The sequence below is a fragment of the Ovis aries genome, chromosome 2 (genome assembly GCF_016772045.2).
Source record: "Ovis aries strain OAR_USU_Benz2616 breed Rambouillet chromosome 2, ARS-UI_Ramb_v3.0, whole genome shotgun sequence".
Taxonomy (NCBI): Eukaryota; Metazoa; Chordata; class Mammalia; order Artiodactyla; family Bovidae; genus Ovis; species Ovis aries.
Window position 1 is genome coordinate 102,852,514 of NC_056055.1, and position 225,365 is coordinate 103,077,878.

At 41.4% G+C, this 225,365-nt stretch overlaps 2 protein-coding genes and 1 non-coding gene across 4 annotated transcripts; 2 read left to right on the plus strand and 1 right to left on the minus strand.

The window, feature by feature from the left end:
* Positions 1-21,664: 21,664 nt before the first annotated feature.
* FBXO16 (F-box protein 16) lies at positions 21,665-88,035 on the minus strand. Its single transcript, XM_012128518.4, has 8 exons — positions 87,916-88,035; positions 81,052-81,187; positions 73,898-73,933; positions 63,069-63,275; positions 57,740-57,904; positions 50,968-51,200; positions 49,028-49,130; positions 21,665-36,555 (listed from the first exon to the last, which is right to left on the minus strand). Exons 2-8 carry the CDS (start codon positions 81,148-81,150, stop codon positions 36,376-36,378), a joined length of 1,023 nt encoding a protein of 340 aa, XP_011983908.3. The 5' UTR covers positions 81,151-81,187; positions 87,916-88,035; the 3' UTR covers positions 21,665-36,375.
* LOC114113306 (U6 spliceosomal RNA) lies at positions 42,620-42,726 on the plus strand. The gene has a single exon (XR_003588367.1). It is a non-coding gene; the product is annotated as a U6 spliceosomal RNA (small nuclear RNA).
* Positions 88,036-92,685: 4,650 nt separating the features above from the next.
* FZD3 (frizzled class receptor 3) lies at positions 92,686-194,949 on the plus strand. 2 transcript variants are annotated; one of them, XM_004004440.5, is made up of 7 exons: positions 92,686-92,810; positions 101,170-101,698; positions 125,221-125,417; positions 142,017-143,034; positions 174,415-174,563; positions 178,148-178,381; positions 184,444-194,949. In XM_004004440.5, the coding sequence occupies exons 2-7, from the start codon at positions 101,510-101,512 to the stop codon at positions 184,655-184,657; spliced, it is 2,001 nt and encodes a 666-aa protein (XP_004004489.3). In that variant the 5' UTR covers positions 92,686-92,810; positions 101,170-101,509; the 3' UTR covers positions 184,658-194,949. The 2 variants fall into 2 exon arrangements, with proteins under 2 accessions (XP_004004489.3, XP_060265548.1); XM_060409565.1 differs by lacking the exons at positions 92,686-92,810; positions 101,170-101,698 and having other exon boundaries at positions 125,241-125,353.
* The last annotated feature ends 30,416 nt before the right edge of the window (positions 194,950-225,365 follow it).

A 225,365-nucleotide genomic window follows, 5' to 3' on the forward strand; every position in this document is an offset into this window, starting at 1 on the left:
CACTAGCCCCCTTGCCCTTCATTCGACTGACTTCCAACTCAGCCTTTTTGAAGCTATTCCTTTGGGCTGGACAGATCTTCCTCCAGGTATCCACATGGGCAGCGCTGGCACTTGACTCAGGTCCCTGCTCAAAAGCACTCTAATGGGAAAGACATTCCTCCCCTCACCTATCTAAAGTAGCACCACCCAACCATCCCTTGGCCTAGCTTTATTTTCCCCCTTAGCACTTATCACCACCTGACAGGCTGTCTCCATTCATCGACTGTAAGTTCAAGGATAGTAGAGACTGTCGTTTTGTTTATGTATCCCCAGCTTCTAGAACAGTGTCTACCATATTGTAGGCATTCAGGAAATAATCACAGGACTTCCCTGGTGGCACAGTGGGAAAGAATCCGTCTGCCAGGGCAGGGGACATAGGTTTGATCCCTGATCCTAGAAGATTCCACATACTGAGGAGCAGTTAAGCCCATGAGTCACAACTACAGAGCCTGTGCTCTAAAGCTCTCAAGCTGCAACTACTGAGCCTGCATGCTGCAAGCACTGAAGTCTGCATGTTCCAGGGCCTGAGAGCCACAACTAATGAGACCCTGTGCCAAAACTACTGAAGCTGTGCACCCTAGAGCCTGTGCTTTGCAACAAGAGCACTCACCACAATGAGAAGCCCATGCTCAGCAACTAGAGAGTAGCCCCTGCTCACCACAACTAAAAAGTCCAAGCGCAGCAACGAAGACCCAGCACAACCAAAAATAAGATAAATCAATAAATGATTTGTTTTAAAAAAGAAAGAGTCATGAATCAAGGACAGGTATCCACTACTTTAATCTGACTCATTTGAAAAGACCCTGATGCTGGGAAAGATTGAGGACAGGAGGAGAAGGGGACAACAGAGATGAGATAGCTGGATGGCATCAGCGACTCAATGGACTTAAGTTTGAGTCAACTCTAGAGATGGACAGGGAGGCCTGGTATGCTGCAGTCCATGGGGTTGCAAAGAGTCGGACACGACTGAGCAACTGAACTGAACTGAGTCTCTTGGGAATACCAGCTATATACCATCAGGATACCAGCTGCTCAACTGCTCGGCCACCCTGCTTCTCACCAGGGACTTCTGTTACCTCTATGCTACCCAGTTTGAAACTCAGCTTCCATACCTCAACCTCAAACTAGCTATGAGTTTCAAATGAAAAGGATAATACCGTCAATTTTGCAACTGTAGCAGACTTGATGCTTTTCTTTTGATTGAGAAAATGTCACAATGTTTCCTAGTGACAAAAACTGCTATTTTAAGCTTTTCAGGTTAAAATGTATAAGACTTAGGAACTCTAAAGAGAAAGTCATTTGTAGGTAGGCCTGTGGCAATTGGCATCTTCTCTCTAATCTACCCAGTTTGTAAAGCTACCCTGGAGAAGCTGGGCTTTGTATTTCATTGAACAGAAAGGAATGATAGGTTGCAAGTAGGCTGTTCAAAGTTTAAGGATACACCTGGAGTAGTTGCTTAGATCTACACAGCCACGTTGTTGTTTAGTAGCTGAGCCGTGTCCAACTCTTTGTGACCCCATGGACGTCTCCTACATTAACAGATGTGTTCTTTACCACTGAGCCACCTGGGAAACCCCTGCACAGCCGTATTTTTGAGCAAACAAGCCCCCACATGTGTGAAGCTACCCACAGACACACCCCAGTCCATAAACACCCAGATCCCTGCTTATCTCTTCCCAGCTCTGAAACTAGGAATATGAGCAGGAGTACATATTCAAAGTGGGGAAGAAATGAGCTGGCTTTAGGAACACAGACCAGAAAGCCCTGTGACTGGGTATGAAAGAATGTGTAAGCCCAGGCAGGCTCTCTGTGCACATCTGGTTTTCCCTTTTATGCTTCTGTGATTTCTATGACACAGGAAATCCACTCTGGAACAACCCTGTCTGCTTTCTAGTGAGTACATAAAAAATGAGGATTAAAAGTCTGTTTATCTCACTGTTGAGGGCAGGAAGATAAAATCCAGAACAGTACCGATTTGGGGGTGGACCAACTCCGGCTTCATTCTCCACTGTGCCCCAGGGGAGATGCTAAGTAACTGAGACCAGAGGAATGAGAGGCCAAGCAAAAAAATTCTGCACAGGCTTAAGATTATCTAGGCATGGCTCTTGCTCTGAAGCAGACCAAGTACAGGAAAATACCACGTGGTGAAAAGAGCAGTCCAGTCAACTCAACCAACATTAATACTATTGGAACCACTCTCAGTCTCACTGGGAGCCCTTCTCCATTTGGCTTTCACAGTGTAATCTTTGTAAAAAAAAAAAAAAAGAGAGCGAGTCTTCTCATAAAAAGTCCTTAAAGTGGGCAGAAGCAGCCAGCTTTCTCACTCCATGAGACAACACAGAGCTGTTTAAGAGAGGAGCAACATTAAATCAGGTGGGAAAGGACAGGAAAACTTAGACTCCGAAAGGGAAAAAGAGGACTGGGTCCCACCCCAGTGGGGTTAGGGGTGAAGTTATCTCACACCCTCAGTAACAAACATGAGTAGAAAAGCAGATTGGGAGAAAAGAGAGATCGAGCAAAGGCCTAACAAACAGTAAGAAGCCAAGAAGTGCCAGAAAACTGTACTGTGAATGCACACCGAGGCCACTCCATTTTTTAGTTTCTTAGGCTCCAATCAATGATAATTACTTTTCGGAAATTCCCTGGTCCGGGAGTTAGGACTCTAAGCTTCCACAGCAGGGGGCCTGGGTTCGATCCCTGGTTGCAGAACTAAGATTCTACAAGCTGCCAGATGCGGTTAAAAACAAAACAAAACAAAAACCAATTGTTACTTTTTTGCCCCATGTTGCTCTGAAGCCTTTCGTTTGTTAGTTTTTTCTGTGCCAGGCGGCAAGGGAGGTCTTCGGTCCCTGACCAGAGACCCAACCTGGGTCCCCTGCAGTGGATGCCTGGGGTCTTAACCACCAGACCACCAGGGAAGTCCCAAGCCTTCCATTTTTATTCTCTTTCCCATGGCAGTAGTACTCCATCCCCTCCCCAGCCTCCCAGAGAAGGGGTTAGTGGCCTTTTCTCTGGAGAGTTCATCAGAGTTTCATTTTGTTAAGCTGTTAACCTTCATCCCCTCAAATACCAACCCTTCTCTTCACTAGCCCCACATAAGTATTCTGCCCCTCTTCCTTATTCTTCTGTGAGACCAAACTCCTGCCCAAGACAGGTGTGTCTGCCGCAACCCAGACTACCCAGATGGTTAAGAATGGCTCAGGGATTTCCCTGGTGGTTCAGTGGCTAAGACTCTGAACTCCCAATGAACCCAGGTTTGATCTCCAGTCACAGAGAAGGCAATGGCAACCCACTCCAGTGCTCTTGCCTGGAAAATCCCATGGACAGAGAAGCCTGGCAGGCTGCAGTCCATGGGGTCACTGCAAGTCGGACACGACTGAGCGACTTCACTTTCACTTTTCACTTTCCTGCATTGGAGAAGGAAATGGCAACCCACCCCAGTGTTCTTGCCTGGAGAATCCCAGGGACGGGGGAGCCCGGTGGGCTGCCATCTATAGGGTCGCACAGAGTTGGACACAACTGGAGCGGCTTAGCAGCAGCAGCAGCAACAGCAGGGACCTAGATCCTACATGCTGAGACTGAGAGTTCGAATGCTGCCACTGAGACTGAGCTCAGTTAAATAAATTAATTAAATGACTCAGAACCTGGCTACCTCCTCCAAGGCGGAATAATCATCTGGGAATACCACAGTTTTGCACAAGTGACATGCAAAGAGCATAGGAAGATCTGAACCCAACATACACGCCATGGGATGACAGCACCACAGAGCACTGGGTCAGCTCACAACCTCCACAAGGTCACACCAGTGATGTGCTAACTAACCATTGCCGAGGACTGGGGGTGATGAACTGAATGACTTCTCAACAAACAAAAATGAAAAGAAGAAAATTTTTGTTTGTTTCAGTCCATAAATCCATACACCAATTAGACAAAACCCCAACTATAAAAGCCAGTTTTAAAAAGCAATTTAAAGACTGCCAGTCATTGGATGACAATTTCTGGCTCTTTTGAATTAAACAGCAGACACTGTTCCTTATTTGTACCAGACATCTTACTGTATTTGCAGTCAGCACAGTTTTGTACATCTATCACAGGTTGGCCTCTATCACGACCTGGTGGGATGTTCAACTTCATAAGACCAGTTTCTAAATCTTCAGAGGCTAAAGGAGATTGATAGACACTATTGAATTCCCTTTTGTTTTCAGCATAGATTGCAAGATCTGACACTTAGAGTCTCCTCCAAATTCAATTTTTTCAAGTTGAAATCATATAGGGATAGAAAGTTTCTAGTCTTTCCATGTTGTTATTGTCACTCAGTTGTGTCTGACTCTTTCCAACCCCATGGACTGCAGCACGCCAGGCTCCCCTGTCTTCTACTATCTCCGGGAGTTTGCTCAAATTCATGTCCATTGAGTTGGCGATGCCATCCAACCATCTCATCCTCTGAGGTCCCCTTCTCCTCCTGCCATCAATCTTTCCCAGCATCAAGGGCTCTTCCAATGAGTCAGTTCTTTGCATCAGGTGGCCGAAGTATTGGACCTTGAGCTTCAGCATCAGTCCTTTCGGGATTGATTTCCTTTAGGATTGACTGGTTTGATCTCCTTGCTGTCCAAGGGCCTCTCAAGAGTCTTCTCCAACACCATAAATTGAAAGCATCAGCCTTCTTTATGGTCCAACTCTCATCATAGACCTCTTTCCATAGACCTGCCTAAACTAATATAGATGAAATACAGTGAACCTTCCTGATCTTTGGTTTTCTGAAGAAAGTCAAGCCAATACTTGCCTGTGAAACCCATAATCGTACCTTGATAATATATGCATATAATCACCATAGTGATTCTCTTAACCTACAATTCATCTAGCTTTAAGCCACATCCTGCCTTAATAATCCTAATATATTAGAGTAGAAATCCTGTGAGTTAACAAAATCCTGTTCAATTACCCTTTTGTGTTATCCACCTGGAAGCACTCCAGCTTGCCAATACTTGTTTTCAACATGGCCATTCACAATCTTCTCATTTATAAATTGTTGAACCACCAAATCCCAACCTTCTCCATCTGACAGTGTAATTGATTGCCTCTCAGATCACCCGTGACAAGCCTGAAATGATTCCCAAAGGTAAGAGAAATGGCTAGCACCTAGGTTTTCAGCCATTTAGCATCCAAACGTGGGAGTGAAGATCTGCCATATATAGGAACCAGACCTCTATCCACTCCCAGACCATCCTAGGGTTTTTGTTTTATTTTTTTAACTAGTTAATTAATTAAATTTTTGGCTGCCCTGGGTCTTTGTTGCTGTGTGTGGACTTTTCTGTAGCTGCAGTGAACTGGGGCTACTCTCTAGTTGTGCTGTGCTGACTTCTCATTGCAGTAGCCTCTCTTGTGCAGCACAGACTCCGGGATGCATAGGTTTCAGGAGCTGCAGCTACTGAATTACAGTCTCAGTGATTGTGGTGCGTAGGCCCTAGAGCACAGGCTTAACAGTTGTGATGCTCGAATTTACCTGCTTCACTGCATGTGGAACTTTTCCAGAGCAGGGATCGAAACTATGTCCCCTGGATTCTTAACCACTGGATTCTGAACCAGCTAGTGCCATCCCTCTGATATTTCTCTTCTTCCTTCGCGGCTGATCTCCTGATCCAAACTAACCACCCAAAGAGAAGTTTGGAAATTCACTAGCTGATAATCTGCTAAGCTTCTTTGACATGAGTACTAAGAGCCAAAAATGACTGGGAAATCATTACTATGATGTACTTTAGCATCCGTTGGCCTCATGGCCAACATGCTAACCCACCACTTGATAAATGATAGTTCTCACTGTCACTCTGATTTGCTACTGGGAAAGGTGCAGGAGGTGAGACGCGATATTACTCTCAGTGAGCCAGAGAGGTGATGAAATGCGGAGGACAGTCTTATGAAACCTGGGTGACACAGCCAGGAGAAAAACCAATTCAGTTCAAAAAAGCCTTAAAAATAATGCAAGTCTTTGTTGACATTTTCTTTAGGAGGAAACCAAGGAGGAATTTCATCTCAGCATACACAATGAAACTTCCAAAAATCCTCTTTTCAAGCTTCTGTCCCCAGTTTCTCCTCCTTCTGTCTTCCGCTGTCCTCCCCTTGTGCTCTTGTCTCCTTATTACCCCTTCTCCTCTGTCTTCTCCTTCCTCAAGTGAAGAAAGAGGCTGCTCCTAAGTTCGGTCTCTTAACTTTGTCAGAGATCTGGCAGCTGACTGAGGCAGCCAAGAATCCTCTCCCTTGAAATTAGGGAGTGGCAAGGGATTGGTACTGTATACATTGAAATTTTAATGTTTCTCTTTTCTTCATCTGACAGCAGTATTAGCATCAGATCAGTTCCAGGCTCTCTGGGGCCTCCACAGTTTTATCACCAGATCCGTAGAGCAGCTGACAGAGGATGGGAAGGAGGATTCTTCCCTGCTGTCCTTGGACCACTGACCAGCTTTTATGTTGCTCCTCAAAAACTGACCACTACCCTTCCAACACTTCAGCTTGAACCCACTAAAACAGTAGTTATTATTGGACCCGCTCGCTTTCTTTTCCATTTCACTAAAATCCTTCTAATAATCTCATCTCAAAAATCTCAATCTTGGGACTTCCCTGGTGGTCCAGTGGCTAAGACCCCGTGCTCGCAATGCGGGGAGCCCAGGTTCGATACCTGATCAGGGAACTAGATCCCACATGTCGCAGCTAAGAGTTCGAATGCCACAACTAAAAGATACCCCACGTGGAACCCATGACTGAAAAGAGAATGGCATGCTGCAAGGAAAACTGATGACCCCAAGTGCCAGGACTAAAACCTGGTGCAGCCAAATAAATATATAGATATTAAAAAAAAAAAAAAAAACCCTTAATCTTATCCTCTCCATGATTCAGACTGTCACACTAGCCCAAGGTTAAATGTTATCTACCCAACTCTGAATTCAGGTTTGTTGGCTGGTGTCCTGTTCACCATACAATAATATTGAAGAAGAATTCTATTTTCTTCTGTTTACCCATATCCATGGGACTCACATTTGGTATGACTCATGGGAACTAGAATGCTGAAGAAGTGATAGTTGTGGCCAGCACCCAACTTCCATTATTTTCTGAAGGATAAAGAAATAATATTGTGCCAAACTTGTTAGTCAAGCCTCTCTTTGGAGGCAAGTGACAGGAACTCAATTCATGCTAACTTAAGCAAAAAAAAAAAAAAAAAAAGAGAGAGAGAGAGAGAGAGAGAATTTGTTGGCTCACTGAACTGGGAAATCCAGGAGTTTGGACTAGCCACAGGCACAGCCAGACCTCAGGTTTAAACAAAATTGTCAGGGTGTGTACTCTAAATCTCTCCTTTCTGCTTGCCCCTTCTTAGGAGTCCCCTTCTTTCCTATCTCAAAATAGCCCCTCACTTCCAATAAAAACAGCTTCCTTCATACACTTGGGAATCCTGTTGCTGGCAGCTACCAACTATGACATCCCCATTCAGCAACACCAGCAGAAAACAAAACTAACTCAGTATTCACATATTTGTTCCAGGGAGAGCCTCTAATTGATTCTGCTTAGTTAAAATGCCCCACTTTGGACTACTGCTGCCAGAGGGATGGTTTACTAGGCTTTTGAGGCTAAATCAAACCGCAAGCAATAGAGGACTGACGTCCCCAGAGGAATAAATGCTGGAGAGAGACGTTACATGTCTCCACTACAGAAACGGGAGGAAGGGAGGGGAAGACAGCATTTGGGAGTCAAAGGACTCATGTTCCTCTGCTCGTATATCAGTTGGGTGATTTTTGACTTGCCACTTCTTTCTGAGCCTCAGTTCCTCAAGTATAAAATGGTTACATGGCAGTTACTAGTTACAATATTAAAAGATATGTTAGTGTCTCTGTATGGTACCAGGTGATCTTTCAGATAATGGAAAACTGACTAAGTTGAGGATGGCACTGAAACGGTGCCCTCCGTCCTCTTGATTTTATATGGATACATTTATAGAGCACTTTACATTTTACCAAAGGCTTTTTTCATCTACCCGTACAAATTGCAAAAATGAAGTTCAAGAGGCGGCAATGTAGACTATAAGACGAAATTAACTTATTTGTGTAACTGAGGCTCCACGCAGACACACAAAATACATGACGATCCTGCAACTGAATCATTTCCTGGACTGAGAAGTGGCAGAGACCCGCTCCGGGACAGAACGCACGCAGGCATCCACCTCTTAAGGCAGCGATCCCTAAGAGCACGTCCGCACAGCCTCTCCTCCGGGGAGGGGAGCCCAGTCTAGGTTTAAGGAATTTCAGGGCCGAAAGGACTGCCGGCGAGTGAAGGAGTGTGTACGTGAGTGTGTGTGTGTGTGTGTGTGTGTGTGTGTGTGTGTGGCGGGTGGGGGGGGGGACGGGCGGTGGGGAGAGGAGGAGAACTATATAGGCTAGGAAACTAGAAAAACACACCCTCCCCAAACCAACAACAAAAACAAAGCTGTGCTGGGCGTCTTTGACTAGACCCTTCCAGGAACGCTGCAGCCTTGGCATCTTCGCCGCAGTCAGCCCCGCCGTCCGCCCCTCCTCCGCCCCACTCCCGCTCCGGCGGCTCGCAGATCCAGCTCCGCGTTTTCCCTGCCGCTCTCCCGCCCTTCGGGTTAAAGCTCCCCCGCCAGGAGTAAACAAGTCTCCGACTGGCAGCCGGTAGGACCGGCCCCCTCGCCCCGTTTCCTGCGCCAGCCTCAGCAACAGGCCCCGCCCTTAGCGACAGGCCCCGCCCCAGGCCATCGGCCCTTCCCCTCGCGGCGTCCGCAGGCTCTAGCCGGGTCCGGGCGGCGGGCCCAGTCCCCAGTCCGCCCCCGGAGCCTCCTCCCTGGGGACCCTGCGGCCTGCCAGCCCGCCCGCGCGCCCCCAGCCCAGGCAGAGGGAGGGTGCGTGGCGCACACGTGACTCGTGTTGTGGGCGGAGCCTGTGCGGGCCTGGGCGGCGAGGGCCGGGGCGGCGGGGAGGGCGGGCCCGGCGTCGCCTCCCTCACTCCCTCCAGCCCGCCTGGGCCACGGCCCGCGCCCGCGCCTCCTCGGGCCCGGCTGGGGCCCCGCTTTGGCCCCGAGCCCGGAGATCGTTGCGCTAGGCCTCCCAGTGACTTTGCCACTGTGGCTGCACCTCCTCGCGCAGCCTCCCAGCGCAGCCCGGCCGCTGGGCTCGCCCCCGAGTCCCCGCTCGGCAGAGCCTCTCAAGTTTCCTGTCCCGTCTGCAGCCCTGCGTACTCACAAGCCTGCACGGACACACCGCCTTCCTGCCTCCACCAGCGGAGACGCCCTCCTGCACACAGACCTGATTGTACAGTCTTCGCACACTTCTCCGTTCATCACCATTTCGTAACCCGAACATAAGACGGACCCGCTAGCTAGCTCACCCAGCCCACCTCCCTTCCCTTTCTCTTACTCTGAAGGTGGGGGAAAACCTGAGGTTCAAAAGGTGAAAAGATTTCCTAGAGCCGGAGCCAAGACCAGACCTCCGGGTGGCCAGGGCCTTTCTGTCTGCCCTAATCCTTGCCTGCTATTCAGGGTCAGACTGACTACCCTGAACCGGTAGTTCCAGCCTCGGTTATCAGTTAATACCCTCTAGATCTTCCTCTCCCCGGGGGAAAATGTATCTGTCCTCTACCTCCTGTCTGTCCAGGGTAGCTGAGGAAATAGATCAGAGCTGGCAGAATAGAAAACCTTCATGAGAGACAGTTTGAGCCAGAGGTTGGAAGAGAAGACTTGGAGGCGGACGGGAAGCCGAGCCCTTCCTCCTCCTAGGTGTCTCGGGCAAGCCATGTGATTTCTGTCTCCCTCTTGCCCCTCATCTGTAGATGGAAAATAATGTGAGGATGAACCAAGTTAATATAGAAAGAGGTAGAGCTGGCGCTTTGCATATCATAAAGCCATCAAAGAAATTACTCTGGGCTAGTCATTGTGCTGGGTTTCTTAAGTCCTATCCTCTCCTGGTGCTTCCCTCTGGGTATTGCAGCCAGATTAACTTATTGGGCCAGGCTCAGCTTTGGAGGAGTGACTTCAGGCTCCATGCAGATAGTGGCTGGAAGGGCAGAGGCTGGGGGACCCTGTTGGCTGGAACCTCCCCAGGCTGAGAGCCCCACAGCTGAGTACTAAGCCAAGGGGGAAAGGTTATGTGCCAGAGGGAGGGCCAGGCAGGGACCCTCCGAGCTCTGCGCTTTTAGAGTGCCCAAGGTGGGGTGCTTGAGTAGGGGGAAAGCTGGGATTCAGTGCAATGGGGAGACAAAGGCCACTGCTAGATAGAATGTCAAATACCCCACTAGCTTCTGACCTTTTAACTCCTGACCCTTCATTCAGTAAATTCCACAAGTGAGTATGTGCATCTAATCCTCCTTTGCAAATTTCTTGAGAGCAAGCTCTGTGTTTTGGTCTCCTTTTCTCATCCTAGCTTAATATTGTGGACCTAAGCCATCAACAAACGCTTGTTTTTTTTTTTAAATGAAATTATAACTTGCGTATCACTGAGTTGGGGGCTTGAGGAGCAGGTCCTAATTTTTAAGAAAAGGAGTTAACAGTTTCCCTATCCAGTACCCTGACTTCTGAGTTAATTTGCCCTGGGGTTACACAGAAAGTTAGAAACAGAAGCCAAGTCTCTGCTTTCGGTCTGATGTTATTTCCATTTCATTGCACTGAACTTACAACGCAATTGGAAGGAAAAACAAACTCCCTAAAAGCTATAAAACAAAATACGGTAGTGCACGGTTAATTCCTGACTGCGTGGTTCAAATGGGAGGACTGCAATCCCCAGTGCCTGGGATCAGTCGGAAAATGCTCCCTGCAGGAGAGGGCACCAGCCTTAAAAGATGGGTAGGATCCAGGACTGTGAAGAGAAGAGACAATTCCTGGCTTTCCCTGAGGCCCTGGTGGTATTTAAAGATCAGTGAAGAAACCAGTCTGGTTAGAAGACTGGTTTGGGTTGGGTCCCAGGGGGAACGAGGGGGGGTGTCAGAAGGTTAAGTTGAATCCTTTTTTTTTTCTTTTGGACACACTGCTTGCAGGATCTTAGTTTCCCAACCAGGCATTGAACCTGGGCCCTCAGGAGTGAAAGCAGAGTTCTAACCACTGGACCTGCAGGGAAGTCCCAGAAGGATAAGTTGAGATTTCAGGAAATTTCAAATACCAGGATAAGGAATTTTGACCTTGGTCTGTGGATAATTGGGAACCCCTGAAAATAGACACCAAGCTAGGTGCTGCACCAAGACGAGACACCAACCAGATATCTGCCAGCTTGATCTAATTTGCATCTTTCGTAGACAGTTGCTTGCCATATATGTGCATTTATTTATACCCACACAAGAAGGAAACTCCACTCACCAGTTCGTCTATATTTGTTTCGTCTCCAAATGTACATGATATCTGTGTGGGAACAGAGGAAAGAGAGGGAGATTCAGAGAGTGTGCATGCCTGCTGTCGAGCAAACACTTTCATCTGTTGATATCTCAGACATCCCTGTGTGTAACCCTCACGATCTTGTGGGTTGTGAGTTTACTGCTGCTGTAACACCAGAGATGGTAAGTGGTAAGTGACTTACCCAGATCACGGATCTAGGATGTGGTGGAGCCAGAAGTCAAACTTAACTTTGATGCCGAAGCCCATTCCAGCCCCCTGAGAAGGCACAGGAGCTGTCTTCCCATTCTCTGTTTCCTGCTTAGAGAGGCCAAGTGTGCAGCTGACCCAGCTGGACTCACATTTCTAGGAGTGCTTTCTCATCTCTGGTTTCCTATTTTTATCTTTCCAGGCTTCCCCAGTGGTTCAGAGGTAAAGAATCCGCCTGCAGTGCAGGAGACTCGGATTCAGTCCCTGGTTCAGGAAGATCCCCTGGAGCAAGGAATGCTACCCACTCCAGGATTCTTGCCTGGAGAATCCCATGGACAGAGGAGCCTGGCAGGCTACAGTCCATGGGGTTGCAAAAGAGTCAGACGTGACTGAGCGACTAAGCAACAATGAAATGCTTATCTATTCTCACCTTTTCTAGTCTTATTTTTAAGATCAGAACTCCTCTTTGAATAGGCTTCAGCAAGCCCTCGACCCAATTTAGCCCTTGACCTAATTGTGCATTATTTTATGTACAGAGGGCTCCAACAGTTGTATAAGCTTCAGGCCAGATAAAACCTGGGTCAGCCTCATCTGGATGACTTAACTCGGTTATTTAAAGTAACTCAAGTAACTGTCTGAGACTTAATTTCCTTGTCTGTGTAAAAAACATCATAGACTCTGGTGTACCAGCTGAACATCTGTTGACACATAGGACTAAAGATACTGAAGTAACTTAAAGAGCCTGGTCTTTCCTCACCTTAGGTATATTAAAAAAAAAAAAAAAACCCTAGTGGATCCAAAAAGACACATGTAATCCCATTGTTCGTTGCAGCACTATTTACAATAGCTAGGACATGGAAGCAACCTAGATGCCCATCAACAGATGAATGGATAAAGAAGTTGTGGTGCATATACACAATGGAATATTACTCAGCCATATAAAGGAATGCATTCGAGTTAGTTCTAATGAGCTGGATGAACCTAGAACCTATTATACAGAGAGAAGTGAGTCAGAAAGAGAACGATAAATATTGTATTCTAATGCACATATATGGAACTTTGAAGAATTTATTTATGGGTCAGCAGTGGAGAAACAGACATAGAGAACAGACTTATGGACATGGGGAGAGGGGAGGGGAGAGTGAGATGTATGGAGAGAGTAACATGGAAACTTACATTACCATATGTGAAATAGATAGCCAATGGAATTTGCTGTATGGCTTAATAAACTCAAACAGCGGCTCTGTTTCAACCAAGAGGGGTGGGATGAGGAAGGAGACAGGAGGGGAGTTCCAAAGGGAGGGGATATATGTATATCTATGGCTGATTCACGTTGAGGTTTGACAGAAAACAACAAAATTCCGTAAAGCAATTATAAAAATAAATTAAAAAAAAAAAACCTAATGGATCTATTTATCAAGCAGTTAGGTCCAAACAATTTTTTTTTTTTTAATTTTAGCCATACTGGGTCTTTGTTGCTGTGGGGTGTGGGGGTGGCTTTCTCTAGTGTGGGCCACCCTCTAGTTGGGGTGCCCAGGCTTCTCATTGCACTGGCTTCTCTCACTTTGGAGCACAGACTCTGGGGCATGCAGGCTCAGCAGCTGTGGCACACCAGCTTAGCTGCTCCGTGGTACATGGGATCCTCCCGGACCAGGGACTGAACCTGCGTTCCCTGCACTGGCAAGTGGATTCTTAACCACTGGAGCACCAGAGAAGTCCCCACCTGAATGCTTGTTCGGGTTTGCCCCAGCGTGCCTGTGCTCAGTCCCTCAGTCGTGTCCAACTCTGCAACCCCATGGACTGTGGCTCACCAGGCTCCTCTGTCCATGGGATGTCCCAGGCAAGAATACTAGGGTGGGGTGCCATTTCCTTCTCCAGGGGATCTTCCCGACCCAAGGGCTGGAGCACCATCTGCTGCATCTCCTGCGTTGGCATGCAGATTCTTCACCACTGTGACGTCTGGGGAAGCCCTTATCACTCAACCATCTACAGGGAGTCTTCCTCAAGTTGCCCTCCCTCTGTCTCTCCAATCTGGGTCATGGCTATTTACATGACATTAACAATATAAGGAATAATGGTGGTTTGTTGGAAGGCCTGGGCTCCAGTTCTGGATCTGTCACTTGAGAGCTCCAATGCCTTGACCGTAAGTTTCTCTTTCCAAAATTCCTTCCAGCTTTAAATATGTACAGATCTACACTCAATCTTTCTCCTGAGCAACCAGAGTTTTTTTTAATGAACTTGACTTTAAGTCGACCTTAGAAGACTGCTGTTGTTCAGTTGCTCACTTGTGTCCAACTCTTTGTGACCCCACGGACTGCAGCACACCAGGCTCACCTGTCCTTCATCATCTCCCAGAGCTTGCTCAAACTCATGTCTGCTGAGTCGTTGATACCATCCAACCATCTCGTCCTCAGTCGTCCCCTTCTCCTCCTGCCCTCAGTCTTTCCCCAGCATCAGGGTTTTTTTCCAATGAAAAGGGAAATATTTCTTCTGTTGTGCATATGTTGGATGCTAGGAAGCTGCAGAGTGTGCCATCTTCAAGTTAAATAAAAATCCCATTTTGAGGGAAGGAGAGGGTGAGACAAACTGAGACGGTAGCACTGAAACCTGTGCATTACCATGTGTAAGATAGATAGCCAGTGGGAAGCTTCTGTATGATGCAGGGAGCTCCAACCCAGTGCTCTGTGACAGCCAAGAGGGGTGGGATGGGGTGGGGCAGGGGGGAGGTTCAAGAAGGAGGGGACATGTATGTACCTATGGCTGATTCATGCTGATGTATGGCAGAAACCAACACAATATTGTAAAGCAATTATCCTCCAATTAAAACTAAACAATTGTTTAAAAATCCCATTTCACATCAGGCAAATTTATGAAAAGAGGGAAGAGAAAATAACAAAAAGTATATGCAGGGGGGCTCTTGGGATGATGGAAATGTTGTTTCTTGATCTGAAAACAAGTAACTGGGTGTGTTCAGTTCAGGAAAATTCACACTGTACACTTTTGGTATTTGCATCTCATGTCTGTGTGTGTGTGTGTGTGTGTGTGTGTGTATAACACTTTACAAAAAGGGAGGAAAGCAAATCGCAGAACTGAAGCAATATATGTTACATAAAAATATAACAGTGTTTTTAAAATTAAAACTAAAAACCAAAAAATCCTGACAATAAACTGTAAGGATGTTCCTGTGTTGTTTGTGATAGGGTTTGTTTGGGTTTTTTCTTAATGGTACATAGTATGCTGCTGCTGCTAAGTCGCTTCAGTCGTGTCCAACTCTGTGCGACCCCATAGACAGCAGCCCACCAGGCTCCCCCGTCCCTGGGATTCTCCAGGCAAGAGCACTGGAGTGGGTTGCCATTTCCTTCCCCAATGCATGCAAGTGAAAAGTGAAAGTGAAGTCGCTCAGTCGTGTCCGACTCTTCGCGACCCCATGGACTGCAGCCCACCAGGCTCCTCCATCCATGGGATTTTCCAGGCAAGAGTACTGGAGTGGGGTGCCATTGCCTTCTCCTGTACATAGTATTCCATAGTACAAATGCAGAATAGTTTTTGTTTTGTTCTGTTTTTATTTAATTTGGGGGACTACACTGGTTTGCATTGCTTTGAGTGGTCTTTCTCTAGTTGCAGTGAGCAGGGGCTACTCTCCTGTTGCGGAGCATGGGCTCTAGGAGCACAGGCTTCAGCCGTTGTGGCACACGGACACAGTAGTTGTGGTGCACAGGCTTAGTGGCTCTGTAGCAAGTGGAATCTTCCTGGGCCAGGGATCAAACCCATGTCTCTTGCATTGACAGGCAGATTCTTTACCACTAGATCACTAGGGAAGTCCTGTGATAAGGTTTTAAAATAAATTTTAAATCATTTGAAAGAAGAAGTAAAATAAACCTCTTGCCAGCTCCCAGGAAGCTTTAAGACTTGGGCCAGGAAGAGGCAGGGTCTGTTCCTTCTGCATGAAATAGTAGGATCTGAAAGGGGCTCCTTTGTCCCTGCTCTTCTCCCTGTCATACTACTGAGGGTCAGATGCTGAGCCAGTGCAGGCCCATTATGGGAACTCCCTGGCAGTCCACTGGTTAGGACTCTGTGCTTTCACTGCTGAGGTCCCGGGGTTTCAATTCCTGGCTGAGGAACTAAGATCCTAAAAGCTGGGCAGCCTGGCCAAAAAAAAAAAAAAAAAAAAAGAGAGAGAGAGAGACACAGTTTATTAGGATATTCTGCAGAATTAGTACAAGCAAAATCCACACTGCTCAAGAATTCAGGATTAGCTAAGGAATCATCCTGAAAAGCCAGGAGAGAGAAGTTTCTGCTCATCTCAGGGCACTGGTGGGTTACCCATGCTCAGCTCCAGAGCTTGGAGCCGAGGAAGCAACCAGTCACCAGAGGCTGCAGGAAAGAGCACTGGACATCCGTGTCCTAGCCTTTGCCTAGCCTCAGTGACTCAACTAGCTGAGCGAACACCTCTTCTTTAAAATGATGAGTAGAGGGCTGCCCTGGTAGCTCAGTGGTAAAGAATCTGCCTGCCAATGCAGGAGACACAAGTTCAATTCCTGATCAGGGAAGATCCCACGTGTGTCACACAGTAACTAAACCAGTGAGCCACAACTGTTGAGCCTGCGCTCTAGAGCCTGGGAGCCGCAATTACTGAAGCCCACCCACCGTAGAGCAGAGCCCATGCTCTGCAACAAGGGAAGCCACTGCCTGTGCCTCACAACTAGAGAAAAGCTTGAGAAGCAACAAGAGCCTGCACAACCATAAAACAATAAAGAAAATGATATTTTAAAATGATGAGTAGACACTGGCAAGGTCTCTTCTGGCTTGATAATTCAGTCATTTTGTGATTTAGCGATGCTAAGAGAAGCGTTCATTGTCTTAATGAAACTGCAAAGAACACATCCACTCCGGAAAGAATAGTGAAAGCAGTTTTTAAAAACATCACAAGGCCAGGGGCCCAGATGGGCGATGCAAGGCAAATATATGTATATAACTAATGTCAAAGATGAGTTTGAGCAGGCTTTGGGAGTTGGTGATGGACAGGGAAGCCTGGCACGCGGCATTCCATGGGGCTGCAAAGAGTCAGACACAACTGAGCGACTGAACTGAACTGAACGTCAGAGATAAGGCCAGAACAGGAGGCTCCAACGGTAGCAGCAGGAGTGAGCTGAAGTTATGGGGCTGGAAATGCAGGCCAGCTTAATGAATAGGACATGGGAAAACCACGTGATGATACATGCGCACCCAGATAGAAGTAAACATGAAAAGTGGGCTGCTGCTGCTTTTTGAGTCCATCAGTGCTCTGCTATGATTGGGAAGACCTATTACCCAAGGGTTTAGAATTTAAGGGAAAGTGCAGATCTTGTTCATATTCACACTCTTTCTCTGCTGGTGCAAAGGGGTAAAGGAGAGCGCGACAGAGTCTATCTGTTACGGAGTATCAAGGAATCAGACAAACCACTCTGACTTCAGTGTCCTCAACTGTAAAATGAAGGCCATGCATAATAAAACTTCCTCAAAGGGTGATTATGATCTAACTCTCAGAGCATGCAAGCTCCTGCTCAATAGAGTGGCTATTATTATTTATTCTATTATTCGTTGTTGCTAAGTCTTTAAGTCCTGTTGACTCTTTGTGACCCTCAAGGACTGCAGCCCACCAGGTTCCTCTGTCCATGGGATTTCCCAGACAAGGATACTGGAGTGGGTTGCCATTTCCTTCTCTAGGGGATCTTCCCGACCCAGGGATCAAACCCTCATCTCTTGTATTGGCAGGCAGATTCTTTACCACTGAGCCATATTACTTATTACACTATGACGAAGCTCCAGAAAGTCACTCAGAGTCCCTTCAGCCACTCAGATTTGGGGAATCTAGTATTGTGACTTGCCAAGCAAGTCCTGCATGGAGAGGCACTCCAGTTTTGGAGAAGAAGAGGTTTTATTTTTTTCTCCTCTTGGCATTTGAATTCACCTTTATTATAGCTCTTATCCATTTAAATGTTAATATTTTGTGGGATGAGGTGAGAGTGAAGTCACTTGTATGCACAATGTTGTTTGTTTTCTATTTTCTTCTCTAAGGTTCCAGCAATATGGGACTTATTAAAAAATCATTTACGTATTTAATTTTTGGCTCTGTCTGGTCCTAGCTGTGGCATGCGGCATCTTTCCTTGTGGCACGATGCAGTCTCTTCCTTGGGGCGCTGGAGCTGTCATTGTGCACAGGCTTAGTCACCCCGGGGCATGTGGGATCTTAATTCCCAGACCAGGGATTGGACCTCCATCTCCCGCATTGGGAGGCAGACTCTTAACCACTCAACCACCAAGGAAGTCCCTATATGGGACTTTTTAAAAAATTGAAATGTATTTGATGTATAACATTGTATGAGTTTAAATTGTACAACATGTTGAACTGATACATTTACAATGTGATTACCATTGGAGTATTAGCTAGCACTTTGATCACATCATAAAACTACTGAATTTTTGTGGTAGGAAGAATTAAGATCCAGTCTCTTGACAAGTTTGTTTATAAAACAATATGGTTGTCCATAATCCCTGTACTGAGCCCTAGATCTCCAGGACTTACTCATCTATAGTTGCAAGCATGTATGTATCATTACAGTGGCCCAATGGTAAAGAATCCGGCTCACAACGCAGGAGATGGAAGAGACTCAAGAGATGTGGGTTCAATCCCTGGGTGGGGAAGATCCCCTGGAATAGAAAATGCCACCATGCTCCAGTATGCTCACCTGGGAAATCCCATGGACAGAGGAGCCTGGTGGGCTACAGTCTGTGAGGTTCCAAAGAATCAAGACATGACTGAGTGACTGACTGCACTGCACACACACACACACCCTTAAACAATACCTCCCCTAATCTGCCACCCCCCAGACCCTGGTAACCACCATTCCATTCCATTTTTACCAGTTTTTTTTAGATTCCACATAAAAGCGATATCTGATGGTATTTGTCTTTGTCTGATTTATCCCACCTAGCATAATGCCCTAAAGACTGAATTATGTCTATCTGGTATCTTCTTTTGCCATTCATCCTTCTACCTGTACTTAGGAAGCAGAGATTGCTTTTCTCCCCCTCAACCCCTACCTTTGCCACATGGCTTGTGAGATCTTAGTTCCCCCACCAGGAAATGAACAAAGTCCCCAGTAGTCTGGCTGGACCCCAGGCCCTTGGCAGTGAAAGTTCTAACCACTGGATGGCCAGGGAATTCCCCCCTCCCGCCCCCCCACCTGCTCCACCGCACCTCTCCCCTCCCCCCCCCAATTCTTAATAGGAATAATTACTTAACACCTGCACTTTGAGGGCTTCTTGGCCTGATCCCAGGGGAGCCTCTGCACCTGTTAGCAGGCTGCATCCCGAGTGTTTCAATATTCTGTGAAGGAAGCTTCCCTGGAGGGAGGAGGACAGCGGTCTGAAAGAGAGAATTCCGGCTGATTCCTCTTTCAAGATACCCATTGGGTGGTATCCTTTCAAAACTTCAGGGGAACAGAAAATGGTGGGGAAACTGAGAATCAAGAACTGGCCAAAGTCCCCAAGTAGTCCGAATGTCTGAGTCCAAAAGGCTCCGAAATTTTCTTCACGTTTTTAATGAAAGGAGGCACGTGGTGCAGAGGTTTGGTGCCTAGGAGAGACCGGGTTACCTGTTCAAGACCTCGGAGTCTTTCTCTGATCAGTATGCATGGTGTAGGAAGTCTGGCCATTCATTCAGTGCGACTGGAAATATAAATTAGTACAGTCTTTGTGGAGAACAATTTAATATTAAGAATCAGGAACTTCAAAAACATTTTCATCCTTTGAATCTTTAAAAAATACGGTTACATTTTGCTACAGCTGGACATTAGCACAGAACCATACAAACGACGTGTTCATGGATATGGGAAATATTTTCAAGCTATTAAACACAAAAATCAAGATACCCCAAACAATTTACACAGAATTATCAATTATGTAAAAAAGAAAAAAATACATAACCTCATATGAAGAAATATCCGCAAATGTCAATTGTTTTCTTGTGGGTTAGTGGAATGATGGGTACTTTTTCTTTTTCCCTCTTTCTTTTTGGTCTGATTACTTACACTTCTGTACTGGGCCCAGTTTATACAGTAAGAACATTTTACTTTGATTATGTGGTGGCAGGCGGAGGTTGAAGCCGACCTCAAATCTCCTTGGGTTCCTTCCCAATTCTTTGCATCAGGTTAATTTCCTCCTGGTTAATTTCCCCCTTTTAAAAGTGTGGAAGCCTCCGCAGGGCCCTTCAGACAAGCTCAGGGAGGCTGGAAAGAAGATTCGAAAGGCTGAGGCGCAGCGAGGAAGGCGTGCTTCCGCGCGTTCCTGCCCCGCGCGTCCCGACTCGTCTGCACCCCGGACGCCCCCAGACCGCGCAGGGCCACGGCTGCCAAGGCCCTGGGCAGCCCGACCGCCCCGCTCCGCCTCGCCCCAGGCCCGGCGCCCAGGCCCCGGCCACGGCCGGCGGAAGCGCCTGGGCCCAGAGGCAGCGCGAGGCCCCTCCCCGCCAGCTCAGCCTCCGGGCGCGCGGGGCGGCGAGGGCGGCGGCGCGGACGTGCCCGGCCCCACGGAGGCCTCCCTGCGCCGCCCCAGGCGCGCGGCCCGCGGGCGGGGAGAGCGGAGGAGACGCGGGGAGGGAGCGCGAGGCCAGGCAGCCCCGCAGCGCGGACGCGCTGCCTTCCCGGGGCCTGCGAGGCCTCTTTGTTCCCGAGTCGTGCTCGGCCGGCAGATGGGACTGGCGTCTCCGGGCCGTGGGTGCGCTTCTGCGCCCGAGTGGCAGGCCTCTCCCGGCGTGCGCCCTCGCGTCGAGTCCTGCGGACTCTACCAACCAGGTCGATCGTTAAGGTCCGCTAAGCCCTAGACTCCAGACAAGAATTTCAGTGGGCACTTGGCTTGTCCTCAGCCAGTCCCCTCACCTTCGTGGCCTTAGCTGTCTTTTCATCGACTTTGCTCCTGTCCCGCTCTCTGTCCAAGGCTAATTCTACCTCCCCAAGGGCCTTGAGTTCACTTTGGCCCTGTCTGTAAATCCATCCTCCCTCCCCAGCTTCGGTAATCTCCTTCCACCATACACTACCCTCTGCCAACACATGTGTCCAAGGCTAAGTGAAATTTCACCTGTGCTTTGCTCCTGGGACAAGGTACAGTTCTATGCCTGCTACTTACAAATACTCCCAAAGGAAAGAATAGTTTACACTTGGGGGTCACTCAGAAGCAGCTACATAAATTTGCAGGGTCCTATGAGGGACCTCATGCTTAGAAAGAATTTCAGCTGGGAGGGAAGTTCAAGAGGGAGAAAACATAGGTGTACCTATGGCTGATTCATGTTGATGCTTGGCAGCCTTAGTTGGATTCGTATCCAACTCCTTGCGACCCCATGAACTGTAGCCCGCCAGGCTCCTCTGTCCATTGGATTTTCCACGCGAGAATACTGGAGTGGGTTGCCATGCCCTCCTACAAGTTTGGCAGAAACCAAACCAATACGGTAAAGCAAGTATCCTTCAATTAAAAATAAATGAAATTTAAAAAAAAAAAAAGAATTTCAACAGCATTAAACCAAGCCCTTGACTCTTCTAAAGGGCTTCCCAGGTGGCTCAGTGGCAAAGAATCTGCCTTTTAATTCAGGAGATGCAGAAAACATGGGTTTGATCCTTGGGTCGGGAAGATCCCCTGGAGTAGGAAATGGCACCCCACTCCAGTATTCTTGCCTGGGAAATCCCATGGACAGAGGAGCCTGTCTGCTACAGTCCATGGGGTCACAAACAGTCGGGCATGACAGAGCTTGCACTCACGCACACAGGCTATACACCCAGGATGCTGGTCTTGGCAGTACCCTTTGCATCCTCAAGACTATGCCCTAACCACTCCCTGCCCCCATCCTCACCATCCTAACTACCCCTCCCCTCCATGTTTGTCCAATGCATACAAGAAAGAACAGAGAATGTCTTCATTGTGGCTGGCTATCAGAACTAGGGTTCCTTCCTTGGTCAGACATCTCCTTTAACTTCTTTGCAGCACTCATGTGGCTGGTGTCTCTTTTCCTTATGAAACCCCCTCTCCTTTGGTTGCTGTGATGCCGCACCGTTGGGTTTCCCTCCCTCTCTAATGCATTCCTTTAGGTGCTTTGCAGGCTCCCCTTCTCCTTCTATACTGCATCTGTGCATGTTCCTAAAGGTTCGTTCCTCAGTTCCTCTTTTCTGATTCCCTTGGAGAGATTACCATTTCAATCATCACCTTTGTGCGTGTAACTCCCCAGCCTTGATCTCCAGCCCAGATGTCCCTCCCAAGCCCTAGTCTCGCTCTTCTAACTCTTAGGTGTCCTGGCAACTCAAATGTGACAAGTCAAAACTTGAATGTTGGGAATTCCCTATCTGTCAGGTGGTTAGAGGGCTTCCCAGGTGTCGCTAGTGGTAAAGAACCTGTCTGCCAATAGAGGAGGCCTAAGAGACTCAGGTTCAATCCCTGGGTCGAGAAGACTCCCTGGAGGAGGGCATGGCAACCCACTTCAGGATTCTTGCCTGGAGAATCTCATGGACAGAGGAGCCTGGCAGGCTCAGTCCATAGGCTCAAAAAGAATTGGACAAGACTGAAGGGACTTAGCATGCACTCATGCCCTCACCCAACAGGACTCTGAGCTCTCACTGCCAAGGGCAGTGGGTTTAATTTCTGGCTGGGGAAATAAGATCTCCAAGCAGCGCAGCAGGGTCAATAAATAACTAATAAAAAATTGGGAGGGACTTCCCTAGTGGTCCACTGGCTAAGACGCCATGCTCCCCGTGCAGGGGTCCCGGGTCGCCTGGTCAGGGAACTAGATCCCACATGCCACAGCTAAGAGTTCTAGCACTGCCAGACTGAAGATCATGCATACTTCAATTAAGACCCAGTGCAGCCAAGCACATACCTATTTTTTAAAATAATAATTTAAGAAAATTTTAAAGTTGAGTATATTCTTCTTTGCCCCTTCTTTCTCTCCCTCTTTCTTTGTAAGAAATGAACAAAAATAAACCAAACCTGGGACCTGTCGAAGTGCAGGGCCCAATACAAACACACAGGTGGTACTTTCAAAGAATCTCTTCACAATGTATTTTAGCCATTAGATAGGAACCTGGCAGATACAGATTAAGATCAAACCAGGAAGTTAACATGACAAGTAATGAGATAAATCACTTTGTTGATGCAGTGAGAACACAGTCACTTCTGTCACAGTCTGATCAGAGATGTATCGCCGGGGTCTAATACGGAGGAAACATGCACAAACCCAAACGGGGGACAAGCCTACAGAATGGCCTGTAATATTAAAAAATGTCACAACCATGAAAGTAAAGGAAAATCACAGAGCTTTTCTAGATGGAAGGAGATTTGAAAGATGTAATAGCTGAGTGCACTGCGTGGCCCTATGTTGTGGCCTTTTCTTAAGAAGGGCATTATTGAGACAAGGGTGAAAGTCTTATCTCAAGTATCTTGTATGATTCATTCCATGTAAATTTTTTAAATCTTTTTTTTGGCGGGGGAGGGCTGCATTGGATCTTCATTGCTGTGCTGTAGTTTCTCTAGTTGCAGTGCTCACACTCAGTAGTTGCAGTGCTCACACTCAGTAGTTGCAGTGCTCACACTCAGTAGTTGCAGTGCACGGGCTTAGTTGCTCCACAGCACATGGGATCTTAGTTCCCAGACCAGGGGTCAGGATCGAACCCGTGTCCCCTGCATTGGAAGGTAGATTCTTAGCCACTGGACCAGCAGGGAAGTCCCTCTTTTGGTATAACTTTTCTCTAACTTTGAAATTATTGCAAAAGATAAGGAAAACTTGCCATTACACACCCCCCTCCAAATTAGCTTTTCCTCTAGGCATCTGTTAATAGCAGCAACTGTCTCCCAAGTGCCCAAGTTCAAAAACTTTGAGATCACCATGGATTCCTCTCCCCTGCTGCTCTTTACCCCACCAACCAACTACTCACTAAGTGCTGTCAATTTTTTTAAAAAATATTGCTCACCAGGACTTCCCTGGTTGTCTAGTGGCTAAGACTCCATGCTCCCAAGGTAGGGTGCCAGGGTTCCATCCTTGGTCAGGGGACTAGATCCCACATGTTGCAACTAAGAGTTCGCATGACACAACTTAAAAAAAAAAAAACCAACCCATTTGTAGCAACTAATAGACTGAAAATCCTGAGTGGTATAACTACGATTTGGTGCAGTCAAATAGATAAATAAAAATGAAAACAAAAAAATATTGCTCACATAGCCACCTTTTAAATTAAACTTCCATTTTTGTTTGTCTGTTTGAGTGACATTTCTTTCCTCACATAATTGTTTTAGGGAGTGCCTGTGAAAAGAATGCGTATAACGTAAAGCAGGCTAGATTAGATAGAAGGTCCTATTTCTCCATCTTCAGTCTGGATTACTGCTGTTTACTGCTGTAATCTCCTAACTGGTCTTCTTGTCTTTGGTTGCTCCCTTCAACAACCCTGCATGTATATGGTTACCAAAGTAATCTGCCTAAAAGCACACCTTTATCCTTTCCGGGCCTGAATTCCCACAGTTGACAGTGGGACTTAATCCATTTTCTCTGGGAAGTCTGATGTTCCATGAGCTAAACCAAGGTGGTCTGCCCTTGTGACCCTTCCCCAATTCATAGAGAAAAGAACATTTAATGGGTAGAATTCCCTCAACTTGTAAGTCCCCCCTGCCCCATTTGTTTTTCTACAGTAAGGATCCAAATTTTTATCTCTAGCATTGAAGTGTTAGTCGCTCAGTCATGTCTGACTCTTTGCAGCCTCATGGATTGTAGCCCGCCTGGCCCCTCTGCAATTTTCCAGGCAAGAGTACTGGAGTGGGTAGCCATTCCCTTCTCCAGGGGGGGTCTTCCCCCTGAAGAAGACCCAGGGATCGAACTGGTGTCTCCTGCATTGGCAGGCGGATTCTTTACTGTCTGAGGCCCATCTGCTCGCATTTACTGATGACAAACTGGACGAACAAGCAGCAAGTAAATAATAAAAGATTTGGCAGTTGCAGGCCATATTTATTTCAACAGCTTGATTTTCTCCCAGGCACTCAGGCTGGTAGTTGCGATCATTACAATGTTAAAGATATGGTCTTTTTCTTTCTTAAAAGTTGTTTCTCTTTGGGATGATGGAATGAAATATATCAAAATTTCATCATAGCACATTAGAGAAAACACCGCCCTCCGAGTAGATACTTTGGCCTCTTCTTCAGAGTTTATTCAACCTTATCACTACGACTCCCCTTCATGAATCCTTGACTTCAAAAAAAGTTTTCTAATCTCTGTTCACATTTGCTTTTTTTTTTCCCCTTTTGCATAAACAATTTTATCTCCCTGGAACTCTGTCCTGGCCCACGCCTTGCATACAAATCCCATCCAGCCTTAAAGGAACAAATCAACTTTCTACTTGGTGAAAACCCCTAAAATCATAACAATCTCTTGTTCTAACTCACAATTGTATGTTGCTATGAAAAGTGCATGGGAAAAAACCAGAATGGTATACAACAGTGTTCTTCAAACATAAAAGAACATAAGAAATATCCGGGAATCTTTTTAATTAAAATTATTTATCTATTTGGCTACACTGGGTCTTAGCTGCTGCATGTGGGATTTTTTTTTTTTTTTTTTTTAAGATGCAGCATCTTAAAAAGGGATCCCCGTAAAGGGATCTTTAGTTGTGGCATGTGGGATCTACTTCCCTGACCTGGGATCTAACTCGGGCCCCCGGCATTGGGAGCAGGGAGTCTTAGCCACTGGACCACCAGGGAAATCCTTCCAATTGTTTCTTTTCTATAAGAAACCTTCCTGTTACATTATAGTTCCCTTAACTGCAAGGATCCTGTTCGCCTTTAGAATCCTTTATGGAGTCTCAAAGAGAAACAACTTTTTTAAGTACAAAAGGATGGTATCTTTGTTAAATACACTGATGACAAGCGGATGGGGGCTCATGAAAAACTCAGTTATTAGTGTTTCAATGATTTAGCAAGGGAGTAAATAAATAAATAAATAAAGTTGGGCTTTTCCACAAGACTGTCTTGTAATAGAGCTATCATTCTCAACTGGGGGTGTGCATGCCCTCCCAAATTCTAGATCACGTTATGCACCCCGATTTTTATGCACTCTCCCAGAATCACCAGCACAGAGTCATAGGAGCGTCATATTCCTCGAGTAGATTCGGGTTGAGAACCATCATAACAGGAATTGAAGGTGGTGGTGGTATTTGTTAAGATAAGGTTCTTTCAGTCCTACTGGGCTAGAACTATGCCTTTCTGAGAGTATATAACTTCTTAGTTTTCTGACAATTGATGAGTAAGGGAGTCTGCTAGATAAAGTGGGGTAGAATATGCCAGGTCTAGAATATGCTGTGTCTCCACACCAGCAGGGAGGGCAGACCACCCCGACGGCTCACCCGCTCTTGCCACAGGCATTTCTAGACCACCTGAGCTTCCACTCGTGTGCGATGGTGCACTCAGGAGAAGGCAAAGCCTCTCATTCCCAGCTTCTGCCACTCATTGGCACCTGTGTGTTTTTCCTTACAGTACACACACATACACACACACATACATATATATATATATATTGGCCATACCGCTCAGCATGTGGGATTTTATTTATTCATTTATTTGGCTGCACTGGGTCTCAGTTCCAGCACTCAGGATCCTAGTTCCCTCATCAGTGAACCCGTGCCCCCTTCATTAGAAGCGCAGAGTCTTAACCATGGGCTCCCAGGGCAGTCCCAGATTACTTTTTTTCTTATTTCCTCACAAGTAGGATTTTGGGGGAAGTAAATCTCTTCCTCTGTAAGGACACTGAGAAATTAAATGATCCTCCCCCACCCAACCATGAAGCCGAGTGGAGCAACCCTTCAGAAGTGCCTAAGACCCCTCCCGCCCCATCTCGTGTTCAGGAAATAAACAAGACAGCCTCAGTGGCTGAGTGTGAGGTGCTGGCAGAACACCCAAAGCACAAACACCCTAGAAATCAGGGGAAAGAGGGGATGACGTGAGGGAGGGTGGCTGTCCTCGAGGACAGAGATTTGGGAGTCGTCATCACAATCGGGTGAAGCTGACAGAGCTGAGCACCTCTCAGGCAAGACCGAGAGAATAAACAGGACTAAACAGGAGGTCACTGCAGATTCAAGGAACAGACCAGTTAAGGCACGGACCCCATGGACTGTAGCCTGCCAGGCTCCTCTGTCCACGAGATTCTCTAGGCAAGGATACTCGAGGGGGTTGCCAAGCCCTCCTACAAGGGATCTTCCCAACTCAGGGATCAGACCCGAGCCTCCTGCTTTTCCTGCACTGGCAGGCGAATACTTTACCGCTGAGCCACCCGGGAAGCCCCATGAGTGGAATAAGCACCCTTATAAAGGAGACCCCAGAGGTGAGGATGCAGGAAGGAGGTATGGGGCCTGATCAGACACGGAATCTGCGGCACCTTGATCTTGAACTCCAGCCACCAGAACTGTGAGGAATAAACGTCTGTGGTTTTTAAGCCCCTTGATCCACAGTATTTTGCTTTGGCAGCCCAGACTGGACTGACGCACCATGAGAGTAAAATTGCCACGAGGTGAGGGCTGAGACCCGGTTTGCTGGTGTAAGGAGCGGAGGGAGATATTAAAGAACAAAAGATAGACACACAGGGAACTTGCAGGGAAGTGTTTAGTGAAATGAAGGAGAGGAATAGGGCTGAGTCCAATGATAACGGTGTAAAGACGAGTGGTTACGTGTGGGGTGAAGCATGTAAGGCACCTGAAAGTCGCTAAACTCGGATAGTGCGGTCCCAGCACCAAAGTGGACGGAACCAGGAGCCCAGATGGGTGGGACACTGGGCATCCCAGGGGCCACGCTCGGAGACTTTGGCTCTCTCCCTCACCAACATGCACGATGCAGGGTCACAAGGGTCTTCACTACTCCAAGGCACCTTGGCAAGAGATAAGGCTGTCCGTGAAAGTGGGCTTAAACACACATCTTTCTCCGTCCTTTTTTTTTTTTTAATTAATCCTTCCATTTTTAAATGTTATGTTTTAGTAGAATTAAGTAGATTCATATTGCTGTGCAACCTGCCAACATCATCCATCTCCAGAACTTTTTCATCTTCCCAAAGCGAAATTCTGTATCTGTTAAGTGCTTGGTGGGACTTCCCTGGTGGCTCAGCCATAAAGAACCTGCCTTGCAATGCAAGGGACGCAGGTTCAATCCCTGGTTGGGGAACTAAGGTGCCACATGCTGCGGAGCAACTAAGCCCACGCGCTGCAGCTAGAGTCTGTGCACCAGATGGAAAGATCCTGCGTGGCACCACACAGATCACACACGTCGCAGCTCAGACCCGACACAGCCAAATAAGCAAATAGCTTAGAAGATACAGTCTTGGTTTTAAAAGTAAAATAAATGCTTGGTACCCCTGGTAACCCCCATTCTACTTTCTGTCCCTACGAATCTGACTACTCTAGGGACCTCCAATAAGTGGAACCACATGCTGCCCTTCGCCATCCACATTGCAGGATGTGTCAGAAGTGCTTTCCTTTCTAAGGCTTGATACTGTTCCCTGTATGTTACCGGCTTCCCCGGTGGCTCAGTGGTAAAGAATCTGCTTGCCAAGGCAGGGGACTCAGATTCAGTTGCTGGGTCCAGAAGATCCGCCAGGGAGGGAAATGGCAACCCACTCCAGTATTCTTGGATGGGAGAGCCTGGCGGGCTAGTCCATGAGGCCGCAGAGTTGGACATGGCTGTGCGTTTGCTGCCCTGCCTTTTGTTTATCCATTCATCCGTCAGTGGATGCTCGGGTCGCTTCTACCCTTTGGTTATTGCAAATAATCCTGCTATGAACATGGGTGTACAAACGGCTCTTTGAGTTGCCACTTTCAATTCTTTTGGGAATACACCCAGAAGTGAAATTGCTTGCATCGTATGGTAATTCTAGGTTTGATTTTTTTTGAGGAACCACCATACTGTTTTCCATAGCAGTGGTCATTTTACCTTCCCCCCAGCAACACAGAAAGCTTTCAATTTCTCCACATCCTTGCCAACACTTGCTATTTTGCACTTTCAGTAAGAACCATACTAATGGATATAAAGTGGTTGGTTGGTTTTTTAAATAGATGCTTCTCCTTAGATTATAAATTCTTCAAAAATTATATGAATATTAGTTTGATTCAAATGGAATCGAAGGCTTGAGCTGAAAAAAGATTTTCCTAAGTGTGGCGGTGTAAATATTCAAAACTCCCCCAAATTAGTTTAAAAACATGTTTCTATTAATGTCTGTCCTGTCTCAGCTTCCAGGGCCTGAACTCAGATCAGTGGGGAAGGAGCGCCCTCTTGTGTCCTTTCTCTGCCAGTGTCAGTGACTAAAGAAGCCGAGAAACAACCCTTTCACTCCAAGGACAACAAATGCCAGTCACGTGTCTACTGGGTAAAAGAACTTGTGAAAACTTGGACAGAGTGAAACTAGGGTCTTTTAAAGAAATCCCAATCTAGAAGGGGTAGAGGAACAAAATACATGCAGAAATAACGATAGAAGACTATGCAAAATGGATGGATTATCTATTAAGACTCTGCAGGAATTAGGTCAAGAGTCACATCAAAATACAAGTGTGGCTGGTTACAAAGGAGCTCGGGTTGGCTCTCGGGTTTCTTTCAAGGTTCCAGTTCTAGGAGGTCCCTGACCTATGAGGGCAGCCTCCCTGTCGGGACTCCTTTCATGACAAGCTCGCTGTACACTCCCATCTTTGGGAGGGAGGCCCTGGAGACTCCTCCTGCGGTCCCTTCTTCCATGTAGTATCCTGCTCATGCCTACCTGTCTCTTGAGTTTCATCTTCTTCCCCCAACCCTCTGGGCTTCCCTGGTGGCTCAGATGGTAAAGAATCTGCCTGCAATGCAAGAGACCCAGGTTCGATCCCTGGGTGGGGAAGATCCTCTGGAGAAGGAAATGGCAACCCGCTCCAGTATTCTTGCCTGGAGAATTCCATGGACAGAGGAGCCTGGTGGGTTCGAAAAGAGTCTAACACGACTTAGCGACTAACACACACCTCCCCACCTCCCTAATCAGGCTGTCGATGGGCACACAGTCTCCATAGCCTTGATGCTCACCAAGATAATTATATAGAAAGTACGGCTTTCAGAGTTTTGCAGGTTTCATCAGCGTGGGGACCAGTTACAGAAGATGAAGATGCTCTCTTGCAAACCTTGCTCCATCAGGCAAGCAGCCTTCAGCTGGCCTCTTAGGGCCCTGAAGGAGACAGTCCTTACCTCGTCTGCATCCTGCTGGACAGCTGAATGAAGACAGAATCAAGGCATGGCGGTACACCGACCACATATCCAGCTGGGTAGAAACTAGGGAGCTCACTGGTGGAAAGAGCCATTCTTCAGAGTCAGACACAGGTGGGGTTTTTATTTTTTCTAATATATCTTTTAAAAAATTTTACTTATTTAATAATTTTGCGCCACACACTGTAGCATGTGTGATCTTAGTTTCCTGACCAGGGATCGAGCCCGCACCTCCTGCATTGGGAGGTGGAGCCTTTTTTATTTTTGTATTTTGGCTGCACTGGGTTTTCACGACTGCGTACGCTTTTCTCCAGTTGTGGTGAGTGGGGGCTCCTCGCTAGTTGTGGCGCACACGCTTCTCACTGTGGTGGGTTTTCCAGTTGCGAAGCATAGGCTGTAGGGCGCATGGACCTCGGTAGCTGTGTTCTGTGGACTCTTTCCCGACCAAGGATCAAACCCACGTCCCCTGCATTGGCAGGCGGACTCTTAGCCACTGGACCACCAGGGAAGTCCCCGCAGCTGGGCTTAAAGCTCAGCGCTGCTGCTCTGTGCCCGTGGCCCCCCAGGGCATGTTACTTTACCGCCATTCAGCAGCTCTGAGATGGGAAGAACAGTCCCCACCTCCCTCTCTGGTAAGATTCTCATGAAGCTTAAACAAGACAGAGTACACAGACCCTGAGGAAGTATCCAGCATCATACACGCCCCTCTGCTTCCCCCTCTCACTGCAAACCTCCTCTCCAGTCTGAGCGTGCCGTAAGTCTCCTGGCTGCATGGGCCCGAGACCTCTGGGCAGTTGCACAATAACTGAGAGTTTAGGTCACCAAGAGCTGTCCGGGAAGCAGAAGAAAGGCTGCTTTGTTTCGTATTCTCACGCAGGGTGCAGTGGGGAAGGTGTTTTCAAACCGTCTTAATTTCTTCCCAAGACTTTTTCCAGTTGCCCAAGCCAGCAACCTGGGAGTCATCCTTGACTGCTCTTTCTCTCTCACCTCCCATACGTGTCTTTCTAAAGCCTGTTACTCCTCCTTGCTGCTGCTGCTGCTGCTGCTAAATCACTTCAGTCGTGTCCGACTCTGTGCGACCCTATAGACGGCAGCCCACCAGGCTCCCCCGTCCCTGGGATTCTCCAGGCAAGAACACTGGAGTGGGTTGCCATTTCCTTCTCCAATGCAGGAAAGTGAAAAGTGAAAGTGAAGTCGCTCAGTCATGTCCGACCCTCAGCGACCCCATGGACTGCAGCCCACCAGGCTCCCCTGTCCTCCTCCTTAAGACATTCCAAATCCTTTGGGTCTCTCCATCTCCCTCCATTGTTTTACTTTGACTCTCCATCGCTGTTCCCTGGAAAACCACCACAGCTTCCTGAATGGCCCTCAATATCATCTCTCTTCCTCATCACCCAGCAGATAGAGCTCTTTCTAAATGCAAGTCTCTGGGGATGATGGGAGGAGTTGGGAGCCTGGGACTGACACGTATACACTACTGATTTGCACGCATGCCTGCTAAGCCCCTTCAGTCGTGTCCGGCTCTTTGCGACCCCATGAGCTGTAGCCCACCAGGCTCGTCTGTCCGAGCAAGAATATGAGAGTGCATTGTCATGCCCTCCTTCAGGGGATCTTCCTGAACCAGGGATTGAGCCTGTGTCTCTTAGTCACCTGCATGGGCAGGCAGGCTCTTTACCACCAGCACCACCTGGGAAGCCCCACACTATTGATACTATATATAAAATAGATAGCTAATGAGAATCTGCTACAGAGCACAGGGAACTCTGCTCAGTGCCCTGTGGCGACCTAGATGGGAAGGACATCCAAAAAAAGACAGCAAGGAGAGCCAAACCAGTTAATCCTAAAGGACATCAACCCTGCATATTCATTGGAAGGACTGATGCTGAAGCTCCAATCCTTTGGCTACCTGAAAAGCCAGACTCACTGGAAAAGACCCTGATCCTGGGAAAGATTAAAGGCAGGAGGCGAAGGGGACGACAGAGGATGAGATGGTTGGATGGCATCACCGACTCAATGGACATGAGTTTCAGCAAACTCCCGGAGGTGATGAAAGACTAGGAAGCCTGGTGTGCTTCAGTCCATGGGGTCGCAAAGAGCCAGACACGACTGAACAATAATATGTACAGCAAAGTATATAGCAGAAACTAATACAACATTGTAAAGCAGCTATACTCTGAAAAAAATTTAAAAATAAAAATAAAGTCACACTACAGATTATAGAAAACAAATAAATATTACAATAATTTTCTGTAGAAAAAAAAAAGAAATCCGGTCTCAGCAAGTTGCTCCCCTACTTAAGATCACTGACGGATTACTTGCTTCCCTGGCAGCTCACTTGGTAATGAATCCAGCTGCAATGCAGGAGACCCTGGTTGGATTCCTGGGAGGGGAAGATCCCCTGGAGAAGGGATAGGCTACCCACTCCAGTATTCTTGGGCTTCCCTGATGGCTTGGGTGGTAAAGAATCCACCTGCAATGCAGGAGACCTGGGTTCAGTCCCTGGGTTGGGAAGATTCCCCTGGAGGAGGGCATGGCAACCCACTCAAGTATTCTTGCCTGGAGAATCCCCGCGGACTGTATAGTCCACGGGGTCCAAAGAGTCAGACACGACTGATCGAGGAAGCACAGCACAGCAGCAATGAGTACTCAGCTAGCTCCAAAAGAAAGCCTTACCTCCTGAGCATGGCTCAGTTCCTGTTTGGGCTCCTGCCTACTTTCCAGCTTTTTTCGCATCAACCCTGCTGCAACCCTCCTCCTCTGTGCACCAGCTCTGTGCATATAAGGCTCAGCGACACCGAGCTTTCCTGGATGTGGGATTTTTAGTGCTAAAACCAGGACAGCCCCGGGCAAACCAGGATCCCGGTCACCCTAGTTCTGTGTATCGTCTTCCTCAGTCCTGAATGCTCCCCCTTGTCTGTCCCACCCCGTGTTTACTATCCAGCTCCTCACCTCTGTTTCTGCTTGCACATCACTTCTGCAGCCCCCAGGGAGTGGTTTATTCGTTGTATCTAGGCACTCTGGGGCTTCCCAGGAGGCACTGAACGGAAAGTGAAAGTGTTAGTCGCTCAGTCGTGTCCTGACTGTTTTGCGACCTCATGGACTGTAGCCCGCCAGGCTCTTCTGTGCATGGAATTCCCAGGCAAGAATACTGGAGTGGGTACCCATGCCCTCCTCCAGAAGATCTTCCTGACCTGGGGATAGAATCCAGGCCTCCTGCATTGTAGATGAAATCTTTACCATCTGAATAACCAGGGGTGCTAGCAGTAAAGAACCGCTGCCAACTCAGGAGACCCAAGAGACATGGGTTCGATCCCTGGGTCTGGAAGAGGAAATGGCAACCCACTCCAGCATTCTAGCCTGGAGAATCCCATGGATAGAGGAGCCTAGTGGGCTACAGTCCATGTGGTCTCAAAGAGCTGAACATGATGGAGTGACTTAGCACAAATGCTCAAGTTCTCTTGGCAGCAACCACTGTGTTCTAAGAGCCACTCTGTCTCTCTTCAAGTTATAAACTCATCAAACACTGAGGCTTTTTTTTTCCCTTCTACCTATAATCTCAGAGCCTAGTGGAGATTCTGGCGCACAGTAGGTGTGCAATGGAGTTTTCTTGATTTAATGACTATCAGTATCAAGGTATCAAATGTCATCTATTTCATATCACTATGCGGGATGTTATGGACTGAATGTGTGGGTCCCCTCCAAAACTCATATGTTGAAGTCTTAACCCCCAGAGGGGCTGTATTTGGACGTGGGGCTTTTAAGGAAATGCATGAGAGTGTGTTAAGTCGCTCAGTCATCTCCAACTCTCTGTGACCCCATGGACTGCAGCCTCCCAGGCTCCTCTGTCCATGGGATTTTCCAGGCAAGAATAATGGAGTGGGTTGCCATTTCCTCCTCCAGGGGATCTTCCTGACCCAGGGATCAAGCCTGTGTCCCAGTGCAGGGGGCCTGGGTTTGACCCAGGGTCAGCAAACTAGATCCTACACGCTGCAACTAAAGATCTCACATGCCACAACAGAGCCCTGGTGTGGTCAAATAAGCTTTTTTAAAATTCAAGTAACACTAAATTCAACACTATACTTTAAAAACAGCACGTGCAGATTGAGCCTATTCCTGTTAGTCACTCTATCTATGTAGCCCTCTATCCATCCCTCTGTCTGTATTTGTTATAATGGTGTTCACCAATTGTGGATATTTGTAGTATTTCTGTGATCATAAAATCAGGATGATTTGAACTTAGGAAAAAAAAGAAGAAGAGACACCAAGAGATCACTCTCTCTCCCCCCTCCCCCCATCCCCTCGCTTTTTCGCCCTGCCAAGTCACCCAGGAAAGACCATGTGAGCACACTCTGAAAAGGCAACCCAAAGGGAGCTCTCAGCAGACATCCACCCTGTCGACACTGGGTCTCAGGCTTCCAGCCTCCAGAGTGGTGAGAAAACAAATTTCTGTTGTCGAAGCCACCAGCCTATGGTATTTTGTTATGGCAGCCCCAGCCCAATAACACAGAGGACGTACCCAGTTCATATAACCATGCTGTGACCATTGATAGGTGTGGTCACACAGGCACCCTCTTGAGGCAGAGAGCTGCTTTCTATTCCAAAACAGTTCCAGTAATACTTCCCATCCCATTTTAAGAACGTAAGTGTTCAACATGACAAGATTGACAAACTTATTTTTCTCTCATTCTGCTTTACTTCTGCGAACAAGTATCTTAGAATAGTAACTTCTGGGACTGGAAATGGCTGCATAAATATGTGATTCAGTTTCAAATGTATGACTAATATTTTTTGCACTTAAGTAGCATTTTCTGTTTTCCGATGACACTTTAAAGCCCATTTATGTTACCTGAGTATGCATAATTAATTCCTCCTTTGGAAATGTCGTTTTCTCCACTGAGCTGGTGATTCTTCATCGTCCCACTCAAATTCCACTGCTCCCCTCCCACCCCTGGCCACACTTGGCAGCCCGTTCCCTGCCTCAAAGCCTGACACCTACAAGCTGCAGCCCCCAGTCTTCGCTGTTCTCAGCGCCTTTTTCTCGGCTCTTGACCAAAAGGAAGCACTATCAGAGTGTGAAGGGAGGAGTGTGAAGGATGAGGACAGAAGGGTGGGTCTTCTCCCTCCCTCCCTGCCAGAGCCTGGTCTCCGCCATGGGTGCCTTCCTCTGTCATACAGCACCCACGCTGGGCGGCCCTTCTCCTGTGACCACCGCTCTGGATGGGTTCTAGGAATAACACGCCCTTTCTCTTTTGTTTCTCCAGGCCCAAGGATGATAGAGGCTTCTGCCGTTAATGGTTTCCAGTGGCTTCTCCATTTCGTCTTGATTCTCTTTACCTTGCCCACAGTGTGAGTTAAGGGTTGAGTTGTAACTCCTGTCCCCCATTCCTATGTTGAGGTTCTAACCCCCAAGACCTCAGAATGTGACTGTCTTAGGAGAGTATCTTCAAAAAGGTAATTAAAATTAAACAAAGTCATACAGGTGGATCTTAATCCAACCTGACTTGTGTCCTTGTAATAAGAGGCCCAGGTGGCACTAGTGGTAAAGAACCCGCCTACCAATGCAGGAGACGTAAGAGACGTGGGTTCGATCCCTGTGTCCGGAAGATCCCCTTGGAGGAGGGCATGGCAACCCACTCCTGCATTCTTGTCTGGAGAATCCCATGGACAGAGGAGGCTGGCGGGCTACAGTCCAAGGGGTGGCAAAGAGTCCGACAAAGTAAGAGAAGCTTAGGACACCGACATGCGGAGAAAGAAGACAGTCTGTGGGGGAAGGCAGCCATCTGCAAGCCAAGGAGAGAGGCCTCAGAAGAAACCAACCCTGCCCGCATCTTAATCTTGGACTTCTCAGCCTCCAGAAAATAAATGTCTGTTGGTTTTGAGCCACTCATCAATGGTGGTGGTGGTTTAGTCACTCAGTCGTGTCCAACTCTTTGTGACCCTGTGGGCTATAGCCCACCATGCTCCTCTGTCCATGGGATTCTCCAGGCAAGAATACTGGAGTGGGTTGTCATTTCCTTCTCCAGGGCATCTTCCCCACCCAGGGATCAAACCCAAGTCTCCTGCATTGCATGCTGTTTCTTTACCTCTGAGCCATCAGGGAAGTCAGGAAGTATCAGTGGTACTTTTGTTAAAAAGCAGCCTAAATGGACTAAGACTTTGTTGCAGCAGCCCCAGCAAACTATGATACCACGGTCAATCATCCCATCTCTAAACCGCTTGTGGAGCCTTGGGGATGTGCTGGTTATATCCTTCTCGGACCTGGCCTCACACAGCCAACCTCACCAAGGACACTATCATATATCCCTTTATCCACTCCACGGTATCTATCATCACATTCCCAAGTTTATAAATATGTCAACGTTTGTGCGGTAAATACCTGTTCCTGAAATACTCCAGGACTCGCTTTCCCCAATAAGGTTCCTAAGCCATTTCTAAGCGAGGATCCAAGTGACAGCCAAGTCTCTGTGTAGAGCATCTTGTCGTTTTTGGAAAAGTCTTTTCACATTTTTTCACATCAGCTGCTGCTGGAAGGCCTGGGGTGATGACTGAAGTCCAGAGAGCCTCTGGAGATGCTGTGTGAGAGTTTTTGTTGCTGCTTCAGTGGCTGGGAGGCCCAGTGGCTGGTGAGGAAGCCAAGCAAGGTGAGCTGGAACGTGTAGGGAGGCCCTGGGTTCTGCATTTAAGGAACTCTGGGGAGGAAAAAAGATACCGCTAGAGTGAGAGTTGTTAGAACAGCAAAAAAAGCTATCTAATTCAACTTATTTAAGGAATATAAAGGGCTTCCCTAGCGGCTCAGTGGTAAAGCATCCACCTGCCAAGGAGGAGATGTGGGTTTAATTTATGAGTTGGGAAGATCCCCGGGAGAAAGGAATGGCAACCCACTCCAGTGTTCTTGCTTGGAGAATTCCATGGACAGAGACAGCCGGGTGGGCTACAGTCCACAGTGTTGCAAAAGGGTCGGACACAACCTAGTTCTAAACAATGACAAAGCAGTATAAAACAATTTTATAAAATCATAGGACGGGAAGGGATTTATTGAGACGTGCCAGTTTCACCAGCTTCCCCCTCATGCAACCCCTCACGTACTGAGTTACTCCTAAGAAACACATTTCTTTGTCTCCAAAGCACTTTCACAGCCACATTTCATTTGAGCCTCAAGGAAACTGTGTGAGGTAGATAGGGAGGTATTAACGTCTCCATTTTACAAATAAATGAAACCTAAGAGCAGGTAGTTGAAATGCCAGCGTTCGAGGAGCTAAAAGGTGTTAGAGCTGGGTCTGGAGACTCGTGATCCTGAGACCAGGCGGGTATTGATAGAGTTCCCATCGTTTACCCTCCCTGCTAATCTGGGCATGCGCACAAAAGACTGATGTCACAGGTGGACATTCCATCCAAAACTCACGGTGAAGAGGGACTTCTCAACATCTGGCCGCGAGCAGAAAAGGCAGGGGAAGGGAGAGAGCGAGAGAAAGACATAATATGAGCTGAGTTTACAGGGAGCAGGAGGGGGCACATGCACCCTTATCTCAGCCCCAACTGGGCAGAGCAACACAGGAGAGCAAGCAGATGTACAGAGGCTGAGCCTCTCCGAACACGGTCCCCCTCCCGCCTCCATATTCAGCTGGCAGGTCCCAGGAGTCAGGTCATCCGTTACCTCCCTCTAATGCTCTGATGGATATGTTTGCAACACACAGGGTTTCCAGTAATCTGGGGGAAATCCTACTTTAGGCTTTCACTGAATCAGAAATTGCTGCAGCCATGACTGCTGTCTTCAGTGAACTGTGTCCCTCTTCCTCTACAGAGATGCCCCACACAGGCTGGTCTCGCCTGCACCCTCCACCTGCCGTCTCTCTATATATATTTTTTAATTGGAGGATAATTGCCTTACAGTGTTGTGGTGGTCTCTGCCATACATCAGTGTTAATCAGTCATAATGAGATACACACACACACACACACATACACACACATATATATCTCCCTACCCTCTTGAGCCTCCCTGCCCCCTCATCCCACCCTTCTAGATCATCACAGAGCTCCAGGTTGGGTTCCTTGTGCTAAATAGCAGCCTCCCACAAGTTATGAACATACATGGGGCTTCCTTGGTGGTTCAAATGGTAAAGAATCTGCCTGTAATGCAGGAGACTCAGGTTTGATCCCTGGGTTGGGAAGATCTCCTGGAGAAGGGAATGGCAACCCACTCCAGTATTTTTGCCTGGGAAATCCCATGGACAGAGGAGCCTGGCAGTCTGCAGTCCATGGGGTCTCAAAGAGTCGGACACGACTGAGTGACTTTGAGAGTGAGTGTATATACATCAGCGCTACTTTCTCAGTTTGTCCTAGCCGTGTCCACAAGTCCACTCCCTACATCTGCATCTCCATAGGTTCATCAGTACTGTTTTCCTAGATTCTGTATATATGTGTGGTGCGTGCCTGCTGAGTCGCTTCGGTCATGACTTTGGTCATACAGACCCCATGGACTGTAGCCTGCCATAACGCATATCATACACGCGTTAATATATAATATTTGTTTTTCTCTTTCTGACTTACTCACCTGCTCTCTTTACTCCTTCTCTACATCTGTCCTTGGAGGCTTACCTTCTCCAAGAAGCTTGAGTGTTTCAGGCCTCAGGGATTTATGTCTCAGCTGCATTCCTGAAGCCATTATCATCCAGACCCCCAAACTTAGCACTGAACACGTGCTCTTCAGGACTAGTTCTCTGATGAGACATCAGCCCCTGGAGAATCAAGCTGGAATCCCACACCCTACTGAATCTACGCTCCTGCCTTTAGTAGATCCATGCATGTTAGCTGTGACTTTTCTGGGAAAGAGTAGCCAAAATTGGGGTCAAACACAGCCAGTCGTTGGAATCCAAGAGGAAAGGGGGAAGGCGTGGGAATTAATTGTCTTCCCGTGTTAGAAGTTTTCGGTGCTGTTTCAAGATCTGCATACAGTCAGCATTTTCATGTTGCTCTAAGATTAGCACAAGGTAAGAGAACAAACAGAAGCCTTCCTTTGTGCTATTTTAGGAACAAGGAAAACAGAATAATACCTTCCAAACGGAGGAACAGCCTAGCTTTCTGTGACACAAGAATGGGCTCGTAACACCTCGGCTGTAACAGTTTCAAATGGAATCCTATTACAGTGCAAAGTATATTTATCACTGTATTTGAGGAACGCTTTCTCCTAAGTCCCCCCGGGGGAAATCCACAGGCCCAGGCAGGCTCCTCTCAAGCTCTCCTTTTCCACCCTGGCAGGTCCCAGGGACTCCCCCGCCCCACCACGTCTCCTCTTGGTAATTGTCATCACCTACCCAAACTGTCATTTCTCATCACTTCCTGAGGGGCTCTGGAAGCTGGTCTCTTTATGCCCACCTGTTGGACTGCACCTCAGAGGCTTACAAAGCCTGCATTTGCCCAGCTTCAAGACTGAAGAAAGCCTGGACTGGGCAACAGAGGGCTTCCCCGGAGGCTCAGCGGTGAAGAATCCACTAGCAATGCAGGAGACACAGGAGATGGGGGTTCGATCCCTGGGCCAGGAAGATCCCCTGGAGAAGGGAATGGCAACCCACTCCAGTGTTCTTGACCGGAGAATCCCATGAGCAGAGGAGCCTGCCGGGCTACAGCTCATAAGGTTGCAAAGAGTCAGACGTGACTGAAGTGACTTGGCACCCACACATGCATCAGGCAACAGAGACATCAGTGGTTTGACATCAGTGGTTTGACAGCTTCTGTGTCTGAAGCAAAGTCCTAGAGCGACCCCCCACCCTGTGCAGCAGACACCTTCAGGACGTGGCAGCAGGCTTTGCTCCTGGTGGAGGGGGAGACTGCCAGTCACAGGGGAGTCGATGTCAGATGGGTTCATCGATTACCAGGGAAACCAACAGAAGGGCACACCCCTCACCACCCCTTTGATGAGATCACTAGCTGGGGCCCAAGGCAAGTATGTAGGAAGGCCAGAGTCAGTGTAAGTGAAGCAGGCACTGGGCGGGCAGGGGATGGACAGAGAGCAAGAGAACAGCCATCTTGAGTGGGCTGGTCATCCACCACCCTTCCTGGTTGTCCCTGGAAACAAGTTTGCAGACCCTCTTCATTTTAAGGCTATAATGCCCATCATGACAAGAGGAAAGAGAAAATATAAGGAGGAAAGACAAAGTATGGGGAATTCTATGTGTGTGTGTGTCCAGTGGCTAAGTTGTGTCTGACTCTTTGCAACCCCATGGGCTGTAGCCCGCCAGGCTCCTCTGTCCACGGAACTGTCCAGACAAGAATACTGGAGTGGGTTGTCATTTCCTCCTCCAGGGGATTTTCCCGACCCAGGGATCAAACCTCTATCTCCTGCCTGCATCTCCTGCGTTGGTAGGTGGATTTTTACCACTTGAGCCACCTGGGAAGCCTGAGGAAATAAACAAAAGGTACAAATCTGACAGTCTTGAGTTTGGTCCAGAGCATCTGATGATCTGGTCGAACTAACTTGAAATTTCTTTTATGTCAACATTGGGTGTTATAAGCAGATAGGGGAGGGGGTCCCTGGAGAAAGAGAATCAGGCGTGAGCTCTTTGACATAAGAGGACCCATTTTGGTCCAAGACATTTTGTGATCTAAGCCTGGCCCCAATGCTTGCCCTTAAACAGGTTTCAGTAATTAATGATCTTAAGGGAAGAAAGGACTGCAGGAATGGAAGGAAAGCAGTCAAGATTGGGTCTATGATTCCCCTGGTGGTCCAGTGGCTAAGAGTCCGAGCTCCCAATGCAAAGGGGCTGGGGTTCCATCCCTGGTCAGGGAACTAGATCCCGCATGCCACAACTAAGAGTTTGCATGCCCCAACCAAAGATCCTGCATGCTGTATGATGTGGCCATTAAAAAAAAAAAAAAATTGGTCCACATTAAAAAATCTATACCTTAAAATTTTTTTTTAAATAGAGAAATAGAGGTGAGCGAGAAATAATCAACACAGCAACAGGTCTGTTTTTGTTCTTCATTTGTCTTTAGCTCTGGGGTAAAACCGTCAGTTGTGGGGGGAAAGGCTAAGCAGAAAATTCTAGCCAGGGTTTTGAAATTTAAGTCCAAGATTATAAGATGCCACCATTCAGCCTCCCAAGTAGGTGACATAAAGTCAGGATGTGCCGCCAAATGTGCACAGGACATAAAATTCCTACGGTAGTTTGTTAGTAGGGACTACGAATTTACATTTCAAAATATCCATGTCTGAAAAAATTGGCTTCTAATGTAGTTTGCTGTAAAAAGCCAAACTATTTAATACAAAGGGTTATACACACGCACATACATATAGACTGCATACACACACATATATATTTTTTAAAGATTTTTTTTTGATGTGGACCATTTTTAAAGTTGTTTATTGAATTTGTTACAATATTGCTTCCATTTTTTTGTTTTGGGTTTTGAGCAGTGAGGCATGTGGGATCTTGGTCCCCCCATCAGGGATTGAACCTGCAGCCCTGCATTGGAAGGCATAGTCTTAACCACAGCACCACCAGGGAAGTCCCTTTTGTTTAACTCATAAGTAAAAACAAGAAGCCATTTGGCCCCAGTCTAAATATTCAGGGAAAGAAGCGAGTAGAATTCCTTCTGTTGGAAATGCCACGTTAATTTATTATGCATAGCATGATCAAACAAGAGGCCACAAGACAAAACAAGCAGACTATGCTCTTTCAGAGAAAAGGAGAAATGCAAAGATGCTAAGTCGTGGTCCTCTCTGAGAATTAATTTTGCCCCCAGGATTCTTAGCAATTAGGTCTTTTCATCTTGGAGGTATCAGAGGCAGAGGAAGGCACACAGCACCAAGTCCATGGCACAGAGTTCAACACACAGTATTCTGCCTGGGGGCGTGGAATCAAAAACCCAGCACTGAGGAGTCATGCACAGACACAAGATGTATGGAGGACATGCAGGGAAAGAAAATATATGGGTTACACGTCATACCTCTCTGGATGCAACCATTTTTCACACAGCAGAAACTGTGAGAGAGAAGACAAAGGAGAAAGACAAAAGTGGGGGAGGGCTGTCCCTGGTGGTCCAGTGGTTAAGAATCTGCCTTCCAATGCAGGGGACCAGGGTTTGATCCCTGGTGGGGGAACTAAGATCCCATAAGCCACAGGGCAATTAAGTTTGCAAGTCACAACTACTGAGCCCGGGAGCCACATTTAGAGAAGCCCGAGCCCCACAATGAAAGATCCCACATGCTGCAATTAAGACCCATCAATAACAGCCCCAAAATAATCAATTAAAAATATTTTAAAAAAGAAAAGTGGGGAAAGTAAAGGTAGAATCGAGAAAGAGAAGGTTGGAGCCTCATACTGGCCACCTGGCTGACCCCTTGTCAGCAACTCAGCAGCCACTCAGCATCAGCACTCTCTCAGCATCCCTGCTGTCTCCATGGTGATCTGATGTGATTCTGATGGATGTGACTAGTTCATGAATGCTTCCTGGAGCTGGGCCCTGTTGTTGCTAACTCCATTTTCCAGATGAGAAAACAGTGCTTCCGAGATTGTCAACAATTTGTCCCAAATCACTGAGTTGCTGAAATTGTGGGATCAGGCGTTGAACCTAGGCTGTTTCAGGCCCAAGTGTGTGCTCTTGGTCAGCAAAGTGAAAAATAAGATGGTGTTTAATGGAGGAGAACGTGAACATGTATTGAGTACTTGATATATACCTGGCATGTGATCCTCACAACAGTCCTGCAAGGGAGGTATCATTATTCCCATTTTATAGATGAAGAAATTGAGGCTCAGTGCTCACTTCGACAGCACATATACCTCAATTGGAGTGATACAAAGAGGATTGGCATGGCCCCTGCTCAAGGATGACATGCACACTGGTGAAGCATTTCACATTTTTATACCAGAAACCTTCACAACACTGTAAAGCGATTTTCCTCCAATTAAAAAATAAAGTTTAACAAGTATGAATAAAACAGGGAAATTTTTTTTAAATTGGGGCTCAGAGAGGTTAAGTAACTTATCTAAAGTTGCAGTGCTTAGTAAAAAAGCCCCGTCTGGGGCACGTCACCCCCTCTCAGCGTCTATGCTGAGAGTTTTATACTTTCTCTCTGAAATAAATCCTGTTTGCTTGCTACCATGAAAAAAAAAAAAAAAAAGACCAGGTCTCTCAGACTGCAAAGCCCATATTCCATTAAAAAAAAAATACATTGTTGTTTTGCTCCTAAATTTTATTAATTTATTTGGCTGCTTCAGGTCTTCACTGTGGCATGTGGAATCTAGTTCCCTGACCAGGGATCAAACCCAGGCCCCCTACATTGGGAGAAGAGTGTCTTAGCCACTGGACCACCAGGGAAGTCCCCCATATTCTTTCTTATTCTTTCTTCCAGATGGAATTCTCAGGAATTTCACGGATTGGACTACGTAAGTAAAAATCTCTCCTATAGATATTTTTAGCTCTGCACATCCAAACCAGACACCTAGGGTATCTGTCAGAATTTGAAAGAAGTCTACTGAAGACTGCTTGCAAGAAAACCACTGTATAAACTATGTTTTATAAATTCTTCTGTTTTAATTAATCAGGTTTTCTAAAGTTCAAAGGGAAAAAAAAGGAGACAGAAACCAGTTTTTAATGATTTAGAATTAGGATTCATGAATACCCTGGGTTCTTTTTGGTATTAGGGAAAAGCAGAGAGTAAATGTGGTGGGAAACTATGAGGGTCCAGAGATGCAGACTTTAGCCTGGAAGAGACATTAAAGAGGTATTTCAGGGGCTTCCCTGGTGGTCCAGTGGCTAAGACTCTGTGCCCCAATGCAGTGGGTGTGGGTTCGATCCCTGGTCAGGGAACTAGATCCTGCATGCCACAGGGAAGACTGAAGATTCTATGTGCCGAAACTAAGACCCGGTGCAGTGAAATAAATAATAAATGAGATAAATATTTAAAAGAAACCTCAGTTACTAAAAAAAAAAAAAGATGCAATTCTAACTTATTTTAGAAATAGCTTGAGGGTCTGCTAGTCAACAGCAGAGCTAAGGCCAGAACCTGGGGTTTCCCAATGCTTAAACCATTGTTCTTTCTTAAATGTGAACCCTGAATCGCTTTAGAGAATTACTCCTTTCTCCTCCTCTCTTAATCCAGATGGGGGAAAAAAAAAGTGAGAAAGCTTAAAGACTATTAAAAAACAATCAGAACATTAAGAATCAAGTTATCCTGGAAGGAGGTCAAGACGGTAACCACAGAGGCTGGAGTTAAGGGGAGGAGCACCAGGCAAGATAAGGTCTTATCTAAAGCAATTAGAGTAAGCAGGCAATTAGAAGCTTTTGTTACTTGTATTTAGCTGAACACTGAACAGAAAGCTTTTTGAAATCCTTGGCTAAATCAAAACCTGGAAAGTGAGGACTTCTAACCTTCAAGAAAAAAAGTTCAGCATGAGACAAAAAGGTATTTGTTTTTATACTTAACTTGGTAGGAAAAAGGAAAAACAAAAAACAGACAGAAAACAAGATGTCAGCTCAGCTGGGTCCCAATTCCAGCCCTGGGGAGCCCAAAGCCATCCCCCTTGGTTTTAGTTTTAAGGATAGCATTTTTTTTCTCCCTCCTTGGCCAAGCTCAGTGTGTGGGATCTTAGTTCTCTTACCAAGGATCAAACCCTCACCCCCTGGAAGCGTGAAGTCTTAACCACTGGACTGCCAGGGAAGTCCCGCCCTCTCCACCTTGGTTTTTGTAAATAGTCCCGAGGGGCTTTCTTGGTTTCTAGACTACTGAGATCTTGCTTCCATGTGTAAACTGAGTATAATTTCCTAAAGATATGGAAGGCAGGCTTTACATCCCAGTAATAGGGAACAAATTTGATTGGGAATGGCTGGGTTACCATCTAACACTGTCATTTTCCCCTGCCTGGGCTTAGCTTCCCTCCAACTGGCTGGCTTTTCTTTCCTGGTCTTATTTCTTTCCTCTCCGCCCTCTGCCCCACCTCCCCTCTAATCTCTAGCCGGGCAGGTTGTCTCTCCCCTGGAGTCCAGGTGCTTGTAGCATTTGCTCCTTAGTGGCTTTCCCCCAAGGAGACAGCTCCCTCCTTCTTCTTCCCAAAAAGGAATCGTGGGGCCAGCTGTTAAGATTTTTTTAAAGTATTTTTTTTAATGTCTTTACTCAAGATGGGAAAATCTCTGAAGTTTAAGATGGCACCTGGCTGTCCCGTGGTGCTTATATTTTTTCATGGATTTGTTCTGTCTGGGATTTTATTATAACTAATGATGGGACTTCCTTAATGGTCCAGTGGTTAAGATTCTGGACCTTCAATGCAAGGGGTCACAGGTTCAATCCCTGGTCAGGGAACTAAGATCCCATATGCCACATGGTGTGGCCAAAAAGCAAAACAAGCAAACAACCACCACAACAAAAAACTAATGGTAATGAACATATTTTGATAATAAATCACCTTCAAAATGATAAAGCATTAGTGATCGAATAGACAGAGATTCGCTCAGTCATGTCCAACTCTTTGGGACCCCACAGACTGTAGCCTGCGAGGCTCCTCTGTCCATAGGATTTTCCCAGACAAGAATATTGGAGTGGATTGTTGTTTCCTCTCCCAGGGGAATCTTCCCGACCCAGGGATCAAACCCGCCGTGTCTCCAGTATTGGCAGGTGGATCCTTAACCACTGAGCCACATGGGAAGGCTAGCTTCTATCAATGATTCCCACCAAAAGGTGGTTCAGTGAAGCAGCTATAGTGAGGCAGTGCTGGAATTCAAAGGGGAATCAGGTACCCTTGAAACTCAAACTTAATAATAGTGGAAAACATCACCGACTCACAGCAATATACACAGATTTGAAACTGTTTCCTTGAGAATGTTTCTGTTTGGAGGGAGAACTCTAATGACTCATTCTAAGTAATGACAGGCAAACAGTGAAGATGCCTCAGTGACCTGATAGCCATGCCCTGGAGTGAGAGCCGAGAGAGGGGTCCCCAGCCTCCGGGGTCTAATGCCTGATGATCTGAGGTGCAGCTGATATATTAATAATAGCAATAAAGTGAACAATAAATGTAATGCACTTGAATCATCCTGAAACCATCCCCTCTTCCCCAATTCATGGAAAAAATTCTCTTTCATGAAAGTGGTCCCTGGTGCCAAAAAGTTTGGGGATATTCAGAGGAATGTTCTTTGTCCTTCACACCCGTGCTGTTTTTCTTCTAACCGCCCCACCTCACAAAGCTTGAACCTCTCTAGCGCCACACGCCCTTCCCACTTTGAGGGGCAGGGTGCATGCCAGCGCTCAGGCCTCAGGTCCTCCCTGGGCGTTGGTGATCTGTCCTTCTCATTCTGGCTTTGTAAGGCGCTCCCCTAAGTTCTTCCTGCTCCCCTGTGTCTCTAGTTCCTCCTGAATCTTCCTAGACAAACCTGTCTAAACGATGCAAGAACTTTCTATCTAATGAATCTGTGATGTTCTCCACTTTAATCCCACCCGGGCTGTGTCTACCACACTCTCTCCACAGCTGCACTTGTCATTTCTGTTTCGTTTTCAGCTTTCTATTTTACCCAGGAGTACAGCCGATTAACAATGTTGTGATGGCTTCAGGTGGACAGCAAAGGGACTCAGACATATGTATTCATGTGTCCATTCTCCCCCAAACCCCCAGGCTGCCGCATAACATTAAGCAGACTTCCCTGTGCTATACAGTTGGTCCTTCATTATCCATTTGATTGTCAGATTTGATTTACTCCTTACTTTCTTTGTGCCCCCTAAATGAATTTCCTCAGAACCCAGTTCCTCTCATCTCAGGCCCCACAGCTAGTATTTCATTTTCACAATCACCTTGCCTCATGCAGGAGGTTGCTCCTTTCCTCCGAGGGAGGGGTGTGGTGGACGGTGGGGCAAAGTGGCGCAGGGGAGGGAGGGGGCCTTAGCCACCTGCAGCCTGCGGCCTAACAGCCACAAGGCTCCCCAGGGTCAGAGTGGTACAGGCTCTGCCTGCCAAGGCAGGAGATACAGGAGACTCGGGTTCGATCCCTGGGTCTGAAAGATCTCCTGGAGAGGGAAATGGCAACCCACTGCAGTATTCTTGCCTGGAAAATTCCATGGAGAGGAGGAGCCTGGCAGGCTACCGTCCATGGGGTCGCAAAGAGTCAGACAAGCCTGAGCATGCACGCACATCACAGACACCAATGTGGAGTCCAACATCCCAGCTCACTTTTGGAGGGTTTAATTATGTCTTAATGCTCCCTCTCATAATTAAGCAGAAATAGTGATTCTAATTAGCATATTTACAGAAACCACACAAGTATGCTTCCCTGGTGGCTCAGGTTTTAAAGAACCCACCTGCAATGCAGGAGACCCAGGTTCGATCCCTGAGTTGGGAAGATCCCCTGGAGGAGGAAATGGCAACCCACTCCAGTATTCTTGCCTGGAGAATTCCATGGACAGAGAAGCCTGGCGGGCTACAGTCCATGGGGTCGCAAAGAGTCAGATACGACTGAGCAAATAACACACGCAAGTAGATCCATACAGTCGCACACTTCACCTACTCATCGCTTAATGGTGTTCCATCCTTGTTTACTTTGCCCTGGTTTCCCTTTCAGCTTAAATGAGCACAACTTTTGAAGTCTTATTTCAACTTAAGCAAGCCCTGCTAGAGGGTGACAGATGGTGAATGTCAAAAACCCAGAGGGAGGATTTCTGTTTAGCCTTTGATTTTTGTTTTGTTTTTTTAAGCCAGAGAAATGTCCGACTGCGCTCATAGTTTGTAAGCATACGTCACCAATTTTTACCTTCCTGCAAATTCCCTGTGCTCCCCCAGATCTCTCCTCTACTTCTGGCTAAGGAGGGGCTGGCAAGTAGGTGGCCGCATGCCTGAGTGGCTCGGGTGATAAACCTCATAGTTATTTTTCCCAATTAATGGTTTTCACTGACAATTTTACTGCTCTATTTTAAGCTTCCTCATTCCCTTGGGCCTCCATACATATGTCTGTGATAAGTCTCATCCCGTCCAACCAGATTGTCTCCTCAGAATATAGACTAACCTATTTCAAAAAGCTCATCTCTCTCTCTCTCTTTTTGGAACATAACACTTGAAAATGCATTGAAACAGAAAGTAATTAAGCTTTAAAGGAGAGCTATAAAAGTGATTTATTCATGAGTACACACTTATCCTTCTCCCAACTGACACCCATTTGATATTAATTTTCCTCTAGTGTGTATCTGCAGCCTTTTTCGAAATCTTTACTACTAATAGAAACTTTTTATTCCACCCTTATTCCCTTCTACTTGGCTCCAAAGACTCATATGTGCTGAAAGGGATCCACTAGGGGTACAGAACCACAATTTGGGAAATTCTGCTCTGAAATAATAATGCTCCCTAGTTACAACCACTGACTTTTATTAGGTTGTCAATTAGCTATTTTTTAATTAGGGGAAGAAAAGTTCTTAATTCATTTTTTTTTTCCCTGAAGTTATTTAGAATGCACTTTTATCATCATTCTCCGCTGGCGACAGAACAACTATGGAACGCGTATCAGGCTGGCCGAAAAGTTTGGGTTTTTCCATAACATGTTAAGGAAAAACCAGAATCAAGTTTTTGGTCAACTCAATATCCTTTTCTTGGGCTTGCCAGGTGGTGCCAGTGGTAAAGAATTCTCCTGCCAATGCAGGAGATGCAGGAGAAGGTGGGCTTGATCCCTGGGTCAGGAAGATCCCCTGGAATAGAAAAAGGCAATCCATTCCAGTATTCTAGCCTGGAGAATTCTGTGGACAGAGGAGTCTGGTGGGCTACCGTCCACGGGACCGCAGAGAGTTGGACACAACTGAGCGACTAAGCACAGCGCAATACCTTTTTCTTAGGTCAGTGGAACTTGCATTCTACAGATAAGTAATTTCTACAGAGAAATGTCTATAGGCTCCCCTCTCTGACCCCAAAGGACTCACAGAAAAAGAAAGAAACAATGATAATAATACTTCCTTTATATTGTATAGTTTTCAAAGCAGATTCACACACATCAATCCATCCAAGCTTTTAAAAAAACCGAGGCTCAGAGAGATTAAATAAAGGGCATCTTCAAGGTCACACAGCTAGCCAGTCAGTGTCAGAGCCCAGAATTTAAACTGTTACTTGATGATTCCCATAAAAAAAAATCAATAGGATTATAGAGATCCTGCATTTTTCATTAACATGGGGGGGAATGTTTTGTAAGCAATACTTACCAGCGACTGTGCTTTTCTTAGTTTAGATCTCTCCTGTGATTTATTTGTCTTATCACGTGACTGTCGGTTGAAAGCTGGAGTCATTTCCTGTCTTTTCCTTCTCCTGTTAATTGGAGAGCATTGGGAAAATTATAAATATCATTTTAAAGTTTTGGTGGTTGGCAGAGCTGTCTGTCTATTTGATTTTGTTGTTCCTGCGGTTTAAAAGATTATCTTCGCTCAGCTGGAAACAAGCCAAGTGTCTATCAATAGAGAAGGGGTTGAATAAACTCTGACACATCCACACAATGGAGGACTATGGGCTGTAAAAAGGAGGCCAGAGTATTTCTTCATATACCTGTGGAGTGAGCTCCAGGATGTATTGTTACAGGAAGAAAGAAAGCGGGATAAAGTGGTACGTATTGTGTGACACCATTTCTTTCAGAAAGGGGTGCATGTGTCTGTATTTGTTTATATTTTTTTCATCCGCCCCACTCCCCTCCTTTATGATTTTTTAAATGTAAGGACATTTTAAAAAATAGTTACCTATCCATAGGATTCCCCTGTGATCCAATTAGGAACACAAAACAGTATTGGAGACTTCTCCAGATACACTTTGTTTTGTATATTTGACTTTGGAACCATCTCAAAATTATGAAATAAAAGAAAAAAAATTCCGAAAATCTAAAAACAGCTGGTGGTGTTACCCCACACAAAGGAATAACTTCATGGGACTTTAACATAGTCATTTGTCTGAATAGCCTTAGTAGAACATATCCTAAGGACAAAAACATAGGCAAAGACATCTTAAACTGTTTTCAGTAATCTTATTGTTTGTATTAACATTAATATTTGTTTTTTTAAAATGCTTGCATATAATAGGATAAAGTATGGATCCACATTATTATTATTATGAGTATATACCCCCAGGCTAAAGGCAAAATGAACCAGAAACAAACATCGAATTCTAGTTAGCAAATTTGTTTTGACAGTGACAGGAGTTAGCAATTCAGAAATTACTTCCAGAATTTGTTAAGTAAATATATTCTCTGTGTGTATACTTCATATATTTTTTATACAAAATTATGCTGTACTATGCTTAGTCGCTCAGTCATCTCCAACTCTTTGCAACTCCATGGACTGTAGCCCGCCAGCCGCCTCTGTCCATGAGGATTCTCCAGGCAAGAATACTGGAGTGGGTTACCACGCCCTCCTACAGGGGATCTTCTCAACCCAGGGATGGAACCCAGGTCTCCCACATTGTAGGTGGGTTCTGAGCGATCAGTAAAGCCCATACAAAATTATGTATGTACGTATATAATCAAATGTATATAAAATATAATCATATATATAATCATAATCATCTATATAATATAATCATGTATTATATATAATCATATAATATATATAAAATCAAATATATATATGTATATCAATGCCACAGAAGGGAGGCACAAATACGGAAAAGGAAAAGACTATAATGAACCCTACGGTGCTGGATTGGAATCTGAGGTATTAAAATATTAAAAGAAGCTGTAAGGAAAGCATTACAGCTACAAAATGCAAACAAATCTTAAAGAAAAGATCAAATTTACCAATAAAGGTTCATTGACTTTCAATCACTTTTTGCTTCTTGGGGCTTCCCTGGTGGCTCAGCAGTAAAGAATCCACCTGCAATGCAGCAGAGGCAGTTTTGATCCCTGGGTTGGGAAGATCCCCTGGAGAAGAGAATGGCTACCCACCCCAGTGTTCTTGCCTGGAGAGTCCCCATGGACAGAGGAGCCTGGTGGGCTGCAGTCCATGGGGTTGCACAGAGTCTGACATGACTCAGCGACTAAACCACCACCACCAGTGAAAAGCATTTGTATTTGACAGTAGCTTCTGTTTTCATCTTTTCGTAGACCAAAGAGCCAGTAAATTGTTTCTAAAAGGAAAGAAGTGGAGAAAGGCACAGTTCTTACCCTTGCCAGCTGTGTTCAATAGGGTCACAGTTGTCCAGGTAATTGAAGCGAATGATATCAGTTGGATGCTTGTCAGAAGACCTCCAGGGTGGGAGTTCTTTCTCCCCTGGATGGTTCTTCTTTCTTAAAGAGGAAGAGGATCGGAAAGCAGATGAAGGAGACAGCTTTCCCCCTGGAGAACTGCTTCTAATGGGTTGAACATCTGCGATCACAAACCCATCTTTTGGAGGTGTCTAGAAGGAGAAAATTATTTCTGTTCTCAAAACACTATAATAAAAACAAAAGTAAAACAAAGAACATGGACTTCCCTGGTAGTCTAGTGATTAAGAATCTGCCTGCCAACGCAGGGGACACTGGTTCAATCCCTGGTCCAGGAAGATTCCACCTGCCCGTGTGCCACAACCACTGAGCCAGAGATCTAGAGTCTCTGCAACTAGTGAATGCCCAAGGGCAGTAACGAAGACCCTTTGCAACCAAAACTGAATAAATAAATAAATGCTTTAAGAAAATCATCATTATCTTCCTCACCATGTTGGCATTGATATGGCAGCAGTGATCACAGCAGCCACCAACCCAGAGGTACCTGTATATGCCAGGCACTGTCTCAGGAAGTATTCCTGCATTATTATTACTTTTTGAGGGGGGTTATACACTGAGGCATGTGTGATCTTAGTTTCCCCTACCAGGAATCGAACCTGCACCCCTTACGTTGGAAGCATGGAGTCTTAACCACTGGACCACCAGGAAATTCCCCTTCTTATATTACTTTATTTAACCTTCATAATAACTTTAAAAGGTAATCATAACTACTTCCATTTTATAGAAGAGAAAACTGAAGGTAAGATAAACTGATTAATTTTTCCACTACTGCTATTAAGACACAAGCAGTAAGACACGGTCAGAATTTGAATCCGGGACTCTCCAGCTTCAAGCTCACACAATGAACTTCTCTATCCTGTATTGACACCTACCATATCATTATACAGTTATTCCACAACTGCAGTTAATTTGTTCATAAAAATATACATTCTTAAAAACAGTACCCTGTCCTACCTATCTCAAACACAGAGACAGTTTCCATTATGCAGGTGTAAACTATAGATTTTATCAGTTATCAAACCTTCAGCCATTTCCGTAGAATTGGGAAATGAAAGTCTATTTTTTTTGAAAGTCTATTTTTTAATTGCCCAAAATGAAAGTTTGTTTTTTTGTGTGTATAAAATTTGTAAGGGTTTTTATGCAGTTGCAGCCTAAGGGAAGAGGTACTGCTATGTTGAGAAGCCATTAAAGCCTTAATTTTTGTTCTTTAAGAGATTAGGGAAGCTTTGCTCAGTAAATTGGTTTGCTTAAATTGTTTGTGAAAGTTTAAAAATTCCCCAAGTTCCTGCAAGCAGAATCAGTTTCTTATCCTTGTTTCAACTGCTCTTTGTACATATTTCTATTACAGGATAGTACTTTGTATTCAATGTGATAACTATCTGTCTGTGTCCCTGGCCATAGATTGCTGCTAAGTCGCTTCAGTCGTGTCCGACTCTGTGCGACCCCATAGGCGGCAAGCCCACCAGCTCCCCGCTCCCTGGGATTCTCCAGGCAAGAACACTGGAGTGGGTTGCCATCTCCTTCTCCATAGACTAGGCTCCCAGAAAGTGGGGTTCAGACCAGTGTACTCTTAGCACCTGGCACATAACAGCATTTAATAAATATTTATTGATTTAGTGAGTTGTTATAAGTAGTAGAGTAAAAAGACATTTTACGTTTATATAATTGATGGCTCATTACTGGATTAGTTTTAATGTTTTGTGCAAATCCTGGAGGAGGGCATAGCAACCCATTCCAGTATTCTTGCCAGGAGAATCCCCACGGACAGAGGAGCCTGGTGAGCTATACAGTCCATGGGGTTGAAAAGAGTCGGACACAACTGAGCAACTAAGCACAGCACAGTGCAGATCTCACTTAAAATGGACATTCAAGGAGTTCCCTGGTGGTCCAGTGGTTAGGATTCTACACTTTCACTACCGAGAGCAGGAGTTCAATCCCTGGTCAGGGAACTAAGATCCCAAGTCACATGCGGTGGCCAAAAAATAAAACAAATAAGATGGACATTCATTTCATTTTTCTGAGTTTATATTGAATGAAATCTATTTTTGCTGGAAGAGTCTTGTTTAACACCACTAGTAATAAAGAATACATGATAATAAAAAAGCAGTTTAAAAAAAAAATAAAATAAAAAATAAAAATAAAAAAGCAGTTTCAGGGAATAAAATTTAGTCATGAATGCTAGTAACTATATATATAAATAAACATTATTAATTTTGAAAAGTACAAAATATTGACCCATTAACAAAATAGATAATAATGAAAACTGATGACTTTTCTGTTAAGTAAACAAAAAATGTATTACCTTTACTCAAAGCCTTTTGAGACTTTTTAAAATTGCAAATGTTGAAAAAATTTTAAATGCTTTTGTTTGCATATATTGAAATGACCATATATCTTTTCTCTTTTATTCTATGAATTACATGGACTGATTTTTTAATATTATGCCAACCTTACTCTCCCTGGATACATCCCACTTGGTCATCATGTATCATTCTTTTTTTATATATTACTGGGTTTAATTTGCCAATTTTTTCTTTGACAGAAAAACTGAAATTTACTATAACAAGTTCAGTTCAGTTCAGTCGCTCAGTCGCGTCCAACTCTTCGCAACCCCATGAATCGCAGCACTCCAGGCCTCCCTGTCCATCACCGACTCCCGGAGTTCAGTCATACTCACGTCCATCGAGTCCATGATGCCATCCAGCCATCTCATCCTCTGTCATCCCCTTCTCTTCCTGCCCCAAATCCCTCCCAGCATCAGAGTCTTTTCCAGTGAGTCAACTCTTCGCATGAGGTGGCCAAAGTACTGGAGTTTCAGCTTCAGCATCATTCCTTCCAAAGAAATCCCAGGGCTGATCTCCTTCAGAACGGACTGGTTGGATCTCCTTGCAGTCCAAGGGACTCTCAAGAGTCTTCTCCAACACCACAGTTCAAAAGCATCAATTCTTCGGTGCTCAGCTTTCTTCACAGTCCAACTCTCACATCCATACATGACCAATGGAAAAACCATAGCCTTGACTAGACGGACCTTAGTCGGCAAAGTAATGTCTCTGCTTTTGAATATGCTATTTAGGTTGGTCATAACTTTTCTTCCAAGGAGTAGACGTCTTTTAATTTCATGGCTGCAGTCATCATCTGCAGTGATTTTGGAGCCCCCAAAAATAAAATCTGACACTGTTTCCACTGTTTCCCAATCTATTTCCCATGAAGTGATGGGACCAGATGCCATGATCTTCGTTTTCTGAATGTTGAGCTTTAAGCCAACTTTTTCACTCTCCACTTTCACTTTCATCAAGAGGCTTTTTAGTTCCTCTTCACTTTCTGCCATAAGGCTGGTGTCATCTGCACATCTGAGGTTATTGATATTTCTCCCGGCAATCTTGATTCCAGCTTGTGCTTCTTCCAGTCCAGCGTTTCTCATGATGTACACTTCATTTAAGTTAAATAGGCAGGGTGACAATATACAGCCTTGACGTACTCCTTTTCCTATTTGGAACCAGTCTGTTGTTCCATGTCCAGTTCTAACTGTTGCTTCCTGACCTGCATACAGATTTCTCAAGAGGCAGGTCAGGTTGTCTGGTATTCCCATCTCTTTCAGAATTTTCCACAGTTTCTTGTGATCCACACAGTCAAAGGCTTTGGCATAGTCAATAAAGCAGAAATAGATGTTTTTCTGGAACTCTCTTGCTTTTTCCATGATCCAGCGGATGTTGGCAATTTGATCTCTGGTTCCTCTGCCTTTTCTAAAACCGGCTTGAACATCAAGAAGTTCATGGTTCACGTATTACTGAAGCCTGGCTTGGAGAATTTCGAGCATTACTTTACTAGCATGTGAGATGAGTGCAATTGTGCGGTAGTTTGAACATTCTTTGGCATTGCCTTTCTTTGGAATTAGAATGAAAACTGACCTTTTCCAGTCCTGTGGCCACTGCTGAGTTTTCCAAATTTGCTGGCATACTGAGTGCAGCACTTTCACAGTATCATCTTTCAGGATTTGAAACAGCTCCACTGGAATGCCATCACCTCCACTAGTTTTGTTTGTAGGGATGCTTTCTAAGGCCCACTTGACTTCACATTCTAGGATGTCTGGCTCTAGATGGGTGATCACACCATCGTGATTATCTGGGTCGTGAAGATCTTTTTTGTACAGTTCTTCTGTGTATTCTTGACACCTCTTCTTAATATCTTCTGCTTCTGTTAGGTCCATACCATTTCTGTCCTTTATCAAGCCCATCTTTGCATGAAATGTTCCCTTGGTATATCTAATTTTCTTGAAGAGATCTCTAGTCTTTCCCATTCTGTTCTTTTCCTCTATTTCTTTGCATTGATCGCTGAAGAAGGCTTTCTTATCTCTTCTTGCTATTCTCTGGAACTCTGCATTCAAATGCTTATATCTTTCCTTTTCTCCTTTGCTTTTCGCCTTTCTTCTTTTCACAGCTATTTGTAAGGCCTCCCCAGACAGCCATTTTGCTTTTTTGCATTTCTTTTCCATGGGGATGGTCTTGATCCCTGTCTCCTGCACAATGTCACGAACCTCATTCCATAGTTCATCAGGCACTGTATATATCAGATCTAGTCCCTTAAATCTATTTCTCACTTCCACTGTATAATCATAAGGGATTTGATTGAGGTCATACCTGAATGGTCTAGTGGTTTTCCCTACTTTCTTCAATTTAAGTCTGAATTTGGCAATAAGGAGTTCATGATCTGAGCCACAGTCAGCTCCTGGTCTTGTTTTTGTTGACTGTATAGAGCTTCTCCATCTTTGGCTGTGAGGAATATAATCAATCTGATTTTGGTGTTGACCATCTGGAGATGTCCATGTGTAGAGTCTTCTCTTGTGTTGTTGGAAGAGGGTGTTTGCTCTGACCAGTGCATTTTCTTGGCAAAACTCTATTAGTCTTTGCCCTGCTTCATTCCTCATTCCAAGGCCAAATTTGCCTATTACTCCAGGTGTTTCTTGACTTCCTACTTTTGCATTCTAGTCCCCTATAGTGAAAAGGACATCTTTTTCGGGTGTTAGTTCTAAAAGGTCTTGTAGGTCTTCATAGAACCGTTCAACTTCAGGTTCTTCAGCATTACCGGTTGGGGCATAGACTTGGATTACTGTGATATTGAATGGTTTGCCTTGGAAATAACAGAGATCATAAGTACTTCCTAAAGAAACTAAAGACTAAGCAACAATGTGTCAATTTTCTTGTATCAGAACTAGTCATTATTTTAAAATATATGTGTGTTAGTTGCTCAGTTATGCCTGACTCTTTATGATCCCATGGACTGTGGCCCACCAGGCTCCTCCAACCATGGAGATCCTCCAGGCAAGAATGCTGGAGTGGGTTGCCATTCTCTTCTCCACGGGATCTTCCTGACCTGGGGCTCAAACCTGCATCTCCTGCATTGCAGGTGGATTCCTTACCATCTGAGCCACCAGAGAAGTGCATAAATAGTTTCTGGAAAAAGAGTTATTGTTGAAGACCAAGTATTAAAATCAGTATTACGTACAGTACTCAAAACCATTTTTCATTCTACAACTTGGTGAATCACTTTTCTCTCCTCTGCCCCAGAACAGCCCAAGCTTCAGCTATGAAGCCTTTCCCTGCCTATGAGTGACGTTGAATGAGAGTTAAGGAAAGCCTTATGATAAAAGGAGTCATAGCTATTGTAATTTTAAAAATAACTCTTCCACCACTGCACTTAAAATTTTTCTTTTTAAAAGAAATTCTCATGAAGAACAGCCATCACTGAAATCAGAAAGACCGCTTTCATCATTGTAATTATAACAGTATTAATTATGCAGTTCATTACTGTATGAAATGTAGAGGGTTTCTACTTCAAGTAAACACAATAAAATGAAACATAAATGAGCATGTTAAGAACGAACTATTCGTATTTCAAAAGCATTCTTCAATTCAAAAAGGACTCACTGCAGCTTTTCTATGTAAAAACAATCCCTGTGGTTTCAAAAATAATTAAAAATTTTAATTTACACATAATTTTCAGGAACTCTTCTATTATACAAAACGATGCACAACTCTGCATGTATATAGATCATGCTATAAAGAAAAAGCTCATAAAAATTTCCCATAAGTTATCTAATTAACTGTGACTGTAAGAATGAACATAAACATTGGTTATAATGTGTAGAAAACCACTAGAAAAATTTATGCTCACATTATTTACTGTTTACGATTCTATGTAAGGACTTTACATTGCTAGTTTCTAAAGTAAAAAGAATTTTAATATGCCCATTATGCCCTTTCCTAATTACTAATTTATTACAAAACTTTTCTTTATAAATGATAGAACCATAAACTTCAGTTTGCCTGGTAGAATCACAGAAAACTTGAATTAGTTAAGTAAAATTTGATGACCCATAGGTAATAAATACTGCACATTACCCACATAATCCCAGTGTCAGAATTGTGTACTGTAGGCGTCAGAGACACAGAAATCCAGGAATCCGGAGAGAATGAGGAGCTCCAAGTCCTAACCTAGGTGGAACTGTGGTTTGTGTCAGACGACTTTCAACTAACATGGATATCTTGAAAAGAGCTGTCAAGTTCTTTGAACAAGGGAATTTTGTAGTCTTGAACCAAAGGCCTTCCCCAGCGTAGTTCTAGAATTCCTAAGTAGCTGATGTTAGTAATTCTGTTGCTTCTTTTCTGAAACTTACCTTGGGCTTGGTAACATGGAGTTCTTTCACCATCTGAATATAATGCTTCTTCCATACACCCTGCTCATAGGGGGTTGGGGAGAAATTGATGTACCAGTTAAACCGTAAACATTTTAGCATCCAGAGCTGATCCAGTTCAGTTAAATTCTTCCAATGCCAGCTCACCTGGAAAAACAACGTTAAAAAACTATTCAGTTTACATGTCCACTTTCTCTAGGTTTTGAGCCGTCACCCTGGTACTGAGAGAACTTCTTTTTTTTTTTTCTGGAGTGGGTTGCTGTGCCCTCCTCCAGGGGGATCCTCCTGACCCAGGGATCGAACCCACTTCTCTGTGTTTCCTGCACTGCAGGCGGGTTCTTTACCGCTGAACCACTGGGGAAGCCCATGAATGAATCAGAACAAACATAATTTTAACTAGATAAACCAGGGCTGCAATTCACAGCTAGTCTCTTTTTGGTCCTTCTCCAAATCACAGCTAAGTTACCTCCTACCTGAAGTGCTTCCTAACCAGGCAGGAGGATTTTTTTTTTTTAATTGGAGGATAATTACTTTACAACATTATGATGGTTTTGCCATACATTGGCCATAGGTATACATGTGTCCCCTCCAACCTGAACAGCACTTCCACCTCCCTCCCCATCCCATCCCTCCAGGTTCTCACAGAGCACTGGCTTTGGGTACCCCTTTTTCTTTTTTTTTTTTAATGTTAATTCAGACAGAATCCAAGTCAACTAATATTTATCGAGCATCTATTAACCATCCTCATCACAACCTGAAGGGCAGTATAATTAATATCGTCCCCTTGCAAATGGGGAAACTAAGCTTTAGATAAGCCTTTGGAACTTTCTAAAGATCTCTGGAAGTCTGTATGAAAGTTATATGAAGGCTACAGAAACTCCGGTTGGTACATTGCTTATTTTTTTCATGATACGCTTCTGTTTTCCCTCCATTTTTATGATTTAACTAAATATAAATTTTATAAAGGGAACACAATGACTAATACTATATTGGTGTGTCCTAAATAGCCTTCAAGATTCAATAGAGCATTAAGCATTTATCCTGGGGACTTCCCTGGTGGTCTAGTGGCTAAGATTCTATGCTTTCAGTGCAGGGGGCCAGGGTTTGATCCCTGGTTAGGGAACTGGATCCCACGTGCTGCAACTGACACCTGGTGCAGCCAAATAAATTTTTTTTTAAAGTATTCTGTACATTCCATTTTCATAGGATTATGGTTAATCCTACACATCCAGCAAATGGTGGAGGTGACCCTAGTATGTGTCAGTTCAGTTCAGTTCAGTCGCTCAGTTGTGTCCGACTCTTTGCTAGTATGTGTAGTAGTGTTTAAAATAATTTATTCCAGGTTTTAAATGAGTCTTAGTAGAAACTAGAGTCAAGTCCATATATAAAGTTGAGACTAGGCATTCCATGTCTCTTATCAGGAATTGCAGAGATGACAGCTAATCTTCACATTCATTTCATCCTTGGAAAACTGGCCTCTTTTTCAAGGTTAACTCAATAATAAATAATGTTTCAGTGCCCCCCAAAGGAGCAGAACACTCTGTAATGGAACTCGCTACCCATCCATCTGTTTATCTGTTTCTCTTCCTCCCTCCTTCCATCCATTGTGTATGGAGTTCTGATTACATCCAGGATTAGTTTATGGGCTGAAGATAAGACATGTAGGGGAGAGAGAAGCAGAGAGGCACAATTAGGAGAAACAGTAGGTTCAGGATCTAGATGGAGGAAAAGGCTTAAAGGATCTGATACTGCAGGCAGAAACAGAGATCATAACCACTTCGTGCAACCCAGAATGAAACTACACTGCCCTTAATCCTCCTATGGTTAGTTAATTCAATCAAGATGTGGAGTTTGGGAGGGAGGGGATGGGGAGAAAGTTTTTCTCAATTCTCACCCTTTTTCTCTTTTGACTTAGATCTGGTTTAGACCTGGGTAGTTAAGTTGGGGTTCTCCCCCTGCACTGGGAGTACATAAATTTTTGCTTTGTTTTTGATTTTTGCTGCTTTTTGTTTGTTTAAAACTAAACAGGAGTGAGGAAAGTTGAGGGTAGGTAAGAGCTTTCAAAACTGTAAGACAACTCCCACCACATTTGTAAACAGCTGAAAGCTCATCTTGGTGCAGTGACTTTACTGTTTACTTTAAATCTAGCTAAAAACAATTTGGAGAAGGAAATGGCAATCCACTCCAGTGTTCTTGCCTGGAGAATCCCAGGGACAGGGGAGCCTGGTGGGCTGCCGTCTATGGGGTTGCACAGAGTCAGACACGACTGAAGTGACTTAGCAGCAAAGAACAATTGCTTCACAGTCAGTTCTGGGAATAAAATACGATGCTGAAATCTACCAAGATTGACATATGGTACACATAGATGATAAGATTATCTATTTCATATCACATCTCCCTGGAATGATAACATTCTCATTGTGAAAAACATGGAGAATTCTGAGAAACTTGAAGAAAAACAATACCCAGAACCCTGTCAATCAGAGACGACCAAACATTATTAACAAGTTCGTAGAGTTATTTTCCTTTCTGTTTTTCAGGCATATATGAAAGCAAAATTGGAAAACTGCATGCGATTTAAAATCATGCTTTCTTCATTTTACACATAATAAGCATCTCTGTTCTTCCAAAACATGCTTTCTAATTACTGCCTAATAATTCATTATATGGCTGAATGATACTCTATTACTGGGCATTTAAAACACTATGCTTTTTTTTAAAAAAAAAAACAAATTGCTTCATTTTTAGAATAAGTAATATGTGTACATCAACACTAAATACAAAGATACCAAGGGGCACATGGTAAAAAAAAAAAAAGTTAAAAAAAAAAAATCTCTCTCATCCTTGTCATCTAGCCACTCATTTCCCTCCCTGAATGTAACCATTGTGACTGGCTTCTTGTGTGCCATTCCAGAAGGTTAACAAATATGGGTACATTCTTTTATTCTTTCCAAAATGGTAGGCCAATTCTGCACCTTTGTTTTTTTATTGATGATATATTGTGGAGATGGTTGCAGCCAGTCTGCTATTAGCAGACATTTCCATTATTCCCAACCTTTTGCTACTACAAACAATGATGCAGTATTCTCATATAGATATAAATTTTGCATGTGTTGAAGTACAGGCATCTGACAAATTCCAAGAAGTGGAACTACTGGCCAAAGGTAATCTTTTTTTTTTTTTAATTAAATTTTTTTTTTACGTTTTTAGCCATGTCTCATGGCATGCTGGAGAAGGCAATGGCACCCCACTCCAGTACTCTTGCCTGGAAAATCCCATGGACGGAGGAGCCTGGTAGGCTGCAGTCCATGGAGTCGCTAAGAGTCGGACACGACTGAAGCGACTTAGCAGCAGCAGCAGCAGCAGCAGCATGGCGTGCAGGATCTCAGTTCCCTGACTAGGGATCAAACTCACACCCTTGGTAGTGAAAGCACAGAGTCCCAACCACTGGATAGCCAGGGAATGTCCAGGAATCTTTATTTAAAAACTGAACACTACCAAATTGCTCTCCTTGGTGTTTGCATCAATTTATCTTCCAACAACATATGAAGGTGCTTGTTTCCCCACACCCCCAACAATATAAAATATTATCATTAAAAAAGAAACTAAAAGAAGAAAAAAAGAAACTCAATCCATCTGAGTCGCAAAAGATGGCATGAAAATGAGGCTAAGCATTTTACCTATTTTAGAAAGGTCTGCTTTTCTTTTTGTGAACTATTTGTTCACTTCCTTTGCGCATTTTTCTGCTAGGCTTTCATTTCTTTTTCTTCTTAATGTAGATTTATAGTCATTCTTTAAAAAATAAGAAAATTACCCCTTTGCTGGCAATATGTTTTTTCCCCTGTTTATCTTAAATTTTTTTTTTGGCCAAGCTGCAGCAGCTTGTGGGTTCTTAGTCTCCTGGCCAGGGGTTGAACCTGAGCCCTCATCAGTGAAAGCACTGAATCCTAACCACTAGCAGGGAATTCCCACCTGTTTACTGTTTCTATTTATTTACAGTTTTCTTCTCTATGGAGAAAATTTTAATTTTTATAATCACAACTTAAAATCTTGCTTTCTCTATTTATAAAGCATATATAATATATATACAAAATATATAAAATAAATAAAGCAAGATTTTAAGTTATACATTTTCTTTTGAGGCTCTGAATATTATAGATTACTCACAAAGGCTTCCTTCCCTGCTGCTGCTGCTAAGTCACTTCAGTCGTGTCCGACTCTGTGCAACCCCACAGACGGCAGCCCACCAGGCTCCCCTGTCCCTGGGATTCTCCAGGCAAGAATACTGGAGTGGGCTGCCATTTCCTTTTCCAATGCATGAAAGTGAAAAGTGAAAGTGAAGTCGCTCAGTCGTGTCCGATTCTTAGCGACCCCGTGGACCGCAGCCTACCAGGCTCCTCCGTCCGTGGGATTTGCCAGGCAAGAGTACTGGAGTGGGGTGCCATTGCCTTCTCCGCTTCTTTCCCTAGGTTTCCTTTAATTACATTTTTTTCCCCTCTAGTCATGCCTGGTGGCTTACAGGATCTTAGTTCCCCAAACAGGGATTGAACTTCCGCCCTCAGCAGTGAAAGAGCAGAGACTTAACCAATGGACCACCAGGGAATTCCCTCTTTTGAATACGAAATGGTTTCCTATAATTTCATATCAATCTTTTATCCTTCTAGAATTTTTTTCCAGCTAATTTGCCTGATTGTCCCAACACCAATTATTAAATAAGTCATCTTTCTTACTTCATTAAAATTATTTTTTTCATTTTATTAATTTTAAGAACTAAAATTACCATGTGAACGCACAGTAACAGATAATTTCTGGTCTTCCCAGACTATGAAAAGAAATCAACAAATGACTATCAATTTTATATCTTAAAAAATATACTTGAATACACCATGGAATTACTTGTAAGAAAATAATGGGGTCAGATGCTTTTTCAACCTGTGAGCGCATCTGCCCACTCTGAACTCCTTCAGTCTCACAAGCTTTTGTATTTATCACATTAGCACCTTATGTCACGCTTTTCTATTTATGAATGGCCTGCACACTACACTTTAAGGTTGTACTATGGTCCTCTGCTGATGAACCATTATATACACGTGTATACATTTCCCCAACTGGCTAATACTGTCTTACAGACACTTAGTGATGGCTTACTTTTTCTCCCGTTTGAGCACTAAATGCACAGCCAGACACAAAGAGATGGGGGCTAATTCAAACTGCACAAACTGAACATAGTGAGCGTCTTGTCAGTGCTTGGTTTTGTATACGTGCTTTCTTTTTTTCCCTCAAGTTTCAGTGTTTTCTAGGCTCTCTGTACCTGTGCACAACGACAAAGGCTTCGGGGGTCCAGGAAAGAAAAGATATATAAAGATAACACCCTTGGGAGCTTGGTAGTAAAATCCAGAGCTTCTGCTGGAATTTTCTCCTGAAGCTTTCGACAGCAGAACTTTTGCTGTGACAGGGAGCAGCGTTCTAACAGGCTCGTCAGGATTCTTCTCCTCTGAGTGTCCGTCCATTTGTCAAACTGGAAAAAAGAGAGCAAAGCAGAACAAAACAAAAAAGCTCCAGGTTTAGTCTGACACCAGAGACACGTTATGAAAGAGAGAAAGAACTGCATAGAAATTGAGTTTAGTAACTTATTCCTAACGAATTACATGCATTTTTTTCCCTAACAAGTACACCCCACGTTTTGCGACCTACCTGTTCTTTCTCACATTTGTGTGTGTGAGCCCAAGCAAGGCCGGTGTGGACATAGACGTGCACTTGACCTCAAAACTTGGAGTTACAGAAAAATTTTGGAGCTGGTCATAGTCATAAACTGAGAATATATATAGACTTGTAAAATATAGATCTTCTTTAACTTCTGATGGGGCTATATCCCAATTAATCCATCATAAGTTGAATATATCATAAATTAAAAACGCATGTAATACACTTAACCTACCAAACATCCTAGCTTAGCCCAGTCTACCTTAATGTGCTCAGAACACTTACATGAACCTTGCTGCTTGTTGCTGTTGTTAAGCCGCTCAGTCATGTTCAACTGTTTTGCGACCCTATGAACTGTTGCCCACCAGACTCCTGTCTCCATGGAATTCTCCAGGCAAGAATACTGGAATGGGTTGCCAGGCCCTCCTCCATGGGATCTTCCTGACCCAGGGATCAAACCTGAGTCTCCTGCATTGACAGGGGTATTCTTTATCACTGAGCCACCAGGAAAGCCCTCACATGAACCTACAGTTGGGCAAAATCATCTACCACAAAGCCTATTTTATAATAAAGTGTTGACTAGTTCATGTAATTTATTAACTACTACACCTGGTTTTTCCAGTGGTCATCTATGGATGTGAGAGTTGGACTGTGAAGAAAGCTGAGCGCCAAAGAACTGATGCTTTTGAACTGTGGTGTTGGAGAAGACTCTTGAGAGTCCCTTGGACTGCAAGGAGATCCAACCAGTCCATCCTAAAGGACATCAGCCCTGGGATTTCTTTGGAAGGAATGATGCTAAAGCTGAAACTCCAGTACTTTGGCCACCTCATGTGAAGAGTTGACTCATTGGAAAAGACTCTGACGCTGGGAGGGATTGGGGGCAGGAGGAGAAGGGGATGACAGAGGATGAGATGGCTGGATGGCATCACTGACTCGATGCACGTGAGTCTGAGTGAACTCCGGGAGATGGTGATAGACAGGGAGGCCTGGCGTTCTGCGATTCATGGGGTCACAAAGAGTCGGACGCGACTGAGCGACTGAACTGAACTGAACTGAACTGACACCTGGAGAAGGGAATGTCAACCCACTCCAGTATTCTTGCCTGGAGACTTCCATGGACAGAGGAGCCTGGTGGGCTACAGTCCATGGGGTTGCACAGAGTCGGACACGACTGATGTAACTTAGCATGTACGCAAGCACACTGAACGTGAAAACCAGGATGGCTGTCTGGGTACTGATGATTTTAAGTGTATTTGGCCTGTACTCTTGTGACCGAGTGGCTGACTGGGAGCTGTGGCTCATTGGCTGCCCAGCACCATAAGACAGTATCCTACTGCAAATGGCTAGCCACCCCTCCCAAAAAAAACCCCAAAACAAAATTTTAAATATGTTTACCACTGAACGTCTATCACTTTTGCATCACTGTAAAGCCAAAATGTTGCTAAGCCAAAGCATCTTAAACCAGTACAACCTTAAGAGAAGACACTTGGGCAGTCAGTCTCCCCCAACAGTTTCTATATCAGCTCATTAGTGATTAAAACTCCAGGACCAGAAACAAACCTTTGCATTCACAATTAGAGATAAGGCAATACGAGCAAATATCTCTGAGAAGGGGGAGTATATAGGGTTAAAGTCCTGTGTGTGTGTGTGTGTGTGTGTGTGTGTGTGTGTGTGTGTGTGTTTGTGTTCTCAGTCACTCCCTCTTGTCTGAGTCTTTCCTGAGCCAGCTGGGGTCCTCTGTCCATGGAATTTTCCAGGCAAGAATACTGGGATGGGGTGCCATTTCCTATTCCAAGGGATCTTCCCAACCCAGGGATCGAACCTGCATCTTCTGGGTCTCCTGCATTGGAAGGCGGATTCTTTACCACTAGCACCACCTGGGAAGCCCCAGTTAAAGTCCTACTAATATGCAAATGATTGATATGATTGGAGAGGAAAAGTTGATAGCAGGACCTGGAAAAAAATAAAAGAATGCCAAAGACAGGAAGTACATGCCAAAGCAATCTGGGGCATACCAAACAAATGCTTGGGTTACTTCACAATTTTCCCCAGTGATGACCCCAAGCCATCCCCAAGATTAGTGACTGATCAAAGATGAGAACGTGAGAGCTGGCCAAAATCAAAAGAAAGGTTCTTATGGGAACAGCTACCAGCTGAAGGAGCTGTTATCAGAGTCTAAATCTCTGTTTTTCTTCTTTAGTCCATTAGAGAAGAGAAAACAGGGATGTTTGGGGCTACTTGTATTTTATATGATATTTGCTAGTGATTATAAAGTAATCAGAATTTTATAATACTTTAGTTGTAATCATAAAATACATTGACCACCTAAAAAGGCATATAAAGTAAAAATGTATTTTTGACACGCCCTATGACAAGTCAACTTCTTTATAATCATAGGATCTATTTTTTTAAATTAGTTGGAGTACCTCTTGATTAAAACCATTCACTGTGGGACTTCCTTGGTAGTCCAGTGGTTAAGAATCTGCCAGTGCAGGGGACATGGGTTCCATCCCTGGTCTGGGATGATTCCACGTGGTGCAGGGCAAGTAAGCCTGAGGGTCACAACTGCTGAGCACACACGCCACAGCGACTGAAGCCCAAGCAACCTAGAGCCTGTGCTCTGAACAAGAGAAGCCACTGAAGCAGGAAGACCGCGTACTGCAAGGAGAGAGGGGTGGTCCCATGCTCACGGCAACCAGAGAAAGCCCGCACACAGCAGAGGAGACCAGCTCAGCCATGAACAAATCAATAAAAAGGATCTGCCTTCCAGTGCAAGGGGCTAGGGTTGAAACCTGCTCAGTGAACTAAGCTCCCACACGCCACAACTAGAGAAAGCCTGTGTGCTGCAACAAGACCCAGCTCAGCCAAAACAAAGAATTTTAAATAAAACAAAAACTGTTCGCTGTTAACAGATCTGTTCAGTGCTCATGAATCTCACTTTGGACACTATCATTCAAGGGGGAGAGGGGACTCTAAAAAGAAAACAAAAAACACAACATCAGAAACCTTAATTTACAAGTAAGTGAATAAAATGTATTCATGTATGAATGTTCCCAGATTTCCCCTCGGCCTGTTTCTGCACAGTCCATATTTCCAACTAACATAAAATGAGACTTCTTTCCTTTGGGGATGGGTTATTAGAATGATAGAGAAGCCAGACCAGAGTGGTGAGGGCCAAGGGAAGGGCTAGCCCACGATGCTGCGGTGATCTCTAAAACAAGGAGTCAGTGGGGGGCATATGGAGACAGGAGAGCTGCAGGGTCTTGGCTTGTAGGCAGCTTGTGGTGGTTCAGACTGGAACTGCCTTTCCAGCAGTTTTACAGTGTGAGAGAACTGGGGAATGAAGAAAGGGGATCTGGTAAGTAGTGTTATGAGCTCTGAATTGGATCCCCTGTGATTTTTCTTTGAGAGACAACATGAAAATTGGTATTCATCTTTAAAATTACTTTGGGCAGTGCTACGTGCTACTCTGTAGAAACTGAGCTACGTGGGGACCCAGGATGATTAGGGTTATGAAAAAAATTTTATGGGATATAATTAGCACTAGAGTAAATCAGAAATAACCCCAAATGCCTCACAATAGTGGATCAGCTGAGCAACATGATAAGAGAAAATATGGCATTAAGGATGCATGGGGGCTTTGGGAATGAGGCCATTCAGATTCTCACTAAGAACCTCTTAATTGCTTCATTTATACATTGAGAATAATTATATCTAAATTTAGAGTTACTGGGAAGATTAAATAAATGAAAATATGTACAAAATTCTGAATAGAGTGTATGATTCATTGTAGTCATGGTAGCTAATATTATAAACAGTGGTCCCCAACCTTTTTGGCACCAGGGACCAGTTTCATAGAAGAGAATTTTTCCACGGACTGGGGGAACAGGCAGAGAGGGATGGCTGCGGGGTGATTCAAGCGCGTTACACTTTGTTGTAGTTCAGGTGCTCAGTCATGTCCGACTCTTTGCAATTCCATGGGCTGCAGCATGCCAGACTTCCCTGCCCTTTGCCATCTCCTGGAGCTGGCTCAAACTCATGTCCTGAGTCAGTGATGTTTTCCTACCATCTGGTCCTCTGTCGTCCCCTTCTCCTGCTGCTTTCAGTCTTTCCCAGCATCAGGGTGTTTTCAAATGAGTCAGTTCTTCGCATCAGGTGGCCAAAGTATTGGAGTTTCAGCTTCAGCATCAGTCCTTCCAATGAATATTCAGGACTGACTTCCTTTAGGATTGACTGGTTTGATCTCCTTGCAGTCCAAGGGACTCTCAAGAGTCTTCTCCAACACCACAGTTTAAAAGCACCAATACTTCATTGCTCAGCCTTCTTTATGGTTCAACTCTCACATCCATACATGACCACTGGAAAAACCATAGCATTACATTTATTGTGCACTTTATTTCTAATGCAATGCCACTGCTGATCTGATGGGAGGTACCAACGGGTCTGTGGTCCAGAGGTTGGGGACCCCTGTTACAAAATATCATAGCGATGTTAAAAATAATAAGCATGAGGGGTAAATCACTAGATATGCAAATAATTTAATTGCAAAGCATAAAGTTACCATGTTTGTACATTAACAAGGACAGGAAGCACATTTGGAAGGACTGAGTTCAGCTCAATTATTTTCACAGATGCCCACAAGAAGAGAACAGGCTCAGATTGAAGAACAGTGATTTAGAATGAATATAAAAGAACATTAGGATTATAAAGTGCTGAAGAAATCTATAAAAGAAAACATTCAAACCTTTCCCTCTAGAGATTAAAAAGATAATTACATTGGTTTCTCATTTATTTCCCTGATTATAACAGTCAAAGATAATTTATATTTGGCTTTGATAGGTGTTCTTTGCCTCGGGGGTTTCTCCTTTCTAATTGTGTTTATTTAGGCTAATAGAAAATGAATTTGCATTCCTTGAACTTCTACCAGTTGAAGGTGGGTAGATGACTGAGAAGAATGCTTAACAGCTGGGGAAAATCCCCTTGGAATTTAAAAGGTGCTGGGAATAATCCAAAAAGTAGATAATCCGTGGAAGAATTAACTGTACATGAATTTGGTAATTGCCCAGTATCTTTCTCTTTTTTTAAAAAAATTCTAAATTGAAGCATTGTTAATTTACAATGTTTCAGGTATATAGCACAGTGATTCAAATATATATATATATATGCACACACACACACACACATATTGTTTTAGATTCTTTTCCACTGTAGGATATTATAAGATATTGGATATAGGTCCTTGTGCTATACAGTAGGTTCCTGGTTTTTTTTTTTAATCTATTTTATATATAGTAGTATATATATATCTATCCCACATCTCCTGCTTCAGCTCTTCAAGAAAAAAGAGCCATGACATGATAGCCAGGGATCTAATGCGTGAGACAGGGGAGCAGCTAGGACCATTTTCTTATCCTGGTACCATGTATGATACCTCATCTTACAGTTAGTTCCTTTTTAATATTAATACCATATATAATTAATATATGACATTGTGCTATATTATTTTACGCTATGCTATCTTATATGGCCATCACTGGTGACTCAGTGGAAAAGAATACGCCTGCCAAGCAGGAGACAGAGGGTCAATGCCTGGGTCAAGAATATCCCTTGAAGAAGGAAATAGCAATGAGCTACAGTATTCTTGCCTGGGAAATCACATGGACAGAGGAGCCTGATGGGCTTACAGTCCACGGGGTTTTAGTGACTAAACAGCAACAATACTATCTTACATAATACCATAATTATATTTTATAGTTACTTTTAATGCCTTTGTACAGGGATTTCTTGACAATAATATTGTGAAAATCCCATTTTCAGAGTAGTTGTTACAAGGATTCTTGCTGCACTTTCAAGATGTGAGGACCATTGCTAGGCATCAGCGCCACTCACCTCACACCGAATGGCAAGGGAAGGAAAGTTCTCAGGCAGTGAGGTCAAGATGAAGGAAGAGGCTTGTTAGTTTTTGCTTTTTGGTTATAATATCTTGGGCTTCCTTGGTGGCTCAGCTGGTAAAGAATCTGTCTGCAATCTGGGAGAGCTGGGTTTGATCCCTGGATTGAGAAGATCCCCTGGAGAAGGAAATGGCAATCCACTCCAATATTCTTGCTTGGAAAATCCCATGGACAGAGGAACTTGGTGGGCTACAGTTCATGGGGTCGCAAAAGAGTCAGACACGACTGAGCATGCACACATGGCTAAATATAAAATACTTTTTGGACTGTCTATCATTGAATAGGTTTCACATTACATCTTGCCCCTTACTATCCAGGTTGTTTTAAAAAGTGACTTGACTTCTAATATGAGATTGAGCTTTAAAGCCAATACTTGAGTCCTACAATGAAAATCCCAAGTAATGCTAAGTTTAAAAATCAGTATCCTCAGGCTTCCCTGGTGGCTCAGTGGTAAAGAGTCTGCCTGCCAACGCAGGTGACATGGGTTTGATCCCTGATCTGGGAAGATCTACATGCAGCGGAGCAACTAAGCCCGTGTGCCACAACTACTGAGCCTGTGTTGATCCCACACGCCACAACTTAAACGAGAAGGCTCTAGAGCCCAGTCTCTGCAACAAGAGAAGCCATGGCCATGAGAAGCTTGCACACCACAACTAGAGAAAAGCCTGTGCAGCGAGGAAGACCCAGCAGAGCCATAAATAAAGCCATAAAGGAAAATTTTAAAAAACCTGTATCCTTCTCTCCTTTCCTCTTTATTGAAAATTCATTCCTTATGCTATCAATCTGTTATGTTGTTCATAAAACACACAGACCAAAAAAGCCTAAAACCTAAAATGGAGAGAGAAAACTGGATAAAAATAAACTGAAAATATCCCGTTCAAACTTAATCCATGTGGCTTTCATGGAGGTATAAAGATTACCATATGGTGTAGCGAATTTATGGAACAAATTTGTTGTTGGGCAAAAGAGAAAAACCAGTGAGTATCATTTATTCATTTAGAAAATATTTATTAAATGCCTGATAGCATCAAGCAATGTACAACAAGGAGCATGGTAAAACCATGCCTGACCCTGTAGTTTGGCTGATTGGAGTAGAGAGATAATTAATCATCTTTGCAAATATCAGGGACCTTTGCAAATATATGCTTCTATTAGTTTGGTAAAAGAAAAGAATTAACAAGATCTTCTAAAAAGTTTGAAGACCTTGAATTTTATCCAGGATGATATTAAAAATGTTTAACAACTGGCAATGCTACCAACCAATCAAAATAGACAGAGGCTGGTCAGCCATACCAGTGAATTCTGCCTGAACATTAGCCCTAGTTATATTAATTTAGGGATTTCCACTCATAGTAAGTAGAATGAAAATGCAAATATAATCATTTTAAATATGTCTCTTTTTATTTTATCTATTTGCTTTTTTATAAGTCTCTTTTTTAAGTTGTTGGTAACAAAGTTAGTTTAAAAACAAATACAATATGAGAAAAACTTAGCTAGATTTTAAATTTGGGGTATTTTTCATTTTGCCATTTTTAGTGAATTTATTTTATAAAATTTTATTATTATTTTGAATAGGTATTACCTTCACATGATTAAAAACATTCACAAGATTAAAAATTCAAAAGACACAAAAGGCTCTCCAGGTTAAGAGTCTCTTCCACCCTTTAGACAGTTTTCCTGTCTGAAGGAAATCAATATTGCCCCTTTTCTTGTAAAAGTAAAAGTAAAAAAGTGAAGTCATGTCCAGTTCTTTGTGACCCCACGGACTGTAACCTGCCAGGCTCCTCTGTCCACGGGGTTTTCCAGGTAAGAATACTGGGATGGGTGGCCATTTCCTTCTCCAGGGGATATGTGAAGTCTTCCAGAAACACTGTCTATGTGACTTTTTTTCCAGAAACACTGTGTATGTGACTTTTTTTTTTCTTCTTTAGGTTAGTAAATCTCCTTAGACTGGAGCTTGTAGACCAGCACAGAAAGGAAGTGGTGACTAAATCAGACAAACAAGAACAGTAAGATACAATGCTTTATCTTAGTTTTAGTGGGATGGATTGAATGTTTATTACTAAATTGAAGCCCTAACCCTATGGTAATGACACAGGGAGGTAGGTGGGGCCTTTGAGAGGATTAGGTCATGAGGGAGAGCATTCATACATGGGATTTCAAGCATCCATGCTCAGTCGCTCAGCTGTGTCTGGCTCTTTGCGACCCCATGGCCTGTAGCCCGCCAGGCTCCTCTGTCGATGGGATTTCCCAGGCAAGAATACTGGAGTGGGTTGCCACTTCCTACTCCAGGGGCTCTTCCTGACCCAGAGAGCGAACCAGCGTTTCTGGTTGGCAGGCGGATTCTTTACCACTGAGCCACCAGGGAAGCCCTGCTGAATGGGTTTAGTGCCCTTTATTAAAGAGACTACAGAGTGACCTGTTAGCCCTTTCGTCAAGTGAAGACACACGGAGAGTCTCTGAGCCAGAAAGCAGGTTCCCACCAGACACTGAGTCTGCTAGCACCTTGATCTTGGACTTTCCAGCCTCTAGAACTATGAGAAATACATTTTCTGCTGTTTATAAGCCCCCGCCCCCACCAGTGTTTTGTTATAGCACCTGAGATGGACTAAGACGTACAGGAAAATGAATCTCAGTAACTCACAGGGTAGGATATTCTGTCTACTGCCATATTCTGGGGGCAAAGATGCTCCCTTCAAAGGAAAGAAGGCTTTGACTGTACGCTTTAAAGATGGACTATTTCAAGTTCATTATATACATCTAGAGTTAAAGAAATCCAAGTATAATTTTTTTAAAGGGATCCTGATTTGTTTTTTTTAAATTAAGGTACAATTCATACACCACACCACCCAGCATTTTAGTATATTCGCAAGGCTGTAAAGCCATCACTACTGTCTAATTTCAGAACGTTTTCATTACCCCCGAAATAAACTGCATATCCATTACAGTCAGTCACTCCTCCCCTGCTCCCTGGCCCCTAGAAACCACTCATCTATTTTCTGTCTGTATGGATTTGTCTATTTTGAATATTTCATATAAATGGAATCATATACTAGGTGGCTTCGGTGTCTGGTTTCTTTCACTCAGCACACTATGTTCAAAGTTTATCTATGTTGTAGCATATATCAGTACTACATTCTTTTTTCTCGCCCTTGCTTTTTAAAATTTATGGCAAAATTTATATGCTACAAAATTTATCATTTTAACCATTTTTAAGCGTACAGTTCAGTGCCATGAAGCACACACATTGTTGTACAACATCCCCACCATCCGTCTGAAGAACCGTTTTTAAAACTCAAGCTGAAACTCTACCCGTTATATAACGTCCCTTCTTCGTAACCTCTGTTTTACTTTCTTTCTCTGTGAATTTGCCTATTCTAAGAACTTCATAAAAGCAGAATCAACAATATTGGTCCTTTAGTGTCTGGTTTATTTCACGTAGCACAATGTCTTCAAAGTTCATCCATGTGACTACCTTGAAACAGAACTGCCTTTCATTTTAAGGCTGAATACTATTCCATTGTTTGGATAGACCCCATCTTGTTTATCCATTTCTCACCAAGTGGACATTTGGGTGTTTACATTTTTGACGATTATGAATAATGCTACTATGAACGTTAGTGTACACGTTTTTGTATGACCATGTTTCCAGGTCTCTTGGGTGGAAGAGACTCTCAATGAGACTGTAGAGGAACTTGATGAGTAATACACATTGGCTAGAGATGGATAGAGTAAGCCCCCTCATATAAACATTTGAGTTTTGAACTTTCAAAGATGCGAATATGTGTTCGCACGTCCAATCACATTAGTTCACGTGTCTGGCGTGCTCGGTCATGTGTGTCCATCCTCTACAAGTGGCTGTGCTTTTGTGTACTTTTCAGTACTGTGTAGAGTACAGTAGAACAGGTTTTTAATTTCAAGCCCAGGATGTCTGCAAGCTTACAAATAGCAGGATGTAGCCACTTGTGTTAGTTGGGTACCAAGGCTAACTTTGTTGGATTTATGATGAAATTGGACCTATGAATTCACTTTTGGAATGGAACTCATTCATACATAGTGGACTACTGTACTTTGATCATGGACAATGGTCATTGAGACTATGTTTCCTTTGAGGAAGTGTGAAAGTAACTTAGATATGGATATACAGATACATAGATTTATATACATTCCTTTGTTAATGTTCTTTTTCATTATGGCTTATTCCAAGATAGTAGATATAGTTCCCTGTGCTATATGGTAGGACCTTGTTGCTTAGCCATTCTAAATGTAATAGCTTGCATCTACCAACCCCAAACTCCCAGGCCACCCCGCTCCCTCCTCTTCTCCCGCTTGGCAACCACAAGTCTGATCGCTACGTCTGTGAGTCTGTTTCTGTTTTGAGGGTAGGTTCATTGGTGCCACAGTTTAGATTCCACATATAAGTGATATTCATATGGTGTTTGTCTTTCTCTTTCTGACTAGAATCAAGTATACTTTAAATAGTTACCCATTTTCCAAGCAGAGCTCTTCTTTCTTCAAATACCTACAATTAAAAAAAAAACGTAATGGTTTCATATTTCAGGGTTCAAAACACCCATTAAAAAGACATCATTAGGACTTCCCTGGTGGTCCAGTGGTTAAGAATCTGCCTGCCAATGCAGGGGACATGGGCTCAATCCCTGGTTTCAAAGGATTCCACACGCCTCGGTGCAACTAAGCACAAGTGCTACAAGTACTAAAGCCTGCCTGCCCTGGAGCCCCTGCTCCCCAACAAGAGAAGCCACCGTAATGAGAAGCCTGCTCACTGCAGCCAGAGAGTGGTCCCTGCTTGCCAAAACCAAAGCAAGCCTGTGCACAGCAGTGAAAACCCTGCACAGTCAAAAATAAATAAAATTTTTAAAAAGACATCATTAAAGGATCAATCACTAAATATTGCCAGTCTTTTCCATTTTATGAACTGAGTATAAAGAGAGAGATTTTGTACCTGAAAGGGTAACTTTATTTACAACTTGGGCAAACTTTCTTTTTTCTCAGTTTCTCCATCTGAATCAATTCATCTTAGAGAATGAAGAATTTTTTAAAGGCAAGAAATAACAAAAGAATGGAACTATAAAGTGGAATCATTTTTGGAATTTGAAAGGCGATGACAAAACTGACAAAGGAAAAATAGGAAAACAGAGAACCTCCCTCCAAATATTTCAGCATTACTAGTATTAGAACTTGTGAAATTTATGAGTGGGCAGCTCTGTTTTTTTATTTCATGAGTTCACATATCAGTGGGTGTACATTACATATATGTTTGTATATGTGCGCCTCTGGGCTTATAGCTCAGTGTTTATCTGTATAGGTTTGTTATGTACCATTGAGGACAGAAATTATGTCTTATTCACCTTGACTTCTCCACTGCAGAGTGCTGTACGTGGCATATTACAGGTGCTCAAGCCTGCTGGAAGGAATGAATATGCTTGTGACAAATGAATATCCTTTGGATGTATCGCATGTGAGTGTATTTACATATTAGTGGAGAGGTGTTTTCCTGAGCTTCAGTCATTGTGTATCTGTCTGAATGGGTGAGGAAGGGACAACTCGAGTGAGAAGGTTTGGCAGAGGAGGGCGAGCTGGAGCCAGGAAGCAAGAGACAGCAGGTAACAGGTGTGATTGTCTCTCTCACGCCCACCCTGCACTCTGTCGGCTTTCAAAATCGGGCTCCATGTTTTTCCCTTCCTCTTGGCACTTTCTAAATTCTCTCGCACTGTCAGAACATTCCTATTTAGAAACTAGCTCAGGCCTATTTCTTCCCTTTTGTGGAGGAGGATGAGGAGCTGGTTTCATGCTTCCAACAGATCTGTTTTCCTTCCTTTTTTTAGACTCTCAAATTCTGCTTTCAAAGGGCAGGCAAAATGGAGACTGAAATAATTGATTCAACAACAACCTCAAGGCCTGTAAAATGCCATCTTTGCTACTAACCAGGGAATATCATATATCACAGGTAGACACTTTTTATACTTTAGAAAAGAAGAAAAAGAATACCATTTTCTCCTCCCTCCTAATTAACTGCCCCCGGTCTACTAGGACCCTCAAATAACAGTGACAGATAATCTCAGAATTTCTAGATGAAAATAGAACAGGGGAGTTCCCTAGTGGTCCAGTGGTTAAGACTCTGTGTTTCCACTGCAGAAAGCGAGGGTTCCATCCCTGGTTGGGCAATTAAGGTTCCATAGGCCAATGTCGTGGTCACAACAAGCAAACAAAGAAAAAGAAAATAGAAGAGAACCTATATATATATATATATATAAACCTATAGAATTTTCAGAAGACTGAAAAATCAGGATTCAGGGCTTTCACGGTGGTCCAGGGGTTAAGAACCTGCCTGCCAGTGCAGGACATACGGGTTCCATTCCTGGTCGGGGAAGGTTCCACATGCCTCGGGGCAGCTAAGCCAGTGTTCCACAACTATTGATCCTGCGTGTCCTAGAGTCCACGTACTGTAGCTAGAGAGTAGCCCCCGCTCGCTGCAACTAGAGAAAGCCCTCGTGCACCAACGAAGACTCAGTGCAGCCAAGAAAAAATAAAGAATAACCAAAAAAAGAGAGAAAAGTCAGGATTCACACATTTCCTGAACCCTTCTCTTGTGTCTAACAAAGTCCTATCAAGCATCTAATTCCCCTCCCAAGTCTCGGGCACCAGCAACTCTCTGGCACCCACTGGTCTCACTCTTCCCAACTCCTCCTCCACTTGCAGCCCATGCTCCACCTGGCCTTTCTAGGATTCGCTATTGCCCGCCAGGTGATTCTGTTCATTTTCTCTTCCAGGGTAGGTTACAGCTACTTTCCCTTATATGATCCACAGGTTCCAGGGGAGGCTCACAACAAAACACCTGCTGACTGAACAACAAGAGATTCAGGTGTCATAGAATTTTAGGGCTGAAAGGAATCTTAGGATCTTTTTGTTCAATTTTTCTGTTTTAGAGAGGATAAGCAGAGGCCCAAAGAGTTACCTTTATAGATTAAAAAAAAAATCATTGGTTCCAGACTGTATGTTCAGCTGAATAATATACTTGGTTCCTCACTAGAAAGCCATGCAGTGCAAGCTTGCTTAGTCATGTCCGACTCTTGGAGATCCCCTGGACTGTAGTCTGCCAGGCTCCTCTATCCATGGGATTTCCCAGGCAAGAATACTGGACTGGGTTGCCATTTCCCACTCTAGGGGAATCTTCCTGACCCAGGGATCAAACCCATGTCTCTTGCATCTCCTGCATTGACAGGCAAATTCTTTATCACTAGTGCCTGGGAAACCCTGCTAGAACCATGGTCTTTCTATTCTGACCTCCAACCTTGATCTTCCCTATTCTGACCTCAAGCCCTACATTCTCAATGAATTGTTGCCCATGGTTTGACCTGACAGTGGGGAAAAAAAAACCAATTAGGTCCCAGGATGACAACCTCCTTTCAAAAGGAGGTTGGGAAGACCATTGTGGTGTCCAATGACAACAGAAGGCATCAGAAAGAAAGGGGCACTGACTTGAAGGGGTGTGGAGAGTCAGCAAGAATGTGGCAGGGGGACTTCCCTGGTGGTCTAGTGGCTGAGACTCCACACTCCCTATGTAGGGGCCCGAGTTCCATCTCTGGTCAGGGAACTGGATTCCACTTGCTGCAACTAAAAAGATTCCACACGCCACATCTGGAGATCCTGAATGCTGTAATGAAGACCCAGTGCAGCCAAATAGATAAAGAAAATAAATATTTAAATAAATAAATAATAAATAAAGTCAGTCATTGATAATAAAATCAAATAAAGAGGGTGGGAGGTAGGGTCTTTAGAGGGCCAATGACCAAGTCTAAGCAGAGTCCAAGCAAAAGCAGTTCTTCACCAAAAGGCGATTAGAGTCAGGTAGGAACCGACAGACATGAGGGGCGAGAACAGAAACACTAGACAAACTCAGTGCTGGTTCTGACTCTACCCTTGACAAGAACTATAATTTGGAACAAATTATTTAACGGTCAGGTCCTCAGGCAGACTCAGAATCTTATAGTCTCTGGTTGGGAGCAAGTCTTCATTCCAAGGATTTGCAATCAGATTTTTGATCTTAAAAAGCTGGAAGAGGGTTGAAGGGATAAATTGGGAGTTTGGGATTAACATATACAAACTGCTATATATAAAATAAATATCCAACAAGGACCTACTTATAGTACATACACTACTCAATGCTGTGTAATCACCCATACGGGAAAGAATCTGAAAAAGAATAGATATATATATATGTATAACTAACCACAACGTTGTAAATCAGCCATATTTCAGTTAAAATAAAAGAAGAGCCCGGAAACAGTATCACTTCAAGTGGGAAACATTAGAGAGAATCATCTTTCCTTGCAGAATGCTGCAGTTTGTTTACATCACAGTTTACTCAGAGCCTGCTGTTAAGTCAAAATCCCATGGTTGTTATTTTAGTCTATTGACACTGTGGTTGCATATTTCACCAAGTGACATCATTACCATGGAGGAGTAAGACATTTGGGGGCTCCTAAATGATGACTGATGGACGGTGGTTAGATGCTTTTTCTCAGAACACCCTTTTAACTACATGTATACTGTACTACATGTGTGAACCATATTAAAAAAAAATGTTGATCACTTTCAATTAAAACACTAGATGGAAAAAAAAAACCTATACTAGACAGCAAAGAAATACATACTTATAAAACATTCCTACTCTCAAAGTTTTTACAAGGCCTGAATTATTTTGTAATCTGATGATGCTATAATTTTGGCATCTACATTTGAATTTAATCTCTCTGCTTAAAGCCTCTTGTGAAGTTAAACTCCTATGAGGTTTATTTTAGACTGAAACAGTTTCAAATTTCTCATTTTACTACAGAATAGAAAAAAAGGCAAAATTAAAACAAAAACCAGGGACTTCCCTAGTGGTACAGTGTTTAAGACTCCATGCTTGCAATGCGGGGTGCATGGGTTCTATCCGTGGCCAGCAAACTAAAATCCCATGTGCTGTGCAGTGTGGCCAAAACAAAAAAAGAGGACCTCAAAATTACGCTGATCATTGCCAAATGCCCTGCTGTAGAAGTGTAGAAAAGCCCTTGAAGTTATCGTATGGACACGGTCTGCCTAGCTGTAAACTTGAGCATCTATTTTTAACCCCTTTCACACAGTCAGAATGTTAGACCTGGAAGGGACCTTTGAGGTCATCTGATCCAAGCCACTCAATTTCCAAAGGCAGGTAGCAGAGATCAGAGGCATAAGAGACTCACTGAAGTCCAGCAGGAGATTATTTAGTGCAGCTGATCTGGAACCTGTGTCTTTCAATTCTCAGCATTACTGTTCTTTGCTCGCTTTTACTTACATTTGTTTTCAAATTGTTAAATATCATTGCACTGTATACGGTAAAAAACAAAAACTCTCTCTTCCAACAGACTTCCCTCCCACTCTTCCATGTCGTCCAACTTTTTAGGGGAAACCACTATTGATAGTTGGGCTTCCCTGGTGGCTCAACCGGTAAAGAACCCACCTGCCAATGCAGGAGACATAAAGAGACATGGGTTTAATCCCTGGGATGGGAAGATTCCCTGGAGGACGGCATGGCAACCCACTCTAATATTCTTGCCTGGAAAATTCCATGGACAGAGGAGCCTGGAGGGCTACAGTCTATGGAGTTGCAAACAGTTGGACAAGACTGAGCACATGTGCACACATTAACAGTTTGCTGTATACATATGCAAATTCCACGTGTGTGTCTAAGCACTGATACATTCATTCACATATATATGGGTATATACACGGGCCAAGATTTTTTTGGTATTATATTTAATTTTTATTGAATTATAATTGACATATAACATAATTTTAGTTTCAGGTGTACAACATAGTGATCTGACAGTTTTTAAAATTTTAATTATTTTTTTTATTGAAGGATTTTGCTTTACAGAATTTTGTTGCTTTCTGTCAAATTTCAACATGAATCAGCCATAGGTATACATATATCCCCTCCCTTTTGAACCTCCCTCCTATCTCCCTTCCCATCCCACTCCTCTAGGTTGATACAGTGTGTCTCTGTTTGAGTTTCCTGAGCCATACAGCAAATTCCCATTGCCTATCTATTTTATATATGGCAGGCTAAGATTTTTGAAAATACTTTTACTCCAAACTAGAACCTAACTAAACCAAAATAAAAATGCGGGAGGGAATAAAATGGGAGTTCTGAACCACAAAATAAATATCATTTCTAATAGAAATGTTTATTTCTCTTATCATTGCTCACCTAGAAATTAACATGAAATTTTTAAACATTTTTATCTATTTGACTGCACTGGGTCTTACTTGTGCCATGTGGGTTCTTAGCTGCAGTATGCAAACGCTTGCAGCATGTGGGATCTAGTTTCCTGAACACAGATGGAACACTGGCCCCCTGCATCGGGAGCACAGACTCTGAGCCACTGGGCCACCAGGGAATTCCCTAGAAATTCTCATAAAATTTGACAAAAGCTATTCAGGCTTCCCAGGTGGCACCAGTGTTAAAGAACTCATCTGCTGGGACTTCCTGGTGGTCCAGGGGCTAAGACTCCATGCTCCCAATGCAGGGGGCCTGGGTTTGATTTCTGGTCTGGGAACTAGATCCCACATGCTGCAACTAAGGGTTCACATGCTTCAGCAAAAATTGCAGCCAAATAAATTTAAAGAAGAAAACTCACCTTCTAATGCAGGTGATATAAAGGACACTGGGTTCGATCCGTGGGTCATGAAGATCCCTTGGAGGAGGTCATGACAACCTACTCCAGTATTCTTGCCTGGAGAATCCCACAGACAGAGGAGCCTGGCCAGCTACAGTCCGTGAGGTCTCCAAGAGTCGGACACGACTCAGTGACTAACACACACGAAGGGTCCTCAGTGCTGTGCGCGGTGGGTAGGGTGGAATTTATCCTTGGGAGCAGTCTGTTATCGGTTTTGCTTCATAGGATTAGTTTGGTAATTTAGAAAGATCATTCTGGGACCAGAATAGAGGATGGATTAGAGACAGTGAAACCAGCTGAGGGGTTACTGCAATGTGCCAGGCGAAGGCGGGGGTGAGTGTGTGAACTGAGAACGTGGAGCTGGATGTGCACAAGTCAAAGGAGAAGAGGGGTCTGGATGAAGAGACCCAGGAGGAAGACTCAGAACCTGAAAACCAGTTGGAAACGGAGGTGAAGGTGAGCTGGTAGACACTCCGCTTTCTCATCTCCTAAATCTTTTAAAAATATTTATTAATTTATTTGGCTGCCCTGGGTCTTAGTTGCAGCACACAAGGTCTTTAGTTGCAATATGTGGGACTGAATTCCCTGGCCAGTGATCAAACCTGGGCCCCAGCCTTGGGAGCAAAGAGTCTTAGCCACTGGACCACCAGGAAAGTCCCAAAGATCTTTCTTTCTAAGCAGGAACTCTGTATCTCTTGCCAACTCTGGCCATGTAACTGGGGCTCAATTAAAGTTTTCTTTTTGTTCTAAATTTATTTCAATTTTTTTCAATTGAAAATTTTGAAGAAACCTTTCATTTTTTTTTATCCTCTACACAGTCCTAAGCAATTCTTGTTCATGTTTTGATTACCAAATTTTTAATGCTTTTTTTTCCCTTTAAAGCATGATTTCAACTAATAAAATAGTTCTTATTACTCACCCGGTCATTCAAAAGCTGATGGTTTAGGGGTGTCCAGGTACTCATCTTTGTCTGCATTTTGGGACCATCTCTGTTTTTTGGAGGTGCAAATGCCATCATGAAATACCTGGATATTCTTCGGTAAGAAAAACTACACCTGCAGAAGAAATGAATCATACAATCTTCAGAATACTAAAAATACTAATACCATATAATCTTTTTTAGTACACCGGGGCAGGGACGAGGGGGAGAATAACATTTACTGGGAGCATTTTATATGTCAGGCACTTAGCAGGTTTGCTCAATTAAAACCCATAACAATACGGTAAGGTGGTGGGTTTTAGGTTATTGTACAGATGAAGAAAATGAGGCTCACTGAAGTTACACGCTTTGCCCAGAGTTATACAGACAGTAGGTGGTGAAACAGGGAATCAGACCCTGGTCTGTTTAACTCTGATGATTTTCACTGGATCAAGGGGGAAAAATCAGAATCACTCTTAGCTAAGAACATACCATATTGGTCAGAGAGAAGTATTTATAAAATCACAGTGCAATCTGAACTACTCCATCTTTTGCCCCTTGTGACCTCCTTCTTCGTCTCTTAACTTTCTGACATCTAGCTAACAAGGGCTCTAGCTTGCTACCATATTTAAGAAGTAGAATGGTACAACGGACAAGGCCAAGAATTTACATATGGACAGATTTGCGTTTATTGGGGCACATACACTGGTTTCGGATGCCCAGTACTGTATATATCTGCCTTCATTTTTGTGGTCTCACAGCATGTGGGATCTTAGTTCCCCAACCAGAGATGGAACTCACATCCCTTGTACTGGAAACATTGAGTCTTAACCATGACTGCTGCTGTTCAGTCACTAAGTTGTGTCCAGCTCTTTGCAACTCCATGGACTGAAGTACACCAGGCTTCCCTGTCTTTCACTATCTCCCAGAGTTTGCTCAATTCATGTCCATTGAGTTGGTGATGCCATCCAACCATCTCATCCTCTCTTGCCTCCCTTCCCCTCTTGCCCTCGATCTTTCCCAGCATCAGGGTCTTTTCCAAGGAGTCATCTCTTTGCATCAGGTGGCCAAAGTAGTGGAGCTTCAGCTGCAGCATCAGTCCTTCCAATAAATATTCAGGGTTGATTTCCTTTAGGATTGACTCATTTGATCTCCTTGCGGTCCAAGGGAGTCTCAAAGGCCTTCTCCAGTACCACAATTAAAAAGCATCAATTCTTCAACGCTCAACCTGCTTTATGATCCAATTCTAACCATTGGACAGCCAGGGAAGTCCCTATGTTTGCCTTCATTGGATTAAAGCACTCTAATTTCCACGAGGGATTATTTTTCCCTCAGTGTTTAGGGTCTGCTGGGTTGGTTAAATCAAGGTGGCCTCCCCTTGCCCAGTCATGAGGCTAAGCTAGGCCAGGTAACTGATGCTGGCTTATCCTTGCTTTACAGCCAAGGTGATCATTCAGAGTACCATAGATGCTCTGAGTAGTAGCCTGTTAAACTGTTCTTAGACTCTTCTTATAGGGGCTTCCTAGGTGGCGCTAGTGGTAAAGAACCCGCCTGCCAATGCTGGAAACCTAAGATGCAGGTTTGATCCCTGGGTCAGGAAGATCCCCTGGAGGAGGCCATGGCAGCCCACTCCAGTATTCCTGCCTGGAGAATCCCTGGGACAGAGGACCCTGGCGGGCTATCATCCACAGGGTCACAAAGAATCAGACACAACTGAAGCAACTTGGCACAGCACGCATGTCCTTTTTTATCCATTTTGTGTGCCACCTGATGGCCTTGCAATAAATTTCACCTACATTAGCTAGAAGACTCTTCTTGTAGGGGCTTCCCTGGTGGCTCAGATGGTAAGGAATCTGCCTGCAATGCAGGAGACCCGGATTCGATCGCTGGGTTGGGAAGATTCCCTGGAGGAGGGCAAGGCAACCCACTCCAGTATTCTTGCCTGGAGAATCCCCATGGACAGAGGAGCCTGGTGGGCTACAAAGAGTCGGACACAACTGAGCGACTAAGCACACAACGTGCACACATTAGCTAGAATCTATTTATACTGTTTGCAACCAAAACTTTTTACATTACACAGCTTGGATCCTGGCTCTAAAACTTATTAGCTTTGTAACTTTTTGCAAATAGTCACTCAGTCGTGTCTGACTCTGCAACTCCATGGACTGCAGAGATGGTCAGGCTTCCCTGTCCTTTACCATCTCCCGGAGGTTACTCAAACTCATGTCCATTGAGTCAGTGATGCCATCCAACCATCTCATCCTCTGTCATCCCTTTCTCCTCCTGCCTTCAATCTTTCCCAACATCAGGGTCTTTTCTAATGCATCAGCTCTTTGCATCAAGTGGCCAAAGGATTGGAGCTTCAGCTTCAGCATCAGTCCTTCCAATGAATATTAAGGACTGATTTCCTTTAGGATTGACTTGGACAGGTACACAATGCTGTATTTAAAATGGATAACCAACAAGGACCCACGATATAGCACAGGGAACTGTGCTCAGTGGCAGCCTGGCTGGGAGGGGAGTCTGAGGGAGAACGGATACATGTATATGTATGGGTGAGACCCTTCACTCTTCATGTGAAATGACCACAACACTGTTAATTGGTTATACTCCAATACAAAATTAAAAGTTAAAAAAAAATAGCATTACCACAGACTTTCTTAGAACTTCCTGTTATTTACAGAATTCTTTAAAGCCTGTCCTTGAAGGGGGCCCAACAAAATATTTTAAGGTGAAAAATATTTAAAGCAGATTAATGGCATTTTCAGTATATATCCTCAGTGTTTCTGTTTGCTTGTGCCCTCTTCCTCTCTGAAGGTATGTTTCATATCCAAAGCAGTGGTGCTGAGTTAGGGACTGCACAGGATTTGCCTGACCACCCAGGGCTCCAAAAATTATAGCAGCAAATACAAGACAACTTTTAAAAAATATTTATTTTTATTTATCTGGCTGAGCCAGGTCTTCGTTAGGGCATGTGGGATCTAGTTCCCTGACCAGGGATAGAACCCAGGTCCCCTGGACCACCAGAGAATTCACTTGGACAATTTTTTGATCCCACATGCCACAATTAAGACCTGGCACAGCCAAATAAATAAATAAAAATAAATATTTTTTTAAATTAAAAAACCATTAGTTTTTGACTTACAGAGGATTCCCCCAGATGCTAGATCTGAAATTCTGTGACTCTCTCTTGACATGTAATATTCCCTCTCAGGTTTAAATCAGAGCTGAAGATAAAGTCAATGTTTTAAAACCTCAGGGTTTTAAACCATAGATAATATTTCCTGCAGTTGCCTGCTGATACCACTCCACTGGAATAAGGGGGAATTGAGGAGGTTCAGTGGAGAAGGCAATGGCACCTCACTCCAGTACTCTTGCCTGGAAAATCCCATGGATGGAGGAGCTGGAGTCCATGGGGTCGCTGCAGGTTGGATATGACTGAGCGACTTCACTTACACTTTTCACTTTCATGCATTGGAGAAGGAAATGGCAACCCACTCCAGTGTTCTTGCCTGGAGAACCCCAGGGATGGGGAAGCCTGGTGGGCTGCCGTTTATGGGGTCGCACAGAGTCGGACACGACTGAAGTGACTTAGCAGCAAGGAGGTTCAGATGAGCCCTCACATTCTTAGCTCCTAACAGCTAAGTTGCAAAGGTGTAAGAAATTATTTCATTACAGTATTACTAATCGGCTGCTATAGAAATACACATGAGCAGGTGAATACACAAAGCACGGTCACTGGGTCTAGATCTGCACAGTTAAACATCACATATTTCCTTTTTTATTGCTATTTATGCATGTTTGATCTTTCTGCTATTTAAACTGATTGAAGTTTTGTGTTTTTACTTTTTAAAATTTTATTTATTTGTTTAGGTGAGCCACTCGGCTTGCAGAATCTTAGTTCCCCAACCAGGGATTGACCCTGGCCTTCGGCAATGAATGTACAGAGTCCTAACCACTGGACGGCCAGGGAATTCCTTAAACCAGTTGTTTTTAATCTTTTATTTATTTTTATTCAGGGCCATAAAACTCTTTCAGGATATGATGAAAACTATGAACCTTCTCCCTAGAAAAATGCATATTAGCATTACATTTTGCTTACACCAGGTTAAAAACTTCTGTTGTAAGCTGCTACTGCTGCTGCTAAGTCGCTTCAGTCGTGTCCGATTCTGTGTGACCCCATAGATGGCAACCCACCAGGCTCCTCCATCCCTGGGATTCTCCAGGCAAGAAAGCTGGAGAGGGTTGCCATGTCCTTCTCCAATGCATGAAAGTGAAAAGTGAAAGTGAAGTCGCTCAGTCGTGTCCAACTCTTCGAGACCCCATGGACTGCAGCCCACCAGGCTCCTCCATCCATGTGAGTTTCCAGGCAAGAGTACTGACTGGAGTGGGTTGCCATTGCCTTCTCCAGTTGTAAGCTGAGAAATTCTCTTCTCCCAGTTTGAGTAGAAAACAATCTGACTGATTCTAAGCACGATTTCTGATTAGGACAAAGTAGCTTTTCCAGGGCCTAAGGTTTTGCATTGTTTTGGTTTTTTTTTTTTTTTTTCTTCTTGGTTCCTCAGAGCTAGAAATTATTTGAATTAGACTTTTTTCAAATCAACTTGAATAAAGTTTGGTTTTCAGGAGATGGGCCTGGCTGAGAAAAAGAGCCCTTTTGGTAATAGTCTTACTGAAGCAGGCAAATGGAAGTATCCTGCCCTGGTTTTTGTCATTATCCTTTTACAGTTTTTTCCTCTGTCCATAGAAGACGGGCAGTGTGCATATCTGCATGCCCACAGTGGTTCACAGAATAGACCACTCACTTTCATACAACATACAAAATAATGACAAGACAAAGCACGTTGCCGTCCCTGCTTCTATATACAAAGCTTGCTGTTGTTTTTTCATGACCTCTTTCCCCTTAATGGTTGTCCTTGCATATTCCCCTTTAATTTTTCTTTGGATAAAGGGGAAGAAAAAGGGCTTATGGCCCTTACCCCCAGTGTGTGCTTCTAGTGTCCTGTTTAAAGGCAAGGATAGGTCCTCTGGTAAAGTTCCAGTGGTTACACACCTCCAATCCCATCTTCAAAGCCATTCTTCACACCGTCACCATTGCACAACTTCACTGAAGACTTATCAGGTCTGTATTAGAGGTATAAAGACGAGTCTTGACTATAATGGAGGTTACAGTCTACTGCAAGAGGGGTTTTTTTGGTAACAAACAAAAGTGTATAAATTTAAGGTGATGTTTTAATACATGTACACATTGTGGAATGCTTACCACAATCAGACTATGCAACATATCCATCACCTCCCGTAGTCACTGTGTGTGTGGGCATGTGGGCATGTGTGTGCATGCGTGCGCTTGTGTGTGTGTGATTACCCTTGAGATCTACTCTTCTAGAAAATTTCACGTATATAATATATTATTCTTAACTATAGTTGCCATGATCCCTGGCGGGAAGATCCCCTGGAGAAGGAAATGGCAACCCACTCCAGTAGTCTTGCCTGGAGACTCCCATGGACAGAAGAACCTGGTGGGTTACAGTCCATGGGGGTGCAAGAGTGGGACACAGCTTAGCGACTTAACTATCACCATCATCACCACGTGGTCACTGCGCTGTGCATAAGGTCTCTAGAACTTACTCATTTTATTACTGAAGGTTTGTACCCTCTGATCAATATCTCCACACTTCCCTGCTCCCCAGCTTTGGCTAACCACTACTCTACTCAGGGAAGTATTTTTAAAAAGGTCTGTTAATCATTTTTCAGCTCGAAAACCTTCAGAGACTCGATAATGGCTCCAGAATCCTTAGCACGCTAATCTAGGTACACCGTGAGTTTACCCCCACCTACCTTTTCGGCTCATCCTCCTCCCTCTCCCTTCATGCGCTATCTGTACAGACACACTGAACTTCAGATCAGAGAATGTGGTACAAAAATTGGGGCGTCTTTGCTCATGCGGTTTTCTGAATGGGCTCATCTGAATCCTAAACTCAGTAGTACACAGTAGGTGCTCAGTAAATACTTGTCTAAATCAGCCGAATGAATGAACACAATAGCGGAGGTGAGGTGGTTTAAGGATTAAAGCTAGTGGCAAAGAAGGTAAAACTCAACGTTAGGAACTGAGCTTTGGGGTTGCTGCTGCTGCTGCTGCTGCTGCTGCTGCTGCTACTACTAAGTCGCTTCAGTCATGTCCGACTCTGTGCGACCCCATAGACGGCAGCCCACCAGGCTCCGTCGTCCCTGGGATTCTCCAGGCAAGAGCACTGGAGTGGGTCGCCATATCCTTCTCCAGTGCATGAAAGTGAAAAGTGAAAGTGAAGTCACTGAGTCGTGTCCAACACTCAGCAACCCCATGGACTGCAGCCTTCCAGGCTCCTCCGTCCATGGGATTTTCCAGGCAAGAGTACTGGAGTGGGGTGCCATTGCCTTCTCCGGAGCTTTGGGGTTAGACTCAGGATAATCGGTTTTTTATTTGGCGTTTACAGAGCAGAACAGGGTTGCGTTTCTCCACTAACACACAGCTCACCCATTGTACACTGCAGTATCATCAGAGGAGGAAATAAGAGATTACCAGGAAATGATCAGGAAATAGGGTACGGTTAGATTTAAATATGAATTCATCTTATATTCAACTAGGTGGAAACAAAGAGAAACTATAAGACAATGCAAAGAGCTAGTGCTTTGATAGGCATAGAAATAATTATTTGTTGGTTGTTAATTTCACATATATGATGCACCTGGTAATTTAACTGATAACACAGAGCAAAATGTAATTCCCGGGGCCACTGCCAAGGCTCGTGAGAAGCCCAGGAGGACCTGAGAGAAGCGCTCTCAAAAGAGTCCCCATCTTTCTCATGCAGTGATCACTGCTCTCACCTCTTCAAGGCTTTCTCTTCAGGTCTTCCTCCTCAAGCCTCTAGCGCTGGTGTTGCCATAGCTCCTGTTTCTGTGACTCCGTCTAGCACCCCCCCTTCCAGTAGTCCAATCACTACCTATAAATCTTTCCGCTGGCATCCGGGGTCTCTTAGGCAACAATGTGTGGTCTCTTGATTGGCCGGGAGATCCTAGAGGGCTGGTTCCAAAATTGGGCACACGGACAAAATGGAAAAGTGGGAGCGCCCAGAGGGTGGGAAAGGCTGCCATCTCTCAATATAATGCTAGGACGAAGATGCAGTCAATCCTGAAACAAACAGCATTAAATGCCCCCATTCAAGCCATAAGTGTGTTCCAAATCAGTCCAACCTACTGAGCATGCCCAGTTACATCGTTCTGGTCACTCCAGGGTAAACTCCGTTTCTCCGGGTTTTAAGAGTGGCCAACAGGTAAAAGAAGGTTTCAGGAAAAACAATTCTGGAGAGGTTCAATGAAAGAATAGCACCTGCACACAGGAAGTGGAAGAACGTGGGAAAATTGCCCAACACACAAACTCAGCAATGGTTCAACATGATTTTTAATTTATTGGATTAAGGAATTCAGGCCGACCAACAGATACACCAGGGAACCAGCAGATGGCATGCCTGAATAAGGATAACTTCAAATTTGGGAAATTTTACGATCCGGTCTAATTTAATTAATTAAATTTATGGAGCATCTACCATGTAATGAGAGGCAGAGTGAGAATGCAAGAATAAAAAAAGAAATCTAATGAGGAGGATTTGAAAATGCAATGTAGAAATAACTACTGTGATATAACTATAAACTAATGCTGGAGAAAAACAACATTTCAGAAGGGACCTCTGGGAAGTGTAAAACAGTTCTTATGGGCAGCAGCTAACCAAATTTAAAAAAAGAAGACTTTTCTCATTATCTCATGTTTCCTAAAATAAATAAAAATGCACTCTCTTCCAAGGTAAATAAATGTAAACCCTATGTTTATATTGTCTCGTTGTTTTGAAATAGTCAGCATTCGTATATCTCCCATTTAAAAAGAAAATGAAAAGTAAAGCTCACAGAGGTTGCTGCTTTCTTTTGAGTTGACAAAGGATCATTAAGTGGCCAAATTGAAATTAGAACTTATGTTGTCTGAATTCCAGCCTAGTGGTTTTATGTATGGTTGTATGTTTCATGATCAGGTTGTATGTGAGACGAATAAAGACTTTTGCAGGGGTGGAGGCCTGGGGAAGGTAAGTAGATGCAATACTAAATTACCATGTATGACCAGTTAAACATTGATGGTTTCAAAACGGGTTCATCCAGAAAGAGACCAGTTTTAACAACTCGCTGGGAGAGTATTGGGTCTCGGTGAAGTTCCTGCTCATTAAAGACTTTCTATTGGTGGTTGTAACATTGAATGAAAGAAAGATGGGATTACAGAGCACCTGACACTTTATCCCTGTTAGATCTGAATATTTTTATCCCTGAAAATAAGGTCCCTTTCATTGATCCTCTCAACTAGCATCCTCTGGACTTCTCCTTGTTCAGCCCTTCATCAGTCTGACTGCTGATCCCCCAAGTCTGAACACCACCATTCACATTGTGTTCACAGTGAGTACACTGGCTCAGTGTACTTGAAAACTTAACATTGCTTTTATCTAAAATTTTTAAAAATTCCTTTAAAAAATATTTACTTATTTGGCTGCACTGGATCTTAGTTGCAGCACACAAGATCTTGGATCTTTAGTTGCATATATGGGACCTAGTTCCCAGTTGTTCTTCAGTCGCTAAGTCGTGTTTTACTCTGCAACCCCATCAACTGCAGCACGCCAGGCTTCCCTGTCTTTCACTAGTTCCCAGACCAGGGATTAAACCTAGGTCCTCTGCATTAGGAGGGTGGAATCTTAGTTACTGGACCACCAGGGCAGTCCCTCAACATTATTTTTAAAGGAAACATTTCAACCATAAAGAAAAGTTTACAGACTTGCCAAAGAAACACCCTTTTCTCCCTGCAGAGATTTTTTAAAATGTTAACATTTTGCATCCTGTGTGTGGTTAACAGTTGAAGCCTCCTGTACATGCTGCCCAGATCTCATTTTCCACCCTGCCTGCCTAGAGGCATCCACTGTCATGAAATTAGTGTGCTGCCCACTTGTCTACTTTGTATGCTTATTATATATACATGTTTGGCCTCATACAGTGTGACTGTTTTAAAGAGCTATCATAATTTACATCTTTGCAGTTCGCTTCTTTCAGTCAGTGGTCTATTTCTGAGATGTGATCATGTTGATACATTCAGTGATAATTTCTACACCATTCCCACCTCCCACTAGGAGCCAGGATATGTTCTATGCCTGACAGTTTTCACAAGACCATGTGTAAATTGCATAAAAATGTGACAGCAGCACATCTCTAGAGGATATGAAGGTACAAGGGACCTAGAAGTACCTGAAGCAGGTCCACAATGATTTTCATAAACGCTCTTAGATGCTCACTCACCTTCAGCAGAGTCAGTGTTGGCTCCATAGGATACAATGACTTGATAATAACCAGCTTAAGGATCAACATTACTTTTTTTTAAACAAGTAGTACTGCATTAGTATTTATTAATGAAATTGAAAATGCCCATTTCATATCTCTTTTACGATGCATTTCCCATAGTTCATCTTCTGATGTTAAACTGTATTTATGACTATCTAAGCTCAGTATTTATTATCATTTAACTAAAGAGCCTCTTGATGAAAGTGAAAGAGGAGAGTGAAAAAGTTGGCTTAAAGCTCAACATTCAGAAAACTAAGATCGTGGCATCCGGTCCCATCACTTCATGGGAAATTGATGGGGAAACAGTGGAAACAGTGGCTTACTTTATTTTCTGGGCTCCAAAATCACCGCAGATGGTGACTGCAGCCAGGAAATTAAGACACTTACTCCTTGGAAGGAAAGTTATGACCAACCTAGACAGCATATTATAAATCAGAGACATTACTTTGCTAACAAAAGTCCATCTAGTCAAGGCTATGGTTTTCCAGTGGTCATGTATGGCCGTGAAGAGTTGGACTATAAAGAAAGCTGAGCCCCGAAAAATTGATGCTTTTGAACTGTGGTGTTGGAGAAGACTCTTGAGAGTCCCTTGGACTGCAAAGAGATCCAACCAGACCATCCTAAAGGAGATCAATCCTGGGTGTTCATTGGAAGGACTGATGTTGAAGCTGAAACTCCAATACTTTGGCCACCTGATGCGAAGAGCTGACTCATGTGAAGAGACCCTGATGCTGGGAAAGATTGAGAGCAGAAGGGGACGACAGAGGATGAGATGGTTGGATGGCATCAGACTCAGTAGACACGGGTTTCGGTAAACTCTGGCAGTTGGCGATGGATAGGGAGGCCTGGAGTGCTGCAGTTCATGGGGTCGCAAAGAGTCAGACACAACTAAGCAACTGAACTGACTTGAACTGAGGGAGCACCTTTGAAAAAGATTGTTTCGCTGGTGGTCAAACAGTAAAGAATCTGCCTGCAATGCAGGAGACCTGGGTTCCATCCCTGGGTCGGGAAGATCCTCTGGAGAAGGGAATGGCAATCCACTCCAGTATTCTTGCCTGGAGAAGTTCATGGACAGAGGAGCTTGGTGGGCTATAGTCCATTGGATCCCAAAAAGACAGGACTGAGGGACTAACACTTCCACTTTTCTTTGTATAAAATCGTTGCCTATAATTAAAGATGCCACAGAGATGTGTCCCAAGGGTTTGGACAAACCACAGATTATATAGCTGTTTTTGGTCAGTCTCCTAACATGGGGTGGCAAAGATTCAGACAGAAAATTGTACTCAAATACACCATCTTAACCAAGTGTATAGTTGAATAATGTTAAATACAGTCATACTATTCTACAAGATCAAAATATTTCTTTAAGTCCTTTGTGCTACCAGAGAACAAAATGATGCCTGTGAAGTCTAGGTTGAAAAGGGAGGAAAAGGAAGAGAAAGCAAGGTAGGTAAAATGATGGAGGCAGAGGTAACAGCTTTGGGTTGGAATGAGTGAATCCAGACTCAGCCCTTAAAACGCTGCCTGGCTTTGGGTAAGTCTTTTTAACCTTTCGGGGCCGTTCTTTTCCGCGTCTGAATAATGAGAGGTTAGGTTTAGATGATTTCTAAGGAATCTTTTAAGTTCTGAAATAGCTTATGTAGAAAAAAATAAAATAAAATCACTTATGAAGAAAAAGAGAGAAGAAACATTTCCCAAAGAACAGAAGATGGGACTGCCACCAATAACCTCATGCCCCACCTGCTCGCTACAGTGGGTGTTGATAGAGTATCTGCTCTGCTGCTTCAGCCTGGAGCTCTGCAATGTGAAAGCTGACTACCTCCATCTGCACCCAGTACCACCCTCAGCACCCGCCTCTTAACCAATTCCAATCCCCGGGTCCCCAGGGGACACGCTGGTTCTCGAAACAGGTTTTGGTGGTCTCGCAATAATAGCGTTCCAGGCTTGAGTGATGAGAGTCGCTGCACTGTCTCAGTAGAGAAGGGAGGGAGAGCTTTGCAAAGGGGACTGAGGGCATTTAAGAAAACCTTCCAGAGCTTGGAACGACTCCGTGGGGGCAGGACAGGGCCAGGCATCAGCCTCTGCGCGAGGTAAAGAACAACGAAAGCCGCGGACGCGTACCCAAAAGCTGCGCTCAAAATGGGAGCGCTCGGCCGAGCGTGCCAGCGCGCCTGCGCCGTACGTGCGCGCGCATGCCCCCCCGCCCCCGCCGGGCCGCGCGCCCGGGCGATCGCGAAAGCTCGCGGTCGCTCCGAGGCGCGCGCCGGCCGTCCTCGCTGGCTCCGTTTACCTGAGGGACCCGCGGCCGCCCCCGGCCGGCGCCGCAGCCCCCCGGGAGCTGGGCCCCGAGGTGTGAGGTGAGCCCCGCGTCGTGCAGGCCCCTTCCCGTCCGGCTCAGCGGGAAAAGGACTCGGGAGTGGGGACTGAGGAGGTGCCGCCGCGGCTGCCCGCTCCTCGGTCTAACCCTGTGCCGAAGAGCCACCAGCAGCCGCGGCACCTCCTCCTCAGGGATCGTTATTCTCGTCGCCGCCAAAACAAAAGCCTTGGGCGCCGCGCTGTGGAGGGGTGTCTCGGGGCTTTCTCGGGGTGGGCGGCGGGCCGGCGGGGCGCGGGGGAGCCCGAGTTTGGGGCTGGGGGCTGAGGCGGACCGATGCGCGCGGACTGGATTAACCCTCTCGGTCCCGAGCCCGCGCCGAGCAACCTGTTCGAGTGTGGCCCGCGCTCCCTCCGCGCCGCCCCCGGCCCAGCCCGGGGGCTCGGTCGGCGCCGCGGGGGCGGGTGGCGCTCCCGGGCCGCTGGGGGCTGTGGGTGGAGGACGCGGCCGCTGGCGGGGAGGACAATGCACCGAGGGCTGGGCGCGGGGGCAGCCGGGGGCCGCCGGGACCCGCCTTGGGGCATCCCGGGGCCCGGGCGGCGTCGCAGCATCTGGACTGCCTCCTGATTCTACTCCTGAAAGTTGTCCCCTCTCCTCCCTCCCGTCAGTTTTGCAGAGTCTGCATATTCCTCCTCGAGGCTTCCCCCTCTGTCCCCTTGGACGCTCCGTGTGTTTGCCCTGGGGTACCGCGGGGAGGTTCATCCATAGCCTCTGAAATAAGGTGCTGTTAAACATTTCAAGACATTTTAGCATCTTCCTAGAGGCGTTTTCACAGTTAGGTGCCTTCCTCAATAAGAGAATAAAGGGTGTTCTTTCTTTCTTTTTTAAAAGAACAAAAGCATATGCCACTAATTTAGGCAGAGGAGTCAACTTGAAGTTGCAAAATATCTAGGAAGGAGGACAAAAGGTCTGGTTTTTGGCCCAGAATAAATGAAATTTTGAATTTTGGTTCCCTTCTGAATGTAGGTAGACAGAGCAGCCTAGCAGACCAGCAGCTATAGAAATAAATGACTGCTCTATAAGGTTGGTCAAACAAGATCTTATTTTATAGTAGTTTGGCGAGACCTGTAATGTTAATTTACGGCAATTGGGTTACTTGGCAAAGCCAATACCGCAGGAGCAAGTAAACAAAGACTTGACAAGGGGGATGTTACCTCCCTCTTGAGCCTTCTTTTAGCCTTTAGTGGTGTGCTGACAGGCAAAGGGATAGATAAACCCGTAGTTCTGTTATTAAGAACCATTTTCTCCTCAAGATAATGCTTTCCATCCGTACTTTTAAGCAAATCAATATCTTCTTTTTCCTCCAGAAGAAGAAAAAAAGTGTTTGTTTGAAGTACCAAACCACAACATAGAGGTAATAAGATAGGAAAGTGATGTAAAAGCTTAAGTGGGCAGGCTTGCAAGGGTAGAGCTGAAAATAAAAGATAATTGAGTTGCAATTCTTCTTACAGTGTTGCCTTTTATTTAGTGAAATAACAGGTTCCTCCTCTACCCCCTCCCCCCCAAGTGCTTTGAAACTGTCAAGAAAATAAGGTAATTAGTAAAGCCTACCGTCCTGCCTTCTCTTTCCTCCTCCTCCGTTTTTTCCCCCCCCCATCCACTAATATTCCCTGCCTCTGCATCTCTCCTAAATCTACCAGTGCCCTATTAATAGAAGAAGAAAGGACTATAGGTTCTTTCATTCCTTTTTTTCGTCTTAGGTACTGTATTCCTCTGAGCTTTATTTTGTGCTTTGAACATTTAGGTGGATTTTTCTAGAGAGATCCCCAGCCATAATTGAGATATTTGAAATAGGGAGGCTTGAGGTGGAGATAATAGTACAGTGCACATTCTTTCTTTGTATAGCACAATGTTGTGAGAGCGTCATCATTGGGCGAAGAGAGGGGGTTTTAAAGTCATGGTAAGTCCTCTGTTGCCCACTTGACAGGAAAAAAAATCTCTTTCCCCAACGTAAATTTCGTATGTGTTAGTAAAACTGTGAGATTTCATATTGAAAACTTATTCAGAGCATGTTAGTTTGTTGATGTTAGACTACTCTTGACTTTATTTTCTTCAGGAGACATGTGATAGGAAACAGTTCTTACTGCATCTTTACCTTCTTTCACAGGGAAGAGCAGTGTTGGCCTCAAGTGTTTTTTAACCCCTGAATCTCTAGAGTTAGAGACGTTTAAAGCTGCAGCTGCCCACAAAAAGAGCAGTAGTGCAAATGAAAAGCAAGACTTTGAAATATGTATGAGAGGAATTGTTCAGTATAGATTTGGGAGAAGAAAGGTCACTGCGTCCTGAGGAAAGAAGTGAAGGTTTTTAATAGTGGCATTTCCAGGTTAGGAATGAATGTTTGAAGAGTAACAACTCCTCTTTGACTAGAAAGCAGTTTTAACTGACTGTTGCATCAGAAATGGTGAATCTACCTTTGAGTTACAATTTGTTGTGCTGAGAACTAGCAACAGTTTTGGTGCATCCAAGGAATGCGCTGTGAATGAAGTTTAAGAAAAAACAACTAGGCTAGTAGGCCTAAAAAAAAATGCTGGTCCCAAAGTTTATCTCATTAAACTAATTTTGTAGTCAAAACATGCAGCCATGCTAAAGGGGGAAAAAAAATCAGGAGCTTGATATTAGAGCATTTTCTGAACACATTTTAATGGGAAAGGGAAACCAGGCTGGAATTTCAACCTGATTTTTTTTTAAGTCCAGACTCTGGCCATCTTTAACTTTCCAGTTTTGTTTTTAGTTTTAAAAGATCTGCTTCTGCTTTCTCTAGTCTTAAAAGTAATGTATAATTTGTTGGATGGACTGGATTTTGATGCCTACTATTCATTTTAATTTTGAACTTTGTTTTTCCTGTATTTTTTTTAAGCCCCATCACTCAGCACACTGGAAGATTAGATTATCTTTTGTAATCAGTAGATGACTAGACGGACTTTAAAAATTAGATAAAGTAACAAAGTGATATACCTTAAGATTAGTAAGAATCTGGGCCCTATGGATTAAATATGGAGCTACATAAACTTTAGCAACCAGAAAACAGTATCCTGAAAATGAATTTATTTTTTAAATAAGATATGGAAAACAAAAGGCCAAAACCCACATCGGTTTTAGGAAAAGGAATCTAGCACTTTAAGCAGTGATATGCTTTCAGTGTGTACTTTGCTCTCTAACAAGATGATAATTTCCTTGAGAGAAGAAGCTTCAGAGGTAGTGATGGCTAATCCTTATAATGCAGTCTTGGAAAACTCTGAAAGAAGACAAAAGAATATCCTCCTGTTCCCACTGTAGCCAGTGTGTTTGAGGCAACCTTTAATTTCTGAATTGGAAAAGCAAAATGTTAGGTACATTTATAGTGCATCAAGATAAGTAAATCTAAGCTGAGAAAGATGAAAGGAATCGCTTTCTGTACAGAAGGTGTGAATTGGAATAAAATTGCTAGCATCTTTTGTTGCAGGGCCCTGCTGACAAGCCCCCAGGGCCCACTTTTGTCATTGTCTCTTCTGGGATTCAGCCTGCTTTCTTTCCTCTTCACAGTTGCCATCTCCTGATTTTCCCACCTGAATTCTTTGGGTCTGGCTTTGTAGCCAGCCTCTGAAGACAGTCTTCCAAGATTGCATCCCCTTTATTGCTGTTCTTCAGGATAAATACAGAACTTCTTTTAGAGGCTTTTACTTTTTATCATCAAAAGAGAACTGGTAAATTGGGAAATATCAGATTCCTGATGTTACACATTGATACAAATTAAAGTGTAGGGTTAAATGTATCTAGTCCTTTTTGTTCTCTGAGGAAGTAATCATCAGGTCACTTAATCTGAAATTAGTTTTCCACATACCTTATATTGCTCTGTAAGGAAGTGAATGGCTCTTTTCTCAGGGTTAGGGCATGAAAAACTATTGCCAGACCCCTCATTTTTTACTGGCCCTTGGTACCCGAGACTGGTCCCTCCATTTAATCTAGCAATTCCCTTTATTCAGCTGAGATTCTGCAGATGTCTATTGTAAAAGATATAATATCAAAAAGAAAGCAAAAAACCTTTTAACCTTTATGTAGTCAGTTGCTGTATTTTGTCAGTATTTCCTGATTTCCTCAATCATCTGTGTCCTGTTGTCTGAAACTTGCAGCTTCTTCAAGGATGGTTCTCTTAGGAGAAAGGACTGTTCCTGTCCATACTCATGTGATCCCCATTAGAGGCATTTATTTCATCATGTTATTGAAAAGCAATTTAGAATATATACCGAAAGTTTTTTTTAACTGTGTAATATTTGATTCAGCTGAGAGGTGATCTATTTTTTCAGTATTGAAAATCAATTTTTGACCCATTCTAAGTTTATCATCATTTTTTTTGCTTTTCTTGTTACCTGTAGTAGGGCATTTTTGTGTCCCTTGGCTTGTTACTTTCAACACCCAGTAAATCATTGGTTCAAGTAGTAGTATTGTCAGCACACATTTATAGATTTAGTAGACTTAATTTTCCCGTACACAAATAACATAACAACAGATTTTAAAATAACATTTCAGCATTTATAATACTTTACTATTTTGGGGCTTTTTGTTTGTTTGTTTTTTGACCATGCTATGCAGCTTGTGGGACCTTAATTCTCTGACCAGGGATCAAACTCTAGCTCCCTGAAGTAGAAGTGTAGAGTTCTAATCACTGGATTGCCAGGGAAGTCCCTATTGTATTTTTAAACAATTCAGGTAGTTTTATTCTGTTCCATGTATATGTATTTTTGACAAAAGTGGGAGACTATATGCTGTTTTGTAAACCATTTAAAATTTTATTTTTCACTTGTTGTATTGTCACTGTCTTTTCAAGTCAGTATATACAGATCCTGCTCATCATTTTTAGTGAGTGTTATGTGTTGGTTGTACCCTAGTTTAACCAGTTCCTTGTTGGTAGACTTTCAGATTGTCTCTGGGTTTTTATTGTATAAACAGTATTGTACTAACATTTCAGTTATACATCATGTGTACTTGTGTTTATTTTCTTAGAATAAATTGTAGAATAGGTTTGCTGAATCAAAATTTTAAGGACTTTTGATATCTATAGCTATTTTTTTGAAATACCAACTAGTTTGCTTTTCCTCCAATAGTATTTGAAAATGGAGAATTTCCTGCCAGTCTGGTGGTTAGACACTTTACTGCCCTGGCCCGGGTTCAGTCCCTGTTTGGGGAGCTAAGATTCTGCAAGCCATGTGGAACAGCCAAAAAGAAAAAAAAAATATCTCCAAGTGTTGGAATGTTGAATATATTCTTTTTTCTGCACCCTCTCCTGTACTGTGTTCTGTTATTGTTACTTTGCTCATCTGATTGGCAAAAATGTTATATATCATGTTTGTGTGTTTTTATTAGTAAAGTTGAATATCTTTTCATATGTTTGTTGGACATTTGTATTTCTTTTGTAAATGTATGTCCTTTTTCCATTTTTCTATTAAAGTAGTATTCTTTATCTGCTTTTTAAAAAAATTCATTTTATATATTTCCTTTGCTAAACACATAATTATGTGCAAATATCCTATACTGTTTTAAATTATTCTATTTTAGGATAGCATTTCTCAAAATATGACTTATAGATCACTTGTAACAGTACCGAGATAATCGTTAGAATACACGTATATCATTCATTTTCCAGAGGCTCAGATTTCTTAGACCTATGGAGTTTCTGTGAATCTGCTGCACATTAAAATTAGGGAACCTCTGATTTGGAGGAAATATAAATTCCTTAATATTTTTACTGTTCCTATTTTTCTTCTTGTCTCATGGCATTCTACTGTTTTTTCTTATTTTATATTAATAATCATCAACTACAGTCTTAATGTATTAAGGTTTTATCCTACCCCAGCCTAACATAATAATTTTACAAAACTGTTTTGATATATGGAAATTTGAATGTCAAAGTACATAAAGGAAAGTACTTTTGTAAGTTTGTGAGAAGCATTGTTTGTAAATGAGGCAAAAGGAATAACTGAGAGAAAAACAAGTAAAATAGGGTAGATGAAAGTGTAAGGGGGTTTCTCATCTAGTTTAAGAAACTCAGTATTACTTTGTTTTTTCCTCAAGTTTTGTATGGTAGTCTTCTTTGAACCATAAATTTGGAACCCATACCGCCTGAAAAATAGTCTAAATGAAATTTTTGAAATTCTCATTGTTAGATACATATTCGGTAGGGAGCAATGTTCCCTTAATTTTTTTTTAAGTTGCAAGCAGATGAACATGCTGCATAAGCAGCAGACTACAAAAATGGAACTTGTATGGATGTTTTGATACTGTAGCCAAATAAAGCTTTCAGGGCTTATTTGACACATTTAATGATATGCATGATTGTTACTGTGCTGTATGGTAATTAAGCTTAGATATATGTAACTGTGTTTAATATCACTTTTCCATAGCCAGACATTACATTTCTGGTCCCAGCTTGAAGGAGGAAAAAATATGGCAGGCCAAGAAGCTTTAACAAATATTTCTGATTTAGAGATTTCAGTGTTACAGAGATTAGATGTTTCGGGCAGAGGTTGCTTGTAACTTTGGTGTTCCTAATTCCTAAGGTTGTAGACTTTCCTTTTCCCTTCTACTCAAGACCATATGCTTGGGGGAGAAATTGGGACGATTCAGCCATGGCTTTTCTTTCTCCAATAGTTTTTTCTGCCCAGTAATTAAAGCTTGGAGAGGACAGTTTCTTTCTCTACTTTGGCCAAGCCGGTTCAAGTTCTCAACGGGGTCTAACCTGTCATGGGTCTTAATATCTATTTGAGTTGTCCTGTTAACCTGGGTCTCTGAGGATTTCTGCACCTGACTTTCTCATGTTTTCCCAGCCGAGGTTGTGTACTTCAAACAGAAATATTTGACATCTGTGAAATGAAAACAAAGTAAAAGCAGACTTAATAACAATACCAAATGGAAGTCTGATAGTTTTAGAATATCCTTTTTTCCTACCAAACCTGCCTTCCACTCTACCTACCCTACCAGCCCCAAAAGAGATGCGTAGTTTTGTCCCTAGAAAAAAAACTGAAAGTGAAAGCTGCATCCAGCTCTCTGCACCCCCATGGAGCCTGTCTGGCTCCTCTGTCCCTGGAATTCTCCAGGCAAGAATACTGGAGTGGGTTGCCGTTTCCTCCTCCAGGGAATCTTCCCAACCCAGGGATGGAACCCATGTTTCCAGCGTTGCAGGCGGATTCTTTACCGTCTGAGCCACCAGGGAAGCCCCCAGGAAAGGCAGTGTCAAATCAGACTCTGAAACTTGGTAGAAACTCTTAACTGGAAATTATTCATATCCCACGCTGTAACTTTCTAGGGTTGACTCTTCTCTGCACCCTGACTGTGTGTAATGAAGCATTTGTTGGTCAAACGTTTTCTCTATCTATGTACTAAATTTTTGTACTATCTAAAAGGATGAAGCATTGTTTGGAAAATGTCCTGATACTAGTTTTAGAATCTTCTGTTTGCCAGTTCAGTATTGGTTGATAGAAGTAAGTCTTTGTATCCGCTGTAATTCAGCAGTAAAACTACCTAAAGTTTGATGTTGCTTTACCTTTTATAGAGTACATTATTTTATAGTTCACTCATATACCGTCTTTGATAGGGAGGTGCAATTTTTAGAAAGGAAAATTCTGAGCTCAGAGAAGTTAAGTGATTCACATAGTTGGGAAGAGGCTTGAATCCATATCTTTTGATTTCTTTATATTTGACACCTTTCACAGATACCATCTGCCGAATCATTTAATGATTAAAACATATAATAAAATTTAAATAACTTGGTATTAAGTGTGGCAGATATTTAAATAAAATTTAGGACAACAGCTTACAAGTTTTTCAAAATGAATTAATTATGTCTTGTGACAAATGAAAAGCTACCATTATAGATGGGAAACTAAACTCTATGTTATATAAACAACTGAGGGAGGAAATGGTGCCTTTAAATGCTATTTATGGATTCTCTGGTATATCTATAGCAAGAATGATAAGGTAGAAAAGCTATAGTATTTTTTTAATGAAATACTCATGTATTTTATCTATAAGACAGTATTGTATCTCTCAGCAAAGTTTGTGATTGTTGTTGTTGTTAGCCACACGCCCAGCATTTGGAATTTTGGTTCTCCACCAGGGAGTGCACTGGTGCCCCAGCAGTGGATGTGTGCAGTTTTAATCACTGGACCACCAGAAAGTCCCAAAGGCAGTATTTTAAAATTTCTCTTTCTAGTAGCTGATTGTTAGTGTGTAGAAATGCAACTGATTTCTGTACACTGATTTTGTATCCTGCAGCTTTACTGAGCTAATCAAAGTTTTAATATCAAGCCTATAATATTTTAGGAGGAAATTGCTAATTTCTCCCATTTTTTAAAAAAATTATTTTTCAGATATTTCAATCAAAGGAAGAAACAGCTCTTCTCCTAAGATGGAATCTGTTGTTTGGGAATGTGGTTGATCAACTTGACACCTTGGCCAAATGGTGCCCGATGTAATAAAATGAAAAGAAGAGGCAAGATGATGTCATTTTCCCATATTGTGAAACCAAAAACAAATGCCTTTTGTGAGACCAAGCTAACAAACATCTGACGGTGCGAAGAGTATTTCTGTTTGAAGAACTTAACAGGAAGATAGAAGAAGTACTTTCAAGCTGAGACCTGCAGGTGTACAGAGATCTAAAATACATATTGAGTAGGCCTGATCATCTGAATCTCGTTCAGTCGAGGAAGCATGGCTGTGAGTAGGATCATCTTCTATCTGTGGCCCTTGACTATGTTTGTGGGCCATATAGGTGGGCACAGTTTGTTTTCTTGTGAGCCTATTACCTTGAGGATGTGCCAAGATTTGCCTTATAACACTACCTTCATGCCCAATCTTCTGAATCATTATGACCAACAGACGGCAGCTTTAGCAATGGAGGTAAGACTTCATCTATTATTTGGCATGTCATAGAAAACTACTCTTGTATTGCCCTTTTAATCAGTCTAATGAATGTCTCTGATAAACAGTAGGAAAAACTAATATATTATTTTTAACTGCATCTGGTACATTAAAAAGTTATGTATTTAGGTTCAGACTCTGATAGATTAAAGATTTCATGTTTGGGGAATGTTACTCATTTTAGTTTTCAGATATTATTCTTTCTTGAAGAAATTTGAAACATTGGAACTGGGAAGGTAATAGCCTTTCAGAAGTTTAAATTGTCCAAGTTATGGTTACATCTTTTCTGTTATTTGATAATAAGACTTTAAAGAGCAGACTATAATAATAATATTCATAATTCACTTAGTAAATATTGAAGGTAACATGATTTTGAAAATGGGTTCTTTGGTTCAGCCTTTAGGCTGATAGGTTTACTGTATTTACATTGTTTTAAATACTTAAGATGGTATCCTGGTCTTACTATCTTCACATCAATTTAAGAACAGTAACTCCCAAGCAGTGATAAAGGTTTTGTTGTGTGATTTATCTGTTCTTGACCTCTTAGAACTTCATGAAAATCTGTTGCCTTACTTGAATTTTTCTAATGATAATTCTTTAGGCACTTTTTAATTATTTTACTTTAGAAGCTATGACAGATTAATGGATATAGGTAGTAATAGGTTTAAATAATTTTGTATGTGTTTTAATAATGGTTTTAGAATTGTGGACAAAGATATGTTTACCAGATAGGAATTAGGAGGCAGTTGGAGAAGGAAATGGCAGTATTCTTGCCTGGAGAATCCCATGGACGGAGGAGCCTGGTGGGCTCCATGGGGTCGCAAAGAGTCGGACATGACTGAGTGACTTCACTTCACTTTCTAAACTGACAGTAAGAGTTAAAAGCTTTGGAGTTGTATAAACTGCAGCAGCAGCTACCACTTTCTATCTGTATTACTTTGGCCAAGTTATTTGAACTTTCTTACCATTGTCACTTTACTTGTAAAATAGAGTTAACATTTTGAAAGGTACAAAATTGAAGTGTTTATAAAGTACTTGGCACAGTACTTTTGGAGTAAGTTCTCTTAAAGTGATAGTTTTTACCATTTTTCCATATTCTGATATTAATGTAGCTATATTGTACATAGAATTTACAGGTTTTTTTAAAAAATTTTAGTCTTTAATCCTTTGTTACAGTGCTTTCAGCAAATTGAATACTACGTGTTTTGGAATCTTCATTTTATAGTAAAATTCAAAGGTTTAGTACTTCTAAGTAAACTAACATAAATCTGGGAAATTTTGTAGAAAGATTATTATTCATAGATTTGGAAACATCGAGGGCAACTTATAGAGTCCAAATACTTGGAAATATTGTAGAGGTTGAATAAAATATTTCTGCTCTTCCACTGACTATACAAAGTCTAATTGGTAAGGAGAGATTTGGTATAGACTGTTAAATTGGGTATATGAAAATGGGTATTGGTTTAATATAGAAATTTGGTTCCAGGCATGGTAGTCCCTGTTGGGTATTAAAACTACCCAGTTCTCTCACCAGAAAAATGAAGAAGTAGGAATATCTTTGGTTCTGGTATCATTTAAAGTCAGTATAACTCCTTTGGAAAGCAAATAGAGTTGTAAGAAAAAAGTCATAAAGATTTATGTACTTATTTGGGTTTAACGTTTGCCTCTTTCATGTAGCAGCTTTCAGACTTTGAAATTAAGTCACCTAACATCTCTGTGATCTGGAGAAGGCAATGGCAACCCACTCCAGTACTCTTGCCTGGAAAATCCCATGGACGGAGGAGCCTGGCAGGCTACAGTCCATGGGGTCACAAAAAGTCGGACATGACTGAGCGACTTCACTTCACTTCAGCATCTCTGTGAAAATCATTTGTGAAAAGGCACTGATAACAAAAACAGTTTGAATGGCTATTAGGATTAAATGAGAGATTTAAATAGCTAGTACAATGCATGATGCAGACTAGGTGATCCACAAGTGATAATGCTATTCCAAATTTCATTTCTAAGTGACCCTAGAGAGAAAGTACTAGAAAGACAATGTATTTGTTTCACGTGAACGTGCATCTCTTGTTGTGGGCTCCCGGGGCTTTCATAATGGTGGCATGGTGAGCTGCCTCTGTCCTCTCTTCAAACACGCCCATATAGGCTAGACATTTTGCTGGCAGTGAGACTGCATTTTTCTGAATTCACTCATTCTAGGGAGAGCACCTAGATGAGTAAGAGAAAGCTCTAGTGATATCAAGTGATGTTGGGGATAGTTGGCTTGGTTGTCATACCAGGACAGTGATGTCACTGACAAAGTCTCCTGACAGTCTGAGAGTGTGAAGTTTCTGTAATAGCAAAGGATATGGAAATTTAGCAGTCAACACAGCACACTTGCAGATAGCACACTTGCACACTTGCAGATAGAAGTAAGGATTCTTAGATCCTTACAAGGACTTGTCTGCTGATGACACCCTCCTGTCTGTGATCCAGGAACTTTGCATCAGCTTGCCAGCTTTTAGCAGGAGCAGATAATTGGAACAGGTAACCCTAGCACATTTCATGCAAAGATGGGCTCGATAAAGGACAGAAATGGTATGGACCTAACAGAAGCAGATTAAGAAGAGGTGGCAAGAATACACAGAACTGTACAAAAAAGATCTTCACGACCCAGATAATCACGATGGTGTGATCACTCACCTAGAGCCAGACATCCTGGAATGTGAAGTCAGGTGGGCCTTAGAATGCATCCCTACGAACAAAGCTAGTGGAGGTGATGGAATTCCAGTTGAGCTATTTCAAATCCTGAAAGATGCTGCTGTGAAAGTGCTGCACTCAGTGTGCCAGCAAATTTGGAAAACTCAGCAGTGGCCACAGGACTGGAAAAGGTCAGTTTTCATTCCAATTCCAAAGAAAGGCAATGCCAAAGAATGCTCAAACTACCGCACAATTGGCACTCATCTCACACGCTAGTAAAGTAATGCTCAAAATTCTGCAAGCCAGGTTTCAGCAATATGTGAATCGTGAACTTCCAGATATTCAAGCTGGTTTTAGGAAAGGCAGAGGAACCAGAGATCAAATTGCCAACATCCGCTGGATCATCGAAAAAGCAAGAGAGTTCCAGAAAAACATCTATTTCTGCTTTATTGACTATGCCAAAGCCTTTGACTGTGTGGATCACAATAAACTGGAAAATTCTGAGAGAGACGGGAATATCAGAGCACCTGACCTGCCTCTTGAGAAACCTCTGTGCAGGTCAGGAAGCAACAGTTAGAACTGGACATGGAACAACAGACTGGTTCCAAATAGGAAAAGGAGTACGTCAAGGCTGTATATTGTCACGCTGCTTATTTAACTTATATGCAGTGTACATCATGAGAAACGCTGGACTGGAAGAAGCACAAGCTGGAATCAAGATTGCTGGGAGAAATATCAATAACCTCACATATGCAGATGACACCATCCTTATGGCAGAAAGTGAAGAGGAACTAAAAAGCCTCTTGATGAAAGTGAAAGTGGAGAGTGAAAAAGTTGGCTTAAAGCACAACATTCAGAAAACAAAGATCATGACATCCAGTCCCATCACTTCATGGGAAGTAGATGGGGAAACAGTAGAAACAGTGTCAGACTTTATTTTTTTGGGCTCCAAAATCATTGCAGATGGTGACTGCAGCCATGAAATTAAAAGACGCTTACTGCTTGGAAGAAAAGTTATGACCAACCTAGATAGCATATTGAAAAGCAGAGACATTACTTTGCTGACTAAGGTCTGTCTAGTCAAGGCTATGGTTTTTCCATTGGTCATGTATGGATGTGAGAGTTGGACTGTGAAGAAGGCTGAGCGCCGAAAAATTGATGCTTTTGAACCGTGGTGTTGGAGAAGGCTCTTGAGAGTCCCTTGGACTGCAAGGAGATCCAATCAGTCCATTCTGAAGGAGATCAGCCCTGGGTGTTCATTGGAAGGACTGATGCTGAGGCTGAAGCTCCAGTACTTTGGCCACCTCATGCGAAGAGTTGACTCATTGGAAAAGACCCTGATGGTGGGAGGGATTGGGGGCAGGATGAGAAGGGGACGCCAGAGGATGAGATGGCTGGATGGCATCACGGACTCGATGGACGTGAGTCTGAGTGAACTCTGGGAGTTGGTGATGGACAGGGAGGCCTGGCATGCTGCGACCCCTGGGGTCACAAAGAGTTGGACATGACTGAGCAACTGAAATGAACTGAACCTTCGCACATTCTTGAGTGTTCTTTGTGGGACTGGCTGAGTTGAAAGACATTTCCTAAGTATAGTATGTTTCAGCAGACCCAGGGTTCAAGCCTGCCTCGGGTTTATTCCTGTACTGATGTTTGGTGAAATCAAAATGAGTGCTTCAAATGAAATAATATATGATATTGAGCCAAGGATGCCAGGAAAGAAATTGCAGAATTTAGGTTATTTCTAATTTGCTTATTATGGTTCACAGTCAACAAGTTGGGTGTTCTTTCATTGTATATAGAGAATTCCTCCTCAATACTTCCATTGAAATTGAAACATGTTCAAATAAATGGGGTGAATGTCTATTTATTAAATTGGAAAAAAGATCCTTGTTAGTATGTTAGTATGTTTATTTCTCTTACTTTACAAAAGGTGTGTTTATATACAAACACACACATTAAATTTTTCTTAAGTTCTTAACTTGATGTCTGTCTTTCCCCCAAGTATTGTGGCTTTTGATAGAAAAAAGATTGCTCATTCCTGAGTTTCCCACACCATTTTGAACTGTCTGAAAATTTTTAGGAGCTGTCCAGCATGGACAGCAAATTGTCAGTAACTGTTTTTAGAAACCTACATGTTACCAGGAATTTATGACTTTATTGGTAACGAAAGAGATCCGAACAGTTTTTTTTTTTTTTTCTATATTGAATAATTAAGCCCCATTGAATAGAATGGGTACAGGTTATTGGAAGAAACACTAAAACAGGAATAGAAGGCTTGTATTCTGCCACTGCCTGAGTCTTGTGACTCCCTTGTGTTGGTTTCTTCTAGGAAGTATTTTCCCTGTCCCTTTCACAAAGTTTTTGTTAAGATCAAATGGTACAATTTATGTGTATTTTACAGAACTTTAAAAAGTTAAAATGCTCTTCAGATACAGAGCATCATTCTTTGCTGCCTGTCAGTCTGTTTAATTTTAGTTAGATTGGGAATAAGCAGTCTTTAATTTCTTTGGGAGGTTGATTGCTTTTTTTTAAAAAAACTAAACCTGTGTAGGATAATCAGAGGAAAAAGCTCCCGGAATGGTTCCTACTTGCCTCCATTTCCTGTTTTCTTTTGTAATTCTCATTAAAGATTTTCTTACAGCATGAGAAACTGGCAGGTGCATAGATCCTAGTGGAAACAGAAATCTTCAAAGCCTGAACATTTTTTGTATCCTTTATGGCTCATTAAGAACAAAGCATGTTTGAACTAGTTTCCCAGTTATCCAAGCTCAAATTTTAGCCTTTTCTCCCCACAGCTTTTTATTATGGAAGATTTCAATTATGTGGACATATATGGAACACCATATACCCATCATCCAGCTGCAAAAATTACCAACTCATACTAGTCTTGTTTCATTTATGACTGCACTCCCAGCTGGGTTACTTTGAAGCAAATGCCACACACCATAATTTCATCCATAAATATTTCCATATTTATCTTTATAAAGTAAGGACTCTTTCAAAATACATAAACATATCACTTCCTCAGTAATTTCAAATATATACTCAAATATATGTTCAAATATATGTTTCATATTAATGTTCAAGTTACCCCTGTACTGTTCTCAGTCTCTTAGTCATGTCCAACTCTTTGCAACTCCATGGGCTGTAGCCCACCAGGCTCTTCTGTCCATGGGATTCTCCAGGCAGGAACGCTGGAGTGGATTGCTATGCCCTCCTCCAGGGGATCTTCCCAACTCAGGGACTGAACCCAGGTCTCTCAAATTGCAGGAAGATTCTTTACCATCTGAGCCACCAGGGAAGCCCAAATTACGCTTAGAATTTCAGTTTTTTAATAGTTGGCTTTTCAAATCAGGGTTCGTGCATTACATTCAATTGATATGTCTCTTAATTTAGTTTCTCCTTCCGTTTCCCTTCCTTTTTTCTTGTAATGCACTTGCCTTACAGATTTTCTCAAATTTTATTTTGCTGTTTGCATCCCTGTGGTGTTACTGACCATGGTCCTCTGTTTTTGTTTTGCAAGAATACTTCCAAGGCACTGTAACATCCGCTTGTTACTCTGTATAATGTTAGCAGCCATCGATCATTCCCTAGGTCAAGAATTTCATGAGGGGTTTGTAAAATGGTAATATTCTGTCATTCTTCATTTCTCAGCTAGAATACTTTATAAACAGAAACTTCCTCATTTTGATTACTGGACTGTTGAGTTACTCTTATGTTCAGTTTATATAAAAAAACAGTAAATATGCAACTGTTCTCCTTTGTTAGTTTTTAGGATAATAAATTGATTCACAAAAATCTTTCAAAAGTAACTAATGAGATCTTTTCGCCTTTTAAGTTTCGTTGTTCTCCTTTCAAGTATCATTATGAACGCATGGATTTTTACCTTATTTTATGTGTTTCAGTCCATTGCAGTTATGATTTTGTTGTGGCTCAGTCTGTTCTGCCTTTGGTAGTGAGCACATCTTCAAGATAGCTCCTAAGTGTCTTTGATACTACCCTAGTGATTTCTGATAGCTTCCTTGCTTTCTGGTATGATCCAACCTTATTTCATAAAATTCTGCCTCAGAACTTGAATTATCACTTTCTTTAGGGAGTGCTGGTTCCTTTTAGTTGTAAAGAATTTTCACAGGTTTTCACAGACTGCTATCTGGGTGCTATGCTTATTGATACTAGGTTAGTAATTTATAGGTCTCTTCAAAGATGGAGCTAGGAAATACTTTTTTTAAAAAAGAAAGTTCAGCATGAGTTTATACTGATAACTTATAATTAAACAATATTGGAGAGTTTTTATTTAATATTTTTGAATTTTTGTTTCTTCTCATACTGAAACCTTATGATATACAGACATTACATAATTTCCGAATAATATCAGTATTACTACTAGCAGTGTCATTACTGAAAGTGCTGTAAGATTTCTTTGTATTTCTTATGTCCTTAGGATGTATTTCACCAAGGATGTCCAGTCAGATTACTGTGTTTTAGAGTTAAGTATTCCTCTGTTTGGTTTAACTCCATAGACAGTTTAGGTTTGTTTTTTCATTTTGATTTTGAGGAATGACTTAAAATTTTTTTTGTTTGAATTTATTTTATAATCATGTTTAGAAACTTGATATATATGACAAGGTACATTCAGAGGAGTCTAGTTTCTAGACTGTGTTTGTGCTTAGTCGCTCATTCATGTCTGACTCTTTGAGACCCAATGGACTGTAGCCTTTTAGGCTCCTCTGTCCAAGGGGATTCTCCAGGCAAGAGTACTGGAGTGGGTAGTCATGCCCTCCTTCAGGGGATCTTTGCAACCCAGGGATCGAACTCAGGTCTCCCGAATTTCAGGCAAATTATTTACCATCTGAGCCACCAGGGAAGCCCATGAATACTGGAGCCTTTCCCTTCTCCAGGGGATCTTCCCGACCCAGGAATCAAACCGCAGTCTTCTGCATTGCAGGTGGATTCTTTACCAGCTGAATCCTAACCTTATTCTTTTCTTCCTTTGAGGGTAGTTGTTTTTCTAAAGCTTTTTGTTTATCTTACCATTAAAAATTATAGTAATTATAGAAAATGTCTGTATAATATCTGTCTATAGCTATGTGTTCTTTCACGCCCTTTTGATACAGTGTCATACTGTTTGTTTTCTCTACCTTGTTTTTTTACTTAACAGTATATCCTGGCTATTTCATAGTATCACTTATACATAATATTCCTCAGAATTTTTTTAAATTGTGGCAAAATATACATGTTGCACAAGTGGTAAAGAAACCACCTGCCAATACAAGAGATAGGGGTTCGATCCTAGAGTCAGGGAGATCCCCTGGAGGAGCACATGGCTTCCCAATCAAGCATTCTTGCCTGGAGAATCCAATGGACAGAGGAGTGTGACAGGCTACAATCCATAGTGTTGCAAAGAGTTGGACATGACTGAAGTGACTTAGCATGCATGTATGCAAAATATATATAACATAAAATTTACCATTTGAACCTTTTCTTGTTTGTTTTTTGGCATACCATGCAGCTTGTGGGATCTTAATTCCTCAACCAGGGATTGAACCCAGTCCCGGCAGTGAAAGTTCGGAGTCCTAACCACAAGACCACCAAGGAATTCCCCCATTCCAATCATTTTTAAGGGTGCAGTTCAGTGGCATTAAGTACAGTCACCTTGGTATATCATTACCACTGTCCTTCTTCAGCACTTTTTCAGCTTCTGAAACTGAAACGCTATACCTATTAAACAATAATTCCCTGTTCTCCCCTCCCTTCAACCTTTGGCAACCACCATTCTACTTTTTTTCTTTCTCTCTGAATTTGACTACTCCACTACCTCATTTAAGTGAAATCATAAAATATTTATCCTTTTGTGTTTGGCTTATTTCACTTAGCACAGTGTTTTCAAGATTCATCCATGTTGTAACAGATGTCAGAATTTCCTTCCTTTTGGACTTCCCTGGTGGCTCAGACGGTGAAGCATCTGTCTACAATGTGAGAGACCTGGGTTTGATCCCTGGGTTGGGAAGATTCCCTGGAGAAGGAAATGGTAACCCACTCCAGTACTCTTGCCTTGAAAATCCCATGGACGGAGGAGCTTGGTGCAGGCTGCTCTCCATGGGGTCGCAAAGAGTTGGGCACGACTGAGCAACTTCACTTCGCTTAAGATTGAATAATATTTCACTGTATATTTATGCCCAACATTTAGTTTAATCATTCACTCATCAGACACTTGAGTTCCTTCCACTTTCTGGCTATTATGAATACAGCTGCTATGAAGACAGATATATAAATATTTGTTCAAATATTTGTTTTGCTTTAAATTTTTTTGGGGTATTCCCAGAAGTGAAATTTTAGGATAGCATGATAATTCTGTTAAATTTTTTGAGGAACTGCCGAACTGTTTTGTGTAGCAGCTGCTCTATTTTACATTTTTGCTAGTGCTGCACAAGGGCTCCAGTATCTATATCCTCACCAACACTAGTTATTTTCTGGGTTTTTGTTTTGGAATAATAGCCATTGTAATGGGTACGAACTTGTCCTCATTTTTTAGTTCAGGTCCTACTGAAGGACATTTGCTTTTGAAAGCAGAACTTGCTGTTGAGGTCCTTATTACTCTTTGTAGGGCCAGCAGCTAATATAGTACCTAACACATAATAACTGCTAAATAAATGTTTGAGTGAGTTAATGAACTTTATAAACTGTGAATTCCGGAAGAGGTGATGGTAGTCATGGTGGTGGTTATAGAGCTGGACCGAAGCACATGATCTCCTGGAGTTGTAAATAGTTGTGGGTTTGTTGAGGATAGTAATGGTCGTCCTGACAGGAGTACCAAAGATACCTGAACACTAGTGTTTTACTTTGCTTTCTTTCTTGGGAGAGGGGAATGGTCAAAGTGACTTGAAGCTTTCAGCATTATGTGTTTACACTTATAAGTGGTATAATAAAGTAAAGGAATAAAACAAACCAGCTTTCTTATCTCTAGACCTCTCATTCTCTTTCTGCCTAAATAATCTCATCTCCATCTTTGTCTGTCAAATTCTAATGGTTGTATTTGATACAGCCCGCCAGGCTTCTCTGTCCATGGGATTTCCCAGGCAAGAATACTGGAGTGGGTTTGCCGTTTCTTCTCCAGGGAATCTCCCCAACCCTGGGATTGAATCAGTGTCTCCTGCTTGGCAGGCAGATTCTTACTACTGAGCCACCAGGGAAGCCAAACTTGATACATTAATTAATAGGACCAAAATAGGAATAGATAATAATATATGTGGTATCATCCTGTTTTTGTTGAAGAAAAGAAGTATATTCATGTTCATGTAGAGTGAGTGATCTGGAAAGATTTTTGTCAAAACTGACAATGATGCACAATTTATTTGTGTTTTCTATGTTTTTCATTTAATGTTTGTGTTTTCTGATTTTTCTGTAAGAAACACATTGTGTTTTTAAAAAGTAAGATTAGTACAGAAACTTTATTTTTAAAAATCCCAGCTGTCCTTTTTCGTCTAGCTCCCAGTTGCAGTGTCTAACACTTAGTATTTATTAAATATGTTTTTATTTGAATGACTGAAACTTAAGGAAGAACTTGGTAAATGCCATAAATAGGCATAAAGTGCTGAGAGGATTCAAAGAGAAAAGGATCATGTGTAGAAAGGACCAGTTGCAGATGATGTTTGAATTGACCTTGAAAGGCAGGGTTTTGTTTTGTTTTGTTGAGAGGATACTATAATTTAATACCCCTTTGTACCAGTGATTAACATTTTGTGGATAAGCATTTGAGGAAACGAGATTTCTTTGATTGTATTTATTCTTTAAATTCATGGCTTATATTTTTAGGATACATGCATTATCCAGCAGACTGACTTATTATCTTCTCTTTAGGTTAGTATTAATAATGTGGTTTCCCCTAAGCAAACAACAGCCTGGTGAAGTGGGTTGAAGAGCCTATCATGTGGTAGGGAAACCAGCCAGGAATTAGGAAACTTCTCAATTGAAAAATGTGAAAAATACACAAGTAGTGGAGAATTGATTGCATTTAGTTATTTCTGACTTTAGCAAAAAATAAGCTTTTAAAATTTTAATTGATTTTCTTACATGATAGATCACTTTAAAAGAATGCCTTAAAATGCTTATTTTAAATTAAAGTATTAATTTAAAGTATTAAGTGTGGTGAATTTGGTTTGTGAAGTTTTATCTTTTGAGACAGACTATAATTCACAACCATTCATGAAGTGTTAAAAGTTTACTTCCTGAAGAAAAGTCAAATTTTATGTGCTGATCCAGGAGCTCCCTTTTGACTTAAGATAAATATACTCCTGTGATAAAGTCATATTTCTGAAACTAGCTCACTGAACTAATATTGGAAAGTATTTAATATGCTGCCATAAGACATTAACAAAATAAATTTGTAAAAGAAAAGCAAATCTATGGAACTAAAGGTACTTTACAAATGTAAAATTTTTTTATATATATAAAATAATTCTTAAAGTTTTAGACCTTTTCTCTTTAGAATTTTATTCTTACAAAAAAGTTTTTAAAGGTCTTATTTTACTTCACTTAAAATTATTCTAAAAAGCTTTTTTTTTTTTTTTTTAATAATTTCTTACTCTAATTTGGATCTAAAATAGAATGAATACCAGTTTTGAATTTTCAAGGCCGGTCTACATTTGGTTTCACATTTAGTGAATTTAGTCATAATATTCCCAAACCCAGCAGGATACAGTTTCTATGGTTATCAGACCCTTTATAGAGTGACAAAGATTGGAATTCTGATTCTCACGAGTCAAATTTTGGCCTTTGACTCTGTCCCCCTTTCACACTCCTTGCTAAGCTTGGGCTGTTGCTATGCTTGAAGGCCTGTCAGTGAGCAGGTTCCTATGGTAACAGGAATGGAAATTTCAAAGAAGAAAGAGAATAGGAGCACAAAGGCTTGGTTGATTTGAATTTGAACAAAGAATAGAATGTTCCCTGTCTTGCATCTTTGTTGAAGAAACCAGAAATTTAATTTTAGAAAGTTATTTTTCAGTTTGTAAACTTCATATACCCTGGTCTTAATTTAGTGAATAAAAGTACTACTGCTTAGGGGAGTACTCAGTAAGAATCTTTAAAAAATTCAATCAGCTGAAGATTCTTTTTTCCTCCTTTATAGAGCTTTGATAGTCTGTGTTCCTTATATATATTCTCAACTTGGCGGTATGCTGGCTAACTCATTTAATTTTTACTTTGCTGAAGTTAAAAATTGTTAGAGTTATAATCAGGGCAGCTTGCTTATTTGAAAAATACTAATATTTTTTGTTTTTACATAACTATTGAGGTATGATTTGTATATAGTTAACTGTACCCATTTAACAGTGTTCAGCTTGAGTTTTGACAGAAGTATATATCTGTGAAACCATTATCACTATCAAGATGTCATACATTTTCATCACCTTAAAAGCTTCCTAGGGATCTTCCCTGTAGCTCAGACAGTAAAGAATCTGCCTGCAATGCAGGAGACCCCTGTTTGATCCCTGGATCGGGAAGATACTCTGGAGAAGGGAATGGCAATCCACCAGTATTATTGTGTGGAGAATCCCATGGACAGAGGAGCCTGGTGGGCCACAGTCTGTGGGGTCACAAAGAGTCAGATACGACTGAGCGACTAGCACTGCTATACTACAAAAGCTTCCTTGTGCCCATTGTAGCCCACCCCTCTGAGTTGACTCCCTGCTGTAAGCAACCACTGATCTGCTTTCTGTCACTGTGGATTAGTGTTCATTTTCTAGAGTTTTATATGAATGTAATCATATAGTATCTACTTTTTTATGTCTGGTTTCTTCCACCCAGAATCGTGATTTAGAGATTAGTGCATGTTTTATTTTGCTTTTAAAAAACACCATTCCAGTTGACAGTTGACTTTTTCACTTGGCACTTGAGCATAGGGAATTGAGCAGGGTTCCTCATGCCCATCAAATAGGCCTTCTGCAGCTTTATTAATTTGTAACTCTTTCCTAATCTCTTTTTAAGCTGTCATTTACTAGGTGCTGTATCCTATTTTATATATTCTTATTTGTATATATTGTTGTTATTCGGTTGCTTAGTTGTGTCCGACTATTTGCAACCCCATGGACTGCAGCACACCAGGCTTCCCTGTCCTTCACCATCTCCTGGAATTTGCTCAAACTCATCTCCATTGAGTCTGTGATGCTATCCAACCATCTCATCCTCTGTCACCTCCTCCTCCTCCTCCCCTCAATCTTTCCCAGCATCAGGGTCTTTTCCAGTGAGTCGGCTCTTCACATCAAGTGGCCAGAGTATTGGAGCTTCAGCTTCAGCATCAGTCCTTGCAGTGAATATTAAGGGTTGATTCCCTTTAGGATTGACTGGACTGGTTTGATCACCTTAATACATCTATAGGTATTCAGTTCAGTTCAGTCGCTTAGTCGTGTCTAACTCTTTGTGACCCCATGAATCGCAGCACGCCCGGCCTCCCTGTCTATCACCAACTCCCAGAGTTCACTCAGACTCAAGTCCATCGAGTCCGTGATACCATCCAGCCATCTCATCCTCTGTCGTCCCCTTCTCTTCCTGCCCCCAATCCCTCCGAGCATCAGAGTCTTTTCCAATGAGTCAATTCTTCGCATGAGGTGGCCAGAGTACTGGAATTTCAGCTTCAGCATCATTCCTTCCAAAGAAATCCCAGGACTGATCTCCTTCAGAATGGACTGGTTGGACCTCCTTGCAGTCCAAGGGACTCTCAAGAGTCTTCTCCAACACCACAGTTCAAAAGCATCAATTCTTCAGCGCTCAGCCTTCTTCACAATCCAACTCTCACATCCACACATGACCACAGGAAAAACCATAGCCTTGACTAGACGGACCTTAGTCGGCAAAGTAATGTCTCTGCTTTTGAATATGCTATCTAGGTTGGTCATAACTTTTCTTCCAAGGAGTAAGCGTCTTTTAATTTCATGGCTGCAGTCACCATCTGCAGTGATTTTGGAGCCCCCCAAAATAAAGTCTGACACTGTTTCTACTAGTTCCCCATCTATTTCCCATGAAGTGATGGGGCTGGATGCCATGATCTTCGTTTTCTGAAAGTTGGGGTTTAAGCCAACTTTTTCACTCTCCACTTTCACTTTCATCAAGAGGCTTTTAGTTCCTCTTGACTTTCTGCCATAAGGGTGGTGTCATCTGCATATCTGAGGTTATTGATATTTCTCCCGGCAATCTTGATTCCAGCTTGTGCTTCTTTTAACACCATTTTATAGAGGAAAAACTGAAATTTAGAGAGGTTACAGAGAACAAACTGGTTAATAAGCTCAAGGGCTCTGGATAAGAATGCCAAGGTTTAACTTTTGGGACTGTCTTTGTAGCTATGTGATCTTCGGCAAGCTACTTAACTTTCTGTGTCTTTTTTTCTTCACATTTATTATAGAATGGTATGACTAATAGTGCCTACCTTATGGGATTATTGAAAAGATTTAAGTTAGGTTGAAAAGATTAAGCAGCTAAGCACTTACAACACTGCCCAGCCTGTAGTGAGTGTCCATCAATGCTAGCTGAGACACAGCACAAGATACTTACCAGCTAGTAAGTGACAGCAGCATCAACTTAAAGCCTTATACTCAGTGCAAGCAGCACAAAATAGTGACTCAAGTCAGATTTATAATTCATGATGGGGCTCACAAATGGAGGTTTCACTAACATGGTAACACATCAATATCAGATTGGTATTGTGTAGTTGAGGACTAAGCAAGTCTGAGACTTACTTAAGGCATACATATGCTTGTATGTACGGCTATACATACATCAGCATGTGAATATAATGCATTTTCAAGCTTTGAATTTTTTTTTTTTTTTTTTTGCTTTCATTGAGTCTCCGTTGCTGGGCACAGGCTTTCTCTAATTGCGGTTTAAGAGCTTCTCATTGCAGTGGCTTCTCTTGTTTCAGGGCACAGGCTCTGAAGTGTGTGGGCTTCAGTAGTCGTGGAATGTGGGCTTAACAGTTGCAACTTGCAGGCTCCAGAGCCCGGGCTCATTAGTTGTGGCCCACTGGCTCAGTTGCCCTGTGGCATCTTCCCAGACCAGGGATTGAACTGGTGTCCCTTGCATTGCAAGATGGATTCCTAACCACTGGACCACCAGGGAAGCCCTAAACTTAAAATAATCATATTGACTCACAGGAAGTTAAAGTAGTGTAGAGATTCTATATACTGTAGGTAGTTTTACTGGGGATCTTGCTATCTTATGTAGCTATTAGTGTCAACACTGGGACGTTGGACTTCCCTAGTGGTCAAGTGGTTAAGCATCCTCCTGCCAGTGCAGGGGACACCAGTTTGAGCCCTGATCCAGGAAGACCCCACATGCCTTGGGACACCTAAGCCCATGTACCACAGCTACTGAAGCCTCTGTGCCGTAGACCCTGTGCCCTGCAACAAGAGAAGCTGCTGCAATGAGAAGCCTGCACACCACAGCTAGAGAGTAGCCCCCACTCACTGCAGCCAGAGAAAGCCTGCACTCAGCAGTGAAGACCCAGCACAGCCAGAGAGATAAAGAAAATTCTTTAAAGGCACAGGTGATCTAAAAAAAAAAAAAGGAAAGTTATCATTGGTATAATCCATAGCCTTTCGTCATATTTCACCAGTTTGTACATGCACTCATTTTTGTGTCTGTATGTGCACATGTACATGTATGTTTATTGTCTTTGCATTTTTATCACATGTATGAGTTCATGTAGCCATCACCTTGGTTAAGATACTGTGGAAATTCCCTGGCAGTCCAGTGGTTAGGATTTTGTGCTTCCACTGCAGGAGGCACGAGTTCAGATCCCTGGCTGGGGAACTGAGCTCCCACAAGACCCGCAGCGTGGCGAAAAGAAAACAAAACACCAAAACGATACAGAACTGTTTTTATCACCACATCTTCCTTGTGCTTCCTTTCTCCCTGCCACCCTTTCCTATTTCCAGGCAACCTCTAATTTGTTCTCTGTCCCTATAATTTTGTCATTTCAAGAATGTTATATAAATAGAATCATACAGTATATAATCTTTTGAGATTGACTGTTTTCATTTAGCATAATACCCTTGATATCCACCCAAGTTGCTGCATGTACCAGTAGTGACTGTTTTTAATTGCTGAGTAGTATTCCGTTATTGGAGAAGGCAATGGCACCCCACTCCAGTACTCTTGCCTGGAAAATCCCATGGACGGAGGAGCCTGGTCGGCTGCAGTCATGGAGTCGCTAAGGGTCAGACACGACTGAGTGACTTCACTTTCACTTTTCACTTTCCTGCATTGGAGAAGGAAATGGCAACCCACTCCATTGTTCTTGCCTGGAGACTCCCAGGGACGGGGGAGCCTGGTGGGCTGCCGTCTGTGGGGTCGCACAGAGTCGGACACGACTGAAGCGACTTAGCAGCAGCATCAGCATTCCGTTATAGAGATGTTCTGCAGTTTGTTTAATCACCCACTGAAGGATACTGAGTTGTTCCAGCTTTTTGCTATTACAGATAAAGCTGCTGTGAACATTCATGTACACGTTTTTGTGCAGACGTAAATTTTCCTTTTGGGGGAATAAATGCCCAGGAGTGTGATTGCTGGGTTATATGATAAGCATGTATTTGAATTTTTAAGAAACTACTCAACTATTTTCCATAGGAGTTCTACCATTTTACATTCTACCAGCAGTGTATGAGAGACGTACGTTCTCAGCATTCTTACCACCATTTGGTATTTTCACTATTTTTCATTCAGCTTTTCTCATGTGATGTGATATCTTACATGATTTTAATTTGCATTTCCCTTATGGCTAATAATATTGAACATATTTTCATGTTCCATTCATATATATTCTTTGATAAAATGTTCATGTCTATTGTTCATTTTCAATTGAATTGTTTTTTACTTTTGAGCTTTGAGAGTTCTTTATATATTCTAGATACAAATCTTTTGTTTGAAATGTAGTTTGTAAATAGTTTATTCTAGTCTATATCTTGCTTTTTCATCCTTTTAACAAAGTCTAGAATAGAAGTCTTAAAATTTTAACAAAATCCGGTTTACCAAGTTTTCTTCCTTTTAGGGACTGTGTTTTTGGTGTCATTTATAAGAACTCTTCAGTGGGTCTGCAAATTCTCTGAAGTTTTATAGCTTTATGTCTCACATTTAAATCTATGATCAATTTTGAGTTAATTTGTATAAAGTAAGTTTCATTTTTTTGCCTGTCAATATCCACTAGCTTCAGCACCATTTGTTGGAAAGGCTGTCTATCCTTGCACTATTGAACTGCTTTTGCTTCTTCCTCAAAAATCAGTTATCTGTCCTTGTATAGATTTATATTTGGGTTGTCTATACTGTCCTGTTGATCTTTGTGTCTATTTCACCACCAATACCACAGTGTCTTGATTTTTATTAGCTATACAGTAAATCTTAAAATTGGATAGTATGATTTTCCCCCCTTTTTTCCCCAAAATTATTTCATTTATTCTACTTTTTTTTTTGTATAAAATCTAAAATAAGCTTGTCTTTAACTACTAAAAGTGTTACTGGATTTTGACAGAAATGTTACTAAATCTAGAGATCAGATGTTGAATCTCCAATCCATAAACAGTTTTGTTATGGATATATGGATTGACTTGAGTGCGCCTGAAAAGTGAAAGTGTTAGCCACTCAGTCGTGTCTGACTCTCTGTGATCACTTCATGGCAAATAGTTGGGGAAACAGTGACAGACTTTATTTTTTTGGGCTCGAAAATCACTGCACATGGTGACTGTGGCTATGAAATTAAAAGACACTTACTCCTTGGAAGAAAAATATGATCAACCTAGACAGCATATTAAAAAGCAGAGAAGCATTACTTTGCCAACAAAGGTCCATCTGGTCAAAGCTATGGTTTTTCCAGTAGTCATGTATAGATGTGAGAGATGGACTATAAAGAAAGCTGAGTGCTGAAGAATTGATGCTTTTGAACTGTGATGTTGGAGGAGACTCTTGAGAGTCCCTTGGACTGCAAGGAGATCCAACCAGTCCATTCTAAAGGAGATCAGTCCTGGGTGTTCATTGGAAGGACTGATGTTGAAGCTGAAACTCCAATACTTCAGCCAGCTGATGGGAAGAACTGACTCGTTGGAAAAGACTCTGATGCTAGGAAAGTTTGAGGGCAGGAAGAGAAGGGGACGACAGAGGATGAGATGGTTGGATGGCATCACTGATGCAATGGATATGAGTTTGAGTAAACTCCAGGAGTTGGTGATGGACAGGGATACCTGGTTTGCTGCAGTCCATGGGGTCTCAAAGAGTTGGACATGGCTGAGCAACTGAACTAAACTGAATGTTAAGTAATCTGTTCAGATTAGTTCAGATTAGTTCTCTGCTGTTTTCTGGAAGAGATTGTGTAGAATTGGTATTCTTTTAAAATTGTTAGCTTTTACCAATGAAAGCATCAGGCCTGAATATCTTTTTTCAGGAGATTTTAAACTACAAATTCAATTTGTTGAATAGTTTATAGGACTGTTCAGCTTATCAGTTTCATCTTGTATGAGTTTTGGTAGTCTGACTTCAGAGGAATTGGTCTACTTCATCTAAATTGTCTGGTTTATATGCATAGAGTTGTTTGTAATATTACTTATATATTTTTTAACATTTTTGCTGGAAAGTGAAAGTTAGTTTTGGCTGTTGTGGGTTTTCGTTGCTGCGTGTAGTCTTTCCCTAGTTACAGAGTGTGGGGGCTACTCTTTCCTTTTAGGCTTTTCACTGTGGTGGCTTCTCTGGTTGCAGAGATGGGCTGTAGAGTGTGTGGGCTTCAGTAATTGTGGCACACGGGCATGTCACTCAGAAGCATGAGGGATCTTCCTGGGCCAGGGATTGAAGCTTTGTCCCCTGCATTGGCAGGTGGATTCTTAACCACTGGGCCACTAGGGAAGTCCTTCCTTATTATATTTTTAATGTTGGTAGAGTATCTAGTGATACCCTTTTTTTCATTCTTGATATTGGTTAAGTTGTGTTTCTCTCTGTCTTTTTAAATCATTCTTACTAGAAGCCTATCAATTTTACTGAAGTTTTCAAAGAACCAGCTCTTGGGTTGAGTGTTTTTTTTTTAATAGTTGATTTTCTGATTTCAGTGTCATTGATTTCTCTTCTTTATTATTTCCTTTCCTTTGCTTGCTTTTACTTTATTTTGCTCTTTTTGGTTATTATGAATAACACTACTCTGTTATGAACATTCATATGCACATTTTTGCTTCAGTTCAGTTCAGTTGCTTAGTCGTGTCCGACCCCATGGACTGCAGCACGCCAGGCCTCCCTGTCTATCACCAACTCCTGGAGCTTGCTCAAACTCATGTCCATTTAGTCGGTGATGCCATCCAACCATCTCATCCTCTGTCATCCCCTTCTCCTCCCGCCTTCAGTCTTTCCCAGCATCAGGGTCTTTCCCAATGAGTCAGTTCTTCCCATCAGGTGGTGAAAATATTGGAGTTTCAGCTTCAGCATCAGTCCTTCCAATGAGTATTCAGGACTGATTTCCTTTAGGATGGACTGGTTGGATCTCCTTGCAGTCCAAGGGACTCTCAAGAGTCTTCTCCAACACCACAGTTCAAAAGCATCAGTTCTTCGGCACTCAGCTTTCTTTATAGTCCATCTCTCACATCCATACATGACTACTGGAAAAACCATAGCTTTGACTAGATGGACCTTTGTTGGCGAAGTAATGTCTCTGCTTTTTAATACACCACCTAGGATGGTCATAACTTTTCTCCCAAGGAGTAAGCGTCTTTTAAATTTCATGGCTGCAGTCACTATCTGCAGTGATTTTGGAGCCCCCCAAAATAAAGTCTGACACTGTTTCCATTGTTTCCGTATCTATTTGCCATGAAGTGATGGGACTGGATGCCGTGATCTTAGTTTTCTGAATGTTGAGTTTTAAGCCAACTTTTTCACTCTCCTCTTTCACTTTCATCCAGAGGCTCTTTGGTTCTTCTTTGCTTTCTCCTGTAAGGGTTGTGTAATCTACGTATCTGAGGTTATTGATATTTCTCTGGGCAATCTTTATTCCGGCTTGTGTTTTGTCCAGCCTGGCATTTCGCATGATGTACTCTACATATAAGTTAAATAAGCAGGATTATTTTTGCTTAAACATGATTTAAAATTATTTGGTGTATATTCCTAGGAGTGGAATTGCTGGATAATGTGGCAGTTTTATGTTTAACTGCTTGAGTAGTTGCCAAACTTTTCCATAGTGGTTGCCTCATTTTACATTCCTATCAGCAAATTTTTTTGTACTTAGTCCAACAATCTTACTCTCTTATGTAGTTGGTAGTTCATTTATATATAATGCAATTGGTGATGTACTTGGGTTAATATCTACTACCTTATTATTTGATTTCAATTTTTCCAAACTGTTTGCCTTTTTCTCTCTATCTTGACTTCCTTTGTATTATTCTGTTTCTCTCTCTATTACCTAGTTAGTTGTGCATTCTTTTATTGCTTACTCCAGAAATTATGAGATGTGCTCTTGACTTACAGTATTCTAATAAAAATGATAACTTTGATCACTCTCCCCTGACTCCTGTCTTTATACTTTTATTATCACACATAATTATTTTGTATTTTATGTGTCTTTTAAGGCATTGTTTTTTATTTTTACAGAGAATATTCATTTCTATTTTCCCACATATTCACCTCTTTTGTGGCTTTTAATTCCTTTTGAATTTTCATCTTAAATTACTTTTAGCTTTTAGTGTAGATTTGGGCCAGTCATTTTTATGTTTTTGTCTATCTGAAAATGTCTTTACTTTGCCTTCACTTATTAAAGGGTATTTCTGCTGACCATAGTATTATGGTGAGCGGTTGTTTTCTCTTAGCTCTTTAAATAAGTCATTCTGTTGTTTTCTAGTATTCCAAAGTCCAGCAGTAGTTGTTCTGTTGAAGGTAAGGTGTCTTTTCCCCCATTGGTTGTTTTTACGATATTTTTCTTTGGTTTTCCACAGTTTAAATGCGATATGCTTAGGTGTATTTTTTGTAAGTATTATTCTGGGGATTTGCATAACTTTTTGACTCTGTGGGTTGTCTTTAATCAGTTTTGACAAATTCTTGACCCTCATCTTGTTATATATTGCCTCTGTTCATTCTTTCTTCCTTCTTTTGAGGTTCCAGTTATGTATATCCTAAACATTTTCATGTGTTTTACACATCTGTTATGCTTTTTTCTGTATTTTTCAGTAGTTTTTGGTCTGTGTGCTTCTGGTTTGGATATTTTCTATTGCCTTGTTTTCCATTTTGCCAGTTCTTTCTTCTGATATAGCTAATGAGCTCTTAATTTCATCATTTATGTATTTCACTTAGAGAATTTCCATTTGGTCCCTCTTATGATCGATTCCAATTTTCTGGAATCCTTCATCTTTTATTTTCTCAAACATATTTCTCACGTGCAGTCTTGGGACTGAGCTGAGTTGAGGCTGGGTTTCAGTTTTGACAGGTCTCTGCCTCCCTGTCATTTGCCCCCACTGCTGAAGTGTGGTCACTCAGGGGAGGGGCTTCCAGCTGCGAGTGAGTTATACTCATGTCCCCTAGTTGGACTTGAGCCTCTAATTTATGTTTCCTCATACTGATAACACTGCCAAAATCTCCACTCTGCTTTTCAGAGGCTTTATGCTTAGCTTTTTAACCTCCTGCCCTGTGCATCTCCAGAATTTTCAAATATCTTGAAGGGAAAATTAGCTCTGTGTCAGCCTAAACCTAGGAACTTCCGTGTTCACCCATCTGTCACTTTTGAATTTTGTCTGTAGTCTTTTTCTTTTTTCTAATTTGTATTTTATACTGGAGCATCATCAATTAACAGTGTTGTATTAGTTTTAGGGGGTACAGCAAGGTGATTCAGTTATATATATACATGTACTGTCTATGGTCTTGCACGACTCCCAGAGCCCTGCTGGTTTCTTGGTTCTCTAGCATCACCCTGGGCAAAACTTGCTCCCCAGTCTCTTGCCTTACACCCAGGTTTACCAGATACCTCCTTGGAGAAGTGGCTGCACTTACCAGGCCACCTCTGCATACTTCCTGCTCTCTGATTCCTGTCTATCTAGTTCTTTTCCTTTAGTAGTTCTCTAGTAGCCTTCAATGGAGAAGGCAATGGCACCCCACTCCAGTGCTCTTGACTGGAAAACCCCATGGATGGAGGAGCCTGGTGGGCTGCAGTCCATGGGGTCGCTAAGAGTCGGACACGACTGAGCGACTTCCCTTTCACTTTTCACTTTCTTGCATTGGAGAAGGAAATGGCAGCCCACTCCAGTGCTCTTGCCTGGAGAATCCCAGGGACGGGGGAGCCTGGTGGGAGGCCGTCTGTCTATGGGGTCATGCAGAGTTGGACAGACTGAAACAACTTAACAGTAGCAGCCTTCAATAGATACTTTAAAACTTTTCCTGTATTTTGAAGTTGTTCTTGATGGAAACATTGATTTAATTTAAAGTTATTAATTTAAAATTATTTTTTCTTGCTTGGAAGTGCTGATTGCATATAGTTTATTTTATGTTATTATATATAAACATGTTATATTTATTATATATAGTATATATAGATATTATATATAGTGTTATATTTATTAATACATATATATAGTGATAGTGATGTTAAATGATAAAGTGATCATCACATACAGTTATGTATCAGTTACACATCTCTTATACAGTTAACTTCTTTTAACACCAGTTTCTCTAAGTGACTCAGTTTTTTGACTGCATTGTGTATAGAAGGCTTCTGGAAAATGTTTTATATCAATGTAGAAATAAATTGATTGAGTCTTAGTGGAAAAGACTTGTGGTGAGAATATGTTATTAGTTAAAAATCAGCAATGACTCTGAAACTGGCTATATAAACATGAAAAAAATATTTGGTAGTCAAAAGTCCAGGTGTACATTTCTTGGGATAATTGATCTATTCCTGAGGTTATGATGATAATTTTAGTATGGTTTTATGTTTGGGGCCACTATTTTTTCTTTTTGTTTCCTTAATATCAGCTTACAGTGTTAGCTGTGTTTACATCATAAGATTTCAGAGTTCAAAGAACTCTAGTGTATGTTCTTAAAATTTTTTTTTAATGTAAAAAGAACAGGAAAATATGAGACCAAAGTGATACCGCTTCCTTTACCTGCCACCTCAAAACATGTACTACTGTGTATAATAACAACTACTCTTTGTCTCCTGTTGGGAAGGATTGAAAGCAGGAGGAGAACGGGACAGAGTTGGTTAGATGGCATCACCGACTCAATGGACATGAGTTTGGGTAAACTGTGGAATTTGGTGATGGACAGGGAGGCCTGGTGTGCTGTGGTTCATGGGGTCACAAAGAATCGGACACGACTGAGCAACTGAACTGAACTGAACTTCCTCTCCTACCCTTTCCTTTCATTTTTTGTCCTCCTCTCCTATTGATATATGTTAGTTGACAAAAATACAGAAATTGAAGTACATAAGAAAAAGAAAATTGAAATCTCTTGTAATCCCATTACCAAGCCATAATTAGGTTTCTGAGCATTTGACACGTATCTTTCGTGGATTTTTCTTTGTAAAATGGACTGTATTGTTATTTGTTGTTCTCAGCCAGGCCTTTTCATTAATATCACCTGTGATAATTAAAATATCCATATAGATTCTGCAATACACCTCATACTTAACCAAATCAGAATCTCTAGATGATTCTCTGTGAAGAGGGTTTTGTTGAAAAAAAGAAAAGCTTCCTTCAGAAAATTTTAATTGCCTTCAGAAGTCTTCTAAAACAGAAAAAGCAAGAATATTGCCATATTATATATGAAGAAAGCTTTAACTTGTATACAGCTCTTCATCTAATGATTTGATTTGAACTTTTCCCTAGCCATTCCACCCTATGGTGAATTTGGATTGCTCTCGGGATTTCCGGCCATTTCTCTGTGCACTCTATGCTCCTGTCTGTATGGAATACGGCCGTGTCACACTTCCCTGCCGTAGGCTCTGTCAGCGGGCTCACAGTGAGTGTTCGAAGCTCATGGAGATGTTTGGTGTTCCTTGGCCTGAAGATATGGAATGCAGTAGGTGCGGAAATCATAGATTTTTCATGGACCATTGCTTCTTTTACAGCATGTTTAAAATTGTTTTCTAGTTCGTCAGTTTTTAAGAACTTTTCGAAGTGTGTATATTACTTATAATTTTGAACAGAAGTTTCATGCCTCCGAGCTGTTCATTTCCTTAGGAATTTGGAATGAAATGAAAAAGGTGGAAAAAGAAAAACATTTCTATGAAGAAAATTTTAAAATAATTAAGAAAAACATAATCAAGATATAGATTGTTGATATCTTTCCCTTACAGTTTTTTTCTGATTATAAAAGTAATGCCATTTATAAAAGATTAGAAGATATAGAGAACATAATCATTTGTTGCCTCATTACTAAATATCTTTAATGATGATTTAATGGGACTTGAATATCTTTATAATTTCAGTGTCAATAACTATAGTAGTTTTGTCAATTCTGTTTTTCTTTCTTTTTTTTTTTTTTCAATTTTGTTTTTTTGACCATGCAACATGTGGGATCTTAGTTCCCTGATCAGAGATAGAACCCATGCCCTCTGCACTGGAAGCACGGAGGCTTAACCACTGGACTGCCAGGAAAGTCCCTCAGTTCTGTTTTACTGTAGCGTATTAACATACTTAGACCCAGAAAATGTCAGATACTTTTCAAATCACTTCCAGTATATAGACTGTAAGCATTTCCTAAAGGTTTGCGGATATTTACCTGATAGTCTTATAGATTTGTATAAGAGAACATAATTGTTAGTAATAACGTGTATGGTAGTAATACTGAATTTTTTGTACTATAATGTTATACCTTGTTGTGTTCTTATATATTTCAAGGATAAAGCATAGATGAATACCTATAAAACTCTTACTGTCTAGCTTTGTCCAATAGTATTTTGCAGTGTTTGCTTCAGGTTTTTTTTTTTTTTTTTTTCTTGGCCACACCCAAAATCCCTATGGCTTGCAGGATCTTAGTTCCCCCAACTAAGGATGGAACCTGGGGCCCTGACAGTGAGAATACTGAGTCCTAACCATTGGACCACCAAGGAATGCCCCAGATTTCTTTTTTAAAGAAATAAAACAGTACAGGTGGAGCTGAAAATTCCTTCATTAGTATCCATCTTGATTTCATTTCCTTCTTTTCTCCCCAGAGATGAGATAATCATTATGTTGAATTTGTTGTTAATTCTTATGTTTGTTTCTTACTATACATTACATATATATCCATAAGCAACATTATATACTTTTTTACATTTCATATATATATATATACATACATATATAATGTTGTTTATGTATCTGTGTTTATATCTATATCTGTGTTTATCTTTGTTAGTCTGGTTCATTCCTCTTAATTGCTGTGTAATGGCCAATTTTCTATAGTTATTTAGCCATCTTCTACTGATGGTCATTTAACTTATTTCCAAGAGTTTGCGTTTATGGGCAGTGCTGCACAGAATACTTTTTTTCTCCTACATGTTTAAAATTAATTTTATTTATCATCTATCAATAACTCTTGGAAACAGGTAAAAAGCCCATGTTGTTACTGTCATTTGATAGATGGGAAAACTTAAAACATGTATTAGTTACTTGTAGTCAGTTCACTGACAATTTGCTTTCTCTTATTTGTCTAGGCTTTTTTCCACCTATTTGACATACTCTCTTATCTAGCCCCATCAAACCAGTCATCCACTGTCTCCCCCAAACCTTACAATACTTATAGTTCCTCTTTTGGACATCTAAACTTCTTGGTGTTTATACCAACAGTTATGAATTACCTCGGCAGGAATCCTATTTCATCTGTTGTGTCTAGCTCCTATTGTTTAGTGGTCTTTTTATTTTAATAGGTTATGTACAGCTATAGAAATGTCATTATGATCTCTGTTTTGATAGTATTAAATCTATTTTATGTCCTCACTATTTTGCCTGGAATTGCCTAACTCTGAATTCTTACTTAAATTCTGACAAACCTGATCTTTCATAATAACCTTTCGTTCTTCCAGTCTCTCATATCCTTGTTCATACTGTATTTGTGTTTCAGTTTCATGGATACCCCAAAGTTTTGGGGGTTTCCCTCACCTTTCCTAATAGGTCCCTTCCTGATCTGATTTTTTTTCTTACTTAGGTTATGCTTTGTTGTCCATTATATAAAATAGTACTTTTGCTAACAGTTTCAACTTATTCCTTCTACTGTACTTGTTCAGATCTCTAGCTGGACCAATTCAACTAATTTCTTACAAATTAGTTATGCTGCATATTTAATTATTTAAACCATAGCAACTCCTTTTTTTTCCCCTATAGTCCAGATTCTATCATTGTTTTATTATATTTGCTTTATCATATTTGTCCATCCCTCTGCTGATCCACTAATCTACATTATTCTTTGAGTGTATTTCAAAATAAATTAGAGACAGCAGTTACTGTCCTCACAAATATTTTATCAGGTCCTTCAACAAACATTTGTCTTTAGTTTTGTGGTTTTTTTTCTGTTTAAAACTTTACAAGGAAATGCATAAATCTAAAGATGTGGTCAACTGGAGAAGGGAATGGCAAACCACTTCAGTATTCTTGCCTTGAGAACCCCAGAAACAGTATAAAAAGGCAAAATGATAGGATACTGAAAGAGGAACTCCCCAGGTCAGTAGGTGCCCAGTATGCTACTGGAGATCAGTGGAGAAATAAATCCAGAAAGAACGAAGGGATGGAGCCAAAGCAAAAACAATACCCACCTGTGGATGTGACTGGTGATAGAGGCAAGGTCCGATGTTGTAAAGAGCAATATTGCATATGAACCTGGAGTGTCAGGTCCATGAGTCAAGGCAAATTGGAAGTGGTCAAACAGGAGATGGCAAGCGTGAATGTCGACATTCTAGGAGTCAGCGAACTAAAATGGACTGGAATAGATGAATTTAACTCAGATGACCATTATATCTACTACTGCAGGCAGGAATCCCTTAGAAGAAATGGAGTAGCCATCATGGTCAACAGAAGAGTCTGAAATGCAGTACTTGGATGCAATCTCAAAAACGACAGAATGATCTCTGTTTGTTTCCAAGGCAAACCATTCAATATCAGAGTAATCCAAGTCTATGCCCCAACCAGTAAAACTGAAGAAGCTGAAGTTGAACAGTTCTATGAAGACCTACAAGACCTTTTAGAACTAACACCCAAAAACGATGTCCTTTTCATTATAGGGACTGGGATGCAAAAGTAGGAAGTCAAGAAACACTTGGAGTAAAAGGCAAATTTGGCCTTGGAATACGGAATGAAGCAGGGCAAAGGCTAATAGAGTTTTGCCAAGAAAATGCACTGGTCATTGCAAACACCCTCTTCCAACAACACAAGAGAAAACTCTACACATGGACATCACCAGATGGTCAACACCGAAATCAGATTGATTATATTCTTTGCAGCCAAAGATGCAGAAGCTCTATACAGTCAGCAAAAACAAGACCAGGAGCTGACTGTGGCTCAGATCATGAGCTCCTTATTGCCAAATTCAGACTTAAATTGAAGAAAGTAGGGAAAGCCACTAGACCATTCAGGAATGACCTAAATCAAATCCCTTATGATTATACAGTGGAAGTGAGAAATAGATTGAAGGGACTAGATCTGATATATACAGTGCTGGATGAACTATGGACTGAGGTTCGTGACATTGTACAGGAGACAGGGATCAAGACCATCCCCATGGAAAAGAAATGCAAAAAAGCAAAATGGCTGTCTGAGGAGGCCTTACAAATAGCTGTGAAAAGGAGAGGCGAAAAGCAAAGGAGAAAAGTAAATTTATAAGCATCTGAATGCAGAGTTCCAAAGGATAGCAAGAAGAGATAAGAAAGCCTTCCTCAGCAATCAATGCAAAGAAATAGAGGAAAACAACAGAATGGGAAAGACTAGAGATCTCTTCAAGAAAATTAGAGATACCAAGGGAATGTTTCATGCAAAGATGGGCTCAATAAAGGACAGAAATGGTATGGACCTAACAGAAGCAGAAGATTTTAAGAAGAGATGGCAAGAATACACAGAAGAACTGTACAAGAAAGATCTTTATGACCAAGATAATCACGATGGTGTGACTACTCACCTAGAGCCAGACATGCTGGAATGTGAAGTCAAGTGGGCCTTAGAAAGCATCACTATGAACAAAGCTAGTGGAGGTGATGGAATTCCAGTTGAGCTATTTCAAATCCTGAAAGATGGTGCTGTGAAAGTGCTGCACTCAGTATGCCAGCAAATTTGGAAAACTCAGCAGTGGCCACAGGACTGGGAAAGGTCAGTTTTCACTCCAATCCCAAAGAAAGGCAATGCCAAAGAATGCTTAAACTACCACACAATTGCACTCATCTCATATGCTAGTAAAGTAATGCTCAAAATTCTCCAAGCCAGGCTTCAGCAATATGTGAACCGTGAACTTCCAGATGTTCAAGCTGGTTTTAGAAAAGGCAGAAGAACCAGAGATCAAATTGCCAACATCCACTGGATCATGGAAAAAGCAAGAGCGTTCCAGAAAACATCTATTTCTGCTTTATTGACTATGCCAAAGCCTTTGCCTTTGTGGATCACAATAAACTGGAAAATTCTGAGAGAGATGGGAATACCAGACCAGCTGAACTGCCTCTTGAGAAACCTCTATGCAGGTCAGGAAGCAACAGTTAGAACTGGACATGGAACAACAGACTGGTTCCAAATAGGAAAAGGAGTACGTCAAGGCTGTATATTGTCACCCTGCTTATTTAACTTATATGCAGTGTACATCATGAGAAATGCTGAGCTGCAAGAAGCACAAGCTGGAATCAAGATTGCCGGGAGAAATATCAATAACCTCAGATATGCAGATGACACCACCCTTATGGCAGAAAGTGAAGAGGAACTAAAAAGCCTCTTGATGAAAGTGAAAGTGGAGAGTGAAAAAGTTGGGTTAAAGCTCAACATTGAGAAAACGAAGATCATGGCATCTGGTCCGATCACTTCATGGGAAGTAGATGGGGAAACAGTGGAAACAGTGTCAGACTTTATTTTGGGGGGCTCCAAAATTGCTGCAGATGGTGACTGCAGCCATGAAATTAAAATACGCTTACTTCTTGGAAAGAAAGTTATGACCAACCTAGATAGCATGTTGAAAAGCAGAGACATTACTTTGTCAACAAAGGTCCGTCTAGTCAGGGCTATGGTTTTACCTGTGGTCATGTATGGATGTGAGAGTTGGACTGTGAAGAAGGCTGAGTGCTGAAGAATTGATGCTTTTTAACTGTGGTGTTGAAGAAGACTCTTGAGAATCCCTTGAACTGCAAGGAGATCCAACCAGTTTATTCTAAAGGAGATCAGCCCTGGGTGTTGTTTGGAAGAATTGATGCTAAAGCTGAAACTCCAATACTTTGGCCACCTCATGCGAAGAGTTGACTCATTGGAAAAGACTCTGATGCTGGGAGGGATTGGAGGCAGGAGGAGAAGGGGATGGCAGAGGATGAGATGGATGGATGGCATCACAGACTCGATGGACATGAGTCTGAGTGAACTCTGGGAGTTGGTGATGGACAGGGAGGCCTGGCATGCTGCAGTTCATGGGGTCACAAAGAGTCGGACACAACTTAGCAACTGAACTGAACTGAAAGATAGCACCTGAGTTTTAACAAAAACCTGCAGCTTAGAAAGCCAAATCCTTAGAAGGATATAGAACAGATCATTACCATTACCTCACACTTTCATGTACCTTGCTAGTCAGTCCATGTCTATACCATCCTCTGGAAGCAACTACTGTTTAGCATCCTTCCTAGATAATTACTTTGTATATTCCAGCACTTCATACAAATAAAGTCATATGTTGTATAAATCTTATTTTGCTTGAGTTAAGATTGCTCTTTCTTGCTCTATTTTCAAGACTCAGTGTTTGTGTGTTCATTAATAGTTCTTTCCTTTTTCCTGTCTTCCATTGTATAGATTACTGTATTTTGCTTATCTGTTCTCCTGTTGATAGACATTTTAAACCATAGCTGCTGTATTTGCTCTTTGTCTTTAGTCAATTTCCAATGTGGTCAACAGGAAAGTTTCTATTCATTCTCCTCAGCACTTATGCCAAATCTATGTCACTCACTTCAAACCTATATTTCATTTCATGTTTATTCCATATTTGACCCTTACTCCCCTCAACCTCAGTCTGTCCTCCTTTCCTGAAAATCACTTTGGCATTTTGTGCAAACTGTTGTGGTCTGCTACATCTCAGACCAGTCCTTCTCAGTTTCCTTTCTTGCATTGTCTTCTTCCTGGTGCTTCTTAGCAGTCTTTTTCTGTTCTTTTTGATTCTACATGCTTCCCCTGGACAATTTCATCTCACTGATTTTAACTGTTACTCACATGCTGATGACTCCTAAATCCAAATCTATAGCCTTGGCATCTTTCTGGTAAATTCCAAATCTGTGTAACAAGCAGCCATTGGATATCCTAACCTGAATTTGTCTCAAGTACCTCAACTTCAACATATCTAAAATTGACTTTACTCCTTGCTCATTTTTCTTTTAAATTCCTGGAAGGCATATTCCTCCTTCATTGACCTAAAGCTCCCACATCCAGTCAGTTGTAGATTCTGTTGCTTTTATTTAACTAATTTCGTAGCTGTCTCATTCTCACTGCCTTATCTGGTTTTAGTTATGTTTCATCAGATTTCTCTGCTCTCAATTTTGTACAGCTCAAATGTCTTCCATACTCCTTCTAGTCATCTTTCTAATTAACTTGTATGTGTGGTGAGCTCTTAGTCATGTACAACTCATTGAGACCCCATGGACTATATATATAGTACACCAGGCTCCTCTGTCCATGGAATTTTCCAGGCAAGAATATTGGAATGGGTTGCCATTTCCTTCTCCAGGGGATCTTTGCAACCCCAGGATCAAACCCATGTTTCTTGAGTCTCCTGCATTAGCAGGCAGGTTCTTAACCAGTTGAGCCACCAGGGAAGCTGTTAACTTGGATAAGGGCTATATGAATATGTTTAGTCAACAGTTATCAATTCAGCAAATATTTAGTCAACAGTCATCCATTCAGCAAATATTAATTGGATGTCTTCCATGTGCTAGACACTATTCCAGATAGTGAAGATGAGTAGTGAACAAAACATGGTCTGTTCTTATGGATCCGCAGTTCTAGTGATGGTTGTAATGGTAGGATATAAATAAATAGATAATGTCAGATAGCAGTGAATGCCAGTAAGAAAGAATAGAGCTAGGTGACATGATATACTGTGGAGACATGAGGGAAGTCCTTTTTAATCAGGAGACAGTGGAACAGGGACGTGAATGGAATGAGAAAACAAATGATACAGATATCCAGGGAAGATCAGTCCAGGCAGAAGAAGCAGAGCAACACGTGCAGAGCCTCTGAAGTGGACGCGTGCTGGTTATATTCACACAACAGCAGGGACGCCACAGAGGCTAGAGCCATGTGAGTAAGGGAGAAGGGAAGGAAATACGATCAGAAAGCACTGGGGTTGGGGAATGTCTTTAGAGCTCCTTTTGGAATTTGGATTTGATTCTGAGTGAGTTAGAAGATTTTGAGCTGAAGAGACATGATCATGAGCACAGGGGTGGCATGTCTTTAAAGGATCACTCTGGTTCTTATGTACAAATGGAGATGAACTAGAAGCCACTCCAGAAATCCAAGGATGAGGTACTAATAGCTCAAACTGGGTGAATGCCATGGAGGATGTGGAAAGTGGTCAGATTTTAGATACGTTGCAAAGTCGAATGACAGAAAGTGCTGGTTTCATTTGCTATTGTTTTCTCCCATTCTGAGGGCTGTCTTTTCACCTTGCTTATTGTTTCCTTTGCTGTGCAAAAGCTTTCACTTTAATCAGGTCCCGCTTGTTTGCTTTGTTTTTATTTCCATTACTGTAGGAGGTGGGTAATAGAGGATCTTGCTTTATGTCATCGACTGTTCTGCCTGTTTTCCTCTAAGAATTTTAATAGTTTCTGGTCTTACATTTAGGTCTTTAATCCATTTTGAGTTTATCTTTGTGTAGGTGTTAGGAAGTGTTCTAATTTCACTCTTTCACATGTAGCTGTCCAGTTTTCCCAGCACCATTTATGGAAGAGCCTATCTTTGCCCCATTGTAAATTCTTGCCTCCTTTGTCAAAAATAAGGTACTCATAGGTACATGGGTTTATTTCTGGGCTTTCTATCTTGTTCTGTTGGTCTATATTTCTGTTTTTGTGCCAGTACCATACTATATTGATGACTGTAGCTTTGTAGTATAATCTGAAGTCAGGAAGGTTGCTTCTTCCAGTTCCATTCTTTCTCAAGACTGCTTTGACTATTTGGGATCTTTTGGGTTTCCATATGAATTGTGAATTTTTTTGTTCTAGTTCTGTGAAAAATGCCATTGGTAATTTGATAGAGATCACATTGAATCTGTAGATTGCATTTGGTAGTATAGTCATTTTCACAATTTTGATGCTTCCTACCCAGAAACATGGAATATCTCTCCATCTGTTTATGTCATCTTTGATTTCTTTCATCAGTGTCTTGTAATTTTCTGTGTACAGTTCTTTTGTCTCCTTAGGTAAGTTTATTCCTAGATATTTAATTTTTTTTGTTGCAGTGGTGAATGGGATTGATTCCTTAATTTCTCTTTATGATTTTTCATTGCTAGTTTATAGAAATGACAGTGATTTCTGTGTATTGATTTTGTATCCTGCAACTTTGCTAAATTCACTGATTAGCTCTACTCATTTTCTGATACTGTCTTTAGGGTTTTCTATGTACAGTATCATGTCATCTGCTAACAGTGAGAGCTTTACTTCTTTTCTGATCTGAATTCCTTTTGTTTTTTTCCTTCTCTGATTGCTATAGTTAGGGCTTCCAGAACTATGTTGAATATAGTGGTGAAATCTTAGGGGGCATGCTTTTAGTTTTTCACCATTGAGAATAATGTTTGCTGTAGGCTTATCATATATGCCCTTTACTATGTTGAGGAAGGTTCCTTCTGTGCCCATTTTTTTGAAGAGTTTTAATCATAAATGGGTGCTAAATTTTGTCAAAGGCTTTTTCTGCATCCACTGAGATGATATGATCTTTTTTTCAATTTGTTAATATGGTATATCACATTGATTGATTTGCATATATTGAAGAATCCTTGCATTCCTGGTATGAACCCAACTTGATCATGGTGTATGAGCTTTTTGATGTGTTGCTGAGTTCTGTTAGCTAAAATTTTGTTGAGGATTTTTTGCATCTATGTTCATCAGTGAGATTGGCCTGTAGTTTTCTTTTTTTGTGTTGTCTTTGTCTGATTTTGGTATCAGGTTGATGGTGGCCTTGTAGAATGAGTTTGGAACTGTTCCTTCCTCTGCAATTTTTTGAAAGCGTTTTAGAAGGCTAGGCATTAGATGTTCATCATGAGAAACACTGGGCTGGAAGAAGCACAAGCTGGAATCAGAATTGCTGGGAGAAATATCAATAACCTCAGATATTCAGATGACACCACCCTTATGGCAGAAAGTGAAGAGGAACTAAAAAGCCTCTTGATGAAAGTGAAAGAAAGAGGAGAATGAAAAAGTTGGCTTAAAGCTCAACATTCAGAAAACGAAGATCGTGGCATCTGGTCCCATCAATTCATTGGAAATAGTGGAAACAGTGTCAGACTTTATTTTTGGGGGCTCCAAAACCACTGCAGATGGTGACTGCAGCCATGAAATGAAAAGACACTTACTCCTTGGAAGGAAAGTTATGACCAACCTAGATAGCATATTCAAAAGCAGAGACATTACTTTGCCAACAAAGGTCTGTCTAGTCAAGGCTATGGTTTTTCCTGTGGTCATGTATGGATGTGAGAGTTGGACTGTGAAGAAAGCTGAGTGCAGAAGAATTGATGCTTCTGAACTGTGGTGTTGGAGAAGACTCTTGAGAGTCCCTTGGACTGCAAGGAGATCCAACCAGTCCATCCTAAAGGAGATCATTCCTGGGTGTTCATTGGAAGGACTGATGCTGAGGCTGAAACTCCAGTACTTTGGCCACCTCATGTGAAGAGTTGACTCATTGGAAAAGACCCTGATGGTGGGAGGGATTGGAGGCAGGAGGAGAAGGGCACAACAGAGGATGAGATGGCTGGATGGCATCACTGACTCGATGGACATGAGTTTGTGTGAACTCCGGGAGTTGGTGATGGACAGGGAGGCCTGGCGTGCTGAGATTCATAGGGTCACAAAGAGTCCGACACAACTGAGCGACTGGACTGAACGGAACTGAACTGAAATAATTGATAGAACTCTCCTTTGAAGCCGTCTGGTCCTGGGCTTTTGTTTTTTTGGGAGATCTTTGATCACAGGTTCAATTTCAGTGCTTGCAATTGGGTTGTTCATAATTTCTATTTCTTCCTGGTTCAGTCTTGGAAGATTGAACTTTTCTAAGAATCTGTCAATTTCTTGCAGGTTATCCATTTTATTGCCATATAGTTATTTGTAATAGTCTCATAATTGTTTGTATTTCTGCATTGTCTGTTTTAACCTCTCCTTTTCATTTCTAATTTTGTTGATTTGATTCTTCTCTCTTTCTTGATGAGTCTGGCAAAAGGTTTGTCAATTTTGTTTATCTTCTCAAAGAACCAGCTTTTAGTTTTATTAATCTTTACTATTGTTTCTTTCATTTCTTTTTCATTTATTTCTGCTCAGATCTTTATGATTTCTTTCCTTCTACTAATTTTGGGGTTTTTTGTTCTTTTTTCTTCAGTTGTTTTGGGTGTAAAGTTAGGTCGTCTATTCCATGTTTTTCTTGTTTCTTGAGGTAGGGTTGTATTGTCATAAACTTCCCTCGTAGAGCTGCTTTTGCTGTCTCCCAAAGGTTTTGAGTTGTCGTGTTTTCATTGTCATTTGTTTCTAGGAATTTTTTAATTTCCCTTTTAACTTCTTCAGTAACCTGTTGGTTATTTAGAAACATGTTGTTTAATCTCCATGTGTTTGTGTTTCTTACAGTTTTTTTCTTGTCATTGATACCTAGTCTCATAGCTTTGTGGTCGAGAAGATGCCTGACACGATTTCAGTTTTCTTAAATTTACTGAGGTTTGATTTGTGACAGAAGATGTGGTGTAGCCTGGAGAATGTTCCATGTACCCTTGAGAAGGTGTATTCTTCTGCATTTGGATGGAATGTCCTGGAGATATCAATGAGATCCATCTCATCTAATGTGTCATTTAAGACTTGTGTTTCCTTATTAATTTTCTGCTTTGATGATCTGTCCATTGGTGTGAGTGGGGTGTTAAAGTTTCCTACTATTATTGTGTTACTGTCAATTTCTCTTTTTATGTCTGTTAGTGTTTGTCTTATGTATTGAGGTGCTCCTATGTTGGATGCACAGATATTTATAATTGTTATGTCTTCTTCTTGGACTGATCCCTTGATCTAATACTATGTAGTGTCCTTCCTTATCTCTTGTAATTTTCTTTATTTTAAGGTCTACTTTGTCTGATATGACAATTGCTACTCCAGCTTTCTTTTACTTCTCATTTGCATGCAATATATTTTTCCATCCTCTCACTTTCAGTCTATATATGTCTTTAGGTCTGAAGTGGATTTCTAGTAGACAAGCATATATATGGGTCTTGCTTTTGTATCCATTCAGCCAGTCTGTGTCTTTTGGTTGGAGCATTTAATCCATCTACATTTAAAGTAATTATTGATACATATGTTCCTATTGCCATTTTCTTCTTTGTTTGGGGTTGCTTTTTTCGATCTTTTTTCTTCTGTTACATTTCTTGAGTGTGTAAGTCCCTTTAACATTTGTTGTAAAGCTGGTTTGGTGGTACTGAATTCTCTTAACTTGCTTGTCTGTAAAGCTTTCTATTTCTCCATCAATTTTGAGTGAGATCCTTGCCAGGTACAGTAATCTTGGCTGTAGATTTTTCCCTTTCAGTACTTTAAATATATCATGCCATTCCCTTCTGGCTTGCAGAGTTTCTGCTGGAAGATCAGCTGTTAAATGTGTGGGGTTTCCCTTGTATGTTACTTGTTGCTTCTCCCTTGCTGCTTTTAATATTCTTTCTTCGTGTTTAGTCTTTGTTAGTTTGATTAGTGTGTCTTGGCGTGTTTCTCCTTGCATTTATCCTGTATGGGACTCTTTGAGCCTCTTGGACTTGATTGACTATTTCCTTTTCTACGTTGGGGAAGGTTTCATCTATAATCTCTTCAAAAATTTTCTCATACCCTTTCTTTTTCTCTTATTCTTCTGGGGCTCCTGTAATTTGAATGTTGGTGTATTTGCTACTGGCCCAGAGGTCTCTGAGACTATCCTCAGTTCTTCTCATTCTTTTAATTCTTCTAGGTCTCTGTTAATTGATTCTTGCATTTTCTCCATTTTGTTTTCAAGGTTTTTTATTATCTTTACTATCATTGTTCTGAATTGTGTTTCAGGTAGTTTGTCTATTTCCTCTTTATTTATTTGAAATTCTGTTTCTAGTTTGCTTCTTCATTTGTGTAGTATTACTCTGCCTTTTCATAATTTTTTTAACTTGTTGTGTTTGGAGTCTCCATTTCCCAGGCTTCAAGCAAAGTTGGAATTCTTTCCTTGAAGAAGGTTGAATTCTTTCTTTTGGTTTCTGCCCTCCAAAGGACTGATGCTAAAGCTGAAACTCCAATACTTTGGCCACTTCATGTGAAGAGTTGATTCACTGGAAAAGACCCTGATGCTGGGAGGGATTGGGGGCAGGAGGAGAAGGGGACGACCGAGGATGAACTGTCTGGATGGCATCACTGACTCGATGGACATGAGTTTCAGTGAACTCTGGGAGTTGGTAATGAACAGGGAGGCCTGGCGTGCTGCAATTCATGGGGTCGCAAAGAGTCAGACACAGCTGAGCAGCTGAACTGAACTGAAGGCTGGTCCAGTGGTTTCCGTAAGCTTCGTGTAGAGTGAGATTTGTGCTGAGTTTTTGTTTGTTTGTTTTTCCTCTGATGGGTAAGGCTGAGTGAGGTGGTAATCCTATCTGCTGCTGATTGAATTCGTATTTTTGTTCTGTTTGTTGCTTAGATGAGGCGTCCTGCACAGGATGCTACTGGTGGTTGGGTGACACTGGGTCTTGTGTTCAGGTGGTTTCCTTTGTGTGAGTTCTCACTGTTTGATACTCCCTAGGGTTGGTTCTCTGGTGGTCTAGGGTCTTGGAGTCAGTGCTCCCACTCCAGAGGTTCAGGGCTTGATCTCTGGTCAGAAACAAAGATTCCACAAGTGGTTTGTTATGGCATTAAGTGAGATTAAAACAAATATCCAAAAATGAGAAACCAAAGATGAATCCCAGACAAATGGCAGTTACAAAATCAGGCAAATAATAATTAAAATAATGGAATATTCACATATACATATACACCCACGAGCAAAGTCAAAACAGTCCAACAAAAATACAGTAGATTGATCCAGCAAACAAAGGAAATCAAAAGTTATATTTACCAGTTAAGAACAAAACTAACTAAAGCACAAACTGGAAAACAAAACTAAAGCAAGGTGCCAAGTGGGGAATAAAGCAGTAAAAGCAAAACTAACAAATATGTTGAGAGGAAAGGAAGGAAAGAAAAGAAATAATGGATATGCAAATTTAAATAGAGATTTTATAACATTGAAAATTAACTGCAAGGGAAAAAAACAGGAAAGGTGAAGAAAGGGCTAAATGTACAAAAATATAATAAGTTTTTAAAAATTAAAATTATAAAAAGAAAAGAGAAAAAAAAAATGGAAGAAAAAAGGAAAACTCCAAGGAACTGCAAAAGCCCAATGTAGAGGCAGAGGTTTATAACAACATTAAAAAGTGTGACTGAATATACACATATACACCCATAGGCAAAATCAGAAAAGTCCAACAAAAATAAAGTACAATAGATTGACCCAGTGAACAAAAGAAACCAAAAATTATATCTACCAGAACAAAACTAGCCAAAGCACAAACTGGAAAACAAAACTAAAGCAAGGTGCCAACTGGGGAATAAAGCATTGAAAATAAAACTAACAAATATGTTGAGAGGAAAGGAGAGAAAGATACAAAAGAAAGAATAGATATGCAAAGTCAGATAGAGGTAGATAAAGAATATTTATATATGTTAAAGATTAACTGCAAGGGGAAAGGAACCGTAGGAAAAGCAAACAAAGGAATAAATGTAGAAAAAATAAAAATAAGTTTAAAAAATTAAAAATTAAAATTAAAAAAAGAAAAAAGGAAAACTCCACAGAACTGCAAAAGCCCAATGCAGAGGCAGAGGTTTATAACAACAATAAAAAATGTGACTAAGGAAAAAATAAAGCTCAAAAGCTTAATTGATTTCATAGTGCCAGTAAAATCGACAGCTACAACAGAGGGGAATAAAGGGGGTGGGGGAGGAAAAAAAATCCAAAAGAATCTACAGAACATGTCAAAAAATTAGAATAATAAATGTATTTCTTGAGTCATTGCTGCCAGCGTCCTTTCCCTCGCTGGGAGTCATAGTCCACGTTACCTCCCTAGGATGCCCTCCAACACTGTGCTGATCTCTGGACCTGCTGTGTGAGCACCTCAGATCCTAATCTGGTCCTGCTCCTGTATGTTCTTGCCTCCAGTGTCCACAGCTATCAGAACTAGTGAGTTTTCTTTTGTGGGAGCTCTCAGTGGCCTTTTATACATTCCATAGACACAGAGTCTGCCTAGTTGATCGTGTGGATTTAACCTGCAGCTTGTACAGCTGGTGGTAAGGTTTTAGGTCTTCTTCCTTAGCCACACTGCCACTGGGTTTCAGCTGTGGTTTTATTTCCACCTATACATGTGGGTCCTCCACTGGGGTTTGCTCCTGCGGCTGCCCTGGAGGATTTGGGTTTGCCCCCTTGAGGGCCAGGTGTGGAGGTGGTGCAGCTGCTTGGGTTGCTGGGGTTCTGGCAGCTCCAGGTACTCAGGGGAGTTGGTGGCTAGGGCAGCAGGAAATACAGTGCTCTAGAAGGGTATGGCAACCAGTATTGGCCAGTACACTCCAGTGTTCTTGCCTCGGGAGCCCCACTCCCTGACAGAGAAGCCTGGCAGGCCACAGTCTACAGGGCAGCAAAGAGTTGGACATGACCGAAGTGACCCTGTGGGCGTAGATGCTAGACTTTTTTTGCCTGTGGCAGCTCTGCCCCAGTGAGAATTGAGCGTGAAGGTGGCGCAGCTGCTTGGCTTGCAGGGACCCTGGCAGCGCCAAGTTTGCAAGGACACGGACTGCCTCCGCTGCAGGAGTTATGTCCCTATCAGAGTCTTTTTTCGAGCCTCTTGTAGCTGGCGATCAAAAAGCCTCTTTGGCCAGTCTGTCTCTGTAGCTCCACCTGTTCAGGCACTTAGAGGGCTACCTTGCCTGGGGTCCTTCTCTGTTGTTCGGTGTGTCAGGCACATAGAGGGGGCCCCCTGGCTGGGATCCTAGTCTGTAAGTTGGCACCTCTGGCACTTAAAGTGGCACCCTGAGTGGGGTCCTACTCTGTAGTTCAGTGTGTCGGGCGTTTGATGGGCCAGCCTCTCTATTGTTCAGCTGCTGATGCTGGCGTGTGGGGAGAGAGAGGCTATGGTGATGGCTGCAGCCCCTACCCGTGACTCAGCAATATTGCCTTGCTTCCGTGGCTGCCTAGCTTTCCTCCACAGGCATTTCCCACCACGATCTCCTCCCTCATATCCCCTCAGTCTGTCTCTTCTCCCTCACATCCCCTTAATCCATCTCTCTGCAGTCAGCAGCAGCTTTCACCCTGGGATTGCTCCACAATCCCTAAACTCCACCTCCCAGCTGCTGCGCCTTCCAGGGGACCAGGATTCCTTCCCCGGGGTATGTATGGCTGCTGCAAGGACTGTCTGATTCTCATTCCATTTAGGCTGCCACAGATCAGCTGTTTCACTCTCAGCCTTAAATGTTTCTCCTCTGACTCAGACAGTTGCCCCTACGTGGGGATTGGACCCCTGCTTCGTCCCCCCACCGGCCGAGGACAGGTCCAGGCCTACTGACACTCCTGTTTTCCCCGTAGTTCCTTCATCCTACCGAGTTTTGTGTGGGTCTATATATTCTTTTCCACTGGTCAGGTACTCTTGTCCACTGTTAGCTGGTGTTCTGCATGCACTTCCGTGTCTGAAGGTGTATTCCTGACGTATCCTTGGAGAGAGATGTACTCCACGTCCACCGACTCCTCCGCCATCTTGTTCTCCTAGGGAAGATTTTTACCTCTTATTTTTAAGAAAGTTCTATTTGAGTCTAGGGTAAATTGAGGACTATCTTGTAATTAAACATTAAAAAAAATAACTTTTAGCTACTATTCTACTGGTGCTTTTTATTTATGTATGTTTATTTTATATATGTATACTTGTTTATAGTTTGAAATCTTACTGTAAACTATGTGTCCTAAATAAATAGTATTAATTACACTGTTTATTAATGGCTATGCCTGTTTTAATAAAGAGTGATATTTTTGAAGCCAAAACAAAATTAAGTATACATTTTTCATTTTTTTTGCCAACTCATTGTATGACCCACAAGCAAGATATTTGCATTATTTCTTCGACATATCGTAATGTTCCCCAAGGACATAAGCATAAATAAGCCACAACTGCTAAATGTGGAAATCCAAATCATTAGGTTCCCAGTAAGTAAATGATTCTTGTCTTGTGTTTTTAGGTTCCCAGATTGTGATGAGCCGTATCCTCGGCTGGTGGACCTGAATTTAGCTGGCGATCCTACTGAAGGAGCCTCAGTGGCAGTGCAGAGGGACTATGGCTTTTGGTGTCCCCGAGAGTTGAAAATCGATCCTGATCTTGGCTATTCCTTTTTGCACGTGCGTGATTGTTCACCTCCTTGTCCAAATATGTACTTTAGGAGAGAAGAGCTTTCATTTGCTCGGTATTTCATAGGATTGATTTCAATCATTTGCCTCTCTGCCACATTGTTTACTTTTTTAACTTTTTTGATTGATGTGACAAGATTCCGTTATCCTGAAAGACCCATTATATTTTATGCCGTCTGCTACATGATGGTGTCATTAATTTTCTTTATTGGGTTTTTGCTTGAGGACCGAGTTGCCTGCAATGCATCCAGCCCTGCACAGTATAAGGCTTCCACAGTGACCCAAGGATCTCATAACAAAGCCTGTACCATGCTTTTTATGGTACTCTATTTTTTTACTATGGCTGGCAGCGTTTGGTGGGTGATTCTTACCATTACGTGGTTCTTGGCAGCTGTGCCAAAGTGGGGTAGTGAAGCTATTGAGAAGAAAGCCTTGCTGTTTCACGCCAGTGCGTGGGGCATCCCTGGAACTCTGACCATCATCCTTTTAGCGATGAATAAAATTGAAGGTGACAATATCAGTGGCGTGTGTTTTGTTGGCCTCTACGATGTTGATGCCTTGAGGTATTTTGTTCTTGCACCCCTCTGCCTGTATGTGGTAGTTGGGGTTTCACTCCTTTTAGCTGGCATTATATCCCTAAACAGAGTGCGAATTGAGATTCCATTAGAAAAGGAGAACCAGGATAAACTGGTGAAGTTTATGATCCGGATTGGTGTTTTCAGCATTCTGTATCTCGTACCACTCTTGGTTGTAATCGGATGCTACTTTTATGAGCAAGCTTACCGCAGCATCTGGGAAACAACGTGGATACAAGAACGCTGCAGAGAATATCACATTCCATGTCCATATCAGGTAAGGGAAACCTTGTTCTAAATTTCAGAATATTTAACAGTGTAAAAAGCTAATCTTAGCTGTTTTGTTTTGTGTTTTTTTTTAACTCTTCATGAAAAACCTGAACATTAAAATTTTGAAGTGAAGTTAATGAACAAATTTATTGTAGTAAGAATGTCATACACACATTTCTGTTAACATCTTCCTTTTAAAAGATCACTTTCGTGAGTCCAGGCCGTGGGCTTTTAAGCACTTTACTTCTGTTATCACAAAATAGTTGCTTGTTGGTTATTTAGAAGTCTGCAGGTTTGAGGGGAAGATGTTGATAAAAATACAGTGTCTGTGAAAATTTTACTGATACTTAGAATGGGAGTTTAACAGTTTTGAAAAAAATTAGAATGCATTTGTACAAACAGCTTCATCTTTTAGTTGGTCTTAGTTTTTCTTTTTTGCATACTGAATATTTTGTGATTTACCTTTTAATTTAAAGAGATCGGATAATCATAGAATTTTAGATCTAGAGAGGACCTTAGAGATGATTTATTCAAGTTCCCTCTATAATTTAGAGTTCTTAAACATCTATCTCATTTGAGGCTTAGAAATGTTAAGTGACTTGCTCACTTTATTAAAGTACTTATGCATTATAGATTACTTCCGTTTACTTGGCTCTTTCCCCTCATAGACAGTGAACTCTAAATGCAAGAACATCTTTTCTTTTTTTTTTTTTATTTTAAAATCTTTAATTCTTACATGTTTTTAATATTTTTTCAAAGCATGGTCTATAGGTTAGTAGATGATGGCATTGAGGATGGGAGTGTGTAGATTGAGAAGAAAAGACATTTTTAAGAAATGTTCCAGTTTTACTGGAAACAAGGAGTGTGTGATTAGCACATAGTCAATTCTCGTAAATACTTGATGACTGAAAATGCCATTTCCTTTTTTATTTTGTGGTATAAATAATTCTACACAAAATTAAATTTTTATTGTATAAATATTAGCTACTGGCTTTTAAAAAACCAACCTATAATTGAGAGACCAGAAAAAATGAATAATTGAAATTTTATTATATTTCTTGATAGAATTGCTTATTAAAAACTCTCATTAAATAAAACTCATAGCTCATATTAAATAAATATGAGTTTTCAGGCCTGAAACTAAGTAATCAAATTTTGCCTCTAATGATAGAGAATGAGATGATTGAATTACATCATATGCTTCTTTATGTAAGGTTTCTAGGATTCCAGATATATATTATCTTAGGACTATAAAAGAAATAATGTTTGGCTCTGAAATAATGATCTGAAAAATACCAGACCTCAAACATGTAAATTAGTAAATTGAGTAGTTGGGACACCACTATTTTCAAGACATTCCTAAGAATCTTTTAGCATCTTGAGAACCAGTTTGAGCTATACAAAAATGTGTGTGTGTATTCATTTCTTTATAGTCATAGGTTCTCTAAGTGTTTTTTATTTCCAACTTACAGAAATAATGTTGGATTTCTGAAAAGAATAGAAAATGGTATAGTAACTGACATAGTTATTAAGCTGTAAAGTCTGGGTCAGGAATCCTGACTTCATGTCTAACTCTTATTATTTACTAGTTTTATAGCTTTTGATCAACTTCACCTCTTTGCACTTCCAATTCCTCATCTGTAGAGTGAGTAATGGAATCTCATAGAAATAAAAGAGTAATCGTGTGAGATAGAAATAGTAGAATCTGTCTTCTAGGACTGTCTTTAGGCATCTACATGCAGTTAGAAGTGTGCCTTCTGTATAATAAGTGCTCAAATGTTAGTTCTGTTACTCATTTTTTCATTTATTGTTGCTGCTGTTACTGTTATTTACACACACACATACATACATACACTTAAAAAATAAAAACCATTCAGTACCAAACTTTAGCAAATGCCATGTTTAAGTTATTGAGAATATACATGACAGTATGTGTACCACTAACTTGTTCATTTTAACTGCAGTAGAGAGATTTAATGTACAAATATACTTTAATTCATTTACTCATTATTTTGCTGATGGATATAGAGTTCCCAAGTGTTTTACTGTTGTAATACCTATCTTCCTTGTACATGACCAAGAATGTTCATGGGGTTTGTACCCAAAAGTGTAGTTGTGGTATTTCAAGTGGTTCTTTTAATTTACACTCGCAGTATGGAGTTGGAATTCCCCATTTCACGCCATCTTGTTGTTCTCAGGCTTTAGGTTTTTGTCAACCTTTGAAACAATATCTCAAGCTTGTCTTGATTTTTATTTTTATTTCCCTTGTGCCTCGGTGTTTCCATATGTTTATTGGCTGTTTGGGGTTTCTCTTCTGTGATTTGCCTCTTTGTTGCCTTTGTCCACTGCTCTGTCAGGTTATTTGCCTTTTGTTGTTATTCTTGTTTTAATTCTTTGTCTGTTACTTGCATTGCAGATATCTTATCCTGCTCTCTAGCTTGTCTTTTCACTTTGTGTTTTCTTTGCCTTTTGTGTTTTAAGAAATCCCTCCCTACCTCTAAAAATCATAAAAATGGTCTGCTGTTTTTTTTCTAGCAGTTTTTTAAATTTGATTTTTTAATTCACAGCTCTAATCTTTTGAAATTCATTTTTATCTATGTTATGAGTGATAATTTTAGTTTTTCATATGAATGGTGCTTTTTGTACCATTTGCAAATAGCCCATGTGAATAGTAATGCATTGCTGTAATATACAAGTTCCATTTTTAGGCTCTCTTATTTACTGCTCTGTTTGAACAACCTTGTTTCAGTCCCACGTTTCCTCTACCTTATGCTTCTTCAAACTTATTTTAACTGTTCCTGGCACTCTTCTGTTTGAATTTTAGAATAATTTATTCAGGAGAAGCAGTTTGTATTTTGTTGAAATTGTTTCAGGTTTTAAATGAATCCAGGGAAAATTGCTATCTTTGTGATACTGAGTTTTAGTATCATTTTGTTTCTTTATGTATGTATTCATTAATTTGTTCCTAGGTACCTTACAGTTTTTGTTTCAGTTGTGAATGAGATCTTTTCTCTGTTACATTTTTCAGTTGGTTATTGCTGGTCTACAAGAATGCCACTGATTTTTATATATTGACCTTATATTGAGCATCCCTGCTGAACTCTTCTGTTAGCGCTAATTGTGTGTAAATTCTTTTATATATTCTTTGTAGAAATCCTGTTGCAGCAAGTAAGGCCAAGTTCATATCTCACATTCCAGTTCTTATGTTTTATTTAAGATTTTTGTGTCTATACTCATGAGAGATATAGACTGTAATATTAATAGTTTTTCTTTTCTTGCCATATATTTTTCCTTTTTGGTGTCAAGGATGTAATAGCTTCATAAAGTGAGGTTTTTTCCTCCTGTTCTTTGAAACAGTTTTTACAATGAATAGGTACTGTCTGCTCTTTGAAAGAGTCAGTATATCATCCTGTAAAATCCTCTGTCATGGTATCTTTGAAGGAAAGAGAGAGAAATTTCATCTTTCCAAACTGAAATTCTGCAGTTCTCCATTCCTCCTTGTCTCCTGGCCTTTGGCAGCCATTGTTCTACTTTATTTCTCTATGAATTTGGCTGCTCTGGGTACTTCATATTAATGAAACTCAAACACTAGAATTTTAATATTAGTTTTCATTCAGGATTTTACTTTGAGGAATTTTATACAGATTTGTAAATTGAGCACTAGAGCTATTGAATTCCTATTTGAAGTAATATCCATACATAATTGTATAATATTTACTATTATTGAGCATGCCTAAAAGAATGCTTGTTAAGTTTTGATGATAATACCTAATGAGAGGTTTTTTAAATGTATTAAGCAATGATACTATCCTTGAGGTAGCCTCTGCACGTGTCTTGGAGAATGTAATATTTGAATATATGTTTACATGAATATCAGTGCAGTTGCTTTGTAGTCATTTCTCAAATTAATGAAACTTTCAAATATTTGAAAAATCAGAATGTGAGGTCGTTGATCACATTGTTTCAAAGTACGCAGTTGGTACTTTTTAAAGTAAATTGCATGTATTTAAGTCCATGATTTGAAGAAAAGTGGGCTTGTGTAAAGTATTTTAAAATATTTAAAATGAACGTCCTTGCTGAAAACAGGAATACACTGCTTGGATTTTGAAATACTTTACACCAACTGTTTTTTGCAAGAACACTTTCTTAAAAATGTGTATTAAATAATTCTTGAAAAAGTAATACCTGAAAAGAGTTGGGTTGTGAAATATAGCTTGAGTTTTCAGAATTGTGTATATTTTACAGTTTAAAATCAGTAAAGTTTATTCCTAGAATATGTTTCATCTTATATATTATGTAAATAGCACAGTAATTTTCCAGGTACTTAGTGGGGTTTTTTTTTTTCTTTTAAAGTATTTCCTTCTATTTATTTAGGCACTTCTAAGAGGCTCAAAGCATTTTATGAAAGAGTTACACATTTCAAAGTTTGTTGATATTTCTAGAAATCCATTCACATGTAACATATTTATTAAAAACATGGGGTTTAAAGTCCTGTCTGTAACACTTTGAGTCTCAGTTTCCTCATGTAAAATACAAGGAATAATATGTTAAATATAGTAATATCTACCTCATAGGTGGCTGTGAAGATTAAATGAGAAAATAAAGTTAAGCCTCTTACTAGAATGCCTTGCACAAAGAAAAATTTCATTATTCTGTTGTTGCAAGTACATAATTCCTGAGGTTTAGAAAAGAATTGTTCTTATATTCTGTATTAGAATCATCATTTTGTCTTTTAAACATTGATTTTCAAAAGAAACTGTTTCCTTTCCTAAAGTTTCCCCCTTCATTTTTTTTCTCTTTCATCCATCTAATCCAATGATGTAAGCCCAAGGAATTTTGATACTAGAACCTGTGTTTCAATAATAGAAATGTTTCACCGTAATAGAAGCAGCTAAGACTGTCAAGTTCACGTTAGAGCCATTTGTAGAATTAAAAAAAAATTATTTGTGTAGAAAACAAACAAAAAACCCATTATTTCTATTTTTAGCCACAGAAGGCAGCCGGTCTGTTGTTTATCTAATGTTGATTCAGAAACATACAAAAATAGAAGAATAACATATCTAACTTACGACTTTAGATTCATTTTCTGATAAGAGTGTTTCCCCTTTACCCGACAATACCAAAAGGAATCAACATTGTTTATCAAAGGACCATAAGGAAATGGGTATGTTTTGTCCTTCCAACATTAGTGACAGCAAATAATTCTCAATAAATATATTATAAGTACTACTAATCTTTTCTTTTTTCCTGCTACTAATCTTTAAAGTGGTAAGTATACTGCCTGTGACTTCCTAGCACCAAACTGATTTTTCCTCAGAATTGTTCAGTGCCTGTAATAGAGAGAAAGATGGAGAGTTACTGAGCAAATATTCTAGGTCTCTTATAGGAAAATATTTTGAAATATTATATTTTAGAAGTATAGAATATTAAATTTATTTTTAAAGTATTCATACTGTTATGTACAGGCTGTAAAATGCTATCAAGGAGCACTTTTGGATAAATACTTTAAAATATACAAGTTATTTTGGCCTCTGCTAAACAGACTAAATAGCCTAAGCCATGAGTTCCGTTTTAGTCTTAACTGCAGATATATCTGGTGGTGGTGGTGTTCATTCGTTAAGTCGTGTCCGACTCTTTGTGACCCCGAATAAACTGCAGCACGCCAGGCTTCCCTGTCCTTCACTATCTTCCGATGTATACTATCTAGTGTACAAATGGTTTATACATCTTTAGGAAAAAATTCAGTATTCTTGCCACAGTGTACAGCAGGACACAGCAAACTTTCTCTGTAAGGTCACATAGTAGATATTTTAGGCTTTGCCAGCCATGTGGTTTTTGTTGTAACAACTCAGCTCTGCTGGTGTAGTGCAAAAGCAGCTATCAGTCAGTTCAGTTGCTCAGGCGGGTCCAACTCTTTGCAACCCCATGGACTGCAGCACGTCAGGCTTCCCTGTCCTTCACCAACTCCTGGAGCTTGCTCAAGCTTACGTCTATCGCGTCAGTGATGCCATCCACCCATCTTATTCTCTGTCGTCCCCTTCTCCCGCCTTCAATCTAGCCGAGCATCAGGGTCTTTTCCAATGAGTCAGTTCTTCTCATCAAGTGGCCAAAGTATTGGAGCTTCAGCTTCAGCATGAGTCCTTCCAATAAATATTCAGGACTGATTTTCTTTAGGATGGACTGGTTGGATCTCCTTGCAGTCCAAGGGACTCTCAAGAGTCTTCTCCAACACCACAGTTCAAAAGCATCAATTCTTCAGCGCTCAGCTTTCTTTACAGTTCAACTTGCACACCCATACATGACTACAGGAAAAACCATAGCTTTGAGCAAGAGAGTTGACCCAGACTTGCCTGTGAGTGTCCAGGAGTCTCTGGCGGAGGTGTGGGTCGGAAGTGGCCTGCTGCAGGATTGGTGGGGGGGGGGGGGCACCGAGTGTCCCAGGGCATGTGTGAGACCTTTTGAAGGAGGTCGCCATTATCTTCATTACCTCCACCATGGTTTGGTCTCAGGTGAAACAACAGGGAGGGAAAGACAGCCCCACCCATGAACAGAAAATTGGATTAAAGATTTACTGAGTATGGCCCCACCCATCGGAACAAGACCCAGTTTCCCCCACAGTCAGTCTCTCCCATCAGGAAGCTTCCATAAGCCTCTTATCCTTATCTGTCAGAGGCTGGACTTAACGGGAAACCACAATCACAGAAAAGCAGCCATAGACAATATAAACAACTGGAAGTGTTTCAGTAAGACTTTGTTTGCAGTGACATAATTGGGGCAGATTTGCTCTGTAGGTTATAATTTGTCAGCTGAACTACAGCAAGCATTATTCTCTATCACCTTGACTAATTCTTTCATTACAGTGGTTGGTGACCTATGGCACATTTCTTTCCCATGGAAATTGTCACGTTTGATTCTCGTTACTGCTTTTGAGGATCATCATTTTACTCTGTTCAGTTCAGTTCAGTCACTCAGTCGTGTCCTACTGTTTGTGACCCCATAAATCGCAGCACGCCAGGCCTCCCTGTCCATCACCACCTCCCGGAGTTCACTCAGACTCACATCCATCAAGTCAGTGATGCCATCCAGCCATCTCATCCTCTGTCGTCCGCTTCTCCTCCTGCCCCCAATCCCTCCCAGCATCAGAGTCTTTTCCAATGAGTCAACTCTTCGCATGAGGTGGCCAAAGTACTGGAAATTCAGCTTTAGCATCATTCCTTCCAAAAGAAATCCCAGGGCTGATCTTCAGAATGGACTGGTTGGATCTCCTTGCAGCCCAAGGGACTCTCAAGAGTCTTCTCCAGCACCACAGTTCAAAAGCAACAATTCTTCGGCGCTCAGCTTTCTTCACAGTCCAACTCTCACATCCATACATGCCCACTGGAAAAACCATAGCCTTGACTAGACGGACCTTAGTCGGCAAAGTAATGTCTCTGCTTTTCAACATGCTATCTAGGTTGGTCATAACTTTTCTTTCAAGGAGTAAGTGTCTTTTAATTTCATGGCTGCAGTCACCATCTGCAGTGATTCTGGAGCCCCCCAAAATAAAGTCTGACACTGTTTCCGCTGTTTCCCATCTATTTCCCATGAAGTGATGGGACCAGATGCCATGATCTTCGTTTTCTGAATGTTGAGCTTTAAGTCAACTTTTTCACTCTCCACTTTCACTTTCATCAAGAGGCTTTTTAGTTTCTCTTCACTTTCTGCCATAAGGGTGGTGTCATCTGCACATTCGAGGTTATTGATATTTCTCCTGGCAGTCTTGATTCCAGCTTGTGCTTCTTCCAGTCCAGCGTTTCTCATGATGTACTCTGCATAGAAGTTAAATAAGCAGGGTGACAATATACAGCCTTGACGTACTCCTTTTCCTATTTGGAACCAGTCTGTTGTTCCATGTCCAGTTCTAACTGTTGCTTCCTGACCTGCATAGAGGTTTCTCAAGAGGCAGGTCAGGTGCTCTGATATTCCCATCTCTCTCAGAATTTTCCAGTTTATTGTGATCCAGACAGTCAGAGGCTTTGGCATAGTCAATAAAGCAGAAATAGATGTTTTCTGGAACTCTCTTGCTTTTTTGATGATCCAGCGGATGTTGGCAATTTGATCTCTGGTTCCTCTGCCTTTTCTAAAACCAGCTTGAACATCTGGAAGTTCACGGTTCACGTATTGCTGAAGCCTGGCTTGGAGAATTTTGAGCATTACTTTACTAGCATGTGAGATGAGTGCAATTGTGTGGTAGTTTAAGCATTCTTTGGCATTGCCTTTCTTTGGGATTGGAGTGAAAACTGACCTTTCCCAGTCCTGTGGCCACTGCTGAGTTTTCCAAATTTGCTGGCATATTGAGTGCAGCACTTTCACAGCATCATCTTTCAGGATTTGAAATAGCTCAACTGGAATTCCATCACCTCCACTAGCTTTGTTCATAGTGATGCTTTCTAAGGCCCACTTGACTTCACATTCCAGGATGTCTGGCCCTAGGTGAGTAATCACACCATCGTGATTATCTTGGTCCTGAAGATCTTTCTTGTACAGTTCTTCGGTATATTCTTGCCATCTCTTCTTAATATCTTCTGCTTCTGTTAGGTCCATACCATTTCTGTCCTTTATCGAGCCCATCTTTGCATGAAATGTTCCCTTGGTATCTCTAATTTTCTTGAAGAGATCTCTAGTCTTTCCCATTCTGTTGTTTTCCTGTATTTCTTTGCATTGATTGCTGAGGAAGGCTTTCTTATCTCTTCTTGCTATCCTTTGGAACTCTGCATTCAGGTGCTTATATCTTTCCTTTTCTGCTTTGCTTTTTGCTTCTCTTCTTTTCACAGCTATTTGTAAGGCCTCCTCAGACAGCCATTTTGCTTTTTTGCATTTGTTTTCCATGGGGATGGTCTTGATCCCTGTCTCCTGTAGAGTATCATGAACCTCATTCCATAGTTCATCAGGCACTGTATATATCAGATCTAGTCTCTTAAATCTATTTCTACTTCCACTGTATAATCATAAGGGATTTGATTTAGGTCATACCCGAATGGTCTAGTGGTTTTCCCTACTTTCTTCAATTTAAGTCTGAATTTGGCAATAAGGAGTTCATGATCTGAGCCACAGTCAGCTCCTGGTCTTGTTTTTGTTGACTGTAGAGTTTCTCCATCTTTGGCTGCAAAGAATAGAATCAATGTGTTTTTGGTATTGACCATCTGGTGATGTCCATGTGTAGAGTCTTCTCTTGTGTTGTTGGAAGAGGGTGTTTCCTATGACCAGTGCATTTTCTTGGCAAAACTCTATTAGTCTTTGCTCTGCTTCATTCCATATTCCAAGGCCAAGTTTGCCTGTTACTCCAGGTGTTTCTTGACTTCCTACTTTTGCATTCCAGTCCCCTATAATGAAAAGGACATCTTTTTTGAGTGTTAGTTCTAAAAGGTCTTGTAGGTCTTCATAGAACCGTTCAACTTCAGCTTCTTCAGCATTACTGGTTGGGGCATAGACTTGGATTACTGTGATATTGAATGGTTTTGCCTTGAAAACGAACAGAGATCATTCTGTTATTTTTGAGATTGCATTCAAGTACTGCATTTTGGACTATTTTGTCGACCATGATGGCTACTCCGTTTCTTCTAAGAGATTCCTGCCCTCAGTAGTAGATATAATGGTCATCTGAATTAAATTCACCCATTCCGATCCATTTTAGTTTGCTGATTCCTAGAATGTCGACGTTCACTCTTGCCATCTCCTGTTTGACTACTTCCAATTTGCCTTGAGTCATGGACCTGACATTCCAGGTTCCTATGCAATATTGCTCTTTACAGCATCGAACCTTGCTTCTATCACCAGTCACATCCACAGCTGGGTATTGTTTTTGCTTTGGCTCCATCCCTTCATTCTTTCTGGAGTTATTTCTCCACTGATCTCCAGGAGCATGTTGGGCACCTACTGACCTGGGGAGTTCCTCGTTCAGTATCCTATCATTTTGCCTTTTCATACTGTTCATGGGGTTCTCAAGGCAAGAATACTGAAGTGGTTTGCCATTCCCTTCTCCAGTGGACAACATTCTGTCAGACCTCTCCACCATGACCCGCCCGATTGGGTTGCCCCACGGGCATGGCTTAGTTTCACTGAGTTAGACAAGGCTGTGGTCCTTGTGTGATTAGATTGACTGGTTTTCTGTGATTATGGTTTCACTGTGTCTGCCCTCTGATGGCCTCTTGCAACACCTACCGTCTTACTTGGGTTTTTCTTACCTTGGATGTGGGGCATCTCTTCACGGCTGCTCCAGCAAAGTGCAGCCGCTGCTCCTTACCTTGGGCGAGGGGTATCTCCTCATCGCTGCCCCTCCTGACCTTGAACGTGGAATAGCTCCACTAGGCCCTCCTGCGCCTGCGCAGCCACTGCTCCTTGGATGTGGGGCAGCTCCTCCTGGCCGCCACCCCTGACCTCGGATGTGGGGTAGTTCCTCTTGGTTGTTCCTGCACCGTTGCAGCCTGGCACTCTCGGCTGCTGCCCCTGACCTCGGACGTGGGGTAACTCCTCTTGGCTGCTGTCCCTCGGGCATGGGGTCCTTCCGGCTTCTGCCCCTGACCTCAGACATGGGGTAGCTCCTCTCAGCCACGCTATGTGTGCCGTTGCATTACATAATGGTATTAAAAATACTCAATAAATTCTAGTACATCACTATAATAAAGATATGACAATAAATCTTATTTCAGTTGTCTTTGAAGTCATACCACACCAGAAAAATTTGAGTCAAGGAAAAATTTGAGTAGTTTATGGGAATAGTAAAATAGAAATAACATAATGTAATGGTCATATAAGCTTCTAGTTACTAAGTATGTACTGTGCATCAGGTTCTGTACTCAGTGAATTTATACACATTATCTCCTTTAATTCTCACAGTAGCACAATAAGATTGTATTCTGCTTTACAAATGAGGAACTGAGTCTTATAATTAAATACAACTTATCTGGATTCTTAAAGTAAGTGATAAAGCTAAGGTGTGAATTGCATTTCTGATTCCAACGACTACTAACCACCTACCTGATCATGTTGAATATGAAGTCTTCCATTTTATTTCCTCTGCCTGCCTGCCTGCTCATTCGCTTGAGTTATGTCTGACTCTGCAGCCCCATGAACTGCAGCCCGCCAGGCTCCTCTTTCCATGGGAGTCTTCAGGCAAGAATGCTGGAGTGGGTTGGGATCTCCCCAAACCAGGGATTGAACCTGGGCATCCTGTGTCTTCTGCATTGCAGGCAGATTCTTTACTGCTGAGCCACCGGGGAGACCCCTCCAGTGAATCATGTGTATTTTATCAGTGATTTTATAAAATGTGTTAAGGTAATTTGGCTTCCCAGGTGGCACTAGTGGTAAAGAATCCACCTGCAGTGCAGGAGACTCAAGGGATATGGGTTTAATCCCTGGGTCAGGAAGATTTCCTGGAAGAGGAAATGGCAACTCACTCCAGTATTCTTTCCTGAAAAATTCCGTGGGCAGAGGAGCCTGACAGGCTACAGTCCATGGGGTGGCAAAGAGCTTGACATGACTATGCGCACTGTAACTGGTTAAGGTCATTGAGTTCATTAATGTTGTTAAGTTTGTTAAAGAGCTAAGAAGTTTGTCTTAAAGTAGAGCATTAAGAAAATGATTAAATATACTCAGGTTTCCTCAGACAGTATGATTTCTGACAATATGTCTTGAGTAGGAGCATTAGCAGTCTGAAGCAGTTAAATCTGGGAAGAACTCACTATTTGAGATATCATAGATCTTGCATGATTGAGGGGAGATCTCCAAAGAGTCCGCCACTTCAAAAATTGTTATGAATTGGGACCAGCCCAGTAAGGAGCTATAGGGCTGGCTCATCAAGCAGGAGCTATTATGTGGATGAGATGGGAAAGGTCACACAAGTGTGGTTGCTATTTATTGGTGAAAGGTGAGCCTTGGGCCAGTTGGTAAGTTGAGAAAGGGAGCCAAGAACTCCCTTGCTAGCCTAAATCTCCAGGGCCATAGGCTGAAGTGTTTGCAGGTTAGTTGTGACTCCTATGAATCAGCTAGAACAATACTTTCTCCAGGATTCCCACTGATTGATTGACCAAATAGCTCAAAATATAAAGCCACCAAACACATGAGAAAAGCCACTATGACTATGAGTCACAGCATCAAACTTAGAACTGCAGATGCTGAAATTGTCAAACACTGAAAGATAGAATAGGTAAGTATGTAATGTTTATAGAAATAGGAAATATAGTCACAGGTTACCAGTCTACAAGAAATTACTTGAAATAATAGATTTTTTTAAAAATCTAGAAACTTAATTTTTGAAATGGAAGCTCGTTTGATAGAATTCCTGAAATATTTAATATGAAACAGCAATTTAAGCTGCTGTTTGAAGAGAAATTTAATGAACTGGTATTAGGTGAAAATAAAACTATCCAGAATGTCATAAGAGAGAAAAGGAAAATGTGAAAGTGATGTTAAGAGAAATGTAGGGCAGAGTGAGAAGGTCGAATAGGAGTGTATTGGGTTGGCCAAAAGATGATATGGGCTTTCTGTATCTGAATGAACTTTTTGACCAACCCAATAATTAGATTCCCAGGAGGGAGGGAATTGAGAGAGTCTAGGAGAGACAATATTTGAAGAGCTGGTTTCTACTCATTTTCCACAACTGCTAAACATGTGAATTCACAGACTGTGGAACTGTGAATTCCAAGGAAGAACTGTGTACCACTAGCAGGATAAGTAAAAAGAAATCCACACTTCAGTGAAACTGCAGAACTCCAAAGACAGGAGTCATAAAAAAGTCTCAGAAAAGGGGACAGATCTTCTAAAAAAGACCAACAGTTAGAGTGACAGCAGAGTCCTTAACAATAACAAAAGCCAGAAAATGATATATTTTAAATGTTAAAAGAGAAAAAAAACTTTTCAACCAGAATTTTGTACCGCGTAAAACTTTTGTGGGGATGCATGGCCAGATCGCTTCCACAGAAGGACGAGACTTTCAGCTGCAGGGAGTGGGGTCCGTAGACATCCTTCAGGTGGAAAGCTGCCTTGTCTGAGGTGGGCCTGCAGCCAGCGACTCTTAGGTGGGCCAAGAAGGCTTGGCCGTTGGCCCAGCTTAGGACCCTCTGATGGTCCTTATTTGCTCTGGAACTCCCTACCAGTTTGGCTGAGGCTTTTCTGAGAATGCATGGCAGGTCACTTTCTTCTGTCCAATTGTAGATACTGCTCCCAAATAAATATCTCGCACCCCAAACTTTATCTCTGCATGTTCTGGAAAACGCCAATTTGTTCTCAAGAATAGACTTCATCTCTGCATGTTCTGGAAAATGCCGATTTGTTCTCAAGAATAGAGATGAAATAAAGCCATTTACATATAAACAAAAACTGTGAGTTTACCACCAAAAGATTTGTATGAACTTCTAAAGGTTATATTTCAAGAAGAATGAAAATAATCTCATAGACAGTAGGAGATGCAAGAAGAAATGAAGTAAAGTTGTAAACATATATGTAAAGCTAAATAAATGTTTCTCTAAAATGCCAACAACAGTGTGTACTTTGGGGGTTTAAAAAAACATCTAAAGACCTATAGAGAAAAAAATACACCAAAAAAACCCATATATAGACCAGAATTGGGTTAATGCTGTAATCAGCTGTATCAGATGATCTAGGACCCCTGATAAATGGCTGCTCCCCATCCTCTTTTTTTTCTTTTTCCTCTTCTCATAGGCCTCTTGTTCTTAAGGGTTTTAAAATTTTTTGATTTTTTTTAAATTTAATTTTTTGGATAGGTGATTTGTAATGTTTAGAACTTTAAAAATAGTAAACATATATTAAGAAGCATTGTTCCTACTCTTGTTTGTCATGTTCTTAATTTTTGCCCCTTTTCCATCTCTTACCAGTAACCACCGTATATATCAATAATTTCTTGTATGTATTTCCAGAGTTTCTTTTTCCACATGGTTGTTTTGAAAAGTAAGTCATAATTATAAGAGCCTGTCACACACTAAGAGGTCACTAAATTTAGTTCCCTTCTCTCCATAACCTTCTTAGGACCTTAAGACCCAGAAAGAATAATTTTCCATAATTTTGCTACTGAATATGACATTTTTTGCTTTATATCTATAACATAAATTGGAACCATAAAACCATGTTTCATGCATGTCATATTCTTAATAAAAAGTTCATGTAGCTTTCCTAGCCTTAGCCTAGAACTAATTGAAAAGGCAAAGTATACTTTAAAGATGTGAATATGATTAATAGAACCTTGCATGTTTTCTGGAAAGTGATTCTGGTGTTTCACAATATGATATCATAAAACTAGAAAGGTTAGTTGTGCCTAATTTTTCCAAGATGCAAATTGTTTTTTATTTCAAATATTATAAAATGTGAGATTAGATTTTTTCTTTTTATGGAGGAGAAAGAAAGAGTGGCTTTATTACTTTGCCAGGCAAAGAGAGAACACAATAGGCTAATCCCCCAAGAACTATGCACCACTCTCTGGAGATTAGTCTTGTTTTTTTGATTGAGGTGTAATTCACATATTACTGGTTTCAGGTGTGCAGCGTAATGAGTTGATATTTGTATATATTGCAGGTGATCACTAATAAATCTAACACCATCACCATACATAGTTTAAAAGTTCTTTTTCTTGTGATAACTTTTAAAATCTACTCTTAGCAACTTTCAAAACTGAAGTACAGTATTATTAACTACAGACACCAAGCTGTACATTACATTCTTATGCCTTATTTCTCTTATGACTTGAAATATGTACCTTTTGATCACCTTCACCCATTTCATCCATTGCCCACCCTTTGCCTCTGGCAGCCACCAATCTGTTCTCTTTATAAGTTGGGTGGGTTTTTTGAAGTGGATGGGGGTTGTTTTCTTTTTAAGATTCTATATATAAATGAGATCATAAGGTATTTGCTCTTCTCTGACGTAATTTCCCTTAGCACAAACCTTCAGGGTCAATCCATATTGTCACAAAATGGCAAAATGACATCTTTTATGGCTGAATAGTATTCCATTGTATATGTATACCACATTTTCTTTATCTGTTCAGCCATCATTGGACACTTAGGTTGATTCCATCTCTTGGCTGTTGTGACTAATGCTGCAGTGAACATGAGGTGTGGATATCTTTCCAAGTTCGTGTTTTTGTTTTCTTAAATACCCCAAAGTGGAATTGTTGGGTCATATGGTGGTTCTATTTTTTATTATTTGAGAATTGCCATACTCTTTTTCCATAGTGGCTATACCACTCTTCATTCCCACCAGCAGTGCACAGTGGTTCACTTTTTTCCACATCCTCATCAATGCTTGTTATTGCTTATCTTTTTGGTAATAGCCATTCTGTCAGTTGTGAGGTGATACTGTGGTTTTGATTTGTGTTTCCCTGAAGATTAGAGATACTGAGCACCTTTTCCTGTGTGTGTTGACCATCTGTATGTCTTCTTTGGAAAAATGTCTATTCAGAACTTTTGCCCATTTTTTAATTGGATTGTTTGGGTTTTTTAAATTGAAATTGTATGAGTTCTTTGTATCTTTTGAAAATAACTCCTTAACATATATATGATTCACAGATATTTTCTCCCAATCGGTTAGTTGCCTTTTCATTGGGTTGATGATTTCCTTTGCTGTGCAGAAGCTTTTTAATTTTATATAGTCCCACTTGTTTATTTTTACTTTTGTTAACTTTACTTTTTGTATCCAAAAAATTTTTTTAAAATCATTACTAAGACTGATGTCAAGGAGCTTGCTATTTGTTTTCTTCTGGGTGTTCAAGTCTTTAATCCATTTTGAATTAATTTTTGTGTATGGTGGTCCAGTTTCATTCTTTGACATGTGGTGTCCAATTTTTCCAACGTCATTTATTGAAAAGACTGTTCTTTCCTTATTGTGTATTCTTGGCTCTTTTATCAGAAATTAATTGACCATATGTGCATATGTTAATTTTTGGACTGTCATGTTGTTTGATTACTATAGCTTTGTAATATAGTTTGAAATCAAGGAGCATGAATGATACCTCCAGCTTTGTTCTTTTTTCTCAAGATTGCTTTGGCTGTTTGAATCTTTCGTTGTTCCATATAAATTTTAGGATTTGTCCTATTTCTGTGAAAAATGCTGTTGGAATTTTGATAACAGTGCAAAGAATCTGTAGATTGCTTTGGATAGTACAGATATTTTAACAATATTGATTTTTCCAGTCTTTAAGAATGGAATATCTTTCCATTTATTTGTCTTCAGTTTTTTTCCACTAATGCCTTATTTTCTTATTGTAAATCATGAGATTATAGGACAGTTTTATGGAGTTTCAAAGAACTCATTTCTGAACATAATCTTCCCTCTAACATGGGCTTTCCATAGTTTTTTCAGGGCTGAGGAAGTTGATCTATTATTGTAATGTTTAGGAAAGTCTAAGCTATGCTTTCTGTTTCATTATTCTATACTTAGTAACAAGCTAATTTAAATTTTTTCCTGGTTAATTTTCAGTTCATATTTAGAAAAGAGAATGGGAATTTTCAAAATTATTCACCTTCAGTTTGATTTGTTTTGAGAAAATAGCAGTTTGTTACTTTAATCCAAAAAAGAAAGGTTATGCTTTTCACTTGATGAATGAGCATCATTATACTGTGAATTCCGATTAATAGTTCTTTATGTACATCAAGTTTGAGTGAACTCCGGGAATTGTTGATGGACGGGGAGGCCTGGCGTGCTGCAGTTCATGGGGTCGCAAAGAGTGGGACACGACTGAACTGAACTGAACTGATATACATCAAGATTAAGTGTAAATTCTGCAGTTTTTAATTATTTGTTTCCCAGTTATTGCATCCATTATTGTAAAGTGTATATGTACAGAATAGTGTTCTGTTTTCTAGCTATTTCTAGTTCATAAGATTAAAGTGACATAAGACTAATGATCATTTCCCCTCACTAAAATTAGGATAAAAGTTCAAGATGTCCTTTGCTTAATCAAATGTAACTTCTGAAGAAGTAATAGTTTTTATTTTGAAATGTCATCAAAGCAAAGGAATAGAATTGAGGTAATCATTATTTTTGTTTTCATTTTAACTTCTTGAGTGAACTTTGGCTTTAAGCCTTTTCTTACCTAATTTGTGAGTTTTCCATGAGGTTCATTAAATAATAGGCACAGTATATCCAGATGTCATAGTAAATCTTTGTGATGTTGATAATCTGTGGTGAATATTAACACTCTGAGAATGTGTGCTCTGTACCAGTCAGTTCTTCCTAATCAGGCATGCTCTCCTTTATTTCCTCTCGGTTTACTGAAACCATTTTCTCCTCTGTTTCCCTGGCTAGTCTTTCGCTTGGAAAGTTGTCTGTTCCTTAGATAATGGGAATAAAAAGTTACTCTTTAATCATTAAATTTTATCTTTTATTTATCTAAAAGTTGACATCACCCACAGTTTACAGCAGTCACTGGTAAAGTCAATTAGGATCTAAATTAACTTTCCTCATTGCTCTTCGCCATTCTTGAATTTAGAAGACAACATTCTTTTAAGGTAGTCTCAGTGCTTGGAAAAGAAAATGAGATTATTTGCAAAATATCTGTAGTGTGGAGTTTATATTTTGTCATTTCTTCTGTTGATCAAAGAAAAGCTTGGAAATTGAAATCCCAGCTTGCTATACCTATTTTTCACTGGGCTACAAATAAATTGGTGGTCCAATAATGGGAGAAGGTAAACTTTGAAAGGAAGATAGATTGATAGATACAGATCTGGTTAAAGAAGTGAATTACTAATTAGTTCTCTATTTACCTTACCTAGTGATACTTAATTTCAAAACTGCTGCCTCTCTGAAAGTAGCAAGGTATATTGAAATTATAGGAGCCTTGACCACCTTTTTGTCCTTTATTTTTTTAAAATTATAACTGTTTCTGACATACACGTATTTATACACACACACATATATATGCATGTATATATTGGATTGATCATAAAGTTCATTTGAATTTTCCATGAAAAGGTACTGAAAAATCTGACTCAGATAATCACGATGGTGTGACCACCAACCTAGAGCCAAACATCCTGGAATGCAAAGTCAAGTGGGCCTTAGGAAGCATCACTATGAACAAACCTAGTGGAGGTGATAGAATTCCAGTTGAGCGATTTCAAATCCTAAAAGATGATGCTGTGAAAGTGCTGCACTCAGTATGCCAGCAAATTTGGAAAACTCAGCAGTGGCCACAGGACTGGAAAAGATCAGTTTTCATTCCAATTCCAAAGAAAGGCAATGCTAAAGAATGCTCAAACTACCGTACAATTGCACTCATCACACGCTAGTAAAGTAATGCTCAAAATTCTCCAAGCCAGGCTTCAGCAGTACATGAACATGAACTTCCAGATGTTCAAGCTAGATTTAGAAAATGTAGAGGAACCAGAGATCAAATTGCCAATATTCGCTGGATCATCGAAAAAGCAAGAGAGTTCTAGAAAAACATCCATTTCTGCTTTATTGACTATGCCAAAGCATATGTAGATCACAAGAAACTGTGGAAAATTCTGAAAGAGATGGGAATACCAGACCACCTGACCTGCCTCTTGAGAAATCTGTATGCCCGTCAAGAAGCAACAGTTAGAACTGAACATGGAGCAACAGACTGGTTCCAAATCAGGAAAGGAGTACGTCAAGGCTGTATATTGTCACCCTGCTTATTTAACTTCTATGCAGAGTACATCATGAGAAACATTGGACTGGAAGAAGCACAGGCTGAAATCAAGATTGCCAGGAAAAATATCAATAAGCTCAGATATGCAGATGACACCACCCTTATGGCAGAAAGTGAAGAGGAACTAAAGAGCCTCTTGATGAAAGTGAAAGAGGAGAGTGAAAAAGTTGGCCTAAAGCTCAACATTCAGAAAACGAAGATCATGGCATCCGGTCCCATCACTTCATGGGAAATAGATGGGGAAACAGTGTCAGACTATTTTTCTGGGCTCCAAAATCACTGCAGATGGTGACTGCAACCATGAAATTAAAAGACGCTTGCTCCTTGGAAGAAAAGTTATGACCATCGTAGATGGCATATTAAAAAGCAGACATTACTGGACAACAAAAATCCATCTAGTCAAGGCTATGATTTTTCCAGTGGTCATGTCATGTATGGATGTGAGACTTGGACTATAAAGAATGCTAAGCGTTGAACAATTGATGCTTTTGAACTGTGGTGTTGGAGAAGACACTAGAGAGTCCCTTGGACAGCAAAGAGATCATATCAGTACATCCTAAAGGAGATCAGTCCTGAATATTCATTGGAAATACTGAAACTGAAGCTGAAACTGAAGCTCCAATACTTCAGCCACCTGATGATGCGAAGAACGGACTCATTGGAAAAGACCCTGATGCTGGGAAAGATTGAAGGCAGGAGAAGATGGGGATGACAGAGGACGAGGTGGTTGGATGGCATCACCAACTCAATGGACATGCATTTGAGTAAACTCTGGGAGTTGGTGATGGACAGGGAGGCCTGGCGTGCTGCAGTCCATGGGGTCGCAAAGAATCGGACCTGACTGAGCAACTGAACTGAAATGAAAAATCTAAATGAATTTTTTGGCCAACCCAATATGTCATATACATATACATGTATAGTATAAAGAATAATACATTGAACAACGATAGATATATCACTGTTTTAATAAATGAAATACAAAACACCAGATCCCACTCCCTGGTTGAATCTCCTTGGTAAACTATCATTATCCAGAACTTGGTGTTATTGTGTATTTACACTTATATGTATTTACCTAGACAATATATTGTATTAGTTGAAGTCTTTTAAAAACTTTGCAGTGTCAAAACTGTATGTATTTTTGTAGCTTGCTTTTGCCATTCATTATTTTTATGATATTTATCTATGGTAATACGTACAGTGTGTGTTTATTTGCGGTCTTTGCTGTTCAGCGTTCTGTTGTATGAATATATCAAATATGTTTATGTGTTTTACTGTTAATGGGTATTTAGGTTACACATTGTTTTTACTCTGTTATAAATAATGCTGCAATGAATATTGTACATCTATGTGAGCTTCTCTAGAATATATAACTAAAAATGGAACTGTTAGATCTTGTGAATCTTCAGCATTGCCAGATGTTGCCAAATTGTTTTCCAAAGTTGCTGTACAATTTAGAACCTCATATGAAAGTGCAGAGAGTTCTCATTGTTCTACATGCTCACTGTCACCTTTAAAATTTTGCCAGTCTTGTGGACAATCCTCATTGCTATTTTAATTTGTATTTCCCTGATTACTAGTGAAATTGAACTTCCTTTTTCTTACATATATAACTTATAATAGCTAAATAACTTATTATTTGGATTTCCTCTTCTGTGAAGTGCTTGTGTATATACACAGTATATTCTGGTAAATATATTCTGGTATAATTTCTTAATCAGTTTTATGCATTACAGATAAAGTCTGACTTTGGTTTTTCATTGTTTTAATGGTGTCCTTTGACAAGCAGAAGTTTAAATTTTTAATATATATTATTCTTTTTCTTTTTTTTTAAATTGTTTAACAAATCTCTACTCAAAGATTGCAAATAATATTCTCCTTTGTTTCTTTAAACAGTTATAAAGTTTTGCTTCTCAGATTTGGATTTTTTTATCTATAGAGCTTATTTTTAGATCTGGAATAAGGAGACGATATCATTTTAAAACTGCGTAGATGTCTAGCTAGCACCTTTCATGAGTAGTCCATCCTTTCTCCACTGATTTGTGATGCTGCCTCTGTCATACAGATCTGCTTCTCACTTGTGCAACTTATTTTGCTATTCTTCTCTGCGGCCCATTTTCTATCCTTGTCTTGATCTTCTGCCATTGTCCTAATTCTGATAGGTCTTTATATCTGATAAGGGCGAGTAGGTGAGTTTTCAAGGCAGAATAAAGGTAAAGGCAGACAAAGCTATGCAGTGTAGTAGGGCACAAAATCTGAAATCAGAAGACTTAATTCCAGAACTGTAGTCACTTATCAACATGGATGAGCCTGATCAGAAGTTTATTTTTATGTGGGCTTTCGATGCCCGTAAACTGACATTTTGTCATGATTTTTTTTTTTAATGAAAGCAATCTAATACAATGTAGGTCTCATTAGTAAAGAATAGATGCTGCTTGATCGGGGAAGAAGCCAAAGACTCTGCCTACCTGATTCAAAGCCAAAGTCTCAGAAACAATCATTGAATTTAGGCCACCACAATAACCATACATATGTCCTTGGTGTTCTTCTTCTGTGAGGCGTTTTTCCCCCCTTTAGCATGAATAATTTTTTCTATTTAATTAAAAAGAATTTAAGCTCCAGGGTCTTTGGTAGATGATGGATCTAAATTGGGAAAATATTTTCCATATTTTGATCAAATAAATTCACATTGCAAAATTCTGTTGATTGAAATTAGAGTGGTGTTAGTGGAGATTGGTTGTTGAAAAGATAGTCAAAGTAGGCTATTCACAGCAAGGCAGGCAGTTGTAGAAAAAGGACAATGACCAAGATACAGGGATAGCAGTGGAGGCTGATTGTCTGCCTTTTCTGCTGGGGATTCTCCTTCAGTTCCCAGTAAAAAGACCAAAGAAATAGATCAGATGAGGCTTTTCAGCTGTTAAGGTGGTGTTTTTTTAATTCAACTTTATTTTATATTGGAGTAATATTGATTTATAACATTGTGTTAGTTTCAGGTGTACAGCAAGGCTATTCAGTTATGCATATACATATATCCCTTTTTTTTCATATTCTTTTCCCATATAGGTTATTACAGAATATTGAGTACAGTTCCCCGTACAGTAGGTCCTTGTTGATTATCTGTTTTATATATAGTAATGTGTATATGTTAATCCCAAACCCAATTTATCCCTCCTTTCCACCTTTCCCTTTTTGTAACTGTTTTCAAAGTCAATGAGTCTGTTTCTGTTTAGCTTGAGTTGCTTTCTCATTGTATCGTTATCATGGCAGGTACTGACTTGTCTTCCCTGGGGATTTGTCTTTTACTAGAACCTTATAATACAAAATATCCCATGTTACAACCCTCTGTCCTCCAGTTCTCCTCTTTACTGTCTTGCCTAATTGAGGGTTTTGGTTGTTGCTGTTATTACTGATTTTGTTTTTAGCACTCCTTTATTTCAAGCATTTGTGATATATGGACAGTATTTCTAATTTATGAAAGACAATACAGTGCAGTTTAAAAGTACTGTAGGAGTCATCAGATGTGGTTTCTCTCCCAGGTTCCCTTTTTTTTCCTCTCCTCCTTTTCTGGGTAAACTTATTCAGTCCCATATTTTGTATTATATAGGTCAACTTTTCTTCTGAACTCGGGACATGTTAACTGTTTATATGACATTTCCAACTTAACGTGTCTAAAATACAATTCTTAATTTTTCTTCTTAAACCCTGTTCCGGCTTTCCGTCCCCAGTTCTTTCCATTCAGTAAATGGTATTGTCATCTGTGAGTAGTTGTTGTTCATTTGCTAAGTTATGTCTGACTCTTTGCAACCCCATGGACTGCAGCACACCAAGCTCCCCGTCCTCTACTATCTCATAGAGTTTGCTCAGCTTCATGTCCATTAAGTCAGTGATGCTATCTGACCATCTCATCCTCTGCCACCTGCTTCTCCTTTTTTCTTCAGTCTTTTTCAGCATCAGGGTCTTTTCCAGTGAGTCGGTTCTTCACATCAAGTGTCCAAAGTATTGGAGCTTCAGCTTCAGCATCAGTCCTTCCAATGAATATTCAGGACTGACTTCCTTTAGGATTGACTGGTTTGATGTCCTTGCAGTCCAAGGGACTCTCAAGAGTCTTCTTCAACACCACAGCGAACTAAAGCATCAGTTCTTCAGCTCTCAGGCTTCTGTATGGTCCAACTCTCACAGCTGTACATGAGTACTGGGAAGACCATATCTTTGACTGTATGGACCAATCCAGCTATAATCATGTGCCAGTTAGAGCTAAAGTGTAATAAGGGAATTTTTAAACAGAGTCAGCCTAAAAGACAAAATAAGCTAATTTGTAGAATAGAAATGCAAAATGATGACTGGAGATAAAACCGTGGGCTACTAGAATCCAGGTCTGAAGTGGCTGGGGTGGCTAGGGCATTCAGTCTCTCTGGGCATACAGAAGTACAAGTGTTACGTGGGAGTCAGGACTAGAGCTAGATTTAGCAGTTTAAAGGAGGAGTTGGAAATGGGACTCTCCTGCTCCTAAAAGTTTACATAAAAGGTGCAACCAGCTCTTTGCTGAAGCTTCATTTAGCATTAAAAATACTTAAAATGTTCATCTAAAGATATAAGAAGGCCAAACTGTAATGACTCAGTAGCTGAATCTATGGTAGCTGATAATGTCTGGAGTGTGCAGTCATATTAGACCTGGTTTTTAACTAGGGCCCCATAAAGTAAAGTGAATTTGCTTAGGCATGTCCGATTCTGTGATCCCATGGATTGTAGCCCACCAGGATCCTCTGTCCATGGGATTTTCCAGGCAAGGGTACTGGAGTGGATTGCCATTTCCTTCTCCAGAGGATCTTCCTGACCCAGGGGTCAAACCCAGGTCTACCACATTGTAGGCAGACACTTTACCATCTGAGCCACCAGGGAAGTCCAGGGCCCCATGGGTACTGGTAAAGACAAAAATGAATGAAACATGGTGGATAAATAGGGGGAGTCAGGGAGAGAGAACAAGAGAGAGAGAGAAAACTCTCTTACTCAAGATCTGTAAACAAAAATTCCAAAGCATAATTAAAGAAAAAAGCTAAACCTAAAAAGTCATTCAATAAAATCAACAGTCAGGAGATGGGTTCACTCCCAAATGTAATAAAAGCAATAAATAGAAAGTAATAATTTTCTAAAGACTTATTTTTAAAATATGTATGTTTAGGATGCTTCAATGGATAAATAATAAAAAGCACTTTAAAAGAATAAGAACTTATGATAAATTAGCAGACGTGAAATAAGAATAGACAAACATAAAAGCCAATTTGCCTAGAAATGTAGTTATAGGAATTAAGTCAATAGATGGAGTGAATTCTAAAGTAGACATGATTAAAGAGAGAACTAGCGAAGTTCTAACTCTTTAGATCACCCAGAATGCATAATAGAGACATAAGATGCTCAAAATTATCTAATTATGCCATTAAGAGATATTAAAAATAGGTTGAGAAACTTCAGTATACATCTAATGGGAGTTCTAGAACAAGGGGCTGTAAGAATGACTAAGAAGTGATAACTAAAGAACTACATCCTGAATTTTTCAGAACTGAAAACTTGAAACCTCACATTAAAAATACGCTCTGCATACTAAGCAGGACAAGTAAAAACCAATCACAATGAGAAACACTCTTTGCAACTATAAGACAGAAGGCTAGAGACATTTAAAAGCTACCAGAGAGGAGAAATCTCCAAAAGATTATCAACGGTGCAGGCTTCTTAACAGCAACAGTAACAGCTAGAAGATAAGGAACTAATGTCTTTAAAATGCTGAGTAATGATAACTTTATCCATCTAAAACACCACTGAAGATTGAGGACAAGAGAAAGACATTTTGGGACAGACTAAAATAATTTATCTCTAGCATACCCTATCTATAAGAATTTCTAAAGAGCATCCTTTAGCAGAAAGAAAAGAGAACCCCAAGATAGGATAAGGGTGTACTTTTTGACAAAGTCACTTAACAATGATAATAACAAGACCAATTATTTTTGTAAAGGTTATTCTGAGTCTCTGGAAAATAATAACAAGGAGTATTAGGTAGCTAAAGTGTACTAGGAGCATAGTCTTGTTCAAGAAGATGGAAGTGCTGAATACTTTTAACTGTAACTTTTTCTCATAAAGCCAAGTAAAAGTATACATTGTAAATGTATGTATGTATCTTTTGAGCACCTTCTATGTGCCAGACATTGATCTAGGCTCTGGGAATAAGACCACTGTGGGGGAAAACTCCTCACTGAGTTTATACTTCAGTAGGAGGAAACTGTATATTGTTTAAAAACAGTAGTATAGCACAAACAGGCTTGAAAGAAATACATTGGTAAATGGGAAAAGGTACACTTGAAAAATGTGATGGTGTGATGAAAAAAAAAACTGGTGTGGCAATATTAAAGTCAGATAAAATACTGTTTAAAGTGAGCACTAAATTATATTGTTCAGCTAGAGCATTTATGTAACACCTAACACAGACTTAAAAGTGAAAGATGACAGGATTAGGAGGAAAACTGATGAGCCCACAGTTTAGCATATCCCTATTGAAACAGATAGGTAGGGACTTACCTGGTGGTCCAGTAGTTAGGAATCGCCTTGCAGTGCAGGGGACATGGGTTTGATCCTTGGTCAGGGAACTAGGATTCCACGTGCTGCAGGGCAACCAAGTCCACACACCACAGCTAAGACTCGATGGAGCCAAATAAATACATATCCTTAAAAAAAAAAAAGAATAGGTAAACAGAAAATTCGTCAGGGAAACACATTTACCTGGTTTTATTGCACTTCCTTTTATTGTGCTTTGCTGACAGCAGTTCAGTCTCTCAGTCATGTCCGACTCTTTGCGACCCCATGGACTGCAGCACGCCAGGCCTCCCTGTCCATCACCAACTCCCGGAGTTTACTCAAACTCACGTCCATTGAGTTGGTGATGCCGTCCAGCCATTTCATCCTCTGTCTTTTCCCCTTTTCCTCCTGCCCCCAGTCCCTCCCAGCATCAGAGTCTTTTCCAATGAGTCAGTTCTTTGCATCAGGTACCCAAAGTATTAGAGCTTTAGCTTTAGCATCACTCTTTCCAATGAATATTCAGGACTGATTTCCTTTAGGATGGGTTGATTTGATCTCCTTGTTGCCCAAGGGACTCTCAAGAGTCTTCTCCAACACCACAGTTCAAAAGCATCAATTCTCAATGCTTAACTTTCTTTATAGTCTAATTCTCACATCCATGCATGACTACTGGAAAAACCATAGCCTTGACTAGACGGATCTTTGTTAGCAAAGTAATGTCTCTGCTTTTTAATATGCTGTCTAGGTTGGTCATAACTTTTCTTCCAAGGAGTAAGTATTTTTAATTTCATGGCTACAGTCACCATCCACAGTGATTTTGGAGCCCCAAAAAATAAAGTCTGTCACTGTTTCCATTGTTTCCCCATCTATTTGCAGTGAAGTGATGGGACCAGATGCCATGATCTTAATTTTCTGAATGTTGAGCGTCAAGCCAACTTTTTCACTCTCCTCTTTCACTTTCATCAAGAGGCTCTTTAGTTCTTTGCTTTCTGCCATAAAGTTGGTGTCATCTGCATATCTGAGGTTATTGATATTTCTCCTGGCAATCTTGATTCCAGCTTGTGCTTCATCCAGCCCAGTATTTCTCATGATGTACTCTGCATAAAAGTTATATAAGCAGGGTGACAATATACAGCCTTGACGAACTCCTTTTCCTATTTGGAACCAGTCTGTTGTTCCATGTCCAGTTCTAACTGTTGCTTCCTGACCTGCATATAGGTTTCTCAAGAGGCAGGTCAGGTGGTCTGTATTCCTATCTCTTTAAGAATTTTCCACAGTTTGTGATGATCCACACAAAGGCTTTGACATAGTCAATAAAGTAAGAATAGATGTTTTTCTGGAACTCTCTTGCTTTTTCAATGATCCAACAGATGTTGGCAGTTTGATCTCTGGTTCCTCTACCTTTTCTAAATCCAGCTTGAGGATATGAGAGTTCTCAGTTCAAGTACTGCTGAAGCCTGGCTTGGAGAATTTTGAGCATTACTTTACTAGTGTGTGAGATGAGTGCAATTGTGGGATAGTTTGAGCATTCTTTGGGATTGGAATGAAAACTGACCTTTTCCAGTCCTGTGGCCATTGCTGAGTTTTCCAGATTTGCTGGCATATTGAGTGCAGCACTTTCACAACATCATCTTTTAGAATTTGAAATAGCTCAACTGGAATTTCATCACCTCCACTAGGTTTGTTCATTGTGATGCTTCCTAAGGCCCACTTGGCTTCAGATTTCAAGATGTCTGGTTCTAGGTGAGTGATCATACCATCATGATTATCTGGGTCTTGAAGATTTTTTTTATATAGTTCTTCTGTGTATTCTTGCCAACTCTTCTTAGTATCTTCTGCTTCTGTTAGGACATACCATTTCTGTCCTTTATTGAGTCCATCTTTGCATGAAAAGTTCCCTTGGTATCTCTAATTTTCTTGAAGAGATCTCTAGTCTTTTCTATCCTATTGTTTTCCTCTATTTCTTTGCACTGATCACTGAAGAAGACTTTCTTATCTCCCCTTGCTATTCTTTGGAACTCTGCATTCAAATAGGTATATCTTTCCTTTTCTCATTTGCTTTTCACTTCTCTTCTTTTCACAGCTATTTGTAAGCCCTCCTCAGACAGCCATTTTGCTTTTTTGCATCTCTTTTTCTTTTGGATGGTCTTGATCCCTGTCTCCTGTATAATGTCATGAACCTCCATTGATAGTTGATTCCATCAGGCACTCTGTCTATCAGATCTAATCCCTTGAATCTATTTGTCACTTGCACAATATAATTGTAAGGGATTTGATTTAGGTCATACCTGAATGGTCTAGTGGTTTTCCCTACTTTCTTCAATTTAAGTCTGAATTTGGCACTAAGGAGTTCATGATCTGAGCCACAGTCAGTTCCCAGTCTTGTTTTTGCTGACTGTATAGAGGTTCTCCATCTTAGGCTGCAAGGAATATAATCCATCTGATTTTGGTATGGACCATCTGGTGATGGTCCATGTGTAGAGTCTTCTCTTGTGTTGTTGGAGGAGGGTGTTTGCTATGACCAGTGCATTCTCTTGCAAAACTCTATTAGCCTTTGCCCTGCTTCATTCTGTACTCCTAGGTCAAATTTGCCCGTTACTCCAGGTGTTTCTTGACTTCCTACTTTTGCATTCCAGTCCCCTATAATGAAAAGGACATCTTTTTTGGGTGTTAGTTCTAGAAGGTCTTGTAAGTCTTCCTAGAACCATTCAACTTCAGCTTCTTCAGAATTACTGCTCAGGGCATAGACTTGGATTACTGTGATATTGAATGGTTTGCCTTGGAAACGAACAGATCATTCTGTCATTTTGAGACTGCATCCAAGTACTGCGTTTCGGACTCTTGTTTTGCAGACACCACAGTTTTTACAAATGGAAGGTTCGTGGCAACCTGTGTTGAGCAAATCTGTTGGTGCCTTTTTTTCCAAAAGCATTTGCTCACTTCATATCCTTGTGTCACATTTTGGTAACACTTGCCTAACAGGCATTTCTCTGAGATATTGCAGATTTGGTTCCAGGCCACTGCAATAAAGCAAATATCACAATAAAGCAAGTCACACAATTTTGGGGGGTGGGTTTACGTATAAAAGGCTCTCCATGGCCCTCCCTGTTCACTTAGGCACAACGATCTTGAAATCAGGCCAACTAACCTCACAGTGGCTGCTAAGGCTTCAAGTGAAAGGAGTTGCATACCTCTCACTTTAAATCAAAAACTAGAGATGATTAAGCTTAGTGAGAAAGTCATGTTGAAAGTTGAAACAGGCCAAAAGTTATGCTTTTTGAGCCCAACAGCCAAGTTGCAAATCCAAAGGGAAGGTTTTTAAAGTAAATTGAAAATGATACTCCAGTGAACTCATGAATGATAAGAAAACAAAATATCCTTATTACTGATATGGAGAAGGTTTTGGGATCTGCATGGATCAGCCAGCCACGGCATTCCCTTAAGCCCAAGCCTAACCTAAGACAAGGCCCTAACTCTAATGCTGTGAGGGCTGAGAGGTGGGGAAGCTGCAGAAGAAAGGTTTGAAGCTAGCTGGGCTCGATCTCGTGAAGTTTAAGGGAAGACGTCATCTCTGTAGCATCAGAGTGCATGCAGAGCAGCAAGTGGCGATGCCGAAGCTGCAGCAAGTTATCCAGAAGATCTGGCTAAGATCATTCCTGAAGGTGGTGGTTCTAAACAACAGATTTTCACTGGAGACAGAACAGTCTTCTTTTGGAAGAAGATGTCACCAGGACTTTCGTAGCTGGAGAGGAGATGTCAGTGTCTGGCTTGAGCGCTTCACAGGGCAGGATGACTCTCTTGTTAGGGGCTAATGCAGCTGGTCTGGTGGCTCAGTGGTAAACAATCTACCTGCCAATCCAGGAGACATGGGTTTGATCCCTGAGTCAGGAAAATCCCCTGGAGAAGGAAATGGCAACCCACTCCAGTATTTTTGCCTGGGAAATTGCATGGACAGAGGAGCCTGGTGGGCTACAGTCCATGAGGTTTCAGAAGAGTAGGATACGACTTGGCGACTGAACAGCAACAAAATGAATGCTCGTTTGCCATTTGAATTACGCTGAATCTTCTCGTCCTGTGCTCTGTAGATGGAACAGCAAAGCGTGGGTGACAGCACATCTGTTTACAACATGGTTTACTAAGTATTTGAAGCCCGCTGTTGAGACCTACTGCTCAGAAGAGAGAGAGTCCTTTGAACATATTACTGCTTATTGACAATGCATTTATTTGGTCACCCAAGCATTCTGATGGGGATTTACAAGATTAATGTTGTTTAATGCCTCCCTTCTCCACATCCATCCTGCAGCCCACAGATCAAGGAGTAATTTCAACTTTCAAGGCTTTATTATTTAAGAAATATATTTTGGGAGTGGCATACCTCACAGCTTGCAGGATCTTAGTTTCCTGATCAAGGATTGAACCTAGGCCACCACAGTGAAAGTGCCAAATTCTGTCCACTGGACTGCCAGAGCAGTCCCATAAGAAACACATTTTTAGGCTATAACTACCATAGTGATTCCTCTGATGGATTTGGGTGGTTTAATGAAAACCTGGAAAGGGTTCATCATTCTAGATGGCATTGAGAATATTCATGATTCAAAGGAAGAGGTCAAAATATAAATATTAGTAGGAGTTTGAAAGAAGTTAATTCCAACCCTCCTGCTGCCTCGAGGGGCTTTAAGACTTTGATGGAGGAAATAACACCCAGTGTGGCAGAAAAATAGCAAGAGAACTAGAATTAGAAGTGGAACCTGAAATGTGACTAAATTGCTCCAATCCCATGATAAAACTTTAATGAAGAGGAGTTGCTTCTCATGGGTAAGCATTCAGAGAATGATTTCTTGACATGGAATCTACTCCCGGTGAAGATGCTGTGAGGATTGATGAAATGACAACAGAGGATTTAGAATATTACGTAAACTTAGTTGATAAAGCAGAAGCAGGGTTTGACAGGATTGACTTCAGTTTTGAAAGACATTGTACTTTGGGTAAAGTGTTACCAAACAGTAATTCATGCTACAGAGACATTTTTCATGAAAGGAAGAGTCAATGAATGTGGCAAACTTCATTATTATTTTAAGAAATTGCCTCAGACATCCTATCCTACAGAAACCACCCCGGTCAGCCAGCAGCCTTCAGCATGGAGGCAAGACCCTCCACAACAAAGAGTATGACTCACGTGAAGCCTCAAGTGATGGTTAGCATATTTTAGCAATAAAATACTTTTTAATTTAGATATGAGCATTGTTGTTTAGACTCTTATAAGTAGATACTATATTCTACATTATAATATAAACATAAGTCTTATATGTACTGGGAAACAAAATAATCCCCATGACTCACATTACTGTGGTATTTGTTTATTGTGGTGGTATGGAACCAGACTTAAAATATCTTTGAGAATTCCTATATAGAAGATTTGAACAACACAACTAATAAAGTTGGTCTAATACATAAAGAAAATTTTGTACCTAAAAACAGAGAGTAAGCATTATTTCTGAGCACACAAGGAGTACTTTAAAAAATGGACTATGTCCTAAATCACAAAAGAAGTTTCCAAAATATAAGGTAGGCAGAATCAAATAGACTACATTCTGTGACTATAATAATTTAACTTGAAATCAATAATAAAAAGAAATCTTAAAAAAAACTCACCTGAATAGAAACTAAAAAATGTACTTATAAATAACTCATAGGTTAAAGAGGAAGCTTGAAAACAGCCAGCAAAGCAGACATGAAAGGAGGCGCGTATTAAATAAAAGAACAGAAACTAATAAGATGGGGGAAATGATTAACACTTTGCTAATTGTATATTGTGATAACCAATGATAGGATGAGCAAAATTGGCCAAGAAGAATATAGGTATTATTTGAGCCTCTATTCCTATTCATGGTTTATTTTCTATATTAGTAACCTTTTTCTTTAGACAATATCTAATATGGGCTAGCAAGAAAATTATAGAAGTCAGGCTATAGAGTATATAGTCATTGTCAAATTTTCAGCAGTATATCTTTTCCATATAATGAGAAAATTATAGGACTGTGTAAGTGCAAACATAAGACTTGTATAATTATTTTACTATTTATTTAAAAGATTTTAAAGTGGTCTTTAAGAGAAATTTCTATTTATATATTTAAGATATTCTTCTTTCCCTTCTTGTAGGTTACTCAGATGAGTCGTCCAGATCTGATTCTCTTTCTGATGAAATACCTGATGGCTCTCATAGTTGGTATTCCTTCCATTTTTTGGGTTGGAAGCAAAAAGACTTGCTTTGAATGGGCCAGTTTTTTCCACGGTCGTAGGAAAAAAGAGTAAGTTGAAGTAAATTATCATGGTGTTCACGGGCTTCACATTTACATAATTTTGTGTGTGTGTGTTTAGTGTGTTGAAACAATTTGGATTTGGAGGAAATATTCCAACAAGATTATAACCTCAGCTGCCACCAGGTATGATTAAATATTAAACCTAAAAACAACTCAGAAAAGATAGCCAAGTAGAACCAAGCTTAAGGCCTGTTCCTTACTAATTCAGAGTATTTGAGGGAAAGCCAATCTTTTTGTTTTTAAAAAATCCAAATTATAATCTTCTTAAAATTAAAAACTAATGAATGCTTATATATGTATATCTTATTTGATCTTTTAGACATTTCTGTGACGACTGGTGTTATCATCTCTGTGTTAAAGACATGAAAACTGATGCACAGAGGGGCTCAGTGCCTTGGCTAAAGTCACACGGTGTTAGACGTCCATTTCCAATTGTCCATTGTTCTTCCGGGTTACACCATAAATTATTTAAAGGGATAGCATGTTATTTTATTGACTCATACACATTAAAGCCAAAATAGTAAACTATTAGCAGATAAAATGAACTGTCTTAAAGATGTTATTTTAATTCATAGTTGGCCAAGTTGCATATTAGAGAGTCATGGTAAAATATAAGATTTGGGCATATTTGAGGACTGTTATTTTTTAACCCCTGAATTAATAGAACAAAATAAGACCCTACAGTATTCACAAAGGAACAGATGACTTCAAGCTTTTTACTAAGTATAAGGCTAATATTTATACTGTGTTTGGATCATCACAAACTCTAAGTTAGTGGAATCCATATTCTTATGATTTTATTTAACCTAAGTTACATGGAAAATAAATTTTGGGAAAATGAATTTCTATAAAAGTCTTAAGATTATATGTAAAATGTTATTGTGTTTTGTATGGGTTAATTTACTTTTAAAATACATCTTAAATTACCACATTACCAGAATCTTGTGTTTTCTCAATTATCAGTAATTAGCGGCTTCTGTTACACAGATTAGATTGAAATCTATAAAAATCACAATTTTAAAATATACATTCCTAATTACCATATCTGAGACTACTGGTAGTGATATCAGACAACACATTTCTCCTTTAAATGCAATTTCATTGGGTAGAGAAGGAAAGAAGGGGAAAGGTTAATTCAACAATGACAAAAATGTATTTTCTGGGAATTCATCCTTTGAGAAAGACATTAATGAGTAGTTACTATGGACCATCAACTATTCAGTGATGGCACAGGTTCAGTAGCAAACAAAACAGACCAATTCCTTGATTTCTGTGGAACAGCACAGAATGTTCTGTGGATCATGGGGGATCCTGACTGGGCCAGAATCCTTTTGAAACTGGCAACCCACTCCAGTGTTCCTGCCTGGAGAATCCCAAGGACGGAGGAGCCTGGTGGGCTGCCGTTTATGGGGTCTCACAGAGTTGGACATGGTTGAAGCGACTTAGCAGCAGCAGCAGCAGCAGACCTCCCCAAAACCCTTCCATTCGGTTTTCTGGAACCATGGACCACCCACTTCCCTGACTCAGCAAAGTCATTGTGACCCTCCCAGCTGGGACTGTGCTCTGGGCTAGAGTGTCACTCCTCCAAGAGTGTGAGCAGCCTACAGTCATTTCTAGCTTTTGTCTGGTTGAGCCTTTGAGATATGACTAGAGAGTAACCATAATAATGGTTTCCAATCAACTGAGCCCACTTAATACTCCAAGCACTGTTCTAAGCATTAAATCATTTAATCCTCTAGACAACCTTGTGAGGAAGATTGTCATTTTACAGATCAGAACACAGAACCAAGGTTCAATAGCTAGTGAGTGGCAGAACTGAGATTCAGACTCAGGCAGTCTGATCCTAGCCTCTAGTCTTTGCTGTTAACCCCTCTGTTATACTGTGCTGTCGAAAGACTGGCTTCTAAAATTATGCCAATCAAATTAGTGCTCTTTCTCTCAGTGAAGCCACGTTTAAGATTGCTTATGCTAATAATTCTGACACTGGTTGAAATATTTTTAGAAATCTTGTTTTGGAGTTATCTGGGTCACATCACTTCATTTTTCTGGACCCCTGGTTTCTTCTTTGTAAAATGAGGAGACAGATCTTCACCATTTGAAGGTAGATTAAATTTTTGGAATGACCAGAAGTCAGTTTGAACCAATTTTTAAAAATAGGTGTAGAAAATAAATTCGGCAGTCCAGAGCAACTTTGGATGTATGTACATGTGCACAGGGCCATTGATGACAGAAGAATAAATGTTGTAATAACTATGTTTGAGTTGTGCTTTCTTCTATCTAGTTTTTGATACTTTCAGGATATCTGTAAACGTTATGTTTTATCATTACTTTATGATTCACTTTGAAACATTTAAACTTAAGTTTGATCCCCAACTGTTGTTTTGCTGTATGACTTTTGAAAAGTTCTTTAATCCCTTGTGACCTCAGTTTCTTCATCTATAAAATGGGGATCACAATATTTACTCTTGATGGATATCTACCCCATAGAAGTGTCTGTTTAGGAGTTAATCTCCATAATAAAAACATTGTTAAGAAAGATTAACAGAGAGTATCTGTAAGACACCTGGCACTATGCAGGTATTCAACAAATATTAGTCTTCTTTGAGTCCTTCTACCCCAGCAAAATAACAATGGCAATAACAGCAGTGATTCTTTTCTAATTTGAAAACTTAGAATGTATGCACTTTGTCAGTTTATGATCTAATCTTCACATGTCGGAACTTTTAAAAAAAATAATATTGTGTAATTTTAAGTTTATGATTCTTATAGTCACTTATTTACCCAAACTGATACACTGACCTTTGCACCTGTTTAATTGGCTCTTTAATTACCATTTTGTTCATCAACGTAAACACCTATCTGCTTTTAGCCTTTTCATAGCAGTTAAAAACTTTAGCTCTGGACATAATTCATCCCCTTAATTATTTTTTTCCTAAGCCTTTATTATGTCTGGGACTTCATTGTATGTTTGCTTAAATTAATTTTTCATACGTTTTGTTCTAGTTATGGTCATTCATGTTTATTCAAGGACTAGACAGCAGCTTCTGTTGTAAAATCAACTTGTAACCTAAAAACAACTGCTCTTACAAATTAAAAAAATGAGTCCATGTCATGATGAGGCCTCCACTACTTCAGTAAACCATGCAAGAAAATAATATTTTTACTTTATAGTAATACCTTTGCAATATTTCAGTGACCTCGAGAATGATAAATTTTTTTAGCCGGAAGGGACTTTTTAAAAATGATGAAATTGTATGCCTTCATTTTATATGAGGAAAATTAAGAAAAGGAGATAGTGACTTGCCCAAGATCACATGTTTATTGATAGAGTTGGAACTAAAATCCTGATTTCCTTATTCTAAGATAAACCTCTTTCCGTCATACCAGTTTAGGGGACAGATTGACACAGATTTTTGTTTTAGTCTCTCTTCTCTCGACAGTGTTACCTTACATATGTCCTAAAGACATCGTTTGGAGAGCTTTTTCTCTGAAGAATACCATCAGTCTGTCAAAGTACTTATTGTTTTTGGTCTGTAGGGTTGTTATCTTACACTTAGTATTTTGTTATCTAGGATAGTGAACGAGAGCCGACAGGTACTCCAGGAACCTGATTTTGCTCAGTCCCTCCTGAGGGATCCCAATACTCCTATCATAAGGAAATCAAGAGGAACTTCCACTCAAGGGACATCCACACATGCTTCCTCGACGCAGCTGGCCATGGTGGATGACCAGAGGAGCAAAGCAGGGAGTGTCCACAGCAAAGTGAGCAGCTACCACGGCAGCCTGCACAGGTCCCGTGATGGCAGGTGAGTCTTATTGGCAGCTTAGTTTATTTCTCGTGCTGAGTTAGAGTCACATGGCATCTGAGGAAGAGCAGCCAGTTCTGAAACAGAAGTTGATCATTATTAACCTTTCTGAACTTTGCTAGGTTCAGTTGTCCCAGATTATGGTCAGACTTAATGCCAATCAGAGTTTAGATGTGATGCGGTGAGCAATATGGACTCTGCACATCAGAGAGAAGGCAGAGTAAAAGTGGTTATTTTAGTAAGATTAACTTAGCAAACAATTCTGGAATATCTACCATGTCAGACATTGTGTGAGTCTCTGGGAATACAAAACTGATTGAGGCATGATCTTTGTTCTTAATAAGCTCAAGAAAAATAGGGTAGTCATTATTTGTGTTGTAGTTGAAAGCATGGGGTCTAGAATAATAAGCCTCAGTTTCCTCATCTGTAAAATGGAAATAGTAATAGTATCTGTCCCTTTAGCAATGTTGTAAAAAAGAGATAATATACCTAATTGCTCAGAACAGTGCCCATCTCAGTAAGTGCCTGTTATCAACTTTTATTATCAATATAAGGTAATAATTAAAGTAAAATGCAAATACAATTGTATAGTCCAGAGGCTGTCAAATTTTTCTATAAAGTGAAAAATAACTAATAAATATTGTATTATAAATGAAATAACATATAAATACCTTTAGGCTTTGTGGGTCACATGGTCTTTGTTGGCACCATTCATTTCTGCTGTTAATACCTTGAAAGCAGCCATAGACAGCATGCAGTCAAAATAAGAGTGGCTGTGTTCCAGGAAAACTGCTTACAGAAATAGGAAGGGGTCCAGGTTGACCAGCAGGCCACAGTTGGCCAGCCCCTGTTTGGTAGCATGGACAGGGGGGTGATTAAATCTGGTGGGGAGGAGGTGGGAGAGAGCTTCACAGAGAATGTCTGAGAGTGGGCAGGATGTGCTTTCTTGTTATATTTGATGGTAGAGACACTAGAATTAGCAACCTCTTAGGAGCTCTGCAGTAATTCAGTTAAGAGATGATGGAAGTTTATGAAAGAACAGTGACAGTGCCAAGAGAGTAAGAACTGATATGAAAGATATTTAAAAAGAAGAAATGATAGGAGTTGGTGATGGATTAAAAGCAGCTGGGGAGAAGGAATGTGCCAAAAGAAATTTTTTTAAGGTTTCTAAGCCTGGGAAACTGAAAGAATGAAAGTCATGATGCCTGAAATTCTCCATCTCCATGGCAGTCCTGTATTCTTCCAGTCTCACTCCAGCCTTTCTTGCAGTCTTCCCTGTCCTTGTCATCTTTTTAGACCTTGTTTGTCCCCTCAGCTTGCTTGCTTTTGCCGTCTATCTTGGTCAGCTACTTAGGTTTTGAAAAGGAGCAGCCTTTCTTTAACTTTGACTTGTTTTCTCTCTTGTATCCATTTCTTTTTATTTTCCTTGCCAGATTTTTAAAATATTTTGAATATTTCCTTTCTACCAGTTCCATCCTTCTTTCCTTGTATTTCTGGTCTTTTTCACCTTTTTACCCAACTTCTAACATAACCAATGACCTGTTTTTAAACCACCATCTAAGATCCTTTCCCTTTCCTGCCTTTTCCTTTCATCTGGCACTCCTAAGTGAAAAGCATTCTTCTAGGTGCTAGGAACGCAGAGATGGAAGACAAAAGAGTAGTAGGTATGATAAAATCATATATGATGTGCTTTGCGATTCCAGAGAAGAAAGCCTTTTAAGTCACTGTGGAAAGTCTCGCCCACAAACAAGGTAGCGCTTTACTCTGACTAGGGTACAGAGGAGGCAGCTGGGAATCTCAGACAAGGAAACAGCACACGCAGAGGCAGGGAGGACAAAAAGGCATTTAGGTATAAGGCCTGCCGTAGGAGATGCTGAGGAGTTCGGGGTTTTTTTCCCCTAGAGCAATGAGAAACTATTAAAAGACTTTGAGCATTGGGGTGATAAAATCAGATTTGTGTTTTAGGAAGATGACTTTGACAACAGCATGGGACAGGAGGTTGTAAGTAAGCCCAGTTGGGAAGTTTCTAGAGTAAAACTAGAGCTCTTAACTTAAAACACTCATAGAAAGAGAGGAAACCAGAGAATCTTTCAGAATATCTGCCTCCATGAACTGCTAGCTCCAGTTGGCGCTAGTGGTAAAGAACCCACCTACCAGTGCAGGGGACATAAGAGACATGAGTTTGATCCCTGGGTTGAGAAGATTCCCTGGAAGAAGAAATGGCAATGCATTCTTGCCTGGAGAATCCTATGGACAGAGGAGCCTGCCATGGGGTCACAGAGAATTGGACATGACTGACGTGATAGCATAGCATGGCTCCATGAACTGACTTTCAGCAGTATTTGATATTTGACATTATTAGCCTCATCCTTTTCAATAAGGAATGAACAGTTATACTACAGCTCTTATGCATGTGGCATTCTGTGTATTGAGAGATACACAGGAGAAAGCTAAAGTATAATTTCTGCTTTCCAGCAGAATAGGACCTTACAGGAAAGGCAGCACATGTACATAATAACCAGTTAAAAATAGTCCAGGCTGCTGCTGCTCAGTCGTTTCAGTCGTGTCTGACTCTGTGCGACCCCATAGACCGCAGCCCACCATGTAATTGAAACTGTGAGTGTTAGTGTTAGTGTCAGTGTTATAGAATTTCAGAGGATCAGATTGGGCTCTCTGAAAATATCTCAGAGGAGATAAATAGGGTGAGCAAATGGTAATACAAGTAATGAGTTCATACTGAGCAGAGACTTTCTGAAGGGAGTTAAATATAGGAGAATTTTAGCTTCTGTAATCTAAACGAAATTAAAGTTTAGATAAGAAAGCTTATAATCTTTAATATAAGGTAGTGGTAATTAAAAAGCTGTGAGATGGAATTCCTTAAAGCTGAATAAAAAAGGACATACCAAGAACAAGATCATCAGTCATCGTCAGTTCAGTCACTCAGTCGTGTCCAATTCTTTGCGACCCCATGGACTGTAGCACGCCAAGCTTCTCTGTCCATCACCAACTCCCGGAACTTGCTCAAACTCATGTCCATCGAGTAGGTGATGCCATCCAACTATCTCATCCTCCATCGTCCCCTTCTAGGAGAAGAACATGATACGGTAATGAAAACAATACAGTAAGAATGGCCTAGCATGCTTATAAACACACGAAGGTCTCTATGAAAGTTTAGTGTCATGGAAATTAGGGGATAGCGCATGACCTCCTGTGATGGCCTTTCTTCTCTCTCTGCTTAATTAAAATCACACTCATCCTTTAAGTTCTGCTTAATTCCCATACCATGGCAGCTAATTAATTGCTTTTTAAACACTCTTTGAGTGTGACCTATTTTCAGTACAGTTTTTTTTCCTCAGCTAAGTTTGCAGTTTCTGGAGAATGTGAACTTGCTGACAGATACCTGTATATCCCTTGACAGTATCTAGCCCTGTGGTGTTCTTTAGTTGCTAAGTCATGTCCGACTCTTTGCAACCCCATGGACTGTAGCCTGCGAGGCTCCTTTGTCTATGGGATTTTCCAGGCAAGAATACTGGAGTGGGTTGCGATTTCCTTCTCCAGAGAATCTTCCCAACCCGGGATCGAACCCATGTCTCCTGCATTGGCAGGCAGATGTTTTATCACTGAGCTACGAAGGAGGAAACAAGTAAATCTGTCAAACAACTTTAGAAATAATTTGGGCATGCCATCTCATGGATATTTCTTTCTGCATCAGTCAGTTTTTAAGTTTACACGTTAGCACTATATTTTGGCCATGGTTTTCTCATCATCTCGTGTTATCTTGGCTGTGAGATTACACATATGCACACATATCTGCTTCTCAGTACTCACTCTAGTCCAGATTCCTTGACAGATAATTACTGATCTCAGTGCTATATAAAATAAAATAGACTTAGGTAAATATACCTACACATATATATCGACTTCAAAGAATAAGTAATTGGTAGTTAGATGAGAGGATATAGAAAAGGAAATGGACGAGTAGCTGGGTGGAATTTGAGAATGAGTGGTTAGTTTGGTAAGTGGTGACATTTTACTGTGTAGTTGAGTCTTGATTATCCATGGGCAGGTGGTTCATATACTAGAATTTTGTGAATAACCATATATTTCACTTAAATAGACATAACTCAGTTTTTTCTATGAAAAAGGTATTCTTTGAGTCTTATTCACTAAATTACACTTAAAGATTTAGGTTTCAGTTTTAGAAAATGTGATTCATATTTTTAATTGCTTTGATATCATCACATTTTGCTTTTTTCATTTGCCATATTTACATGAATTAGATACTTATGAAGTCATCGAGAGGTGAAAGTTCTCCAAATTAGCTAGCAAGTCATAGAAAAATTTTCAGTTTAGGGCAATAATTATTATGTAAAATAATTTTTGACTAGAATAACATGCTTATTCTATTTTCATTATTTTAATTTGCAACATTGTAATTATTTAATTAAAACTTACAAATCAAATTTAAAACTTTTATGTTCTGAATGTGAAGTCTTTTAATAAATAAAAATTAAATGCTCTTTTATCCATTAACTTGAGGAATTAAAAAATATTCTAAAGGTAGTTTTTCATTCTTATATTTTGTTTTTTGCTTTACTCAAACAGGAGAAGAAATACATGCTTTCTTTTATCATTTTAAAAGGACTTAATTTTTAAACTTTGTGATCTAATGAAAACATTGTTTGATAAGCACTGCTATATAAGACTAGATCACTTCTGTAGTATATGAATCAGTCTTTAAAATCTTCAAATTTTACAAGTGATTCACAAAGAGTCATGAAATTTGTTATAATCATTAACTGAGGGAAATGATAAATTGGTATTTTCTGAATACCAGTAGGCGGTCTTCAGCTGTTCATGGCTAGTTCTTTTGATGACTTTAAAAAAGGAAAAGCCTGCTACCTCCTTTTTATTTTTAGAAATGCTACTAAAACTTAATTTATTAATTATATTTGGTTGTTGTCTTTGATTGTTGTTATTCTAAATTAAATGCTTTTTACAAAACTGTGTATAGTTATATAGGGGCTTTCCCGGAACTATAGGGGCTTTCCCGGTGGCTCAGTGGTTAATAATCCACCTGCAATGCAGGAGCCACAGGAAACACAGGTTCAGTCCCTGGGTAAAGAAGATCCACTGGAGGAGGGCATGGCAACACACTCCAGTACTTTTGCTTAGAGAATCCCATGGACAGAGCAGCCTGGAGGGCTACAGTCCACAGGGTCACACAAAGAGTTGGACATGACTGAGCAACTTAGCACGCACACACATATAGTATATATGACTGGGAGTTTTCTTAGCTCTAATGGGGACTCAGTGAATCAGAATTGCAACAAAAGAAAATTTTAACAGATCCCCCTGCTGCCTTTCAAGATAAATAGAATGATGGAGAGGACAGCCTGCGATGAGCAATGGAATCCAGTTGACACACATCTTGGGGAAGGGATGAGGAGAGAATTTGCTTCTGAGGGAACATGGGTTACAAAGTGTTAGGAGGTTGTTAGTTGTGTTTAAGTCCATGTAGGTTTTATGAACTAGCATCCTGACAGCCTCAAGCCCTAATGAAAAGTAAGACCATTTACATGTAGTTAATTGAGCTATTAACTGGGCTCTCTGGAAGGAAGCTGTCCACACTTAGCATCATCATTGCTTGCCAACTCCCTCACTTTTTAAATTTCTCCTCTAATTTCATATGCTCCGTTTTCCACTCCCAGGGTTGTAGTGAAATTGGGGTTTGCTATACCATGACTATCACCATTCTTCTAGGTTGCCTGGGACAATGCCATATTTCTTCTGTTCTTGTTCTTCCTCTCTCGGGACCCACCTCACAACCCAAAACTTATTTGAATGAGAAAAGTATCCTTCTTTAGCGTAGTTCTAGATCAGTTGGTTCTGCTTAACTTCAGCTTCTGTCTTTTTGCAAGGCAGCTCTGAATTCTGAGCCTAATTATTAGATTTTTTTCTCCCTTTTGTTTGGCCACTTGAATAATTCAGCAATGTAAATCATGAAATTATTTTGTAAATCAGTGTTATTTTCTAGTGTGTTCTGTTGCCTCCCACATTAGGTACACTCCCTGCAGTTACAGAGGAGTGGAGGAGAGACTACCTCATGGCAGCATGTCACGGCTTACAGATCACTCCAGGCACAGCAGTTCCCATCGGCTCAATGAACAGTCACGACATAGCAGCATCAGAGATCTCAGTAACAATCCTATGACGCACATCACACATGGTACCAGCATGAATCGGGTTATTGAAGAAGATGGAACCAGTGCTTAAATTGTCCTGTCTACGGTGGAAAATTTGTGCTGTTTAAAAAGCAGATTTTATTCTTTGCCTTTGCATGACTGATTGCTATAACTCACTGTTATGATGCTTTCAGTCAGGTGCAGATTGTGTCCATTGAAAAGTAAATTTTTGCTTTTTATATTGCATCAAACTTGGAACCTCAAGGCATCCAAAATGCTAAGAATGATATCATCACATAAATAATTCTTATTTCTAGGTTATGAAAAATAATTATTTGTCTGGTAAGCATTTTTATAAACCCACTTGTTTTATATTTGGAGAAATCCTAAATGTATGATGACTGCTTTATAGTGAACTTTCGTATATCAACTAGTTGTGAGGTAACATTCTGGTAGTTCTGTTAATAAAACAAAATTTCAGAATTAAAGAAATTTTCTATGCAAGGTTTATTTCTCAGATGAATAGTAGGACTTTGTAGTTTTCTTTCCACTAAGTGAAAAAGAACTGTGTTTTTAAACTGTAGGAGAATTTGATAAATCAGCAAAGGAATTTTAGCTAATAGAATATAAAATCAACTGAAGAATCTGATTAGTCTACTGAAGACTCTTTTGAAATTCTGTCAAAATAGTCTTTATCCAGAGAAATACAGGAGTAGGATTAGCAACAAAGTAAAAGCGGAGATGGGCATTTTTTTCTCAGTAATTGTGCTGTTTTTATTACTTTTGTAAATATTACTTTTACTGGCTGTGTTTTTATATTGATAACTTATCCATATGCATGATGGAAAATTTTTACTTTTAGCCATTTTTTCCCATGTAGTAGTATTGATTTGTAGAGAACTTCATGTTCAGATATGTTCTATGGAAGCATGTAATAAGATAAGCATCACACACTGTAAGCCTTTTTGTAGTAACCATAGTTACAAAACAGCAAAGTGTTTCCTCGCAGTGTTTCCTCTGTATCTGTTATTGTGTTTTTTGCAGTGAGATGTAATCTTGCCAAAGCCGCCAGATGTTGGTATCCAGGCCCCTCCTATCAGTGGACTTGTTCGCACTCGCATTGCCCAGTAGCCAATAAGCTACAGCTTTTGCCCCACACCTTTATCTTCAGGTTCTGGGTCATTCTTGTTTACAGCTGAAGTATATATATAACCCGAGTCCACAGTGGTGATTAATTTGGGATATTTGAAATTCATTGTAGCTTAATGAAGCATGATTAGTCCTGCTGTGAAGTATCTTTTTAAAAATATCAACTCAAAAATCTTTGACATTTTGTCTTGTAATATTTAAATAACTTAAAATAAAACTTTTAAACCTTATTAGGCATGATAATGATCGGAAGGGAAAGAAAAATTCTGGAAAATGCTGGATGTGTTATGTAGACAAGCATATTTAAACAAGCCATCCTCAATGCTGACTACAGATAAGAATCACTCGGGCAATGCCCAACACCTTCCTCTCATTGAGATGAGGACTGGTAGTTTTGTAAAAAGCTTCCCCAGTGATTCTAATCTGCTGCAGGCCTCACTGCAGGCTGTTTGAAACTAACTTGCTCCTGCTGATAATATGATGGCATCATATTATATCATGTGAAAACCTAGCTGGACTCAACGTTAGGCTTTTATATCTATTACCTGATTGATCTACAACTGGAATTCTGGACCCCACTCCTAAAAATTAGTACTCAGTAAGTCAAAGGTGATAGTAGGACTTTAAAAATCTGTCATCGTAAAAATATTAATATCATAGGTGACTCTTATGCAGATATCCAAGAATCAGACTTTAAAAAATATTCTAGACTCCAGAGAGGTCTGGCTTTGCCATGTGCTAGTTTTTGACCTTTTACAAGTTAATTTCTCTAAGCCTCAGTTCCCTTGTTTTTGAATGAAGATAGAAAATAAATACCTACCTCACAAAGTTGTCAATAGGTATCAGATGAAAAATCATGAAAGCTGAAAGCTCTTTGAAAACATTAGTGTTATGAACTAGAAGGGATTAAGATTATTGAAGATTTAAGATATTTGTTTGAGGGCTACCATAGTACAATCTTTGACATGTGTTTGAATTCATGTGGACTTTTTCCTCTCCTTTTTTAAAACAAAATGTACCAAGGAATTTGGTGTTGGAAAAGCTTTCATCAGGCACAGAAGTCAGTTTTCTGATAATAATTTGTTTGCCTGTCATGTTTTTTTCTTTCAAAGTACATATTTCTTAATATTTATTATTAATTCTTCATGAGATATTTGAACATTTGGCTCAGATGCTTTACTTTTTCCTCCATCTTCATTGTCTTTATCCTTGAAACTGGAGTTAATACTCAGGACAAGTAGCGTCTGAATTCCCTCACATCTGACAGTAGACCTTAACTCTGAAGATCAAGTTGGTAACAACTCATTTATAAATAAATCAGCAATTCATGAGGCTTTTGTCTGAGATTTCTCCTAAGAACAGCATGAAAGACCCAAAACAAACATTCAGACACAAAAATAAGTTACCATCAAAGGTACCAGTTTGAGCTCAAAGATGCTGTCATTCATTGCCATCTGCAGTATATCATCAATTGCCAAAATGTTAATTGGTTTCTTTGTGGGCCAAGTATAGACAGTTAAGTGAACATCAATATGAAAATCTTAACCCTGTGCTTCCTGACTTTTAAATATTCATTTGTATCTTCTCTGTTAAACTGTTGATATATTTGTAAATGCTTTATTGGCCTTTCAGTTACTTTCACTATCTTAGTTTTGCTTCACAGAATTTACTTAATATTGTTAATCTATCATTTTAAATAACAGTATTTAGTTTGGGTTGTGTTATTTATCCAACTAGTGCTCCGAATTAAGACTTTTTTCTCTAAAGAGACAGTTGAAGAACTACAGCAAAACAGCTTCAAGTCTCAGCTAGCTTAAACCAACTTGAACAACTCCGGACAGCTTTCTTACCATATGTTTCAATTTGTGTTGTGATTGGCAGATGATAATGTTTAGTATTTTATTTGTTCAGTTGACAACTGAGAAAATAATAGTTCTCTCTAAAATGTTAACATATAACCAAAAAGTTTTCAAAAAGTACTCTGATTTCAGCAATATTGTATTGAATTTTTTTAGTGATTAAAGCAAACAACTCAAAACAATATTAAGCTCAAAACAATAATTAGTTTCAAAGAACAGTTAACTCAGCAACTAGAAGAGGGCATGGTAGGTTTTCAATTAAAATATTTAAATAAATGAATGTTATGCAACTCACTTTAGTCATGCTAGTCTCAGTTCAAAGAAATTTGAAGAGTCTAAATTTAAGCCAAGTGAAATGAGTCTCTGCTTTACTGGAATAATATGTGGCGAGTAATAATCGATAAATCGCACCAGATAAAGTATTTCTCCTAGAGTAACGGCTCATATTACTATTTTAATTAAATGTATATGCAAACTTATGCTAACACTTTATAGTAATTTTAAAAGGTGAACAGCAGTTTTTAGAAGTAAGTAGGTTCTTGTTGGTTTTATGTGAAATTAGATCTCTGTATACTAGTTGGGTGAATGAATATTCAAGTAAACCTTTATTAATGATGATTTTCTAAAACTGTTTCTTGGAGCAGATTTAAGAAAATTCTAAGAATCTCTTCAAAGGAGGAAAATTAACTACATTTTAACCTACCTCATTAGTTTCTTCATGATAATAGCTGGAAATAACTGAAGTTGTAACTTTACTGGTGTAGACTATATCCCCATGAAATAAAAGGAACTACTTAAAAGTTTTTTGATAAAGTAGTGGATCATTGGCTGGAGCTTAGAAAATGTTAACATACCAAATTTTCACTATGATGATATTTATATTGCTTTTGACATGCCAAAGGTATATTTATATATTATCATACTTGGATGACTAACATAGTCTAGTGTAATGAAAATTGCCCTGGGCTTGGAATTCAGAAGACCCATAATAATGATGTAAACTGAACAGGTCATTTAATTTCTCTTTGTCTCAATTTCTTTGATGTAAAATGAGGATAAGGTAATTTGGGGCTCTGAGACTTGCTTTGCAGGACATTGTGAGGATCAAATGAGCTAACAAGAATTATAGTACTCTTTAAAAAACACTGATAGTATTTGTTTTTGTTAGAATTTGGGGGTTACAGAAAGCAAGCATAGTGGTATTGAGCAGTAAAAACAGAACAGGCAGTTAGGCCAGTATTCGTTTGACACAATCTTCAAATCAGCAATCCAATTGACCCTTTAAAAATGAGATTCTTTTTCGAGAATGATTGTGCCCTTAGTTTGTATTGGCCCTTTATTATATGTTATACCAGAATATACTCTGAAAATTTATATGGTTGAATTTATAGGTCACTTTCAAAAGAAATTTGGGGATAGCCATTATATGTCTGCTTTGATATGGAATGATATAACTACATTAGTTTGGCAAGAAAAATATAAAGAGAAGTGTAGGCCCTGTTACTTTTTGAGGTAATTCTTTTTTATTAGTGATTACTGTAACTTATTGGTTTTCATCATGGCAGAACTTTAAATTTTAAGTGATACTATTATATTTGTATATATAATTTTTTAACCTGCATAAAGTAAGGATTTCTCCATTCTTTTCCACACATAAACACACAAAAGGGCATTTTTATAGAACCTAGCTGTACAAAGGAACTCACGATTCTTTTAAACTGCTTTTATGCCTTTTTACAACGGAGTAAGAAAAGGTGTTTATGTTTAATTCAGCTATGTTTCTTAGTAGCTATATGATTTTATACATTATTCTTGTGTCGTTTTTATGTTTTTTATTAAAAAATTATGTTGACATCTCTTCATATTTTAATTCACTTCAATTCTGTTTTGCTCCAATTACATGATTTTTGAGAAAGGAATGGGAAAACTAAGCAACCTTTACCTGCCATCTTATTGTAATTACTTTCCTGGATTTTTTCCTAATTTAAATTCTATACTTCCTTAATAGCCAAATTGATAGGATTATAATAATTTCTCTCAAGATCTAAAGTCTTCTGGGAAACAGAATATTAAGGTTTATCCAGAACCAGCCATCTTTGTAGATGTTCCTATTTGGTTGATTTATAAAGATTTAATGCAGTAAGTTAATAAGCATATTTCTTATTCTGTGATCTCTAATTAGTAACATTTTTGTTGCCATAAAGATAAAAGAAAGTAAATTTTCACTTACATTTTAGTCAAATCCCATGCCAGTACAACATTACCTCCTAGAAAAGAGAGTAGTTCAATCTACTTAAATGTATTAAGAATGGTTTCCTTCAGAATTTTTTTTGTTTTTAATAATCACTTTTCTCAGAAAATCTGTCCTTTCTTGGACATTTTCACTGTTGTGATAGCATTGTTTAGAATTTTTTTTTAAAATCATTTCATTGGTCACTGTCAGCAGTTTTCCCTGATCAAGAGAAGCAAGTATTTACCTTAGAGTAATTCAGATCTTGAAAATTCAGTGTTTTGTTATTTTCATAGTTACTGTTCATTAATAACATTAATTTTTATGACAGTGATATTTTTCAATCTTTTTATCATATTTACTGCAGTAGGATGAACTGTATTTTTATTATAGCCCTGGGATTTTTGTTACATAACAGCTTGTTTGTATTGCTGACTTGCAAGTATTACTTTAATTGTGTTGACATGCTATTGACATAAAAGAAAGAACTTTGGAGCTTAATAGTTTCTTTTTTCTAAATTGGCAGATTTTTTGAATGCTTAGTAAAAATACATTATGTTAGTTTTTAAATCTGACAGCTTTGTGTCAGAGGGCTGATTTGTAGTGTTGCCTCTATTTTCAGTGAGCTGTGGAACTTTGCAATTTTATCTCTTGGGACCTCAGTTTAACCATCTGTAAATGAAAGAAAAGGGATTAGACCAGGTCATGTCTCAGATTCCACCTGTGTCTGATTTGGTTACCCCTGACTATTTTATAATCATTATCTTATTCTTGTTATTCCTCCCGTGAGCTCCATTTACTAGATCAGCCTTCAGTGTTAATGCAAGTTGCGCTTAAATTGATAGGATTCAGCTATGTTGCTGATTTTGTTTTCCAGTCTTGATTTTAGGTAATTTTAAAGGAGGAAAATTATATTACAGATTGTAAAAGTGAAAAAAAAGGTTACAAATAATCGACATGACCTTTTTTCCTCCCAAGGGAAAAATCTCCTAAGGAACCAATATAAGCACCTTAAAACTGATGTACAGAAAAAAATAACATCTAAAATTTTGTGGTCTTTGTTCTCTTAAATATGAGCAATAGCTACTTAGGCTAAACTTTTAAACAAAATGTATTAAGGTAAAATTAGTAACAAAGCATAAAACAGTTATATGGCCGATATAACTAATTAAAAAGCTATTAGGTTTGCTGACATGAAAATAATTATAAAATACAAAAATAACTGAGGACTGGATTAAAATTTGTCTGTTCATTAATTACCCATAAGCTGAAATCTTAGATTTTTTGCATAGCTACAGTTGCCAGATTGCCACGAGCAAGTGAATCTCCTGCTTTAAAATATCCTTAGAGATAAATGTGGTTTCTTTGTTTTATTTTTTTCAGCTCTGCAGAAGATGTTTCTGTAAAGCCTCCTTCTGTAATAAAATGTAGAGATTCTGTCACTTCCGTCTCTCGACAGAGTTCTCTTGTAGATTTATTGACAATTACGTTCTCTGAGAACCAGGCCATAGAGTTTCCTGTTGCGCTGAAAGATCATTGTCTTTGTTCTGATTGTCTTCACTAACTGCTGTCAATCTCTTGAACCCTTGGTCTGTAGATTCACAGTCTAGGTACTGGGTTTGGTGTCTGGTGGGTAGAGAAGAATAATGGAAACGGATACAGGAAGGTGCACTGGTTTCTGATGTACTTTGTTTGGCTGTGCTTGATTCCTTGTCTTTGGTCAGTCCACTGGATCAGGCAGCTCTCCTGACATCCAAAAGTTATATTAGATGCCCAGCGTCTCTCATTCACACATTGCTATATTACAGTGTTATATTAACCACCTGTTAAGAACAACCACCACGACTTTCTTTTCAGTTCTCTGACTCTGTGTGTTTTGCTGTAATATTTGTTAAACCTTGAGTCTGAGGTCTAAACTTTCTGGGTCTGAGTACTTTCTGGGTTTTGATAATGGGATATTCTGTGAGGTAAAACAGATAATCCTAGGGTGGTTTAATTTATATTTATCCATCCACCGTTTTTGTGTTTTTCTAACTGACCCCTCCTCAGTTTTGAAAATTAAGTTTATAAATATCTTCCATCTCTCCCTTAGCCCTGCCTCAGATAATTTTTCTTTGAACTACTCTTGCTGACAGAAAGGTTTAATATGAAATAATTCTGTGTTTCTGAGACAAGATCAACACAGTAATTCTTTACATTGAGCTGAGCTGAACATGTATTTGAAAATGTTGCAGTTTCTTTATATGTGAACTTAAAATTAATTTTTTTAATCATGAAGAGGTCTCTCTGATTTGAAAACATTAGTTTGGAAGTCTCGTTATCAGGTGCTATTTCTACCTTAGCGGTGAATTATCATAATAAATCTGAATTCTTTATCTTTCATCTTTTTAGAAAAGTTAATGCCTCTAGAATGATCCCATTTCACAAATCTTTTTTTTCCACAAATCTTTAATACCAACTTCAAACAACTGCTTTTCTGCTTTTATTTTCAAATGCCAGACTCTGTTTTTAAGTTTTATTTTTTCATTGAAGTTTAAACATACTGCATATGTGAAGGAGTGACTGCAGTTTGAACATTTACTTTGGCATGAAAAGAGAGCTGCACCATCCACAGTCGCTTCCTGCCATTACCAGAAAGAAAAGTTCGTTTGACACTTAAAAGCTGTTAAATTGTCTTATTTTTATTTGAGAGCTATGGAAGCTGTTTCTTCTCATTTAAACTTTTTAAGAAAATGCCAACTTTGCTGTATTTTAATCTGATAGTGAATTGGGATTACTTATATGTATATATGTCTACAGTTTATCAGAAAAGTGAAGTGAAAAGTGGAGTCGCTCAGTCTTTATGACCCCATGGACGGTAGCCCACCAAGCTCCTCCATCCATGGAATTTTCTAGGCAAGAGTGCTGGAGTACTCTTTACCTGACAGTAAGTTTCCTTCTCCAGGGGATCTTCCCAACCCAGGGATCAAACCTGGGTCTCCCACATTGTGGGCAGATGCTTTACCATCTGAGACACCAGGGAATCCCACAGTTTATCATAGTTAATAGTTATTTCACTTTCTGTAATATACGATACCTGAAGCTCACATTTATTTAATTCGAGTGGGTTTTTTTTTTGAGCCCCCTTTTTTGTTTTGTCTTTTATTTTCTTAGTGTTGTACATTATTGTATATGTTAGGTTATCATGGTCATCTCAGTAGAAGGCTCTTGAGTAGATGTGTTTTTTGTTTGTTTTTGAGAATCAGCCCAAGGAGATTCATATTACGTGGCCATAGCTGGGTAATATTATTCTGAGCTATGTGAAGTTGCTGGTCTTGTTGATCAAATGTTAGCAGTTTCATAATACATATTCAAGAAACAACCAAACAAAAGATCTTTTAGAAAAGATATTTCAACTTCCCAATTCAACTCTTTTAACTGACCTACCAGAGGCTTTATGAAGATTCAAGCTACAGATAACCAGAGGCCTACCAAGAAAATTCTGCTTTGTTTTGCTGTTAAATTGCCCACTTTTCAAAGGTGTTTAATCAAAATGACTTCAGTAATTGAAGCAAATATCTTTTGGGAATGCTTAAGTTATGTAAGCTTTTTCATTAAATCTGTGTATAGTTTTTCAGCTTTCATTCACTGAGATATTGTCATGTATCAAAGGAATAGTCTGTAAATAGCATTTGAAGGCAAAATAACTACCCCCTGCCAATATCTAATATGGACTCAATTTTGCCAGCTATAGAATTTTGTCTTCTTAGTATGCATTCTAAAATAATAATATTATGTTATGTAGCCAACAGATTTGCCTAAACATGCCATTTTAAAGATTTTCTTTATACCCGTGTTTCAAGTTATAAGAATTAAAATGTATGAGCATAAAAAAGGATATAAAAATGAGAAGCTCCTACATAGGAAATCCCCAATTTTAAATAGAACTGTGTTTTGAAAGGTTGCAGATTGGGTTGTTCCAAAGTCAGACTATGTCTCCTCATATATATAATATTATAAACAATAAGGGTAGCAGATAGCCAACAAGAGCTGACCTAATGCTCTCCAAAATTAACCTAGGGGTCTTGGTTTGGAATAAAGTGTTCGTGACTATAGCCCTTTCACCTGTTTTAAAAAAACAAATACATTGTTATTAGCACAGATGACTATCAATTAGTAGAATAAATATTTAGCTTTTAAACAAAAGTGGAAATAGTTCAGTCAGTGTTGGTGAAACTATTTTGAGACAAGAGATTTCACTTAGGTGACTTAGGTTGGGAATCTGCTCCTCTTTGAAGAGCCCATGTGATGACTGAAAGTGCTGTGTGTTTTCAGTGACCTTGAGGAAGGGAGCCAGTCATTTCTTCTTAAGGGTTGTAAGAACTAGGGGCCTTGCTGATCTCATGCTTTTCAGTTCAAAAACTGTGTCCAGAACATCTTAGATACCGTTCACCCACAGTGTTCAAAGGCTGGCTATTTCAGGCTCAGTCTGCCCTACCTTCAGCTGAGCCTGTCTTCCAGCTCTGCTCCCTTATACTGAATTTACAGGTGGGCAGTCTCCATTCTTTTTTTTTTTTTTTTTAAAGTCTTTACTCATTTTACTGTTACGAGAAATGGCCACCACCTTCTCCCTTTTTCAAGAAATATAAAGGTAGAAGAGATATTCCTTTTCCATTGTTTTTAAAAGCTACTGTTTTTGAACTGCTGGCACTTAGCAGTTTAGTTTTTAGACCCTAATCTGAATGACGCTGATGGAGGTGATCCTAAAATTGATCTAAAGTTTTAATCTTGCTTTACCATATAAGCATCTGGTTGGAAACTGTGCTGATGAAGATTTGTATTTTGTGGCATTGGTTCTTCATGTTTCTTTATGTATTTAAAATCGATCATTAATTTCCAAACGAGTGGAGAATTTACCGTTGTTGAGCTATATAGAGGGCAGGTGTGCTTGACTAGAGCATGAACTGTACTTTCACACTAGCTGATGTGCTTTGCACTCTGCTCTTGTAGATTTATTTTGTTTACAGTAGACTGATGTCAAGTTTTTGTAAATGTTTTTACTTAGCACTTTAACTGTGAGTGTACAAACTGATTTTAAATGTAGTGGTTGTATATTTTGGTTATAAATTGGAAATTTGTAATAAAAATTAAATGATTTGTTCTCTATTTTGTCATCAGTACCTGATTGAGTGTAATTTTCTACATCATCTACACTGCGATTTTTAAATTAGGTTTGTTTTAAATAGTTTGTTTTTCTAATTAATTTTTTCATTCACAATAGCATAGACTCCACAGTAATCTGGAATATAGATACATCATTCTGAATGCTATTCCACTCTATTCATTGTTATATCCCCATGCATACCACTACCAGGTACACAACAGAAAAAGATGAATGCATTAAAGTACCTATATCAATATCCCCAATAGGAAGTCCTACCCATGTAAGCAAATCAGTTTTTTTTTTTTTTTTCATACACAGGACTGTCGATTAAGACTTAAACTGGTACTAGAGTGTTTTTTGCCGAGATCATGCATTCTTTAGTTGGAAGGGACCTTAGAAGTCATAAGGTTCAACTTCCAACCTAGTACCAACATCCTCCAAAACCAGCTTTTATAAGCCTCTGCTTGAATGATTTCAGTAACAGGAAGGCCTTCCATTCCATTTTGAAGTCAGCCGACAACCAAAATGAGCAAAGTGAGCAACGAAATTAACACTCTTCATAAAGGAGCTGCTGGCGTCTTCATTTCAGCCCCGTGAGACCCATGTCAGACTTCTAACTTACAGAAGGTGATAAGTTGCTTAAGTGTTGCTTAAGCCCATAAATTTAGGGTAATTTGTTAGAGCAGCAGTAGAAAACTAAAATATTCAGCCTCACACTTGCACATCTGCAAAGTGTGGGCAATGAACAAGCGAGGAGTGGAAAATGGCCCAAGGAATCCATTAAAGAACAGAAACATTGCACAGAACTGGCCAGTTGCCATGAAACAGATTGTTGAGGTGGCTTGGAGAAGTTGGAGGTACTGAGATTAATAAGAGCAATCAATCTCTGGTGCCCGTCTTCCAATGTTATCCTTCAGTTTTCTTCACCATTATTGTCCAGTTTTCTTTTTATTCCCACTTCTTTATCTTCTCCTCCATCATACTTTCCTCCTTTTTTAAACAATGCTCTTTATTTTTCTCTGCTAATCAAATGTATGTTTTTATCAACATCACACTCCCACTAGCATACCCACCCAATTTGCTGAAGGAGATAAGGAGCAGAATATGAGAGGAGGCTTGAGAGAAGGTTGAGATTTTCCAGCGTGCCAAGAATTAAAAAGGTAAGGAACGTAGCTTTACCGCCTGGTCTCTGAGTACTCCAGTGCAGCACACGAATTCACAAATGAGGGTTATATACAAATCCATTTATTAGAAAAAAAAAATCAAAACTAAGCAGGCACTCAAAAGTATTTTGAAAATAATAAAAGGTTTTTGCTAAGGTACTGATTAGTGACTGTCTTCTATTTTGCTGCTGAAAAATTATGTTGAGCCCTTTTCACTATCTCTTAGCTGAAAATTAAGGCCACCTTAAGGAGCTAAGGGAAGGTTTTCATCAACTTCAAGTAACATTAGATGAGCTGCTGAACAATAGTAAATACAACAGAAGCATCTAAACACGTGAATCAATGAAGCATGTACATTTTTATTTTAAGAATTGTTTGGCACCAGATTTTTTAGGAAAGTGCTGAGTATGATGACTAAGATCCATGCACTAGTATCTATGTACAAGCCTCTGATTTCCCACATGGCCTGTTGGCTACAAGGGCAGAAAAGACATTGTTCTCTGGCAACAGATTGGGCTTTGGTGGAGCCAGTTTAAGGGCACTATTGGTAATAATCCCAAGGGCACAGGTGTTACCTCAGTCATCAATTTAATGGATTCCAAATGAACCCTTAGCAGAAAGACAAGGAGAGAAGTCTCTTTCATTTCCAATGTGATGATAAGCATTTCTGAAAATTTCAAAAATGATGTGGGCCACATGACTGTCAGAAATTGGCTTGTTTCTAGAGCCGTTGCTGCGGCACTGAAATTGATGAGCAAATACAGAGGAGAACAAAGCCATTTAACTGGAAAGTCCTTTTCTTCCTCTCTTCTGTCCTGATCCTTGTCAGGAGTTCTTTTGCAGAAGCATGACATATTTAATTAGAGGCTTGTTTTGTCACGGTTTTAGTTGTTTCCAGAACCAAAGGTTATGTTCATATTGTTTTTCTCGTCTGTTGATGAAAGCAATTTTAGAAAATGATTTTTCAAGTCTCTGTCATTCATTTATTCAGTAAACATGCATTTGTTTACCTACTCCTTATCAGGTAGTGAATAAGACCCTAGAAATTCCAAGAAGAAAATGTCATGATCTATACTCCTACAAAATGCACACTCTAGTAAGGTGATAAGCTTGTAGACACCTGAGTACCATAATGGTGGTGTGTTCAAAGTGTTATTTGAGCACAAATGTGGAAGTAGTTACTTTTGCCATGAAGACTGGGTGTTCAGAGAACTATTAGAATGTGAAAGCTCCAATCAATAGGAATGTATTAATCACCTAATAATTGCTGAGGTTATGGTAGGGAACAGATAGACAGTTGTCCTGTTGTAGTTCTATGATTGAAATTTTGAGTCTAAAGAGAGGAGGCAGACAATAAGTAAAGACATTAACAGATTAGTTTCAGATAGTAATAAGTGTTATGAGACACAACTAAGTGTCCTGTAGGGAAAGGCTTAAGGGTCTTGGTTAAACAATATGGATTTTATTCAAAGTGCAAAGGTGTGCCATTGAAGCATTTTAATTAAGGGGTTAACATGACTAATTTTCCTTTTAAAAAATTATTCTGCTGGCTCTATGAAAATCAAGAATGCACACAGGGAAACCAATAAAAAAGCAATTGCATTAGTACAGGTTAGAGATAATAATGACTAGGACTCAGGATGGAGAAGGCAATGGCACCCCACTCCAGCACTCTTGCCTGGAAAATCCTATAGACGGGGGAGCCTGGTAGGCTACAGTCCATGAGGTTGCAAACAGTCGGACACGACTGAGCGACTTCACTTTCACTTTTCACTTTCATGCATTGGAGAGGGAAATAGCAACCCACTCCAGTGTTCTTGCCTGGAGTATCCCAGGGACGGGGGAGCCTGGTGGGCTGCCATCTATGGGGTCGCACAGAGTCGGACACGACTGAAGCGACTTAGCAGCAGCAGCAGCAGCAGCAGGACTCAGGTGGCAGTTGTAGAGATGGACAGGAAAGGGAAAATTCAGGATGTCTTAAAAGTAGAGGCCGTACCACACACTTAGAAAATGAACTCATGGTTGCCAGAGGGAAGAGATAGTTAAGGACTTTGGGAATGTCATGCACACACTGCTATATTTAAAATGGACAACCAAGTATCTACTGTACAGAGCATGGAACTCTGCTCAATGTTATACTGGTCTGGATGGGAGGGGGGTTTGGAGGAGAATGGATACATGTATATGTATGACTGAGTCCCTTCACTGTTCACTTGAAGCTATCACAACATTGTTAATTGTCTGTATCCCAATAAAAAATGCTTTTGGTGTTAAATAAAACTTTATAAATAAATACTTCAAGATAAAAATAGAATCAGTAAGACTGACATACTGGAGGTGATAGTGACAGGGAGGGGGTGAATGAAAGATGACTCCTAGTTCTTTGGTTAGAGCCGCATGGTGGAGTCAGGGCCACTTACTACGGTGGAGAAAACAAGGAAGAATAGATGCTGGAGGGGAAAACCAAGAGTTCTGTTTTGGACAGGTTCAAAGTGAACGTTACCCAAGTGAAGATGCCAGGTAAGCAGCTGGATATAAGTCTAGAGCTCAGTTCAAGATTTTGGCCCGAGACCAAAATGTGAGAATCATCGAGATGTAGGTAGGATATAAAGCCAGCAGGTTATAGGAGATCACCTTGGGAAGACTGGATAGAGGGAAGCTGTGTAGAAGACAAAAGGTCAGGAAAGGAGACTAAGAAGGGGAGGCCAGTGACACAGGAATATCCAGGGAATGTGCTGAAGAAGCAAGAGATGCTGTGTGAAGGAAGCAGTCCTTAGGCCAGTCAAACGATGCTTGAAGGTCAAGTAAGATGATGACTAAGGAAGATCATTTGATTGGACAACGTGGAGGATACTGAAAAGAACCACTAAGGGGAATTCCCAGGCCATCCAGTGGGTGGGACTCCGTGTTTTCACTGCCAGGGGCCCAGTTTCAATTCCTGGTCAAGGGACTAGCGTGGTGTGGCAAAAACGAAAAAACACCACCACCAAATGGAGTGGGAGGGGAGGCAGCCTGGAGAGGACTGGAGAGAGAATTGGGAACTTGCGTTTTTAGCAGCTGGAAGATTAGATACTTTCAATGACCCTCCCAATGTAAACAGTCAAAAATCATCTTTGTGGTTGTATTGCTAAACTGGCATGATCTTAACAAAGGTCAAACCAGTGGAAGCAAGAAACACTGGTGATAGGTAGCACCAACATCAGCTTCTCTCGAGTTTTGCTGAACCCTAGAGACAGTACCATATTTGGGAGGCAAGAAATTAAGCTTAACTTAAGAAATTAAGCTCCAATATCAATTGGAGACTGTGATAAACCTCTTTAGAAAGCTGGGACTTCAATGGATTATACCTTCAATGTAAAGGAGATGGAAGAAAAGAAACTCACACGGAACGAGACATCAAAGAAATCTGAATCAGAGTTTAGTGCTGGTTGGCAGAAGTGTGGTGGAATTTCCCCCTGAGAATGCGTAACGGCCCTCACAATACATTTTTTGGTCCAAATATATGCTGCATGTGACCTGAACCGTAAGCCAAGAATATAACTCAAAGTGTCCTGGATTGCTTATTGCTCCAGGCAGTTGTCAGAAGCAAATGCACATCTCTGGAGGAAAGCAGTCTAATGTTGGGAAAGACTGGGGGCAGGAGAAGGGAGTGACAGAGGATGAGATGGTTGGAGGGCATCACTGACTTGATGGACATGAACTTAAGCAAACTCCAAGAGATGGTGGAGGACAGGGACACCCGGTGTGCTGCAGTCTGTGGGGTTTCAAAGAGTTGGACATAATTTAGTGACCGAGCAACAACAACAACGTTAATTTAGGTGCCGAAGAATTTCCACAGAGAAATTTCCAAGGGAAAGGAGCAGATCACAGTCAAAGCTAGCAACACACACACTAAAGAGCAAGACCTCAGGAGTGAGAGTCTATTCTCCAAAGACTGAAGATTTTTAGTTAGCACACAGCATAAAATAACGATTTAACATGCTTAAAGAAATGAAAGAAGGTATAACACAATACTGTGAAAAATCACTAGGCAGGTCTGAAAAAAAGAGGGCTAGCTGAATGTCTGGATATGAATGTTGTAGTAACTGAAATTAGAAACAACAGATCAAACACAACCGATGAGAGGCTGCTGAACTGGAATACGCATGCTCAGCCGTTCAGTCAAGTCCCACTCTGTGCAACCCTAGGGACTGCAGCCCACCAGGCTCCTCTGTCCATGGGGAAATTTATGTGGTGATTTTTAAAAATTTGTTTTTTGGCTATGCTGCTAAAAATCCCATGTGGGATCTTACTTCCCCATCCAAGGGTGGAACCTCTGCCTGCTGCAGTGTAAACGTGGATTCTTAACCACTGGACTGCCAGGGAAGCCCTGTGTGGTGATTTTTAAGTGTTTAGAATTCTTTGATAGTCTCCTCTTCAGGAGGTGGAGCTTCATTCTCCTTCCCTTAAGCATAGATCAGCCTTCTTGATTTGCTTCTAAAAAACTGAATAAAGCGGAACTGAAGGTGTGTGATTCGGGGACTGGGTCATAAAGGACCCTGTGGCTTCCTGCTGCTGCTTCCCCTCTCTCATACCTCAGCCTGGGGAAGCCAGCTGCTCTGTCCAGAGACTACTCAGGCAGCCCTGTGGGGAGGAATGGACGTGAGCCAACCTGGAAGCAGCTTTCTCTCCAGCCCTGCTCCCACCCTCCGTACTTGACCTTCACCTTGTGAAAGACACTGAGCCAAAATTCCTGGATTTCTGTCCCCAAGAAACTGTGAAGTAATACATGTTTGCTGCTTCCAGCAGCTAGGTGTGTGGGTAATTTATTACACATCAATAAATAAGTAATACAAGATTAATTTGAAGAAATTACCCTAAAGGCAGCACAGGAATGGAAAGCGATAGAAAACATGAAATGGGATTAACCATTCCAGAAAGAATAATGGGAACAAAGAAATATTTGAAGTATTAATTGCTAGGAAATCTTTAGAATTGTTGAAAGACAATGATTGTTAGGTACATGGAGCCCAGTGAATCCTAAGATGAATACTTTTTTTTTTTTTTAACCAGCACTTAGACTCATAGGAAAACTGATGAATACCAGACGGGGAAAAGATTCTTTAATAACACAGCCAGAGAGGAAAAAGCTCAGTCTCAAAGGGATGGCAGTTACACTGAAAGCTGATTTCTCTCTAGCGTAATGGAAGTCAGGAGCCAGGAATATATCTTGATTTACTGACTGGAAGACAACTGTAGTTTGAACGTTCTTTGAACATTGCCTTTCTTTGGGATTGGAAGGAAAATGGACCTTTTCCAGTCCGGTGGCTGATGCTGAGTTTTCCAAAGTTGCTGGCATATTGAGTGCAGCACTTTCACAGCATCATCTTTTAGGATTTGAAATAGCTCAGCTGAAATTCCATCACCTCCACTAGCTTTGTTAGTAGTGATGCTTCCTAAGGCCCACTTGACTTTGGACTCCAGGATGTCTGGCTCTAGGTGAGTGATCGCACCATCGTGGTTATCTGGGTCGTGAAGATCTTTTTTGCATAGTTCGTGTATTCTTGCCGCCTTAATACCTGCTGCTTCTGTTAGGTCCATATCATTTCTGTCCTTTATTGTGCCCGTCTTTGCATGAAATGTTCCCTTGGTATCTCTAATTTTCTTGAAGAGATCTCTAGTCTTTCCCATTCTATTATTTTCCTCTATTTCTTTGCATTGTTCACTCAGGAAGGCTTTCTTAACTCTCCCTGCTATTCTTTGGAACTCTGCATTCAGATGGGTGTATCTTTCCTTTTCTCCTTTCCCTTTAGCTTCTCTTCTTTTCTAAGCTATTTGTAAGACCTTGTCAGACAACTATTTTGCCTTTTTGCATTTCTTTTTCTTGGGGATGGTCTTGATCACTGCCTGTATAATGTTATGAACCTCTGTCCATAGTTCTTCAGGCACTCTATCAGATCTAATCCCTTGAATCTATTTGTCACTTCCACTGTATAATCGTAAGGGACTTAATTTAGGTCATACCTGAATGACCTAGTGGTTTTCCCTACTTTCTTCAATTTAAGTCTGAATTTTGCAATAAGGATTTCATGATCTGATCCACAGATCCTGGTCTTGTTTCTGCTGACTGTATAGAGCTTCTCCATCTTTGACTGCAAAGAATATTATCAATCTGATTTCGGTATTAACCATCTGGTGATGTCCACATATAGAGTCATTTCTTGTGTTGTTGGAAGAAGGTGTTTGCTATGACCAGTGCATTCTCTTGACAAAACTCTATTAGCCTTTGCCCTGCTTCATTCTGTACTCTAGACCAAACTTGCCTGTTACTCCAGGTATCTCTTCACTTCCTACTTTTGCATGTCAGTCACTTATGATGAAAAGGACATCTTTTTTTGGTATTAATTCTAGAAGGTCTTGCAGGTCTTCATAGAACCGTTCAGCTTCTTTGGCATTAGTGGTTGGGACATAGACTTGGATTACTGTGATACTGAATGGTTTGCCTCGGAAATGAACAGAGATCATTCTATCAATATGCCAGCAAATTTGGAAAACTCAGCAGTGGCCACAGGACTGGAAAAGGTCAGTTTTCATTCCAGTCCCAAAGACTGCTCAAACAGTATACTGCACAAGCGCACTCATTTCACATACTAGCAAAGTGATGGTCAAAATTCTTCTATAGGCTTTAACAGTACATGAACTGAGAACTTCTAGATGTTCAAGCTGGATTAAGAAAAGGCAGGGGAACCAGGGATCAAATTGCCAACCTCTGTTGGATCATAGAAAAGCAAGAGAATTCCATAAAAACATCTACTTCTGGTTCATTGACTACAATATAGCCTTTGACTGTGAATCACAACAAACTGTGGAGAATTCTTAAAGAGATGGGAATACCAGAGCACCCTACCTGCCTTCTGAGAAACCTGTGTGCAGGTCAAGAAGCAACAGTTAGAACTGAACATGGAACAACAGACTGGTTCCAAATTGGGAAAGGAGTACGTCAAGGCTGTATATTGTCACCCTGCTTATTTAACTTATATGCAGAGTACATCATGAGAAACGCTGGGCTGGATATAGCACAGATGAAATCAACATTGCAGGGAGAAATACCAATAACCTCAGATATGCAGATGATACCACCCTTATGGTAGAAAGTGAAGAGGAACTAAAGAGCCTCTTGATGAAAGTGAAAGAGGAGAGTGAAAAAGCTGGCTTGAAACTCAGCATTCAAAAAACTATGATCATGACATCTGATCCCATCACTTGGCAAATAGATGGGGAAACAACGGAAACAGTGACAGACTTTATTTTCTTGGGCTCCAAAATCACTACAAATGGTGACTGTAGCCATGAATTAAAAGATGCTTGCTGCTTGGAAGAAAAGCTATGATAAACCTAGACAGCATATTAAAAAGCAGAAACATTACTTTGCCAACAAAGTTCCATCTAGTCAAAACTATGGCTTTTCCAGTCATGTATGGATGTGAGAGTTGGACTATAAGGAAAGCTGAGCACCAAAGAACTGATGCTTTTGAACTGTGGTGTTGAAGAAGATTCTTATGAGTCCCTACAAGGAGATCAAGATGGATTCTAGCAAAGAGACTTCTGAGTAGGTTGACATCACCTACTAAGGGGTGGCGCCCCCTCCCTTCCTGACCCTGGAGGAGCCTTTCGGTGCGTGTGCAGTTGGGAAGGTCGCCTTGACTTCCAGAGTGAGAGCCATGCGGTTTCTTCACCTCTTATCTGGGCAGGCTCAGCTCCTTCTCACTCCTGCTATTACCTTCATCTTAGAGTCTCTGTCCACGGGGGGACAGACTCCAGCTCTCAGCCTGGGGCCCACTACCTCAGAGTGGCATGCGTGGAAGGGTGTGGAAGCTCCGTGCTGTCTCCCCACACCTTGCTCTGGGCATCTCACCCATCTGGCTCCTCCTGCGTTACCTCATTCCTCATTTTATATACTAAACCGGTGATCTGGAGGCTCCATATGAAGACAGTGACATCAGACAGTGGAAGGGGACCCTTGATGTGCACTTCCCTGACAATTAGTGATGTTGAGCATCTGTTCAGGTACCTATTGGCCATCTGAATATCTTCTTTAGAAATATGTCAGTTCGGTCCCAGACCACCCAGCACTACAGGGTGTGCTCTGCTGCTGCCAGCGTTCTCCAGTCAGACTCCCCGGATGGGCAGGAACCGAGGCCGAGTTATTTGCTTTCCTGCTGAAGTGAGGCAGAAGAATGAGCTGGTGGGGCCCCTTGACGGGAGATTCAGGTCCGGTGGAACTGCCAAACAACTGTATTCCCTGGCCAGATGGGACGCCCAGCAAAGCCACTGGCTGGGATGTCTGCTCCCGCACATGGTGAGTGGGAACATGGTTCACAGAGGGCCACAAGCAGGTCCCTGCAAGCCTGGAACCCTGTGTCTATTTGATCCGTGATGGTGGAGCCCTGCCACTCCCCCAGGTAATTTCTTTGAGGCAAGACCCAAACAGACCTCCCTGGAAGCACGTTTCACAATGCTGGGAAAGCGGGGTGTCCATTTGGGGTTCTCTTTTTGCCTGCCAGAGAAACTAGGTGAGGGGTGGGGATGGGGGCTCTTCAGGCAGTGCTATGCCAGCCTGGTGGTCAGAATCTAATTGCTCCTTCTGCCTTCGAATGTGGTCCTCCTCAGTCCCTGGTCCAGATGGGTGCTTCAGCTCACCCCTGCGTCCTCTGATTTTCTCTGTGGAAAGATGCTGGTTGATCCTCTTGAGAGGGGGGCTGAAGTGGCTTGAGGCATGGCTCCATCCTTATGAGCTTACCTTGGGGAAGATGCTGTCGCAGGCCCAGCTGGGGCACTGGGACATGCTTTTAATGGCCCAGGAAGTTCGGCTGTTGATGGCAGGATCTGCTAGTATTGGAGGGTCTCCTCTCAGGTGGTGGGGTGGGGCCTGTGGCTCCCGAGGCGGAAAAGGCCACTGGCGGCAGTAGCTGTGGGGAGCACTCAGTGGTGTGAGCCGTCCTGGAGACCACCGTTTTCTCACCAAGACCTGCCCCACCCAGCAGCCTTGTTGTTGTTCAGCCACTAAGTTGTGTCTGATTGTTTACAACCTCACGGACGCAGCACGCCAGGCTCCCCTGTCCTTCACTATCTCCCGGAGTTGGCTCAAATTCATGTCCACTGAATCGGTGATGCCATCCAACCGTCTCATCCTCTGCTGCCCACTTCTCCCCCTGCCTTCAGTCTTTCCCAGCATCAGGGTCTTTTATAATGAGTCAGTTCTTTGCATCAGGTGGCCATGTATTGGAGCTTCAGCTTCAGCATCAGTCCTTCCAATGAATATTCTGGGTTGATTTCCTCTAGGATTGACTGGTTTGAGTATCTCCTTGCAGTCCAAGAGACTCTCAAGAGTCTTCTCTGGCACCACAACTTGAAAGCATCAGTTTTGTAGCCCCTCAGAGATGTAGACTCAGTAGGTCTGAGGTGGGGCCCAGGAGCCTGAATCTGGAAACCCACATGATTCTGAAGCCTGCGGCCTGAGGACCACACTTAGAAAAACATTCCTACACATTATAGGTTCTCGAACCCACAGGCAGCAAGCACATCCTCTGTATCACAGAAGACAAATAAGCAGGTGATGATGAGTTGTTTTGAATACTTCTTGAGGTTTTTTTCCCTTTCCCCTTTGTCCCCGAATCCTTGGCTCTGCAGCAGCTTGCCTGTGCTGTGGGGTGGGCACGTGGGAAGTGTGGACACCTGCCAGCCAGCCTGGTGGGTGCAGCGCAGCTCCAGGGAGGGACAGGGCAGTTCTGAGTCACCTTTCCTAATGAGCATCGCTTGTTGACTGACTGGAGGGGAGGAGCTCATTATTCATGTTTGGCCCAGGGCCTTCTCTCTTGATTGCAAAGCAACAGAGGCCCCGCGGCTTCCACCATGTTCACCTCTGTGGAAAAAGAAGTGGAAAGATCATCAAAGCAACACTTTAGTTCACCCTTCTCATTGAAAAGAGTTAGATTAGCTGGAAGGAAGCTTATGAGGCTGTTTGGCAGAGAATTTTCACACTTGATCTATTCCTTTCTTCCTTCATCCATTACCCCTTGCCCAGCCCACCTTGATCCCTTGAATAGGGACATTGTCTGCTCCAAGTCATCCAAAACAAAGCCTCTGTTCTTTTGAGCAATTCCTGTCCACCCCCCAACTCCAGTCCCCAGATGCTTCAGAAACATAACCCCTAAGAAAACAACATGAGGTTAAAGAATATCATGTCAGTATCCCTATTCCTGTAAAAGGGCTGGCCTAATCCAGAAACTTTGTCCTTGTTTCAAAATCCTATAGCACCTTTTTTTTTTTTTTGTCTCCTGGTAGAACTCTCAAATAAAGCCCCTAGAGTCAAATATATTTGGAGTTAAAAATTAAGTTGGGAAACAGGGTGGAATTTGTGGAGCTCAACTCCAAAGTGCCTTCCTGGACCAGCCACAGCCAACACTTCAGGGTGATGGTTTCAAAATAAACAACCTTCTTTAATCATGAGATGGCTCTGTGCAAAGGCGTAAGGGGAGGTTCTTCCCTCCCCAGAAGAGGAAGGTTCACTTCATCCTGGCCCCTGGGTCTGTAGCCCACAGGGACTGGAAAGGAGGGAAGCCTTAGCTCGTCTTCCTGCAGCCTTGGCGTCCATTCTCCATCCATGGCACCCAGGTCTACTGACCCCGGACAGCTTCTGGGCTAACCTTGTATAGGTTAAAAAATGTCCGCTTTCATCTGTGGGCGTCCCTTCACTGGGTCTTGAGAGGCGAGTGATTTGCTAAGATAACAGTGCTCAGAGGGGTGGCTCCCATCTGACGTCATTCTAGAATGGCTCCTATCATCAAATCTGAAGACCACGGTGCTCCCTTTGAACGTGGGGCCTAAGTTTAGATGAGAGAGAAGCTGGGGTGGCGAGGGGAACCCCCATCTTCCTTTCTTTCCTTGCGGCTCTTCTTGCCCACTTCTCCATGCTTCTGCCTCATGGCATCTTTCTCTCTGCTTTTGCTCCTCTGTAGCTCTGTTTAAAGCTTCCTTGGTGGCTCAGTGGTAAAGAACCCACCTGCCAAGCAGGAGACTCAGGTTTGATCCCTGGGTTGGGAAGATCCCCAGAAGGAAATGGTAACCCACACCCGTATTTTTGCCTGGAAAATCCCATGGATAGAGAAACCCGGTGGGCTGCAGCCCACGGGGTCACAAAAGAGTCGGACACAACTGAGTGACTAAGCAACAACAGTCTTGTTTAAACCAGGAGCTCCTTTTTTGGCTGCGCCACTCAGCTTGTGGGATCTTAATTCCCTCAGCAGGGATTGAACCCGGGATATGGCAGTGAAAACCCAGAATCCTAACCACTAGGCCACCAGGGAACTCCATTAAACCAGGAGTTCTGAACCTATGGTTCATGGATCCCTTGAATAAAGAAGAATATGTCTATTTTATGGGGAAAAGCCCACAGTTTTCACACTGTCAAAGTGGACTGAGAAAAAGAACGATCATTCTAAACTACCCGCCCCCCTTGCTTTCTCTGACACTGTGGCTGCCCCCTTAGGATTCTGACTCCTGTTCTGTTCCGACTCTTCCTCCCTGATCCGCGTCCCTCCCGTTTCTCCTCTCGTGTTCATGTGCTAAGTCGCTCAGTCATGTCTGACTCTTTGAGGCCCCGTGGACTGTAGCCCGCCAGGCTCCTCTGTCCATGGGATTCTCCAGGCAAGAATACTGGAGTGGGTTGCCACGCCCTCCTCCAGGGGATGTTCCTGACCCAGGGATCAACCCCCTGTCTCTTATGTCCCCTGCTTTGGCAGGCAGGTTCTTTACCACTAGAGCCATCTGGAAAGCCCTTCTCTCCTGCCTTCTCTCTTTCTCCTTCCGTCTTTGGCTGATTGCCCCATGCCATCTTTTTTTTTTTTTTTTCCCTGAAAATAGGGTATATAAAAAGTGCATACTAATTAATAATTGTTACACATTGGACAATGTTCAGTAAATGAAGGTTTAGTTTCCCTAGTTACATTCTTAATTTTAAAAGCCACTGAACTGGATATTTTTTCTCTAAAAAAAAATTCACGAGGGGTAATTGCTGGCTACTTTTTTTTTTAACTCATCTGTGATGGTCCATTTTACCCAGCCCTCAGCTGTGAATGAGAGCATAGCTTCCTGACCGCGGTCTAATCAGACATCGGGAGGGCAATCGCGCCCCCTCGTGTCACAGTTTTAGATTGCATGTTGCGTTAGATGAGGAAGGTCCCTCCAAAGGCAAGAAATCTAATTATTTAACAATTTGAATCCATGAACAGGATTGCTTTCAGCAGCTTGCTGGTCTACCGGAATGGGGGGCTTCAGAGAGAAAGAGGCAGAGGGGACAGGGAAGGGTCTGACTCTTTGTCATCGGAGCAATACAAGACTCCTCAACCATTAGATAGAGTGGATCTTTGTCCTTAAAGAGTACAGACTGCAATCGCACCTTCTGGTGTTTCAATATATTAATATTCCAGGATTTTGCTGGCATAATTCTACCATTATGGTAATTTTAAAAATCTGAAATGCATCTTGAGGTACATTTAGAGAGTTAGACACTGCATTAATTTTCAAATGGTAAAGTTTATTCATCTGGAAAGTGTTATTTTATGCCTGTATAACATTCGAGAAAAAAAATCAACTGACAGAGAATCTCTTGCAAGAATGACTCTCTATTTTCAGACTTTAGAAACTTCATTTCTCGTATTATCCCAGGAGAAGGAAATGGCAACCTACTCCAGTATTCTTGCCTGGGAAACCCCATGGACAGAGAAGCCTGGCGGGCTACAGTCCATGGGGTGGCAAAGAGTCAGATATGACTTAGTGACTATCCCTGCTTCAGACCCTCTAAAGTACCTTTTTCTTGGAACTCTTTATCTCTTGGTCGAACCCTAGAATAAAAACCCAAGAGCCATGCTTATCTGTTTGGAGTTAAAAATTAAGTTGGAAGATAAGGTGGAATTTGTGGAGCTTAATTCCTAAGTACCTTCCTTGGACCAGCCCCAGATTCCACCCCAAAGAAAGGGAAGAAGCCTGGGGCAAAGGTCAGCATCAGACACTTCAGGTGGAAGGTTTCAACACAGATATCCACCTTCTTTAACCATGAGACCGGTCTACACAGAAGTGCAAAGGGAGGTTCCTCCCTCCCCAGAATTCTACAGTGTCCAAATGTAAAATCGTTGTTGTTCCCTGGGCATTCATCTTATTCCTATGTAATGTGCAAAACTGACATCCATCCGGGGATGGGAGAAGGGCAGCATCCATGGGAGCCTCAGAGACCAAGGCAGGAGACGGTTCTGGAGGTGAGGAATCAACGATGGTGTTAGAGGCTGTTGTCAAAATGCTCCTGCGTCAAAGCATCTGCACCGAACTCTCAGGAATCTAGTAAAACACGCAGTTACGGAGGCGCCGGGAGGGAACCACGTAGGGGCAGTTTATACTGATTGCAGGCCAAGCAGTGGGAAGAAATGAGCTCGCCATCTCATCTTTTTTAAGGGACATGGGATGAGGTGGTGTGAGATGGGAGTGGGAACAAACAATTACCAAGCACCTACTGTATGCCACTCGCTGCCTCTCGTTTAACCTTCAAAACAGCTCTGGGTGGTAGGTAGTATTAGCCCTAGTTTTCAAGCATCGAGAACTGAGAATCAGGTTAAATGGTATGATTTTTTCATGTTCTTACAATGAATTTTCTGAACTATCCCACAGTAACTCCCTGCAAAGCTGAATCAAAGGTGCGGTGAGCTGTAGTTGCCCAGATATCACTCCGGACATCACTCTCTAAGGACTCTCCATCCTTGCTGGAATGTAGTAACGTGGAGAATGTTAATTCCACTTCCACCCCCGTCCCCGTCCAGCACTTTCTCTTAGGGAGAATAGAATAAAAAGCTGTAAGAAATAGTCGATGGGCTTCTGGGGGTGAAGTGGAGTTATAACCCCTGGCTCCTAGCTGTCCTTCTGGAATGTGGAGAAGGGAGTGATTAACTCATGACTCTGGTTTGCTGAGGTGGTATGCAACGTTAGAGAGAGCCAAAGGTTTGGGACCGCGCAGGAAAGGCGGTCCCATCACTTCATGGGAAATAGATGGGGAAACAGTGGAAACAGTGTCAGACTTTATTTTGGGGGAGCTCCAAAATCACTGCAGATGGTGATTGCAGCCATGAAATTAAAAGATGCTTACTCCTTGGAAGAAAAGTTATGACCAACCTAGATAGCATATTCAAAAGCAGAGACAATACTTTGCCGACTAAGGTCCGTCTAGTCGAGGCTATGGTTTTTCCTGTGGTCACGTATGGATGTGAGAATTGGATTGTGAAGAAGGCTGAGCGCCGAAGAATTGACGCTTTTGAACTGTGGTGTTGGAGAAGACTCTTGAGAGTCCCTTGGACTGCAAGGAGATCCAACCAGTCCATTCTGAAGGAGATCAGCCCTGGGATTTCTTTGGAAGGAATGATGCTAAAGCTGAATCTCCAGTACTTTGGCCACCTCATGAGAAGAGTTGACTCATTGGAAAGACTCTGATACTGGGAGGGATTAGGGGCAGGAGGAGAAGGGGACGACAGAGGATGAAATGGCTGGATGGCATCACGGACTCGATGGACGTGAGTCTAAGTGAACTCCGGGAGTTGGTGATGGACAGGGAGGCCTGGCATGCTGCGATTCATGGGGTCACAAAGAGTCGGACACGACTGAGCGACTGAACTGAACTGAGGAAAGGCGGAGCGGCTGCCACCAGAGGGCGCGCTTCGCTCCTGCCTGCACCCCAGACCCGTCCACCCCCACCGCGCAGCTGTAGCCCCAGCCTGGTCTCCACCCGCGTCTCTTTCCTTTCTCCAGTCTTTTTCTTTCTCCTCGCCCTCCTCCCTCGACGCTCACCCGCTCCCGCTCTTCTTTCTGAGGATCATAAGGTAGCAATGAAGGAAACCTCCTGTAACTGCTTTTCCCCTGCTAGGCACTTTGTTGGTGTGTCTATCCATGGAGGTCGTTTGACAATTTTACGTGACCTTCACTTTGGGTAAATCTTTTCAGTCCTTAATAACAACGTTGCTGGAAAATTGTTTTATCGGGGGAAAACAGCAAGCCCACCATGCTAGAATTACAACAGGCCTTGCTTTTTAACTTTTAGAGTGACAGCTAGTTAAAAAGCCAATTTCCGGGTGATCACGTAAGTTCAGTTCAGTTCAGTCGCTCAGTCGTGTCCGACTCTTTGCGACCCCGTGAATTGCAGCATGCCAGGCCTCCCTGTCCATCACCAACTCCCGGAGTTCACTCAGACTCACATCCATTGAGTCCGTGATGCCATCCAGCCATCTCATCCTCTGTCATCCCCTTCTCCTCCTGCCCCCAATCCCTCCCAGCATCAGAGTCTTTTCCAATGAGTCAACTCTTCTCATGAGGTGGCCAAAGTACTGGAGTTTCAGCTTTAGCATCATTCCTTCCAAAGAAATCTCAGGGTTGATCTCCTTCAGAATGGACTGGTTGGATCTCCTTGCAGTCCAAGGGACTCTCAAGAGTCTTCTCCAACACCACAGTTCAAAAGCATCAATTCTTCGGTGCTCAGCTTTCTTCACCGTCCAACTCTCACATCCATACATGACCACTGGAAATGGTCATGTAAATGTGTGTCTAAATGGGAAAGGTGTTTCATAAAACAAAATCTAGCCTTTTCCCAAATTCCTTTTAAAAACGAAATAATCCAGAATGTTGTAGAAAATAGTTGGGTCTTTTCCCCACATGGTAAGAGGAAAGGCATAAGTGGGAAGACTGGGAAGAGAGAGGGGTTCACACCGAGGGATGGGGTAGAAAAAGAAGGAGGAAGATAAGGAAGATACAGTGGGAGGAGGGCACAGAGTTTGACCTGAGGAAAAGAGGGTGAAAAAGTGATGAAGAGGAAAGGGAAAGAAAAGAGGCATACTGGTTCCTGTATCACATGCCCGGAGTGACTTAAGCGGGTAGAATTAAAGCTTGGGTGTTAGCACCTTAAGTTTTCCTTGCCTATGAGGTGGAAGGGGAGGGGGAAATCCAGGGAAAAGAGTCCTAGAGAAACTGCTAACCCCACCGTCCTTCTTAGAGCATGTGCTCATCTTCTATACCCACAGCAGAGGAAACTGCGGAAGAAAGTCCAAAGCTGTTCCCCTCGCAAGGTGAGTGTGCTTCCATCTGCCAGGCTGTCTGCTTGCTTTGCACGTCTCCCCAGATCATATGCTAACAGCACCCATCGTCTGCTATCCTGGCATGAGCCCAAGAAGCTGCAGCTAAATTAGAACTTGGGGGAGAGGGAGGGAGCACGGCTTGTTTTCTGCTCTGGAATTTGTGGTAATTCATGACTCACTGCTGCTGTTTAGTCGCTCAATCGTGTCCGACTCTTTGAGACCCCATGGACTGTAGCCCGCCAGGCTCCTCTGTCCGCCAGGCTCCTCTGTCCATGGGATTCTTTAGGCAAGAATACTGGAGTGGGTTGCCCTTTCCTTCTCCAGGGGATCTTGAGGCCTTTGGAGGTCCGGACCATTGGGATCCTTTAGAAAAGGATTCAGGGTTTTGTGCTGAGCTTGCCCAGTCTCTCCTCATTCCCTTTGACCTGGTTAGTGCACTTCTGAACATTAGCAGATTTTTGTGGGACAGTTTTGGGATTCAGTTGAAATGAATGCTCCTCCAATATAAGCTCTTTAGTTCATTTTCGGTGGTTTGGAGTTCATTCGTTTTTCCACTCAAACAACAAGTATTTGTTGCATGACATCTACATGCCAGAACAGGAAACAGGGTGGATTGAAAGATCCCTGCTGTCTCACAGAGATTCTGTTCTCACAGAACAGGACAGGCAGTAACCAAAGAAATAAACAAGAAATCTATCAATAAGTAACATGAGCTACACAGAGAATTATAATAAGTCTCCATAATAGCAAGTGAATGGGTGGGCTTCTGGCACAGGTTGTCTGAGCTAGTGACATCACTTGGAGTACCAGAGGCCCCTGCCCTGCCAAGATATGAGGGGACACATTGCAGGCAGAGGCACGGCTGGTGCAAAGGCCCAGCCCAGGACTAACCTTGGAACATTTGAGGAACAGAGACAAGGCTAACTTGTCCTGAGCCCAGTGAATGAACAGAGAGGTATGGGATGAGTTGGAAAGACAGTGGAGGGTAGGGGGGATCATTGAGGCTTTTCTGACTCAACAGAAGGAATTTGGAATTTTTTTCCAAGTGCAGTGGGAAATCATCAGAAAACTTTAAGCTTAGGGATAATTTGATCTGGTCTATATTGGCTCAGATGGTAAAGAATTTGCCTGCAATGCAAATTCGATCCCTGGGTTGGGAAGATCCCCTGGAGGAGGGCAAGCAACTCACTCCAGAATTCTTGCATGGGAAATCCCACGGACAGGGGAGCCTGAAAGGCTACAGTCCACAGGGTTGCCAAAGAGCTGGACGTGACTGAGTGACTAACACACGCACACACATATTTTTAAAAGATCACTGGTGGGTTTGTGAAGAGGGAACTAGTCTGGGATCAGGGTGGATACCACAGTGGTAAAACAGAAATTCATGGTGACCCAGACTTGATGGTGGTGGAGCTGTAGAAGTAGAGGTGTGAAGAAGAGAATGGAGTGGGATGCACTGTGAATGTAGCATCGAAGGCCCTGGGAAGATGAAAGAAAGAGATCCGGGAACATCCCTAGATCTTTGGCTTAAGTAACCAATTGGATTGCGTTGCCCTTTTCTGAGTCTAGGTGCTTGAAAGAGGAGCCGGTCTGGATGTGGGAAGGTAGAGTCAAGAGTTCTCTTCTGAGTAAGTCCATTTGAGATGCCTGTGAGACCAGTCAAGTCTTCATCTAGAGTTCTGGGCAGAGGTCAGGGCTGAAAATACCAATCTGGGGAGCCATTGGGCTGTAGGGAGAATCCCCTAGTGCTGTTCTTAAATTGCTATTGCGTTTGTCTTCCACTGCTTCCTTGGTGGCTCAGATGGTAAAGAATCTGCCTGCAATTCAGGAGACCTGGGTTCGATCCCTGGGTCTGGAAGATGCCCTGGAGGAGGAAATGGCAACCCACTCCAGTATTCTTGCCTGGAGAATTCCAAGGATAGAGGAGCCATAGGGTCACAAAGAGCTCGATACAATTGAGCAACTAATTCTTTCCTTCCTTTTTGTCTTCCTCTGCCCACATTCTCTTCTCCTAAGACCGTGCAGCCTTCTTTTCTTGACCTACTGGCTCTTTTTCTTTGTATGTATGACGACCTAGGCTGACCAAGGTCGTTATTGACCCTGATCATTTTTCCATGTTGGAAATATGGGAATAGGATCACGTTCCCATCTATTCCCATCATCCTCCACTATCCCCGGTTATACAAACACACACACACAAACACACACACACACACACACACACACTTCTGGATCTTACAGCATATATATGTAAATACAGGTTAAGGAAAGCTCATTGAATTGAGCAGTTGGGTAGGCTTCCCAAATATCAATATCAAAAGATAATATCAATTTTTAATGACCTTTACTGGTGGCTCAGACGGTAAAGAATCTGCCTGCAATGTGGGAGACTCACGTTCGACCCCTGGTTAGGGAAGATGCCCTGGAGAAGGGAATGGCAACCCACTCTAATATTCTTGCCGGAAGAACTCCATGGACAGAGAAGCCTGATGGGCTACAGTCCATGAGGTCACAAAGAGTCAGACCTGCCTGAGCAACTAAAAGACCCACACCCTATTTCTCTGATAGGAAAACTGATCTGCAGGTGGATCTAGGTTTTCATGTACAGCTTATCAGGGTAGAGGCAGAAACTAAGCCCCATTCTCTATCTCATTTGCTGGGGAGCCCAGCTACAGAGACGTGGTAACACACCTAGGGGTCCCTTCATCCCCAGCCTGAACCTGATACCCGCAAATACTCTGCCTGTTGCTGTCATTGGGACCAGAGGAAACATGAATGAGCTGTGACTCCAGAGCCCAGCACTGAGCTCTAGCTCTGACCCTGAGATCCGAAAGAAAGAAGGAAAATGATTATTGAGGATTCTTATGTGGCAAAACTGTGCCAGTGCTCTTCAGGTTTCAGACTTAATTTTAACAGCAACCCTGTGAAGTGATTCCTATTATGCCCATTTTACAGATGAAGATAAAGGACTCAGACGGGTGCAATGACTTCTTGGTGTTTGTGTCTGGGAATCAAGCCCTGATCTACTGGAAGTTATTGTCCTGTATTGCTCTACCTTCTCATGTACCTAAGGGCCAGATTTTTAACCTCTCTGGCCCAGAGTGTCTCCATTTATTAAATGGAACATGACATTTTTTATTTTTATGGGTTCATCTAACTCTGATATTCTGGATTCTAAATGCATTTGAATTTTCCACTTTTCCAAGCAAGAGTTTTCAATCATACTGTGAGTGACATGCTTTAGGCAGAGTGTGACTTTCACCCTTTCACTGCAAGAGGGGATAATTGGGGATAATTGACCTTGCTTGTGGAGTGGATTTGTTACCCTGACACCCAGGAGTGAAAGGCCACTTAGACACAGAAAGGATACTGACATGGCTTCTTTGTTCCCCTTGTTTATAGCTCTTGGTTTCTTCTTTTTCTTTGTCTCTGGAAAATGCTTCTCATTTTCTGAATCCTTGTGCTTTGAAGACCAATTTTGCCAGAGAAATGTCAAAGGAGACACGGGGTTAAATATGGAATTGATTCTGTTCACTTTGAGCTGCAGTAGCCTGACTGTCACCCCAGACCTCGTCATCCTGGTGAGAGCGGAGGCGTGGCATTCTGGGATCACCACTTCCTTTGCCAACAGCAAAGGGCAAAGGGTTCCTTCTTAATTGATGCTTGCCTGTCTGGATCCTGAAGAGCATTCTGGTGGTAGAAAGGAAAGGCAGCACCCGCCTGGCAGCATGATGTTTTGGTCAAAATCTGTCTTCACTGCAGAAATTCTCAGGGTGTTTTAATCTCATCCCTTTGGGTGGTTGTCCATTTATAACATGTTTTAAGACTTTAGCAAGGCAAATCTTCTTAGTGTTCTTGACAATTATCTATTCATGAAGAATTGTTATTATTAATTTTGTATAAAATGTATCATGAATGGGGGTTGGATTTTGTAAAGTACCTTTGCTGTATCTATTAGTATGTCCAAATAATTTTCTTTCTCTGGATTGATATGCTGGGTTCCTTCCATTCATTGATTTTGGAGGGTATGCAAGGCTAGAGTTTTGAACTAGCCTTGTATAGCCAGGATAAATTCCATTATAAAAGAACGGTATACAATTCTTTTCATATAGTGTTGGCTCCAGCTTACTAATGATTCTTTAAAGATTTTTGCTTCTGTGTTCATGGGAGATACTAGTTTTGGTTTCTTTTCTTGTGAAGTCTTTTTCTGGTTTTGGTCTTGAGATAGTGCTGCCCTCACGGAATGAGTTAGGAAGTGTTCCCCGTGCCTCTCTTTTCTGGGAAAGATGCTAAAGGAATCGATACAATTTCTTCCTTAAATGTTTGTTAAAAGTCATCAGTGAAACCCTCTGGGCCTAATGCTTTCAGTTTTAGAAGCTTATTAATTATTGATCCACTTACTTTCTTTAATAGAGAAAAGCCTGTACATATTATACATTCTGTTTGTGTGAGTATTAGCAGAAAAGAATTTCGGGGAAAGAGACCTGCATCTTCAAGGAACTGACCCATTTCAACTAAGTTATCAAATTTGTAGACATAGGTTTGTTCGTTATATTCCTTTATTACTCACAACATCCATGGGAGGTGTAGTGATAGCCCTGCTTTCATTTCTGATATTAGTCATTTCTATTTTCTTTATTTTTCTCTTTATTAGCTGGGCCAGAGGTGTATCCATTTTATTGATCTTCTCAAAGAACTGGCTTTTGGTTTTGCTGATTTTCTGTTGCTTTCCTGCTTTCGATTTCATTTATTTCTATTCTAATTGCAACCTGCCTCCCAATGGAGGAAACTTAAGAGATATGGGTTTGATCCCTGGGTCGGGAAGATCCCTTGGAGGAGGGCATGGCAACCCACTCCAGTATTCTTGCCTGGAGAATCCCATGGACAGAGAATCCTGGTGGGCCACAGTCCATAGGGCCGTAAAGAGTTGGACGTGACTGAAGTCACTGACCACGCGTGCGTGCACAGTACAAGCTTAGGTTACTGGTTTTAGACCTTTCTTCTTTTGTAATCAATGTATTAAATGCTATAAATTTCCCTTTTTGCACTGCTTTCTCTGTATATGATACATTTTGATAAGTTGTGTTTTCAGTTAGTTTAAATTTTTAAAATCTTCTCTTGAGACTTCTTTGGCCCATGTGGTATTTAGAAGTGTACTGTTTAGTCTCCAAATATTTTAGAATTTTTCAGCAATCTTTTTGTTGTTGGTTTCTAGTTTATGTCCACTGTGGTTTGAGAGCTACTTTGGTTTTTCTCTTTTTTTTTTTTAAATCTGTTAAGGTATGACATGGAAGCAACCTGTGTCCATCGACAGATGAGTGGGTAAAGAAGATGTGGTATATATATACCCAATGGAATGCTGCTGCTGCTGCTGCTGCTAAGTACTCAGCCATAAAAAGAATGAACTAATGCCATTTGCAGCAATGGACCTAGAGATGATCATACTAAGTGAAGCAGGTCAGATAAAGACAAATATTATATGATACTGCTTATATGTGGAATCTGAAAAAAATGATACAAGAGAACTTATTTACAAAACAGAAATAAACTCATGGACATAGAAAACAAATTTATGGTACTGAATGGGAAAGGGAGGTGAAAGGATAAATTAGGACTTTGAGATTAACATTAACTATTGTGTATAAAATAGGTAACAAGGATCTACTGTATAGCAGAGGGAATTATACTCAATATCTTGTAATAATGTATAATGGAAAAACAATCTTAAAAAGAATATATAGTGTTCTCTTGATTAGTATTAATGTGGTGTATCTCTCTCCATTTCTTGGATTTAGAAAACTATTGTATCCAACCTATCACTAGTGAAATTATTACTTTGAAGAATGTAACCACTCTTGCAAAAGGCAGGATAGTAAGCCATTTTCAGTCATTCACACCTTAGTATAAATCAGTGTATAAGTTCCTTTCAGTAAACAGATAAGGACAATTTTATGTGGAGGGAAATGGAGAAGCTGTAAGAGATGATGAGTCAGTAGCTGAGAAAGGGAGATAGAAGCCCTACAGAGAGAAAGGAGAGGTAGGCAGAGGTAAAAGGCAAATCTTGTGCTCCGTAAGATTTTTGCTCAAGGCTGATAGTGCCTGAATGTGTAGGAGCTTTCCTTTCTAGGTGAATTCATCAGTAGCTGTGTCCTGAGTGTGGACCTGGATATGGAGCAGGAGCTAGGAACACACGAGGGCTCCCAGAACAGCCTAGTGGCCACCTGGAGAGCACCTAGTGGCTCCATACAGTCTGTCTTAGAACTTGCTGTGGTTTCGCTCTCTAGGTATATGAAATTGAAGGGAAAACAAAATTAACTTACAGGCTTCTTCCTTAAGCCACATCATCTCAAACTCTTTTTACTTGGACTGCATCAAGGTAGCCTAGTGTTCCCGGTTATGCTCAACTCCAGGAAGTGGGATGTTCTTTCAAAGCCCCCTTCCTGTCAGAGAGTCTCAGTCTTGAGAGGATCTGTGCAGGCAGGACCAGCCCTTCAGCCAAGCTGAGTATGTGCTGCGTCTTGATGGTGTGATTTGAGGAGCACCTACAGGGTTCCCACATTCAAAAAATTTCTTCCCTACTCATGCCTAAAATCCTATCCTTGATGATTCATACCTGTTGTTAACACCTGGTGCCTGGAAGGGAAAGACACCTGGCTGTTTACTTCCTAATTTTACCTGGCAGTGGCCCAGAATTAGGATCATAAAGGGACTTCTGAGTGTACGAATTGGAATGTCTTGCAATTTCTCATAAATGCTGACAAAATTCAGTATGAGGCCTCAAGGCTTTGGGGCATGGGGAGAAAATCAAAGAGGCTTTCGGTGATTATTTCTTAGGAAGCAGGTTAACACCATGGGCTAGGTTTGACCAAACTTAGGCTAGATCATGGCATTCAACACATGACCCATTGTATGCCCTTGTTTGTATTCAGGTCATGTAAAAGGATGTGAAATAAGGTTGCATGTTGGCATCTATGCCACTCTGTCTTTATTGGACCCTACTTATTATATGGTAGTGATTCGGTAGCTTGACTAAAGCTCTGCTGAGTATTCAAATGACCACTTACTCTAATCTCCCTTCTTTCCATTTATATCCCATTCTTAGTTTCTATTTATGTATTTATTTGTCTTTTGGCTGTACCAAGTGGCACGCAGAATCTTAGTTCCCCGACCGGGAATTTAACTCATGCCCGCTGCATTGGCACAGACTCTTAATTACTGGATTGTCGGGGAAGTCCCTTAAAAATCTTTTTTTTTATCTTATCTGCCATTCTTTTCCACTCTTCTCTCACCCAGTTAATATCCACATACCCACAGCGGTCTCCACACCATTTTACTTTCTGAGCATGACTGCATGTGGACATTTATGGGCATCAAATGTGGACCCATTTTTACCTCCCTTGGGCAAAGCCCCACCTCTAACTGCAAGCTTACTGGAGCCTCCTAAGTAACCCCTTCAGGCTCTGCTCCCTTCAGTCCTCACACTTCCACGTGATAGTCCATCTGAGAAAGTCTGTAACTCAGTGGGGCAAATGGAAACATCCCTGGACGCAGGCCAGAGGTTTGAGCCTGAACTCCTGATTCATCATTTTCCACTTGTAGATGATTCTGTAAGATAAATGACACTTAGCCAGTTCTACCTTAGTAATAAGATCTGACTATGTGGAGGCAAAAACGTGACGTGTTAACCAATGTCCAGAGCAGAATTATTCGCAATAACCCAAAGGTGGAAACAACCCGGATGTGTATTAACATATGAATGGATAAACAAAATGTGGTATATTCACACAGTGGAATATTATTCAGCCATGAAAAGGAATAGAATTCTGACACACGCCACAACATGGATGAACCTTGGAAATAAGCTAAGTAGAAGACACCAGATACAAAAGGACAATTATTGTATGATTGCGTTTATAGACAATACCTAGAATAGCAAACTCCTGGAGACAGAGTAAATTAGACATTAGATGTTAGTGGAGATTGGGTAAAGTAGAGAGTGGGGAGTTATTGCTTAGTAGGCTCAGAGTTTCTATTTAGGGTGATGAAAAATTATGGAAGTAGTGGTGATGGTTGTATAATTTGTGACTGTCACTAATGCCACCAAATTCTGCACTTAAAAATGGTTCAGATGGCACACTTTATATTACATGTATTTTGCCACAATAAAAGATAGTGAAAAGAACAAACCCCAAACCTGGGGGTTTAATAATAAAACTATCAATGTGACTCAAGATTCCTGGTATGGGAAGAGACCCATAGAGCTAGGAAAAGAGTAAAAACTCAGGAAAAACAAGTATTAAGACCTAAAATCAAGCAAACATGGGTTGTTTGGGAATGGCAACTTACATAAAGTGAAGTTACCAGGAGTGGGGAGGCAGATACAGCTGGTGAGTAGATGCCAGATCAGGAAAAGCCTGTGTCTTGTGCAAAAGAGAGTCAACCTGAGCCAGGGAAGGGTTTTTAAGCAGAAAGGAACATACATGTATCAGCTTTGCTCATGGGAAAAATCACCCCAGCAAGGGTGGGGGATTATTGTACAAGAACACCATTGAGGGGACTTCACTGGTGGCCCAGTGGCCATTTTTAAGTGCAGAATTTGGTGGCATTAGTGACAGTCACAAATTATACAACCATCACCACTACTTCCATAATTTTTCATCACCCTAAATAGAAACTCTGAGCCTACTAAGCAATAACTCCCCACTCTCTACTTTACCCAATCTCCACTAACATCTAATGTCTAATTTACTCTGTCTCCAGGAGTTTGCCTATTCTAGGTATTGTCTATAAACGCAATCATACAATAATTGTCCTTTTGTATCTGGTGTCCACCTTTCAATGCAGGAGGCACAGGTGCGATCCCTGGTTGGGGAACTAAGATCCCACCTGCCAAGAAGCAGCTAAGCCTGTGCGCCACAACTGCTGAAGCCCAAGTGCTTTGGAGCCTGCGTGACACAGCTGGGAAGTCCATGTGCCCCAACAAAAGACCCCGCACGATGCAGTAAAGAGCCTGCGTGCCGCCACTGAGCCCTGATGCGGCCAAACGAACGACTGAATTAGCAAAAGGACAACACTGAAAGCAGTCAACTTCTGGGTTAGGCTGGAGGGCAGGTGCACCCCTAGTCTGCACTGTAAACAGGAACAGAGCCCCTGAGAACCAGCTGGAGTGACGGAGACCCAGCAGTGTCTCTTGGTTGTCATACCCGCCTTCAGTTCAGCTCAGTCGCTCAGTCGTGTCTGACTCTTTGCGACCCCATGGACTGCAGCACGCCAGGCCTCCCTGTCCATCACCAACTCCCTGAGTCTACCCAAACCCATGTCCATCGAGTCGGTGATGCCATCCAGCCATCTCATCCTCTGTCGTCCCCTTCTCCTCCCGCCCTCAATCTTTCCCAGCATCAGGGTCTTTTCCAATGAGTCAGCTCTTTGCATCAGGTGGCCAAAGTATTGGAGTTTCAACTTCAGCATCAGTCCTTGCAATGAACACCCAGGACTGATCTCCTTTAGGGTGGACTGGTTGGATCTCCTTGCATTCCAAGGGACTCTCAAGTGTCTTCTCCAACACCACAGTTCAAAAGCATCAATTCTTCATTGCTCAGCTTTCTTTATAGTCAAGCTTTCACATCCATACATGACCACTGGAAAAACCATAGCCTTGACTAGATGGACCTTTGTTGACAAAGTAATGTCTCTGCTTTTTAATATGCTGTCTAATATTCGTGGTCATAACTTTCCTTCCAAGGAGTAAGCATCTTTTTATTTCCTGGCTGCAATCACCATCTGCAGTGATTTTGGAACCCAAAAAATAAAGTCTGCCACTGTTTCCACTGTTTCCCCATCTATTTGCCATGGAGTGATGGGACCAGATACCATGATCTTTGTTTTCTGAATGGTGAGCTTTAAGCCAACTTTTTCACTCTCCTCTTTCACTTTCATCAAGAAGCTCTTTAGTTCTTCTTCACTTTCCGCCATAAGGGTGGTGTCATCTGCATATCTGAAGTTATTGATATTTCTCCCGGCAATCTTGATTCCAGCTTGTGCTTCATCCAGCCCAGAATTTCTCATTATGTACTCTGCCGCCTTCACACAAGCTTTATCGGCTATAACAGGAGCCCACGTGTGTCCTGCACTGGGCTCAGCCTCATACCAAGACCCTCAAGTGGGAGAACGACCTTGTGGAATGTAAGCCCAGTGACATGACAGGTGGGTGGGCCCTGGAAACTCTCACCTGAATGTCCCTCTTCCTGCCAAGGTCATCTCAGGGCGAACACCCTAAGAAGGAAAATGAAAGAGGGGTGTTTTCCTTCAAGCTGAGAACATTCTGATTGCTTCACTTGGGCCTGTCCTATTTCTCTTACCCAGACTGAGTGAGCCTCTCTGAGCTCGGAAAGAATGCGCTTTCTCCTGCTGGGTTTGGTCTCCTTGCCCATTCCCCACCCCCACTGCCCTGGAGGCTGTGTGGGGGCCCAGATTCTCATGGCGCTGCCCCACTGCCCATGGCTCCCCACTAGCATTGCTGCCCAGTGGAGGCTTTGCTCTAAACCCACAGGGCCTACCTACTGTCTGCTCCCAGAAACGGCTCCCTGGCAGCCTCCCGGCTGTGAGACCCTGAAACCAATTACCTGGCCTTGGTGTTGGGCGTGCTGGTGCCCCAACTCTGCGTTCAGTGACCTCCTGTTGGTAGCTTGAAATCAGCCATGTGGAAGTATTTATGATGTTAAACTCAGCCACTCTGCAGTGGTGCTGAACAGAATCTCAGAGACAAAGTTTTGGGTGAAGTAGAAAATTATAGCCTTATTGCTTCACCTGGCAAAGGGGGACACAGCAGGCTCATGACCTGAAAATTTGTGTGTCCCTACCCGGGAGGGTTTGGGGAGGAGTTTTATAGCAACAGTACAGTACTGAGGCTCACTCAGTCTGGGTAAGAGAAATAGGACAGGCCCAAGTGAAGCAATCAGAATGTTCTCAGCTTGACGGAAAACACCCCTCTTTCATTTCCCTTCTTAGGGTGTTCGCCCTGAGATGACCTTGGCAGGAAGAGGGACATTTAGGTGAGGACTTCCCTGGTGGCTCAGACAGTTAAGCGTCTGTCTACAATGCAGGAGACCCGGGTTCAATCCCTGGGTCGGGAAGATCCCCTGGAGAAGGAAAAGGCAATCCACTCCAGTACTATTGCCTGGAAAATCCCATGGACAGAGGAGCCTGGTAGGCTACCTGTAATCCATGGGGTGGCAAAGAGTCGGACACAGCTGAGTGACTTCACTCACTCTTCACTCACCCGGGAGGGTTTGGTGAGGAGTTTTATAGCAACGGTACAAGGGTGGGGTTGTTGATAAGGATCTGGGTTTGTGCAGGGTCCAAGTTCCTTTGATCTGGCCTCAAAGGATCCCCTGATGAGCTTTTTGATTCCTGAGGTTATCAAACTGTGACCTTCTCTCTGGCATGAAGGAAGCTTCAAGTAGTTAACACCTCCTGTTTGTTCGGGGAGAACATCTTCTAGTTCTGCAGAAGAGCTCAAAGACATTGCTAAGTGTATCCCTTAGGGTGGAACTGGGATTCTATACCAAGGCTGCACTATTGTTTCTTGGCTCCTCCTCCCTGTCTCCGCAGCCTCTCCTTTCCCCGATTAGCAGCTATTTGAACCTGCCCTTTGGGATTCAGGGAAGGTCATGGAGGCTAGCGCTTCCCTGATAGCTCAGTTGGTAAAGAATCCGCCTGGAATGCAGGAGACCCTGGTTTGATCCCTGGGTTGGGAAGATCCCCTGGAGAAGGGAAAGGCTACCCACTCCAGTATTCTGGCCTGGAGAATTCCATGGACTTGTATAGTCCATGGGGTCACAAAGAGTCAGACATGACTGAGTGACTTTCACTTTCCCTTTCAGGGTGGCTGAAGCCTAATTCCTACAAACAAGAAAGGAGGATACAGAAAGGTTTCTATGCCCAGGAGCCACACAGGGTTCTGCTCAGTTTTATTTACACCGCAGAAATCTGCAAACACCAGGAATTAGAGCTTTTTTTCTGGAGAGTCCGTTGTTTTTATCAGTATACCTCTAATTGGGCTTCTGGTTCCTTTAGAAGAATTAACAAACAAACAGATGAAACTGGAGGTGTTAGGGCTTTGTTCTCTCAGAGATCTACTGGGTCCCCATCATCTCCAAAAGCAGGAGGCAGGACTCAGTAATGATTTTAAGCTTCTTGTCGAAACCATGTAGTGAGATGAGTTGGGAGAGGCTGGCTCAGCTCAGGAAGATTGGATCAGTCCTTCCAATGAATATTCAGGACTGATTTCCTTTAGGATTGATTGGTTTGATCTCCGTGAAGTCCAAGGAACTCTCTAAGAGTCTCCTCCAACACCACAGTTCAAAAGCATCAATTCTTCAGCACTCAGCTTTCTTTATGGTGCAACTCTCGAATCTATACGTGACTACTGGAAAAACCATAGCTTTGACTAGTCAGACCTTGTTGGCAAAGTAATGTCTCTGCTTTTTAATATTTTGTCTAGGTTGGTCATAGCTTTTCTTCCAAGGAGCAAGTGTCTTTTAATTTTACGGCTGCACTCACCATCTGCAGTGATTTTGAAGCCCAAGAAAATAAAGTCTGTTACTGTTTCCATTCTTTCCCCATCTATTTGTCATGAAGTGATGGATGATTTTAGGAACAGATTTTATGATCTCAATCCTTGCATCTCCTCATATCTAGAAAAGCACTAAATCCCTTCATGGTGACATCAGATCCTCATGACCAGCAAAAAACCTTTTGTAAAATGAGGGCTTAATGGTATTGAACTCCCCCTTCACCAAAACCTTATATATTGACCTTGACCTCCCCCCACTGCTTCTTTGGAGCAGTCTCCCAGAGTTATCTGAGATGCTGCCTCTTGGGCTGCAGTCCTCATTTGGCCCCCAATAAAACTTCACAGCTCTCAAGCTGGGCATCTTTTTTGGTCGACATCCCCAAGCTGAGGCTCTTACCGGCCTCCTGAACCAAAGTTGAGTTCTTCACAGGAGGGTGTTTGTGTGTGTTTTCCAGTGATCAGATCCTGCTTACAGTTCTCCACCCACAGCCTCTCTGACCTTGTTCCTGAGGCACGAATGCAAGAGATGGCACCTTCCA

Bases quoted from the DNA above. Each gene is read 5' to 3' on its own strand.
- FBXO16 (XM_012128518.4), bottom strand. From the start codon at position 81,150: ATGATGGCATTTGCACCTCCAAAAAACAGAGATGGTCCCAAAATGCAG. The intron at 57,905-63,068 runs GTACAGAGAGCC...TTGTTTTTCCAG, and splicing joins GCCTTTGTCGTTGTGCACAG to GTGAGCTGGCATTGGAAGAA. The intron at 49,131-50,967 runs GTAAGAACTGTG...TCCAATTAACAG, and splicing joins ATTGAACACAGCTGGCAAGG to GAGAAGGAAAAGACAGGAAA.
- FZD3 (XM_004004440.5), top strand. From the start codon at position 101,510: ATGGCTGTGAGTAGGATCATCTTCTATCTGTGGCCCTTGACTATGTTT. The intron at 101,699-125,220 runs GTAAGACTTCAT...ACTTTTCCCTAG, and splicing joins CGGCAGCTTTAGCAATGGAG to CCATTCCACCCTATGGTGAA. The intron at 125,418-142,016 runs GTGCGGAAATCA...TTGTGTTTTTAG, and splicing joins GAAGATATGGAATGCAGTAG to GTTCCCAGATTGTGATGAGC.